The sequence below is a fragment of the Lycorma delicatula genome, chromosome 10, assembly GCF_047948215.1.
Source record: "Lycorma delicatula isolate Av1 chromosome 10, ASM4794821v1, whole genome shotgun sequence".
Taxonomy (NCBI): Eukaryota; Metazoa; Arthropoda; class Insecta; order Hemiptera; family Fulgoridae; genus Lycorma; species Lycorma delicatula.
In genome coordinates, this window is record NC_134464.1 from 98,161,040 (window position 1) to 98,422,193 (window position 261,154).

The 261,154-nt window shown below is 30.2% G+C and overlaps 5 protein-coding genes across 9 annotated transcripts; 1 reads left to right on the forward strand and 4 right to left on the reverse strand.

Moving 5' to 3' along the window:
- Positions 1 to 15,377: 15,377 nt before the first annotated feature.
- Positions 15,378 to 41,801, reverse strand: LOC142331143 (uncharacterized). 4 transcript variants are annotated; one of them, XM_075376847.1, is made up of 9 exons: positions 41,659 to 41,801; positions 38,641 to 38,678; positions 38,254 to 38,483; positions 30,104 to 30,171; positions 28,326 to 28,442; positions 23,802 to 23,946; positions 22,360 to 22,488; positions 18,764 to 18,923; positions 15,378 to 15,712 (listed from the first exon to the last, which is right to left on the reverse strand). In XM_075376847.1, coding segments are annotated over exons 1-9 (909 nt in total). In that variant the 5' UTR covers positions 41,680 to 41,801; the 3' UTR covers positions 15,378 to 15,711. The 4 variants fall into 4 exon arrangements, with proteins under 4 accessions (XP_075232962.1, XP_075232960.1, XP_075232963.1 ...); XM_075376845.1 differs by having other exon boundaries at positions 15,381 to 15,954; XM_075376848.1 differs by lacking the exon at positions 41,659 to 41,801 and adding an exon at positions 41,149 to 41,636 and having other exon boundaries at positions 15,382 to 15,954.
- Positions 41,802 to 47,463: 5,662 nt separating this feature from the next.
- LOC142331047 (putative ATP-dependent RNA helicase DHX57) lies at positions 47,464 to 110,105 on the reverse strand. Its single transcript, XM_075376678.1, has 19 exons — positions 109,841 to 110,105; positions 103,708 to 103,810; positions 98,903 to 99,087; positions 97,034 to 97,638; positions 93,725 to 94,106; positions 92,298 to 92,459; positions 87,263 to 87,446; positions 81,177 to 81,322; positions 78,936 to 79,069; positions 68,119 to 68,370; positions 64,792 to 64,922; positions 62,033 to 62,175; positions 60,231 to 60,344; positions 59,536 to 59,786; positions 55,851 to 56,173; positions 53,425 to 53,646; positions 52,748 to 52,924; positions 50,359 to 50,592; positions 47,464 to 50,049 (listed from the first exon to the last, which is right to left on the reverse strand). Exons 1-19 carry the CDS (start codon positions 109,945 to 109,947, stop codon positions 49,906 to 49,908), a joined length of 3,999 nt encoding a protein of 1,332 aa, XP_075232793.1. The 5' UTR covers positions 109,948 to 110,105; the 3' UTR covers positions 47,464 to 49,905.
- Positions 110,106 to 110,255: 150 nt separating this feature from the next.
- LOC142331304 (beta-1,4-glucuronyltransferase 1-like) lies at positions 110,256 to 128,061 on the forward strand. The gene is made up of 6 exons (XM_075377104.1): positions 110,256 to 111,029; positions 113,199 to 113,411; positions 117,253 to 117,600; positions 122,982 to 123,173; positions 125,955 to 126,122; positions 127,469 to 128,061. The coding sequence occupies exons 1-6, from the start codon at positions 110,826 to 110,828 to the stop codon at positions 127,661 to 127,663; spliced, it is 1,320 nt and encodes a 439-aa protein (XP_075233219.1). The 5' UTR covers positions 110,256 to 110,825; the 3' UTR covers positions 127,664 to 128,061.
- A 6,235-nt stretch (positions 128,062 to 134,296) lies between these two features.
- On the reverse strand, positions 134,297 to 198,160 carry Sym (symplekin scaffold protein). 2 transcript variants are annotated; one of them, XM_075376989.1, is made up of 21 exons: positions 197,619 to 198,160; positions 197,402 to 197,525; positions 195,098 to 195,294; positions 188,375 to 188,608; positions 187,676 to 187,831; positions 182,928 to 183,076; positions 180,390 to 180,544; positions 175,949 to 176,251; positions 175,144 to 175,317; positions 173,921 to 174,115; positions 171,041 to 171,182; positions 169,736 to 169,946; positions 166,640 to 166,826; positions 165,426 to 165,670; positions 163,136 to 163,314; positions 162,073 to 162,233; positions 157,513 to 157,639; positions 150,187 to 150,374; positions 147,765 to 147,941; positions 143,902 to 143,988; positions 134,297 to 135,654 (listed from the first exon to the last, which is right to left on the reverse strand). In XM_075376989.1, exons 2-21 carry the CDS (start codon positions 197,519 to 197,521, stop codon positions 135,457 to 135,459), a joined length of 3,585 nt encoding a protein of 1,194 aa, XP_075233104.1. In that variant the 5' UTR covers positions 197,522 to 197,525; positions 197,619 to 198,160; the 3' UTR covers positions 134,297 to 135,456. The 2 variants fall into 2 exon arrangements, with proteins under 2 accessions (XP_075233104.1, XP_075233103.1); XM_075376988.1 differs by having other exon boundaries at positions 197,615 to 198,160.
- A 12,693-nt stretch (positions 198,161 to 210,853) lies between these two features.
- On the reverse strand, positions 210,854 to 256,491 carry LOC142331309 (beta-1,3-glucan-binding protein-like). Its single transcript, XM_075377112.1, has 14 exons — positions 256,326 to 256,491; positions 251,425 to 251,634; positions 244,104 to 244,158; positions 242,958 to 243,016; positions 241,339 to 241,374; positions 239,761 to 239,881; positions 237,601 to 237,663; positions 234,091 to 234,239; positions 231,684 to 231,808; positions 228,372 to 228,532; positions 225,655 to 225,915; positions 219,920 to 220,065; positions 216,333 to 216,434; positions 210,854 to 211,833 (listed from the first exon to the last, which is right to left on the reverse strand). Exons 1-14 carry the CDS (start codon positions 256,395 to 256,397, stop codon positions 211,729 to 211,731), a joined length of 1,665 nt encoding a protein of 554 aa, XP_075233227.1. The 5' UTR covers positions 256,398 to 256,491; the 3' UTR covers positions 210,854 to 211,728.
- Positions 256,492 to 261,154: the final 4,663 nt, after the last annotated feature.

Below are 261,154 nucleotides of genomic sequence, written 5' to 3' on the forward strand. Positions count from 1 at the left end.
CGAAGCGAAATATTCAGGGTAAACTGGCTAAATATTCCCTGACCGCGACGGGGAACGCAAGTAACCATATAGCGCGGGTGAAGCCGCGATGGAGATGCTAGTTTGTATATATAATATTTACAAATGTATAAGGAAATTTAATTACAATTAACAAAAAAAAAAAAAATCCAAAATTTGTCTTTAAATTAAAATTAAAAATTACATGTGCATAAATATGAAGTCATTTAGTAAAATTAAATTAAAAGTTAAAACTAAAATCAATAATAAAAACAAAATAAATAATTTAAATAAAATTATAACTTTGGCTAGCTAGTCCACATGGATTTCTATTTTGTTTAAATTATTTATTTTATTTTGTTTTTATTAATCAATTTTTAATTTTAATTTAAATTTAATAAAATATATTTTTTTGAATTTAAAAATTAAAAAGTTAGTTAATTTTTTTTTTTTTTTTTTTTAAATTGTTAACTAAAAATTTTAAATCTTAAATATGCTATAAAATGATTTTTAATTTTAATTTTAATATGTAATTTCATACGAATGATTTGAAAAAGTTATGTGGAGCAACTGTTGATGCGAGTAACTTGCGAAAGCGCTCTTGTATGAATAATGGAATAAGGTAGGTTTCATCCTATTTTATTTTATTTATTAATTCTGTACTTAGGTTAACTAGATAATCTGATTTAGATATATATTTATTTAAAGGTTATAGAATTAAAATTGTCGAATACGTTTTCGTTCTCACAAGTTCAACAGTTAAAGTATATTTATTCAGAGAAAATGATACACATAGGAGTGATTTGATACAACCATAGGTGAAGTGGGAGTGGAACGACATTTCGGCACTTTTTAAAAATGCGACTTGTTTAATTATTAACATTAAAATATTGATAAATTTAATAAAAAAAAGTGTAAAAGTTATATGTAAATATAATTATTTTCAATTTAGATAAACAAATAAAAACGAGTGCAAAAACGGAAGCGACAAACATTACAGAATTTCACAAAGATGCGGGAACGCAGATTACCTGAACGTGAAAATTTTATAAAAAAATTGAAATACAAGTAAGATTTTTTTTTAAATTCACAATACGATTTTCTTGTATAAATTGTTATTTGTAAATATTGTTGCAAAACGGTAATATTTATTATTTATACAGAGTGATTCAAAGAAATGGGAAATTTTGAAAGTCGTGTTGGTAGCCGTGGGCGATTGGTACCACTTGATAAGTGGCGCCAGCCTCTCTAACCTAACCTGCCATTTAGTTGTCATGGATCCTTGGAGTGATGCGTTACGTGCATTTGCTATCAAAGCGTTTTACAAAAACAATGACAGTGTGTAGGGAGCGCGTATAGAATTTCGCCGTCATTTTAATCTGGGACGGCACGACCGTGTTCATTAGCACATGCAATTAAAACATGGATATCTAATTTTGAGGAAACCGGTTCCGCAATGAAAAAGAAACCTCCAGGCCGTGAGCGAACCGTCCGTACACCACAGAATATTCAAGCTTTACAAGATGCTGTCACACGAAGTCCGCATCGGTCAATCCGTCGTCTCTCAGCATCTTTACGCATAGTTCAAGCGTTCGAAGAATGTTAGTGAAGGACTTGCAATTCCATCCATACAAGTTGCAGATCGTCCAGGAACTGAAACCGAAGCACAATTCTGTAATGTAATGCTTCAGAAGATAAACTATAACGAAGAGTTTGTTCACGAACTGTGGATGTCAGACGAAGCGCATTTCCACCTCAGTGGATTTGTTAACAAGCAAAATTTCAGATACCGGGCACAAGAATATCCTACGCAGCTACACCAGCGTCCGATGCACAGCTAGAAAGCGACCGTGTGGTGTGCTATGTCGTCTTACGCTGTTATAGGCCCTTATTTTTTTGAGGATGACAACGGTCTTGCGATTACAGTGACGTCGGCTCGTTAAGTAGCCGTGCTTGAAACCTTTGTTGTGGAACAACAAAGGAAATTTCCACAGATTCTTAACAGAGCCTGGTTTCAACAAGACTGAGCAACGTCACATACCGCACGAATATCGATGGCAGCTGTACGCCAATTGTTTGGACGACGTGTCATTTCACGAAACGGTGACATTAGATGGCCTCCCAGATCGCCTGATCTCTCAGCTTGCGATTACTTTTTGCGGGGTCACCTTAAAAGCAAAGCGTTCCACAGTAGACCTGCTACAACGGAAGAACTGAAGACAAAGATCCGAGAAGCGATTGCGGAAATTCCAGTTGAGATGTTACGTCAAACCGTAAACAATTTAACGAAGAGACTTCATGAGTGTTTACGTAGAAGAGAAGGTCACCTGGAAGATGTCATCTTTAAAAAATAAACTAAAATGTATGTATCCTAAAATGGCAACATATGTAAAATTACATGAAATAAAATTCATTTTCTAAAAAAAAATTTTTCATTAACGTTATTTAATTTTTTAAATTTCCCGTTTCTTTGAATCATCCTGTACAATCATTTCTAGTAGGAAGATTAAAAAAAAATCAACCGATGATTATAAAAAACTACCTGTAGAAATGAAGTAACGTGAGAGTTTTTTGATATCCAGTTTTATTAACAAAGACATATGGAAAAAAATTTCGTTCGAAATTAAGATACATAATTCAAACAATAAATTTGAATATTACAATATTCCTGAAAGTAATGCTGATTTACATTATAATATTCGTTTCTTTTTTTTTTATTACAAACTACTCAATTTCGTCATCATAATAATACGTAATTCTACCCAACTAAAGGGTATTTGTGTGTGTGTGTGTGTATGCCCCTCTTAGCTTAGCACCGGACGTACCGATCACTAGCGGAAAATCCCGATTCGTTAGTACGTCTCGTAGTGGTCAGATGTATACCTGTTATATTATTATATATCGATATATATATGCTAAATATATATTAATAATATAATTTTTTTATTTATGTAATTGTTTTTCTTCATAAAATAATGAACTATAACCAAAACGTAGGCACCGGAATGTAACGATCACTAGCGGAAAATCCCGATTGTTTGTATCAATTTCTAGAGTTAAATTTCTAATTTAACTTTCGTTATATCAATTTTCATCATTCAAAAAAAATATATATATATTTTTTTTTTTTTCACACAAAAGGTAATCAATTTTTGGAACTTAATAATCCCATTCAGAGACGCCGCTCGCCAGGACACCCCGCCCAGAGGGTCTAGCTGAGGGCGTGCCTACGGCACGCCTCTGCAGCTAGTACAAAAATAAAATGTTAAAATAAATACCCTTATTTTTAAACAATATTCTCACAAAAACAAATCAAAAAGGATAAATATTTAAAAAAATAAATATTAGCTATTTAGAAAATTTTCACGAAAAATTTTGTGGGGGGAGTACAAATTTCAGCGTTCCGGCCCTTATTTTTAATCATTACTTTCCTGGATACAACCGCTATCAATTTTCGCAACACTGAAGATGAACAGACAACCTATAATAAAAAATGATTCGGATACAATTTTTTATGTTAAAAGTATTAATTAATTTAAATTGGAAACGGAATCACTAAATTTTAAATTTGAAAAAGATAGCTTACACCACCTCCCTATAGCGAGTGAAATCGGTGAACTCGCTCTTAAACAAAAGTATGTTATTCCTTTTTTTTATTATATATATATATATATATATATATATATATATATATACACTTCTTTTTTTTCTCACCGAAGCATACACATTTATTTCTTCAAAAAGGTTAGCAAGATGATAGGGAATTAAAGTGGACTACAAAATAGTGGTAAAATATGACTATCGTTAAGATATACAGGCGACGATTGTTATTATCATTATCGATGCCACTATTTCAGTGAATGGAACCGCAATTGAAAGTTATTTTCTCTTTTCTTTTTCGGCTAAATCAAGAAAAATTCTGTACAGTAGTAATAATAACGATATTAGTTGTAAGTGAAAGGAAATAAATAATGTGTTATTAATCTAACGCAGCGCACAGACTACTAAGCCTATTACATCCATCTCTATTTTCACATAGTTATTTTTATTTAGAAAATTAAATGGATTCACCTTTTTATTCCAAACGTAAATCTTTAAATCACGTACTAAAATTTCTATATTATAATACCACATATCTTCTTAGCCTACTAAAAGTTTTAATAAATGACGTAATTTACCATCAAACGGAATCAAACACAGATGTTAAAATAAATTAGGTAGATTCATAAAAGCAATTTTTTTTCATGTTATACTGAATATACTATTTCCCACGATTATCCGTTAAAAATTAACGGTTCTGGAACGCAATTATCTTCAGTTTTCTTCAACCTTAATTTTCTGAACTCCACTTTTTCCTACGAAGGTCCTTTGTTTAGGCCGTTAGAAATATACCCGTATTCAAATTGTGGATTTTTATTGTTATCCTACCTTCACAAGATAAAATAATTAAAGAGCGCGCGGGTAACAATTTTATATATAGTATTATTTTTTCAAATTTTTAAAAATTTATTTAAACATATAAATTTATTTATTTTATATATATTTATTTATGGGAGAAATAATACTGAGATCTGAATTTAAGAGAGCATTAAAAGATTTAAATGGCAGAAAGGCTCCTGGAATAGACGGAATACCTGTAGAATTACTGCGCAGTGCAGGGGAGGAGGCGATTGATAGATTATACAAACTGGTGTGTAATATTTATGAAAAAGGGGAATTTCCGTCAGACTTCAAAAAAAAGTGTTATCGTAATGATACCAAAGAAATCAGGGGCAGATAAATGTGAAGAATACAGAACAATTAGTTTAACTAGTCATGCATCAAAAATCTTAACTAGAATTCTATACAGAAGAATTGAGAGGAGAGTGGAGGAAGTGTTAGGAGAAGACCAATTTGGTTTCAGGAAAAGTATAGGGACAAGGGAAGCAATTTTAGGCCTCAGATTAATAGTAGAAGGAAGATTAAAGAAAAACAAACCAACATACTTGGCGTTTATAGACCTAGAAAAGGCATTCGATAACGTAGACTGGAATAAAATGTTCAGCATTTAAAAAAAATTAGGGTTCAAATACAGAGATAGAAGAACAATTGCTAACATGTACAGGAACCAAACAGCAACAGTAGCAATTGAAGAACATAAGAAAAAAGCCATAATAAGAAAGGGAGTCCGACAAGGATGTTCTCTATCTCCGTTACTTTTTAATCTTTACATGGAACTAGCAGTTAATGATGTTAAAGAACAATTTAGATTCACAGAGTAACAGTACAAGGTGAAAAGATAAAGATGCTACGATTTGCTGATGATATAGTAATTCTAGCCGAGAATAAAAAGGATTTAGAAGAAACAATGAACGGCATAGATGAAGTCCTACGCAAGAACTATCGCATGAAAATAAACAAGAACAAAACAAAAGTAATGAAATGTAGTAGAAATAACAAAGATGGACCACTGAATGTGAAAATAGGAGGAGAAAAGATTATGGAGGTAGAAGAATTTTGTTATTTGGGAAGTAGAATTACTAAAGATGGACGAAGCAGGAGCGATATAAAATGCCGAATAGCACAAGCTAAACGAGCCTTCAGTAAGAAATATAATTTGTTTACATCAAAAATTAATTTAAATGACATGAAAAGATTTCTGAAAGTGTATGTTTGGAGTGTCGCTTTATATGGAAGTGAAACTTGGACAATCGGAGTATCTGAGAAGAAAAGGTTAGAAGCTTTTGAAATGCGGTGCTATAGGAGAATGTTAAAAATCAGATGGGTGGATAAAGTGACAAATGAGGAGGTATTGCGGCAAATAGATGAAGAAAGAAGCATTTGGAAAAATATAGTTAAAAGAAGAGACAGACTTATAGGCCACATACTAAGGCATCCTGGAATAGTCGCTTTAATTTTGGAAGGACAGGTAGAAGGGAAAAATTGTGTAGGCAGGCCACGTTTGGAATATGTAAAACAAATTGTTAGTGATGTAAGATGTAGAGGGTATACTGAAATGAAACGACTAGCACTAGATAGGGAATCTTGGAGAGCTGCATCAAACCAGTCAAATGACTGAAGACAAAAAAAAAAAAATATATTTATTTATCGACTTGCTTTTTCTCACCAAAGTACAGTGTCCCATATAAAACGCAACCCATCAATCACTCATCCATGAAATTTCAGAAGTCGAGCTTACTCCTCTACTCGTTACTAAAATTGACTCTTCCAACATCTGAACATCGCGACGACGCAGTAGAACACTACCGATAGTAACAACAATGCAATCATAACGTTCAGTGTATTACTAGAGACAAGATGGTGTTTTCGCTAGATGAACGTGTTTTCATTGTGGAGTCGTACTTCAGTACGAAATCAGCGGTTGCAGTGCAAGATTTTTTTCGCCATAAGTGCCCAAATAAACCGGCTCCTAACAAAACATCAGTATTAAGGTTAGTCGCAAAATTTAGAGAGACCGGTTCTGTTAATAACAAGGAACACAAAAGATCTGCGTCGGTGTTGAATACAGATACAGCCTCTGAAATCAAAGACCGATTACTCGCCTCGCCAAATAAATCGATCAGACGTTTCTCTGCTGAAATTAATTTGTCTAAATCGACTGTTCATCGGGCGACCAAACGATTACAATTACGACCTTATCGCATTCAAACGGTTCATCGAGTTCTTGAGCCCGACAAAGAAAAACGGCTACAATATTGTCAACGGTTCCGTCGATTTCTGCGTGAGGGAATTAACGTTATGGATTCGTTATTTTTCACAGATGAATCACGATTTCATTTGGACGGCTACGTAAACAGCCAAAACAGTAGAATATGGAGCGCTGAAAATCCCCACGTTTATCACGAAAAACAATTACACCCGCAGAAGTCGGGCGTGTGGTGCGCGATATCGCGGAAGAAAATAATCGGTCCTATTTTTTTCGAGTAAACCATTAATGCAGAACGATATCAGGATATTTTATTTCAGTTCATTGCACTCAGTTGTAGCTAGACAATGCTGGCTACAACATGACGATGCGACATCGCACTACGCAGGTTCAACTTCTGATTTCGTCGAGGAATTCTTTGGTAATCGTGTTATCGGTCGAGGCTTGTGGCCACCAAGATCTCCAGATTTGACTACAGCGGATTTTTTTCTATGGGGTTACCTCAAAGAAAAAGCCTACAGCAACAAACCACGAACACTTGAAAGTCAATATTGAACAAGCTGTATTAAATATACAGCCACAAACTTTGAAAAAAGTTGCAAGAAACGCTGTAAAAAGAATTGGAGCTTGTATTCAAGAAGATGGCGGCCACTTCCAACATTTACTCTAAATGTAAGGTAATGGATGGTAATAATAAAAATTACATTTACATTTACACATGCCTTTTTATTATTTCAATACTTACCAATATAAGGTTGGGTTGCATTTAATATGGGACACCCAGTATATATATTTATATTTATTTTCTTCAATAAGGTTAGGAAGATGAAAGTAGATTAAGGTGTGTATGTGTGTGTAAATACATATTTATATAGCCTACGACACTCCCGGTAACGTAAGTTTTCCAACACGGGGTCATCCATCTAAATCGGTCAACCGTTTAGCTGCTACGGTAGAACAAGCATTCATACACACCCTAAATACATTACACTTCTTTTTGGGCAGTCGTGTAAATAAAGTAGATCCATTTATGAGTATATCAGCAAATTTTCCGTTGTGATTTTGTATTATACTAGCAAATAAACCATTTCAATTTTCAAAATCGGTTGCGAAGCTACAACATTTCCGAATAACCGTAATCTGTTAGATCGAGAATGTATCTGATACGTGCAAACGTTAGCCTTCAACCTACAAACAAAAACCCAGTTTGAATTTTGAAAATAGGACGATTGTTTGCAGATATTATAAGGGCACCTGGTGGTCATCGGTCTAGCCTCGCACGAGGTGCTTGCCTCATCTCACCCCCAATCTAGCCTCACACGCAGTCTCCACGGAAAGCCCATTTGTTAGTAGTAAAAGATCCGGCAGCTGATTTCCGCAGGTATCTGTTTTTTAATAAAACTCGATTTAAATGAATAATTTAATACATTAATGCCGGGTTACCTAGCTAAAAATTAGCCGCAGTTACCTTTAATTAAATATATTGTAATTAATTTATTTTAACGAATTGCAACTATATATTTTTTTAAGTGAATTAGAAAGAAGAAATGCGCTCGCAGCTTCATGTTCTAAACAAGAACGCAGCGCGACTATCGTGTAAACAAGAAATTAAACTTTAATTTTTTTAAAAAAAACACAATGAGGGTAATTAACATACCTATTTACGAACCTGGCTACTTGGAGGTTGCGGCTGACAGAGCTGACGCGAGTGGTACAGTCTCGGCCTTTCATCCCGGGTTCGAATCCCAGTCAAGCATGGAATTTTCTCACAAGCTACAAAACCATTCATCTTATCCTCTGCCATATTTAACGGTGGTGCCGGAGGTTAAAAAACCATTTTTTTTACATTCTTCACATAATCTTTCAAAATAAGTTTAATTCACTTAAAAAAAATATATATTTACAATTCGTTAAAATAAATAAATTATAATATATTTAATTAAAGGTAATTGCGGCTAATTTCTGATAGACAACCCGGTATTATTGTACTAAAGTATCATTAATCACTCATTTAAATCTAGTTTCATTAAAAAAAAAGACAGATACCTGCAGAAATCAGCTGCCGTATCTTAGAATATATGTACAGAAATTTTTTTAATTAATTTAATATTATTTTATTTTATGTAAATTTAATTCTATTATTTTTTTAATATTATTCATTCAATTTAAACCCAGCTCAAATAGCGATAGAAGCTCACAGTTCATTAAATTTTATGCTTCAACCGGCAAATCTCCACTACTACACACACACACACATATATATATATATATATATATATATATATATATATATATATATATGTAATTATATAGCCTATGACATTTCCGGTAAGGTAAGGATTCCAATGCGGGGTCATAAATCTAAATTGGTTCAGCCGTTGTGCTGTTATGGTGGAACAAACACGCATACTACTTTGCACTCCTTGGACAGTCGTACAATAAAGAAAAACTTCACTTATATGAAAACTTCTAACAAAAAATTTGTAGAAATTAATTCTTATATTACTAATTATGAAGAAGATTTTTGTTCTGTTTACAATTGTAAACGGTTTTTAGCACATTTTGGTCAATTTTTTTTTTTTTTTAACTCTACTGAAACCCAAATTTTTTTCTATTGACTTTACAACTTTCTAAATAATAAATTTTCTAAATTTGGCTGTTTTTTTTTATTGAAAATTTATCAAAGCTAATTTAAGGCAAATCATAATTAGTTTGGGCATTGCAACAATTTCCTTGGACTTCCTGGATACAGTTCTCTTGATTATATTCAATTTTTGAAATCAAAAAACATATAAAATGACCAAATTTAACCCTTAATTTGGGTTCCAATGATTTCAGCATGGCTTCATTTTATCCATTATAAAAAAAACTAGTGTGAAATACTTTGCTAGCTGTAACTGCAGAACAAAGCGTTTCCATACGTATGTTAAAAGGAAATTTCTGCTTATGTTCCAAATCAGCTTCTGAAGTATTACCGTGCATTTTTGAATCGCTCTTTATATTCTTTCAATGGATTTTCAAATTTTATAGCAAACAAAATGAATTTATTTCCATAATTCATTATTGATTTTGTAAAGGTCTGATGGGCCCGTAAGCTTTTTTTTATATTTTAGGAATGCAAAATTATGAGAATCAGATGACTAAAGGAAGATAGACCAGCGACTGATCCCAGATCTCCATAGATTGCTGGCCTGCAAATGCAGGGAACTGTGGTAAGAGCTAACCCAGTCAGTTTGTTACCTGTTAAGGGATTTTTAATACACACCTGCGATACTGAGACCCTCCAAAAATTATAATTTTTGCAGGAACGGGATACCACAAAACACACGGCATTCTAGTCTGATCGGTTCCTACAGTATATGGAAACATGCTGTAAAGAATTCAGCTTGCTTATCCCACAGAATATAATTGAAACTATGCTGCAGGGCAAACGATTGTGGGAAGTAATGTTCACGATGTTGGTTAACATTTTCCAGACTAAAATAGTACAATTCTCCTAAATCTACTTTGGAGCTGTGCTCAAATCAAAGCAGGTCTGGCCCCAAGTTGAGAAGTCAAAAAATAAAAAAATTGTAAGAATGGAAAATTAGAACAGAATGGATATTAATTTTTAATTTAAAATTAAATTATCTATGTAGATGAATTAAAGATTTTTTTTCATTTTTGTAAGTATTTTTGTAATAAAATTAATATGGAAACTTCGATAAAAAAAAACAGTCTTAGATCACCTTGACAACAATCTCTTACACCAATCATCTGCAGAGTGGCCACAAAATCCCTTTTTATGATATTAACAAACATACGACATTGTGATTGTAAAAGTTGCTTTCATTAACTCAAATGGCACATTTGTTTCTAACAAATCATCTACTAGAAGATGTTCTTTTCAAATGAGAAATTTTGATTTACGCAAGGTTAGGTTAAAATGGCAAACACAAGCAAGCATTCAGTTGAAAGATTAATCATTACTATTATTAGGTTGCATAAACGTAAATGATAAGTATGAATACATGAGACAGATTTTTTCAGTTCTGGTAAGGAAATTCCATCATTAGCAACATTTTGTAAGCGGGGAAAAAACCTTTTCATCAGGTCAGTCCTCAATTTGAAACCATCTGGACGTCCTTCCAGTCGATTGAAGAGCTCTGATCTTGCAGGGGAATCCTGTTTACAATTTCCACTTAAGTCAACTAGGAAAAGGTCTTCAGAGGTCCATATTCCCCGTTCAAAACTTAAATTTAAACTGTTTAACCTGATCGTTAATTAATGAGCTTTCTGACCATGTCATGGCTTTAAGGAAAACCTTTTGCAAAAGCTCTTCTAAGCCATTTACTCAATGTTCAATCACGGAAACCGGCTTTCTTCTCAGATAATTGTTTCATTTACCTGAGTAATAAATTACAGAATATGTATTTTTGATGTAAAGAAAATTCCCACTTTTTATGAGAAAATCACAGACTATCCACCGCATATAATGATATGGGCAGTGATATCTGAAACACGTCTGATAGGATCTCACATTTTTGAAGTTTAACAACAGTATTTCATACCTAAACACGATTGAAAATTATTTCATCTGCTTTGAATGATCTGTATAGAATTAATTGCCATTTTACAGCAAGGAGATCCATCTCATTATTGTCATTGGTAAGAGACATTTTAAATGTATGTTTTTAAGGGTAATGGCAATCCACCAAACGTAATCATTTAGTCAATAACTTGTGACAAATCTCTGGGATATAACCAAAGAAAAGATTTCCCATTTGTGACAAATGTCGATGAGCTGAAAAAAAACTGCTGTCAAAAAAGACTGTTTATACGGATGGCTTCAATACAAAAGAAAATGTCTAAACGCAATTGACCACTGATAAAAATGTGTGCAGATAATGAAGCACATACAGATGTAATTAAAAATATATCTATATGTAAAGTATTAAATTAATGAGAAGCAATTCACGTTTATTTCTTTTTAAAGAAAGGGAGTTTATGACAACAATGTAGACTCCTTTTCTTATTTTTGTCAAGATAAAGCTTTTTCACTATTGCTTCCTTGTGAATGCATATATCATGATGGTAAGATATTGTTCAGTTATCCACTACACATTAAATAAAAATTAAACTAACAAATTAAAAAAAAAGAATCTAAAAAAAATAAATAATCCAAATTAAAGGCATAAAATAAAATATTTAATAATTTCTTTAAATTATGACTTTTTTAAGCCTAAATAAGGTTTCATAAGTTTTTAATTTGATGCAGACTATTAAATGAAAAATTAATGTTTTTAACTTTATAGAAGTCTATTTTAATTTTTAAAATTTTCCAGAACACCATAAATCAAATTCTCAAGCCCACCTGAAACAACCCTGACATCCTGTGTTTAAAGGAAAAACAGACTATATTTATTTTAGAATATAATTTTTATTCAAATACTCCTCCAAATATAATTTTTTATCTGTCATCTGAAACGGACCAATAAAAAAAATTAACAAAAAAATGTTTTCTGGTTTTACATGAGGAAAGAAAAAAAAAGAGGACACAGAACCATTTTGATATTTCAATAATTTTTGTTTATTAAAGCAATATTTTTTTCTTTAATTTCCATTTCTTGAAATTTTTCCCTAATTAACACTATGTCTTAAGAAAGTTGTATAAAAGTTTACTTAATTTAAAAGATTATGTCTTCTTGAAATCCATTCTGAGTGTGTAAAATAGAAATCACTAAGAAAAAACAAAGCTCCCTTTAAGGCTTCCTAACTAAAGTTGTAGTAAATTTTATGGGTTTCATTCTTTTTATCACTTTATCTTCCTTAAGAGACAAACAAATGTTAACAAACTGAAGAAGGGATTGTAAAGCTCTTTTGTAGAATATTTTATAATAAGATTGTTACGATTTCATTTGGGATTAAGGTTCATCCACCCATTTATTTTTATGTATGAAAAACTTAGTATTTAACGATAAGTCAAATACACAAAACTATAAAAAATTTTCTTCATTTTTCTTTATAACATATGAGTAATTAAGCATGATGAAAACTAGTCTGCTAGTCTACAGAAAAGACACCAACTTTTATAGTAAAATAAGAAAGAGAATGCTCAACAATCATTTACAAAAAGTAATAATCCATAACTATTAGTAAATTTCATTGTTAAACAATCAGCAGTTATTAACAGTATGCATAAAAAGCTAACAATAGAAAAAATTCATAAGTTTGTATATGTATGTATATATCATATGTGTGTGTGTACACACACATGCATGTGTTCGAGAAGAACTGAATTATAAGCTGAACTTTTGTGTGCAACTTTGATTATTAACTATATGTCTGTTTCATCTCTTAATTTTTTGTTTTATATTAAAATACAATTGTTTTGTCTATTAATTTATAACAGCTGTTTTTTTTCCTTTTTTCATAGGTTTCTTATTAGTTTAGTACTTATATTCACTAATGAAAACAACATAATGAAAAGAAGAATCCAAAGGAACTGAAAGGGTCCTTCTCTCAGACTAACAAGTCCGTTTAACAATCTGTTTTTTGTAATACAGAAAATGACACCTACAAAAGCTGTTGCTTGATTAGAAGGGTTACCAGACTGGAATAAGAATTTAAAGAAAAACATAAGGGCGCAGACGAAAATTATTATGCTTCAACAATTAAAGGGATAAAGCATGTAGTAGTTCTGCAGGCCAATAGATAAAAATACTGCCAGGGACCAGTGGAGTGTCAGTAGTTCTGCGAAGCTGTGTTCAAAGCAGTCATGATAACATGTGCGTAATTTCACAAGCTTGAGTTCGACACAGTCGTGGTGATAGCGATATCTGTAAGCGTGTGGTGTAACAACAAGTGAAGAGTACATCGTGAGCATTCCATTATGGACAGTGGGTAAATGCAGAAAGTTGTTCGGCGAGTTATTGGTAAACAGTAGTGAAAGTGACAGACAGTGTTCTACTCATTCATGAAGTGTTAAGGTAGTTCTATTGTAAACAGTAAAAATAATAATATTTACAAAAATTGAAATGAATGAACTTTAGACTTTTCTAGTCTTATCTTGTTATTGCAATATCAGGTTTTAGCAGTCACCATAACATTACTAGTAAAATTAGCCTGTATTCTGGTTTTATAATTTGACTATCTTTAAACAAAATTTGTCCTTACTTGAATTACTACTTTGTATATCATATTATTATTTTTGTTATTGTTAATTATTTTATTTTCTATGTTTTAAAGTAATAAAGTGTATCTATAAGAAATTTTTAGTTTGTTAGTCTCTCAATATCCCGGTCAAGCCGTGAACATGTAACAATATTTTACCACCTTTTCTGAGGTATTCAAAGTGGCAACTATGTAACTACATTCAAAAATATGAGAATCACTCTATAATAATTTTAGCTGTTCATTTACATTTACTGTTTTAATTGTTTAACCATCAAAATACACATTAAATTATAGATTTTTTTTACTTTTTGTAAATGATTTTTGAGCATTACATATGCTGTTTTAGTATAACTGTTACTGTGCAACCAATAAACATTTTATGGATTTTTTTTTGTATTCATAAACAAATAAAATAAAAAATTTATTCAGGTAGTAAAACATTTAGCAGAGAAACAAGTTGATGAAACTTTTTGGCTTTTACTTATTGATCAGTACCTTTTTTACCATTTTCATGGATGATAAATACCTTAATGTTTTAAATTTGCTATCCTATGGAGAAGAAGCAATGCATGTAAAGCATTGTGTCCTCTCTGGTCAATTTTACAACTTTAAAATCAAAATAACAAATTAAGAGTAAACAATAGTAATAAACTAACAATAAAAATATCTAAGATAATCTAAAAAGTAACTACCAGTACCCATACACAACAAATTAATAACATTACAAAAAACAAGGTTCTTGTATTTTCCAGTTGGTAAACTTTTCATAAATTCTGATAAATGTTTTCATTATTATGCTCATTGATGTAACATAACTTGTTAACAAAAGTTATAAAAACAGATATCCCTAAACAAGTTTCTTGTGTCAGCCAGCAACAGTCGCTATTTCTGGCAAGCACAATTACTAAATCTGTCATTCCAAAATTCAAGGTAATATGGTACTGAATTAAAATATAAAAATACCAGGCATGATGTAAATTAAAACAGAGATAAACAGATGAAAAATGAGTTTCTACCACTCCGTCATACATATTACTGGCTTATTTACAATTAGTTGCTTCCTTGCCATCTCTATTGTTAAGATTTTAATTATTAACAAGGAACAATCACTACATGAACAGTGGACATTTTCCTATCCACCCAAAATCTAGAAACTTCAAGAATATGGAAATATCTATTCTGGAAACTTCAAAAACCAAGCAATCAATTAATTGAACAATACCTAAAGCTTCTGCAGTAATTAAGTTACCCAACAACAGTGAAACTTAAAATGCGTACATTAAGTTTAAGCTTTATGACATTTTATAGTGAAACAAGTAAACGTTCTGTTAAGGTGAGTTAGAATAATTCACAGATTTCTTTTAAGTACTCATCACACAGATTTGAAATGTATTGTTTCAGCATTAAGAAAATTACATAATTAACTGTATTTTATGGTTTTTTACTCAGTAATAACACAAAAAACATCCTCTCAATATTTATTTGGTTAAAGGAATCTATCCGTTCAACAAAATAAATAACTGATTGTGAACTACTTACTAGTGAAAATTTGCTTTTGTTTATTTTTACTGATCTGGACCCAGTGGAACTGGGTGTGTGGATATTTTTCAAAACTAATATTTATACAACAATAAGATATATAACAATTATATATTCATTTATTTTTCATAAGAATTAAACAACAATAACTTAGATCAACCGCACCTTCCTAGTTAAACATCTTTTTACAAAGTTTTTTTTGTTTTTCTAACATAAAATATTTTAGGGATTAAATTTTTAACAATACATGATTTTTTTGTAATAATCATTTTTAAATTACTTATCCTCACCAAAGTTAAATAGCTCACCTGACAGATGGTGCTTAACGAATCATAAAGATCGGTTAGAATGCATATTTTTAACGTTCAATATTATCTATAACAGATACACAAATGTAATATTGTTCATAGGTTACCATTTATCCATAATGCTTATACATACAATAGTACTAAGGCACAAATCCAATACATCACATTTATCACAAAAACTACACAAGTAAAATTGCCCATAAAAACTTTCAAAGATCATCATATTTCTTTTTCAGCTCCTTTTCAGCAATTTTATTTGAGCAATCTTCCAGCACCAAACAATTTAATGATGGTAACATATTCACACAACTGTAACAGTAAATTAATGTAAGTTATAGTACTGATACAAAAAAAAATGTTCATTGAAAAGAAAATATGTATTTGACAAAATTTACATATGTACTTATTCAAGACAATACATGAATTTTTGTAATTAATTTTATTAATCTAAAGAATTAAGGAATATTATTAAATCTAAGGAATAATTTATCAAAGGAAGGACATACCTACTGTTAAAGATCTACTAAAACACACCGATTTTATAGAAAGTAATGTTATACAGTTTTCCTTACCTGTAAAATTTTATACTAAATCATACACTAAAAAGTTGTTCAGAAATTAGTAAAAAAATCACATTTTGTTAAAACATAACCCTTAACAAAATTGCTTACTCAGTAGTAATCAAAATTAAAAATCATCTGTAGTTTTTTAACAATAACAGATCTTTTGTTAAGAGCCATTGATCTTTGTGGCAGTGCAACAATAGCTTTCAGCTTCACATTCAGATCTGAAATTCAAATCCCAATCAGGGTTAACTTAAATGCTAAAAACTAGTTATAGCCAACCATTCCTGAACACAAGCTTTGAGATTATGTTGAAAATTAAACAATCAAAAACAGAAAATTAATGGTTAAGATTTGGGAAAGGCTTTTACTGAATAAAAAGAAGTTGTACAATACTATATTCAGATAGATATTATAATTAAATACTACTAGCCAGATTATAATCTGGCTAATGAAAGATGGCACCTGATGTTGTGGTATTTTAATTTTGTAATAAACTGGTAAAGAAAAACAACATTCTAAACCAAATTAAAGCCTACTCTTTCGGATAAAAATCCATCACTTAACATTCAAACTACAAAAACCTAGATTTTTCATCCTTTTGTGAGCAATATGTATACAGTACAGTTTCCAAACTCATAACTACGACAAAAAAAGTCTGTAAAAATTTGTTCCTAAAATATTGTCATTTATCTTTACCTCATAAATTTCTGTTCAAAATTTTGGTGTTTTTTTAAAAATTATGCTCTTTAAAAAACTACACTTCTGCCTCCAGATGTTAGATGGAAATGAAATTTTAATAATAAGAAAAAGTTTTATAACTGTCAAAAAATGTGACCATTTATAAATTCACAAGGGAGATGGAAAAAAATTAATGAAAACAAAAAATTATTTAAAAACTAGTTTGTTGTGTCAATATCTCCTAATGCAGACGGTACAGTCACTGACCAGTGATGAAAGAATTAGGAACAGTCTTTCCATATCAAATCATTTTTTTCGTTTTGTATCAATATTGTTTAAAATAATTTTACTTTTGTGCGAAAATATAAAAAATAAATTAGATTTACATTATTTTATTCATGATATCAGATGAAGAAGAAATTGAAATGATTTCAAGGAAGGATATTATGCATAATGTGAAATTTCACTGACTCCTGCTATAACAGAAAAACGAGCTATATTAAAATTCTTGTAACACAGATTAAAAGACAAAATTGTTGATTTTACAACAATATTTTTCTGGAAAAAATTTTGAGTGAAAAACACACCTTTTTACAATATGTAAATTTACTTTCTTAAAGTAAAGTATCTACCGATCTCCATGCCAGAATGTTAGCGTCTTGGCCTTTCATCTGGAGGTTTTGGGTTCAAATCCCAGTCAGGCATGGCATTTTTCATATGGTACAAATTTCTATTTCATATTCCCATGCACAAGCTTCAAACCTTGTACGGTGAATGAATCATGCCAAAAAAGGACCATAAACAAATCAAACTTTACAGCAAAGTTTGATGAATACTTATTATTTATACAGTCATTATTTCCATTAATGGATATTTTAATGGTTGTGCAATAGCTGCATATTGTGAATTTCAAGAAAAAGAACATTTTCACATGTTTTTCTTATAACACAAACAACAACTTCTAGCTGTTTAGACCAGTTCATAATAAAAAACAGGCTTTAATTTGGTATGCAGTATTTTATTTCTGTCTGTTGGTTATAGAATTAAACAGCTCATACTCAACATCAACAGTTATTTTTTATTAGTAAGATTGTAGTAACTGAAGTAATTTTAACATGATTTAAAAACTAAAGCACAAGTTAAAATAGTAATAGGTGTACTAACAGTTTTTATCTCCTACCTTACAGAATTGCTGAAATGCAAACCAAAACAATTATTGCTAGTAAAGGTATCAAAAGCAGTTATAACAACTAAGCATCTCAGTCATCAGTCAGCATGATAATACAGATTACATGGATGGAATAAGATTGTTACATCAAAAAATCCTGTGTGTCAACTGAGATTTCTAAACTTTGGTGAGTAATTCAACAAAATATATCCAACAATTTTTATAATAATCACTAAAGAGATATTTTTATCAGCCAATCTCCACGGCAAAGCGGTAGCATCTCAACCTTTCAACCAGAGGGAGATCCCAGGTTCAAATCCCAGTCAGGCATGGCATTTTCATATACTACAAAATGTATCTATCATAAAGTAACTGTAATTGGGCGTAAGTTTGTTGTTGCTTTGAAATAAATTAATTAATGAAAAAAAATACTTAACACATAAATAGGGGTTTAGTACACAGGGAATGGTAAACTATAATTTCATTAAAAAAATACTGATCCACTCAGTTTGGGTAAGCGGAGTATTATGTTGTTGCAATTAAATATTTTTTATTATTGTACATCTGGCTAGCTAGGTAAGTGAATAGTACAAACACTACATCATATATAATTACTGAACTTAAAATTACTACTTTATATGACTTACAGGATTTTTTATACAACTAATGTAATCAAATATAAATATATCTTTAAAAAAAAATTTACCAGTTTTGGGCAGCATTTACTCCTGAATCTAATTTTGTATGTTCTTTAAATAATTCACAAGCCTCCTTATTTTCATTTAAAATGTTCACATCTAGTGAGTCTGATTTGGATAATTTCTCATAGGCACCTAAAGTTTCCTTCAGTGTTTCATTAAGATCAGCTAAAAGATAGAAACAAACTGAATACAGTAAAAAACAAAAAAAAAAATTTTTTACTCAAAATGATAAAAAAGACAAAAGAGTCAGATTATACTAATCTTCCTTAGTATGTTACTTAGAAATATACCAATGTGTAAAACCAAAAAACAGCAAAATACAAACATATCTGAAATATACATTACATCACTGGGCCGTAAAAATTTGAGTTGAAAAACCAAAAATATAAATTTGATGTTTTTAACAGAAAAAAATAAATTTATTTAGCAAGACACAACTTTTATTTGATAAATATAGCTGTATGAAATTATATATATTTTTTAATGGCTCTATGCCATTAAAAAATAAAAAGAACATCAATAAATAAAAGAGAACACTTCACTGATAAATATAAATAATATCAATCAATGATTTTACTAGTTCAACTAGAACCATAATTTAATGGTTTTATACTTGGTAGAATACAAAAATTTGAAAAATCATGCTGTACTGTTCAATATTGAAGAAATTTTGTGTAAAGCGTAATGCGCATTTACTTTAAATGACTTCTTTTATATTATTACGGCCTGCATCCTATGTATTATCATGAACCTTGGGTTCCAACACAACACTAATCACTCCTCTTCACTCTTTTCTTTCATCATTAATGAGTCCTCCTAAAATTTATTCATCTCCTTTTCTTAAGTCTAATCTTCTTTCTTCTTATTATTAGCCTGCTTTTAAATATCAACTTACACATTGTCCTAGACTCCATTTTTTCGTTATATGGCTTACTAGCTTATTTTTTTACATTTAACAAATTTCATTAGATTCACTTCTTCTATTGGACTATCCAGCTCATAATTTTAACAAATCCTCTAGTCTTCCTGTTCTTTAACTAGTCCAAATATCTTCCTAGGTGACTTTCTCTCCAAGATTCTAAAGATTTCCTCATCTTACAACTCTTAAGTTCTAGATCCACATATTACTGATAAAATTAACATTTTGTATACTGTTACTCCTTTATTTTTCTTGATACCAGTATATCTCTTGTACATTTTTGAGTTTCTAGCATTTTCAACCTTTATTATCTTACATATAATCTTTACCGCATTTTCACAGCCATTTTACACTATTCTATTTTTAATGTCAAACAAATAGTATAATTATTAAGTAACTTTGAACAGTACGATTCTTCTTAATGAGACTAGGTGAATTTAAAGGTAATAGAAATTTTTTACTTTAAGTTTTATATTTACTTAAAACACAAGCGCTATTTTATTTTTACAATAATTAAAACATACTGAAGCTCTTAAAACAATTAAAAAGGAAAAAATTAGCTTTTATTAGAATAAATTAAGTTAGAGTGATTCTAAAGTTTTAGAAGAAATTGAAAAATATAGAAAATTGTTCAGTTTAAATGTTTCAGTTTCACTAATACAACTGTGTTTAGAACTAATCTGACAGCTTTCACATTTCATATGTGAATCTGTATACTTACACTATTAATAAATAAATAAAAGAGAAAATTCAATTAAGAATATCATTTCCCATTTACACAGTAAATTAAATAAGATTATTCTTAGAATTTAAATAAGATTTTCACTGGTTCATGTTATCATCTTGAAGAAAAACTAAATAAAATTCAGTCAGTTATTTTTTTAATTAAGTGAACATACACACAGGAACCGCCAGATGGTCAACATCATGAATAATTTACAACTGAAGCAACAACATATAGTTGTTACCAATAGCAACAAATCGTTTAAGTGATTAAAAAATTAATTATATAAAATCAGTTTATAATATAAAGATAATTATAAGAAAAAGTTATAGTACAGTTCAGAAGTTTATAAAATTTGAATGTGCAATCAGCAGAACCATAACCTAATCTGAAACTCTAATTGAAGATAAATATGAGAAAAAACTATACTGCTAGCATCCTAAATAAACAAATGAACAAAGAAAGCAGCTATAAAAGTAACTGGCCCTCCTGCCTAAATCCAGAAATTAGCCATAACAATGTAATACTTGAATAAAAAATTTTTTTAATTAAATAAGGTGATAAATTCAATTTTGGGCAATCCAAATTAAATCTATGCTACGCTTGTTAATCAGAAAAAATCATTAAAAAGCCTCTGTGCTTTTAATATTAAAACTTACTAGATGGAAAAAAACATATTAATGCACAACTTAACTTATTCCATACTGGCTACTACTGTCCAGTAATATTAGAAACCAAACCAAATATATTGGTAATTGGGTAAAAACAAAAACAAAACTGCACATAAAATCACGTATTTCTTCTGAATACATTAATATATTCTGAAGTCTGCTTCATGTTTGAGACCTTAAACTACTACTAATTCTAAATGACCAATAATTATTACTAATTTACTAAATGTTATACTGGTATCTTTTCTTCACGGTATAATAATCCCAAAAGTTTAAAGCTGTCAGACTCAGTTTTAAAAGTAGCAGTAATGATGCAGTTATGTTAAACCCTAGATTTGCTACCCCAGGACATATCATCATTAATTAAAATCCACAAACATTAAGTGGCTCAGAGATAAAATAGGAACAGTAACACTTAATTTAACAGATATTGGTTTCTAGCTTGGCCTCAATTTTTCAATGTTCTGCACAGAAGCCCACAGATAATCTCTCCCAGACACTTACTATCTCCAGTTTACTGTAAGACACTTACTGCCTTACCACAAGAAATCACAGCAACAACTATTTGCTCCACAGGTCCTGGCATTCTCACCAGGGTTCAACCTACACTCATGAACCCTAAACAGGAAGGAATCAATGATAAAAGAAGAGGTAGATCTTCAAAATAATAATCTACTTATAGAAGAATCATAAAACTAATGACCCCACTTAAGATGACAATGACAAATCAGTTAAGATGGTACCACAGGCAAAAGGGTTCAAAATCCCAAGAGAAATTACAGTTTCATCTGGATGGAAGCATCAGTTAACAGATCAATGATTTCTTTATTGATCAATTTAAAAGAAAGCTGTAACAAAAATTATTTTTCCGTCGGAAAAGGTTCACTTGAGAATGGAAAAAAGGGTTCTCCTAAAAAAACCATCATGCCCATCCCCAACTTGAACTGTGTTGCATAAGGAAGCAACCAACTTCTTTGATTTAAGGAGATTTTTAAACCAAACATTATTCAAATCACATTTTTCATTTTCAATATAGATATAAATGAACTGTTTAGCAAAACATCACATCTATAATCTAGTGTGCATGTGCACACACACACACACATACACATACACACACATACATACATATATATATATATATATATATATATATATATATATACACATACACACACTACAGTATAGTAATATAATACAATAAAGTTATAAATGGAACATAAAAGATAATCAAAATGGTATAATCTAATTATTTATTATACATCAACTTATCTTCTATTTACTTACTGATACCAGAAAGAGAATCAGGTAAAACTACGTATTCACAAGAAATTTTGTTAGACATTTTCTCCAGTTCTTTAGCAATAGCTTTGCTTTGCTTGTCAGTGGGAACTGTTTTTGTTTTATTAATATTATCTGAAAATGAAAAAATCAGCTCAATAAAAAATGATAATAAATAATTTTTTTAAATATCAACATTAACATTAGATATAAAAAAAACAAATACGCTGCTTTATAACATAAAAAACTTAACATAAGCTACCTTTTACAGTTTACACCCTGTTCCTGAAGGTAATTTGAATATTTTATAAGTCAGTTACAGATAAACAGAGTGCCATAGCCCATTAAGTTTTCATAAAAAAATATTCTTACAGGATAAAATTGTTTCTTTAAACAAACCACTTTAACAATATTCTAAATTGATTTTATCAATCTTACACCTTATTTTATTAAACGTTTTAGAGATTTAAAAAGTTGTACTAAATCTTTTTTTTTTTGAATTGTGAAAAAATAAATTGTAAAGAAATCGTGCGTAAAAACACCAAATGTTCATTCAAATAAATAAATGAATATATGAATTCAACAGTGTAAGGATGTGGTTACAAAGATAGCAGAAATATCAAAAAGATATTCAGTATTAAGTATTTATGAAGTAAACTGAACAAAGAGCAATTCTTATATTATATATATAACAATAATTTTAATATGTTAATATACTAGGTCTAATACATTATTTTGACAAGAAATCATTTGATTGCCAATGTGGAGAATATGTTCATATTGAAGCCTTTTTAAGGGAGTGGTCCTTATAATTATAGTTATAATTTCCTTATTATTATAAATGTCCTTATAATCCTTTTTACTGTAATACCCTTATAAATTTAATTTATTAATGCTTATAATATTCCTACTTAATCAGTTTAATAAGTCAAGGCCTCATTAAATGAGTTTCTGTTATACTTCAATAACAACTTTGTGTATAATCTATTAAAGGTAAGGAATACAGAAATTCTACTATTAGAAAAAATGGCAGAAATGGGGATACACTTTTATGTGTAATTTTCTATGATAATCCATACACATTCTGTCAAATAAATTTAAACTAAGGTTGGAATGTTTTCTTTCATGACACATAATGAATAAACCTGATAGGTTTTCTATTTTATATTCAGATTGCAGGGCTATTTAATCATCTGCATTTTAGACTATTTATCCATTAGGTTATCAGGCTATCAAGCTATGCAAACTTATAAAAACTTACCGGGATGTTAGAAGCATATCCATCTGCTCACATTATTCTTAACTATTCTGTTCATGTATATTATTACAACTCAATGAGCAAATAATAAATTAAAAACTATTTTTATTTCACATGAGCTGTCTTAAATTCTAATAAAAATAAAATATTAATTATCCAGTAATTCTAATAACTAAACAAAAGCAATAACCTTTGGTCATTTTAAAATAATCTCCATACAATCTCAAATGATTTTCAATATCAAAATTGAAGTTTATTTTCTGAATTTGTTCTTTTGTTTTGTATAATATCTCCAAATTCCTGGTTATTCTCTTTTGTAAAGATGCTACTTGTTCCTAAATAAAAAAAGGTATTTATTAAAAATAAACTTTATTTTTTACTTATATTAGACATACAGTGCTAAAAGATTATTTAAAAGAATTTTAGCAAAATCAATCATCTTGTCTCAGCAACCAATATTATACAAATATTCTTGTATGTGAAATTAATCACATTTTTTGCACTTTTCCATTCCTTTCAGGTACAAGATCAATTATTTTAATCTCAATATAGTAAATAAGATCTCAATTGCTTTTTATTCTGAATATCTTGTTTTTAAATCTTGTTTTTTGTTTTCAAGTTTTTACCCGCTATATTTATACTAGCTTCCCATCACAGTTTTGCCTGCACTATATGGTTACGATTACTTGTATTTCCTGTAGCAGTCAATTCTTTTATTTTCTGTTTTTAGTCAAGTAATAGGTGCAGCCAGTCCCAATCTTACACACACACACGCGCGCACACGCACACACAAACACAGAGAGAGAGAGAGAAACACATACACACACTGTTATCACATATGTCTAATTTAATATCAGCCATCGAACACGGTATAGCAACTCAGTTGCGAACTGACTCACAGTATACGGATGTGCTGCTACCGGACAGTATACGGACAAGCATCACTACCGCCGCGCAGTTCTCTCACCATAGCGGCGCTGCACCCTACCACTCTCAGGCTCCAATAAAAGTGTGCACCATGAATTCAATTCATCGTCGACTACCACCTGAAGAACACCAAGAAGATGGAAGAAGACAGAAGTTCCCTGGCTGGCTCAATTGGGACCTCCCGGCAGATGCCAACATCTCCGCCGGAGCAGCAGGCCTGGCTGGCCCACCAAGGAAGTTGTTGGACATAGACGCTACCTTCCCGCTCCAGCTCCAGCTTGCCAGGATTCAATCGCCTTGGCTGGCGGACTCAGCAGCAGGAGCCGGCCCAGCGTGGGATCGCTTGGGGATAACCGCCTTGACGAAGGACGACTGACGCCAACCCGACACTGCGGGGCTCTAGGGGCCACCACTGCCATGCTGTAGTGGGGACCCAACTGCCGCAGAGGGAGAGCCGGATTTCAATGGACGAGCCGCAACTCCCCGATTTCGCCGAAGACCAGCTTCCGGACCCAACAGCTCTTCTCAGAGCTAACACAAAAAACAGCCCTTTTCAGGTCCACTACAAGGTTGTGAACTACGAGTCGTCGAAGCCATTCGACGACAACAGCCCTTATCAGAGTTACCGTAAGGTTAGCAATACAACAAGCTGTTGAAGCCAATCTACGGCAAAAACGGCCCTTTTCAGGGCCACCGTGAGGTTAGTAAGTGCCACATGCCCCAAAGCCATTCTGAAGAGTATTTTCAAGCCCACATCTGCTGAATATCTAATTTACTGTAGTCAGGATTGGGAAAATTCACAATCATTGTTCAAAATGTTTTACCTTTTTCATCACCTTTCAAGATTGAATTTCAAAAATCTAGAAATTGGTTTATTGACATGTAGATAACACTCACCAAAAATCAGGTTGATTTCTTCAATTGTTAAAGAGAAATTAAAAATAAAAAACATGGTTAAAAAAAAATCAAAAATCCATTTTAACACTTCTCTGAATTTCAAAAAATGTAGAAATCAATTTTTAGATATTTATATTAACATTACTGGACTGGATATTAAGATAAAGGACTGCTTGAGGAAAAATCATTCCTAAATTAAAGTTGCTTAAGCTGATCATGACCCCTGGAATGGTTAGATGCTAAGCCGACTCAGACTCAGAAGGTTGTGGTGAGGGAGACTGTTCGTGTTTCGGTCCCAGCTCAACAGCCAGTTACAGCTCCTCAGTGTAAACGATAGCAGATATTTTAAAAGAAAAGCATGAGGCAAGTCTGTTTTGAAAACAACTGGAGGTGAGAAGGGGCAATTTAAGAAAAGGGGCAATCACTAAATCCAGCAAGGAGATGAAGGATGAATTTCAGGTCATCCTTAAACAAAAGAGGTAGAGTTTTAAAAATCGTAATATTTAGAAAACAAAAAAGGAGTTTAACAGCTTCACTAAGGAGGGTAGGTAGTTTATAGACTTCTCTTCTAGTGTTAAGGAATATTAAGTGTTAAGTTAAGGAATATTTTGATGTCAAGCGTTGTTTTTTGCAGGTATGGTCACAATCCAGAAGATTTCAAGGTGACATGTGACAACCGAGAGATTATCGGCCATAATAAACGAAACATATCAGGAGAAGTTGGAAGTCGTTAAAACAGCTACCTCTGAAGAAGTCAGTATTGGTGGACAAAGGATATAGCTGAGCTAAGGAAGCTCTGTTGGAAGACAAGGAGGCCCCTCCAACGGTGCAGAGATCCAGATAGGAGGGCAGTGTTGCACAATGAACACCTCAAAGCTAGGAAGAGGCTTAAGGATGAGATCAATGGATCAAAAAGAAGGAAATGGAGAGAGCTATGTGGTGAACTGGATGAGGACCCATGGGGAGATATGTTTAGAATAGGGTCAAAGAGGTTTGAGAGGAAACTACCAGTGTTGTGCCCTGAAGTGTTGGCTAAACTTTTTACTGTGGGTTTGCCTATACTGGGAGAGCCTGGGTCCAAAGGGGTGTCGCAGGAGATCAAGATTGTGACTGAGTGGTACCCAGTGTGGTTTTGAAGGCATTCAATACCATCCTCCTGCCTTAAGTAATTCCCCAGGTGTGGAAAATTGGGAGGTTGGTGTTGCTGTTGATGGAGGGAAAGCCACTGGAGGACCCTTCTGTGTACATGCCGGTATGCCTCGAACAGCATGGCAAAGCTGTTCAAGACTCCAGGCACAGTTAGAAAAGAAGGGCAGACTCAGTAGCAACCAGTTCAGATTCAGGGCAGGGCTCTCCACCGTAGATGCCACTGGAAAGGAGATGGGTATAGTAGACAGGGCTGTAGGTGTCTAGACAGCATAGAAGGCCGATCCCAGCAGTAATTTTCATTGATGTGAAGAATGTGTTAAACTCCTTGAGTTGGAACAGCGTTAGCAAAGGAGTTGAAGATAAGAGGAATCTGTCCTTACCTGAGGAGACTTGTCCATGACTACCAATCAGAAGGGGTCAGTGGTTTGTTATGGTGTAAATGGCGAATTCGAGGGACAGCTGATGAGAGGAGTGCCCCAGGGATCGGTTCATGGGCCCCTGTTATGGAACATAGCATATGATGGGGTCCTAAAAATCCAGTTTCTGGATGGGGTTACTCTGGTGGCATTCGTGGATGACTTGGCTCTGATGGTTTGCGGAAGATCTGACGGCAAAGTAATGGATTAAACTAATTGTGCACTTGGACTCGTAAAATCACCTGGATAAAGGAAAATGGCCTGAAAATAGCGGTGAAGAACACAACATCAGTGGTGATGGCGAGGAAGATAGACAAGTAACCACCTCACAATTCTGTGTACTGACATAACTGACTGCAATGACAACTCCTCTATAATTTCAAGTAACTATTCAGCAGCCAAGTTACAGCAAAAGATCACCTTGCTGAAATTAAGCATCTATGGGGCTCCACTACCACTCCATCTTTCCCTACATACTTAAGAGCTAGCAGTTACCGACACTGTTCTTCATTATTGATTTCAACAAGCAGGATCTCCTTAAATTTTTGGAGATCCACAAGCTGTTTCAATGCTCTTATTTATAAGGAAGGGAGAAACCTTTCCAAAGGATTTTCCTTCCTCGCTGTATCTCACCACAAGAAACTTTATACAGGAAAATTTAACCCCCTCCATAACATTTCTCGTTTCCTCACCACTAGCTAAATCTTCAGCTGACAAAGTCGGTCAAAATCTCTTATAACTACCTGGTTTATTGGTTATTTCAAGTGAACCAGCAACCACTGAAGAAATATTTAACGGGAATGGTTCCCACAAGTACCAGCAATTACAATATGGACCACTCCAGCAGAGCGCATGCATACTGGAGCTAGGGCTACATACATCTGAGTACACCCTGGTGTCCAAAGGACATAGTTTGAGACTCACTACATAGATCCATCCACCTATCGGCACGATAGCTTTCACCACTGGTTATGATTGCATTTTGTAAGGTGTCGCTACAACACCAAGAAGAAAAAATGTAAGATTTTGTTATGTCACTGTGTAAGGGTATATGTTATAATTTCTGTAATGTTTGTGATGTGTTGTACACGTATGGTGTAAAAGGTTCAGCAGCTCAGTGTGTAATTGGAAGAAACGTTGCATGGCTAGGGTGTGGGAACACCAACCCCCAAAGTCTTAAAGAGTAAGATTCCGCATCAGGAAACTAATGTACACATAAATATCTCTCTCTTTTATCATTTTGCAATATGTTGTTAAATAAATTTAAGCAAATATATTCCTTAAAAAACACATGGCAAAAATAAGCAAAAACAGTAATTACTTACATCTATTTCATCTTTAGCTCTGGATTGAGATTGATGATTTATGTCATCAACCAATATTGACTGCATTAATTTATTGTAAAATGCGATATATGCTTCATTATCATCAGATAAAGTAGCCTAAAAGAAAATAAAAATTTATAATTATTTTAAAAGCAGTTTTATCTGCTTAATATATAATATATTTGTACAATATTTCTTGTGAGTGATCGTCAAGAGATAGAAATTGTGTAAAACAATTTTAATTGACATCCTGAAGCAAATTTATTTAAAATGATGTTAAGGTATTTGGCTCTATCCTCTTAGGCCAAAAAAGCAAAATTAAGATTTCAGTTGTGGAATATGTTTTCACCTAAAATAAATTATATATGAGAGAAAAGAAAGCACAAACATGTTTCCTCAGTTATGTTTGATTACAACAGATTATTTAGTTACCACATTATTTGAATAATGTAATCTGTTACTAAATTTACAAATCATTATTTATAAAAAAAATAAGTTACAATTATCATTATTGAATTAAATATTAAATTAACTATAATTTCTCAGAGCCATCTTTTTTCAAATTTTAATTTTTCATTATTATATACAATTTTATAGTTTTAACTATTATCATGAACACCATTTTTAAATAATAAAACTTTAGGCAATAATTTATTATTTAATTTGTAAAAAGTAACAATTACAACTTGCGAAGCAAATACCATTAAAATATTTTAGTCTTTTTTTTTTAAAGTAGATACAAATCACTACTGAAGAGTAGAAACAGACAATGGAAAATTAAACATTAAGAGATTTTTGCATTAACAATCAATCACTTTTCAGTATTTAGCTACAGCTTTTAAAAGGTCAGTATAACACTACAATAATAAAAAATTGCATCAAAAAATTAGCTTATTAGACCAGTTAAAGATAATTCATATAATAATAATTCATGGAAAACGAGCTAACAACACAATTTTAGAACTTTTCTGTCACACGGCTTTTTTCTGATGCATGGCTTACACAGACATACACACAATTTAATTAAAAATATTTATCACTTTATCTAAATATAATATTTGTTTATTTAATTCAATGATTCTAACTAACATGCACGCACACACCCGTATTTCATTCGCGTAGGTGCGATGGTACTAGCGGCCACTTTAAATATTATTGATTTATTTAATTCTGCCACTCATCTGTGATGTAACAACATAGCGATGACTACAACAGCGGTATAGTTGTATGTCAGTCCCACACTAGCGTTCCTTGTGGTGAGAGGGAGTACTATTAACAAAGAATACCCACTTAGCCGCTAGTTTATTTATATCATTTTTTGGGGTGGTGGTGTGATTTTGCAAAAAAACATTTTTGCAAATATTACTATATTTTTAATTAACAAATGTGCCTGAGAAAAAAATACCTTAATTAGGCGAAATCTCAAGATATTGTGGGTAACCTTGCTGTACAGCCTCACCCCCTTGACCTTTTAAATTGAAAATTTAATGGCATCAATGCCTCATATATAAAAGTAATCTGACCAAGTTTGGCCAAAATCAGTCCAGTAGTTTTTGGAGATATAAGAAGTGCAAGACCGACCACACGAACATACAAACATCCAGAAAAGTTCCATCCGGATTTTGGGTGTTTTGGGTTCCTTAGGTGTCAAAACGTCAAGATCAAGTGAAAACTGCATATGCACAAATTGGACCGATTGCAATACTTTCCCTTCTAAATCTATAGCTCTGCTGTAGTGTTACCTATACGGGAAAGTAAAAGATAAAAATAAAAAATACCTTGGTCTCTCTTTTTTTCTTCGTTTTAGTATTCTGGGATTTTCTTGGACCAAACTTGCTCCCATCAACTAAAAGCAGCAAAAAGTAAAAAAAAAAAAAACAAATAAAAAACCAACAAAGAGAATTTCTGATAAGATTCTTAGTAATCTAGTTTATTCATTTAATGCACAAAATTATAAACACATTTCTGTGAAAATATTTCAATACACTTTAAATATTTAACAAAAATTACAACCCTTATAATAGGATCTCTTAATTACAAGAAATTTTATTATAAACATTTTCCTAAATGGCAGTACTAAACTCTAGCTAGGCATTTGTGCTAGTAGCTAGTACCTGAAATAACCCTGTCATACCCTGTCATCATTCCAAAACCCAAACAAGTTAATTTCTAGTCATTTTCCAAGAATGAAAGTCTGTTTACCCTATGGTATACTTATGTATATGTATGTATATGCATATGTATGCAAATATATTTCTTAAGTAATTTTTTCAAATATGAGAATCATGGGTAAGTTGAAATTTTTCCCAATCACCGCTCTCAATAAGTTAATAATGTTACATTTGATACATTAACTTTGTGCGACTAGGAGTGTACAGAATAAAAAAGGACTTTCAAGATAGCTCTCTCTCTCTCTCTTAAAAAACAATCCTTACAGATTGGATTATACTAATATCAGACTAAAAAATGTTAAACTGTTACCATGAAATTACATGTTTACTGTTTAAAATGTATTACATACATACTCATGAATTCTAATTCAGTTCACTTATGTTTTTCAAGAATTGAGAGAAGCAGACCATACAAATCATTTGGAATATTGCTGATTAAAATTTTTTGTTGATGAAAGTGGAATCAAGGTACCTAAGTCATACTTATTTTAGTAACAATACTTTGTTTCATCTGGTACATTATGTGAAAGTCAAACAGCCAAACATAAAGTAGTGAAAAACCTCACACTTTTCAAAGACAATTGTTATCTCCCAAAACTGTGTAATATGAAAATACTTAAAATAAAAAAAACAAAAAATGTAGATGGTGAAGTTAATTTTAAATTAATTCAGAAGTTCATTGTCTCTATAAGAGGAAAATGAATGACAATATTGTTTACAGGCAGATGACAGAACCTGTCATTCTACAAATGAAACAATAATCATATTGTAAAAATTTATTGGACCTCACTTGATGTCAAAGGCAATATTAAAATACAGACCTGTATTAATAGCCGTGATCAGCCATCAGGTTCACCTCAAAATGGCACCAAATTAAAATTTTGTAACAATCTTTAAGCAATTACAGTGTAAGCTATCAATTTGGTTCAAACAGACAAATGTTTTCTTTACTAAATTATATAAATATAATAAAACCACCAAAATATCATAAAGTCACAAAACCGCCAAAATACAAGATAAATAAATTTATATTAACTTAGCATAAGTAGAAGTTAGAGATAACAACTTTGGTAAAATTAATTTATAACATTAGTCAACACAAAATTTGTATCTAACATGTTACACAACTTTCCCACTGTAATCTGGGTACTGATTTCAAATATGCTATTGAAATTGTGTTACCAAGTAAAGATTTTATGTTAATCGTAAATTTGTAAAAAAATTTTATAATGAACTCATTTTGACCAGCTACTGGTTACAATTAGGAATAGTTTCTGTATTTTTACTTTTAAACAATATGTATAAATGCTTAATAAAGAAAAAATAAATAAATATACACACTGTATCATGAGAAGTAGCACACATGACACATATACAAACATGTTTGTACATGTCATGTACAAACATGTCTGTATGATGACATCATATAGATTTATTCTTGCCTACGACGAAGGTTAAAATCTTATTCAGTCTAGCTTCACTTGTCTATACTGTTTGTTGAGTTTCACAGAATTATTAGTGTTTTACTACATTTTCATCAATTCTTTATAATTCAAAAGTGATTTTTCTCATTTTTATTTCCTATAAAATGATTTCTGCAAACATTCGTGGATGTTCAAATCATCCAGACAATTTTTTTATGTTTGAGGTGAATTTACGCCTAAATCTCAAAGAAACATTATTTCTGAATTGATATAAGTAACTTATAAATATAAATCTTATTTAATATATTATCCTATATCCTACTTAATAATATAATATATATATAGAACATAAATCCTATTTTAATTGTGCACTCGGGAATCAAGGTAAAATCTGGGTGCCTTATGTTATTTACATATCGTACTGAATAACTAACTGAATGGTTGAAGAGGAAATGAAGAGTTGTGCCATTTGCTGTATCAATGTTTTGGCATGAACCTAAGGAACACTTCACCTAAGGACAATTTTGTATGACAAATATATTTGGATTTTCATTCAAAAATAGAAAGTTCATATAATAGGCAGATGCATCCTCAGCTCTAAAGACATACAGAGAGGAGCGAGTTCCCTGTACCTGTACTACCATCTAATTCAGGATTGCAAGAACAATCAGAAAATGAAGCAGATGATGTAGAGGATGTTGAAGAATTTCTTCTCATATCTGATGAGAAATCTTCTCATTTAATTCAACAACATGAACTTAATTATTTAGTTCATGATTTAAAGTTATAAAAGCAGCAAGCTGAACTTCTGGCATCTAGACTGCAACAGTGGAATCTTTTGGCAGAAAAAAACAAAAGTTACTACGTGTAGAACATGAAATAAAACTCTTTCAACTTTTTTACTATTAAAAATTCATTGTGTGACTGTACCAATTGCAATGGCCTGATGAAAGATTTTGGAATTTAGCATATTCCTGAAGATTTGCGTCTTTTTATTAACTCTTCTTAATTTAGCGTGAAAGCAGTTTTATTGCATGGCAACAAACAGCCATCCATTCCATTATCTCATGCAGTCAACATGAAAGAAACATATGAAACTGTCATCAATATTAGAGGCAACAAAACATAAAGAGCATATGTGGCAAGTTTGCAGTGATCTGAAAGTTGTCATGTTACTTCTTGGTTTATAAGGTGGGTTTACAAAATATGGACCAGGATTTAATCATTTAAAAGTAAGTTTCCCTTTTCCTAAATTGAGTGATGGTAAACTCAAGGAGGTTATAATTATTGGCCTGTAATCAAGAAACTGCCTAAGGACTCAACTTCTGGTGATAAACTTAGCGAATGTGAACTAGCAGTATAGAAGTCGTTCAAAGACGGTAGTGGGCTTTTAGGCCATATAAAAGATGAAAACTGAGTTATTTTGGTTAATAAGCTGCTAGAAAACTGCAAGCATTTAGGATGTAAGATGTCATTAAAAATTCATTAATTACACTTCACAATTGTGGGAGACCTATCTAATCACACCTAAATTAGACACTATAAGGAAATATACCATGTGTATAGCGACCTGTGGGGGATTTGTCCCACCTGACCTGCCAAGACACACGGCCCAATCTTCAATCTCCTGCTTTCGTTCTGACATCAACAGGTTATTTACCTTGGAAATATAGCATTCCTTACACTCATTAGCCAAGAAATCTATGGTTTGACTCCGGCTACAACACAGACTGCCTCCCGTGAGACTGTTCTGTAACCACCTACAACAGCCAGCAAGAGGAGTCGCTGGGCCTGCAGCAAAATGTCTGTACAATACCTAAAAGACATGCGGTGAGTCCAGACTGGCACAGCAAACATCATAATAGCTTCACTGACACCTTTGTAAAGGATATGCATGGTATGGTAATTCAACCCCCAATCAGGATGAATGACTCTATGGATTCCATAAAAAGCATCAGCGGCCTTTTTTGCTACATACTGTAGATGTTCCTTGAACCGAAAACTCTTATCAAGAATAACACCAAGGTATTTTTGAGTCGTAACGTACCACATGGGAAGACCAGCCATCTGAACCCGGATTCATCAGGAAGCAACCAATTGGCCCTTAAGCAACATCATTGTGGTCTTCTCTGGGCTGAAAATCATCTTATGTTGGAGACTCCACAGTTAGAGTCTCACAAGCATGAGCAGTTTGGAATTCTACTTCATTACACGAATCCCCTTCAATCAGCATAAGCGATGACACTGACAAACACATGGCAACCTTAAACGCAACATCGAATCGGAATTCTATGATCCAAAGAAGAGGACTCAAAACACTGCCCTGAGGGCATTCCTTTAGATACGGTCTTACAAACCTCCGAGCTGCCATCATGCAGGGAAACAGTCCGATGGCTGAAATAACTCGAGAGCACTTCTATTTTATTTCGTGTACACTTACACTTCTGCATCTGAAACAGGGCAGAGGGCCACCATAAGTTGTTAAATGCCCCAGATATGTGCAGAAAAATCCCTATTACATAATTACATGGGCTGAAGGAAGCTCTATATCCATCACCTTTAGTATGGTATCCTCAGTGCTCTTGCCCGGTCGGAAACCATACTGGTTGTTCATTAGCAAATGATCAGTGGCCAATCTAACATTAATATGCAAATATAAGACCTTCTCATAAATCTTGCCAATCATGGGCAAGAGCATTAGTGGATGGTAAGAAGAACTAACAGTAGGATCTTTGTCGCCACTGTGATATAACAATATCGGGGGGCCTTGTGCCGTGCCATGCTACAGATCACCTGGCGCACATCCGCCTCAGTGATCTCAGAAGATTGTATGTCGGTCTCAAAAATTGTGACTTCCCGCCTGACACGTCGGTGGTATGAAACCTCACCCACCATAGTGTTATCAGAGAGCAAATCATTCAGCAAAATGTTAAGGACACGGTCATTATCAATTACCACACTCTCACAGGTTGACAAAGCTGAGAGGAGGACATCTTTCCTGTGTCTACGTCCAAGGGCTCTATACACAATGCCCCAAGGGTCTCTATTCCCTTGCTCCTGAACAAAGTAGCACTAGGAATTACACTTGGAGGCCCTAACGCTATGAAAGTACCTAGTTCTTGCTCTGTGGTAATCTGCAGTTAGGGCCACACGCCAATCAGGATCAGCCCCTCGTTGCGCAGTCCTTTTGAGTCGGTTCACAGACTGCTTCATTGCTGTCAGATTCCAACACCACCAACCAGATATACGTTCCTGGCCAGTGCCTCTAGGAATGGTGACTTCAGCTGCTGCCACCACTGCAAAGTGAAATTTTCTGCCAGGACATCTAATAGCAGGCCATCAAGGTCTCGTGAAAAAATCTCCAGTCTGGACTCCAACAAAGAGGAGAATTTAGGCCAGTCTGCCTTCCTATGCAGGAAGTGCCCTCCAGTGAACAGGAAAGTGTCCCTCATGGCCATCGCGTAGCTCATCCACTATTTCAAATAGTATCAACCGATGATCGCTAGAACAGCCGTTGACCACAAACCAGTCAAGGACCCTGCCAGGAATATCCCTACCAATGGTGATGTCAATATTTGTACCTGAAAAGGCCAGTCATCCGTTAACCATAGCGATGTGAGTGGCCAACTGGTCTGCAACATTAAAAACCTCAAAATTGTGCTGAGCAATGAAACTATCAATTAGGCCACCACCATGATCAGTGATCCTACGGTGCCAAAAGAGCAACTTCACATTAACATCGGCACCAATAAGGATTGGACTATTGCTCACAATATGAAAGATACTATCCCATCTCACTAGGTGTTCCTCAGTGGGATCCCTGTATTGAAAATATGAACTAATAACTGTAAGGTTCTGTCCACGAATGGCAAGTCTGACCGCAACATGATGCGCATCACAAAACCTGCCATATAAAGACACCATCAAGCGACTTCCTGCACAGAACAGCAGACATATAGATATGCACTACACAAAATGTTTTCCAGCTGTGAAAGCCTGGCAAGGTCACCCCTAATTACATATGGGTGCTACAGAAGGACAAAATCGAGGCTCCGTCTCTCTACAATCTTACCTAACTCAACCTGGACATTTAGTTGAGCGAACCTAAACATCTAAGGAATTAAAGTACAGCGCAATGGCCCTTACGTAACAGCCACACTTCTTACTAACAACTGAATGCTCATGATTCTTGTGCAACCTCTTACAGTTAGCACAGGCTGGAGCCTCAAACCTATGCAAACAATCATCATGTTTGTGGCCCTCCTCACCACAATGGGCACACACCAAGGCAAACTTACAAAATTTAGCCCTTTGACGATATCTGCAGCACTTGAAACATCTTTGGACATCCACATACTCTTTTAGTTGGCAGGACCCTAAATCAATAAATAGTCTGCCTGCAGACGTAAATTTTTGAAAGAGACCAGAACTTACCTCAAAGACTCCATGATATTTCTGGGTATCATGCCTACCTGTTTTAAAGACCAACCTGCAGTTCTGCCGGAAGGCAGCTTCATCCAAATCAGTGTTCTGCTCCCTAACGAGGAGCAAGACATCTTCGTCGGTCAGGTGACAGTCAATATCATAGACTATAATACGGGGCCTACACGTTCTCTTCGAGTCTATTTTCACATTCAATCGTTTAACCGCCATGGAATCTCTAATTGCCTGAATGGTCTCTGTGTCATCTGCTACCACAACTAATCCCTTGCTGGTCTCTTTAATGTTCCTGATTTTAAGGCCTTTCCGGTCTCCCCAATGGGCAACCTGGAGGTCTTCTTTCTACTGACTACTGGACACAGCCGAGCCCTCCAGCCTATTAACAAATGCAACCTCAGGTTTCTTAGAGGACTGGCTGGGTAAATTACAAATTAATTACACTCCCACCTACACTTTTTCTCAAAAATTTGGGCTCTGTTAGCAATGAGGAAGGAGAGCGTTTCCATCTGGATATTCTGATCATGGAACATCGGTACCAAGAAGATGGGATTCTGGCATGATGGGTGACTATTGTTTGTTTTTGTGTAGAGAAACTGATCAAACATCATAAGCAAAAAAGTTTAAAAAGCAAATCATAAGCAAAAAAAGTTTAATTTAAAAAATTAAAGGTAAGACAATTTCAGCGATTTAAAGTTTTAAAAACTGTGATTTTAAAGGTATTTCCAATGATTTACACTATTATAAACCATTACTTTAAAATTGTATTAATGTATTTCAATTTATCTGTGTATAAATATAAAAATCTGTCTGCAATTAAATAAAGTTAAATTCATTTAAACAAATTTTAAATGATTACACATAAATAATAATTTGTTTTAAATATTGATTTCAGTGATTATGCATTTATTGGTAAATAAATCATATGCATCTAAAAAACCGTGACATGTTACACAATATCTGATAACAGTTTTGAACACAGTACCCCGAAATTAGTTGAAATCACAATGTACAATTCCAGATACATGAAAAAAATTATTTTTGTTGACTATTAATTTTTTATTTGGGAGGGAGTTGGAAATGTATTCACACACATACTGTAGTTGAACCTAAGTTCCAGCAACAATTTTGGTTGAACATTTGGCATGACATAATCAACAACCAATTTAATAGGCCCCCTTTCGTACTAGAACAGTATGTCACAAAGAGAAATTATCTGAAATTTTTAAAGAATGAATTCATTTTGTTGCTTGAAAATTTCTCATTGGAGAATAAAATTGGAATGTACTATCAACTTGATGAAGCACCAACACATTTCATGAATGAGGTAAAACACAATTTTTAAATGAAAGTTTACTGGTAAATGGATTAGATGAAGAGGGCTGGTGAATTGGCCACCACGTAGATCACCAGTTCTTTCTCCCTTAGATTACCGTTTATGGTAATGGATTAAATGCAAGGTATACAAGCAAAAACTAGGCAAAACATGGACTGATCGCTTGCATTTTCAATACTACTGTTCTTATTCGCAAGTGAAAATATCATTGTTGTTGATAAAAAATGTAAGAAAACAAGTAGAAAAGTGCATTGATGTCGGCGGTGGATTTTTCAAACATTTATTGTAAATTAATACAATAAAAACAATAGTGAGTATTTTATTTAAAGTAACTTAAAACTATTTTATTTTTCAATGTCTTTTAATTTATTGTACAAAGAAATACTGTTTTTAACTTTTACACATTCATAACATTTTAATAAATTCAATAATAGGATTGGGATAAGCTGGAGCAATTCCTTATGGCATATCTACTCTGTGCATTAAGGAAGCTATTTGAATCATTCAAACACAAAATACACAACACTCATAACAGCTGGTGATTATATTACAGTTCTTACTTGTAGGTAATATTGATTTTCTGTTCGAATCAATCTTTACTGATGATTGTTGAAAATGACAAGTGGACATCCGTTTATCAGTAGAACAATTAGATGGCCGAACACATGATATATTTGATATATCCATTTGCTTTATTTTTAAAGTTGTGTCTTGGATTGGCGTTGAAGTTTTTATTTTATTCATATTTAAAGCATAATTTATATCTTTGTTTGTTTGATCCCCACAAGACCTAAAAATGTGCAATACCATTTTTATTAAATCACAATTAAAAAATATATCTTAAAATAAAAAGGATTTCAAAGACAACTGAACTTAGCACAATATAAGCTGACAAAATTCTGCAGAAAGTAATGAAATTATCTTTTAAACACAAACAAGCAGCTTACCTAGAACTTGAATCTTCAGATCCTGCACTAAGATGCTCCTGAAACAAATAAAAAATCATACTATATTAGTAAACAACATAATAATGATTATAATGGTACATGGCATTTGTTATATTAATGGAAACCATAAATAATTTTTAATTAATTATACAAATACAACTAGTTTATCACTGTAATATTAATTTACCAGATTATATAATTCGCTCTGATATCCTTACAATGACAATGTTCTAACTGAAACAAGAAATATATCTAGCTAAATAATGCATTTATTACATTCCATAACACATTACATTTGGCTTTAAGAAACATGTACTTTAAACCTATTTCAAAAAAAATGTTTAAATGCATTTCAAAATAAGTGTTTTACACTGATGGTAATTCCATGGACTCCCCTATTTCTAGCAGCCTAGCAGAATTATTTTATGTAAAACACAGAACAAACAAAAATACTCACAAAATAATAAACTGGAGCAACTGTACCAATACATTACCTTATTGTACCAAACAACTAGAAAGATCCCATTTTATGAACTGCTTCCATTTGGAAGCAGTTACATATAACGATTCTGAATTAAAAAAAGATGCATGAAAATAACAATATTACTACAAACAGAAGTTTAATCTTGACTACATGTAGCTTGTAAATAGGTATAGCTTTAAGTTATAAAAATTATGCACTAACGACATTCAATAATCTGACAAATAACTTCAGTAATAAAATAGAAACTGTAAAACACTAAGGAATGATTAAACAAATGTTCAACCATTGTATTATCTTATCTTCTGCAATTAATTAGAAGAGTAAATATTTTTCATGAAAAAAGTTTATATACTTTATTATACATGCGATGTTGAATTTATATTTTGAGTTACTATTCAATTTATTACACCCAAGCCTAAACACAGTAGGGCTTGGGTATCTACTGCAACCAAGCAGAACTTTTCAACAGAATATGAACACAATGAACCAATAAATTTCTTGACAAGTCACAAAAGGCAACCAACAAAAGAATAATTTCTAATTATGCAGAAACACTTTTGCAGCTACTTGGAACAACTAACCTCACACAAACTATCAGATACACAAACACATATAATAGCATATTCACTAGTACGTTCCTTAACAAAATAATGATGAAATCAGAAATAAATAAAGCAAAAAATATATTACATATTGCATTATAAACAAAAATTCAACAAAAATATCTAAAAATTTAAACATTATATCTAAGATATAATGTTGCTTTCATAACAAAATAGATTACACATTACATTCATCACCCCCAGAATGTTTTCGAATACATAACTCAATGTTCTCTATTATACAAACAGGTGTTTGAAACAGAAATGTAATAAATACTTCAGTCACACAACAAATTTTGTTAAACTTCTCACAATGTCAAATTCCATTATCATAACAAACTTTATGTTCTGCATATATACAAAAAAGAACATCATTACATGCTGCAGTAAACTTAAACATTTTGAAATATAAAATACATAAAGTAATAAATTAAATGAATATACTTGTATACAGTTCAAATCCAACACATTTTTTGATCACAATCCACTATGTACATGTTGCCCAACCCAAACAAACTTCCAGCCATATAAACGGATATCAAAAGGACAACTGCAGCACCAGTCCCTTAAGACCAGCACAAGAACAATGATGAAAAACATTATGTTTATTAAATTTGGTTTGATTTTTCATTTAAAAAGTTTATAAATGTAATTTTTTAAATGAAATTTATAATATTAATTCTCTGCATATGTTATGCAGATGATATTCCCATATCTTATGGGGTATGAGAAAGATAAAAATTAGGACGCTTGTGACTAGATGGTACCACAATGGTTTACACATTAGCCTGAACTACACTGTAAACTTTTGGGTTATTGTTAATATCACCAAATATAACAATATATTACCATTTTTATAACCATTTAATTTATTTATTTTTAAAAATAATTTTACCAAACATAACCTACACTCGCTAACCTTGACTAATTAACACAGTAATGTTTTGGGTATTAAAATAATAAATTTAGTAATTATTGCAAAAAATGTATTATTATTTAAATAATCAAACTGTTAGTCGAGGTTAGCGAGTGAAGGTTAAGTTTGGTTAATTTATATCTATAATTATGTGCAACAAACATTTGTGTTATTGTTTAAATAATCCAAGTTTTTCATTACTGTTTCGACTAATTGTTAATTAGGCGACATTAACGAACGAAAGTTTTTTCAACTGCGTTACCACCCAAGTGCCGAAAAACGATCATATAAGTACCAAAGTTTATTATTCAGAACCATACATTATTCAAATGTCAAACTGAATCAAATTTAATAATGTTTTTAGTCACTGAAGATATCTGCAATAGATTTTATTGTTTTTGTACATAAGATCTATACTTAATCTAGTTCTGTTTATATCTTAAAATGTAGAATTCTAACAAATATTTCTTAAAATGTATTCTGTATTTGGATATTCATCTAAGTACCTGAAATTAAAACCTAACACTCTTCGACATGTAAATATATCTTTCTCGTCCTCAACATCTTTCATTTATTAATTTTAAAACCCGCCACAAATACCTACCCACGCCAGACTATAAAATAGTAATGTAATTTACATAAACACACCGTAAGAACGACTTGAAATGTTTCAAGATAAACTATATTAAAATATATTTAATAAAAAACTGAATAGTTTTGTGAAATTTAAACCGTCAACCGTCGTGGATCGCAAATTACAAAAAGCGTTAATATTAATCAGTAGGTTATTGTTGTTGATAAATTTAAATAGAACGTTTGTACCAGTGAAGTAGTCTTGATCAATAAGACATCATTATCTGATATTCTTATTCTGGTACTGTAATCAACAGCGTCAGCTATTCTAACAAATCTGTTTTTCAAATGAAACAAACAAACTCATCCTCAATTATTTTTTACGTAAAAAATTCGTCAAAAGGAAATTGTACCAATTGAAAGTCTTAAAAAAGTTTTCTTACCGCGCCAAATTTACTACCCATTCTGAAGAAATAGTTTATAAAGTCACAAACAGAAAATTTTTTGATGGTAACTAAACACGGCTTGTTTGTAATAACGCTACTCAAATTCGATAACGTAGGCACGGTTAACCTATTAATCAGTCGCTGCCTGATAGATGAATGCCTGTATAAATGAATTTTTCCCCGAAATTATTTGTGGGACTAAAATCAAGATTAAGAAAAAGAAATTTGCATAAGATCAATATTACAAAACCATAAAAATAAGATAAAATAAATGTAAAGAAAAATCACCCTATTAATGAAACAAAATTGAAGTTTATATATAAATATGGAATATTAACTGCCAGTTACAAATTAATGATTGTAGATTTACTGTTTATAATATTACAATTAAAAAGTGCTTCACTATTTACAGCTAAGAAGAAAAATACAGAAAAGAAATTGAGTAGAGTTACTAAGAAGTGAGTATCAGTTATTGGGCTCTAAAAGGTATCGTGGATGGAAGATAAAAATTTCAACTAGTTTGTGATTTCAAGATAAAAAATAAGTTCATCCAATCAAAAAGATTGGCAGAGGCAACTAGCTTGAATGCTAACTATATTACAATAAATGACGGGCAAGAGTCATTACATATGATACATACTCCAATGCAGTGAAACTATCAACGAAGCAGTTAACTGCTTAACATTGAGGGCAAAATGTCTGATGTTTTTTTTGCTTTTTAAGTTTCTGCATGAGGTTAACTTTCATTGATACTGCTAGCTGACAACAGCTTTATTCCACCTCTTCTTCCTTCAATTACCATCCGCAACAGTGGCTAACAGAATTCACAGAAAAATGTGAAATTATACTTCATCATGCAACCATATACCACTTTTTTTTTTTCAATTTTAAAGAATAAATTTTAATTTTGCTACTATATTACATTAATTTCTGTGATTGGTTCTACAGAAAACAATTAACAACTTTTTTGGGTTTGGTCCATAACTCACAAATTATTAAAGAGTAGGCAACTGAACCAGATTGAACAAGTAGTTCTGTGAACAGAACTATTCCTCCCTCATTTTATATTGAATTTAAATAATTGAGCTCTACAACAAAATTCAATTATTTAATAAAGTGACAATTAAAGTTAATTACAATCGTCTCATAACATTCAATCTTGCTGCCTATAATGAGCAATGAAAATGATTTAAAATATTACGAAATAAGTTTATAACACACTGTTTATTCTTTTTTTTCTTTAATGCGTTTATTTATAGTTGCATCAACAATTAGGGTCATTAGCGACTAAAATAACACAAATAAACAATAAAGGAACATGAACAATAAAGAATAAATGAAGACAAAAAACAGCAAACATAAACTAAATTACATAACTCAGATAAAAATCACTAAATTGCGGTTTTCACTCCACTATAGAAGAGGAACCGCAACAGACATTTATACCTTCTTTCCGGGTTAGTAGATATTTCAAATCTGAACCCAGGTCTAATATTGTGTGTATAAGAAATTCTCTGCAAGGGTGAACTAAACACTAAGATCAGCAAGCGGGCTATCGTCGAGAGCTAACTCGGCAGTGCTGTCATTGCAATCCCCATCAAACATACTCATAGCTTCAATTGACTCAACAGTCAAGAATGAAGCACCAATTTATTTATTAAACGTGTGAATCTATTTTTAATGCTCCTTTCAGGTGTGTTTCCTGAAGCATACGTATCAGTTCCGTCGTATTGGACATGTATTCTAGTGATAGCTCTAGTACTGCTGAGTTACCTCTGCAGCGTTCCAGGAAGCTTTTAAAGTTTACGTAGCTCAGGACATAAGGGTTATCCTCGGCTCTCAAGATCTCTACCAGGGGTTCCAGACCTGTCATTATCCTTTATTGGCTTCTTGGCTGACAGGTCTCTGATTAGAAAGGTCGTTCGGTGTCACTACTGCATTCCCAATATCTCCCTATGATTGTCTGTGCTAGAGTTGGTGGACTGCACCCTCTTCTGCATCTCACCTGGTTGGCAATTGCTAGGAAAATCGGTCTCTGAAATCCAATGGTCTGTACTCCCTGGAGACACTCCTTGGGTGCACAGGTTTCCCTCTTACAAGTTGCAATTTTTCACTACATGCCCTGATTGTTTACAGAGGAAGCAGGAAACAGCATCAGCTGAGAGTTATATCCAGTATTGCGAATCATCGTAGGTCAGGCTCATGGTGCTTGGTAACTTCATAAGATCTTCAGGGTGTATGTATGTATACCTGGTGACAAAAATTCAGGACATGTTCGTAGCTTGGTTCTGGGACAACATGCAGGGAGGTTATAACCAACCCAAGGTGGATGTCAGAACGCTTAAGTTCTTCCTCTGATACCTCATTCGGGAAAACTGGGCAGACATTAGAAAGGACTACTCTCTTTATTCTATTTGGTTCAGATCATCATTTTAAAACTTTACAGTTTTAAAACATATACTTCCTCCTAATTTCTCAAGATGGTCTATTTATTAGTTGTCTACTTTTTAGAAGAAAAATATCCCTTTTCTTATTTTTTATTCATTGTTTACTAAATAGACACCAAGGGAATGTGCTTTTTGTCTACAAGGCAGATTGACAGTAACCACTGGCGTAGCTGATGCTGCTACTCTGCAAATGAACTTGTGAAGATCAATTTTCTAATCCAAATGTGGAACAAAATGTCTGCCTGTAAGATTAAGTTCCTTATCAAGTAAGACTACCGTTCTATTCCTATTAATCTAAGTCTAAAATCTTACCTTAATGAAAATATTTGTAAAAGTAGTTAACGCACTAAATCTGTATCTCAAGGATGACAAAATAACTAAGTTTTTTTTTTTAACTGCTAGTTAATGACTTTGATAAAAAAACTGTTTACCTTCTCAATTATTAAAATTAATCATAAATTGTTTTTCTAGAAGATCTTTTCAAAGTAAATTTTGCAACTTCTTTGGCAGAAGCATTACTGGTAGCACTGGACTTACAACTCACATTAGAAATTCCACTAATGAATGATCTGTATTGTTCCAAGATCTTAAAAAAAAACAATATTTGGGTAAATAATTTAATGTCATCACAGTTTCTCTGATATATATCTCTACATGTTAAACGACTACATAATATAGAAAAGCTATTAATAGTTACCAAATGTAAAAGAACTGAATCATATACATTTGTTTTCATATCATTAGCTTAACTTGTTAAGTTACATCATATGTAATATACAAAGAAAAAAGGACAAGATATATATAGAGTTACCATTAAAAAAAGGTTGTTGCAACCTGAAGTTTTTTGTGTCAAACTTATTTTTTTCTTCAATGTCCTTTAAAATGGTATCACAACTCTTCCTTTTTCCCATTTAAAATTTTTGAGTTGCTCCCACTTGGGATTGCGACGGTCCGTCTCATGCCATACAATAGATCATCTGGTGGTAATAAAATTTGCTAAATCTAATTTTACTGTCGAAAAGTTATTTAATGGTTCCCATATTTTATTAACACTGTACATATATATATATATATATATATATATATATCTGAGAGGCCACTAAGTTCCTTTCCATATAAAGAAATAAAACATGAACTAATTTTAATTAGTTAATTTAATATATTTAAATAAAACTATAACACATAAAACTACTTTAAATTACATCTGTATATGCTACTCCATCGTCTGGATACATTTTTATCAGTCATCAAGTGCGTTTAGACATCCTATTTTGTTTTGAAGGATCAAAGCAGTAAAAACAGTCTCTGATGACAGCATCTCGTCAACATTCCTTAGTTGTAACTGGGACATTTTTTCTTTGATTATGCCCTAGAGAGAGTTGTCACCTGTTGTTAAGTTTGGACTTCTAGGCTCCCACTAAATTTGGGAGCCCCAATAATCCACTGCCCTTTAAAATGTTCAATTAAAAAAACCTTTGCTGACTGACCATAATGATCTGGAGCTCAATTTCTACCTAAAGCAACTTGCCCTGACTGACTGATTCATCAGTGCCAGCAAAAACTACTGAAGATATATTGATAATTCGTATACACATTCTTCTTATGTGTAAGTGCACACTAAGAAAGGACTTTCTGAAATTCCGAATTTAAAGGGTTAAAATAGAGTAACAATGAAATTTACTATTTTTTAAACTTCTCTGTAACAAATAAAGATAAAACTTGATTTTTGGTTCTATAATCTTCATTTGAATATTTAAAAATTAATTTCTAATTTTTTTTTTTAATTCCTAGTTTAAAGGGTAAAAATGGATTTTTAATTTTTTTTGAAACCCGGTTTTTTTTAAATTTCTCTGCAAATGAAGATGTCAAGTTTTTTTTATGAAACAAAAATTCCTTCCTTCCTACAATGAAACAGTCACTGTAAGAAGGAAGAGAGATAGTAAATGGAAGCTGAGAATGAAATGGGCAAGTTCTTCTGAGTACCAAAAAAAGGAGAGGAATGTTGAAGTTTAAAGATCTAAAGGAAGAGAAAAGAAAAAGAAGTAGAAGGTGTAACATATAAAGCAGGAGAATTTAAAAAAATATTGCTAGGCGAGTTCTATATTTTTCACTGTATACTTTAAAGCTTGTTCTCTAAAAATTATGATTTATTGTGTTTCAAAATATCATAACTTTGTTTGTTTAAAAGATAAATCCATGAATCTTTTTTCAAACTGTTCTAGAAAATGTACGCTGCAAACTGTACTATTAATATTTAATAATAAATTATATAAGTTTAAAAATAAAATCTAGAATTTAGTAATGTGGTTTGTAATTTTTTTTTAATAGATAGTAGGAATTAAAAAAGCATACTAATTTATAAATTAATTTATCCTCTACATTAAAAAAAAATTAAATCATTAGACCTAATAGAAGTAAAAATATGATATTCTGAAATTATAACTGATTTTTCCAAACTCCCAAAAATAAGGGCTGTTGTTGAAATTTTGTTTTTTTCTGGTGACTATGCTTGTATAAGTAGGAATTATTTACCAGGGTTACAGATTTTTTGCATTGAAGGACATTTTTTTTAATTTGGGATGATTACTCCCTTAAAATGTTGGGGCCTATTGCAGCAAAATCTCTTCCTTTAATTTAATTTTCCTGTATTCTATTCAAAGGCAGAATAATTTGACACATGATTTTTTCCTTTTATATGCGTGTTGGAACAATTTCAGATATTCCCATGATTTTAATGTCATTCACATGTAAACTGACAGCCACAGGAATGACAAAAGTTGAGATTATAAGAAAAATAACAGCCAATATTAAAGTGTCCTTGTAATAAAAGGAAAAGGTTTACTGTCATTTCATATTGAAACAATCAATACATAATAATATTAATAATCTATTTACTTACCTAACAGTGAAGAAGTGATGATCATGATACCATGATACCTAAAAACCAGTCATTACTGGTTTTTAGATTATGACTCATGAAATTTGACTTGTGTTGCTGCAAATTTCTCTGTAACAGCTGTATCCTGTCTGTGGAACTCGGATAGAAATTACTGAACACCATAACAAAGGGAACTTTCACCTATTTTCACCATATACTAAATTTGATTTTTTTAATACTGAGAAACAATAAAGATGTCGTACTTCTTGCTTTTTCCCAATTAATAAAATCCAAAATTTTTATCAATCAAAATATTAATTATCTTGGTCACACGATATGAATCTTAAAATGGAATGATTAATTCAATTGTAAATACTGCTTGTATGAAGTCACTGAAGATGCTAGTCGACTGTGGAGTACTTAAATGGTGAGAACAATTATGTAAAATATGTAAGAGATAAAAGATAATCAACTCAGTACTAATTACAAAATCTCTTTATTCTTTGAAAAAAATTGCCTATAAAATTTTTATGAATTCATAAATTCATACAGTATAATAGATATATTAAAATTGATCCAGCCAATCAATATCATAAATACATATATTGCAAAAACAATATTGTAATAAACCAACATATTAAATATTTATTAAAGTATTACAGAGTCAGTATAGTAATAATAATAATAAAATGACATGTAAATGAATTTATATTTAAATTAATAAATAATAACTAACTTCATAAAACATCAAAATAAATTTTAATTACAGCATTCATTTAAAGCTAACTTTAAAATAATGAATTCAATAAAATTATTAAAATAAAATATCAACAAATATATAATTTCCTTTAATATTAGTAATTATTGATTCAGTATCTCTATAAAAATTAATTTTCTTATAATGCTTAACATCACATGCAATGTCATTTATATAATAAACATTTTTATTTACCCAAAGATATATTTCATGTTTTTATCATGCCCTACATACCTTCATATAAAATTGTTGTAAAAGTACTGAGATCACACAGAACAATCTTCTATTAAAATTTAAACAAAGATTATATAAAGAAAATTTTAGTAACCATAAGTACCTGACATAACCATTAAAGCCTTAAGAATAATTATGTTGAGATAGCAGACTAAATAATAAATATAATTATATATTTTCATTTACAAAACGACTGATAAATCACTCACCATAGAGCTCGTCTTATTAATAAAGCAAACTTGAAAATTACAGTAGGTATAAACAAATATCTTTATCAATGTCTAATCATGAAATTCAATTGATAAGAATAACCTGAGAATTACATGAACTGGATATTTTTTAAATCTCATTACAGATATAACATCATGACAATAATATTATACAGAAACAGAAGTATAGAAACAAATTTGTATAAACCTAGATCATTTTACTTGGCAGTTTTAAAAAATATTCATTTGATACAAATCACATTTTAACAAAAACATACCAACACAAATTCTACTAGTAAAATATATATTCCTTCTCAATCATACCAACAAACATGCTATTCACTGAATAAAAATAATATAATTGAATTAAATGATGTAATTACATGATTTTAAAAGAAGACATATATATAATAAAATTAGAAGGAATAAGACAGGTTTTGATCTTTATAACACAAACATAAGTAAAAAAACTGAGAAGTCCAGTTTCCTCTACTGATTAGAAAAATAACCGATTAGGGATCTCATACTTAACTATAATATCTAGAATTATGCTACTCAAAAAAGGTTAAATGTTTCATAACACTAACATGTTATGAATCTAAAGCATATAATTTAAAAAGTTTTGATTAAAACTGATAGGAAGAAATGAAACTATAATAAAATAATTATTTTTTTATATTTTATACACATCAAGTTAAATGATAATCATCTTATGGTACTTACAATATAAGGCTGTCTGGTAACTAAGGATATGAAACTTTGGATTACGACTGTGCTATGAAGCAATTTAAAGTTATAAGAATTCTAGCAAAATGATTTTATAAATTTTTACCACAAAATACAACAAAAGCTTCAATATTTGACAATAAAGGGGGTTGGGAGACTTGCAATAGGTTAGCGGGATTTTCTGGTAATTAGAGCTTTATTTATGGCTGTTCAATAAATACTCTTACTGCTATTTAGGTTAATTTTTTATGAATATAATTTACCAAACTGCATCTACAACAATAAAAAAAAAAAATACAGTAATTCTCAACAATTGTGTTTCTCAACACAACAAATAGTAAAATTCCTTGGGTACAAGCACTGATTCCTACGTTTCTTTGTAACCTTGCAATGTAATTAGTTCTGTCTGTCACATGAATAAATGCTATTAACTAGTATATCTTTTTTTTTTTTTTAATGTGGCAATCAAAATTAGCAAATGATTCAAACCAAGCAACAGAAAATAGTGTTTATGTTTTTTTAAAAAATAAAACTGTCTCTGGGTCTAAAAAATTTAATAAAAATGTATAGGCAGATGAAGAATCCCTGCTAATCAGCTACTGAATATCACGGCTTTTATTGAATCCATAAAAAAAAAATTAAATATCAAACAGATAAGATGGTATTAATAAACATTCATTGATAAACTAACTCATTACATATCATCAACAACACCAAAAAACTTTTTTTTTAACTGGAAAAATTTTATATTAATTCATATATTATCAGAAATTAATGCAGAAAGATTATTTTAAAGAATTTAGGAAATATATATATATATATATATATATATATAACCTTAAACAGTTGTATAATCCCTGTTTTTAATTACTTTTATAAAGTTAACCAAACAAACATTAGTAATTTATTTAACTAATAAGTAAAAAATAGAGATAGACTTGGTTAAATCATATTATGCAAGACGGATATACATCATCAAAGATGTGATTAAGTTTAACCACGTGTTACTAAATAAATTATGGTAGTTATTATTTTCTTTCCTTTTGGGTAATTGAGTAAATTCAGCCGAGGATCCTGTGTTTTTTCTTCAAGTAATTTAAATAATTCTATTTGAAGGGCTTGTAACAATTCTGCTACCTGTTGGTGAACAAAAAATGAAACATAACATTATATAAAAAAATTTAATAATTACACTTAAAGATAAAAATAAATAATAGAAATTCAATTATATTTTTGAAAGATTTTATTACAATTACTAATTGATACACCCAACATTTTTATATAAACATCAGCAAGTGTGTACTTATTTGTTTGTATAAATGTCTGCTTATAATCCAACAACTGCTGTGCTAGCAAAGCAGAAATAAAATAAATGTGTGTATATATATATAAAACAATGTGTATATGAGTATGTTTTTTCTATGTTACACATAGAAAAAAAGTTACCTCATTTGACTCAGTAGCAAACATGATCCAACCTTCTTCTAATGATATGACAAATGTTCCATTATTTAACTGAACTTCTAAAACAGAGCCAGAGAATAATACAAGTGGTAGTATTGGAACCATTGAACAATCTCTAATAAATATACGACTGGTGCGCACCTTCTCTTGATAAACCAAGTATGGACTAGAATAATCACAAACATTGTAATTGATTGAGGATGGATGTAAATTAACCTAAAAAAATGAAAAAAAAAATCAATAATACAGAAAAATTTCAATTTAAAAAGATTCACAAGAAAAATAAGCTAAATTTACCAACTTCAATGCATACATAAGAAACACAATTAAAATATATCAACAGAGAAAACTAAAGTTCTAAAGTTTTGGGGAAAGAATGCTGTGAGGTCGAAAACAGTAGTGAACGGATGTGTAGAGAACAAGTAAGTTTTTATTTAGGATGTGGCGAGAGAGGGAGGAAGGGGGAGAGAAAGAGAGATATTTGAAATAAATAATAAAAATACACATATTTTTAATTTGAGTTTCTGAATAATTTAGAATTTATCACTGAAGTACATTGTTTCATTGGATCCAACTTTTTCAGAACACAATTCATTCCTTTATGTTACCAGAAAAAAATTACACTTTATTTCAAGTGGCACTGAAATTACGGTCATTAGTAAATGCCAACAGGATGTTAAAAAACTACACCAATATGTATGTTCAACTCTGGTGATCTACAGAAATCAGTTTATTAAAAATGGACCTAGACTACTGGTATTTTACCTTATTTCACTCCATTCAATTTCCAGGATATTAATCCTCGAGATGTACCAGATATGGCAGAAGCATCAAATTGTACGAAATGGTGCTTACCATTTTAACAGAACCTTTTAACATTATTACTATTTTTAATAGTTTAAATATTATTTTGGAATTATATTCTTAAGAAAGTGGATCTACATAAAAGTTCTTAAGAGTAAATTAAAAATAATTTGCAATTCATGGAGGGATATTTATTTTATTCTGTGTTAAAAATAAAAAAAAACGTCCATATATAGATATAGAATCTCAGAGCATGTTAAATCCAACAGTATTTTTTATATACTACAAAATTAACATACAATACTTCCGTGCACAAGCTTCAAGCTTATATGATATAATTCATATGTTAAAAAAAAAAACCATGTTGCAGGAGGATCAAGACTAATTCAGGAAAAATTTACATCAGCAGTAAATTTCTATTAAATACTGAAATTATTTTTCTGTCAATAAATCAATTCATTTCTAGTAAAGAAATTTCAAAAAATTTCACAAATTTTTTCATATTTATATAAGTTTTTAAATTTGTTTCACAACTGTACTTCTTTACCTTCATCCTGATCTACAGAGAATGACTTACAACTTACAACAGAAATTTCCCTACAAAATAAGTCATCAAAATCAATTTATTTGTAGAAAAGTAAGACTTAAATATACATTAAAAAAAGAAAAGAAAAAAAAATTATATGCAAGTTAAACTGAGAACCACTTCCTTTTTTTGAAGTCGGGGTTAATAGATGAACATCTGAATTCATATATAAATGCTTTTGTACAAAGTAATAATTTTGTATGACATCTAATAAAATTTTCTTTCTCTAGGATCCAGAAAATACTTTTACTTAAAGTTATGGCCTTTGATGTATTTTTTAAACTTTCTTTTAAATTCATTTAGCATAAAAGTAAAATTGGTATTTTTTTTTAAGTAACGTTTAATGGAACTGCCATTACCTACTAATAAATGTCAGTATATAGAAGAAAAATGGATCTAGTTATTTAATAATTTCTGATTTACGGGGGCCACAGTTTACTGATGTTAAATGATTAAAAAAGGTAATTCAAAAACGTGTTTGAATTGGTGATATAACTAAGTTGAAAGGTGAATCTCAAGTAGTAATCACAAAAGGCTTTCCTCAAGTGTAACAATGTTTACTGAACAGACAATATATAAAAACAGATCATTTTACTAGAGGGGTTTTAGCAATACTTTCAAGCTTTAATGTATTAATGTTAATGACATAAATGTACATTAACAATGTACATAAACCAATCTACATGGCGGAGTGGTCATGACTCGGCCTTTTATCCAGAGGTCCCCAGCTCGAGTCCTGGCTAGGTATGGCTTTTTTTTGTAGGAGCACTACAAAATTCTTTCCACAGACAAGCCTCAGGCTTGAGTGGAATTAATCCACCAGCCGAATAATGGAAAAATAAATCTCACATAAATGAATAAATAATGATCGATAAACAATTAAAAACAGGTTAGGTACTGCTTGGTGTCTAGTTGTGTTGAACAATAGATGTAATTTAAAGAATAAAAAATTTATAAAATTTGTAAGGTATCTGTACTTACACAACCATCTGTTTTAGTTTTAAATTTAATCTCATCACTGGCTGGTAACTTAGGTACAGCTCCACTAGCACTCATTGCATAATATTTCTCTGGTGTTAACACTTTAACGATGTTTGGATACAGAGCAGCACATAATATAGATATTAACAACCTATCATTAGTACCATTCACATTTAGCTGTAAGGCAAACAATGAAATACTTAAATAAAAATATACAAAAAATATAGCATTAAAGTAATACAGCCTTAAAATTCAGCACTGTTTACAGCTAAACTAAATTTAACTGTAAACGTTTAAACATTTTCACGAATTAGATAATAATCTCTATTCTACAAGGTAATTATAGTTCAGGGTTTATTTTATGTTTTATATTCAATATAAAATGGCAATGATAACCTCTAAGAATAAAATGCACAAGTATATATAAGTCCACCATTATGGTTGGATGAAATAATTAAAAACAAGTAAAAATATTTTTTTTATTCACAGTGCTTAATTCTAATATACCTTATCAAATTTATGAATTTATTTCACTACCAAAAACTAGAAAAAAAAATATGTTCATAATTGATTAAAAGTAGATAAGAAATTTTTTTTTTGTAAATGAGACTTAAATAAATATTATTATTACAAAATATATATCGTATAATAATTATATGCAAATAAAATAAAATTACCAGCTGTCCAGTCAATTCTAGAGTTTTATCAATGCCAGAATCCTTAATATTAGAAGATTTACTTGGTCGGCAATTTTCATCAACAAATCCTATTGTAATTAACAACTGTAAAAATTGGCGTTTAATATCAACTAATGTTGTTAATGTATGTGATGACATAAAATTTTCACTGGCAAAAGAATTACCGGCTATACGACTTTTGCAGCGTTTCTCTCTCCAAGCCTAAAACAAAAAAATAATAGTAATAAACAAAAAATGTATATTTACAATGCTCTGATGCAATACTATTTTTACGAAGACTTTCAAAATGTTCATTAAAAAAAATAATAAAAAACTTCTTATCATTCCATTTTTAAATTAATTCTGCTTCAAGTTCAAACTGAAAATCTTCTTTCCACATTTAACCAAACCAACTTTCTTTCCTCTTTCATCTTCAATCTTCCTTTCTTGTTGCTCCTTAATTTTAACAGTCTATTTATTTAACATACCTCTTCCATGGTAGCCTCCTGCTCTTATATCTATCATCTGCTACAGTCATTCTTTTCACACTATCCTTTTTCTGATGCTCTGAAGAACAATCTTAATAAAGATAATCATCTTTTTAGTGACTCTTTATTACATATACTATTTTGTACAAGACATGCACATCCTTAGAAATTATGTTTTAATTTTTTTTTTTAAATTTAAATTCCCTTTTTTATAAAAAAAAAAGAAAAGAATATTTATTTTTTTGCTACAAATGAAATTCTTGAAAAGATATTGAATATAGATGCGCTTCACATTTTATACACAAAAACACTGTATTGTTTTTGCATTGCTTACATCTTTGTCTAACTTTTTTCACATGCACTGAAATAATGTGTGACCTAATTGATCATAAAAAACATCTTCTGACAAACTGTATTCATTATCAGTTTTCAAAATAAGTAATTTTCATGAACTGATGAATAAAAGCAATACTTAAATAAGCAAATAAAACAGAAATATTATTTTTAACTAGCTTATCGTTATCATTATATACCTTATACAAAAGGGGTTACATAATCTCATAAAATACAGTAAGTTGATAAGCAAATAACCTTGCTAATTAAAATCCTAAAACTTTCTTTTGTGATTATAACACCTAAGAAAATCAAGGCAAATTGTATAACTTAAAGAAATTAAAAAGAAAAATTGTTTATGAAAAGGTTTGTTTACACACCATTGGCAGTTAATTAAAATTGATACTAATACTGGTGATGATGATGGACATTATAATGAAGATAGAAATAATAATGATGGTAATATGAAAATAATTAAACAATGGACTAAATAGCCAACGCAAAAAAGTGATGAATTAATCAAATTTTGAGTTGTCAGGAAATAAGTATCAAATTCTTCTTCTATTTCCTATCAGTTAACCCGGAATACAAGCAAATAGAAGAAGAATACTAACCTTTAAAATATTATTTAACATTACTGAGGACCATCAAACTAACAAAAATTACATACTACCTGTTTTTACAATAAAAGTAATATAATTTAATAACAAACAACTACTATGAATATTTTTTAAATTAATTTTTCAATTTGCTTAAGTTTTCTCACTTCTAGTTTACAATATAAAAACTAACTGAAAGTAGTATTAAATAAATGTATTTATTTTGGTTGGCATAATAATATGTTATATACATCATATTAGTCACAGATACGAGTGCCAATCAATAGTTAAAGAAGGTGCTGCTCCAGCTTTTTTCAATATGAATCATCGGAAGGCATGCTAAAATCCTGATAAGAGTAGCATCACACATATACAGTTAAATGTAAACTAAAAAAAGAAGTGACAAATTTCATATTTAAAATACAAATACTTTTTTCTGAGTAATGTCACTACTTACTTTAACAATTAAAATATTTTAGGATACTAAACAAATAATAACGCAGAAGCCATTAATAAAAATTAATTGATACACATACACTCAATTAATTGATATACCTATTAAATGAAGATGTACATAATTAAAAATTCATCTTCAGAGAGAAATTGTTGTGGAAGACATCAGTCATAATTTGTTCTGAAATTATTCCAGAAGTTCATTGAGAAATTGCTTCTCTAAAAGAAAATTGTTTAATATTATTTTAAGTAAATTGGTAGGAAGATCTTTTAAAAATAACAATAATTTATTAAAAATGAGAACAGAAGCATAGTAAGATATAAGCTGAAAAATTTGTTAAGTTACATGATAGAAATTATTTAATTGTCTGGTAGGACAGAGATGAATATAGTTATTTTTTTTTAAATATGTGACTATTCAATTCAGTGTGTATGAATTTAAGACATTATTGTCTTTAAAAACTAAAAAAAAACAAAACATGACAAGCTACTAAGTAAAATTCTTAACAAAGTACAGATATTAAAATAAAACAAAAAAATAACCATTACATACATTAAAAGCTTTTAAAACAGTTAACTGGTCACTCTTTGCATATGCAAACTCTTTCTTTTTTGCATCTGCAGCTTCTTTATTCCTGAAAGGTGACACGAAAGGAGTTTTGTATGATAAGCATGCTGCAATCGTCAATGCCGAATCCACACAACAGAATATAGCACCGTACAATATTAATTTGCCAATTCTTACATCGACAGGTAATGCACCCAAATGTTGACCCAATGATGTCAACTGATGCTTGTTGTCAAGCGCACCCACTGCCTGGAGACGCTTTAGAGAACTAAATATATTTTCAGCAGATGGTGGTTCCAACATACTACCTGTAAATATGAGGACAAAAACATACAGAATTATTTATGTGTGTGTATATATATATATATATATATATATATTTGTTATATACATTTTTTATGCACACCACTTCTTTACAACTTAATATTAATAATGCTTTCCATAAGTTTTACAGCCATTTGAATGTAATTGATGTAGCTGTTTTTTTTTTTTACCTTGGCAACAACCATTGTTAATAGTGGTGATTTTCTTGAAGTTTCTTAACTTCTAGGCATGTTATCTAAGAAGACAATATGGGAATAAGACAATAATGCTTTTGTATTGGGTTCTTTAGTTATCTTTGTTAATTTACTATACTGATGTTGAAGTTTTTTTATTGTTTGTTTATTTCATTATGTCTTACTGAGTTAAGGTGTGGTCTTTTTTTAAAAATATACAAATTACCAAGGTAATTGTTAATACTGATAGATTTAATGGTCTGCATTTATAAGGTTAAAAAACATTTACTTTAGCTGTATGAATTTTTACGTGTTCACTGTATATTTATTTGAAACTGGGCCTTATTTGCATAATGTAAAACGAATATTATGCAATCAAAGCAGTTCAGTTTATATATTCCAGGGGGAGTATTGTATTTAACTTAATGGGGGGGGGGGGGTTGGTCTAGTAGTGAAAGCATCTTCCCAAATCAGCTGATTTGGAAGTCAAGAGTTTCAGTATTCATGTCCTAGTAAAGGCAGTTACTTTTATACAGATTTGAATACTAGATCATGGATACAGTTGTTCTTTGGTTACTAGATCATGGATACAGTTGTTCTTTGGTGGTTGAGTTTTAATTAACCACACATCTCAGGAATGGTCGAATTGAGACTGTACAAGACTACACTTCATTTACATTCATACAATCATCCTCTGAAATAATACCTGAATGGTAATTCCCAGAGGCTAACCAGGAAAAAGAAAGAAAGAGGTATTGTATTTGATTGGTGCTTGATTACATTTTGTATGTAATGGCTTGTTTAGTTTTGTCTTATTTCTGATGACTACCACTGTTACCAGATTTTTTAAATCTGGTAACAGATTGTAAGGTATTTCACTATTCTTTATGAATTACTGTGATTTTCACCATTGTTGATTTTCTGAACATTTTGAAATACTATTTTCATTGCTTGCTTATTGTGCTGGTGAAATCAATAGAACTTATTTATTTGATTCGTATTCTGTCCATATTTTTTAAAAAAATAAAAAAGTACTAGCAATAATATGAAGTGAAACCAGTGAGAACATGAGCTGATATGAGTTTTTATAACATTGTATTTCATAAATTTGATTTGGGTTGCCATTAAAAATTGATATAGTTTTTTATAATTTTATAACTGACCACCAATGAATAAAAACATGGGCAAAATTTAGTTTTGATTAAACAATGAATCTACTTTAAGCAATATTTAAACATGCTCTTACTTAAATTCATTCTTTATATATAATATGTTCGATTTCTTAAATAATAGAAAATTTTAAAATTACAGGAAAATTATAAAAATTAAAACTGACTCACAAGAAATCCATGTTACTTCTTCAAAATAGTTTAAGTAATTCAATTATATTTATTGAATAAGCCTTTTATATATGTATACAGGCTTATAAATGCAAATTAAAATATCAGATCTCCTATGAGAGCAGAACAGACAGACAAATACGTCTTTATTTATTAATTGTACGAATCTTTTTTTCCTGTTTAGCTTCCAGGAATTACCGTCAGGTATTACTTCAGAGGATGAATGAGGATATGTATGAGGATAAGTGAATGAACAGTCTCACGTCGACCATTTCTGAGATGTGTGGTTAACCATCAAATTTAGGTTGTTGGGTGTGAAACCCAACAACCAAAAAACACTGGTATCCACAATCTAGTATTCAAATCCATATAAAAATAACTGTCATTACTAGGACTTGAACACGGGAACTCTCCACTTCCAAATCTGATTTGTGAAGATGCATTGACCACTAAACCAACCCGGTGGGTTAATTGAACTAATTAAAAAATTTATAAATATAATATTTCCTAACTGATCTATTTTTTTTATAATACTAATTTCATGCTTTTATTCATATTAACTTTTAAACTATTTTTAAGGAAGAGTTTCCTTAAATTTATTGCTTAAGTTAGTTTCATTAGTTGATTAATATTGTACAACGTATATATTATCAATTTCTGCAGATCACAAAAATGTGACAGTCAAATATATGTCATGTAAGTTATGTGATAACTTATCACATTTAGTGATACTATTGCATAATTATTCTGATAATAAAATGAATATACTGAAGTAAATTGAAAGTATATCCTTGTTACATAAACAAAGGAATAATGAATGAGTATTTATTTTCCACTGATAAATAAATGTTCATATCATTAAGAAACCATTGTTACGTGGATATATTAAAATGTTTATAATAATAAATTAATCTCAGCAAATAAATAATAAAATATTCTCATATATCCATATCCGATGTACCAGGGAATTTTTATTATATATAAGTAATAGTTTTATTATTGTATTTCTTCAAAATATTTAATCAGTATATCCCATTCATTACACTGGTGAAAAAATTATGAATACATAAAGTAAAACTTCTTTATAATTATGTTCCGTGGACCATGAAAAAATATTGTAACAAGGGTTTATTTTATATCAAGGATGGATTCTGTTTTTAAATATTTTGTTAACTATTTGATACTAAACTTATTATAAAGAAATGTATATATTTATAAACCTTCCTGAGAAATTTGTCACAATTTTCAAGATGCTATATTTTAATTTTTGTACCTTTTATTAATATTGTTTAAACATTTAAATCTGTAGAACGTTAACTTAAATCTTCATATTCATAATTTGTTTTTATTGTGGTTTTAATTTGTTGTATATTTGTGGTTTTATTGAATTTAGTTTTTATATTGTAAAAATAATGTTATTTATAATTTTCAAGGGAAAAATACAGGAGATACAAGGGCTGAAGTGAGAAAAGTCTTCTGACATATGTATTGAACAGTCTATGTTCAGTATGCTCGATGCACACAAATCTAATACACATCTACATTTAATCAAGATCTAATTGTTTTTTTTTTAATTTTATTATTGTACCTTATACATTTGAAAAGTTCATATTATATGAACATTATTAAGCATTATAAATAAATCATCATTTATTTATAATTTTAATGCAAAAAGTAGAATGAAAAGAAGAAATAGACTAATACAAGTCTACAGAAACATAGATCAATGTAAACAACAGTACTCGTACTTATACCTATGACTACATGTAGTGGTAGCCAGCTTTCAAAAAGTTATAATTGAATTACTTTGTAGTATAATAAAAAAAATCTTACCAAATACATCATCCACAGTTCTATTAATAAACACAGGTAATATCTTAATTCTAATAATTAACTGTTCAAGAGGCACTCTATGTATTTCAGGTACTGGGCGTGCAGGCATATGAAACTCCATGCGATATGATGTATATAAATGTATGCAAACACCAGGCATTACACGTCCTGCTCGTCCTTTGCGCTGCATTGCATTTGCACATGATACCCACACGGTATCTAAACTTTCCATGTTTTTGTCTGAATCAAACCTAAAGAATAAATAAAATTAAATAAAATAATAATACTGATTATAGTAATAATAAAACTCTTAAAAAAATTAATATTTTAGAAATGGTGGTTAAGTTTACAATTGCAAAAAAAATTTATAGTAATCCCACATGCCACTAAATGACACCAATAATACATATATATCTATAACAAATTTATTGCTGTTGAAACTTAGATTAACAAAAAGTAACATCTGGCCAGTCAGTACTAAGGTGGAGAAATAACAACATTACAGAACTTATAAAACTGGTTTGTAACATATTTTACGTATATTTCTTAAAACTAAGTTTGAAAACTTTTAAATGAATCAAATTAGTATTGTTTTACAGTAATATATGAAGGTTGCTTTATATTCAGTGAAGTTCCATCTGTTTATTATAGTTTAATATAACAAAAAAATAAACATAAATAAATATATAAATTACCTTTTCTCTTTCATTTTGCCAGCATCAATAACAAACACACAGTCATCAATAGTAATTGATGTTTCAGCAATGTTGGTTGAAATAACAATCTTTCTGACACCATCCTTTTGTTTCCTCGACAGAACAAATGAAATTTCAATAAAACATCACTTCATTAATAATCACAACATAAGTTACATATATATACATAAATATAGCCGAGGATTTATTGAACTCTCACTAATACTGGAAATAACTTTTTTCCTTAAAAAAAAAAACTATAAGGTTAATGATCCTGAAAATGGTACAACCATTCTCAACAGGACTCATGCAAGGTCTATTAGGGAAAGTTGCCCTAGGGAAACTAATAGGGCAATTGCCCTATTAGGGAAAGTACAATTGCCTTTTTAGAGAAAAATGTACAAACAAACAAGGCTCGGTTCACTATAATATTTTGGTTACACTTATTTTACATTCTACACCTTGAACCACAAACCATAAGAATGATAAATCTCAGTTTATAAGTATAATTCTCTTTAAAATTAAATTTTACCGTGTTAATAATTTAATTAGTCTTTAATGAAAGTTATAGGTAATCAAGAATCATGATGGACTATTTTATAATAAGTTATGCGATTGATTTTCTGTTCTTGCATCAAGTTTAGAAATAAACAAAGCTATGACATGACGCACTCTTAATTTTTTACTTAGGATTTCATGACATGAACCCACCAAAATCCCAGTCTCTTCTGCCATTTCATAAACTGTTAAACATCAATTTCATCTCAATAAATCACTCACTTCAGCAGTATGGAACGTTTCCGTTGACAGATGGCATTTCTGGACAGCATGATCTTTAGTATATTCTTGACCAATTTTAAAATGCCTCTGCCAATTATAGTATTATGTGCAGCATATAATATAATATAGAATAAAAACTTTGCAAAAAATAATTGCGACATCCATACAGATGATTTGTTACTTCCTATGGTGTAGAGTGAAGGCAAATGTAGGTCTCAAAATATTTCTATAAATATCAGAAAAAAAGTTTTGGTTATATCTTGAACAAATTTTGTATGCAATCTCTGCAACAGCAAACATCCTATATCACATTTTTAAGCACAGTCAGTGGAGTTCAACAGTATCATGGCCAACCATGATGAGAAACTTTATTTTACTTACATCTTTAACTTAAGATGTTTGACAATTTTAATAAGCTCAGTTTGACTTAGAGTAGGGCTATGATCATGCACATATATTAAACAGAAGTTAGAGAACTAACAGAAATTTATTTATGTCTGCTATCTTAAAGAATTAAGAAATATCCAAAATTCTAAATCAAAATGTCTTTAAAAAATTCTACGTCAAAAAATTTGTTTAAAAATTAATTAACTGAAATTTAGGACAGTTATAATCACCAAGGAATTTTGTCTGGTCTTCTGTGCGTGCATGCGAATGTGCACACACACACCTTCAATAGCAACTGAATTCTGTTGCTCTAGTAGATTGTTCATATAATAATGCTAATAAATAAAATAGAAGAGGATAATATACTGATATTTATCATAATCTGAATATGCATTTTTTTTTTTTTAAATGCACAAATATAAAAATGAAAGGAAAATAAATTATATTTCTTATAACCTAGTTTTTTAAAATAAATTCTCATCATTAATTTCTTTCATATTTTCAGTGATAACAAAACAATACATAGTAAAATAATTCTTAACTGTTAATTTACATGAATTTGTATCTTTTTTTTATAAAATGGCATTGTTGAGGATAAAATAATTTTTATAACGGTTAATATTATTAATATTTACTTAAAAACAAGTGCCTGATCTTCATTTGATAGTGTTGAATGCAATGGTATTAAAACAAATTTACAGGTCATCGGATTAAAAGTAGCTGTATCTTTTAAGCGATCATGAAGTGTTATTATCTCTTGTAATCCTGGTAGAAATATCTGAAAAAGATTAAAATAACCAGTAAAAAACAGCACCAATATTTCATTAATAAGCTTGTCTATATTGACTGGTTAAGAGGAGATTTTACAATTATGGAGGTTTTAGAAGGTATGATGGAAGGCAGGAGATGGGACAATATCTAGTTGAAAGGGAAATACATGCAGAAAAAAGTACTGAATTATAACTAATGCTGTAAGTTTGAGGACAGGTCCTGTGTATCATGTCTGTTCCATTTTCTTGTATTTCCAGCTAAACTTCTGAGATCTTGATAGCTCCTATTATTAGCTGACTTCATGTTATCTTCATTTTTAATTTTTTTGCCAAATAGCTTTCCTAATCTCAAGTGTTATATTACAAATTCTCACTCTCCTTATTATTTCATTTTTTTCTTTCTATTCATTTAATCTTCTCCTTACCCATATTTTAAATGCCTCCAACCTTTGTTTTTTTTCACTTTTTCATAGTATCCATGTTTCACATTTGGATAAAAGTTGTAAACAAAACATTTCACAAGACACTTCTCACATCTAACTTCACCTTACTATGTAATAACTGTCCTTTTTTGCTATCATTTCCTTAACCACTGCTTCTCTAATTTTTATTTCATTTTCACTTTGTAATTTTCTGTTATTATATCTACCTAATACACTATTTTACTTTTCTTTAGTTTAATAAATTTTATAAACAATATCTATGAGGAACATTCTAAAAAAAATATGACTTGATAAAAAGGATTGTTTAACTTACCACAAAATGGGAATTTTAAATGTACTTAAGAAACATGATTTATGACAGTGAAACATAGTAACAGAAAAATCAAAAATAAAAAGTAATGCAGCTTTTGTATTGTAACATAAAGAAAAGCAGTTAAGTTATATTAATTTTGAAATGAAGAAACTGAGAAGAGAGAAGCTTATGGGTAGAAATTTGAAAAAGAATATATAGGTTGTTAGAATATAGATGAGATATCAAAGTTTAGTTAATTGGTAGCAAAGGATAGTAAAGAGTAAACACAGTAAGTGAACACAAGGATCAGATTACAAGAAACAGGTATCTTAAGACTTAGGAATTAGTATATAATTTGGAAACAGAAGACAGCACAGAGCAGAAAGAAATGAGAAGAGTATCTAAGACACATCAAAGACAACATGGCAACAAATAACAAAAGAGAAAATATCTGCTACAAACCATTTATGTAGTAGATAAGTTAAGTTAATTTTGATCTAGTCTGAATCTTTATGCGTTAAAAAAATAAGAATTTTATTGTTACTTTTCTGAAAAGGAAAGTAATTCATACTGGAGAATAAAAAATACGATTTTCTAAAAAAAAAAAAATGTAATTTATAACTCAATTGTTTTATAAAATAAATGTATCAAATAGTAAAATTATAAATAAAACATTAGGAAATCAAATTGATAATAATAAACATTTTTTCGATAAGACATTTTTTCATTAAGAGCATTTATTTTATTCTTAAAAATACATTCCACTTTATTCAAGAACATTCATGTACTAATATGGACTTCTAAAAAATTCTCCAAAAAAAAAAATGGAAATTCAACAAAGAGAGCAAACACGCATCATAAAGGTAATGAATATGTAACTGACTACAACGTACAGTTTGTATATAATGAAATTTCATCTATAAAATATGCACAGAAAGAGAGTATAAAATTAATTATTCTCCTTTCAAGTATACAAATTGGTGCTAAAACAAATCTAGCAACGTTGCATCACTACTCTATCATGTTCTTTCACTAGATAATAAATATTTTAAATAAAATGTTATAACTGAATCTGTAATAAAATGAAAACAGTATGTCCCATATCTCTAAAGGTTTTGCATCACATTCTTTATTAAAAACCATTAAAATTGGAAATGAAATAATTTGGGATTTGATAAGATTCATTTTAGACAAATAATGTTTCAAAGATTTATACAATACAGATTTGGTGAGTTATAATCAGCCTAAGAATTTTGGAATTTAAACACTGGTTCTTTTTCATATTTATCTTTAAAAAAAAATTTCAATAAAATCTTAAAAATATTATAAGACACTTAGTACAGTAAAAGTGATTTTTATATATACTTCATGAATCTGACACACCTTATTTCTAAATATTCACCAAGCTGATTGTACACATCTTGCTGAGTAATAGTGTTGTTAGTAATTTTTTTTCTTAGTCATCAGTATCAAGTTTGATATTTTGTCATATCTCAAGCTGTTCCATTTACATTAAATGGCCATTTCTAAGTAAATATGTAAAATTATGAACTTCTTTATTAAAGAATTAATTTTATCCATATGTACAGTTTTTTTTACTAATACAGTATTCCTTAATTTTACAAAGTATACCAAACACTGAACAAACAGGAACTTCTTATAAAAATAATAAAAAATTATTTATATTTGACAAAACTAATTTAAATACAACAGAATTCTTAATAGTTCATAGAAACAATGAATTTACGAAATGGTATTACTGGAAATAGGACGAAATTAAAATTCACAGTAAGATTAACTATTTATTAATTTATAATAGTAATTAGGAAAAAATCCAAAGATGAAGTTTGGTAAAATAAAAGATACGCACTTAAAATGTAAATACAAACCAGTATTGAGCCTGTTTTAGGGAAGTCATGAGTGCCATGTGTCAGCCACATTAATATAGTTTCAATAAGTTCATAATTTATTTTTTCATGATCCATCATATATAAATTTTTACACGTTTGTTTGCTATTCTCTGTAAAAATGAAGAAATAAACAAAAAAATTACTGAATATGCAATCAATAGTACTCAAGAAAAATAAAACTTGTTTTTGATGAGTTACATCTCTTTCTTTTATATCAGACATGTGAACTTCTGTAGATGTTAGGAAAGAGTAGTTGATTCGCATAAGAATGAAATATAATTTAAGCATCATGTTTGTCCGTCCACCAGTTGTCTGAAGTGATTGTATTTTTGAAATTATATGTACTGTAATAGTGCTGTTAAAACATATACACATGAGACACATCTTGAATCTTCATTAAGAGCTAAAATAACAGACTTTTCTTAATTAACACCATAATAGAACCAAGAATCCGAAAAAATACTTCAATATGTATGAATTTCTTTTTAAGTATATTGAACAATTAAAAAAATTTAATCTATTATTAAAACTTTCAAACTGTACTTCCATAAAAACAGGTACTTTTATTCATAATTTACCATGATTTCTGTAACTATTCTGAAAATAAATTACATCTCTCAAGAACATCAGAGAAAAGGACAGTGTTTATGGTACAAAACTTAATTCTGTTTAACAAGTGGTTTGTAAGATAAATAACTTTTTAAAGATAAGTAGTTTCTTTTATGATAACTGCTATAAAGATTAAAACTGGTGAAACACATTCAATACCAGATATTAAATTTCACAATGTGGTTACTGATTATGAATGGTATCAGAGATGATTTGATTACATATTAACTGACAAACTTATTATAAGAAAACCTTACAGAAGACATCACTTGTACCAACCTCTTAACATATTTCAAATATGAGAATATGTTCATCTAAAATCTTGTTTTCAAAAATAATTTCAATGGAAATTTCAGGAAAAAGAGAAATTTTGTGTAATGAACTGAATAGAATGAAAATAATAATTCTTATTAAAGAAACAATTTTTTAAAATAAATAACACTTTTCCATAATTTTTATTTAAATATTGAAGTAGGCATCTGATAACAAGCAATTTACTGACCCTTAATTATGTGCAGATTCTAAAAAATTAAAAGAAGAACGTAAGGATGTATATCGATGCACATAATCTGGTATAAAAATCTAAACTTAACTATAATGGTAACTAAAATAAAATAATAAACATCTTCCAGTCATTTCTATGTTATAACATTATCTTCCATTTACATTACCTAAAAGAAACTTACAATAGTAACTTTTTCTAGACTATTCTAGAGAAACTTTCTCTAAAGAATAAAAAAAAATAATAATCAGTACACAGGAAAAAAATTTCAAACTTGAGAACGTACATGAAAAATGTTCAGGTTGAGTTGTGAACCTCATTTTTTAAGTCAGCTAAAAAAAAAACAACAGTAATTAAATTTTGTTAACTGCATGGAACTTCTGAATTTGCAATTTTTTTTTGGTGAAATTTTCTGACCCACTACAACGCACAAGTGTTTTATATAAAAAATAAAATACATCATCCACGAATCAGCAAGCCACTGGAACCAAAGCCACTACCTATAGGAAATTTCATTTTGACATGTCCAATTACTAACTACAAAATCTCTACATTAAAGAAATCTTTTAATATCATTACAAAAAATGTCTTTATATTGCATAAAAATTTTTATTACAGACTGTAGGTGTAAACTTTTTAAGTCTATGCATATTTATTCAATTTAAAAAATAGAACTATGTTGTTCCATTTTTCTAAGGAGAGGAAAGTCTTATATGATTGTTGTTAATACAATAATAAACTGAGAAATTAAGTTGAATCAATTTTAATAACTTAACTTTCACAGTTAAGTGTAAACTCAATGCTTTAGAGGTTTAACAAAATTAATACATGCTTGCACACAATGTGCAAGGTATGTTTTTAAACTACCTTTTAAAAAAGATAGTTTAAAAACCTTTTTGAATTTGCCACCTATATGTGCAATATTAACAGATGGCGCTTATGTAGCTCAAGTTATATCAATCAATAGTTTAATAATTTTGTTATTAGTTGTTTATATTCATCCACTTATAATGAATGTTACAATCTGTTAAGGTTGTCAAGAGTGAAGTAGGAGGAGTAATCCAATTTTTGATGGAAAAAACAATTCTGTAGCTGCAATTCATACAAAAATTTAAGATGTTTATGAGCCGAATATTATGAGTGACCAAAAGTAAGACAGAGGTGCCATTCATTTTGAGAAGTGTGAATGAACAAAAACATTCATGATGAAGAACGTAGCTGCTGGCTGTCAATGATAATGAATGATGTGATTGAAATAGGTGATGAAAAATTGTGAAAACCAGCACTTCATTGTATCACTATTGTCTTTGATGATTACTGATGTTTTGCAATCTTTAATTTATGAAGTTTTCATTGAAAAATTGTGTGCCAGATGGGTGCAGAAGATGTTAACTGATACACATAAGGAACATCTTGCTGAAGCGCATGAATTTTTGCAGCATTATGTAAATGAAAGTGATGAATTATTTGATCGCATTACTATCAGAGAAGACACTTGAATTTCTTATTTGAACACCGAGACAAAGCACACAGTCAATGCAACGGCGGCATTTATCATCTCCTACACAAAAGATGTTCAAACAAGAAAGTTTGGTAAAGAAGCTTATGGCTATTGCTTTTTTTTTGGGACAAAAGGGTGTCTTGTTTGTCAAACTTAGTGATCACAAAACTACTGTGAATACTAAGATGTATTGCAGAACATTAAATAATCTTAGAAAAGCTATAAATAACAAATGACATGGAATATTATCCTGCAGGATTTTATTTTTGCATGACAATGCCCGGACACTCATGGTAAATCAGACATTAAGGTGATTGGAAAAATTTCTTTGTAAAATCTTTAATCATCCACCCTGTAGCATTGACTTAGCTCTCAGCGAGTATTTTCTGTTACTTCACATTAAACTGTGGCTTGCATCAAAAAGGTTTTACGATTACAATTGACATTTAAAAATTGGTGCTACATGTGGTTTAAGTAACTGGAGGTAGAATTTCTTGAAGAGGGAATAAAAAAATCTAGTGAAACACTATGCAGTAAAATAGTAAATAAATTAAGTTTTTATGTGGAAGTAAAAGTTTTGTTCATTTTTTCAGTTTTGCTTTTATTTTAAAACTAACGTTAACACCCTTTAGTAAAAAAATAAAGAAATAAATAGAATATAATATATATATAAGGTAAAAAAATAAAAACATACCTCTATATCTGTAGCACACTTGCTTTAAAGTTAAATTTTCATCTTTTATTTTATCGCTTATTTTAATAGATTCATTTTTGACATCACACGTTTCCAGTTCAGTACTCAATTCACTATCTATATTGAATGCAATATTTTTACTACCTTTACCACCAGGTGTATATCTACAGAATTCACTGTTTTCCTCTAAAACATATTTTGTTAAGTCCATAATGTCTTCTAAAAACAACTCTTCAACTGGAAATGTACGACCTAACATCAAAACATACCACAAAAATAAATTATAACCTAAACTAAATACTACATTGTAAACAAGATAATTAAAAGGATGTAAGTAGATTTATAAAACACCGGAAGTTTGAGTTATGTGATCAGTTTGATTTGTATTTAATTTCAATTAATGATTTATGTACGAAGAAAGTTTAAAATTTTATCTACAAAATAAAATAAATAAGACAAAAATTATTCAGTGTTTTAATTAGAAGTATTCTTTCCTAAACATCAAAAAATAACTACTGATATGAAGTGCTTAAACAATACAACTGCCTGACTGTTTTTGTAAATATATCATGCTTTATGTTACAATAGCAGTTATTGTTTTCAGTTTGCTTTAAATTGTTTTTAATGTGTTATGCATGTGTAGATATGTTGAATTTAGTTTAAACTTCAGCAGAGTGTAACAATGGCTGCATTAATCCTTTTTCATATAACATATCAAATTATTCAAAATAAAAAGGAAAACATTAACATATGTTGATAGAGTACGGAATGAAAAAGATTTAAAATGATCAGGAGAAGAAAGATGTTTGTGGCAAAATCTTGCAAAAGAACAAATATTAATGTATCCAGTATTGGTGAATTTGGTTCTACAGTAGAAAAAACTGTAGAGGATAAAAACTAGTAAAGGGAGACAAAGATTATATATAATTCATGGAACAAACAATTGAGGATACACATATAAAATGTTAAGAGATATGTTGAAGCTAAGAGAATGGCACAGAATCAGAAGGAATGGAGATGAACATAAACCAGAAAAATTATTCAAGAGAAAATAATCTTATTTATTAACAATGACATTAAAAATGCAAAGAAATTTGCTGTACAGCTGCACAAAGTTTAAGTTATGGCAGGCCTATGGTGGACAGAAGTCATACATGAAAATGATAAAACACAAATCAAGAAAAATGGATAAGAAATGAAACAATCTGGGGTTAGGTAAAGGAGGAGGGAACCCTTGCAGGATAAAAGTACATAAGTAACTGAAAAAAAAACTGAAGGAAGAGAGGATACCTTGAACAATGAATGAAATAAAAAAGTGGTGGAAAGGGATCACGGTTTTACAGGCCTTGCTTTTTCTAAACACAGGCTATATAATTATTTTTTATTACAGTCAAAAACTACATAGTGTAAAAAACTACATTTTTAATTATAGTCTAGTGGATGGCTATTTATATCAAGTTTGATTAAAAACAGGAGTGCAATAAAAAGGCTGGTAATTGAAATGCATATATAGTCTATTATGTTAATCAGGCAATGTTTACAGTACATTAGAATTCCATACTTCCACAGTAAGCAAATTTACAAAGCAAATGGTTTTCAGCTAGATAAATAATTTTAATTATTAATGCAGGTATTAGTATAAATTAAAAAAAATAATAATTAAAAAAACATTATTATTGTTTAATAATTCTTCTGGATTTGGATTTAAATTGTTAAAAAACATCACAACTCTGTTCCAAAACTGATTAAACCATGAACACCATCATATAAATTTCTTTATAAAGCTGTACACTTTGCTTTACATAAAAGTTAAGTTTTTGTATTAAGAAACTGTGTCAAAAATATAAATCATGGTAAAGTTGATTCATGTAAGCAATACTAATTTGAAATATGCTTTACAAACTGAACATTTTTAAGTTAATAATTGTATGCTTCTTTGAAGAATCACATATTTTTCAGCTGTATCATTTTGTTCAGCATTCATCAATGGAAATATTATTTTTAATAATTTATATTAATTTAATAAAAATGTTTTTTTTTTTTTTAATTATGATTGTTTCTACAAAAAATATAGACGATTCTTTTTTTTACAAATTCTTTAAACAAATAACTGAAATTTGTATGATTTGTCTTTCTTCACCAAGTAAACTCAATGATTGTGTTTGGAAAATCTTGCTTCATGTAAATAAATCCATGCCTGACAACAATTTCAATCTCAACTATTTCAGATAATAGATCAATATCCAGCCAGTTTGCCATTAGTTCTGTACATATGTATATGTAAATATATGTTATGTTAAAATATATTTATATTAATGTAAACTGATGTTAGTAATAACTATTAATTTCTTATTTATATAGTCTCTTTCGCTAAATTAAATGGTTATTTCAGTTTAATAGCAATTATTAATGTTATTGTTTTGATTTTTTCCATAAAGTAGAAATGATTTTGCACTAGGCCTATTGGGGAGAGCGCTGTTTAAAAAACATCCCAATTGCTGTAGCTCGAAGCTGGTGTGTAAATCAAATGAGTACAATAAATTTAATTTTTTTTGTTTTCAATCATTTAACTGGTTTGATACAACTCTCCAAGATTCTCTATCTAGTGCCAGTCGTTTCATTCTGGTATATCCCCTACATGCTATACGCCTAACAACTTGTTTTACATATTCCAAACGTTCCCTGCCTGCACATGTTTCCCATCTATCTGTCCCTCCAATATCAAAGCAGCTATTCCAGGATGCCTTAAGATATGCTTTACAAGTCTGTGCAACACTTCTTCACTTGTCATTTTATCAACCCACATGATTTTTAACGTTCCCCTATAGCACCACATTTCAAAAGTTTCTAATCTTTTTTCCCCGGTAATCTGATCGTCCAAGTTTCAGTTCCATATAAAGCTACGCTCCAAACATATACTTTCAAAAATGTTTTCCAAACATTTAAATTAATTTTTGATGTAAGAAAATTATATTTCTGACTGAAAGCTCGTTTCGCCTGTGCTATTCAGCATTTTATATAGCTCCTGCTTCATCCATCTTAAGTAAATCTAATTCCCAAACAACAAAATTCTTCTACCTCCATAGTCTTTTCTTGTCCTACTTTTATATTCTGTGGTCCATCTACTCTATTTCTACTACATTTCATTACTTTCGTTTTGTTCTAGTTTATTTTCAAGTGATAGTTCTTGCGTAGGACTTCACCCATGCCATTCAATGCTTTTTCTAAATTTTTTTAACTCTCAGCTTGAATTACTATATAATCAGTAAATCGTAGCATCTTTATATTCTCACCTTGAACTGTTACTGTGGATCTAAAATATCCTTTAACTTCATTAACTGCTAGTTCTATGCAAAGATTAAAAAGTAAAGGGGATAGGGAACATCCTTATATGATTCCCTTTTTTATTACTGGTTCTTTCTTATGCTCTTTGATTATTACTGCTGCAGTCTGGTTCCTGTAAATGTTAGCAATTGCTCTTCTCTCTCTATACTTGAACCCTAAATTTTTTTAAAATGGTGAATATTTTATTCCAGTCTACATTATCAAATGCCATGTATGTTGGTTTGTTTTTCTTTAATCTTCCTTCTACTATTAATCTGAGCACTAAAATTGGTTCCCTTGTCCCAATACTAAAACCAAATTCGTCTTCTCCTAACACTTCTTTCACTCTCCTCTCAATTCTTCTGTACAGAATTCTAGTTAAAATTTTTGATGCACGAGTAGTTAGGCAAATTGTTCTGTATTCTTCACACTTATCTGCTCCTGCTTTCTTTGGTGTCATGACAATAACACTCTATTTGAAGTGTGATGGAACTTGCCCTCTTTTGCAAATATTACACATCAGTTTGTATAATCTATCGTTTCCTAACCTGCACTGCGGAGTAATTCTGCAAGTATTCTATCTATCCCAGATGCCTTTCTGCTATTCAAATCTTTTAATGCTCTATTAAATTCAGATCTCAGTATTCTATCTCCCTTTTCATTCTCTTCAACTTCCTCTTCTTTCTGCATAACTCCAGTTTCCAATTCATTTCCTCCGTATAACTCTTCAATATATTCCACTCACCTATCGACCTTTTTTTTCATATTATAAATTGGTGTACCATCTTTATTTAACACATTATTAGATTTTAATTTATGTACCACAAAATGCACCTTAACTTTCCTATGTGCTCCATCTATTTTATCAATGATCATCTATTTCTCTTTCCACTTCTGAACACTTTTCTTTAATTCCCTCTTCTTTTGTATATTTGCACTTCCTTTTTATAGTATTCTTAACTATCGATAGTTCCTTTTACCTTCTTCATCACTAGCATTCTTATACTTCCTACGCTCATCCATCAGCTGCAATATATCCTCTGATATCCAAGGTTTTCTACCAGTTCTCTTTGTTCCACCTAAGTTTGCTTCTGCTGGTTTAAGAATTTCCCTTTTAACAATCTTCCATTTTCTTCTATATTTTCTACCTTATCTTTTTTACTCATACCTCTAGCGATGTCCTACTCAAAACTCTTCTTCACCTCCTCTTCCTCAAAGCTTCTCTAAATGTTACCGATTCATCTGACACCTTTCTTTAATTTTTTTAAACCCCTATCTACAGGGTGATTCAAAGAAATGGGAAATTTTGAAAGTTGTGTTGGCAGCCATGGGCGATTGGTACCACTTGATAAGTGGCACCAGCCTCTCTAACCTAACCTGCCATTTAGTTGTCATGGATCCTTGCATTTGCTATCAAAGCGTTTTACAAAAAAAATGACAGTGTGGAAGGAGCGCGTAGAGTATTTTGCCGTCATTTTAATCTGGGACGGCACGACCGTGTTCCATCAGGACATGCAATTAAAACATGGATATCTAATTTTGAGGAAACCGGTTCGGCAATGAAAAAGAAACCTCCAGTCCGTGAGTGAACCGTCCGTACACCACAGTGTTCAAGCTTTATAAGATGCTGTCACACGAAGTCCACATCGGTCAATCCGTCGTCTCTCAGCATCTTTACAATTGCATAGTTCAAGTGTTCGAAGAATGTTAGCGAAGGACTTGCAATTCCATCCATACAGGTTGCAGATCGTCCAGGAACTGAAACTGTGCGAGCACTGTTCTGTAATGTAATGCTTCAGAAGGTAAATGATAACAAAGAGTTTGTTCACAAACTGTGGATGTCAGACAAAGCGCATTTCCACCTCAGTGGATTTGCTAACATGCAAAATTTCAGATACTGGGCACAAGAAAATCCTACGCAGCTACACTAGCGTCCGTTGCACAGCCAGAAAGTGACCGTGTGGTGTGCTATGTCATCTTATGGTGTTATAGGCCCTTATTTTTTTGAGGATGACAACAGTCTTGCGATTACAGTGATGTCGGCTCGTTACGTAGCCTTGCTTGAAACCTTTGTTGTGGAACAACAAAAGAGATTTCCACCGATTTTTAACACAGCCTGGTTTCAACAAGACGGAGCAACGTCACATACTGCACGAATATCGACGGCAGCTGTACGCCGATTATTTGGACAACGTGTCATTTCACAAAATGGTGACATTAGATGGCCTCCCAGATCGCCTGATCTCTCAGCTTGCGATTACTTTTTGTGGGGTCACCTGCTACAACGGAAGAACTGAAGGCAAAGATCCGAGAAGCAATTGCGGAAATTCCAGTTGAGATGTTACGTCAAACTATGAACAATTTAACGAAGAGACTTCGTGAGTGTTTACGTAGAAGAGGTCACCTGCAAGATGTCATCTTTAAAAAATAAACTAAAATGTATGTTTCCTAAAATGGCAACATTTGTACAATTACATGAATAAAATTCATTTTCTAAAAACAATTTTTCAGTAACGTTATTTAATTTTTTAAATTTCCCGTTTCTTTGAATCACCTGTACATTACATTATACTAAATTATGGTTGCTATCAATATCTGCTCCTGGATATGCTTTACAATCGATGAGTTGGTTTCTAAATCTTTTTTAATTATGATATAATCTATCTGATACCTTGCAGAATCGCCCGACTTTTCCGATGTGTACATTCTTCCATTATGATTTTTAAAACTGGGTGTTACCAATTACTAAATTATACTTCCTACAAAACTCAATAGGTTGGTCCCCTCTTTCATTTCTTTTGCTCAGCCTGTATTCACCTGCAATATTTCTTTTCTTGTCTTTTTCTATGATTGCATTCCTATCTCCAACTATTATTAAATTTTCATCCCCTTTATGTGTTTAACTGCTTCTTCAATTTCTTTGTATGCCCACTCTACCTCTTCATCATTATGGTCACTTGTACGCATATACACGTTAATTACTGTAGGCTTAGGTTTTGATTTTATCCTGATTATGATTCTATTGCTAAGCTTTTGGAAATACTCTACTCTCTTCCCTATCTTTTTGTTTATTATGAAACCTACTCCTGCCTGCCCTTTATTTGATGCTGAGTTAATTATTCTAAAATTGCCTGATCTAGTCATTTTCCTCTTCTCACCAAACCTTGCTAATTCCTACTACATCTACATTTAACCTACTCATTTCCCTCTTTAAATTTTCTAACCTACCAACCTTTTTTAGACTTCTAACATTCCACATCTCTGACTTGTAAAATGTTATTTTTTCATTTTCTGATAACCCTTCCTTAGCAGTTCCCACTCAGAGAGGGGGATTAGTTTACCTCCAGAATATTTTATCAAATTTAATTATCCAACTTAACTATAAATTTTACTTTTTTTTTGACACTATTTTATGTAGATAAGTTATTACTATTAGAAATTTAAATCTATATATATGAAGGTTTTTCTAGTACAGCCAAATACTCAGAACGGATATTGTTGATTAACCTAAGAGGGGTTCCCAAATGGAATGATTAAAAAATAATTGTTTTAATAATTTTTATTTACCAAAACTTTAATCTCCTCCAAATTACTCCATCTGTACTCATTTGTACTGGTACAAAAATACTTCCTTTGAGCATTTTTTTCATACACAGGAGCAAGAAAAAGTTGCATGCACCAAGACTGGTCAAGTAAAGAGGATGAGGGACAATAATCTCATTTTTAACCATTACTATTTGGGCACTATGGGCTGGGGCATTGTCTTGGTACAGAAAACAATGGCTATTCTCTTAGATGGCGAGGTGTTTATTGAACGCATTCATGCAATTTTCTCAACATGTCCAAGAAAAAAATGATGATTTACTGTCTGTCCAGGAGGAAATTTTTTATGAACAACTCCAATTATGTCAAAAAAGTAAATCAATATTGTCTTTGCATTTGATCAAACTTGCAATGCTTTTTATTGGTCTGTGTGAACTCAATGACATCCGTTGGTTTGATTGCTGTTTCATTTCTAGATATAACTGTAACACTAACTCTTATCATCTATCACAAATTTAAAAGGAAAGAATGAATCACTTTGAAGTAGGTCCTTCAAATTATGGTGCACATTTGCACAACTCATATTCTGATCTGTGAACAACTGAGGCACAAATTTTAGAGTAACATGTCCATATTCAAATCTTCAGGTAAAATTCAATACCAAGAACTCCAAGAAATACAAATTGCACAGCAAACCTTTTCAAGCTTTTTGCTATTGACAGGGAGGAGATTGATTAGATCTTAGTTGATCTTCCAACTGACCATTACCCCTCATTTGAAATGTGAAAATCATTTGAGATCTGTATTTTACTTAAAGCTTTTCCTTTTTAAAGGCATTTTGAAGTACTACTATTTCAACAGCGTTTTCCTAAGATGAGATGAAACAAGATTCAATGCGAACTTCTTGCTTTTTATCATCACTGTCAATAAAATTTCTGAACACATTTAACAAGACCAAGAAAAACCGACAGGGGAAAATCTTACAAGCAATACACAACAATGCCAATTGGCAGACTGGCAGAGAATAATAGCTTGCAACTTCAAACAGCAGAATTCACAACTATTCTAAATTGCACACCACACATAGATTCTGAAAAATTTTGGATACTTCCTCATACGTGAAACTAAATATGTTGCACAAAAATTTCAGTTTAAAAAAATTTTATAATCTTGAAAAGCTGAGAAAATTACATAAAGAAAAATTCATATACAGAGTGTCTGAGCTAATGGTATTCAGAAGTAATGGCTTATATTTAGAAAACCAGTTGTAATCTCTTAAACATAGGCTCAATTGACAGGAAATATCTCCAAGATTTGTTCTGTATACTCTCAAGATCAGTGGAATGTGCAGGTAAGGTGACTCACAATGCAATTGTAGTCAGTCGAGATGTGGACCACACAACAGAAGGTTCAGTGCATGCTTTGGTTAGCGGAGTTTCAATCAGTTACACGTGTTAAATGATGTGTGTGAACTGAATGTAATGCGGATCCTCCTACATTGAGTCTGTTTGTCAATGAGATACAAGTTTAAGAGAGACTGGAAGATTGGTTTCACAAATTGGGAATCATCCAAAAGTTTCAGTTGGTGAGAGACTATGGATCATGTAGGCGAGGCATTCACTGCCAGTCCTGAAAAGTCAAGTTGGTGGGCTAGTTTTGAACTTAAATTCTTCATTCCACTGCTCATTAAACTGTTCATAAGCAGTTCTATTTTTGAGCTTGCAAGGTATAATTCCTTCATCCTGCAGGCTTCAGTTTTTAATAAGATTGTGCTCCACTACACTTTCATTGAGATGCTACCATGTTTTACCAGGATGTTGGATCAGACAAGGAGGCCCAACTGCACAGCCACATAGAGCTCCAGATATCACTCCATTAGACTTTCTTGGTTGGGGATTTACCAAAGGAAAAGTGTTTTTTTTTGCAATACCTGAAATGACTTCTACAGTTTTAATTAAAGATAAAATAACAATCTCTGAATCTCGAAGACATCACCACAAAAAATAATCAGCACTGCATTTGGCAAAGAATGTAATTTCCAACTCAATTTGATATCATACACAAAAGATCTGATCATAATCTTACCTGAAAGTCCAAGGATAATGAATGGTTTACTTATCATCATATTAAGTGTTAGTATACAGAATCATTAGGAAACAAAGAAATTTACCCAGAATGTATTATGGGATAATGAAATTAGCCTGAACTGTTAAACTAGCATTGTTTTATAAACAATTTACTTTTTAAATTAACATGAATTTTTCATACAAATCAATTTTAGTTTTCGATTATAAAAATAAAAATAAATGAATTTATAGATGATTATCAAATAAATAAGCAATATAATGTATTTAAACAAATTAAACGACGTCTGCTTATGGAAAAGGTCTTCTAATCAAATTGTTGGCTTAAATTGTTTTTGTTTTGTAAATCAAAGGGCAAAATAAAAGATCAAATGTCACATGATGACCTGATTTACAAACCCACAGTTTTGAGAGGTGATAATTAACCACGAAAATGAGAAAGAAGATAACAGTACTGTAAATATTGATAACGGTTCAGTCTTACCCTGCCTGTAGTGATGGTGGTGCTGAAAGCTCTAGTATGTTGAAGAGAGAAATCTTGGAAAGCTCATTAAAGTTTTTCCCCTGACTGTCTCATTCCTCAATCAGGTAGATACTAACTCTACAGGTGATTTCATAGGGTAAACCTTATCCAACATATATATAAGGAAGCCAGTACAAAAACTTAATTTTTAATTATTAAGCTACACAATCAAATCAAACATAAATAAAAATAATTTTAATGGAATTTCCGTCTACGTAAAAAAAAAATTAAAAATATTTATGAACACACATTTTTAAATGTTTAATCATGTAATTGAACATGTAAGTTTTGTGGTTTACAACTGGGAATAAGAAATCTGTTGTAATTCAATGAGCCAATTAACAGTTAATAGTAATTTAAAAATATTTTGTACAAAATATATTATTGATCCTACACATTGACATTATTTTCTGTATAAAACTGAATTAAATTAAATTACACTGAATGAAATGCATTTAATCAAAATTATATATAGAATCTAATAATTCAAACTGTGACAATATAGTTTGGCTTACTTGAAAGCTTCTAGTCTATTTCTAAATTTATCGTACTGTATGATATGTACTATACCATATTATATAGTAAATTGAATAAATCTGACTGGCTACTTCTTTCCCACCTAACAATTTCTATCCAACCAGCATATCATCCCATCACCAAATATTCCTATAAGCAGATATTTCTTAACCCAGTCTGACACATCCGGGATAGTCAACAGATTCTTCAACGTAATGAGCTTTTATTTTTTTAACCTAATTTTTATATTACAAGCTCTTGACAATTGGAAATGTATGAAATCATGTTTAGTTTTTATTTCAGGATTTATCAATTTGTTTTTTTATGTGCATCAACTGACAAGGTGATTAAATCTGTTGATTTAATCTACATGAATTCTAGATGAGGAGGTTATGACTGTGTTTCCAGAAATGGAAAATAAGTACTTAAAGCAGATAAATTTTTATTATTCTACATATTACAAAAATTGATAACTGATAAGAATATTCTATATTGTGATAATATTACATTGAAGAATTAATTTAACATATACAAAAGTTGTATTTTCATAAGGGCAGTGGGGAAGTTAAAAAGTTGTCATATCAAAAGAATTTTTTCGCCCCTTAAAAATAATAAAAGAATTAATGTCTGTATAAACAGTGTTAATGAATAAGGATAGGGATACATTAAATCCTATTTATATTGCTATTGAAATGCGTTAGTAATGATCTATAATAAAATTTTAATAAATACACATTTTGAAACATTCTAACTGCTTGAAAAAATTAAGGGAACACATCAAACTATATTTTACAAATAAATTATAAAAAAAAAAAAAATCAACTCACCTTTAATATTAATAAGGGGCACCTTATTAAAGTATTCAGAGAAGAGATCTGCATTCAATGTAGCTGACATAAGTATAAGTTTGAGATCTGGACGTAGCGGAAGTAATTCTTTTAATATCAACAACAAAAAATCGCTGCACAGACAAAAAAAAAAAGAATTACTAACTGTAATTATAACAAACAATTCGACAACCTTAAGATCAGGTATTCAAATACATTAAGAAGTTAAAATTACTTCTATTAACTAACTTCCAATAACTGTAGCACATAGTTTCCCAATACAACATTAAAAATTAATTAATTTTTAAAATTAATGCATTATCAGTTCTAAGAACATGCCATTATGGCTAAAGGGGCACTTCTTTTTTAATAAGAAACGATTTTTGTAGCTTGTGAAAAATGGTAAGCCTAGATAAGACTAGGATTCAAATCCAAAACCCAGAACCTAATAGAAACAATCCCTTTTGGCACGCCAGAAGGTGGAGATAGATTTCACCAGTGCTAAGTAGGGGATAAAAAAAAATTTCCACCTTAAAGTTAAGAAAAGCTTCAAATTACTGAATACGACAATGGTTGCATGTGAAAAAAGTTTCACGTGTTTAGCATACGAGCCCCATTTTCTTACAATTCCAGCAACATTTTGGTCATTCCTTGCCATAAAAGTTGCCCATTAACAAACTTGACCGAGATTTTGGGTTGTTATATTTTATGTATCAATTTGAAAGTTATTGGCGCAAAATGACAGCAGTTACCGTGTCCACAAGAAAGTGTAATATATATTGTATATAATGTATGTATAAACTTTTGAACTGATGGTGGTTTTGGCATCTGGGGGATGTGAAACGCGAAGATATGTCAAAATTTTCTGGAAGTTGAATCATGGCACCCAATACAATAGGTAGCTTTCAAATGAAATCTACCTAAAAGACAAACGAGAATAATATAAAATAATATTTGAGAATGAGACGTATACATTAAGCAAACAAATTTTAGTATATGAAAACCTCCATTCTGAGAAATGTAAACAACCTGAATTATGTCAAAACACCTAAACTCAAGCCATAAAGAAAAAAATTTTAAAATCTGAAACAATTTACATAGTAGTACTTTCTTTTTAATATCAATAAACTATATTGAACTCTTTGGCATCAGACTGAGCTGGATTTTGATTACATCCTGCATACATACCTAGAATTACAAATATAAATTGCATGTAACATATTATCTCAAATTTATGTCTTATGTTTAGTAGAAAATCAACTTTAAAAATCTCAGATAGCCTCGTCGGTCTTTTAAAAAAATCTAATTGATCATATATGTTTGGAAAAGATCATCTTAATAATCATTAGTGTTTTGATTAGTAACTTTAACCTTAAACCGGAAACATATGTCAGTACTACGTTAACCAAAACAAATTTACAAGGAGGGAATTTGATAAAGTTTTAGAGCCTGCAGTTTTTATCTTTAAAAACTGCAGGCTTCTGTAAGGCAAAGTAATTTTATGCCATATTTCACCGGCTTTTTGGGTACATACACACAGAAGTGGCATCATCCCCTAAAGGGTATCAAAGTTTCATCCACACAAGCATGAGTGCCAATGGAGTTAACACCTTGACAATTTGAAATAGATTTGTCAAAAATTTGTGAAATTGCTGCGGTGGGATCTTCCTTTTCTGTTTCAACATGAAACAACCACCTGAGAGTAAGGCGACAAGAACACACCTAACAGAAACAATCGACTGGTAGATGGCTAAGATGATTAATAGCTTACATCATAATAAATGTAAAACATAACACTGGATATGAGCAAGCATTATTCATATTTCAATGAAGGAATAATGAAACGCATGATGTGATAAGAACAGTATCTGTTTATAATAAATATATTTAGCATATAACTGATTGACAGATGAGTGTTTTCGGTTGAAGGTTAAAAATGATTGAGTACAGAATGCTTCAGAAAATAAGTGGAAGATTTAAATCCTGGTCAGGCTACTGTTTTCCATACACTACAAAATTTTCATTCACTCTATATTCTAAGACAGAAGCTCCTAGCTTATTTAGTGAATTAATCATTTTAGATTATCCTCTACATGTAGTACAATTTATTGAAGCTGAAAAATAAATGTTCAGTAAAGCAATTCATCATCCTTCGTAAGTTGCATTTCACTCATTTTGTCATATTATATTGTGAAAGAATATTTAAAACCAAATTTTCTGAAGAAAGACATAACTACATACCTTTCTTCACTTCTTTCGTGCACTTCATCAACAATAATGTGAGTAACCGTTGCTAAATGTGGGTCTGCTTCAAATTTACGTAACAAAACACCAGTAGTACAAAATACCAAACGTGTATTGGCAGACATGGAACTTTCCAAACGGATCTAAAACAGTGCACAAAAGTTGTAATATTTAAAGCCAATGGCTGTAGGTGTAGAATGTAGTAGCCCCCCTCATAAGTGCTGAGTACTGGAACTACTTCAGTACCCATAAGTTGAGCATTTAATAAAGCTTATTCATTTTAATCAATTAGCAGATAGTTTCTACTTACCTTTAAAGGATAAACAAAAACCTATCCACTTATTCTTTATTAACATTTTGATTACTTTTTGTTAAAACTGTAAATATTTTATTAGTTTTTAAGAGCACATAAATTCCAAAACACAAAAATAGATATAAGGTAATATCACACTTTAGATCATTTTAAAAATATCACATGATTTACAATTATACTGGTTGTGGATATATCTTAGAAAAACTTTATATTATCATTATACTTATAAAATAACTTTTATATGTAGATTACAATATAGATTACAATACACATATTCAAGAAAAAAATCAAAGTGATAATTTCTGAAATGGTGTTCTGCAGTCATGTTTGCAAATAGCAAACATGACTGCAGAACCATGTCTTTCATAACCATCTATGTGGTTTATCAGTGATCTAGAATGGTTATTCAAACCATTAACAATGGTGGCTGAAATATAATGTAAACTAGAACATAATGGAAGAATAAATGTCACTAAAAGTGATAGGTGCAGCCATTTTGCAGTTTCATTTCCCTACTAACATTCCAAAACTCATCAACCCCATTCCCTCTTACTTTCTGTCAGTTGCCATTGTTATGAGTCAATTACACCTGTAATTTCAATGCTCCTACAACATGTAGTGATGAATTTTTGACAGCAGAAAAGTGAACCCTAGTGAAATTCATCATCTACAACCCTTTTATAGTGATGAAACTGTTGATCAAAGTACTGTGAATAGATGGACAATAAAATTTTGTGTATCAGATTCTATTAAAGAGAATATAAAGTGCAAAGCTTGCAGTGGTAGACCACTTTCTGTGACTGATGACAAACAACAGGAAGTGGATGAATTGATTTAAAATGACCATTGTAACACACAGCACATACCCAGGTAGGCCTATAAAAAGAAAAAGGATACATCATTACACAAATGGACTGCAGTAAAATCTGTTCATGGTCAGTACCATCAAAACTCATCAAAAGAACAAACAATGAAAGGAATAATATTGTGAACAGCTTCTGAAAAATTATAATGAAGAGGGATATGACTTCCTTTTCAATGTAGCAACAGAAGATGAAACTTTGCATCATTACAACCCAGAAAAATTATGGCAAAGCATGGAATACTGGCACAATTAACAGATTCAAAACACAACCCTCCACAAAAGAATTCTCTTAAGCATTTTGAATTCCAAACAAATATTCATAACTTGACTGTCTACCTGGAAGCTGGATTTTTTTTTAAACACCCCCAAGGCAACCCCGGTCCTCGCCGTTAAGCAAAACACTGTCACCTCGGAGTGTTGTGACAGCAGTCTCTGTCCACCCTAGCTAGCCCCCTTCTGGAGCTTTCCCACCAAGGTCTCCCCAACTTCACTAGGACACACCAACCTCCCTCTTCTGGATAGCCGCTATGCCCTTTATCTAAGGAGCTACCCAACCTGTCCCAAATCTAACAGTTCCAGATGTATGTTTTGCACATCTTCACTTTGCAACCCACTCATACCTTGAGGGTTCTTTATGCCATCATCGGGGAGTTCCGACCCCTCCACTCTTGAATATGGGTGGACCCAAACAACCTAGGCAAAAGGTACCTTCCTGGCCCTGCATGTCGCCATGCTTTGACCCTTTTTTTAAAATTATAACATTCCATTACACATACATCAGTGCACCTCACCCTACTTCTGTAAAACAACATAATAATAAATAAAAAATTAACACATAAATATCCCCTTGATCGCAGCATCGACAAGCATCACATGGCCATTACTTCCTTAAAGCAAGCATTCCTCATCAAGCTGTTCCTAGCCTTTTAGTCGATAGTTCATTTTACCTTCTTTGTCACTAGCATTCTTATACTTTCTACGCTCATCTATCAGCAGCAATATATCCTTTGATATCCAAGGTTTTCGACCAGTTCTCTTTGTTCTACATAAGTTTGTTTCTGCTGATTTAAGAATTTCCTTTTTAACATTCTCCCATTTTCTTCTATATTTTCTACCTTATCTTTTTTACTCATACCTCTAGCGATGTCCTCCTCAAAATCTTCTTTACCTCCTCTTCCTCAAGCTTCTCTAAATTTCACCAATTCATCTGACACCTTTCCTTAATTTTTTTAAACCCCAATCTACATTACATCATACTAAATTATCGTCACTATCAATGTCTGCTCTTGGGTATGCTTCACAGTCGATGAGTTGATTTCTTAATCTTTTTTAATCATGATATAATCTATCTAATATCTTGCAATATCGTCCGGCTTCTTCCATGTGTACATTCTTCTATTATGATTTTTAAACTGGGTGTTGGCAATTACTAAATTATACTTCCTGCAAAATTCAATAAGTTGGTCCCATTTCAATCCTTTTGTCTAGCCTGTATTCACCCACAATATTAAATTTCTTCCTTTTCTGATGCTTGCATTCCAATTTCCAACTATTATTAAATTTTCGTCCCCTTTATGTGTTTAACTGCTTTGTCAATTTCTTTGTATACAAACTCTACCTCATCATCATCATCATGGGCATTTGTAGACATATAGACGTTAACAATTGTTATCGGCTTAGGTTTTGATTTTATCAATATTACAATGATTCTACTGCTAAGCTTTTCGAAATACTTTACTCTCTTCCCTATCTTCTTGTTCATTATAAAACCCACTCCTGTCTGTCCTTTATTTGATGCTGAGTTAATTATTCTAAAATTGGCTGATCTAGTCATTTTCCTCTTCCCACCAAACCTCGCTAATCCCTACTACAACTACATTTAACCTACCTACTCATTTCCCTCTTTAAATTTTCTAACCTACCAACCTTTTTTAGACTTCTAACATTCCACACTCCGAGTCAAATGTTATTTTTTATTTTGTGGTGACCCCTTCCGTAGTAGTCCCCACCCGGAGATTCAAACAGGGGACTAGTTTACCTCCAGAATATTTTACTAATGAAGGTGCCTCCATCTTTGTTACATGAAAATGCAGAGAGCTACAGTTTCTTGGAAAAAAAACAGCTGTAGTTTTCCATTGCTTTCAGCTACGCAGTACTCAGAATAAGTAATTTTGATATGGCCTTCTGACTTACGCCTTTACATCCTCCTGACTTATGCCTGTAATAGCTACTGAAAGAGCTGCTGCCCTCTTTCAGGAATCATTCCTTAGTCTGCCTCTCAACAGATACCTCTCTTATATAGCTGCACCTTTGGTCCGGCTACTCTATATCACTGATCACTCAAGCCCCCTCACCATCGGCAAGGTCTCATGATTCATAGAGGGAGATATAAACAAATATATAAATATGTACCAAGTATTTAGGTTATTTTTAACTTTGGCATATTTGGTATTCTAGCAAGTAATTGGCAAATACTTTATAAATGTTACTATGTAGTAGCATAATATATTTTAACAATAATGATTAATTCTATAACATTTAAAATACTAGAAGCTCTAAAGAACAAAAGTTGATAGTCCTTTGTAATTTTTACTGTCAAGTAATACATACTACTAATACAGTATTGATGTATCAGTGATTTTAAATTGTTGTATAAAGTAACCTCCATTTTCTATACTAAGATGTCTGCATTTAATTACATTGTGTTTATCTTTTTATAGACAAGAACATCAAAGACCTCTATAAAATGTAGATTTCAACTTTATTCTTAGATGAATTTTTTCTTCTATATAATTTAGCCTTTAAATTTTTTAAATTCTAATAAATTTGATAGCACATATACTGTATAATAATTCAAGAAATTAACTTTAAATGATTCTACTACCTTATGTTTTGGTGCTACTTACTATACCAAAATACTTAAGCAAACTAAAAACAGCTCTATAGAGATAATTAACTGTCAAGTCATTAATATCTTGACTTATACTGCTTATATTATTAAGAAGTCATATTATAATGTATACCTACAATGTATATAGAGAAAATTGTTCATTTGACAAGAAAATTTCATGAGATAAATTTAAAAAAAAAGCAGAGTAGAAAGTTGTAAACTGTTGCAGGGATTTGAGCATACAGTCCGAGGGAAGAAGTCAGAAAAAAATATTTGTGATCGCAGTATGAAGGATTATAAATACAGGAAACAAAAAATTACCACTGATACTAATTTCAGCAAACCATGTTCAACTTGAAAAAAGTCATACAAATTTATTTTTATTTAAGTTCCATAAAATCTGACATCATAATAATACTATGCCAACACAATATATAGGGCATGCTTTTTCAAGTAAGATTGTATCAACTTTATTGTCAATTTATACTTTGCAACAGTGGTTGCAGAGCATATATTTCTGTATCAGTAGTCATACATTGGTAATATTGCAGTTGCATTCGCTGGCATGCATAACCTAACTGAAATGAGTTCTTACATGTAAACAGCTCTACAAGTTGCCTGCCCTAACAAATGCCATGCCTGTCTAGGACCCAGAATCTCTGGATAAAAGACCCAGACGTTAATACTCTGCCACGGAGATCGTCTGAAATTTACTGCTAAGATTCACAAAGGAGATTTGAATGCTTATAGAGCAAATTTTTTGCACTGTAAATAAAACAAATAAATAAAATGACTTTACTGGGAAATCTTCACCACACAGCCTTTATTTCGAATTATCAATTATTATGTCTTATTCATTTAAAACAATAGGTTATACCACAAAAGTTTGAAAATGATAAGGAACTAAAAGACAAAGAAATTAATTTGTTTAAATCAACAGTGGGAAAAGTTTTTGAAGATAGAGTAATAAAGATAGTAGAATAATATGATGAACATGTTGCAGTGAGTAGTGACTATGTGAAAAAATGATATACTTATAAAATGCATATATATTAATTATGTTAATATATTTCATTTTTATTTAATCAAGTTTTTGCTGCATCTCATTTTTGCTTTTATATTAAAAGAGTCCTTCAAAAAAAGAAATCTTTAATAATAAAAAAATATACTTATATGTGTTGTAGAAAACACATTAATTTTTTTATCCATTATCAAATAACTCCATTTACTAATATATATGCTCAGGAGGAAAAGGATCATTCATATTTTGCTGTACTATAAACTTAAGCTTTCATTGAGATAATTTATCAGAAGCAAGAACTTAAAATAAGAGAACATGATTAATTTGACCTAAAATATAAGGTATACAAAATAGTATATCAGGGTTTTAATTTGTTATATCTCCTGGATGAGGTGTAAAGCATTGATTTAAGGCTACAATCAAAGAGTAAAACCTTTAGTTATATGCATGGCAGAAGATAGATTCTCTACCTTTCCATGTGACAGCACAGCACCAATAGCAAAGATGGTGACTCCTGAACAGAAAACCATCTATGACTTCAGTTTGCTAAATATGAAACTGTAATAACATTTCAATGTGCGTTCCATAGAAAGTTTTACGACATGGTTTCTTCCTTTGCGGTTTTGCAAAGGATCTTGTGTATGTGCCTATTTGAATTGAAGCAGTTGTTGTTTCTGTTACTCCAGACATGCCGGTTAAAGTATGGGACAAACACTCCTATTGATTAAGTGAGTGCTCACACATCATGATGGAAGGTGCTGACATTGAATGCTTGTAGGAAAAAATTACGCTTTTATTTTATTTTTGATTCATTACTGTAACTCAAAGTTAAGAGATATTAAATAGCTTTAAACCCCTGATATATATTTTTTTTGTACATTGAATAATCAATGCAAAAATTAATAATTTAACCACAGCTAAGTCATTTTATTCACCAAAAGCAATTAACTAAAATAGTTTGTTTTTAATTATAAACATAACTAATATATTATACCTGATATCCAACAGTGTTTCCAACTTGTTCATTTCTTTCTTCAGCTACTCGACCTGCAACAGCCAATGTTGATAATCTACGTGGTTGAGTACAGATAATATTTAAATATGATTTACTGCCTTCTTTTCTATTCAATAACCAATCATCCAAGATAAACTGTGGCACTTGTGTTGACTTACCACAACTGGAAAAAAAATAAAATTATTAATTATGATAATTAAATCAATCTTAAATTCAAATCCGACACTGATTAAAATGACTATTCAAAATTTGTATAGTTTTAATAATTAAACTACACTTGACAGAATCTCGCATGAATAGATCAATTTAAATATAATTATGGGACATATGATATTAAGTTGATTAAAAGTATGATTTTATGATAATCGTTTTAACCAAAAAAAGATAAGTAATGAGACAAAAATTGAGTACTGTAGTAATGAGCAGTAGTAGTTGTAATAAAAGTAAAAATAGTGATTAAAACATTTTTTAGCTGATCTATATTTATTTATTTATTTTAATGTTTAACAAATATTTACAAGCAGTCTTTGTAAAAAGTATGTAACCTTCTGTTCTGTTATCTTATATCAAATTGTAACCTTTTAAAAAACATCAAATTTAATAACACAAAAATTTTAATTTAAATAACAAAAACATCTACTTAGTATATAGTTAGGATTTGCGAAATAATGTACTAGGACTATGCTGCATATGTTGTTCTCACAAATTTTACAAAAACTCATTACATGAAAAAATATTACTAATAGCGATTAATGATACATATTACTTTTAAAAATAAAGAAAATGATAATAAACACATCTGACTCAAAAGTCCCATAACTTATCTGCTTAGGTTCGTTCGTAGAATCGCTATTGTATAACTACTTGCACACAACAAAATTTACAAAATATCTTACATATGATACTAAAGAATTGGCCAATCCAAGATTAGTTTTAATTATAATTTTACACATAGTTTTGCCATTTTAACATGTTATAATTTTTACAGTTATTTTCTTTAAAAAATTAATTGACAGAATGTTTCTTATGGAGTGGCCTTTTAATTAAAATTCTCATACTTGAGTTCCATATAATTCATGGTTTGTAAGATTTCATGATCAGTTTTTTTTTTTATATATAGTCACTACACACAACTTGCCAAGACGAAATTACGCACATATAACTGACGTTTTCTGATGGTGTCACAGGTCTAACCCCACCGCTATTTCTCCGAATTGTCCAAGTATGTGTATTCACACAAACATAACTCTCTTTGTACAGAAAACATTAGTACATTTTTCCAGCATGTCATGTTTCTTAAAATTCTATTTTAAGAACAAATTTAATAACAAATGAATCATGCTGCTATTAATTTAACTTTACATTTTAACAAACATATCGTCCGTTGACGTATAAAAATCCATATAACAAAATAGTTTAAAATAAAATAAAATACCAATGAATTCACAAATTTACATAAGCCAATTTAATTTAAATTTAAATTTAGGTCAGAATTTATAATGGTTACAAGTAAATGTTCAATTTGAGTACCGATGAAAGCAGAACTTCTTCAAAAATAATAATACTGTATTTGATATTCTACGTTCTACATAAGAAATATTTTATGTTCTAGAACTAAACATTTTCTTTTTTAGTATTTTTACATGAAGTTTGCAATTATTTTTGATTTTAAAAAATTTTTTTAAAATTATGAGTATACATTATTTGTAAGAAAATTTCATTTGTAGGCACAGCTTGATGAGGTATTTTTATATATTTGAGTAGCTAACAAAATGTGTTCTGAATGTGAGCATACAGCTATTAAATGCTATCCATCACTTTGAATTTGACAAGCTGTATTTTATAGGTAGTCCTTTACAGTAAAAAATCTCTTCCAAATTCAGGCTGACCATTCCTGAGCAGTATTATTAAACAAATTAAGCCTTAATAACAAAAGTAAATGCGTGGTATCAACATTTAAATATAAAGTAACTGTACATTGAAAAGAATTTGAATGCATGACTTGTAGCAATGTACGGCTTCTAGCAGTCATAAAAACTTATAACCTAGCAGTATATTAACAAGAAATATATGGATTCAAAAGTATGGAAACCCCTCAACAACTTTAAATCCGTTCCAGACACAATATAACTTTAAGGATAAGGTTTCTGTCAACTACTTTATCTTTTGACAAGAAGTGAGAATTTCGACTCCTTCTTGTGTAGAGGGGGGAGGTGCTCCAGGGATTGTAACTCAAATATTTTAAATGGTAACATCCTTTGTGTGATACATCAATTTAGAGGTTTCTTTAAGACAAGATAAATGGTATAAATAAAAAGTTGGTATGATGTCTGTACTCAAAATGGTGGCAGGATAAAGTTTGGCTTTTGAAAATTACTAAATTTAGTTAAGTTCAAATAATAAAATTAAACAAAAAGAAATTAAACTGAATTAAATTAAAAGTTAAACTAATTTAATTAAAATCTATGTATAAGTTAAATTTTTATTTTTTAACAAAAAATTGTTTTTATTCCAATTTAATGAGTAAATAGACAACAACATTGTCTATCATACTGATCAATGATGATCTCTTACCATTATTGCAAAAATGAAGCTTACTTCATTGTTTTACAATATTCCATTTAGAGTGCTTCATAACTACACTGTTAGTTTCTTATGAGAATTTATTGTGATCGGTTGGCTAAAAGATTTTGTCTACATTTACCACATTTGTTAATTACATGTTTTCTACTTTTTTTTGTAATTGTTTTTTACTGAATAATTTTTCCTGTGCAATCTGCTAACATTTCTGTCAACATGGTACTTAGTGAGCAGGAGAGGGTCACACTTTTAATTATGAGGGGCTTTGGTGATAAGGTCATATAATGAAGCTGTGTTTTGTTCGATGCAACATTTAATAATCATAATCCTATTTTAAGTTACAATGTCAAAAACCTTCAAACAATTTGAAGAAACTGGGAACATTAATAATAGGGGAAAACCAGGGAGGTATAAATCTGCAACAAATAATAACAAGTCATTAGAAATTAAGCAAGAATCTATTGGAATCCTTATTCCTCGACTTAAACAGCAGCACGAGAATATAAGATTAGCCAAAGTTCAGTGATTTGAACATTAAAAGTGAAATTTTCAAACCCTTCAGAATTCATCCGGTGCAAGAACTTAATGAAGATAACTACGATCAAAGACTTGAGTTCTGCGAAATTATAATGAACAATATTTGTGTCAATCCTAATTTATTAAACAACATAGTTTTTAGTGATGAGGCATATTTTTTTTAAATGGCAATGCAAATTACCAAAATTGTCAATACTGGGCTGATATTAATCCACAATGATATTGTGAGGCACATACACAGTATCCAGTCAAAGTAAATGTATTGATGTATTGATACTGTTGATAAATGACTGATGGGGCCTTTATTTAAATGTGGTGAAATATGAGGCTTTGGTTCTTGACCATATCATTCCAAAGGTTGTTGGCCCCAACTTCCCTGCCTTATTTTGGTCTTCAGGTACGAAAAATGGGAAACTTATAGCTAGGAAATTTTAAATGGTTTATTTCCTGGAAAATGGATTGGCCAAAGGGGACAAAAAGAATGGCTAAAGAGATCACCCAACTTGTCACCAATGGGTTACTTTCTATGGGGCCACATAAAAGTACTGTCTATCATAATAAGCCCCACAATATCGATTATTTACAAAATAGAATTTGAGAATCAGTACAACATATCACTAGAAAATCACTGAATAATGCAGTACAATGAAGTAAATATGCAAATGTTATACTTAATAAACATTTTTTTTTTTAAATAAATGTATTTGATAATATCCATTTAATCAAATTTTCATAAATTTATTTATATGCGATAACAGTTCCTTAAATTAACAGTGTAATTTTTTCAAAATCCAAACACGCCACCATTTTGGGTACAGACATCATCATACCAACTTTTTATACCATTTTTCTTGTGTTTAAGAGACTTCTAAAATGTATCAGACAAAGGGTGTTACCATTTAAAACATTTCAGTTATAACCCCCAAGCCATTTTCCAAGAAGGGGTTGAAATTATATTTCCTATCAAAAGATAAAGTAGTTGACTGATACCTTATCCTGAAAGTTACAGTATTCTATCTGGAATGATTTTAAAGTTGTTGAGGGGTTTCCATACTTTTGACTTGCTCAGAATATATATATATATTAACTTAGCAAAAACAATTCTTTGTCCATATTCCCCTTTGTACTAATTATGCTAAAGACAAAAGTATAAAAACAATTTACCACCAAGAGTACACAATTCAATAATGCTTCTCATCTTATGCTTATTTTTTTATAAAAGCGCTTCTGAGGGTTTCCCTCATCATCAGTTTTTTGTTAAAAACTACACATTAAATTCAAAACATTAAAATTATAAACATATAATAATAATATGTAGTCATAAATATTAAAAAAAAAAAAAACTGTCATGTGGCTAACCATACATATAGTAAAATAGACAATTCTAACAGTACAGTAATATGTGTGGCTGCCACATAACAAATATTTTTTTTCCATTTTTTAATATTTATGACTACATATTTTTATGTTTAAAATTTTAATGTTTTGAATTAAAGTGTGATTTTTAAAAGAAAAAGTTTAACTAATGATCAGGGAAACCCTCAAGCGCTATTACAAAAAAACAATAAGCATAAAATAAGAAGCATTATTGAATTCTGTACTATTGGTGGTAAACTGTTTTTATATTTTTGTCTTTGATATATATAAATAATGTTGAAATTAAGAACTGACACAAGGAAAAAAATTCATTTTTTTAATTCATGATTAAAGAGACACAAAATATCGATATATAAAATATTTTTTGGTTACATTCATTCACACTGTAATTAGAAACTGTATGGAATAAATACATATTATGTTTTCAGAGCATATTTTGATACATGTCAATGTAAAGTATGAACAATCATAGCAGACTATCTCAAAAGATTATTTTTAAAGAAGAAATTAAATTACTTACCCTGTCTCCCCAGAGATAATTACAACTTGATTATTTGATACCATTTCTAACAACTGTGACATTTTTGACCAAGCAGGAAGATCACGACGAATTGACAAAAACTTCTTATAAATAAAATCATTTTGTTTTTTACGAAATCTTCTACACAATTCGTCATTTTCACTAACGGTAAATAACAAAAGGAAAATACATCATAATATATCAAAACTAACATAAATAATAACTACTTATAAATAATAATAATAAAAACACAATTATGTTGAAATGACAACACCAACATTAAATAACAGAATAATAACTAAACATCACTATTTGAAATTATAGAATTTATACTATTTTTTTTGGTGTTACTTAAAATTTTTGTTTGAATTTTGTTCATTTAGTTTTATTACTTCGGTTTTTCATTTGTGATAAAAATCTCTGTAAAAAATATAAAACATTAACTTTTAAGGGAAAAAATAACAGTAAAATTTACAATAAATATAATACTTTTAAAATATCACTGTAAGAAATTCCCAGTATACATTAATAAAAAAATTAAGATGTAATAATCTGTAAATATGAAAAGGTTAAGAGGGATAAAATAAACAATGATCTCTAATGAATGAATGAATTGTGAACTTAACAAATATTTGGGGGGACTGTTAAGTGTACAATCAATCAAAAAGAATCTCTGTTTCAGGATCATTTATTCAAGCTCTTACTTTCTAAATAAAATGAATGTAGGAAAAAGTTGAATTCAAATGGCTAGCTTGAATGGTTAAATCACAACATTGCTTGAAATGAAGTTTGTGATGAGGCCAGAGGTACAAACACTGACAGTAAAAAAATAAAACAGCAAACGGTTATCACTAGTTGAAGTTGTAACACAAAGAAATTCTAAATTAACTGAATATAAACAGTTTTTGGAAAGTAAACATATACATTTACATTTAAACTTTATTACTTACTTACTTATAAAAGACATAACTACTGTTATGACTGTTTTATTATTTGCAATAAAAAACATTAATTATTTCACAGAACAACTCCACAAAATGTATTAAATAATTACTATTACCTTAATGAAATTAATCTTTTCAAGGTTAATATTATTTCTCTCTACTGTTAAATTATATTTAAATTCTGGTGAATAATCTATATTTTAGTGTATTTATATTTTTTTTATGCAATAACGGAATTACTTGAATCATGACTACAAAAGTACTTTTATGAAAAATTAAGGTAAGATATGTCTTATCTCAGTATTCTGTAGTAGGTAGTTAAACAGAATTTAAATATAATTACTATTATATTTTTTATTAGATTATGTATAAATGGTGATAGCACTATTTATATGATGTATGGTATTTTGTAAACACATTTCTTACAAATATATTAAAAATTATAATAATTTTTTCAAAGTTAAAAAAATTAAGTAAACATACCGACATAATTTTGCTTCATCTAAGTTGTTTGACTCCTTAATATTCTTCTCATATTTACCACTAATCTGAGAATCTTTTTCATGATCATTGATATCACTTTTATCACTACTACTGATAACATCACTATCACAACCATTATTAATTAAAGACATGGAAGAATCGATAAAGCTGCATTCTTTTGATTCGGCTACTTGTAAAACATCTTCTGTATAATTCTCCATAAAATCAACTAAAGTATATATACATGGGGAATCTATTTCAACATTTTTATTCATCAATTGCAATAGATGCTTAGTTAATCTAAGGCACACTTCTGAAGGTAAAATTGATTTAACTGAATAAAACGAAACTAGTGCAGCATCCTGGTATGGATAACGACATCCTGTAAAAGCATTTGAAAATATATTTTAATTTAAAAAAAATATATATAATAATAATAATAATAATAATTGGGAAAAAAATGATCAAACTAAGAAATATTTAACATAAAAATAATCTGATGTTGACACCACATGACTTCCTTGTACGCCTATTAAATTCATATACAAATTAAAAAAAATGAAAAGTACATAAATTTTTATTTCATTAATAACTTCTGATATTGTTTCATATATTTTTTTTTTATTGTTATTATTTATTGTAAAAGTTTTTTTACAATCAGAGGTTAATAATTTATTAATAAATCAATATATTTAAATTTAAAACAAAATAAGTTAAACAAAGATGAAGTCTGATTTGAACTGATGTGCCTTCTCCTTATAAGATCTAAATTTCATTAATTAAAATTTTATTTAGCTGTAACTTAGGAACCAATGAAAATATGTACCACTTATGATATATCATTGAAAAGTTCTCAAAGAGCTCATTACTGCACTTAAGAAAAAGTTCAAAATCCAAATTTTTTTGGATTTGGGTTTTTTTTTAACACTTGGTTTGGTCGATTGCAATCAGATGGGGAGGTGAACAACTAGTCCTAAACAGTCAACAACAGTCCTAAATCCAAAATTTCAACATCCTACTGCTGATTGTCTTTGAGTTATGCGATACATATGTACGCACAGATGTCATGCTGAAACTAGTCAAAATGGATTTAGGGATGGTCAAAATGGATATTTCTGTTGAAATCGGAAAACCGAAATCTTTCGTCAACACAATACTTCCTTTACTTCATTCAAGGAAGTAAACAATTACCAACATATGAAAAATCAGTATCATCATATCATTGAAAAATCAATGATATTACTCGTTCAAGTTTAGAAATCTCAATTGAAACACAGAGTGGGAATAGACTGATGGACTGGTGACTGGTTTTTCACTACCTATGACATCCTGTTGTAGTACACTAACTCCCCTTCATTACACTATGAAGAGTGCCAACACTACTTGACATATCCAGGTGACGTACTATGCATAATGTGTTTACACTTTCTAAGCTTAGTTGAGTAATGCCTTATAAATAAACTATGTTTATTTTACTCTAAGTGGCAGAAAACTTATTTTGAACATTACCCACTCTGTCACAGAAATTTTTTTTTTTAATGCTATAATCAAAGTAATCTCTACTGTAATGAATTATTTTTGTTCTCACGACTCTTTGTGTGGAGTGTCTAAAAATGATGTCAAGTTCATAGCTAAATGAGATAATAAACTGGTGTTCACCAAACTTAAGCAAAACAACATTTTTGATATTTAAGAAATTTTCATTCTATGTTCAGGAAAAGCATTACTGATAATTTTCTTTAATGCATCCAAGTATTCAGCACAAGTGTTTTTAAAATTTACATATTAATAATAATCAAGTTATTATTACTAATATCTTAATTACTATTATTATACTTTTATTAATATTATCTTAATGCTATTTATCTATTCCTCAATCAATGTGTTTTTGGAGGTTACTTTCATTACTAAACGTTTTATAAATCACACTAAACTTTTGAAAATTACATGTATACATGTGTCTGAGATGAAAATATAAAATAACTAGTCTAAGGCAATAAATCAGTTCAAAATGTTTCTAAACATTATGTCCAACTTAACTATCCTGTTATAAACAATTTAATAATTCATCATTTTATATATGATTTTAAATTGCTAAAAAAAAGAAAATGTTTAAACTGTTATAATCTTTATTATTTTTTTTATAATAAAAAATTTATAGATCCTGCCACAATCTATTATTTTGAATTATCATTGAAGACTACAATATATTCAGAAAATATTTTGGGGTTGATCAGTTTTATCAACATATTACATTTTAAAATGGTACACTTCATTTTATATATTTTTGCTGAGAATGTATTTTAAAAAATATATATAACTCTGCTTAAAAAAAACATAAGAGGAATATAAAAAAATAAAACCTAATGGCTGAGATAATGTATAAACTGATAAACAATCTTCAATGACATTTTCCTGAACATATTAAAACCTATAAACTAGAGATTAAAATAATCTATAATGCTAAGGCATCTAATTTTGAAGAAACACAAAATAAAAAATAATCCTTCTTCTAGTTATAATAGGCCTAATTACAACTATCCTAAATGAATTAGTTTGTTTTTTTTTAATGATGAAAAATGCGTTCTTATAATGTGCGAGATGTCAAGAATGGAAAGTAATTTACAAATACTAATGAGAAAAATAAAATAAAATAAAACTAATAAGAAAAATAATAATTATATCAAAACAAATAAGAAAATAATAATAGTGTAATAGTAGTATGCTATTTTAAAAAAATATGCTCAAGTATGATAAATACTTAAAAGTGGTTTTTATGTATATATATTTTTTTAACGGCTGTAAAAAGAAGACTAGATGAAAATACATTCAGTGAAATCTTTACAACTGAGAAATGTCAAAACATTTTTGAGTAAAAATATTTTTCTGAGAGGCATACACAGGATCACATTGCGTCTGCATTTGTTTCTACATCCATTTCTCTCTTTTTGAAATATTACATCGTTTCCATACTTTAAATCACTCCGTAGATAACTATTCATATTACAGAATGGTTATGCATGCAAATGATCGGCAATTTGCAATCAAAAAATAATCACGAATAATAATAAAAATCAAGACTGAGACAATCTAAGATTGGTAAGGTATATCTCTACAATTCTGAGTTGTTTTATTTTTCCAGGCGATTCATTACCAATAAAATAAAGTGGATACAATGTTTGAATTAATAAATGCATAGATAATAAAAAATCCCAATTTATGTATATTAACCTTACTTACTATGTTTTTCAGTACAATATATCCATAAAACTAATCGATTCAGTAAAATAAATAAAAAGAGTTACTTACCCACAGGAAATCTAATTTCTATATCACAATTGTATAATTCTTCTTTTTCAGCATCTTTTGAACTAGAATATTTACTTTTATCACTATTACTTACTGGATGTAAATGTCTACATCTATCGCCAAATCTACAATTTCCTTTTAAAAAGTATTTACAAACATCTTTACTTTTACTAGATTGTTGTGTACTCGATAATAAATGATCACTATTGTTTTTATTATCACTATCACAATCACTATTAGCATTAATATTAAACAGATTCAATTTTTTACTAGTCCTATTTAGATAACGTTCAATTAAGTACGGCAGTTTTAAGTGTATGACCCACAACTGATTACTAATACGTTCTTCACAGCTATCTAAGTATATTGACTTTAACGACTCTAATTCTAATTGACGTTCATCTATTATTTCTTCTTGAGTTAATGTATTTGTTAAACCTTTTTTATTAGTGGTACAATCAGTTAGAGAATTATCATCATAAATATCATTATTACTCGGTAATACAATATCAAAATATTTAGACATTAACAGTTCATAAGCGGCACCAACATCCCCTGATGTAACATCTAGTGCTTCACTGCAATGTGATTTATGAAAACCATACCTGAAATCAATAATGTAAAGGAGAGAACCTTAATTAATAGATCAGCATAAAGTGAAGAAAACCATTAAGTGGACACTTACTATAAAACCAGTCCTGTGGTAATAAAATAAAGTCATGATTTATAGAGGTGAACAGCTACACTTTAGCATACTCTGCATGCCAATATATGACAATTTTTTGGCTAAGAAATAAAATAAAGTACCGCTTTACTCCTCATTTTCTTTAATCACACTAGCACAGGATGTTTATTGAAAGTGACCTAAAACTTACATATAACTAACTTAAAGCATATACATACATATATAAAATTTGGATATATTTTTTAAAACATTATATACCGTTAAACTAAATAGATTATTTAAAAAAAAGTTATTTAACTCTACGAATTACATTGATTCATTATCTTACCATTGTGGATACAAGAAGTTTTAAATAAGACACTAGTACATACATACTTAAAAGTTTTTAAAAATTCTTTGTATTTCTTTATATTCTTTATTTATTTCTTTAATTTCTTTATATTCAGATATTATATTTTACATCAATGGTATTTTCATACTCCTCATACTCAAAACATAAATTCAATTTCACCCCCAATCCCACCATGCTACCAAAAGTAGTATGTACTTTTCTTTGAAAAGTCAGTAAAAAATAATGTATAATTATGAATTCCATACAGACTAATGAATCTTTTACTAAACACCTAATAATTGGGTATTTAGATTCATCTGTGTTTTTGATACTAGGCTACGTAGAACTGATACACGTTTGATGACATAAAAAAAATAACTGCTCTGGTCCCCAAAGGATCTGAAATTGTTATTGTGAATATATATACTCACAATGTAATTAAATTTTACCCCTCCGTGACCAAGCAAAGCATGGTCCTATTTCAATTCAACACTTTGGTGTTTGGTCTTTTTGTGTGTTTGTAACAAAGTCACAATTAAATATGCTTTCTAATTTTGATGAAATTTTTAATACATTTCTCAATGTTAGTGGAATAAAGTATATTTATTGATTTTTTCATAAAAATTTCCATTGCCTTTCAAGTCTACGGATGAAGCAGGGATGTGATGATTGTGATGAACTTTATCACCAAGCCAGATCAATTAACAACTGAACACATGGTGTGTCTCTTCTTCTACTGGTAAGACCAACTTTTGATATAACATAATTTCTAGTCTCTAAGTGACTTGCATACATATACAAGAATAATAATTGATAGTAATCAACAAACTGATTAATAGTTAGATTAACTTACTTTTCAAGTTTCTCCATGGCAAATTTTTTTACTTTTTCATGAGCTAATAATGGTGCTTTGTTTGTTTGTTTTAGTGAATAATTTTCAACTGATTTTATGATAAGATGTCCTCTGTCAACCCAGTACCTATTACTTAAATTAATGCCTCTATCCCTGTATGTTGATAAATCTTTGGTTGAAAACTCCTTAAAGAACAAAATAAATGCAAAAAATGTACATTATCAGAATATTGCATGGATCAGTATTATTTAAAAATAATGACTATAAAAAGACAAATAATAATTTCAAAAACATACTGATAAGTAATAATAAAATAAATTATTGACAAATTAAAGCACTGTCACTTCTGTCCAAAAGAGAATTACTCAGCACGTAATACATATACATAATAAAAGAAAATAATAAAAAGCTACCGTAAACAAAGTAAACTGAATTAAGCAAAACTTGTTTTGGAATAGATCAATATTACAAGAAAATAATTACCGTATAATATCATGATTTATTACTGGGATTTATTTGAGATAAACAACAACTTCAGCTTGGAGTTCAAATAGTGATCATAAATTTGTCTAAACTGTTTAAAATAAACAGTTGCATCTTATTACAAGTAAAATTAAAGTAGTAATTATAGCTGTTGTTATAAAAATCATAATTTTGCATCGGTAAGTAGTTTGCAAGTTATCAAAACTGTAAGATTACTGAATTTGGCAGTTATCAAGCAAGCCAGCTGTCTCAGGCTTGATGGCTGCAAAATCCACAGTGAAAAAACCAACCGCTTGCTTAAAAAACTGGGCAGTTCACTTTTTGTAATTTGAACTTTCACGCTTATAAATTCCAGATACTACCACATGCATAATAATATCATTGTATTTCACAAATTTTTATTCACATTAAAACAAAAAATTAGATACTTATATAGAGTTCCTTTCCTGCTAAACTGAAAGTTTTTAAAGTTCAGAAAAAAGTTGGCAATAAATTGCATTTGTTTTTGAAAAAAACTTTAGAAAATTCTTTGAAAAATTAATTGAAAAATCATTCTGATTACAGCAGAGATTATTTTCTATTTAATCATTTTAAGCTCCCTTAACTTCATGATAAAATAAGTCCTTATTATTGAAAAACAATAACCAAAATGTATTTTTTTTTTAATTTTATGTAAAAATAAATTTATAATATAGAATTAAATAAGTAAAAATTTGAAATTACAAAAAAAAGTTGTCCATTTGGGAGCTAGATGGGTTGATAACTACAGACCTCACTAGGATCTTTTCCTGATTTTAAGAGCACCCTAACCAAAGTCACCTTCCAGTAAACCGGAAAGCAGCCCCAGCTAAGGCACCCCAAGAACAGCCTGCTAAGCGGCTCTCTTATGACAAGCAGCAGATGATAGAAAATATCTGGGTCAGGTTGGTCAATCCCCGGTGCCTTTCTCAGTGCCATTCAAGAAACCACTCAATCTATATCTATGGGATCCAGGTATTTTAACGTTTGCCTATAGGTTTCGTAGAATAATGAATGGAGATACTTTACAGTAATTATAAAAAAGATGGCAGATGGCTGACATCTTGGTTTTGGCGCCCGTATGCCTATTTCCGTACTACTGAATATGGGAAGTGACATGGCAAAACACTAAGTATTACGACTTGTGAGCTCATTTGATGCTGCGTGCTCTGTGTTACCCCGGAGATATTTCAGGAAGAGTCACCCACCAGTTTGTTGGTGGATCGCCGAGATATTCAAAAAGAAAGAACCGTGTCACAGCACGAGGAGACGTATGACGAGGGCGCATCTCCCAGCCATCAGGAACATTTATATGACCGAATATCAGAATTGGAAGGACCTCGTCAGAAGTATGTGAGATGAGAAGAAAACGGTCTGGAGGCTACTAATTGCAGAAATAGAAACTGACCCGTGGGGAAGGCCATTTATTTGCTGTACTGGTAAGGAGAGCCCTAAAGCCCAGAGTTCCGGTCACGCAGGATGTTTGGGAGATCCGGAAAATAATAGAAAAACTTTTTTCTGGCGACGAGGAATCAGCGACTGATGACGGAGGTAACGAGCAAAACCCACCTCTCTTCACCCAAGATGAACTTCTGAAGGCAACATCACGTATGCCTCCGACTAAAGATTGGTTGTGGAACGGCTCTGGGAAAACATTGATGTGAACTGTTTTGTAAATCGAGGCCAATACGGCTTCATGAAAGGGGTTGGCACCGATGATTGCATTTTAATTGGGTACACTCGATATACTAGTGTCGGGATACTTCCAGCATGAATGGAGTATCGATGACTTCCTGGCAAAGTTGGGCAGAATTCTGGACGGTCTCCCGGGCACCACAGTGCTGGTTGCTCTGGACGCTAATGCCAAGTCTTCCGCCTGGGGTTCACCACTCAGTGACCCCAGAGGCGCTGATCTCGAACAGTTCGTGGAAGCCAGGAACCTCTACTTGATTAATGATGCAGAACAACCGCCAACTTTCTCTTCTGAACTGGGTGAAAGTTACATCAACGTCACTTTAGTGACGGTATGTTCATAAGTGTAAAAAAAAATTTAGGAAACTACATAAAAATTAGTTGTACGTGATTCGGTTTTTCTTTTGTTTTTTTCTATTTTAAAGAACTCCGATGCCCTGGGGTCGGGTGGTTCTTCAACCAACTCCTCCAGTATATGAGGTGATGGTGGAGGAGATTTATTTGAGTAGGATGTCGCAGTTGACATCCCAGAGGGGGTGGTTATGTGGGTTCCCTTTACAGGGAGCTTATTAGGTGGCTTACTGCCAGCTGCGATAGTCCCTGTCCATACCGGTAAAACTTTGAGAACAGGGACTTTCATATGGATCACACTGTTGGATTCACTAACTGCGACGAAAGACTTTTTATTTATGTTTGTCAGCTCTGAAATAGTGGCTGTAAGTAAAGCAACTTAATCAGAAAGCATCTGAACAACTTTTTTAAGATCATTGCAGGATCTGCACTGCTGATTACTAACATTTGTAGGAGTTTGTTTTGATGTAGCGGTGGCAAAAGATACATCTGGTTTAACCAGGTTCCGTGAATTATTTATCTTTTTATATTCTCTGCGTGCAGCCGGGAAAGATAGCTTCTACTCAGTACAGATTTTGAGAATTGCCTTTTCTTCTTTAAAGGTTTGGCAATCTCGGGAGCGGGCTATATATGAACCCCTGCAGTTCGCACATTTTTCACCTTCTTCGCAGTTAGTGTCATTGTGACCTTCTTTAGCACATCGAGCACAGATCTCCATTTTCAAGCAAGATGTTGTAGTGTGACCATATCCTTGGTATCTGAATCATCCCCATGGGTTGAATATGAATGGTCGTACCCGAACCGAGAGGTAACCCACTTTCATCTTCTCTGGTGAAACAGGGAGATTGAATGTTGTATAAGAAACGTTGTCGGTTCTTCTGTTCCGCTCTGCCGTTTCATTATACGCTTCACTTCAATAACATCTTGGGGGCGAAGCTCATCAACTACTTCAGTGATATCTATATCTAAAAGGTCTCGACAAAAAATTACTCCCCCGTTCGTATTTAACGTTTTGTGGTATTCTGCACTGATATTTATAACACCCATATTACGGAGACGTAAGATAGATCGACTCTGTTCACCGTTGAATGTTTCAATCAGAATTGATCCGTCACGTAATTTTCTGATATTCTTCGGGGAACCACTTGCACCTGTTATAGTTTTGTTTATTAAGAAAGGTGAAAACTTTTGGAGGGAGCCACCTTCCTGACTATTTCGGAGAGCAACGAATCTAATATTTTTAGAATTCAAGTCTAATGATTTGCGGTTCTCTTCAGTAGGACTTTTATCCTCGTCAGACAAAGCTGACCGAGGTCTCTTCAAAAGACTAGATTTGGTGGTTTTTCAGATGGACCACCAACCATCATTGTATTTATTATTGGAACTGATATTTTGGTCCCACAAGTACCGGCGAAAAATGGACCACTCCAGCAGAGCGCATGCGTACTGGAGCTAGAGCTAAATACAACTGGGTTCGCCCTGGTGCCCAGAGGACATCCTTCGAGACTCACTACGTAGAGCCATTCACCCATCGGTATGATTTGTTCCCACCTTGGGTTACGGTTGCGTTTCATAAGATGTTTTTTGTATGATTACTGGGGCTTACTAAGTAAAAATCACCTGCCTTATAATAATAAAATTATGTTAATTTTTTTTTACAATATTGATAAATTAACTCAAAACAACGAACAGTTTTACAATACTAGGAATACAAATACATAATAACCCAAATATCATCAACCTCTTTATAAGTATAGACTTAACTCTGCTCTCTGAGCATAATAGTTTATTTGACCATCGTAGTACAATAAAACATGTTAGAAAATTTAATAACGAACTTAAGGACATATCTTTTAAACTAATGCTATTTCTCTGTACAAATTTTGGTAAAATAATTTTTATAAAAAGTTGAAAGAAAATGGATTTATTAAAGTTAATAAAATGTTAAATTCTTTAAAATTAAATACATAAAGAAATCTGCTGAGGTTAAAATCATAAACATTAAGCTCATTGGATGAATTCATTACAGTTAAGATTTTTGTTTGGGGTGCTGAGGATAACAAACTGCCCAGGCTGATAAAAAAATAATTGTGCTTCTATATATTGGAGAAAAAGATACATAAGAGAAAAAGATCCATGATTTTTTTTACACTAAATATTACTGTTCAATACATAAAAAAGAAAAAAAACAATATAATTATAATAAGAATATGTTTCTAACAATAAATTATAATTTTAGAGAAAATAAAGTAAAACCATACCTGGCCATTTATAAATTTCAGTGTATCAAGAATCATTCTTTTGGCTTCTTCAGAGATTGTTAATAAATGCAATTCAACTTTAAATTCAATTGGTTTTTCTGGCCTGAAAAAAAAAATTAAATTACCCTGAAACTAGACTACCAATTAAAAACTATTAGTCAATAGTTTACCTTGTCGCGACAAGGTAATGAACACGCTGAAATATGAATTTGTTACATATTTTAGCACAGATTCTTAGGTTTTGATATAAAAGCTATAACATACAGAATGGTGGTGATTAAGTCCCTTTCTAAGATATAACATACTTGGTAACTATGTATACAATTTGATGATTTTAAAGGTTAATCAGCTGTTACAACATTTATTCAACATGGTGCCAGGTTTGTTAGCAGTTTTTGTTATTTTCACGTGTTTAGTGAGAATCTTGATTAGTGTAGTGATAAATTAAAATAAAAAAGGAGGTAAATATTGAACTGAAGAAAGATTATTATTAATGTTTAGGTGCATGAGTGTACAAACAGAAGTGAAAATTATAAAAATGTAAGAGACAGATTCATTCAGTGTTTTGGTAAGGAAGCTACATTAGTAGTAGCACTCTGAAAGCGAGAAAAATAAAAGTTTTTTCACCATATCAGTCCTCAATTTGAAATTATCAGGACATACTTCCAGTCAAATGAATAGCTGATATTGTTGAAGCATCTTGTTTACGATCTTCTCTTATTCAACCACGAAAAGGTTTTCAAAACAAAATATTCCATATTCAATACTTCAGAAAGTAATGAAAAAAGATGCTGTTCATCTTCTGAACATTCTAGCCGAGAAATGGCTTTAAGGGAAACTTGTTGCAAATCTCTTCTAAAGAGTTTTCCGAATGTTCAATCATGAAAACCAGTTTTCTTCTTGGATAAGAGTGCTACTTCTTCGATTATTAAAACTTAGGATGTGTAATTTTGGTGTAAAGAAATCCCCACTTTAATGAGGAAATCATATACCAACCACAACCACATGTAATTATGTAGCCAGAAAAATCTGAAATCCATCTGATAGGTCCATAAATTTTTGGAGGAAATGTTAACAGCATTTTATATTCAACATACTTGAAAATTATTTTTTCTTCAGCTTTTTACTGATCAGTATGGCATTAATTCAGTTTTACAGAAAAACTGAGCTCCAGCACATTATGCTCCATCTGTCAGGAACATTTTCAGTGAATAATTTGAAGGGCAATGCATTGGTAAAGCCTCCAAAAGTCAATGGCCATCTAGAAGTTCAAACTTAACAACCTGTGATAACGTCCTTTGGGGCATAATAAAAAAAAACAAACAAAAAACAATCTTTCATTTGCAACTAAGGAATATTGAGCTGAAAACTGCTGTGAGAGATTGTTTTTATGACTTAAATCTTTCAATCTAAAAGAGAATGTCTAAACATACATGGATAAAACTGTACGTAGACAATGGAGGAGCTGTGCAAATGTGACTTAAAGTTTTTTTATGCAAAAAAGTATTAAATAAACTTATCACTAATTCATGTTTATTTCTTTATATGGAAACGGGTTTTGTGGCCACATTGCTATTAAATTTTCAGGTATAATTCTAAAATGTACTTGCTAATTGCTGTAAAAACCAATTTGCTGCAACTAATAAAGGAAGCACGATGTGCATAAAAAAAATATTAGAAATCACTAGTAAACACATAGCAATGGTAAGCTTAATATAAGATTTAATTTACATTATAAGTTTTATGAATTCACATATTCACCATCAGTTATAAATTATTACAGTATCAGGTACTGCATTACCATCACTACTTAAAATCTGAAAGTTGTTTTAAACCAATTATTTAAATAATAGTTAAGAGTTAAGATCACTGCCTGGAGTTTTTAGAAAACAAATATCAAAATACCACCATCCACAAGAAATCAAATCAATCTTTTCACACAAAATAAATATATATTACATGACATACAAAGCGTACAATAATAAAACAGAAGTAGGTAACGAATTAAAACAAATTAAATTTATAACAAATAAAAATGGATAAAATGATATTTTTATTAAACAAATGTCCATTATACTGCAATTAATACAGTAAACATTATTTATAGTGACTTCCAAGGAACCAATAATTTTCGGTCATTATAACAGACAGTCACAATAATCAATATTTAGGTAGGTTAGTGTTATTTCGTTAATATGTCAACTACACAGGTAATATAATAAAAAAATAATCATTAAAAATAATAATAATTTATATCCATAATAAAATAATCTAAAAAAAAAATTGCAATAATAAATGCAAATATGGTAGAGTAAAAGAAGATAGAGAAAAACTGTAAAAATTACTTTTCTTTGCAAAAAGTCGGTTATTTTGCTTTGTTTCTAACATTTCATGTTGTAATACAATTTTTGAAGGTTCTTTTCCAAATCAAAACAAACACTCTTTGTTTCTTCATTAGCAATTTCTGTAAAAATGAGAAATTGGCAAACTGTTTTCATTGCCACTAAAACCTCTGAAGATTTGGCAGTTTAATGTCTTCCTCGTTGTTGCTACCGTTCCTAGGTAGTCATTACCTACATCCCCGTCTACTTCTGCTAATACTGAAGCCACTACATCATCTGTTACAGTTTCATGTGTTTTTAAATCTTTGTCTATCTTTTTATAATCTTTAATGTATTTGACGATTGGTTTTGCAGATTATTGCCCCATTCCACTAAATATTCTTCTTCGCATGTGACATCAGTAACTTCACCAGCCTGTGGTAAAGATCCTGCATGTTGAAAGCAATTTTATACAGTCAGCGCAGAGAAACCTCATTCCATGATCTGTCTAACATAATTATAGCATCCAAAATAGTTATTTATGTTTCCTTTTTTTTATCTAAATCCTGTATCAATTGTAAAATTAGGTTTTCGTACTTGACTTTAACAGACTTGATCACATCTTGATCTAAGGGCTGTAAGACTGCCCTAACTTTATTAATAACTTTATACATGAAAGATTTTCAACATGTAGATGAGCTGGAAGTTGTCAATGAGCAGCAGTATTTTCTTATTTTCAATCTCTAATTCACGGTCCCATTTTCAAGACAAAGACGTAAAGATATCACTTGTCATCCAAACCTTCTTGTTACTTTTGTATATAACAGAAAGCGATTTCAAATTTTTAAATCATCAGAGTTTAGCACTTTTACCTACAACCAGAAGTTTTTTTTGTCAGTTACAGTCATATTTGTAGCAAATATTACTGTTAATCTTTCTTTTGATAATTTTCCCCATCATCACATTTCGCCTTTAAACCGAAGGGTTCTTCTGGCGTCGATTTAAAAAAAAAGACCGGATTCATCAGTATTACAGAATAGACCTCTTTTAAATTTGGACAAATGATTTCTAGCCATTTTTCTGACACACCGGTTGGAGCTGCTGCAGCCTCATCACTTATTCTCACCGACACACAGTTATCATGATACTGATGGAACTGTTATATCCAAACTGAAGTTATTTCACGTGGTTTACCAAATTTTTTCAGAAAAATTGTTCATCTTATTATAGAACATAGGGCCGCTAATAGGGATATCACCAGCCCTCTGGTATTTAAACCATTTTAACAGCATTTGGTCTACATCATTATGCATTATGTTGACCAGATCGTTAAGTTTTTTGATTTCACAGAATTTGTTTCAAAATTTTTCTTAATTTTTCCATGGTTCTTCCATATCACCAATATTGTCGAATGAGCTATACCTAATTCTCGGGTAATGTCCTTATTAGTTTCACTATTCTCTAACCGCCTGATAATGTGTGCCTTTTCCTCTATTGTGAATGTTTTTTTACGAAGTCATAATTAAATCACTATTAAATGAATTACACATGATACATAAAATAAAATACTGTACCCACATGATATGGTAAGCTCATAGGAAAAGATTAATAACAACTGAATATGGCTGCTTCAGTTTACAATAATCTGGTACAGGAAGAAGATAAGAAAAACAAGAACTATAGTACATATGCAGGTAAAAAGAAAAAGGTAACTCATTTTAATAGACAAAATATTTCTGTAGCTATAATGTAGATATACTACGTTACTGACAAGTCACTACCGTCCACCATTATAAGCGATAAAATGTTGCATTTCAGTACAAATATTAAGTTATAATAACCGACATGTCACTACAACCCATGTAATTATAAAAAATATACACATACTGTATTTATCTATTAACAGCATACCAAACCAACCAAGAAACAAGTTTTTGGCCACTATATCCAATGTCACTATAAATGATATTTACTGTAGTTTTAAATATTTCACCATTGAAAACATTAATAAAACTAGCAGAATATACAACCTGTTAATTTATATAAAAGCCTGCTCATATCCATGAATTCATTATAAATTATAAAATACTGTAAAAGGTAATAGCAATACCATATAAAACAGTAAAAACTTATAGCAATCATGATCAATATTATTAAATAGTGGTTACAATTAGGCTACCTACTAAAACAAGTGTGTTAGTTTAAATATTACATCATGTTCATAATTTAGGCCAACCATTCATTCATAATAGTGAGTTTACATTGTTATTTATTAAAACAATACTTTTTTAAACATTCTCAAGTTTATTATTATTTATTGGCAATATTTAAAAATTACTTTCTGTATTTGTTAAAATTGCATCTCAATGTGTAATAAGGTGATCAATATTTTTATCTTTTTTTATTTTTGTATTCTCTTAAAAAAAGTTCTATCTTCAAAGAGATAGAAATTATTTTTCGTCACTATAAAATAATTTAATTTTTGTTTACATTAAATAACTAATTTTCTGACAAATAGCAATGTACTATTTCTAAATAAAATTTTAGTTTTTCTTTGTTTTATTCATCTTATCTTACACCATTTTGTTCATAAATAAATTCTTTACAAGTTTTGTTTAAAAATTTTATGCGTTTTACTCATTTAACAAAAAATTATATGTCAAAAATAAGAAACACGGTTTTTTATCTCAATTTATTGGTTTACACACCAGATCTCTCAACAATTACTGCAGATACAATTCTGGGACATATTTTATTCAATCTTTAAGGTGAAAAACTACATATAATCACTAATTCTGCTCCTTAATTAATGCCCTAAAAATTTCAGTATGACCTCATTTCACCAGGGTAGCTGAAATCTGATTGAAATCTTTCACTAGCCATAACTTGCAAACGAAGCATTTTAGAACATATATGTTTAGATGAACTTTTCCATTATTTTCACAGGTGGAATAGGATATGAAAGTACCGGTATGAAGGTTATACAGAGTATAACTTGTGATATACTCTGTATAAATAAATCGAACTTGATTGATGCAAACTTGTCACATTTGGGGAAATTGAAACAGATAAACATAAAAACAACAATCTAAATGAAACAATTATTACAAAATAAATAATTATTATGCACAATCTTCAAACACTTCATAAACAACAAATAACTCTGAAAACATGATTTTTACACCAGCAACCCCTGAAGATGCTTAATCTGGGGTGAATCCTACCTCAAACAAAAGTAAAGTATTTTTTTCTAATACATTTTCCTGTTTAAAAAAGTGTTTAGTAGTTGATTTTTAAAACAGTGCATGCATGACATATTTATGTTTTTACATATCAGAGCTCAAGCTCAAATAAATATGACAAATGTAGGATACATATAAAAATGAAAAAGGGAAAATGAGTGTGTGCTGTTATAGTCACCATACAAAGAAAATTATTTTAAATATGGTTGAAGGGCTTGTTATTTTTAAGACTATAGATTTATATGGTAAACTCTTCAACGGAATGTAAGCATTAAATGAAAAACGTTTCCTCACATATGTAATCAGAATTACTATAGCAATTAGGTTAAGATTACACAACTTCATGGAAAGCTGAATTATTGAGACTGGAGAAGTTACTTCAAATTTTTAAATTGTTTTTAATTACTGAATTATTACAGGAAATATAGTCTTTTACAGTCGTATTTCAAATTACAATTTTGGTTTAAACAAGTATCGTAAGACTCATCTGATTGCACCATATGAATTAAGTAAAAGTTATTATCAACAAAAATTGAAATATAGACCTTGTATTTACATAAAAATACTTACTGAAAAGTTTTCGTACTCTTTTTTTTCTTCCCTACAACTGTTAACGTTTCATCTTGATACTTTAATTTAGGACCTTGATCCCATTTGGAAGTTTTCTTAGAATTCATAACGAATAAATATTAAATGGAACAAAATATAACATATCCCGATAACTGAGATACAATAATATTTTAACTTTCAATTAGGATGCGAGGCACGACACGTTATTACAAGAAACATTTAAATATGGTTAACTTTTAACCTATTAGCTCGTGGACAAGACGACAGTATTGCCAATAATATCGAGAAACGAGCTCTTACCACTAGTGTACCAAACGGAATCGATTGAAAATCTTCCTAAAGTCGATATATCTTATTTCACAAATTAAATTTTATTATCGTTCTCGAAATATTGTATCAATCGAAACGAGATATTACTTCATATCATACCATTATTTTAAAAAACAATCATCTAATAGGTTGTGATATAAACACCGTTTAGTGGTTAGGGTTGTCATCGGCGGAACGTACAGTGTTGATTAATTTACGTGTTTCGTAATGTGATGATTTATTTAATGAAGTGTGTTGTAGTACACCTGTATATTGTCTAAATCATGTTATTTTCAAATTTTAACCTAATTTATTGGTCGACGTACGGAAATGCCGACCTCCGTCTAAGTATTAGTTGTGGTAGAAAACTTTTCAGAATGCTTTGTTTCATGTAGGCCTGGTGTTCAATATTAATTGATTTTGAATGTTAATTAAGTGTACTATGTGTCATTTATTTTTGTATGCCTGTAATACAACTTCATATGCAAGTACTAGTGTTTTCAAAATGAGTCATGTTCTTTTTAAGTGATGCTTAATTTACGTGAAATTTAAACTATTGTCTTTCGTATCACGAAAAAACCATAGACGGTTCACATATTAATATGTGAAATTTTGTTAGTACACAACAAACGAAATGAAATTCGATGATCAAAGAAAAATGTAATGCAATTCAATAATGCATCATTTCCTTTGGGGGAAGCTGGTACTCGTTTTAGTCGCTGTAGTGGCAGTTCTTCAGGTTATACATCTGGTGTTACTTAGCCGTCTTGAAGCGCGTCACCATCAGCAACATCACCAATTTCATCATAGTAATAGTAACTTACCTCCAAATGGTAATGTACAAGATAATGATGTTGGGTCTGAATTACAAACTACAGAGGTAACTGAAAAATTTTGAGTGTTAATAAATTATTTTTTGATTAGATCAAGCGGATTTTCTTTTATCTCTTGCAATATGGATGATTTTTTCTTCTCTTATGAATATAAACTAACAGTAAAATCTCACTCTTATGAGTGCTATAAACTGGTCATATTTTCTTTTTTTTGTGTTTTGGGAAATCTTCCTAATTCAACTTAGTAGTTAATGAAGCTATTGCGTTATGACTGAAAGAAGTACAGTAATTTCTTGTTTTATACTACTTAGTCTTTATGTAGTTGTAATGTATGTAAAATCCATAAAGTATAAAAAATTCCAGTCAAACTTGTTTTCAATGATGCAAGCATCATTGAAAATGATGGAGAGAGTTGAGACGTGGAATGTGGCTCATTAAATCGCAGTTAGATCTTTGCATTGTTGTGTTATTCATTTACTGCTGGAGTAAAGATTACATGTAGGTCAAATTATGTTTAGAAGAACTGTCAGTGAACCACAACACATGCGACGATTGGAACAGTATAAGTGAGATGTACAAAGATAATTTACTAAATAACCCGTAGGTGATTGGTGGACCTAATATGCATGTCAAAATTGAGGAATCTTGTTTCACTTAGAGGAAATATAATAGAGAAGGAGTATTGCCTTTTCAATGAGTGTTCGGCAGAATTTGCTGAGAAACAAGAGATTGTTTCTTGTAGCAGTGCCAAACAGACCAGCAGAAACTTTGTTACCAATCATCCAACAATACATTGCACCAGGGACTACTGTTTTGTAAGATGAGTAAGCAGCTTGTAGTGTTCAGTAGCATTATGTATACCAAACAGTGAATCACACATTACATTTTCTTAATCTGCAGACCTGAGCCTGTACTCAAACAGTTGAAAGTATGTGGGCAAAGGCCAAAAATCAGAACAAGAAACATTGGAAAACAAGCCGATTGATGATAGATTTGTTTTACTTGTGGCAATATATACGTGGTGGGTATCAAAATGAAAACTTATTTGAAAAATTTCATCAGTGTACTGCAGAATTTATGCCACTCGAATAAATTATCCATCATATTTTGTATTATTCTACATTATTATTGTTCTGTATTATAGGCCTATTCTTAGTTCCCGATTTTGTTATCTTATATTTATTTTTTGTATAGTGCATGTTTATTTTTAAATAAAGTTAAAAATACCAATTTAAAAAAATTAATGTAAGTAATAACATTGCAATCAATCGAATATGAATTATTATTGCTTTGACAATAATCTGATGCTGCTAAGTTATGGCCAGCAGGCCAGTCACTGTGGTGTGGCCGGCAGTTTGTGACAATCATTACATTACAGCATATGCCAAGGTATGTTTACACTGTTCCTAACTTAATGCAAATGCTGCCACTTAATGGAAAAGATCTGCATAATTTTCACTGTAATGCTTGCTTTTATGACGAAGAATGAAGATGAAACTTGTATAAACAGTACCCTCTCAGCAAAAGAGGCAATGGTAAACCACTTTCCTCCTCAGATTTTCTTGAGCCTGATATGAGATTCTTGAGAGTGGTTATACTATTTCTTCTGGGATTAACTTGTTTCCTGTGACAAATCAGTCAGCTGTTTGATTGTGTTACATAAAAGAACAATGAGTAACATTCAAATGGATTATGATCTAAATACCAAAAACTAAAAAATGTAGCCAACAAAACTGATAAAGAAAATTTTGGTTAACAGACAGCCTATTAAATAATCATAACATATTAATGTGAGTAAAAATTTCTTATTTTATAATTAAAGCTATTAGAAGAAAAACAGGTATTTACACATTTTTAGGCGACTTCATATTTTATAGACTATATAAATAAATGTAACTGTATATTGATGAAATAGAAAGTTTGTGTAAAATAATGATGCGGTGGTAATTAATTCAGTAATTCTGAAATCATTTTGTTTGTAATTATTCATTCATCAAGTAATGATTACAATGAAAACAGATCTTAAATCTTGGGCTAGCATGTCTTTTAGTTTTGTCAAAGAAACAGTACTACTTTTTCCTTATGTAGCAGAGCTGATGATGATATCCATTATCATACTTCGATCCCATGCCATTTATGCATTTGGCTGCCTGTGCTGGTACGGTACCAGTTTTATAATGTATGTACTTAATGTTTCCTTTTGCGTCTGTCAATAGGTGGAAACAGCCTTTGGTAATTTAGTAAGGACATTGGAACAAAGTAGGGTACTTGATTCAAGTGGAGAATATCAGGTGGTATCTGGTATCGCTACTGCTTTAAAACAACCTCATCCACATAGATTAATTGGTACTACACCTGATATAAGTCTTGTAACTCAGTGTTCTTATGATCATTTATACAGATTAGTACAGCTTTCACAACGTTGGCAGGTAAACAATAAATTATTTGTTTCATAAAAATCTGCATGATGAAATTAATTTTAAGCTTGTATAAAATAATTAATAAATTTTATAAATAAATACCTAAATAAATAAATTATATAAATAAAACTACATAAAAAAAATTGTAGGTTTTTATAAATACCTGGAAATATGGTTCTGAATATCATTTCACAACTATAATGCAGTTTCTTTCTCATTGTAGTTCCTGTTAAAGAAATCCAATTAGTTTATGAAATAGGATATTTAGCTATGTTTATTCATTAAATATGTTGTTTTTGTTCATTTTACCTTTGTTTATAAATTTTAAATTATTCAAATATATTAGAGTTCATGAATTTTTCTTCCTCTGTAAAATCTGGACCTTATTGTTCTGTTTGTATGTGTGTTCAATTTGTATTAAATGATTTGCAGGGTTTGAGATTTTGAGTTTTCTGTGTGGTGGTTTTATATGTGCTTTTTATATATGCATGTACATGGCTTCAATTTCCTCAGTATAACATTTATTACAGTTCAGTTTATATATCTGTTTGTTCTTTTGTAAATATGGTGTATGCTTTGGTAATATGTAGTGTAATCTTTAGTCTATGAAAATGTAAACAATTTTATTTTATTACTGTATGTAGAATATTTTAAACGCCATTACAAAAAACTTTTTCTCTGATCTCCCAGCACTAAAAGATGGATTTAATGATTGTGTAGACAGTAGTTTGAACTTATTTGATGGGTGAATAACCAGGAAGGTTACTTACTATCAGCTTAAGAATTTTACTAGGCATTGTTTATTGAGAATAATTTTATATGAGAAAAAAAAGTTTAAATACAAAGATTTTTTCCTTTTTTATATTTAAAAATATATTTCAAAATTAATTATAAAAACAGAAGTATTGTATCTTGGAATATTGTGTATTATTTAACCTTTATCAGTGGTCATCAATTTTCTCTCGAGTTGGTGGTCATGTGGCAATTTGCCGCGAATCCAATTTTTTTTATGTTCTGTTTTTTTAATATAATTTTAACACATGACAATGGTCTTATTTGTTATAATAAATGTTGGTATGCGATCTTAATTAATATTTTAATTAAAGATTGTATTTCTCACATTTCCAAATCACATTTTCAGACTTATGAAGGTAACAAGGTAATAATGTTTGACATATCAATTTTTAGACTTTGACACATTGAATTTCCAGGCTTAGTCTAACTTTGGAAATGGCAGTAAAAAAGAAAAAAATGCGGAACTTACTGAAGTTAAAATGCTTAAACTTAAGGTTCAATGCTAAAATGCTTACACACTAGGTATGACCAGAATATTGACTATAAAGTTCAAATTATCACTCTTCTCCTTCAATGGAACTAAATTAATCATTGCTTATAAAGCAATAAACATGAGCAATACTTTATATAACATGAACAGAAAAAAAGTTATAAACATTGATAATGTAAAATAGAATAATAATAAATAAAATAGAAGTAATACAAAATAAACCAATCTTATGTGTAGTAATACAAATAAAAGCATAAAAAATCATACATATCTTTGTGTTCAGAGCCATCAAAGCAATTATTACAGGTTGTTTATAATGTTTTAGGCAAATTTTTTTTTTTTCATGACTTGTACAAAATGTGTGCCCTATTATTTTACATGGCCCACAAATATGACAAATGCCAGGCCTTGTCAGAACTTCTGTAATTGAGGAGCTTGAATCTCTGTAGTCCTTTACGAAAAGGGCCAGTTGTTTTGGAAGTCTCTGGAGTTTGGCTCATCCTTTTAAATTTTCCTCCACAAGTTCAACAGCCAACTGATAAAGGAAGTCTCTTCTCAACAAACTTTCCTTGGTTTGTTCGTTTGCCAAATACACATCCCATTTACAACGGCCAGGTCAAGTAGTCGAAAAAACATGGTCACCTTTGTTTATTCCTTGATGTGGAGATGTGAGAACACATCAAATCCACCATGTCTACATCACCTTTTGCAGCGCTGTAGTCCATTATCTGGATGGGTTTCCCAGTTTCTCTGTCGATTCCATTATTATCATGCGTGGTTGAAATAATTAATATGACAGTTTTCTTTCTCGTGACAAATAAAATCAAGGTTTTGTTGTCTTGGTATCCAAACATGGTGCTCCCTGGTACATAATTCCTTTTTATTGTAATAAACTAGGGTGGAGGGGAATTTCTGCTTTATTTTTATGCAGAGTTCCCAGGAAAGTCATTCCTTTGTGCAGGTGATCTTAAGCAAGACTGTAGCTACTAAATTATTCTTCCAAATCTGGGCTCCATCATCCTGTTTCTTGTGTCCCTCCTCATCTGTTCCTGTTTCTTCTTTTGGATGTAAATGTTGGTAAACTTAACAGTACCATCAATCATTTCAGATAATGAAGTGTTGATAATTATTACCTAACATGTGCAAAAATGAGCTATACAAATTTTGAGTTATACAAATTTTTGACTGACCCACTGCCATAAGATATATCCTAGTCCATAATCAATATTAGTTACCAAGTGCAATGATCTACTCACTGAAGGTTAAATCATGTGGTAGAATAAATAAACTGATGATATAATAAAGCAATATAATAACAAAAATGAGTAAAATGTAACTTACATTTTGACAACAATGCTGAAATGAAGTGGTGGTTCTGCAGGCAATTTGCCACGGCTCTACACATTTGAAATTCTGGAGCTCACTGACCTTGGCAGACAGGGCAAAACTTTTGGTGACTGGATGCTACCGCCCTCTAGGATAGTCATTTGAGAATACCCTCTCCCACCGATGAAGGTTAAAAATAAGCCAAATTTCAGTATTCTGACCTTTGGAAGCAGTAAAAAATATATACTCATACATATATATATATATATATGTACACACACACCTTTTCAACCAAGTGATGGCAAATATACACCCTGGGCATTTCATTTTAACATCCCTCCCTCGTCAATCTTGTAAACTACACACGATACAAAAAAATGACTGAAACAAGTTACTTGGACTGGAGGTTGACATCTCGTGGTACCTTGGATTTACCTTGAAATTGACCATTAATTCAAGGTTAACAATTTTTTTTTTCAAATGGGATGACCTATTTTTGACTACACTAATGAAAAGAGTGAAAAATTTTACATTGGAATATTTTACTTTACTTTATTTGAAGTTCATGAGGCTGACCATCATAGATAATGTTGTACAGGTGCTGGATTCTTTTTGCAGATATTTTTCAATCACTGGTTTCTAAGTTGTGAGAAGAGATATCAGATAGATTAAAATGTAATACCCAATAAATTTTTTTTTTTCGAAAATTCAAATAATTCATTAACATATTGACCACTCTGCTAATACAATTTATTATTGAATGAAATATAAACCAGCAAAACCCAGTTAACAGAGAAGTTAAACTTACCCAATTAATTCCAAGAATCAATTTTCACAGGATCTGCGAAATATGTAAATACCCAAATTCTGCTGTCCAGTACTGGATTGTATGTGTGTATGTATTTTAAAATTCAAATAATTCATTAACATATTAAATACTGGACAGAAGAATTTGCATATTCGTGCATAATAAATTTCAAAATTTTCAAAAAAGAAAATTTCAACAAATTAACAAAATTTTAAATAAATATGTTTTTAATGTAATAGAATTAATAACAACAGTAGATGCGGAATCCTCTGAAAATCAATTCTTGGGATTAATTGGGTAAGTTTAACTTATCTATTTACTGTGTTTTGGTGGTTTATATTTTATTTATTATTAAACATATGTATTGATAATATGATATTCATTATATCATTATTATCATCATTATTTATCTAAACATGTGATTATTTTAGGGTCCAATATCAGTTGCTGTTTTTGCTGAAGATCATCAGATATCTGAAGCTTTATGGAAGTTAGCAGGTCTTCGATCATGTTTCACAAGTATATTGCATAATGTTTCGTTTTCTCTTGTTTCACCATTGCCTGCAAAGAGCTCACCGCCAATATCTATACCATCTCTACCTCCAGCACATCCGTGTCATTTACAACCACAGTCTTCTGATATATTTCAACATGCTAATTATGCTAATACAAGAAATTTTCCAAATAATTTATTGAGAAACGTTGCACGTCGCGCCACACCTTCTGATTTTATTCTTGTAATTGATATTGACATGTTACCAAGCGCTAATTTAAGACAGGTAAGTACCAGACTATATTTTTTTATATTCATTATCATTGTTGTACTTTTTATAACAATTAATAAGGCCCTGGCTGATTTCAAACAAAGGTCTGGATTATTTTTATAATGAAACAGACTCTTCAACAATTCTGGTACGTTTTTTAAGCCTTTGACTTTTATATTTAAACCATTAAATTACCATTTACAGTAAATCCATCTAAAACAGAAAGTAATGAGACATAAAACAAATTCCTGCTTTGGCAGATTTCCACTTAAATAGGGAGTATTTCATGTAGGTGAGATTGTAAAAAAAATTAAATGTAATTTAGTTTAATCAGTTTGGTAGTAGAAATTATCTTTTAAAATTTTAGTATTTAAAAAAAATCATAATGAACCTAAAAAAATATCATATGTTGCAATAAATAGCATAAATACATATTTATTCAAGACGTTTATTATCACATTCAGCCAAAGATTTTGGACAGCAATAATTTATGAAATAATCAGGTTGATTGCCATTGTATATGACCTTCATATTTTGCTCTTTTATTCTGCTATTGTCATAGCATCAGCATTTCATATAAATTTAATTCCATCAGATATTATTTTTTTAAGCATTCAAGCTAGCCATTTGATGTTTTTTATTTTTTTTTTCTTAGTGTTTTCACCCCTTCCAAATCTTGAGCTTGAATAATTTGTGGTAACGTAAGTGTTCATTTCACTTGTGTACATGTACTTTTTTATGAATCACTCTCAAATGTTGAAGTTAACTTTGTTATTTTCAGTCATCATTCATTGTTATCTATTTTCTGATCAACCATCAAAGGTTACTGTTTTTTCCCCTTTTTTTATAATCACAGATTATATAACCTTTTTCTTAGTATTCATCTCCATTTCCTACCAGTACTTTTTAAGACTCACTGACCTTTATCCCAGATTCTTATGTTACTTCTCTTTTTTGTTTTAGAACTTCTTGGGAGAAAATCCTTCTTTCTGAGATTAAAATCATTAATTATTCTTTGCATCTTTATTACACTGACTTTGCTATAGAATTATTTTAAAATTGTATAATGAGAAATTTATATAATAATATTTGTTTAATTTTTATTTTGCCAATTAAAGTTATTGCCGTATATTTATTTTCAGGCATTTATAAAAAAATAAAACCTAAAATAATAGGCAAATAAAATAAAATCTGCAAAATTTAAAAAATAGTTTAAATATTCAGATTTGAAATTTAAATTTTGTGTTATATTTATAATTTATTATTATGAGCAAAAAAAAAAAATTTAAACAAGCAATAAAAATAAGTGTAGTATCATACTATTATATGCAATATTCATTCTATATTTCAAAGTAACTCAAAAATCATAATAAAGTGACACATAAAAACTGAACAGAAGACCAACATTGTTTTTATCAAATCAAATATATTACTGCAATATATTTACTTTAAAATAACTTGGAATATATTAGTGCAATCTATTTACAATGAATATTCTATTTAAAATACCACCACAAATTTTCCTTTCATTTCATCATTCCATTACAAGATTAAAGGCTAGAATATCAATTATTTAATAAACGTTTAAGGACAAGGAAAGTTCCTGAGGCAGGTTAGTTTTCAAATTAATCTTGGTGTTTAAGAAAGATCAGAAACTACAGATTAATTAATTTCTTATGAGTGGTATATAAAATAATTATGACTGTAATTGGGAAAAGAATAGAAAATAACTTAGAAACTTAGCATCAAGAGAACAAACTGGATTTGAGAAAAATTATTCAACTCTGGATAGCATTTTAACAACTGAGAATTTAATTATGAAAGTCAAATGTTATAATTTTTCCATAGTTTTCGTTATTTGTTGATTTCATTAATACAGCTTTTAAATGAAAAATACATTGAATAACTTCAAACAACATGGAATTAACAATTCATATCTTAATGTGTTCAGAGTAACATTTATCATGATAACTCAATCAAAGATATAAGAGTAAAGACAGGTCTGAAACAAGGTGATATGCCATCTGCAAAGCTATTCAATGCAGTTTTGAAGTTATTTCAGAAAATAAGAAAGCATAGGAATAAGAATCTTTGGAGAAATGGTTTAACAATTTGAGATCTGCTAATGACATAATCCTGATTGGCAAGAATATAAGTTTACAGAAAGAGACAGGAAGACAAAGGTGTACATAAAATGAGGAGCATTGGTGGACAATATGAGTAGACTAACTTCTATGAGAAAATTAATTTGGACAGGTCACTTCATGAGAACTACTGATGAAAAGTGGATAAAAAAGATTAGATAATTATCCTCTTCTACTAAATTAAGTAGTACCCTAGTGCTTATAATATGTTTAAAATAATTGTGTATTGTAAAATTTTGTTTTATGCAGCAATTATCTGAACTTAGATTTAATTATATGACACATGGCACTTTAAAATCTTGTGGTAGCCCTGTAAAGGGCTGTTTGAGGTTTTTGGAAAGATGGTCCTGAAAGGGCTGCTTTATCCGGAAGCTAGTCTCTGGCAATGTTGGCTTGGCTGTAGTCGGGGAGTTGCGACTCATCCGTTGGAATCAAACTGAGCTTCCCCTCAGTGGCTGTTGAATCCCCACTACAGCTAGGCAGTGGTGGCACCCAGAGCTCTGCAATGTCAGGTTGGCGTCAGTCATCTTCTGCCAGCACAGTTGAAGCGGTTCTCCCTGAGAAATCCCATGCTGGGTCCGCCAACCTGGATGATGGGAGCCAACAGATCCCTCAGAACCAGGCCTACTGCTCTGGTGAGGATCTTGGTATCCATCGGGAAGTGTTCCACCTTGTGCCGTTCAGGGAAAATCTTTCTTCAGCTTCTTCTTCAGGCAGTGATCAGCGATGAATTAAAAATTTGCTGTGATGTTTGCTCTTTTAAAGGCACCTGCAAGTGGTGGGTATGCTGTGGTGAGAAAGTTACGCAGTCAGCTACAGTTATGCAGTTGGTGGGGAGTGGCACCTGTGCTGGCATGTACGTTACTGTACTCCCACTGACATCTGAGCTGCTAACGTTTTATTCACCGATATGATCCTCAGCATGTACATGGCAACAATATATATATATATGTATGTGTGTGTGTGTGTAAGCATGCGGGTGCGCTGTGTGTGTGTGTGTGTGTATGAACTGTATATTGTCAGCATAATATATATATATGCATACTTATATAAATTATATTGACAATATATAGTAAAAGTACAACAATTTTAAATAGTATCAAGCAATAAATAAATTAGTTCAGTATAATTTATGAGTGATCTCTATTTCAAAAATTAAACCATAATATTTTCTTTAAAAGACAAAATCCCATTATTAGATTAAAGGCCACAAATAGCATTTTAAGTTAAAGGCAAATTTTAGAATTTTCTGCAACAATAGAAAAAAATAGATTTATTATTGTCAAAATAGAAAGGTTAGGAAAGGGTTATTTCCCATAACCCATTGATTGGGTTGGTCTAGTGGTGAACTTGTCATCGTAAATCAGGTGATTTTGAAGTCCGAGAGTTCTAAGCTTCAAATCCTAGTAAAGGGAGTTACTTTATATGGATTTGAATACTAGATCATGGATACCAGTGTTCTTTGGTGAATTTTTTTTAACCTCCTGGACCATTGTTAGGTATTTGCTTCAGAGGATGAGATGAATGATTTGTAGTGTTTGTGAAAATGCCATACCTGACCGGGATTCGAACCCGGGACCGTTGGTAATTGGGTTCCAATTAACCACTCGTCTCAGGAATGGTCAACCTGAGACTGTACAAGACTACACTTCATTTACATTCATACATATCATCCTCTGAAGTAATACTTAACGGTGGTTCCGAACACTAAACAAAAAAAGAAAGGGGTTTTCCCATTAACTTCATGTACATTTCCTTCATTCAAACCTCTGTAATTCTACAGTAAAAGTTTCTTTCATTTTTCATTTTCAAAGGTAAATATTTTAAAACAAAAATTGTGAAAGGCGATATTAATCACATAAAAAAAACTCCTCTTAATTTCAGCTTTAATTTAATTTTTTCTCTTTTGATACAGGTTTTTAGGAACTTATTTAAAAAAAACTGTTTGATAATAAACAGGAGAATAACAGCTTTAAAAGCTGTACCAGTGCTTGTTCACTGGTACACTTATAAGCTAACCTAATACGATTTTAAAATAAATAAAAGGCGATTCATTATTAGGGTGTTTTTCATGTAAATTAATGGTGTTATTCTGTATAATATTATTCAATGAAGATATTTAAGATTTAAATGGAAACTTTTTCACAATAAAGTGAAACAATTTCTTACAGAAAATATGCAAATTTAGATAGTTACCAAACTTCTGAATCATTTAGCCCTGTTTTCTTACACTTTTGGCAGTACTTAATCAAATTCACCATTGAAATTAATTGTTCTGCTACTGATCAAAGTCCAAAAGGTCAATTCCATTTTGCATGTTGATTTCATCATTCTCATTTGACCAGTCCCAGGATGACAAACTGTTTTAATTATGTTTTAAGATTTCTACAATTATATTTTTATAAATATATAAATCATTTACCAACAATTATATATGTAACACGTCCAAACACTTTCAGAAAGTAATTTCCATCATCAGGAACACACTAATTTATTATGTATGTAATAATAAATAAATAAAACTTCACATATTAATTATACAACACTTGATTGTGATGTATGTTAAAATTATGCCAATGTAAAACATTTTATACATATGGTGGTCTCAATTGTTATGTCAACATGACCCCAAGACAAGACAAGATGTACTATGTTGACACAGTTTTAACATACGTGATATCAATTATTATATACAAAAAAAATGTTATATAATTAATATGGTAAGTTTTATTTATTATTACATACATAATAAATTAGTGTGTTCCAGATGATGTAAATTACTTTCTGGAAGCACTTTTACGTTTTACATGTATTATTGGTAAGCGGTTTATATATTTATTATAATTCTATATTATACCAACAGGCCGTGTTAAACAAAATCAACCTGAATTATTTTTCTAGTTTTAATAAACAAATTTTATTTGTAAAATAATTAATAATTAATTTGTAAGTAATTAGCGTAAATTATTAAGATCAAAAAAATGTTATTGAAAAGTAGAAGATAAATGTAAGTTTGATGTATTTATGTTGAATTAGTACAACTACTGTATAGGTTTTTAGTAAAATCAGAACATTTTATTGAAAGCAATCAAACACAAAAATAAAGGTAAAAATTGCATTGTAATCAACTTAGAATCTGTAGTATCATCCAGAAAATTTGTATTACTTTGTACATAAAAACTTCTTCTAGTACATAAATAGATTTTTTTATTGTATATAAAAAGTAACAATTATTAAATTTGTCTTTTTTAGGACTTTTTTGAATTTGCTTCACAGCGTGGTTTATTCAGGAAAGCAGAAAGAGAAGATAAAACAGTTTTTGTTGTACCAGCATTTGAATTGAAAGATGGTATACCACCTCCTCGACATAAAAAGCAATTACTTAAAATGGTTGAAACTGGTGAAGTTAGACCATTCTACAGTGAACTGTGCTGGAAATGTCAGGTATTATATATTTATATGTACTATAGTCAACGTAAGTCAACGCAATTTTGTTTACAGTTATTACAGATTAATATTAAATATTTCATATTTATACAGTTACTAATCCACCGGAGTGCAAAATTGAATTGAAGATAATCTTATAGATATTTAAAAAAAAAAACATTTTCAGTCCCACATCATTATTTACCATGATTTCTTTTTTAATTGTTTCATACCAATTATAGCCTGCACAATAAAAAATAGAATAGTAGGGATTACTTCTCTTTGTCAGAACTATTTTAAAAACTTTGTATGTGAAACTATCAGTTCTGCATCAAGTTATACAACTATGTGGTATAACTAACTGAAGATAATGGTCAAGGTAAGATTACTGAAGGTAATGGATAATGGTGGTTTATTAAAACATTTATATTTTGTTCTAATATTTTAAGATTAGTTACAGATTGTAACTGAATGTTTATTTTTAATCAAGCAGTCAGTGACATTAGACATCTAGTTTTATTTTCAAATGCTCTACAGAGTTCCAAAACTGATTTCATGAAGATTTGTTTTATGATGTTTAAGCCTAAATTTATTTTTATGGTTGATATTTCTCCATTATTAATGTATTTTAAGTATTTTGCAACCATCTAAGAATTACAACCATTTTCTGCAAAATTTGTTTTATTTTTTCTGTGTTGCCTATTTATCTGTTTTTATCTATATTTGTCTATTTTTTGTTTATTTAATCTAAAAAAAAAACATCAAGTCCAGTACTGAAATCAATACCATGTACATGATTTCTTAAAATAGTGTTTATTAGGGAAGTAATTCCTAATATTCTAATTTTTATTGTGCAAAATTGAAGATGAAAAATGCAGCTAATAATGTGAGTTCCTGTGAAAACATTTTTTAGAAAATAAGAGAAGAGAGGTTATCTTTGGTTCAGTTTTGTACTTTGATGGATTTGTACTAGTATGAATTATATCTGAATCAGTGTAAATGTATTAATGACTTTTAATATAACTTTAAATATTGGATAGTTTTATTTTTTCATTTTTGACATTCTGCAAATATTTTCTGTTTTGCGTCAAAATTCTTCTGATTCAAAGATGGAACACAGTTTTTAACATGTGTTCAATTACATTTTTAAAAAAAATAAAAATATGATCTACTTCTTTACATAATTGCTACTTAAATTGAGACATTCATCGTAGCAATTTATACACTTGTCATACTCTTTTATTGCTAATCCATATATTTACTATTGCAATCTTCTTTCAAGACTTACCACTCAAATTGTTTGCCACCTAAAAATTCTTAATGGACAGTTTTACCAATAACTATCCTAGAAATATCCGGAAAAATAAATTTTAAGTTCAAAACTGTGACAATGATTTTTTTTTACATTTCATTATTAACATGTTTCTTAAAGTCATTGGTGATGATTTAGTCACTTGAAATGGTATTTGTCGTAAACATTCATTGTATTGTTAAACATTTCATTCATTCCTTTCATCTGTTTTATTTATACTATTTGTCATCTATGAATTTCCATCAATATCACATTTTAAAAATTCAAAAAATATATCGTTACAGAATTTCAGGTAATAGTAACAGAGATTGTTGTATTCATTGAACAGTTTTTGTGTGTTCTAAAATCACAATAAGTACTACATTATATCAACAAATTGATCAACCTTGAATTGACATACTAAAGTCTACAGAGCATTTATTGAGTGGGTGTTACTATCTAGCGAGTTCTTGTATTTTAATTTGATAATTCATTTACATTAAATAATGAATTAATTATTAAGTAAGTTAATGAAGTCGTGTGCAGTTAAAGAAAAGTAAAAGGACCTTAAAGGATTTTAAAAATTACCTAAAATGAATGTTTTGAAAAGTAAAGTGTGTATTGATCTATTTTTCAGATCCTTCAACAAACTCATAACCAGAAAGTGTGTGTGTATATATTTCAAAATTCTTAATGCTTTTTATAGTTTACATTAAATAGTGGCAAATACAACAAATAAAATTTTCATGACATTCTAAGACCATGGGTTTCACGACCTGGATGATTTGATATGGATTGACCCTAAGGGCCCATCTGAATGCTTGCTTTGCCAATATAGGCATTTAGGCATCAAGTCCCAGTTAGCTTAGATATTTTCTGTTAGAATGAGATGGATGTTTGGAGAACTCTGTGATGGAAATGCAATGTGGGAGGGTGATGGCATTGACCTTGCTCCTGCAAGAGACCAGAGCAGAGAGAGATAGGGTATATGTTTTCATTAGAGGCTTATTAAATTTCTGAATCAGTTTCTTGATTTTTAAGTAAAGTGATTGTAGAAAAAAATTGTTAGGATGAACACTTGTTTTGCTGGTATGAGGATAGTATTTTTGGTGTCTAAAAACTCAATCAAGTTATGATCTAAGTGCATAGTCTAATTAAAGTTACACATAGTAAGAGTTTTGGTGTGAAACTTTTGGTGTTTGATAGAAATGTCTGCCAAGACATTGCATCAGTGGCATCATGACAGGGGCCAACTGATGACTGTGAACTGTATCAACTTTAGAGGGTCTAAAAGACGACCTCCAGTAAAGCCCATCAGATCTAGGAACAGAAGAAGTGGTGTGGCGACTTGGATTGTCACATGTCTATCCCCTACAGGTGTCAGGATGCAGGAATAAAAAGGAATTCAAATGGTCTGGAAGACAACTAGTCAGTGAGGCAGTAGACTTGTTTTGTTTTGATTCTAAAACATAATTATTACTAAATAATTAATTTTTTGTTGTTGATAGATTCATACAGATTATGAATCTTGGCAGAGAGAACCTCCTTCATCTGAGTTGATTCCATTATTTGAAGTTCTATGGAAAGATCCTTGGGAACCTTTTTATATTGCCAGAAACACAGTGCCATTTTACGATGAACGTTTTAAACAGTATGGTTTCAACAGAATCAGTCAGGTGTGTATAAATAAATATTTGTAAATTTCATTAATATTTATATTTGTTTTATCTTCAAAAAATTTGTTTTAATAATCAGGTTTCCTGTTACTTAAGTTCATTAATATTTTTTTGTAACAGTTTTTTCAAAAGAAAGTTAAATCTTTTTCAAGGAAATTGTGGTACATGTTGGAACAGTAATTATTTCTACAGGCCCAAAAGACATTCTGTCTTTTAGGAAATCAGTGCACTTAATTCACCTTATACCAATATTATTTACCCAAGAAGAACTATGGAACACGCATCTGATCATTTCTGACTTTACCCTATTATAGTTTTATCAATTTAAAACAGATCTTGTGGGAATTGCTTTTTTCAGAAGTCATTGCATTTAACTATTGATACCCATGAAATTTACTGCTTTTTGGTACTTTATTGTTAAGAAATATTAGATTTATTTGACCATTGAGTGAGCATGCTAAATATAAATGTAAAGTGTATTGCTAGGATTTACTTCAGTCAGTTATTACATGTAATGTTTTTTGTTATCAACGAGATTATCACTTCATAGACTGTCTACTTTGCTACTATCTTATAACTGTAAAAATTTCCAATTGTTTCATTAGTCTTTGGAATCACTGCTCTGTGGATGGATGATAATAATTATAATATTAATAATGTAATTTAAATTCACTTTTAAAGAAATTTAAAACTTCTGGCTGCATAGATTAGAAAAGAGAAATGTTAAAAATATCTAAATTGGCCTTTAAGGTTTTAAGTAATATAATTAACGTCAAGCAATTTTTAATACTCTTATTAGTTTTTTTATTAAGAATTTTTTTTATTTCTGTACATTATTTTTAATTTATCAGACTTTCTGAATAAAATTCTATGAAAACCATTACTCTAAAAAAAAAAATCACAAGAAAATACATTTTGCACTGGTGACGCTTTGAAAAAATTCAATTTTTCTTCTACAGTATACAGACCATACTTGTCAAAAATGATCAGTAGTAAAAGAGGGTAATGCTGATCCTTACAGTTGGATTGTCTGAATGGGCTGCATGGCCTGGCCTGCTGTGTTACCATTTCTCTAATCCTTAACTTTAACTTTTACGCAGTAAACTAAAGGGTTGTATCCATTTATTATTTGACACACCATGAAACTTTCAGTAGTGAAAATTTGTACTTTAATTTACTAAGACTGTCAGCTACTCTTCTTTACTTTTTGGCGTTTGAAATAATTGTAAGATTACTTAGCACATTTTTTAAGTATTTAAGGATATTTTATTGTTAGTTATGGCACAATAATTAACTTTTTTTTCTAAACAAGGTGTCACCATTTCATTTTTTATTCCTTTTTACAGGTCTGTGAACTTCATGTTGCTGGTTATAAATTTTCTGTGTTAAATAATGCATTTCTTGTACATATTGGATTTAAAACATCATTTTCATTTCATTCTGATAAAGATATTGATCAGGAACGTAACAGAGTATTGTTCAGACAATTTAAAATGGAATTGAAGTCAAAATATCCTGAATCATCTCGACGTTGCTACTAAAATGTTCACAAATAATCAGCTCAGTGAAAACTTATTGTTAAGTATGCTGGTGCAGTTTGCACTGAATTTATGTTGCTGAACTAATACTTGAATCCAACAAACTACATACTGCACACTGGATACTGTGTGTAATGTGTGCATATTGTAGTGTGTTACTGCATACTGCAGTACTCGCTACACACAGATGATACTCAATTATAACTTTCTTCCATTCTCTTTACTAATTTGATTTAGCTGATACTATTATTTACTTTTAAGTGGTCAGTTATTTAAAATTAGAAAAAGCCCTTTAAAAAAAAATTGTATGTATTGGTGTGTATGATGATTTCTGTTCTAATGTAGATAATATGATGTTTGTTATAAAAAAAAGTGATTACATTTAATAAAAAGTACTTGTGTGAAAAAAAAAACAGTATCTTTTTTTATTTCTTATTTTATCCAACTCGATAGTTAATATTAATAAAAACAACTGAAAATTATATGATTATTTGGATTTTAATGATGATATACTGTATAGTCTACACTCTACTATTACTAACATATTAGGATCTAAACTTGAATCTAACTTGGATTCCCAAATTTAATGTTGTGGACAGTACTTACACCTGATTGATGCATGACATTTCATTTCCATCGTATCTGATAATCAGTTTTTAACAGAAAATATCAGTTTTATTAAAACAATTTGAATAAACCTGCAAGAAAATGATGTATAGATTTTTTCTTCAGATAAGTAAAAATATCTTCTTTATTTAAAAATAACGTAAATAATTGCAAGTAATAATAAAAATAAATAACAAAAAATCATCTTTGTTATCAAAAATAAAAAATGTGTGAAGTGTCGTAAATCTAATGTGTTATTTATCATGCAAACTTCAATGTATAATATCTTTTAAAATTTCAGTACCCAAAGGATTAATTTATTAAGAGATTAAAAGTATCTTATTAAAGGATTAAATAAGTATTAGTAAATAATAGCAAGTTACTGATTAAATGGCATCAGACCTATCAGAATTATTTAACCCTTTGAACAGCAATAGATTTTACCAAGTAGAGTAAGATCATTATGAGAAAATAATTGGAAAAACTTGTCTAATAAATAACTTAATAGTCACAACATATTTAATCAAATGCTAGGAATAGCAGCTTTGTAACAGTAAATACCGGTCTGGACTACAAAACTACGCTGTTTAGCTTATGCAGAAAGCTAGTGTTAAAGAAGTTTCTGCCATACTTTACAGTATTATACCATAATAGTTTACAATCATAACGTCTACTAGCATAGGTTCCTATGATTGGAAAAGACTAAATAAAGAAGTTCTTAACGAAAAACAACAATTAAAACCCTTTCACTCTCAATGGGATATATAATCCCATCTAGTCTTATTGTTATTTATCCCTAGTGGAACATATAGCCCTATGATATTTTAGAAATATACTGATGGTTCTATGTGAATGTTATAAGGCTACTCACTTATCCCACTGGTATGCAACTTCATTTGGATCATATGAGCAGTAGTTATTATGCTTCTTAGTTTCACCTACAGATGACAGCATCTTTTTACTTCCAGTTGGTGGCTCTTTGTCGGCAGAATCTCTTGTTATATTTTTATAACTGCTATTAGTTTTGAGTTGAGCACCTATTGAGTGAGTTATGTAAGCATATCTGTTGTTGCACCATCCATCATCATCACTTATCTGGTAAGTACAAATTTTTTATTTATTTTTTATTTCAACTGGGACAGTACATCCCAGTGGTTTATTTTTATAGGATACAGTATCCCATTGGTATTCAATCTTTTTACGTAAATTTTGTTCATATTGTAACTTGTTTTTTATTTTTGTGTATTAAAATTATTTTTTTTTATCGATATATCAATCAATGAGTGGTAAATGGCTATTTTCCGATGAAGAGCTTCAGCAGATTTTGCAAGAATCGGAGGATGATCAGAATTTTTCTGACGATACATCTGAAGATGAGACATACGTTCCTGCTCACAACAATAGCACAGAATCAGATGGTTCCATAAGTGATACTTCAGAATCTAGTCCTGATCATGACTCGCGTAATGATAAAAATACTATTATTAACAGTAATACCCAAGGTAACAAAAATTCTGTTACTGACAATAAGCAGATATTCACATCATCTGATCAAAACCTAATCACTTGTTCAAACCTAGGCTGCAAGTAACTCATAGTTGTCTGATATTAATTCTCAATAAGAAAATTACTGTTGAATCAGATGAACTGAACACTTTTTTACAACTTTTCCCCTGTAGTCTTATTATTTTTATAACACAGTGTACTAATTATACGTTAGATGTATTACATCAAATGAAACTTCAAAATGTACTACCAAATGATCCAGGAGAAATAATGATAGTACTCAGAATCTTCCTTGAAATGAGTTACAAGAAAGTTCCCAATTTTTTAGATTACTGGAGTCATAACCCACCATTAGTGAATGAAGCCATAAAAATGGCTATGTCAAGAAATATTAGTTGTCAATTGTTGCTGTCGAAGTTATATTTTAATCATCTAGTAAGAAGTCAAAATGCTTCCAAAACATACTACATTGATGAAGTTGTTTCACGTCTGAAACATTTATTTTATAAAGCTAGAAAAGATAGCCCATTTCAAAGTACTGATGAGTCAATGAAAAATTTCTGTTCTAATTTTTGGTAACTACAGACACAAATTACTAAGAAAAAATAAATGGTTTTACATGCATCCTTTCATGAAAAATTCAAGAAAATGAATCCCAAAACTGTACCCTAACAGTTCTGAACAAGCAGTTGAAAAACCAAAAAAATTGTTAAAAGCAAATACAACATCTTGAGGAATATGATGTCAGTAAGAAAATCAATTATTGCCAATGATTACTGGTTTAAGTCATACAAATACCCTTCACTGATGAAGCATTATTGCTAGCAATACAAGAAACAACCATATTTGGAATGATGGCAATCCTCCTGCAACCTCTGAGTAAACTTTCATCATTACCTTTCAACCAACATAGAGTATAGTAGGAAATGTTCTGATTGGACATCATGTCCCTTAATTGTTGACCCTTGGAGAATGCAAATTTAAATTTCCTTTAAAATGAGCTTCCTCAGCTTTTTTAGACTGTGCATCTCCAATAATCCATACACTAAGTTTTACCAACAAAACATATTACTAACTCATTTTGATTACTAGATAACTCAACATCTCAATAAAGCATTTTCAAATGGTAGACTGGTCAAAGAAGGCCACGAGTGAAACCAGCCATCTCCCCTGATTTGAATTCTTCAGATTCCTTCATATGAAACAACATGAAGACAATAATGTGTGTTCAAAGGAGCTGGCAAATGGACACAGTCATGTTTGTCACCCTAGAGATAAAAAGCAGCGTAATAAACTTAATATTGACAATAAAATATTAACTTAATTTGACAATAAAACTATTTTGAGAAAAGTAGGCCTATTTTTTAACTAACAAGGTTTTAAGAATTTTGTGGTTTGGCTTTCACTAATAATGGATTTAAAAATTTTATTCGGTTATTATATACTTCAACGAAACAAATTTTATAAAAATTAAATTCCCGTAAATTATGTCTTCTAAATTTTACTTGGTTACTGACAATTTTATAGAGTAAATTTATCCAAAACCTAAAAAAAAATATACTTTTTATTCCAATTTCTGACACTATTAACAATTTTTTCAGAAGCTACTTAAAAATTCAGTTCTGGGATCATTTTTTCCAATTTTCCATGTACAAATGAAAACCAATACTTTGTTTCTGTAGTTTTAATGTAGCATTATTTGAACAAAAGAGAAGAGAAATCTGAGCGAAATCTTTCATTAGTCATAACTTAAAAACAAAAGTTTTACCAGACTCATGTTTTTTAAACTTTTCTTATCATTTTGATAAGAGAAATATAAAGTAGCATAAAGCACTTCTTGAAACACTGTACAGTACATAAAATAGAAGTCATATACGATTCAAATGGTATTAATGGGCAATCATTTGCTGGTATGTTCCAATTTGATTTTTGGCTCATAATAATAATAATAATGATAGATCAGCTAGAGTAGATTTTTTTAAAAAGAAGAATTAAATCAATAAAAATTTTAAAACAGACCAGTTCAAATTCTGAATGTAATATTCTTCTTCAAAATTACTCAACCATTCCATCAAACAATATGTGATATGATATGCTGCTTAATCAACATCAAACAATTTATTATTAATCAAAATAATTATAGATTTAAGTATGTATACTATAATTCCATTGTAAATATATTTGCATTCGAAGACTAAAGTGGCATACACTAAATGTCCTCTGCACATTTAGTAAAGAATGAATCCGGGAATTGAAGTTTGATGCAATTATTATCGCGTCTAAATAAATATGAGAGGGTAATGTTAGGGGTAGCTTTATCTTCTGGTTTTGATGCTTTAAATTGTTAGCTTTTAAGTTTATTTCCATCTATTATGAACCATTGTTTTTTTTTGTATTAAATTTGTATTAAACAGGATTTTATTTAAAATAATTTAATACATTGAAATAAATTTTAAAGTTAAAAAACCTAAGGAAGATAATTATATTAGAATAAGTATATTTAAAAATACATAATTATTAAAAAAAAAAAACTCATGATTTAACTTTTATTTTAAGTTTCAGTTTAATAAGATAATTATATATGTTTTATTTAAGTATTTATATTTGGTTTCTTAAAAACAAATTTATTATAATATGGCATCTTTTAAATTAAAATTATATATATTCCATTAAATTTTTTAGGTTTATCTGGTTTTGATGCTTTAAATTGTTAACTTTTAGGTTTATTTCCATCTATTATGAACCATTGTTTTTTTCTTTTTTGTATTAAATTGGGGTAATGTTAGGGGTAGCTTTATATTCTGGTTTTGATGCTTTAAATTGTTAGCTTTTAGGTTTATTTCCATCTATTATGAACCATTGTTTTTTTCTTTTTTGTATTAAATTGGGGTAATGTTAGGGGTAGCTTTATATTCTGGTTTTGATGCTTTAAATTGTTAGCTTTTAGGTTTATTTCCATCTATTATGAACCATTGTTTTTTTCTTTTTTGTATTAAATTGGGGTAATGTTAGGGGTAGCTTTATATTCTGGTTTTGATGCTTTAAATTGTTAGCTTTTAGGTTTATTTCCATCTATTATGAACCATTGTTTTTTTCTTTTTTGTATTAAATTGGGGTAATGTTAGGGGTAGCTTTATATTCTGGTTATGATGCTTTAAATTGTTAGCTTTTAAGTTTATTTCCATCTATTATGAACCATTATTTTTTGTTTTTTTTTTTTGTAGTAAATTGGGGTAATGTGAGGGGTAGCTTTATCTTCTGGTTTTGATGCTTTAAATTGTTAGCTTTTAGGTTTATTTCCATCTATTATGAACCATTGTTTTTTTTTAATTGGGGTAATGTTAGGGGTAGCTTTACTTTCTGGTTTTGATGCTTTAAATTGTTAGCTTTTGTAGAGTGCATTAATGCACTCTACAAAAAAACAGTTGGCCACATATAATTCTTCTGTGGTATTAAACCCCTGCTTTAACAGTAAATTGTTTAATTACTTTTTTACAATTTATGGTATTACTCTTGTTGCAAAGTTGTCCATGTAAGTTAAAAAAAAAAAAAAATGATAATAGACTACATTAGTAAATTATTAAATGAAATCCATATACATACACTGTTTTTCATATGCTACAAAATTCCTTTTCCCACATACAGGCTTCCCTGTAAACTTTTTAGGTAAATCAATTCATCAATTTTCTGACTATAATGCATATAGAAACATGGCAAAAGAGACAGTTACAGTAGCCTTTTCTGAGAGCAGCAACGTTCACTAAACAGTCAGTCTATGTCTGTACTTTATAAACAATGTAATGTCTTATAAATCCAATGAAAGTAGTATCAGAAAAGTTGCTGACTATTATGAGATAAAGGCTGACAAATATTGCATCTCCTGGCTATTCCAATCAAGAATACAATATCTCGCACAGCTTTTTCATTGCAAAACTTTCTGGCTTCACTGGAAAACTTTACAATTCAATCATTAAAAGTCTTATTTTTATTTTCATAAAAAAAGTTTAAATATAACAAAACAAAATTATCTGAATTTTTTAAAATTTTGGGACCTCCATATCAACTTGGCTTTATTATTGATTGTGATGATTACCAAAATAGATGCAAATTTTAAATAAAATATTTTGGAGTCTCCCTTACTCTGTGGGGACAATTTAACAGTATTTTTTTCAGAAGTGATACTTAATAAAAAAAGTAGTAAATTTAATAAAATAATTAATAACATTTTTTACTATATTATCTGTAAAACAAAGGAGTTTATAAAATTGTGTGAAGTGAGGAAAATTGTATAAATTTGGTTAGGAATTTTAAATTCAAATAAAAACTTTAAGAACCATTTTCAGGAATATTTGCAACTATACTCATATTATAAATAAACATTAATTACTCTGGTCACATTACAGAAAATAAACAGTCACTTTCAATGTAGAAATAACATAATTAATAAAAATAATTAAACCGCTATTCTGCATTCAAATTTAAAGAAGTAATAATTAAACAAGGTAAATATTGAAAAAACACAACTGCCGAAAAAAAAACATTCCTGACAAATATTGCCCTTTAATGTAGAATAATTGAAGAGCAAGCAGATGACAATTTTGTATATATATATATTTTTTTTCAAATTTGTTAAATCTAATCAAACACATATACAGAATGTTTCACAAGGAATCTGAAATACTTTACAGGCATATTCCACTTATCAAAACAATGAAAAAAGTTCATATAAACATAGGTCTGGAAACGCTCTGTTAGCGAGTTACAGCTAGCAAAAGATTTCGCTTGGATCTCAGCTTCCCCGGTGAAGTGAGGTCATACTGAAACTTTTTGGACGTTAACTGAGAGTTGAAATTAATGGTTTTTGACCTGAAAAATTCAATAAAATAGGTCCCACAACTGCATCTCCTTTATTTTTTAAAATATCTGACTTAAAACCCAAAATTAGAGGTCCAAAAAACAACTTTTTAATGTTTAGCTTAAAATAAATTTATTTAAATAAGTAATAAATGCATAAATGTTTTCTACTAAACTTTTAGATAATTTAATTCTTAAAAAAGTAATATAATCAACATCTATGAACACTGAACACAAGTTTTCAAATTCGTTTTTATTGAAAACCAAACACAACTAAACAATTATGAAAACTTGTAAAACAGAACCACGTTCGAAAAACTGGTATAAGATTTCAAAGGTTTCCAAAAAAAAAGACAACATCTGGTCAGAAGAGAGAATGTCAAAACAAAGCAAAATAATGAACGATTGGATGACCAGACAAAAACCTAGTAGTCTAAAATTAAAATCATGATAAATTTGAATCTAATATTGGGTTAGTTTTATTGGTTAGATAAACAAATATCTCTCTTCTAATGATCTATTAATCAAGTAAAAAAACTTGTAACATAGGGAAATGGGGATCAACAGAGGGACATCTTTTCAATGCCATTAATTTTTGGTAGTTATGAAAAATAACAAAACGTGTAATGTAAGAAATATATATACATTTTTTTACATGCACGTTATACTGCTATATTTAAATATAAATCACAAATAGAAGGGAGGTAGCAATAACATACATAAAAATTACAACTTTATATACAAATAGTAGTTAATGCACATCTATTCACTGGTTGTAAAAAAAAAAATTATTAACCCGTAAGGATTATTCTGATGACAATAACATTCTATCACTCAAGACCAGGTGGAGCTGGTTCGCCGAATTGTGATTGAGGTTGTGGCTGTGGTTGTGATGGTAGTGGTTGTAGTGGAGGTGGAGGTGGCTGAGTTTGTGGTTGTTGTGGTACAGCTGTAGGAGCTTTATTTTCTGTTCCAGCATTCACTTCAGATTCCTCTTTAATGTCAATAGTAAGTTCAGTCGGAGACATCTAAAAATGTAAATGCATAATTATATTATTGAAATGCAATAAAAAGTTATCATTTAATAATGGAAACATCCAAAATTTACGATTAAATTTTGAAATTAATAGTAATTAATTTTTTAATTTATTTTAAATTTTTGATTAGATTTTTTTGATTTATGATGGACACAGACCGTCAAAAAATCATATCAAATAAATCCCACCAATAGCAAGAATACACATAAAATCTGTTTACTGACTTAATTCTATCATCACATTATTCTATGTTTTGGGATCAGCCTCACTTTCCCACTCTCATGGAAGCTTCAGTTACTTACTACAATCCAAATTAAATAAATACTGTTGTACAGATTAATGTTATTTATCATTTTATAATAAAAAAATTGTGAAAAGAAAAACAGAAAAGGGAAATACATAATAACAACAGGGTTATTTAAATGTCTGCTATATGTCATTAATTTTTTTTATATAAAAATTTTGAAATTTTCTTCAGTTAACTTGAAACACTTTTATAAGACAAAAAATATTGTTTACCTTAATACTATACAATATTGTGCTAACCATTCATAAAAAATTAAGTTCCTTAAGGTGCATTTAGACAAGTAATATTTTATAACAATGTTTTGTTGCAAATTCATCATTTCTAACCAAATACCAGCAAAATATGTGATTAGAAATGATGTCACCGTACATATTTTTATATTTTAATCTTGATAGACCAACAGCTGGTGGGTGTTATCCACTTAAAGTCAAGTAGGTATATGGTCTGACACCATAAGATAAATGGCTCAGCTACATTTCTTCTGTAACCTGCTCAAATTTATTTTTTGGTATTATTAATTTATATTTCTTTGTTTTTGAGTTTTATATAAATTTTATTTTCTTGCTTAACCATGATATAATCTATTTGATACCTTGCAGTATCGCCTGGCTTTTTCCAAGTGTATATTCTTCTATTATGATTTTTAAATTGGGTGTTGGCAATTACTAAATTATACTTCGTGCAAAACTCTGTAAGTCGGTCCCCTCTTTCATTCCTTTTGCCCAGCCCGTATTCACCCGCTATATTTCCTTCCTTGCCTTTTCCAATGCTTGCATTCCAATCTCCAACTATTATTAAATTTTCATCTCCTTTTACGTGTTTAATTGCTTCATCAATTTCGTCGTATACACACTCTACCTCATCATTATCATGGGCGCTTGTAGGCATATAGACGTTAACAATCGCTGTCGGTTTAGGTTTTGATTTTATCCTTATTTAGAAATCAACTCGTTGACTGCAAAACTTACCCTGGAGCAGACATTGATAGCGACCATAATTTGGTGATAATGAAATGTAGATTGAGGTTTAAAAACCTGAAGAAAAGGTGTCAGATGAATCGGTGGAATTTAGAGAAGCTTGAGGAAGAGGAGGTAAAGAAGATTTTTGAGGAGGACATCGCAAGAGGTCTGAGTAAAAAAGATAAGGTAGAAAATGTAGAAGAAGAATGGGAGAATGTTAAAAAGGAAATTCTTAAATCAGCAGAAGCGAACTTAGGCGGAATAAAGAGAACTGGTAGAAAACCTTGGGTTTCAGACAATATATTGCAGCTGATGGATGAACGTAGAAAATATAAGAATGATAGTGATAAAGAAAGTAAAAGGAACTATCGGCAATTAAGAAATGCTATAAACAGGAAGTGCAAACTGGCGAAAGAAGAGTGGATTAAAGAAAAGTGTTGAGAAGTGGAAAGAGAAATGAACATTGGTAAAATAGACGGAGCATACAGAAAAGTTAAGGAAAATTTCGGGGTACATAAATTAAAATCTAATAATGTGTTAAACAAAGATGGTACACCAATGTATAATACGAAAGGTAAAGTCGATAGATGGGTGGAATATATTGAAGAGTTATACGGAGGAAATTAATTAGAAAATGGTGTTATAGAGGAAGAAGTGGAAATTGAGGAGGATGAAATGGGAGAAACAATACTGAGATCTGAATTTAAGAGAGCATTAAAAGATTTAAATGGCAGAAAGGCTCCTGTAGAATTACTGCGCAGTGCAGGTGAGGAAGCGATTGATCGATTATACAAACTTGTGTGTAATATTTATGAAAAAGGGGAATTTCCGTCAGACTTCAAAAAAAGTGTTATAGTCATGATACCAAAGAAATCAGATAAATATGAAGAATACAGAACAATTAGTTTAACTAGTCATGCATCAAAAATCTTAACTAGAATTCTATACAGAAGAATTGAGAGGAGAGTGGAAGAAGTGTTAGGAGAAGACCAATTTGGTTTCAGGAAAAGTATAGGGACAAGGGAAGCAATTTTAGGCCTCAGGTTAATAGTAGAAGGAAGATTAAAGAAAAACAAACCAACATACTTGGCATTTATAGACCTAGAAAAGGCATTCTATAACGTCGACTGGAATAAAATGTTCAGCATTTTAAAAAAATTAGGGTTCAAATACAGAGATAGAAGAACAATTGCTAACGTGTACAGGAACCAAACAGCAACAGTAATAATTGAAGAACATAAGAAAGAAGCCGTAATAAGAAAGGGAGTCCGACAAGGATGTTCCCTATCTCCGTTACTTTTTAATATTTACATGGAACTAGCAGTTAATGATGTTAAAGAACAATTTAGATTCGGAGTAACAGTAGAAGGTGAAAAGATAAAGATGCTATGATTTGCTGATGATATAGTAATTCTAGCCGAGAGTAAAAAGGATTTAGAAGAAACAATGAACGGCATAGATGAAGTCCTACGCAAGAACTATTGCATGAAAATAAACAAGAACAAAACAAAAGTAATGAAATGTAGTAGAAATAACAAAGATGGACCACTGAATGTGAAAATAGGAGGAGAAAAGACTATGGAGGTAGAAGAATTTTGTTATTTGGGAAGTAGAATTACTAAAGATGGACGAAGCAGGACCGATATAAAATGCCGAATAGCACAAGCGAAACGAGCCTTCAGTAAGAAATATAATTTGTTTACATCAAAAATTAATTTAAATTTCAGGAAAAGATTTTTGAAAGTATATGTTTGGAGTGTAGCTTTATATGAAAGTGAAACTTGGACAATCGGAGTATCTGAGAAGAAAAGATTAGAAGCTTTTGAAATGTGCTATAGGAGAATGTTAAAAATCAGATGGGTGGATAAAGTGACAAATGAAAAGGTATTGCGGCAAATAGATGAAGAAAGAAGCATTTGGAAAAATATAGTTAAAAGAAGAGACAGACTTATAGGCCACATACTAATGCATCCTGGAATAGTCGCTTTAATATTGGAAGGACAGGTAGAAGGAAAAAACTATCTAGGCAAGCCACGTTTGGAATATGTAAAACTAATTGTTAGGGATGTAGGATGTAGAGGGTATACTGAAATGGAACGACTAGCACTAGATAGGGAATCTTGGAGAGCTGCATCAAACCAGTCAAATGACTGAAGACAAAAAAAAAAAAAATAATTTTAATAATATTTTTATACATTAATCTATTTTAGTATTAATGCTGCATAATTATTTAACTTAAAACCATGATACTTAAGACGTTCAGGTAAAATTTTTAAAAGGAAACATTCTATATTATACATAAAACTATTTACTGTTGTTACTTAATTGTACATACTGTTTACGATACATCAGATCATTACATGTTTAAGTTATGATATAACTACAAATATACAAACTTGCGTATATTTTACTTTAACTTTAAATTTGAGCAGCCTGGAACTATCTAACTACACATAAGAGTTATGGCCAATTATATAAATATTACAATAAATAGAGAAACAATAATAACACCTGTTGTGAAGTGACTGAAATGAGTTATTAGTGCAATTCACAATCCCAGGCCACGCTAGTGATATTTTACAGTTTCTTGACAAAAGAAAATTATTAATGGTTTTTATGTTTCTTTTATTGACATATCGACTTAATAATTTTGACCTCACTGATACCTAGCTCAATACCCTTGGCAGCATACTGTTAAATAAAATTGCATTCAAATCTTTCATATTTTTTTTTTTTCTTAATAATGTTGATACGTACAGGTTACATCCTACAGTCGTAAATTAGCAAGAATATTTAAGAATATAAATTACCGTATTTACTTGCGTACAGCACACACCTTTTTTCTTAAAAACCAACATGAATTTATGAATACATGTGATATGTGAGATTTCCAAAAGAGAGCCCAATATCTGTAATTACCATTGTACTACATATTGTGGTATAATACACTAACACACAATAGTAATGAAAACAAATCATAGCATGTGTTTACTTCTGATGTCACATCAGAAACTTAATGTTGAATCACTTCCGTTATTTAAACTACATTGTAATTGTCTGTTTATAAATAAAACTTTTGTCATAAACATTTTTATCTATCTCCACATTTCCTGTAATATAACATTTTTTATTATTCATCATCCTGTAATTTGATAGAACACAGGTCGTCTCAGCTAAAGACCAAGATTTTCCAGTTTGTACATAAAACAAGCTAATAAAAATGAGTTCTGTAAAATGTTTGCGTTCATTTAAGGTTGGTGAAAGCTTAAAAACTATTCACTTAGCTGATGAAATCTATAATCGTGCAGCTGTCTGTAAATATATTCCAGAATCATGTATAAGAAATCAGAGAAAGAAAAAAATAGGAGCTTATAAATAGTAGTAAAAGTAGAGGAGCATTTCGTAGCAGAATTCAGAAGTTTCTTCAACTAGAAGAGCAATTGTTTTCTTACATTCAATACATATGCAATCAAGGATTTGTTATTTCAATAGAGATGGTACAATTAAAAGAAGCACAAAACACGAGGGAATTTCAAATACTAATTATAAAGAAATTCAAAGATGGTTATGTTGTTTTTTGAATATGTATGAACTATCAATAAGAATAATGTAAATACATCTATTTGTCAACGTTTACTGGATGCCTTTGAGGAAAAATAACACTGGTCAACAAAATGTAATTTTTTGTTTGCTGAGAGTGAATGGCTGATTCTTATAGCATTTTATTTTTTATGTTGATTTCATATTAATAGATTTTTCCGTCAGGTTCAGTTACTTTTGTAATTGAAATTTCTTTTGAAAAAAACAATGTATGATGAACATAATATGACAATACATTGCATGCACTTTGTACTCGCCTAAAATCTATTTCTTTTACATTTTTTTTTACATAATTTGCTGTAGATAGATCCTTCTTTAGATTCCAACAGTAGTCGGCTAACATTTTTGGGTTCCATTTTCCCTGGTATGTTTTCATTGTAGATATCTTCTGGTGAAAGCATTCCCCATGTTCATCATTAACAGCACTGAGATTGTTTAAGAAAAATCTAAATGTGAATGTAAGAAATGGATTTTGAGTGACATGTTACACTCAAATTCTTTGTAATTTTGAAGGAGTTCACTCACAAATTCTCTGTAGTTACTGGCCTTATGGTTTCCAAGGAAATTTATACCACATTCTGAAATGATTTCCAAGCAGCAACCTCCAGCTCATTTAAACATTCTTCAAATGCCAGATCACTCATTAGTTTTCTTATTTGTGGTCCACCAAATATACTTTCCTTTGTTTTAGCATCGCTTATACAGTCAAATTCCTATAACAATATCTATAACTCAAAAATTTCTACAACTCAAAATTTATTCTAATTCCTGGCCATATTGTATTACATTATACAGAAATATAACTCCTTTAACTTGAACAAAACTCCTGTAAGTAAAATTAAAAAATCTGATTAGTTTATTACAAAATATAAAAAAACCCAAGTGTAACATTAGGCCGATAATACAGATCCTATTTTCAGTTTGGAAATATGAAACAAGCATGATTCACTTCCATTACTATGTGATAACAAAAAAAGAAGAATCATCATATAGTAAAGAGGGAAGCAAAATCCTGTACAACAGGCGTTAGTATTCATCAGAACTAGTTTGTCATAAGAAGTGTCGATCAACGTGTCTTTATAACCATCTCAGCTGGTATGCACAGTTTTCGTATGTTTGGGTTTGTTTGGTACTGTAAACAAGGGTGTTCTGGTTCAGAGACGTTTAGAAACAGTCGTGATCAAAATTTACCTAACAGTGGACCAAATTTACGTGAAAAAGCCAAGTACTTTGCAAGACAGTTCAATCATATGGATTTCAAAGCTAATGTAGGTTGGCTTAATACGTTTACATAGGTGCGGAATAATCTTTAAAAATGTTTGTGGTGAAAGTGCCGGTGTAAATGAAGAAGTTTATAATATGAGGATATACAGTATGCAAAAAAAATTATGAGTACATACAACGAATTGAACATTTTTAAACTGGAGTGTTTTACAAATGTTTACCTGATAAAACTTTAACTTTTGAAGGTGCTAAATGCCATGGCGGCGAAGGTCACAGTTCTTTTAGGTGCGAACAGGTCGAGGACAGAAAAGTTGAAACTTCTATTAATTGTTAAATCAAAAAATCCATTCCATGTTTTTTCGCTAATGTTAAATCTTAGCCTATTCAGTATGAAGCCAACAGAAAAGTGTGGGTAACTAGAGAAATCTTTGAGAAATGTTTAAACAAACATTTGAAAAATAGAACGATTGTTTTATTTCTTGACAACTGCCCAGCATATCCAAAATATTTTTCTCAGGAATTGTTATTAATAAAATGCATTTTCTTTCCACCAAATTTTACCTCTAAACTCCAACCAATGGATCAGGACATTACACAAAATTTTAAGCAAATGTACAGGAAAAGAATTATAATGAAAACGTTACCAGAAATTAATCTTCTTCATTGTCTGTAGGAAGTTAAAAAATCTTGGAATGATGTGACTGAGCTAACAATTAACTGTTTTAAAAAAGCTGGATTTAAAAACCCTCAACAATCTGTTATTTTGTTGAAATGTGAACAAACTAGCAGTGAAAACCTTTGTTTTAGTAACAATAATTGTGATTATGATGATGATGATGAATTGGAGTCAGTTACTGATCTTTTAGAAGTACCCAGTGACGTAACTTCTCGGGATTATGTTTCTATAAATGAAGAGTTTTTAGTAGCCAAATACCCTACTGATGAAGATATTGTAATCAATACGATTAACACAAAGGCAAATGAGAATGACACCATAGACAGATTCAGGTAACGACAATGATGAACTACTCTGTGTACTGTCCCCCAACTCTATTGGAAGTTACGGATAATGTTGATTCTGTTCGACAATTCGTTGAGTCAAAAGATGATGTACCAGAATCGGTTTGCTATGCATATGGAATTCATGCATGATGACTACCTGAAAATAAGAATGGTCATTACAAAATAACTAAGCCTGATAGAATAATTCTCATTTCATATTTAAAATCAGGATGAAAAATACTATAAGAATCAGTTATTCACTCACATTTAATAAAATCATTGTTGATCAGTGTAATTGGCCTTGGAATTCAGTTACAACAAGAAAATAATCTTTTAATGGGGCAGATAGGAAATACGAATCAAACATCAGTTTACATTGACATGCCAGCAGATTCAACGACTGATGCTGTCAGTGATAAAACTGTTTGCTTGCGTACTTGTGATTATGAAAAACAGCGAAGTACAGTCATGTTGACAGTTCTTGCTTTGTTGAAGTTTTTGCACAGGGAAAAAACTTCTATCTTTTATTGTATTTAAAAGAAAAACCCTTCTAAAGGGTAAAATTTACCTGCTGGTGTCATTATTAGACACCAAGAAAAAAGGATGGATAAATAACATGCTACTTTTAGAATAGGTAAAGTGTGTGTTCTTTGTTCTTTTTTTCAGATCTGCCTGCTAATCTACGTGTTTTTCAGTATTTTTTAGTGTTTATCAATGTACCGAAATTTTTGTAGTATTTAATTTATTTTAAGTATAGTGTAATATTTAATTTTAAAAAACATAACTTAGTATTTAATTTTTATTGAACAAAAAATAAATAGAAATCAATTGAAAATTTTTCATGTCAACTTTTTCTCCAAAAACTACACCATTATTTTTCGGGTGCACATCGTACATGAGTAAATACGGTATATTCTTATAAATATAATAAATACATTTATGTTATATAGAAACATTTACAAGAATCTGTCCTGGATAAACAAGATGTATAAGAATATAATAATAATTAAAATTATAATGGAAAAGAGGATATATAAATACAAGGTGGTAAAATGAAAACATAAATTGTAAAAAATATGAAAAGGAACAGGAAGGCACATCAAATTAATGGAATAAATGGCAACAAAAACATAAAAATACACTTACTGGTTCAGATTTGACTGTATACTGTGGATATATTGGTTGATCAGGACCCATTAGAATGTCCATCACTGCCTGCGGTATATGTGCTCTCTATTAAATAAAGAATACAAATAAATGAATTACAAACTTAAATCATATTACAATGCAGTGATGGTCTGTTATAGTAAGAACTGATGAAGAACCTCTACAACAATTTTCATTATAACCAAATTTTACATATAAATGGGCATTCTGCCCATATAACATTTTAGATTATGTTTTCTCACAGTATTTTATACATATTTTCTGCGATTATAATACACCATATAGTTACTGAAAAAGAATACTTAAATACCGATATGATGGATTTAGATAATATGGGAATAACCAAAGCACAAAGATATTTACAGATGAATATTAACAAAAAATCATGGTAACACACATGCTGTTTACCTGTAATAGTAAATTTATCACTCCAGATGAATATTTCCTCTTTATCAAGCACATCAACTCAGTTCTGCTTCAATATTTGACAGAGTACACTGTTTAACCAAACTACCATGCCTGAATGATGACAAGTTAATTGAAATGTTATATAACCATCGAAACTTCAGTATCAGAGCAGACTTACTCAAAATAAATAAATATGAATCATAATGACTCACGCACATTTTATAATAACTACATATTTAAATAGATACGAGTAGCTAAACATCTAAACAGATTAGTCAACTAATTTTTTTAAAAATTAATTCACCATGTAAGCTCAAAGCTTTTGCATGGGTATATGAAATAGGAATTTTGTGGCATATGAAAATATCATGTCTGACTGAAATTTGAACTTAGGATCTTTGGAAAAGGCCAAGATGCTAAGATTCCACAAAGGAGATCAGTATCAATAAAAACAAAATAAATTATCTACAAATCTTATTTAATAAAATTTTTAATAACTATTCAGTCAATATACATTATTTTAGTAAAACAAATATGTTTATTTAATAAACTAAAAATAATTAAAGTAATGGGCACGGTATAAAAAAACTTTATTTAATATTTTGTCCACCGAGTTATATTTCTACCGAACATGAGTGACCATGCCTAGTAAAGAAAATTAAAAACTGATTTAATATCAATGCTTGTAAATGATGTTCATTTTGACAAACTGAAATTACCAGTACTAAATGAATTCAATCAATTCATAACTTTATTTATGATTCTACTGAAACTGAAATACAATATCAATCTCTTTCAACTAACTGTGTTAAACCAATCAAGCACTATTATTTTTCATTGATATTTCCAGGGCCAAACCAATGAAAAACAGTGTAAGTTAATTATTGCAATTCAACAGAGTTGGGAACGAATATTATCTTTCAAAAAACAATTTTCCAACATACGGCAGGCAAAAAAATTTGTTTACAAACTTGAGCAAACTTATAAATTAAAATAGTTTTCTAGCAAACACATTAATCAGCAGATATGACAGGTATATCCTGGATTTTAATTATAGTATTAAAATCAAATGTGCACATAGTTACAATTTGCTACTTTATCTTAAGCTATTAAAATAAAATACAGGATAAACATAAATTTTATTTTGCATTTTAGGAATTAATAAAAATGAACAAAGAAATGTAGTGTGCATTGATTATTTCAAATATTATTGTAGGTACTGATGGCCTTGGATGAACATGCCAGCATAATGTAATGACAGAATGACTACTATACAGGAGAAACCAATGTGCATATTATGGTTTCCATAAAAGTAGATCTATTATTACTGTTTGTAAATGTTTTCGTTCCAAGTACGGCTGTGGTCCTCCTAATAAAGACAATATTAAACGTTGGTTCAGCAGTTTAAGGACATAGGAAGTGTAGTAGATGAAATAAGTCGTACCTCCTGTCTCTAAGGAAGCCCAGGTAAGTCGACTTGTCTTGGGAGTTTAGAACTGGGAAAATCGCAATCTACAATTATGAAGGTTCTACATAAGCATCTAAAACTTCACGCACAAAAAATTCAGTTGGTGCATCAGACTGAAGATAATGATAAACAGGCCATTGCAATTTTTCCAAGGACATTCTTGATAAAGTAAATGAAAATAATGCATTTTTAGAAAAACTAATATTTTCTATGAAGCTACCTTCCTTTTTCTGGTCACGTTAACCATCATAACTGTTAGATTATGAGGTAGCAAGAACTCTCATGCTGTTTCATAAACACAACGTGATAGCTCGAAAATTAATGTTGGAGTGCGTTGACTGCTTATGAAGTGATTGGACCATTCTTCTTTGCCAAGCCTACGGTTACTAGTGCTAGTTATCTAGACAATTTACAGGAGTATGCAGTACCATAAATTGAACACTGGCAACCCAATTTTTACTTCCAACTAGATGGTGCACCACCACTGGGGTTTACAAGTTAAGGATTACCCTCATGAACAATTTCCTTCTACGTGGCATCGGCTGTGATGGACCAATTCCCTAGCTACCTTGATCCCCTGATGTTACACCACTCAATTTCTTTCGCTGTAGGTTTGTCAAAGACAGGGCATGTAGCAACAAAGGATGTTAACACCAATGAACTAAACTGAAGAATCGAAGGTGTAATTAATGGAATAACATCAGATATTCTTCGAAATTTGTAGTGTAAAATTGAATATTGCCAAGAAATTTTACACGCCACAAAAGGTGCTAATGTGGAACTTGTTTGAGAGGTGCTGGATTCAAATCCTGGTCAGGCATGACATTTTTCATATGCTACAAATTTCCATTCTCATAGGACAAAATGACCAAAGCAGCTGATGCCCGTCATCTCAAAAAGAAAAAAGATATTAAGTATTGTAAACAAAACTGTTTGTCTGTTAACAGATGCAAGTACATTTTTTTTTTAACCTAAATATGGTGAATAATTTATGATCATCACCTGCACATTTGAACAAAATAAAGTTTAATAAACCTAAACAGTCAATTTATAAAATTATGTGTTATGGTATAACTGTACACAGATGAGGGAACGGTACTGTTTCAGTTTAAATTGTTCTAAAGAGAGATAAGTTTTGAAAAGAATGGTACAGTCACTTTACTAATGTCTACAATTACATTACATCTTGTTATATACTGCTGACTAGCAAAATTTAGGAAAAACTAAACTATACATTAATAAGTCATACTTAAGTTTTTATTGGTTGAATTTATTAATAAGTTAACTTGTATAATATAAACAAAATAAGTTAACATAAAAAAAATATTCACTTTATATTAACTATAGAAGTACCGATTATATTTGTAATAAAACAATATTACAACAAATATAGTAATACCATTTTTATATTCAAAAAAAGAATAATTTATTAACACAAATAACTGACATGTTGTTTCTGAAAATTACAACAAATATTAAATTATTAAATTAGAAACAACTGAATAGTACTGAAATGACAATACAAAAATACTTCAACAGTTTATTTGTCAAGAGATTTTACATTAAAAATGTACTTAAGACTGATGAAATGTATATAATGTTAACAAAAATTTCATAACTACTTTAATAAAGAAAAAAAAATTTCATAGCTAGACCGATAATATTACATTTAAAAATTCTATTTAATCTGCAACATTTTTGACTGTTATGTCTATCCGTTTAGGAATGCACAGGCATGAATTTTGTAAAATATTTTTGAGATCTCAGTTAATATCTTAAAATCATTGTGTTTATGTATGTAGGAGTAATTATTTACAATCTACCTTAAGAAATTAACTTACATACATTTCCTATTACTTTAAAATTATTATTTTTTATTAAAATAATTTATAGTAAATAAGCAATAATAAAAAAAGCCAAGAATTATACAACAGTTTCAACAAATATTGCAATAAGCTTAGTGTACCTGGTTGTCAGTAAAGTTCATAACATGCTCTAGTAATGGTTGTTTCATATCTGGTGAGTACTCAAAGACATCTTGTAACTGAGCTGCTGGAAGCTGCAGCAATACCTGGAAACTCTGAGGCTTTGTTCGCTGACAACATTTAATAAACCCTTCCCATACCTTTTTTTGACGCCAAACCTTAAAAAAAGAAAAGTAGGAAGTAGCATTAAAAAAAGTATTGATAACCATTAAAATAATTTATTAAAGTAGAGAAATTAAATTAATAAACGACCATATCGATCATTCTGGAGTAATCATCACTAGTATTAATTATAGAGAATTAATTTTCTTTATCTTTCTTTCAAGAATAATCTTATGCAACAAGACTCAATCTTATGCTTGAATTTTCAAGTGAATCTCTCTGCCCACCCAAAAAACTAGCACAAAAGAGAAAAAAATAAGAAAGGGGGTTATTTACAAAAATGGTTGAACTTCTTATGAAAGGTCTCAAGTTTACGTTCACTGAAATAACCAACACTATCATGATAATATCGCTTTGTTATACACTTTTTTTACATGAAAGCTATTTTCACTATTAAATAATATTCATTAATTGACACACACACATATTTTTACTTTTTTCTCATCACGCAAAATGAAACCTCCATTTTTATTATTCTCTGACAGCAAGCAGGCGTATATTTTGTCTATATTATCTCACGTGGAGCAAATTGGGGTTCAAAAATATTAGGATGAGTATCAAAAGGTTATTATGACAAAAATTTGTTTAATAGATTATATACATAAATATAATAGAATATGCATTTGATTTAATATGAATTGGATTCGGGTAGACGATTTAAGCATTCATAAAGAAAGATGGAAAAAACAAGCAAACTACTCAACCATTAAGAGCATTTCTATTTAGAGTAACATTATTTTGCTATTAATTATTTTGTAAGTGGAAGTGCATCACAGAAAGTGAATTTTTCTAATCTTTTTCAAAACTTAATTTATTAAATATTCTTTTTCTGTGTTTGAAGCAAAGAACTGTGTTTTAGAGAAGTTTGAGAGTAGCAAATAGAATTCTGTTTCTTCGTATATTTATTTTTTTCAGATTCGGAGCAAACAACTGTTTTTTGAGGGATATTTTCTCACTGTAAAGTGTTTTTCAGGGATTTATATTACTAACTACATTTTTTTATCATTATTTGAAAATCTTTAAAAAACATTTTATAATAAACATACAAAGTAACTGCAATGTAGGTTGGGAACATAACCTAACTTAAATGCAAGCTACAAAGAATTTTCAGCTTTCATTTAAATAATGATAAATTATACTACAATTCTTAAATAATATTAAGTAACAAAATTATTACAGCTCATCTCACAGTGAAATAATAAATTAAAATAATGTGTTTCATGTTAAAAAGAAACATTTTTTATTTTACTGCATAAAATTAGAAAAAATAACTCAAAGTAGACTTTTTATTATAAAAATGAAGTTTTTTTTTAAAAAAAAAAATCTGTTTTATGAACACTATTATATAAATTAATTAGAAAAGCTTAAAGAAAACTAAATATAGTTCAATACAAATTAAGGTGAACAATGATTACATCACTTCCCCTTCCAACTGTTTAATTTACTTACGTAAGAATATACTTTACTGAAATTAATCATTTTATTAAAAAAATATTTCATATATAAATATAAACAAAATTTCAATTTGATAAACCATCAGAGAGTGTTTGAGGAAGACATTCTTATAAAAACTGCAACACATAGCAGTACTCATGTAAATTAACATGCAATTATCATTATTTTAGTATTTTCATTATTGAAAGATGAAATTATTTTAATCATGACTGAGGATACAGGATCCCTTGAAAATATCTTCATGAAAAATTACAAAAGGCCAAGGCTAGTTTAATTACGTTAAGATATGTCTTATCTCAATATTTTATACTAGTTGGTTTATTTAACAGAATTTAAATACATACATATAAAGGAAAAGCAATAAAAATTATATATTTATATTTAAAATTAGCATATTTAATACTATTATTCATAAACTTATAATTTTAATTATGGAAATATACTGATTATAATACATTCAAGATTTACTTTATGCATATTACTGGAAAAACAATGAGGTTCAAGAAGACCTGACAACTACACACATCCACGCTCTCTTGTATATGAAAGATGGCCAGCTAACTAATAAAGTGCCTATTAGTTTTATATTTGAAGCAATTGTAATAAACAAATTTTGAATATATATATAACAGGAAGATAAAGAGGATGGAATTTATCTGACAGGTAGATCAGCCTTTCATGCAATTTAATAAAAACTTGAATCTAAGAAAATCGCTTTTAAAAAACAAAAATAGTGGGCTAAGGAATATAACAATGGATTACATTATTAAGAATATATATACAAACCTGTTTTAAAATAAGCCTCTGTAATATATTAATGACGAAACCGATGAGACGAGGGTACAATGATAATGACTGTATAACAGTCCTCATCAATAAAGTAGGTAGTGGTGTAATCTCCATTAAGTTCTGCATTACTACAGCTAATACTTCTTGTGTGTATGCCTGTTTTTCATTGAAACATAATGACGTAGCTGTAACATTTAATATGCATAAATTATAACCAAAAATAACCATAATAGTTTAAGAAAAATAATTATGCAAGTCAATGTTACATGTACAAATATGAATTTCCTGCTCCCACCTCCACACACACACACACACACACACACACACACACACACACACACACACACACACACACACAAAACTGTGGCACACAGCTGGCACTAACTAAACTAATGTAATTTCATAACTGACAAAAAATAAATTTCACTTGTACTGTCGGCAGACTGGTGTAGCCATGAGGCTTAACACACCAGGTATTGAGTCAGCTGGGCAATCGAGTTTGAGACCCACCAAGACCGAGTTACTTTTTTACACCTTAAATATTATTTATTTATTAATTCTATCACTCATCTATGACTGATGTCACAACATAGCAGATGACTACAATAGCATTTTTTTGGGTGGGGGTGCAATTTTGCAAATGTTATTTTTTTAATTATTAACAAATGTGCCTAAGAAAAATATGGCCTTAATTAGGCAAAATCTCAAGATACTGAGGGTGACTTTGTTCTACAGCCTAACCCCTTTGACCGTTTAAATTAAATTAAAATTTAATGTCATCAATGTCCCCATATATAGAAGTAATCTGACCAAGTTTGGTCAAAACCAGTCTAGTTATTATGGAGATATAAGGTGATTTAGAGGCCAACACCAAACACACATATGTACAAACATTAACATTCAGAAAATTTCCTTCCATCTGGTTCCTTAGGTGCCAAAACATCAAGATCCGGTGAGAACCGCATATGCCCAAATTTGACCAGTCACAATACTTTTCCTTCTAAAGTTAGCTCTGCTATAGCGCTATCTAGAAGGGAACGTATTATTAGAATAATAAAATAATTATAAAATATAATTAAATATATTTAAAAAAATATTACAAATATACACACAAAAAAAAAATTAAATCAATGCCAGAAGATTAAGATCAACATGACCTTTTCAGATTATGGTTTATGTTTACTTTCCTATCAATTAACATGTTGAAGTGGTTGACATTATTAATTAATTAATTCACCTCAAACTTCATGCAATGCAGGTAACAACCAATCTTGAATAACACTGAAAAGCTAATGTATAGTAAAAGTTTTCAAAAAATAGAAACTATGAAACAACAATATTGCATACTGTTTTTTCAAGAACATCATGTTTCATATAAGTGTGTGTTAATCATTATGAACTACGTCACCTACCTGTTAAGAATTCTCTAACTTAAACCTTTCATGTTAAATACAAATCATTTTTTGTAAAATATGAAAATTTGTATTTCTTTTTTATTATGTATCTTTATAATAAATAATTTTGTTTAATTGTTTTAACTGTTTTTTTATACGAAAGTATTAACAATGTTAAAATTCAGATTTGAATCTGCGCATAGATATTCTAAATCTGAAAGGTATGTATTTTTCTATTAGTAGGTTTATGTAATTCTGGAATAAATACATTAAATGTTACACTTCTATAAGATTAATAATAAAAGAAAATTAGTTACTTGAAAATTTTTAACCAAGACTTGCACTTAAAATAAGTATAACTGACAGCAATAACTTTATTCAAAACAACTTCTGTTACAATTTCATTTTTTTGTATTGGGGATTTTTCAAGAACAATAAAACTTTTCTTTTTCAGACATGCTACTACCAATCTTTCCTCCTTACACAATACTTGTTATAAACATCTTCAGGAATGAGAAAAGCACATACTATATTAGTTATTAAAAATATACTTTTTGGTTACACAATCAACAGTTTTCTTGGCTAACTAAAAGCACTTTTGTTAAAAATGAAGCAAAAATCTTTAGCAAAAAATGGCTATAAAAGGAAGATTTCGAACAAGTATAACAGGTTGATTCTTTTCAAATCAAAAGATCTGTTTTAGGCAAGTACAGAGTGATTCAGGAGGAAAGAGAAATAATTTGAGAACTGATTCTAAAGCTTGAAATAAAGAAAAAAGTTCATACAAGCATGTCTAAAAACACATTGTTATTGAGTTACGTCTAGTGAAAAATTTCGCCCAGATTTTAGTTCCCCTGGTGAAATGAGGTCATACTGAAATTTTTGAGGCGTTATGTAAACGATAAACTGGATGGTTTCTTAAGTTTTTGATCTGAAAAATCATATAAAACAGATTCCAGAATTCTATTTCCTGTAGTTTCCATGTTATCCAACTAGAACCAGAAAAATTTGGTGACGAAAAACATGTTTTTTTATAGATTTGAAGTACAATAACTTTGTTAAATTACTAAAAAAACATAAAATATTACCAAAACTTAATTTTAGAAAATTTATGTAATAAAATCTATAAAAAAGTCAACAAAAAAAAAAAATCAACTTTTATTATTCAAAACAAAACTTAAGAAAAATGATATGAATTTATAAAAATTAAAAACAACTGTTTTTGGAAAAATAAATTTAGAACTTTGATAAATTACATTGCAACACTAACTATAACTTGAATTTAATTTGAATGCTGTACTGCTCATTGTGTCATAAAATTATGGTTACATGTTAATAATAAACATTAGACAGTTTAATTGTTTTTGACATAACTTTGATTGCATTTAATTATTTTTAAGACTCAACTTATGTTAAGTATTTGTCTTTGTTGGACTTAAAACTGTAACTACATTTTTTCAATTGAATCTGAATTTAATAAAGTGAAATTCCATTTTGAAAAATGCCGCGTCTCTTCACTCATGCAGAATATGCTGATGTGATTTTTGGGTACTGCTTTTCCGATGGAAGTGCTCCAGCTGCGGTGGTAGAATACCGACATAGGTGACCTGGACAAGTAGTTCCAAATCATAAAATATATTTAAAAATTTTTAATAATCTTTGTGAAAATGATACGCTTACCAGCACTCATGTTTCATCTGAACATCAACTGGTACATAGTGATGAAAGGGAAAATATTCTTCAGGTGGTACAGCTTAGTCCTGCAATGAGCATTCAAAGAATTTCTACACGACTCAACATTCCATAAATTAGACTATGAAGGACATTACATGCTCATGGACTGAACCATGTGATCATGCCAGATGATTACAGTTTTGTCAATAGGTTAGCAATAATTACCACTTGATTCAATTCATACTATTTTCAAACAAAACTATTTTTACCCATAACGGTATAAAGAACACAAGGAATCCGCATTGGTAATCTGAAGACCTACATGTAGTTGAATCAAATTTTTGCAATGATTTTCGGTGAATGTTTGGTGTGGCAAGATTGACAACCAATTAATAAGTCCTTTTATACTATAACAATGTATAACAGGGAGAAATTATTTTGAATTTTTAAAAATGAATTTTTTGGGGTGCTTAAAAATTTTTCATTGGCAAAATGAATTGAAATGTAACATTAACTTAATAGAGCACCAGCACATTTTAGAAATGACATAAGACAATTCTTTGTTGAAAAATTTACTGGTAAATGGATTAGATGTAAAGAGCTGATAAATTACATGCTCTTTTTCAAATTCTTTGAATGCTCATTGCAGGACTAAGCTGTACCATCTGAAGAATATTTTCCCTTTCATCACTATGTACCAGTTGATGTTCAGATAAAACATGAGTGCTGGTAAGTGTATCATTTTCAACAATTATTAAAAATTCTAAAAAATATTTTACGATATATGAGGCTGATAAATCTTATACCCTTAGGTATGGGGATGGATGAAATGCAAAGTATACAGATAAAAAGTAAATACATTTGATGAACTGATCACGCACATTCTCAATGCTGCTGCCCTCATCAAGAAACGTGAAAATATCATTATGTTAGCGACAGAAAATGTAAGTAGAGTTGAGAAGTTCATCTATATCAATTGTAGAATTTTCAAACATTTATTGTACATTAATATACAGAGGGAGTCAAAAGTATGGAAACCCCTAAACAATTTTAAAACCGTTCCAGATAATATACTGTAATATACTTTCAGGATAAGGTATCAATCAACTACTTTACCTTTTGACGAGAAATAGAATTTCAACCCCTCCTTGGGAGATGAACCAGTGGTTGTAACTCAAACATTTTAAAATTGTGAAAAAAAATAATTTATTTAATTGTATTATAATGAAATTAGTTTGATTACAGTATTAAATGCAAACCTCCACGAAAGAGTGGTACGTTTTAAAAAAATTAAGTTTTCTGCCATTTAGAGCAAAAAAAGAACAGTTTAACTATAAGGCACTACTGAACAAACCTTAGAAAGTGTAAACACATGATGCACAGTACTTCAGCTGAATCCTGTACTTTCATGGGATCCTGCATTCTCAGTCATGATTGAAACAATCCTCTCATCGCATAATAAAAATACTAAAAGTTTATTTAATAGAATTTAAATATAATTTAACAGTACAGAAAAATAATATGACTAAAAAGATTAATTTCATTAAAGTTGTAACCGCTATAAATTCTGACATATTTAAATTAAATTGGGTTGTTTAAATTTATGAATTTATTTGAAATTTATTTTATATTAAACTATTCTGTTATATAGATTTTTTAATATGTCAACATATGATATATTTGTTGAAACATAAAAGTTAAATTATTAGCAGCACGAGTCATTTGATATTTAATTCTTTCTTAAAATAGAATTTTAAGAAACATGATATCATGCTGGAAAAATGTACTAACGTTTTCTATACAAAGAGCGTAACGTTTCTGTGAATACACATACTCGCACGGACTTTCACAATTCGAAGAAAGAGTGGTGGAGTTAGACCTGTAACACCATCAAGAAGCATCAGTTTTGTGCAGGATCTAATCGTAGTAAGTTTTGTTAGTGAATATAAAAAGAAAAAACTGATATAAATCATGAACAATAAGGAACACAGGTATGAGAGCTTTAAATTAAAGGCCACTCCATAAGGAACATTCTTCGATAAATTAAAAGATTTTTTACTCATCAATTTAAAAAAATATATATATATATACACGATAACATAAATATTTATTATTAAAATTATAACGTTAAAATGGCAAGATTATGTGTAAAGTTATAAATAAATGATCTTGGATTGGCCAATTCGTTAATGTTATATATATTAGTAAGATATATATATATTAATCTTTGATATGTACAAGTAGTTATGCAATAGCAATTCTACATATGAACCTAAGTAGACAAGTTTTGGGATATGTTTATTATCACTTTCTTTGTTATTATATGTAATATGTATCATTCATCGCAATTAGTAAATTTTATTTTATATAATGAGTTTTTATAATTTTTTGTAATTTTTGTGAAAACAACAAATGCAGCATAGTTCTAATATATTATTTCGCAAATCCTGACATAGTAAGTACATTTCTGTAAATTTTTGTAAAAATATAAATTTTAAATTTTTTGTGTTATTAAATTTGATGTTTTTTTATTTTAAAAAGCTTATGTTATGGTACCTGATAACGAACCCGAAGCTAACAAAGTAATAGTAATCTTATACATACATAAAAATGAATGTTTGTTTGTTTGTCCTATATGTGTTCCTACCCCATACAGCCAATTGTGATGAAACTTTTGTAAGTTGTTGGGGGCACACTCATGAAGGTTTCTGAATTAGTTTGGACCTGCTAGGTTGCACAAGGGTAGAGATATTTCAAAAAATTGTACTTATAGTCTGATTTGGCTCCTATTCAGAATATCTATTAGTTACATGAAAAGAAATATTTTTACAAAAAATGAATCTGTTAGGTAGCACTGGGGTCGAGATATTTATAAAAACTGTATTTACAGACCGGTTTGGCTCATATTCAGAATATAAATTAGCTATATGAAAATAAATATTTTTTTCAAAAATTGGAGCTATTAGGTGGCACTGGGGTCGAGATAGTTCAGAAAATTATATTTATGGTCTCATTTGGCTCATATTCAGAATATATATATATTACTTACGTGAAAAGAAATATTTTTGCAAAATATGGACCCGCTAGGTGGCACCAGGGTTGAGGTATTTTGAAACATTGTATTTATGGTCTGATTTGGCTCATTTTCAGAATATATATTAGTTACATGAAAAGAAGTTACAAAAAAGGGAAAGAGGAGAAAAGGTGAAGAATGGAAGAGAGAAAGAAGGAAAGGTTAAAAATTTTGTAATGTTGAGTTTTTTAATGTTTTATCAAACTTTCATTTGTATTCGTTTAATCTATAAATATACTCAAATCTAACAATAGCGAAGCACTGCTGGGTCAGCTAGTTATATAATATATATTTTGTAATTTTTTCTGTAAAATAAATAATTTTTTTATTGCATTTAATAAATAACTAATAAGGTTTAAATGAAAATGTATATATATATAATATATATATATATATATTAATTTCAATAAAACTATCTATACTGAATTAATTTACAATTCCTGTGTTACAACTTCAACCAGTAGCTGTATTAATTTATTACTGTCACTATGTCTGTACCTCTGCCCTCATTACAAACTTGATTTCAAACAATGTTGTGTTTTAAGCAATCAACAATCAAGCTAGCCATTTGAATTCAATTTCTTCCTACATTCATGCTATTTCAAAAGCTAGAGCTTGAATAAATGGTCCTTAAATAGGGATCCCTTTTGATTGTACCCTTAACATTCCAAATATTAGTTAAGTTCACCATTAATCAATAAATTGTTTATTTTATCCCTCTCTTACATTTTCGCTTAATGTTTTATGTCTTAAACATTTATTCTCTCATCGTTTTCATATTCACAGATTATTATATCTTAATCTTTTTATTCATTGTATACTGGGAATTACTTAGTGATATTTTAAAAGTATTATTTATTGTAAATGTTATTAATTTTTCCCTTAAAAGTTTATACTTTTTTTACAGAGATTTTATCACAGTTGAAAAACCAAAGTAATAAAATTAAGTGAACAAAATTCAAAGAAAAATTTTAAATAAAACAAGAAAAAAATAGTATAAATACTGTAATGGCCAAAAGTGAAGTTTAGTTATAATTCTGTTATTTAATGTTGGTATTGCCATTTCAACATAACTGATTTAGTTTTTTTATTGTTATTATTATTTATCACATGAACTAACATTATTCTGGAATTCAATAACTCAGTAGAATTTTCTAAATAGAATATAAGAGATTAATGCACCTTTCATGACGGTTTTAAGTTCACATTTTGAAGGATCGATGGTATGTAAAGCTATTAACAGTTCCGCTGGTGTTATAGGAGATGAATGGTGAGAATCCGTATGTGTTCCTAGTAACCTATTGAATACCTAAAATCAATTTACAAACACATCTTACTAATCACCAAAATAATAACCATAAATGAAGTAATGTAATACCTTAAAATTAACTTAAATTATGAAGTACTACCTTAAAATTACCACCTGACTAACCGTCACTAAAATTAACATACGAGAGGTTCTCTCTAAAGTAAAGATCATTTCATTGTAAAAAAATTTATGCTGAAAAATTTAAAAACATTTTTTATTTCTCTTAAACTATACCTTATACTACTTCTCTATGCAATCACCACAAGAATTAAGACATTTATTGTAGCGATACACCAGCTTCAATATACCCTCATCGTATTCTTCTGCCATCAGTTCACTTAGCCACTGATTAACAGCATTTTTAAGTTCATTGTCACCTGTGAATTGCTTACCACTAAAAAATTCTTTCAATTTCCCAAACAAATGGAAATCAGAAGGAGCTAAGTCCAGACTACATAGTGGATGTTCTCAGTAAACCACGTGTTGGACCCACAACACGTGGACGTGCATTATCGTGCAGCAGAATGGCACCATTGGTCAGCCGCCCATGTCACTGATTTTCAATGGCAAGCGGTAACTTAAGAGTTTTGCGGTAGGCTTCTGCATTTATATTCGTTCTATATGGCATGAAATCAATCGGCAGTATGTCAAACTGATCCCAAAAGACTGTGGCCGTCAGTTTGCGTCTAAATGGCTGTGGCTTGATCCTTGTTTAAGAAAATCACGTATAATAACATTTTATATTTTACAGCCGATATTGTGAAAAAAGTAAAATAAAAGTAGATATTTTTTTCTAAATATTATTTTCATTACCGTATACGCGTATTTTATTTCTCATATATTAAGTCATTAAATCAGGTAACCGACAAAAAACACGTTCTGTTTTTAACTTTATAGTTCATTCTGAAACTTAGTGATTTCGATAAATTTACTAATAACAAATTTCTCAAATTTCATTGAAATAATCGATAAAAATATCATTCAGATGCGGTCCAGAAGTTCCAACAGAATTAGTACCTTCTTACATACGCATACAGAGCGAGGAACTTAAACCGAAGCGCTATAAAATAAACGGTTGCGATATATAAATTTTATAAATTAAAAAATAAATTCTGTATTTTTTTTATTTTGTTATGAAATAGTCATCAACAGCTACAGACGTTAGCCCGGAGGATATTAGTAGTGTATGAAAAGAAGCCGTGCCTGACCGAGATTTGAACCCGGGACCGCGCACGAAATGCCGAGACGCTACGTACTTTGCTACTGAGGTCAGCAAATTTCATATTTATATCGGTCAAAATTTATATATTAATCATATTTTTACAAAAGATGTTATAACTGATCCGCTGTGCAGATCAGTTACAACTACAGCGCTTTTGCGCTCAAATGTTCATATTGAGAATCAAAATATTTTTGTCCGCGCCGTCTATTTCTTGTCGAAGTTCGTCATTGCTTCATCGATACTATGGAAATTTAATTCGTAAACTTTTATTCTTCAAATATCCTTTGTTGGTCTGGTTGGTGATTGATGATGACGCCATTAACTTGACTGCTGCTTTCTGTCTGGCGTGTAATACGAAATCCATGTTTCATCGCCGGTAACAATTGAATTAAGGAACTCATCAACTCTTTCTGTGTGCCACATCAAAAATTTCAAAGCAGATCTCATTCTGATTTTTCTGCGACATTCCGTTAAGATATGCGGCACCGGACACGCACAAACCTTTCTAAAGCCTAAATGGTCATGAACAACACGACCGATAACAGCTCTTCAAACATCAGGGAAAGAAGGACCAGGTTGGAAATCGTTGAGCGACAATCTTTTCTGATTTCATCATAGATGTGTTTCAACAAGTCCTCGGTGTATCGATGGCCTCCCCGAATGTTCTTCATCATGCACATTAATTCTGTTATTTCTAAACCTTTCACACCATTTTCAGACGTTTCTTTCATTTTTTATATTATCACCATACACAGCAGCCAACTGCCTATGAATTTCAGCCGGCTTAATACTTTGATGGTTTAAAAAACATGACTCCACATATTTCACTGTCGGCGGCAATATCGATTTTCCTATTCATTTTATAATGTAATAACTCACACGTAACTCCAGATACTACAACGTGACAACTTACAGACAACAATATAGTATGTACATTACTAGTGTGGCTATGAATGACACAGGTTTGCCGACTTTAAGAAGAGAAATTTCCCAGTGGTCTTTACTTTAGAGATATCCCTCATATAAGGTGAAATATTAACTCTTAGAATGCTGCTGACAACTGTGTTGCTGCTTGTAGTTATGAACACCAAACAACTGGCCACTGTCACCTCATAATAAATTTGTTTCACCATTATTACTATTCACTCAATGACTTCAAATGAATAAATCGTATATAAATTTAATTTGAAATTAATAAGTTGAATTATGGTTGATCTACGTTTTTGAACACAGTAGAACTTAGTTGTAATTTTTTTTAATATTTATGTACTTAAGATAGTAAAATTTCAAATTTTTTCAACATTTTAGATATCTTTAAATTCAAATTGATCAGCATCCAAGAACAACACATCATAAAATTCCACTTTAGAATAACAGAATATTCATATAATTTTATAAAGAGAATTCTTTTCAGATTTTTATTAAATATACGAGGTCAGTTCAAAAAATAACCAAACTTTATTTTTTTAATCTTTATTATTAATTTTACAGATTGTTGGTCCTTGTCCCCTTCAAAGTGCTTCTATTCACACTTTTCCCAGAGGTATTTCCATTCACAAAGCAGTTCTGGAGAGATTCATTTGAAATGACCTTCAAGATCCATGATGAATTTGCTTTAATGTCATCAACAGTCTCGAAACAGCATCCTTACATCACCGATTTTAACTTTGGAAATAAGAAAAATTAGCTAGGAGTCAGATCTAGTGAATAGGGAGGCTGAGGGAGGACAGTCGTCTGATTTTTAGCACAAAACTGACGAATTGACAAACCTGAGTGTGAGCACATTGTCGTGGTGAAGGAACCGTGAGTTGTCTCACCCCAACTCTGGTCTCTTTTTGTGGATTTTTCACATAATCTTTATAAAACACCTTGATAGGATGTTCACCGTTTCACCTTGACATAAGAATTCAAAATGCACAATTCCATCAAAATCCAAAAAACAGAGAGCATCACTTTGACACTGGATCAAGACTGAAGTACTTTCTCGGGGCATGGAGATCCTTTGCCGATCCATTGTGATGACTGAACATTTGACTTGACATTGTAGCCATAAACCCAGTTTTTGTATCCCGTTATGATCCTTTTCATGAATGTTCCATCATCACTGGCTTGTTCAAGAAGTTGCTAATAAACTCCACTCAATGTTCTTCCTGCCGTTTGGTCATCAAACAAGGAACAGACTTTGCTGCAACTTGATGAATATTCAATTTTTCAATCAAAATGTCATGGCATGATCCAACTGACATGCTAACCTCTGATCAGTCGATCAGGGATTTACACACTCCACATCATTGATTTTCTGAACGTGGGTGTTACCAGTTGAAGTCAAAGGCCTTCCTGGTCGAGGATCATCTTCAATTGACTAATGACTACTTTTAAATCGTGAAAACCATCTGTAACATTGTGTACGACCCACAGCATCACCTCTGTAAGCTTGTTTCAAAAGTTCAACGTTTCTGTGAAAGTTTTCACCAGTTTCACACAAATTTTTACATTGTATTGTTGCTTCTGAAAATCACACATTCAAAAATGTGCGATTTTTATAATCTCTACTAACACTTAAACATGTTGCAGAGCACAATGCTGCCAACTACACATCATTAAATATCTCCACTGGGATGCAATTAAAATTATTCGGGTTTTTTTTGAACAGACCTTGTACACTGATTAAACAAGAGAGGTATAAAATAAGACATTCAGTTTTTTAAATAAAACTTTGAATTCAACTAGCATGAAATTACTTAATATACTATTAAATAGGCACCAATTAGGTTAACAATAAATAAGGTAGTAAGTAAAAAAAATGAAAATATTCTTTTTTATAAAGAAGAAAGTATTCTATCTTTAAGTAAAAATGTCATGAAAGTAAAATGTAATAAATTAACAACTACTCAGAAATAAACATTTTAAAAAGAAAAGTAACTAATTATTATCCTATATCTCTAGATCATTGATCTTTTCAGTATTTTATATAGCCCAATTTCATTTTATTAATGACTGGCTGTGTTTAACCACTTTTCAGAGTGACGACCCTACACATTATATCTTCAAATGAAAAAAAATGTATCACCCAGTCAACGGTATATCAAATTATACCACAAAATGTATAATTTTAGTTCAAAGCATGCCAGATCAACTACATGAACAATATGTTAAAATATTAAAAAGATTTAAACCATGCAAAATTTTTAGAAGTGTAAGAAGAACAAACCTCTTTTACAACAACTGGATTCAGTTTCATCAGTTTAGGGAGTGCTGCAATAATCTCCTTCTTTGTCAAACCATTAAGTACTGGTATCAAGAAACGTACATCAGAAACACGAGTATGATACAGCTCACGTACTCTAGCAACAAGTTCTGCACTTGGAGGAACTATAAAAAAAAGCTACATTTTAATATTTCCTTTCCATTAGATTTAAACACAACAAATATATTTTATTACACTTTAGTTAATTTGTAAAGAAATTTTAATTTTATAGGTTAAATTAAAAAAAAAAAATGCAGTAACAAATGTAAAAATTTAGTTCACAACTCAAAACAAAATTGTTTTTCAATTACTTATTTATAGAATTTAGAGTAGAATTTCTGCTTAATTATGTCTAACTAAATATGTCAAAGTAAATCATATATACATATATCTTTTACTTTATTAAAAATTTCATACTTCTTATTTTGGAAATTAAACAAAACTGTACAAGAACCCTTTTTTTAAGAAACGATTGTATAAAAATATTATTTCTTGTATTAACATATAATAAAAATATCATACTGTATGATGAAAAAATATGGATTTTTTTAATAAAATATTACAATTTAATCAGTCTTACAATAACTAAATTAATACACCTATCTGTGAGGTACTTAAAAACCAAATTAAAAAATGTAATGAGAAAACAGAAAAAAAATTACATTTATTTTCATTTCCTTTTGATTTTAGATGGTAAGTTATATGCCAAAAATTCCTCACAGATTGCTAGTATGAGAAATGATAAATAATCAACTCTGAATTGGGTCAATTCACAATTTATTCAGACATTTCCTTTTTTCCTTAAAAAATTCTGACTACATATTATTGAAATCGGTTAATGTTTTTACTGCTGTTCATAGAACATAAAAAATTCAGTGTCACTAAGAACATTGCATAAAACAAAATGTCAGTTGACCAATGTGGTAGACGTTTGCAAAAAATAAACTAGAAAAGTTCCATTACATAAATAGTAAACATTTCATTCTACTACATATAATAAAAAATGTTAAAATTAAAAAATTCAAACCTTTATCGGTTAATATATGAATTACTCTGGTAACCAAAGTTTCAGCTCCTTTAGGACATTCTTCGACCAATGATAGAAGTTGTGGTGAATCCATCCCCATGCCTCTAACAGGACTTTCAACCAATCTCAGTATAATCCTTTTGACATCAGCTACTGTCTGTACATACACCCTAGCAAGCCTACAAAGAACAAACAATCATCATATATAAACTATATTTCACAAAGAAGGAAACTAATTAAAAATTATCAAAAATTACAACAATATCATAATAATTTCTTAGTTATTCTCCTGTTTAGATAACCTCATTATTTTAACTGATACATGAAGTTTGTCAATAAAGAAAATATGCTTTTGAAATAGTATACTGATTATTTTACTAGTGGTGCATTGTAGTAGAATTAAAAAAAAATACTGTTTACCGTATCACTACACTGTTTCATTTACAGTCTACAACCATTCAAGTGAAGTCATCTTTTGTACTTGCAGCAATTTTCTGATAAAAAGAAAACTGAAATTCTGGAAGAGCAACGTGTTGCACGATGTTTTATCTCAAACTGAGCAAAACATTTATAGAAACTCTGAAAATGTTACAAGAAGGATTTAGGGGAAGAAGTGGGTTTAGGGGTATGAGCTACATACAATATTATGATTATTATCAGCATTTAAATCAAGCATACCAAAAAAAATTAATCAAATATGAAGGTATTGTTGATTATATTTTTTGATTAAAATTATATAGTCCATTACGAAAATGTCCTATGTTATAACAACTTTATTTGAAAGTAAAATAGAATTTAAGTATCTAGTGAGAAAGAAGAGTCTGAAGCATGGTCAAACAAAATATGGATGCTGCACCATGATAACATACACCCTGGCTGCACTGTACTCCTTATTTTAAAATTTTGCTGAAGCATAGCAACTTTTACCCCAGCCTGTTGTTCTGATTTAGCATCTGTGGATCTCTTTTTGTTTCCAAAGATGACAGCCACTCTGAAAGGACACCACTTTCACAAAAAAAATTTAAAGAAAATTCACTACAGGACGTACAAACTATTCAATGAAACATTGTGATAGAAAAACAATTTATTATATAAAAATTATAGCTACTTTTCTATATAATTGTTGTCAAAATTAAGGCACTTGTCATATCTGTAAACAAGTTTTTGAATGCCCTTGTAAAAAAACTCTGCTGCCTACAAATTAAGCCAAGTGGTAACACTTTTTCAACCCATTATTTTCAAAACACTGTGTCGCTAGCCATTTCTTCAGTTTCAAAAAATGGTGATAATCACTGGGAGCCAATCAGGGTTGTATGGAGGACAACTCCCATTTGAAACTATCGATTTGGCATTGAGTGCATACTGCAGTATGCTGACAAGCATTGTCATGAAGGGACGACCACATCTTTCACTGTCATGAATGTTTGTTTGACCTTCCTAAAACATTTGGCAACACTGTTTTACTGCATTGCCACTCATGATATTCCCTTCATATTCTGCACAAAATTCATGATGAATCTCAGGAGCTGACAAGTTTTTTACATGAAAGAAACGGATGACAGCAAGAACTTCACAGTCAACAGGATTTTTTATGACAGAAGCAATTACCAACAAGAGTTTTACACAAACAAACAAGCAAGCAATATTTCCAAAAGCACTACAGAACCGCACTGAACCAGGCTATCCAACTGTGTAAATGTAAAATCCCAAATCCCATCCCTTTGCACAATACAGAGGACCAGAAGTTAATTTCCAAATAGCCCTCATAATTACAGTGAAGGACACTATTTCAAAAGGGGCTAATTTGATTCTGTTGTGAATAAACAAATAATAATGTTGTGAATAAATAAAAAATAAGCAATAAACAGAAAACAAAATAAGATAGAAAAATTCCATTTTTTTTTAAAATTCTTACTACATCAGCTATTTTCTCTTTAAAAATATAACTGATATAATTTAGTAGAGAGACTATAATTTTGGGGTTTTCTATAGTCAGTTTTTTATTTTATTTACTGAATCTAGCAATCTACTTATTTTAAGTTAATTTTATTTAACACCAAGTAGTAGAAATAATTTATAACAAACTATGGCAATGCTATTTTAAGTACACATTCCTTTTTTCACCCCTTTTTTAATTAAATGATGTGATATGGGTATAATAAAACTACTACAGCACAAAGGTAAAAATATTTCATCTTACTGATAAAATAGACAATCACAACGTATGACCACTAACAAAGTTCATTATCATAAAATAAAAAAGTATAAAAATACAATACTCAAAACATACTCATGAATGAGGTTCTGATTAATAGGTAGTAATATCAAGTACAAATACAAGCAAGCTTTTGCTGCTTCCTCAGACCATATGCCATCCCCTTTATTTGGACGACCTCGCTCTTCTCCAAACAAAACATCAGGTGGTTGTGGAAGTCGCAGAAAACTAAGATACAAAACAGCATATTCTTCTATGATGCTCCTCAACTCTCCTCTATCATACAATGATACGACACACTTTATTGCAGTATCACGCACCTAAACAAAAAGTATATTCTTTCCAATTACTAAAAACACGATTAGAAATATTTTCTGAGAAAAAATTTATTATAATATTAAAAGGATTTCTTTTTTTCTAATTCTGGTAACGTGATCACGTATTACTACCAATGAATACCTAAACGTACGTTTAGTAAACTACAAAGAATGAGACTGTATAGAAAAACATCACACTGAAACAAATGAACAAATATATAACAAATGAACAAATATATACATTCATAACAAATATATACATTCATAACAAATGAATATGTTAAATTCAATTACCCAAAAGATTGTAGTTGACCTATCATGACGTACAAAAATCACTCCCAAATTAGGCACAGTCATTCTAAAGATAACAAGCACATGTTATTAAAAAGCCTTACTAAAATAACCTGGAAATTGAAGTGTTTTTCAGTTATCTTCTTTAAAAAGACAAATGCAAGCCTGATAGTGACACCATATGATAAGACTGATTGTATAGTGTACATACAATTTTAAATAACAAAGACTTCAGAAAAAGCTACATTATAAAAAAGAATTAAAAAATGTTGAATTATCATAAAGAATAATTTTATGTAATTATGTATTGTAACTGTGTAATTGTATTTAATAAAGTAAAAATGTTACCATAAAACATTAGTCATAAAGTAAAAAGTCAAAATAAAAATGACATAAAATCAGTCTTTCCTAATACAATAAACATGCAATGTTATCATATTAAAAAATGAAACCACTAATGAATAACACTAAAAAGATGCACAATAGTAATACTTTTATCTTATTATGAAGACACAAGATAAAGGTTATAAATGTAAAACAATACTACTTACATAACAACCTGATCCCTAAATAACAACCTGACTGTTGTTATCCTGCTTTATAATTTAACAATACAAAAAGAATGGTCATTAAAAGTTATACAATTAATTCAAACAGGTGTTAAAATTTTTATACATGTACCTCAGGATTCTCATGAGCAGTATGTGTCAACATCGCGTTAAGATACAATAATTGTCTTGGAGGTCGCCTTATCACAAGTTCTTGTAATATATTCAGGCCATAGTGATCATGACAGCACAATTCCTTTAATAAATCTGTAGCTTCATCAGTTATAATTGGTGCTTCTAAAAATAATCTCATTAATAAACTGCAACAAATGAAAAAAAGGTTTTTAGTAAATAAACAAATATATTTACTTTCATTTTAATAATAATAATAATAATAATAATAATATATATATATATATATATATATATATATATATATATATAAGTATGGTTTTAATATATATATATTAAAACCATACTTATATATACACACACACACACACACACACACACACACACACACACACACACACACACACACACACACACACACACACACAGAGAGAGAGAGAGAGGGGGGGGGAGTGGGAGGGAGGGGAGAGGGAGGGGGAGAGAGAGGGAGGGGTAGAGGGAGGGGGAGAGAGAGGGGGGAGAGGGGGGAGGGGGAGAGAGAGAGAATATATAACCACAAATAAGGAGTTGACCAGATGTAGTAAGAAAGCTACAGTCAATATACTGTAATAATAAACTAAAGTAAGCTATAGAAATATATAGTAAGAAAATGTAGTAAATTCTTATTCTAAGTAAGAATTCATGTATTGGTTTGAATAACAGATGATTACAATTATAACTGTAACTTTACTTAAAAAAAAAAAAAAAACCAATAAAGTGACTTTCCTCTACAGTATTGTGCACAGCCAACTCCAGAATAGTAACAGGTTTTTATTCAGAAATGGAAAAACATCATTAACTTAAAAGAAGAATTAAATTCAATCAGACTCAGAACTATGTCACTTCAATCAAACTAAATTAAAAAAAATCTACTTTTTACAAAATTCATTCACAAGTACTTATTCTCTTACTCATTAAACTGGGACAAATGTATAAGGTAGTACAATAATTACAGTCTGTTGACAGGTTTATCTCTTCTGACTGTCTAAATGTTTATAAAAAGAAATACTGACTTTTAATAATGTTATTCAACTCATAAAGGGAGATGTAGGATTTTTGTATGTTCAAATATCAATAAATTCAACAAAAGTTTTGATTGTATGAATTTAAAAATTATCCATCAAATGTTGGCACTCCTATGTAATCTCAAGGAAAAAATTACATGTCAACTTGGAGTAAATAGTACCTTGGCAATTCCACAAAAAGCACATACTTAATATTTCTCACAAGTTTTAAAAATGTCCTAGAATACCCAAATTGGTTTCATACTGAAAATTGTTTTGAAGAGGAGCATTTACTGAATTTCATTTTTCTTTGTTTAACTAAAACTTAAAAAGTTATTTAAGGGTTGCCATATTTTGTTAACACCTGCATATAGGTGTATGAAATATTAAATGAAATAAAACCACAAAATACAATAGACAAGTAAGGTAAGTTACCTATTTACAGTTTAACTTTATCTATTTACTATTACTTATTTATTTACAGGCAAGTTTATCTGTAAGTTTAACTTATCTATTTATATTTTTAATTACATATTTATCTATTTTTTAATGAATTACTTGAATTTTCAAAAAAAAAATGCAAATACATAAAAACTTATAGCGCATGCGTGCGCACACACACACACTAACATATTGACCACTGTGCTAATAAGATTTAATATTAAATGAAATGTAAACCACTAAAACACAGTAAATAAATAAGTTAAATTTACCATACGCCCAACAATTGATTTTCATTGGACGCCAAGAAAAACAATTCAGTTATTAAATTCGATAATTATAATAAAACATTTATTTAAAATTTGTTGAAACTGTTTTCTTTTTTGAAAATTTTGAAATTTATTATGGATGAAAACGCATATTCTGCTGTCCAGTACTGGAATGATGTATTACTTATATTTTCCTTTGTTCTATTGTCAATATTGCAAACCATTAGATTCGATTTTTATTATGTTTTTAATTAAATTACCATCTTTGAATAATTTGGTGGTTTATCATTTTACATTTTTTATTATATTTATAAATGTAATATTTCTTGAGTACATTGATTTCTTTACCATTATTACAAACTTCCAAAATCTTTAAATTATTTTTGCAATCAGTAATATAATTTGCATTCTAAAAAATTGTCAGCTACATTAGATATTCATGTGAGTGCATTAGAACATGAAATATCAAATAATAGTACAATAGGATTTAAATATTAGTATAACAGATTTATTTATATATATAATTTTTTTTCAATAATTGTAGTACGTAGATAATGGTAAATAAAATTAAATTTTTTAATTTATTCTGATGTAACTAAGCTTATTCTACACATAGTTTCCACCCATGGCATTAATTTTTTATTGAAAATATACTCAACAAATTTAATTATAACTGTACATTTATATAATACGTTTTTCCTTTTTCAGCATATAGTTTCCTTTTCTAGCATAAAATGTATACAACCTACCGTGAAAAGTTTTGAAAAACAGAATTTTTCATACATCTTAATTCCAAAATTAAAAATTGTTATGTATAAAATAAGTGAATTATTGTAATTATGTTTAAAAACATTTTTGTTGCTTCAAACAATAATGTTTAATTAGAAAAATTAATGTTATAATATACCAATTTTCAGTAAATCTTAGTCATTTATAATGTAAACTGTTTTTATTACCGATTCTCAATTTTATCAACAAATTTTATCTAAAATAATACATGACGGTTATGGAGATCAAGACCAGCAAATAAAGACTTTAATATTTTTAAAATTGATTTTCTTGCACCAACGCTAAATGACATATGATGCAGAAGACATAAGCACAGGAAGATGCTACACTACATTAAAGCCAGTAGTTAAATTTGTTGCATAAATAATAAAATGAGTGAAATGTCATCGAAAGAAAGAAAATATCATAATAAACCTTTGTCTATGAAAACAGGTGGGACACAATTTACTACATATGAACAAGTTTTTCTACATCCAGCAACAAAATCTGTACCCATTAGTGAACACAAAAGAATATATTTATGAATATATAAAACATTATATAATGCTAACTTACATATCTTTCTCTTTAATATCAGATCTATTCATAATAGTCTGAATGAAAGATAACAGTAGTGAGTTGTAATTTTTATCTTTCTTCTTTATGTCAGGTGTAAGTGCAGCTGGTAAACGTTTAAAACCTTGCATGTAACTGTATTCTTCATATAGCCAAGCGAGACCCAATGATAAATTATTACGAATATCAGTCAATATATAATCTAAAACAGCTGTAAATTAAAAAAATCATAAAAAAATTGGATATTTTATAAATATTTGCTGAATTAATTATAGATACACAGCTTAGTGTGTGAGCATAGAAGTTTCCCATGAAAAACTTCTCTACAGAAATACCAATAACATGGTAAAAACACTTGATTGTATATGGCAGTAATTCTAAAAGAATTCCTCCTCTCTTTTTGGATACTGAACTGCCCTTATAAAAATAACTTTTCTGTTTGGTCCACATCCAATTGGGCACACTGATATATTATGAATTAGTTCCATTTCGATAACAAGTGATTCGTTTTCTTTCAAATTTTAAGCATTATCAATTTCAATGGTCATTATCCCTTAATAAATACCACAGCATAAAGTGAAATACAAAACAGCACTGTTCTGCCACTGAACCAGCAAAAGATTTTCAGCAACTTTCTTCTCACTTAACAAAAATTCCATAAAACGTTTCACCACAAAATAACTGTTTGTTATTTCTGTTTGTTTACAAAGAAAAACATCATATCAGAAAAAATGTATAAAATTTAAATATTAAAAATTTATTAAAATTTAAATTACAAGATTAAATTAAATTTCATCATATAAGACATATAGTAGTATTATATATATATATATATATATATATATATATATATATATATATATATATATATATATAATACTACTTTAATATAATTTTTATTTGATAATTGTATTCACTACCTGAAAAAATTATACAGATTTATAAATTATAGATTAGACCACAGATTGATTAAATTGACCACAATACATATAAAGAAGTAAATAAAGAAAGAGATAATTAAAGGACCATGGAATGCTTGTCCCTTACAATGATGCATCTTCCCAAAGACAAATGTCTAGATAAGACATATAAGTATTAAGGAGTAATTACCATAGCGTAATAAGTTCACCAAAAAATAAGACCTAATGACTTTTCACAAATAGTGTATCTTCGATAGCTTTTTTATGCCTAAAAATTAGCTAAATCTAAATATATCATTCAACATGTGGATTAATGAAGAAAAACTAGCAATGACATAAATTAAAGGTTGAAATCAGAATTTAAATCTCATCAACAATCACTTACCTCTTCTCACAGTTACACTAAATGTAGTTGCCATTGTAGCTATCATTTTACTACGTATGCTTAACACACCACCAACAATTGCACTTTTTTCTGAACTTAATATCCTCATAACAGCAGAAACTGACATTGAGTCACGGATTTCCTGTAATTAAAAATACAATATTCTTCACTTTTAAATAAACTAACTTTATGAAAAATTTAAATGAGTTAATCCTAGAAAAACCAGTAGTAAACTTCTGTTCCGGCAGGAATATTTACTAGCCCACTGGGCTGGTCAAGTGTCAAGACTTGTCATCGCAAATCATCTGATTTCAAAGTTGATAGTTCAAATCCTAGTAAACACAAATTACTTTTAAACGGATTTGAATATGAGATCATGGATACCGGTGTTCTTTGGTGATTGGGTTTCAATTAACCACACATCTCACGAAGGGTCAAATTGAGGCTGTACTTCATTCACATTCATACATATCATCCTCTGAAGTAATACCTTGTGGTGGTTCCGGAGGCTAAATAGAAAAAAAGAGGCATATATAATGAATTTCACTAATGTTCTTTAAAATTAGTTTTCATTATATTTAATATAAATATAAATTAATACATTAAAATTAAAAAAGTTAGTTCCTTAGGTTATTTAACCCTTTAAATATTAAAAGTTAAAATAGTATGTACCTCTGAATACAACTGCTTCCTTGGGCTTGTTCCTTATTTGAATAACATTTTATTCTCAATCCCATGTACAGGTGTCATCGAACCAAAAATTTTAAAATGTATCAAGCATATTTAGAAGAAAGGGATATTTTTAGGAAAAGGCCAAAGAGATACAACTTTTATCAAGTTACGCATTAATGGTGATTACAGTGAACAAATTAGTTTAACCATTTCATTGTAATTTAACTGGTTAATTTTTGTTATTTTTAATTTTGCAACATATATTGAAAAAGCACTTCTATACAGATCTTAAAAGATTTATTAAGTGTATGTAGAAAAATAGAGTAGATAGGAAATGTTAAATAGGCAGATATCTCCTGACATGTATGTGCAGTCAACTGTAATTTTGGGTATAGCAGCTCTGTTGATGTGATGTTGACATCCCAAAGGAAGAAGGTTAACAACAAACATCTAAAGTAATAGCAAACCTTTTAAATTAAGGAACTTAGAAAATAAAAAATTGAAAAAGATAGGAACAAGAATCCCTTTTTAGACAAAAACTGATAAGTTATAAAGAGTAAATATTTAAATATAAATTAGATAAAAAATTTAATGGAGTCATTAAAAATAATGACTTCCAGTCATTATTTATCTCTAGTTTAATAATTACTCATCTAAAATTTCAGAATATCTGAATGTATAATAAAAAATTATAATATATAATAAGGGGAGAGTTCCAGGTAACATGTTAGTATGACAGACAGTTAGTATGTATGTGTGGCACGTTAGGATGTTAGTATGTTAGATTTTAGCGCAAGAGATGCTTGCGCTAAAATCTTAAGTTTATTCTATTTTCAATAGGACTTCCTTGCTCCAAGTATAAAATTTTACAGCAGCACATTTAATACTGTTATCAGCACATAAATTTCTACTGTTGTCCTGTAAATTACCTGAAATGTCTTCAGTAATATGTCCAATTCATAATTTTAATTATCATCTAGACTAACATCTTTCATTTTTCTGTTTAGCCTCCTGAACCACCATAAGGTATTACTTCACAGAATGAATGAGGATGATATGAATGTAAATGAGGTGCAGCAGTCTTGTACAGTCTCAGGTCGACCATTCCGGAGATGTGTGGTTAATTGAAACCAACCACTAAAGAACACCAGTATCCACGATCTAGTATTCAAATCCATATTAAACTAGCCTTAAACTAGGCCTTTACTAGGATTTGAACCTTAGAACTGTTGACTTCAAAATCAGCTGATTTGCGATGATGAATTCACCACTACACCAATCTGGTGGGTGAGTCTGTTTAACATCCGGATAACTACAACTGCTACTTTCGGATAACTCAACTGCTACTTTTTATGTTACCTGCTGTAACATAAATATATAATTTTCCTTTAGATTTATCAAACTTTTTTACAGATTAATAAAAAAACTCACAATAAAACACAATTTAATATAACATGAACCAAATCCATATGAAACGAAGGTTGATGTTTACCGTAACACCAATTGCATATTTTAAAAACATCCATACACGCACAACAACATATATACATATATATCAATAAAAATGCATTCAATCAAGCAATAATGATATCAAACTATATGCCATAAAATCTGTAAATTTACTTTTCCAGAATTTCTAGTACAGAAATATAACTGATGTAAACAAGTGTACATTTTTCGACATTTACTCCTTCCAGGGTTAACATAAATATCAAGGAAAAAAAGCTGACCATCTATAAAAAAAAATTGATTAACTTCTTATAACAAAGTCATAAATGATAACTTTGTTAAAAAAGTAGAACAATAAAACAAAACATAATTTTCATACTTTCTAAAAAATAATTTTTTAATTTGCATTTTATTCAAGCTCATTATTAAATAAAAGTATTAATTTATTAAAAATGTTTACTTCATGTTACAAAATAATTAAAATATTTCTTTACCTCAATGATTTCAGCAAACCTCAATTTCATCAGGGATATACAATGGTATTATTTACAATATAATAATTATATTAATTACAATTAATATTAATGTAAGTAAACTGTGGGAACTTCAGTTTGGTTATTTTTATTTAAAAACACTGAGCTTATTAACAAATAAATTATAATTACATTTAGTTAATCATGTCATCTTATATGTTAAGTATAATAATTTTTAAAGACTTGAAAAATAAATTTTAAGTAAATAAACTAACTGTACTCTTACTTCTGAAAGAGGTCTTGTAATTTTTGATAATTTCAATGATTTTAATTTCATAGGTTTATTTGAAGGCTGTAGTGGTCCAGGTAATGCAGCCACTGTGTTAATTGAACTTTTATCAACGACAGGCCCTGCTGTTACTAATGTACCAATCTGGCGTTCCTCATTATCATCATAATCATCATCATCGTCATCATCACCCTACAAATGAAAATGGCACAAATAAGAAGACCAAATCATAATTTTATCATTAATTTAATAAAATCAAAATATTCTTCACTGAGAATCATTCCAATTTTATACAATACTCGTACTAAAGCAAAACCATATACATTATTATCTTCTAAAAGGCACAATCAATGCAATGTTGCACTTCTTCAAACAATAAAAACTTTTGGCAATACTTTTATAAAAAAGCTATACAGGACATGCATAATACAACAAATTTTCAAAATGTAGTACAAAATAACACAACTTTCAGTACAGTAATGAAAATAACATGTACTTTCAAACTGTGTAATGTGTTCACTATATTGCACATTAATAATGTAGGAATTGTAAAAGGTCAACAATTACTGTGGATATTTGGAAAACTAAATGAATCTGAAAATCCAATTCGACAGACGAATCAAAACATCGCAGGAAGAACAATCAGCAAATGGAGAATGAGTCTTATTTATCATCCACTGAATTCAGATATTTTTCTATTAATAACCACAATACAAAGGAATTCAGTGTAAGTATAAGACTGATAAACAGAATCTGGATTTTGTTTAATAGACTCAATTTACTATCTTCCTGAGGGCCATTACACAAACCCTTTACGAAAACCCAAAAATACATTTAATTTCATTTAAATATCCACATTACTAGTGTACTGAGGTCCTTGGGATAAATTTTGTTAACATGTATCTAAATAAGACTGATGGCCAAACCATAACTGAAAAATGTTTACAAACAGAAATTATCCATGCAATTTTAATTTGAAAAAAATTAACTTTATAAACAGCGAAAGACCAATAAAAAAAAGAAGAAAAATACTCATTTATTAAATACAAAACCATCTAAATTACCCAAATTAAGAACTTATATAATAATCAAAGAAACATTAAAAACTCACATCTCATGTACATAATAAACCAAATAACAGTTGATATATATATATATATATATATAAGACAGACTGAAAGTAATCATGAAATGATGTCACTATAAAAGTGTTTTAATACCTGCTCCACCATTTTTCGTTTAGAAGCAACTGCAGCGCCAGGTCCCAAGCCAACTGCATTCAACTGAGTTGCCAATAATCTAGCCACATGGCGAATTTGTCCCTGAGTACCAGCTGCTGCTATTGGAGTATATGTTGCACTGAATACAGACGGCATTGTGTCTGGTAACTTTGACTGCAATTAAATTCCAAATAAATTTATACAAACAGAATTAACAATATATTTTTTTTTTAATATATATATAATATACATGAATAAAATCATAAAATATGAAGAAAATCCATTAAAAAATAATAAAATGTAATTTAATTTCAACAATTAATAATTTCTAGCTTTAATAGCATTCACATTTTGTTTAACCACATAAGAAAAGTTTGACATATCTGTGTAAAATTAAAAATAAATGAATTATTAAAAAAAATAAATGGACTTGAGAAAACTATTTAAAAATTAAATAGTGTGAACATTTTTAAAAGTTCTCAACAAACAGCAAAACTATGTTATATTCTTTCTATAAAGTTTAGAGGTTAGATTTATAACTAAGCACTGCCACACAGATACAGCAGTATAACTTTATATATGGCAATACCATAAACAGATAAATAAAGTAATGGGAACAAGATTTTAAAAATAGAATAGTTTAATCTCTTTAATAAATAATGTAATTTGTGAAATTCAAAAGAATCATGGCTTTATTTAATAATTAGAAAAAGTAACAGATGTCGGGGAAAAAAAGATAAATACAAACATATTCCATTAAAACAGAAAACACATAAAAAAGATCCAACTTCTAAAAAAAACTTACCATAGCTGTTATAACCAAATCTGCGGCCAAATCTGGAGTTAAACGCTGTACAATATATTGCTCAGTAATATCAATTGCTGTCTCAGTAACAACATGTTGAGGGGGCATTGAGGCTGTTGTAGATGATAAAGGATCAGAATCAGATCCTGTGTGTGTAGCAGAATTTCCACTATCTCTCTGTTCATCAAGTCTTGGTTTTTTAGATGTATCAGCAGGTGATGATGAGGATGATGATGATGACGATATTAAACCACGTTTAGATTTGCGTTTAACTTCTTCAACTTTAGGATATGCTTTCATTACCTGAGACAATACAAATATTTGTAATCGTGAAAAATATGTTATAAGAAATCAGAAATACTATGCTTCAAGAACAAGACCATTAACAACCAATATTATATTTACCCAAAACTGTAATAATTAAAAAAATCATGTAAAACATTTCTCAAATAATTAAATTAGGGCAGCAAGGGATTTTTGCACACCAATTGCTTAATAAACTTCACAAAAATTCAGTTTTTAAGCAGCGATTTCATAAAATATAACTTTGCTATAAACATAATAACAAGGTAATGTTTATAAATTATTTATTTTACTTTTTGTTTTACAATTTCATTGGAGACCTGCACACTATACAAGAATTTGTACTGGCAGCTATAAATTCATGTTTTAGGCTAATTATTTTATACAAAAAGACACTTTCAACAAAAAAATAAATTTATCTGTTTTCATCATGAAGTAGTCACTGGGATAGGTTAAAGTCCACAAATTAATCAGTATTATACTAGAAATGAACAGTGTAGATTACAAATTAAACATGCTTACAATTCATTACAATATGTTTTTTACTCGCTTAGTCTTTCTAAACAATTTTTTTCCTGTAAAACATAATTTTCCTTCTAACTTTTAATACTTTTTATTGAATTAAGATATAAATATGTACCTAGCATAGTTACATCATATGAAGATGAATGATATTTATTACTTATAATCAATAATTACCACCTACTATGTGAGCTTATATAACCCAAATTCCTGAAATTTTTAACTGTGTGATGTTTGTGCTGATCCCACAGTATTGGCTTCTGGGTCAGATCATGTGAATCACCAAAATAGACGGTATTGTTTTTTATTGGGTTTCATTTATTTCCTCTAAGTTCTTACTAAGGTTATGTGATACATCATATAATAGTCAGTTTTTTCAACAGGTTTTAATGTTTTAAAAACTTCATTACATTTTTGAGAAAAGTAAGCTTTTATGCAAATTTTATTTTTATTTCTAATAATTTAATATTTACTTTAAAATGATACACGAGGTTTGATCAAAAAATAAAAAGACATTTTTAATTTTCCAGGCTATATCACTCCAACTGTCACAATTTTTTTTTTTTTTTTTGAGTTTCTACACTTGTCCATAACTTATATTTACAATGGTAGCCATATTGGATGTTTATTTTATTGTTGGCTGTCACATGGTTTGGTATGATCGGCGATTTTTAACTTGGGGGGAAAATGGAACAAAGAATTTACATTAAATTTTTTCATTAAGAACGTAATAAAGTGCAGCACCACATTGGAATTCTTGAATGCTGCTTTTGGCGATACTTTTCGATGAATAAAACAAGCGTTTACAAATGGTACAAACATTTCTAAGTGATCCATGAAGACATTGAAGATGATGAGCAATCTGGACATCCCATCACATCAACAACCAATAACAATGTAAATAAAGTGAAATAAATGATTATGGACAATCATTGAATCACTATCAGAGAGTCACTAAGCATTACTACCTGGAAATTCTATGCTGTTTGCATGATGGCGAAACAATTCACAGCAATTGCACCAAGATAATGTACCTGCTTATACATCACTGCTTGTTCATGAATTTTTGGCCAAAAATAACATCATTATGCCTTGGCTTTCATATTAGCAAAACATGGCTCCCTGAGACTTCTTCCTATTCCCCAAGCTGAAAAGAACCGTGAAAGACAATATTTTGCCAATACTGAAGAGATCAAGACAGAATTGCTGAAGGAGCTAAACGCCATACCAGAAATTGCATTCCAAAGGTGCTTCAAACATTATAAAAACCACTGCTACAAATATATTATATCTGAGAAGGAGTACTTTGGAGGTGATATAATCAATATTGATGAATAAATATTTTTTGAAAAAACTAAAATTCCGCATAAATTTTTAATCAAACCTCCTAGAATTTATTTTTCAAATTTCTGTTAATTTCTTCTAAAACATAGTAAAATTAATTTTGAATAAATTTATCCTCAGAAAACCCAATTTCTCTCACTAATAATTTAAAAAAATAATTTTCAGTTTTATTTTTTTATTTTAAATGATATTGATTACTATGATTAACAATCGCTATAAACAATACCAATAGAATGCAATGTCTACACCCAAGTTTCTTAACTTCAGTGATCTAGGGGAACAAGTGCACTGAATTTAGCTTTGGCTGTTGGCATTTCACCTTGTTTCCCATCCTTCAATTTCCAAGATGTTATTTCCTCAGATGCTCCATGTATTCTGGAACCATTAAGTTAAAAGAAATATAGTTTTCTATATTTGTTTTACAGTTAAGATTAATTTATTTATTTTTCTTGTTTTTTTAATTATTTTTGGACTAATTTATTCAATACAAGATAAGTTACAGTCATCCTAGCAAGTTATTACTCCTTTACCAATACTTTTAACAATTTTTTTTTTTTGCTGAATCAATATAATTTCTATTCCTCCATACTGACACATATCTGCACTTTTTTTAAATTAAATTTTTCCCTCAATTACACAGGTGACAGGTGATTATTCAGTGCATTTTAGAGTTAATAAAAAATGAACAAAGTAATGTAGTGTGCATTTGTTTTTTCAGATGTTAGTATAGGTACTTGAGTTACTGATGACCTTGAATGATCAAGCCACAGCGATGTAACAAGAGGAATGTTAGTTGAATAATGGCTACATGCAGGAGAAAGCAATGTGTGTACTATGATTTCACAAAAGCAGACTGTTGCTACTGTTCATAGATGTTTTTGTTCAGATTATTGACATGATCCTCCTAATAAAAATGTTATTAAACATTGGCATCAGCATTTTAAGTTTACAGGAAGTGTAGCATATAAAAAAACATGATGGCAAATCTTCCATTTCCAAGGAAATTGTGGAACAAGTACGAGAACCTTTCAGAGAAGCCTGGGTAAATCAACTTGTCATGAGGGTGTAAAACTGGGAATACTGCAATCTACAATTGTGAAGGTTCTGCACAAATGCCTAAAACTTCATGCATACAAAATTCAGTCGTAAATACAAGCAACTGAAGATGTGATAAACCACACCATTATAATTGTGTCGTGGACATACTTGATGTGTTTTTAGAAAATGTAATTTTCTATGACAAAGCTACCTTCCATGTTTCAGGTCACATTAACTGTCATAATTGTCAGATTTTGGAGTAGTGAGAGCTCTCATGCCATTTGACAAACACAAGTGATAGCCTGAAATTAACGTTTGGCGTGCAGTAACTGCTTATGAAGTTATCCGACCATTCTTCTTCACTGAGCCAACGGTTACTAGGACTAGGTATCTAAGACATGTTACAGGAAATTGGACACATTGGCAACCCAACGTTTTCTTCCAACAAGATGGCACACCACCATACTGGGGTTTACATGTTAGTGACTACCTACATGAACAATTTCCTCAACGTCTGATTGGACGTAATGAATCAATTCACTGACCATCTCAACACCTGATATTAAGCCACTCAAATTTCTTTCTTTCGGGGTTTGTCGAAGGCAGGGTATACACAATGAAGGTTTTACAGTAAAGAACTAAAAAGAAGAGTTGAACATGTAATTAACGGAATAACTCCAGGTATTCTTTCTAAAGTGTAGCATGAAATTGAATATTGTCTAGATATTTTACATGCCACAAAAGGTATACATACATGTGGAAATTGTTTGAAGTTAATAAGTGTTGTAAAGAAAACTGTTTGAAATGCCCTGTTCAACAATAAAACATGCACATAAGTATTTTTTTTGTTACTAAAAAAATGCAATAAATAATTTATGATCAACTGTATCTGTTTCAATTTTCTGGTGTTTCTGTTTTGTACAAAAAAGAGAAATATAGTAAAGCTAAATAAAACATTAATTATTTCACACATTACTGAAAATATTTTAAGTTCAATGATCACACAGGTATGTGTGATACAGATTCATAAGGAAAAACTGCTGGATTTCTTGCAAAAAGGCCCAATCATGAATAGATTAGCATGAGAAGATTTTTCATCCGACACAAGATTTTTTTATCTTTTTCCACTTTTTACAACCCTTAATTTTTCATATTTATAAAAAAAATGATTTAGGTTAATGGATTGCATAAATGGAAAAATTGTTGTAGTAAATGCACTAATAAAAAACATTACCTCATGATATGTAGCACCAAGATCTGTTAAAAGCGTAGTAATATTTGTCAGATACGTAACGGCAGATGGATGTCTTAATAAATTCAGCAACTGCATTTTTAGGTGCTTTCTGACAGAACTCACTTGCGACTTAGATAGTGTTGGAGGAAGATTCACTATTCAAAACAAATTAACATAGAACGGTTACTTATTTGAAAAGCTAACATCCATATTTTCCTCTTAGTTAAGCATGTAACATATTATGATGCTAATAGATAACAAAATATAAGCAAGAATACCAATATTATTCCTTAAAGTTTGATAGTTTTAATCGAATAGAAACATCCAAAGAGCAATATGCTATTAACAATAAAGACTGAAGTGACCGTTGTGATGTGTATTTAATAAACTTGTACATCATTGTGCCCTTGTACATCATTAAACATACCAAACATTAACTATACATTTCTAATAATGGAAACTATATAAACATAAGAGATGCATTAAAAATTACAGAAATATCATGCACTCGCGAAAAGTTACAAAATTTAAAAAGAATATATTTACATAACACATTATACATATATAATTTAAAGGGATGAACAACTTTACTCCAAGATCAAAAGATTACATCAATAGCTACCAAAAATTTGACTGATCTATAAAGCCTGAACTATAAATACCTAAACAGGTAAAAACACAAAATATTTCATAAAAAGCAATATGTAACATTTAAATAATATTACAAAACAGGTTACAAAGGTATCACAGTTAAAACTATTTATTTATTTACACAATAGAAACAAAAATTTCACAAAATAATATTTACTAATCTTACTGTACAAGCATCTTACACATTTCTCTGTATAAATGTCAGCAGAGTCCATTCACCAAACCAAGCAGCAACAACACCCAGCATGATTTAATTTTAATGAACTATAGGAACTGATTTATTAAACATGACATCAGTCTTGATATTTATAAATACTTCAAATCTTTTAAAATGAAAGAAAGTTACTTACTTCCTGAGAAATCAAGGAAATCTTGTGTCCAAAAATATTAGACTGATTTTTTCCACTTTTTAAACAAGGATAATTTTTTAATTATTCATGTGAAAGTAAAAAAAAAAAAATGATGTAAAAGAAATTAGCAGCTGTGAAAGTAAACCACGTGAGAAGTGCTTATGTTTTCGTTACCTATCAAATTGAATGGGTTGAGCAGAGAATCTGCATTAAATTTTGTCAGGAACTAGGTGACATGAAGGTAGAGACAATGAGCAAGATTTAAACAGTTTTTGGTGATTAAGTTATGGATGGTGCACTAATTAAAGAATGGTTAAAGAATGGTATCACTGTTTCCAAGATGGCCAAACATTTGTCAAAAGTGGCAAACACTCTGACAGACCTTCCACCAGCAATAATTCTGAAAAATTCAAGCAAGTTCAACAGATGAAGATGAATGATAGTCTAGTAGGAATTAGAGAGCTAAAAATGGAGTACCAAGATTTATTTATCTGGCAAAGTGCAATTGATTTTAATAGATCTTTAGATGCAGCACATAGCAGCAAAATTTGTTCCAAAATGTCTCACTCATGAACAAAAGGAAAACTGACTGTAAGTTGCTCAAGACACGCTGGAATGTACTGATAGTGTTCTTAAGTTTAAAGCTTTTTCCTATGTTTAAAATTCTACTTAAAGGAAAAAGATTTGAAGATAGAGAACAGACCAAAAGAGATGAAAGAAGAGAACTTATTAGAAATGATAATGGTGCTCATTAGAAATGACTTTGAAAAATACTTCCAGAAATGGAAACATTGATGGAGTATATGTATTACATCAGAAGGGGCCTGTTTTGAAGATAACAAGTCATTGAACTAATTAGGTTTTTGTTTTTATTAGCCAAGTTTCGATACTTTTTGATTATACCTCATATACAAATAAGTTTGACAAAGACCAGTTTATATTATTATACTAAATAAAAAAAACAAGCACTACACATTACGTTTTTTACTGAATAAATATTACTGCTACATAGTTACAATTTACATTTTGGTACAATATGACTTTTTTTGTTAGTCTTTGGATAGAAGACCCTCTGGACATTTCCATAGGGAAAATTTGTTATCCGACTGAGTTCCAGTAAAGTGTCTTATTGCTATTAGTTGGTACCAGCATATCATACAACAGATGGAATTACACTGGCGGTTGAATCAATTTTTATAGTAACTATCTTAAGAAGAGGAAACAAAAGATAAGAAAGGTGAGTGGAAAGGGAGCAAATGATAAGTCTTTTTGGACTGCTCAGGATAGTATAAAATTTTACCCCAAAATTGATAATTCAAATAATGTAATATGAAAACAAAAAACATATGAATCTACACATTCTCTTCATTAAAAAACAACATGTTTGGTAAAAGTCACACTCACGCACAGAGACACACTCTCTCACTCACACACACATATAGACCCTTCACACACATGCGCACTCAAACAATAAGTTTTGTAAGATTATGCTCACACATAAACTTAAAAAACTGATTAAAACATATACAATACTAACTGTGAAGTGTTTCTAGAGCAGCAATAACTTTTCCCATGAAATTTGGTCTCATTTTTGCAATTAACGTCAATGAACCCATACAAGTCATTAAATTAACACTGGATATGTGAGGTGATCCATGAAATTTCACCATCAAATCGAATACCGTCCTGCAACAGAATATAATAAAAACTAAAAAATGGAAACCTTCAACTAATACATTACTATTACTCTTATTTATAGAACAAACAAGCATTTACATATAAAAACGTAAACTAATCTGGAAGAAACATTCACTAAAGAAAAAAAGAAGAGAAAAAGCAAGATAAAAACATACTTATACATTTGCTTGATTATTTAAATATTTTTGTGTTAGAAAAAACTGATTAGTATAGTGAAAATTTCTGAAAGCTGAAGCTATGTAAAAGTTTGCAGTAAGGCATTAAATATAATGTTTACCATACACACAATTTTTTGAACACTAAATTTAAGGTCAAAGCTTCAAGGCCACAATATTTTTGTTTGGTTATTTTATATAATTCCATACCCATTCAAAGTACTGTGTTTGAATTTACATAGTGTTCACAGAATGTTAACAGTGAGCTAAAGTTATGATTGAAAACCCACCTCATTCCTACAGAGTTCATTACTTTTAAACTCTTTCCCAACAATCTTTAATACTGATCAACTTGGAATATTTACTGAACTTTTCCTTTATTACTTCCAGTGTGATCTGTGCCAAATGGTTTCCAAACTTCAAAAATAAACAATTTCTTCATAAATATTCCCAAAAATTCATCACAGTAGAAAAACTTGCACAGTGTTGGCTACTTTTTCACTGATAAAATAAGCTCAATTATTTTAGCGACTACTTACACCTGTACATATCTTCTGTACAGGCTGTTTTGAAAGAATACATATATAAATCTCCAACATATCCATGTTCCAATCTACCATAATGTTTTTTTACTAATATTCAGTTAACAATTAAATGTATAATCCAACACATACCAGCAATATATAAATTATAAAATGACAAAAACCGCAGCCTCCATTTTTCCAACAAGTTAAAACCCTGCATTGTTGCTTTTTTTTGTACCACTATGCTTATTTATTCTCAAAACATTCTAAAATATACTCAATGAAATTTTCATAATTATTACTGCCACCCAATATGACACATTGGTGTTACAGCACATTATAACAATATCAGAATAGAATACTACTCATGTGAATAATATCGCTTCTTATGTTACAATGACTTCCTAAATTGAAAGTTATATTTTACAAAGGAAACAATAATCCGTTATTTAAAAATCCTAGTTAACAAAAACCCAACAGAAAAGGTGACATCTTGCTAATCTAAACAAATGAAGTATCATTGTATAAATTAAAGTTCCACTTACCAACAATTTTCAAAATATATTTCCAAGTACTTTTGGAGCTGTTATTCCATCATCAGGGATTTATTATAAGATGTTGATTCAAAATTCAAATGTATAATTATATTTAAATTAAAAATTGTTACGTTCTTAATAGTCGGTCGTCAAGAAATAAAAATAATTTGCATGTCAATAAGACTGTAACATCATGTCTGTAAGACGTTTAAGACTATTATGAAATCTGTAAACTTTCTGGAACTTTAATTTATATAATTGTATTAATACCAACGGTGCCACATGCTTAGTAAATTAAATGAAGTATTATACTCTTTATATTAAGAGTAATCTACTCATTATGTTATTTTATTATTCACTATAAATTCAGTTATTAAAATATAATTTGGAAATGAATTATGAAAAAGTTAATTATATATTATAATATAAACTAATTATAACTAACAGTTAAATAAACAATAACTGTGGTTAGGTTAAGTGGAAAATAATAATGTGGTAAACTCATTGTTCTTAACCTATTTGTAGTTCTTATAAAACTATACAAAATCATTTAGAGAAAACAATATCATACAATATATATTGTAAGCGACATATTCAACTCATGTTTAACACAAAAATGAATATGAAATGATATGGTATGTATATTCTTAGTAAGCTTAAATAATATGTTCTTAGTTATCTATGTTGATGGCAGTGAAGATGATAAAATGTAATACGTAGAAACATGAATTTGCCCTGTTAACTAATTTAACTTACTTTTTTATAATTAATAACAATAACAGAGAATCTGATATATGTGAAAAAATGCTACAGCTATCAATAATGTCTTGCGCCCTATTCAATGCAAGGTTTTGGGTAATAAATTAAAGGCCAAGACTAATTTCCCTACTATCCTCCCTCACCACTGTCAATCTAGATAGAGGAGACATTTACCTTATCTTCCTAAGGACTTTCTTTAAGTAATATTAACCATAGTTTTTAAGATCTATAATTGCTACTTGAATTAGTTTCTTAGTCATTTTTTAATTTATTTTCTACTCTAAAATTACTTTGACAATTCTTTTTTACTCATATGCTTGATATGCTGACCTCAGTGATGTGAATAGTATTGTCTCTATTTATAATCCAAAGGAATTCAGGTTTGAATCCTGGATTTTTTATACAGTATAAAATTTCCATATCATATTCTCATATAAAAGCTTTGAACTTGTAAAGCTTATCCACCTGATTTCAAAATAGGCACATCAAAATTTATGTGATTTCATTCTACGTTTATTGATATTACATTTTTCTTATTTACTTAACGTATTTTTTGCTATAAAAAAGAGAAAATAAATCATTTTTGAGCCTTTTTTTGCATAGCTTTACTTTGATTTCCTACCAGTAAATAGCTACTGTTCCGCTCAAACTTTTACGAAAGGTAGCCTAATACATTATCACTTAATATGGGATATATTCAATGTTTTTGACGTTTATTTTAAATTAATAAATATTATATTTTATAAAAGACACTTGACTGATGTTACTTGATTGTCAAACTCCGGACGGTAGTTAAATGCATGATTGCGTGTATGTACCGGCGCCGAACAATGATCTAATAACCTTTTTGTACCCCAGAAACTCGATCTGTTTTTTTAAGGATTCCAAAGATGTAATATTAGGTATTAGACATGTAATTACATACATAATTAGACATCATCTGTATGTAAAAAACTAAGTATTTAGCAAAAGATATATTGAAATTCTATAAAGAGGAATTATTGATTAGCTAGCTAACATCACCACCGTAATGGTTATAATACCTGACAGATAAACAGATAGGTAAATCAGTAAATCTTTAGTTAGTTATAATCTTATATATTCAAGTAATGACTAAGATTTCGTGACGAATATAAATTATAAATACGTTTATTTAACACAGTTGTACTGTATTAGAGTGAACTTTATAGTCGACAGCTGTACATGAAAAAAAAAAGAGAGAAGCTGTACGTGATAAGCGCGATTTTTTAGTCCGTCAGTCGGCAAACGGATGAGATACGGTGCTGGGATTCCGTTGTTCTAAATATGTTTTCCTGTATGCTTTTCGTCTGCTGACTTCAGTAAAAACCAATACAGTTTACTTTACTTATATTGGTGTCGCTAGTTGCTAGTTCTGTTTAATTCTATCGATTTTTTTTCGATTTCTATAATCGATGTATTGAGCAGTTCTCTATGTGGGAACCCGTCGATCTCCACGGCTAAACACTGGTTTTCAAGACAACTTATTTCAGTTTTTGCACATACTAGCACTATTTAATCGTTTTTTAAATGTATGAATTTTGTTTTTAATTTTATTTTTATTATATATATATATATATATATATATTTTATGCTACATTTTTATGGTAAGTTTTATGATACAATTTTTTCCTTGCTGGTTCATGTAAAACTTTTTTCAAGATAGAGAAAACATGATATTATTCAATAAAGAATTTTGAAAAACATAAAACCTAAGGTACTTAAAATATTATTTTATTAGAAATGCCGTGTTATGAGCTTTAATTTAATATAAACATTTTACATATAGGTTAAAAAGTAAATTTGGCATGATATTTTTAAAAGAAATCCAACATAACCTCCTCCATACAACTTCTCAAATTATCTTATTCCTTATCTCTGTAATTATCCTCACTTGTTTTTTCCTTTATACTTTTGATAAACTTCATTTCTGATTCTTATCTTCCAGAGTGACCCATGTTTACTTGCTTCCTCACCATGTGCCAGATTTGGTATAAGTAGGTAGGTATACCTACTCATTCATTTACAAAGTAATAATAGGCTGATGCCCAATTAATGTCCTGCTCTCTCAGGGCTGATGTCCTGATAGATGGTAATGTATTTATGCAATTGATGATAATTAATTTACGCAGTATACGAAAAATACCATGCCAAGAAAATTCAAAACTTAGAACTTGCAAATGAAAGACAAAGATTCTATTACGCCGCCTAATTCTGAAACAAACTTCAATATACATCCATCATAATATACCTTCATCTAATCATTGTTTTTGCAAACTGATAGTTTGCACAGGCAGCCTGTTAATTATATATTGCTAATATTCTGACTGATACAATATTATTTTTACATTAATTGTTTTAACTTCCTTCTCATTGTGCAGTCCATACAATGAGGCAACACAAAGTATATGAGCACAGTAACATGCTTTTACGACAGCACAAAAGAAACTGTAACTCAAACCTAATTCAATTAACATTTGCACACACACAAACAATTAATTTCCCAATACCTAATTCCAATATTCAAAATTTTAACATCAAAAAAATAAATTATATAAAAAAAAATACTACATTATATATTATAGATTTACTGACATGGCTTCTTCCTCAAGTTTTCTTCTTCGAGCAATTTTCAATCCAAGAGGGATATCCTCCAATGTGAAATCATTTGGTCGCTGTAAACTATCTGACTCAGGATATGTTTGACATAAAACAACAGTTTCCAAGAACTTTACAACAAATGTTCTGATTCTGTAAAACAAATTAATTAAACATACATCTGTAATTTCTCGTAAACATTAAGGATGCAATAACAATTTAAAAAAACACACCTTATAACAATGTTATGAATAAAAACTGATAAAAATTGAATTCTTAACTTAATTAAGATACAATTAAAATTAATATAATAATTACTATTATTATTAATCCCATTTTATTTTAATTTTATTTTATTTTTATTTTAATTATTACAAAAAGCTATTGAAGCAAGTAAATATTAATCTGACAACACTACCAACATTATTAGGTAAGTTTATGCAGTAAAAGATATAAATAATCAATAAATCAAGTAATTAAAGCAATTATTTACCACCTTTATTAGCTCAACAATTCCTTTTCCAATTTTTAAATAGACATAGGTAATCTGTTAAAAACTCCATTATAATCTTACTGTAAAGATAATATCAAACAGAAACACTTATAAAATTAATTTAAATGATTGGATTAGTTAAACTAATGATTTGAAAAAGTGGATGAAAACAATGTAAGAAATGCTTTTTGTTTTTAACTCACCCATCATTGTCACTATCCACCATATTAATAATGCCATGTTTCATTGAAGACAATATAGTCCATACGCCTTGCATTTCTTCAGTAACTACTTTGGCTTTTGAAAGCCAACCTAGTGTACCTTTATATATGGCATTACATGCCTGTATGACCCTCTTCTGGACTTGGGGGCTTGAATCTTGAAGCAATAACTGAAGATTAGGTATAACTTTTGAAAGCATATCCCAGTCCTTCTTGCTACATGAATTAAAAAAAAAAAAAAAATGAAACAGTATTTACATATATATTATACCAATCAATTAACAGAATAAATCTAATAATTTTTTTTATACTTAAAAATGTTAGAAGCTTGAAAAAGGTTGGTAGGGTAGAAAATTTAAAAAGGGAAATGGATAGGGTAAACGTGGATATAGTAGGAATTAATGAGGTTCGGTGGGAAGAGGAGGGCAACTTTTGGTCGGGTGACTTTAGAGTAATTAACTCAGCGTCAAATAATGGGCAGGCAGGAGTAGGTTTCGTGATGAACAAGAAGATAGGGAGCAGAGTGGAGTATTTCAAGACACATAGCGATAGGATCATTGTAATAAGGATAAAATCAAAACCTAAACCGACAACGATTGTTAACGTCTATATGCCTACAAGTGCCCATGATGATGATGATGAGATAGAATGTGTATACGAAGAGATTGATGAAGCAATTAAACACGTAAAAGGAGATGAAAATTTAATAATAGTTGGAGATTGGAATGCAAGCATTGGAAAAGGCAAGGAAGGAAATATAGTGGGTGAATACGGGCTGGGCAAAAGGAATGAAAGAGGGGACCAACTTATAGAGTTTTGCACGAAGTATAATTTAGTAATTGCCAACACCCGATTTAAAAATCATAATAGAAGAATATACACTTGGAAAAAGACAGGCGATACTGCAAGGTATCAGATAGATTATATCATGGTTAAGCAAAGATTTAGAAATCAACTCGATGACTGCAAAACTTACCCTGGAGCAGACATTGATAGCAACCATAATTTGGTGCTAATAAAATGTAGATTGGGCTTTAAAAACCTGAAGAAAAGGTGTCAGATGAATCAGTGGAATTTAGAGAAGCTTGAGGAAGAGGAGGTAAAGAAGATTTTTGAGGAGGACATTGCAAGAGGTCTGAGTAAAAAAGATAAGGTAGAAAATGTAGAAGAAGAATGGGAGAATGTTAAAAAGGAAATTCTTAAATCAGCAGAAGCAAACTTAGGCGGAATAAAGAGAACTGGTAGAAAACCTTGGGTTTCAGATGATATATTGCAGCTGATGGATGAACGTAGAAAATATAAGAATGCTAGTGATGAAGAAAGTAAAAGGAACTATCGGCAATTAAAAAATGCTATAAACAGGAAGTGCAAACTGGCGAAAGAAGAGTGGATTAAAGAAAAGTGTTCAGAAGTGGAATGAGAAATGAACATTGGTAAAGTAGATGGTGCATACAGGAAAGTTAAGGAAAATTTTGGGGTACATAAATTAAAATCTAATAATGTGTTAAACAAAGATGGTACACCAATATATAATACGAAAGGTAAAGTCAATAGATGGGTGGAATATATTGAAGAGTTATACGGAGGAAATGAATTAGAAAATGGTGTTATAGAGGAAGAAGAGGAAGTTGAGGAGGATGAAATGGGAGAAACAATACTGAGATCTGAATTTAAGAGAGCATTAAAAGATTTAAATGGCAGAAAGGCTCCTGGATTAGACGGAATACCTGTAGAATTACTGCGCAGTGCAGGTGAGGAAGCGATTGATAGATTATACAAACTGGTGTGTAATATTTATGAAAAAGGGGAATTTCCGTCAGACTTCAAAAAATGTGTTATAGTAATGATACCAAAGAATGCAGGGGCAGATAAATGTGAAGAATACAGAACAATTAGTTTAACTAGTCATGCATCAAAAATCTTAACTAGAATTCAATACAGAAGAATTGAGAGGAGAGTGGAGGAAGTGTTAGGAGACGACCAATTTGGTTTCAGGAAAAGTATAGGGACAAAGGAAGCAATTTTAGGCCTCAGATTAATAGTAGAAGGAAGATTAAAGAAAAACAAACCAACATACTTTGCGTTTATAGACCTAAAAAGGCATTCTATAACGTCGACTGGAATAAAATGTTCAGCATTTAAAAAAAATTAGGGTTCAAATACAGAGATAGAAGAACAATTGCTAACATGTACAGGAACCAAACAGCAACAGTAACAATTGAAGAACATAAGAAAGAAGCCGTAATAAGAAAGGGAGTCCGACAAGGATGTTCCCTATCTCCGCTACTTTTTAATCTTTACATGGAACTAGCAGTTAATGATGTTAAAGAACAATTTAGATTCAGAGTAACAGTACAAGGTGAAAAGATAAAGATGCTACAATTTGCTGATGATATAGTAATTCTAGCCCAGAGTAAAAAGGATTTAGAAGAAACAATGAACGGCATAGATAAAGTCCTATGCAAGAACTATCACATGAAAATAAACAAGAACAAAACAAAAGTAATGAAATGTAGTAGAAATAACAAAGATGGACCATTGAATCTGAAAATAGGAGGAGAAAAGATTATGGAGGTAGAAGAATTTTGTTATTTGGGAAGTAGAATTACTAAAGATGGACGAAGCAGGAGCGATATAAAATGCCGAATAGCACAAGCTAAACGAGCCTTCAGTAAGAAATATAATTTGTTTATATCAAAAATTAATTTAAATGTCAGGAAAAGAATTTTGAAAGTGTATGTTTGGAGTGTCGCTTTATATGGAAGTGAAAGTTGGACAAACTTAGTATCTGAGAAGAAAAGATTAGAAGCTTTTGAAATGCGGTGCTATAGGAGAATGTTAAAAATCAGATGGGTGGATAAAGTGACAAATGAAGAGGTATTGCGGCAAATAGATGAAGAAAGAAGCATTTGGAAAAATATAGTTAAAAGAAGAGACAGACTTATAGGCCACATACTAAGGCATCCTGGAATAATTTTCTGCATAAAATAATAAAGAAAATATGGATAGTAATAAAAATGAATTGATGCAACTGAAATTACAGCATAGCAAAGTAAGAACATCCTCAATGCCAAAACGCAAAGGAATTCATATTTTGATTAATGATTTAAATGTGCTGGCTACACACACAGTATTTTGCATACTATTCTGTGATTCTAGGTTTTTGCTCATTACTACAAGAAGATATTTTTATGAACACACTGATATACAATAACATTAAATAAAATTGCCAGATAATAATGAAGTTGTTCATGATGCACTTTTGCACTTTTCTTTATAAAACAAGTCACTAATAGCCAGATATATTTACAACTTTCTTTGTCATTTGAAGTGATCATGTCATCATTTAACGATCAACAACAAATAATAGCTTTAAAAATGATGTAATTCGTTACTGGTGTCTGATAGAAATAAAGATGACAGCGTGAAGCTGTTCTTGCATTAAAATTAAATAAGAATTATATTAAATGTAATTCAACAATTATTAACCCCCATCATTAACTGATCAGCTATGAATCCTACAAAGAAACAGATATTTCTCCAGTTCTTTACTGAATAAAATATGTTAATTAACAAAGAAATGCCTTTGATAATTAGAATAGAATAAAAACTCTTTTTTCAATTCACTATCATTAATATGAGATGTATCACTGAATGACAATTAGTCCCATTAATGACTAATTGCTGTATAGTATAATTGACACAACAGGCTGTACATCAAATTAAAGATCTGCAGTTAATCTTATCCTGTCAAATGTAAGATGTTGCAAATAGCAAGTTGAAAGTAATTATACATAAAACACTCTTCAAAGAGACATAAGACTATCTGTAACAGTTGCCAGTTGTCTCGTAGTTGTATAAAGATCTTGTCTAACATTGCAGAGTATTTTCCTCTACATCAGTTCACTGAACAACTGAATACAAGCAAATAAATAGTTTCACAATTTCTGTTTCTTTAGTCAATGAAATAATGCAAAAAAGATTTTATGATTAGGTCATTATCAATCTATCAATCTGGAAATGACTTTTTAAAAGCCATGTTACAGCCGCTATTCATTAGCTCATCAGACATAAATATCATGCATGCTAGCTCATAAATTTTGTAATTTGACAAAACAGACAGAAACTGTCATTAGCACAATGTTTAAAACACCATCTCAACATAAAAATTGGAGATTGAGATATCTTTTTTAATAGAACATATCAATCACCAAAACAATGAGAAAAATGAGAATAAAGATAAAAGTTCATATTTTAATATATTAATTAGACATTTCACTTAATTTTTTTTATTAAAGTAATAGAACTCAGAAATCCCAAACAAAAATGAAAAACTGTTTCCCCCCAACTTTTTTCAGAAAAAATGAACTTACTTTAATTATTTATTTATTTTTATTTTTTGTAGATTGAATGAGTTTTAAGTACTACAACCTTTAATTTGTAAAAATAATTTAATTTTTTTTTTACAAAATCACAGTTCAAACTCAGCTGTTTTCTTTCATTAATCAGATTAAAGTGCTATTCATCTCTTCCTGTAGCTTAAAAAATTCCATAGTATTCATTACTTTGATGATGATGATAAATAAAGTTAAAAAATGGCTAATGACCCAGAACACTGATTTCTGACACAAACAAAACTTGAATTGTGCTTTAGCAAATGGTCAAGTAATCATGGAAACTATACTGCAAAACAGTTACAAAGAACATGAAAATATAACTAAATCATGTGGCTATAATAGTTACAATACTACACAGTGTAGTTTTTATACACGATAAATTTTAAAACATAATTTTTATCTTTTTTTCAAACCTTAATAGAGCTTATTTTTTGCATAGTAAATCAATAAGCAACATGATATCAAGAGGACAAATTTGAGAGATGATCACATTTAATTCAGATGTAAAATACTGTGCGTTTCAAAATGAATATCGGGGTTTTAAAGCTATGTAATATTTCTCAAGTTTCACACACATTGATTAATTATACATGAAATGAAAGAGCAACTCAGTTTTACCTGTGAGCAAGCCCATAAACTGTTTCCTGTACCTTCTGCTTAAAAACACTAAGGAAAACATGGCAATCCCCCCCCCCCCTTCCCAACCCAACAGAAAGCATTCTATGTTTTGCAGTTTGCAAAGTGTGAATCTGTAATTAACATTCAACGTGTATTCTGATGTGACCCCCAATTTTAAACAACTGGCTGTATTTGTAAAGGGAAGAGTACAAGAGTGTGTCTGAAGACAATGTTGAACATGTAAGACTTTTTCTGCATAGTCCTAGGAAATCCATTAGGAAGGCTAGCTGCAAATTAGCAATTCCAGTGACGTCTGAGTGAAAGGTTTTAAGGAAACACTTACAACTGCATTCGAATTATTTAAGTTGTTACAAGCTCTAAAGCCTACAGATTATAGTTTGTGTGCTAGCTTCACAAATGAAATGATGCACAGTGACAATGAAGACTTACTTTGACTTACTTTCATATTCAGTGACAAATCCAGATGTTATGTTAATGGAAAAGTAAACACTCATAATGTCCATATCTGGGGATCAGAAAATCCTCATCAAATACTGCAGTGTGAACGAGACCACAAAACTGGATGTTTTTTGTGCTGCATCCTGACATCAAGCTTACGGGCTACTATTTTTCACATAAGTAACTGTGTCTGGAATGAACTATCTTGATATACTACAAGCATGGCTCTTTCCTCAACTACAATACAAACTACAGAACTTTATTCGGCAACAAGATGTGCGCCTTCTCACTGGGATAACATTGTGATTGGTTGAATAAAATTCTACCCGACTGCTAGATTGGTCACCAGGGACCAGAAGATAGGGCTGGTTTGCCATGCCTTCCATGTACGCCTGATCTGACCCTATGCGATTTTTTTTCTTTAGGGGTTTAAAGAATCAAGTATAAGTGCCAACATTACCAACTGCCCTAGCCGAATTGTGACACATGATTGAAGCAAATGTCACATCAATTACTCCAGACTTGCTGAATAAAGTATGGGACGAAATCTCCTATTGGCTGGACGTGTGCCATGTGACAAATGGTACTCACATTGAACACTTATAGGATGAACGGATTGAGTTGCTCTTTAATTTCATGTACAATTTATCAATGTAAGTAAAACTTAATAAATATTACATAACTTTAAAACCCCGATATTCATTTTGAAACACATGGTACATTACTACAACTACCAAAGAATATGTAATACCGTCGTTACTTTTTAATGTTGATATTGTTTACTTAATAAATGCAAATTTATAATACAGTTTCAAATTTTTGTAAAATGTTTATCTTAGAATATGCTTTTCATATTTTCTAGCAGTCTACTGCCTACTACCACTCCCTTTTACTAATAATAATTTCTTATGTAATACTTTTTCATCCTATGCCTCAACACTGTGTTAAACCTTATACTTGGTTGATATTTTAGTTTTAAATTTAATTTACATGAAATGATTGCTAACTATTTTATACTAGAAAGAGTTCTTTGACGGATTCCAAGAGGAAGTGATGCCAAGAAAAACACTTAAACCAATCACCAAACCACTCATTATACAGCTAGGATAATTAAGTTTTAAAATAGTTTTAAATTCACTCTTAGTATCAATAAATGTATTTTACTCATTAAGAAAAAAGAGAATAACATTTTACAGTAGTAGCTAAATAGACAAAAGAAATTTCAACTTACCAGGCCTCTTCAATGAAACCAACAACAAATTTTCTGACTTCTCCATTTCTATCAGTCTGAAAGGCAATAACCTCATGTAAAAAATTATCAAGTAAATCTGGTTCTTTATGTACTATTATTTCTTGAGTTAAATGTAACAATTCAGTCTTCCTATTAACATCTAATGAAAGTGAAGCTTCATTAATCCATTCAACAACCTGCAAATAATTAACAAGACATCTAGTTTCAAGGATCTGTGTAATGATTAAAAATAACAAGTTGTCAAAGGTCATAATCTCTAAATACATAGATGGAAGAACCCTCCTCCCTGATTCACTCCTCAATTATTCTACTTACATCTAGTGATTACAAAAAGCTTCAATTCAGCACAACTGTTCCCAAAAGTGAATCTACGAATAGGAAATATTACTTTGATTAACAGCTCCTAAAGGATTACATTAAATATGGATTAAAAAAAGGTACTGAGATCACAAGGCCAGAAATTTGAAACTTGATACGTACCATATTTGACAGACATACTCATACTTTTATCATTTACACAAAAATAATGGGAAAACAGGTAAAAGTACCACTGGTGAGTAAGTAATCATTACAAAATAATTTTTTTTACACTTTCTTCTAGGTGGGTAAAACGGGATGCAAACATTCTAGGGACATTTTTTAACTGACTCACTCATCAATAATTTTCTCACTTCCAAATATAAAGCCCTTATGGATAGATAAAAAAAAATCCTTCCCAGATAGATAATAAATTTGTGATATTCATTCCCACTGAAAATAATGCAGTACATCTCAATAGAGGTAAAATTGTAAAGAAAAGTTTATAATTAATTCTCTCACATTCCAGATGAAAAAAAGGCTGAAAATTTGGATTTGGATATCAAAGAAGTTATCTTATTATAGAGAAATATTTATTTTTATAATTATACAACACAATCCCCTAAATGAATATATTTACAAGGAGCTAATTTGGAAAAGTTGGAAACTTGAAACCCGGCTGATGTCCCTTAAAAGACAGCAAAGCTAAAAAGATATTTTTGTCCCCTCACTAATACTGAGACAAAAAAAAAAACAGGATGCATATCAATCAATGGAAAAGACAAAAGCTTGTGATGAATAAAGATGATAACACCAAAATTCTATGAAATTCATTTTAGGATTTCCCTTTAAAATACCCTTAGAAGAACTATATCACAACTCAAATACAATTTATGATAAAATTGGGGTAAAAGATGTAATCTGAAAATAACTTCCAAATTTCTGTAAAAAATTTTTATTTATTTTCAACATCCCTAATATAATCAAATTTACTACAATCAACTAATCATAGTAAATAGTTTATTTATTTTGCCTTCAGAATAACATTCAATCAAGAATAATGCACTGAAATCCTAAAAGTAACAAACTTCACTGTTATAATTCAGAAATTAATGTGGAAGAAAACTCTATAAATTTGCCTAAAGGCCTGTATCAAGTTGTTAGATATGCTTCTACCCATTTAGCAAACAGAAAGTGGTTGAATCTCTTCTAATAAACTGAACTGTGAGGAAAGTGAAGTATAAAGCACAAAGAGACAACGTATACAATGTGATTTCCTGATAAAGAAAGCAGCATAAAAACTAGTTAATATTTATACACAAATAAAAAAACATGTGTATAAGCATAAATATCATAAAATGTGCGATTTATAATTGCAGAATCCATTATACAATTATAGTAAAATTAGCAGGTAGTATACGTTTATTCACCCTCAAGTTGTTGAAGTCAACAGTCACAAAGAATAGAGATGTGACAGAAGATATGTATGAAAACAGGAGTAGGGGATTAAAAAAGTATAAATCAGGTATGTGTAAGGAATCATTAACAAACAATCAAAAGCAAGGCAATTAAGGATTCTGTAATGTTGGTGAATACTTTTAGCACACTTATCAGAGAATAAATATTTTGTAAAAAAACCAATTTTTATGAAAGCTAATAAGATTTTCCTTTCATCACTCTTAAAAAGACACCGGAAAAACTGATTTTTTATTTCAAAAGTGCAATAAATATTAAACAAAAGCATTAATTAAAGGCAAACTCTTAAAAATCAGAAGATAATTAATACATTCCTGTTTCAAACCAATTTAAACTAACAATAAAAAATTGCATATTGAGTTGCAGGTATAAAATGTTTTAGTTCTTAGGCTTGAAAGGGCAAGGAGATGCAAAAAATGGAAGCTCAAAAATTCAGTATTTACTCATTAATTGAACAGATTAAGTACTCCAAAATAAAAAAAACAATTACTGTTAAACTTAATTCAACACCTTTTGATGAGAGGACTTAGTTTCTTCCTCTCCTTCATTGTTGTCCTGAACAACATCATCTTCCATAAAAAACTGTGCAGCTGCACTGCGGCGCTTACTTGGATCACCACGTAATGACATCTTTCTGGAAAAAAAATGAAATGACTTAAGGGTGAAAAAAACACAAACAATACTTACAAACATTATTTTTGAGCATATAATACAAATATTTACCTACTTTGATTACTGAATACAGATTATTATCCTTTGCTGATAACTAGCAGAATACATTAAGTACTTAAACCTACTCTGAAGTCATAATCAACAGTAATAGCTTAACCAGTGTAGGCTAAATTACTTCAACTGGGCAAATGAGAAACATTAATATTTTTTATACAAGAATATCTCAAGACTAGTTATGAATTAAAACGATTACGTAAAATGGTATTTAATTCTTTAACAAACGTCGAGTAGAACTCGCACAATTTAATTGGCAAATAGTTACTCAAACCATATTTTTCAAATTCTGGATTAACTAATAAATAAAATATACGTTAGTTATAAACACTATGCAACAACAGTTTTGAGTGTAAAAATAACTATGGTGACTATACAACAGCGGTACATTAATATATTTAATATATTTAAGTCAAAATATTCGTGAGAATTGTTCAAAAAATTATTGTATACAAGCGAAACCCCTTTAAAAAAAAAACAAATTATGGCGAATTTTTGTAATTTTTAAATTCAAAATAAGCAATTCATAACAGAATCTAAAAGCTAGGTTATAAATACGAACGCTAACATACGTTACAGCTTTTCAGATTAATACATTCACAGCCCAGGCGATATCGTGGATCTAGAAGTATTCAAGTTTACTTTAACATCTCATATTTCTTCTTTGGATTTGAAAAATTAGATTTAAAAGGTATTTATTTGGTACGGTAGTAGCTAATTCTACTGTCTGTCTCAATTAATTTTATAATTATTCTGTAAATTTCAGAATCGATTACCAAAATTATCTGCTTAATAAACCTTAAAATGTAAAAACTAGCTCTTAATTATAAAAGGTTTTTTTCTATGAAATAATATATTTTAGTATGCTTTTTCTTCTTTCTGATTTGAATTTTTTTAAATGTTATTCATTTACTGCTAATTTTTCAATCGGTTTTGAAAATTGGAAACAATTTTTCAAGTCCAATTAGTTCAAGTATTTTATGGGTAGAGTGGTTCTTTTTCGAAGTACAGTACATTATGTAAATATTTTCGTTCTAAAATATATTTTTAATTTATTTATAATTAAAATACATTAAAAAGTAATAAATAGTTAGTGGAAATGGACTAAAAAGGAAAGATTACACTTTTTCAACTCTTGTTAAATGTTGACTTTTTTTATATATACCTAAGTAAAACACAAAAACGTTTTGGAAGGTTTTCTGCATTTTAAAATACAATCACCAAATAATGTGCAAATTGGATGAGAGAATTGTTGACAATAATTAGCTGATTATGAAGGGTTTTTTTTTTTTTTTTTTTGTTGACTAGTACTATAAATTGATTCTAGTATATGGAAACACCTCTTTATAAATACATTCTGTAAATTTTATTGCTTCAGGTTTTTTTGAGCAAGTTATCATTGCAAATAAACCAAGCTCTGATGCAAACAAATATTGCACTGGATTAACAGTTTGATGGTATATTGTCATGGGAGGCAAAATTTCTACAATTATTTAGGTCACATCAAATACATTGTCATTTTGATAACACGTTATTTTAAATGACATGATGAGCATTTTTGTACCCTAAATATTCTGCAATATCGTGCCCTTTGAATAGAATTTTTTACCACCATCTAATTTTTTGAAAATAAAACTGATATGCTAAAAAAGGAAGTCCAAAAGATAGTTAAAATTGTTTGCGATACAGAGATATCATGATTGCAATCAAAACTGAAGACCAGTTTCAATTATTTTTATATTATATAAATGACTATTAGAGTACAGTTGTATAGTTGAAACTTTCTTCACCCAGATTCTTTACTCCTTTCTAGTTATCTTTTAATATTTTCTAACCTCTTGCATGAATTATCTGGTTACCTACAACCAGTACCAATACCTACAACCAATATTCATTACCTGGAATCCCTACGTGGCTAGGGACCCAGCAAAAACTTACTTCTGTGTTGCAATTTTTCAACTCGGCGATTGCGTTGTAAATTTCAATGACGATAGGATGTTTGGAATAAAAGTTTTTTAAGGCTTGGAGAGCACTACACGAGTCACTGCAAATAAGAATTTTTCTATATTTAGGGTTAATGATGTTTAGAGCCTTATTTATAGCGTATAGTTCAGCGGTAAACACACTCGTAATACCGGGTAGACCAAACATATAAGTTCTTTCATTGACAACAAATGCACAGCCAACTGTACCGTTTTGTTTCGATCCATCAGTGTATACAACCGCGTCTGGTTTCATCTTGGAGAGAACACACTGAAACATTTGCTGGAAGACAATAGGTAGTGTTGATTGTTTATTGTATGTCGTAAGGTCAAAATTAAAATTTATAAGGTTTATTCTCCATGGAGGATATGAGCAAGGATACGTAGGAAAGAATGACGGTGTGTCAACATTTATATGCTGCAGCAGACGCCGGGTACGGACACCTACAGGTGCAGTACGACGTGGATGGTCCTCATACTTTCCTAGATTAGGATTTCTAAAGACTGAGTCAAGAGCCGGGTGATTTGGCTGTCCTCTGAGACGAGCAAAATAAGATAATAAAAGCTGGTCTCGTCTACCCCAAAGTGATGGTTCACCACAGTCTACAAGTAATCTTGCGACAGGACTTGAACTAAACCCGCCTGTGGCAAGCCGAAGGAAAGCATGATGTACACTGTCCAGCATTTTAAGCACGGTTTGACGAGCTGAAGAGTAGGCGACACAACCATTATCTAAACGGGAGCGAACAAAGGAATAGTAAAAACGTATCATACATGACCTATCGGCTCCCCAGTTGGTGTTAGTAAGGACTCGCATCATATCTAGAAGTTTGGAACCTTTTTTTTCAATTCTTTTAAATGTTTGACCCAAGTAAGACGGCTATCAAAAAATAAACCTAAAAACTTGATGTAAGCAGAGATAGTAATAATCTCTCCGTTTAGAAAAACTTGCGGAATAGAAGGGTTTCGTAGCCGAGAAAAACTACACATTTTGTTTTTTCTGCTGAAAATGTGAAACCAGTAATCCTGGACCAAGCTTCAAGGTGAGATATAGTGTTCTGCAGTAGTCTCTCTGCTGTGGGTGTTGAACGGCTTGCAATATAAATAGCAAAATCGTCAGCAAATAGAGAACATGAGACAGGAGCCTGCACACATTTGGTAATACTGTTTATGGCTACAGAAAATAAGGTTGCACTTAATACACTACCTTGAGGCACTCCATTCTCCAAGATGACAGTATCTGAGAGCGAATCATCCACACGAACACGAGCCGTTCGGTGATTTAAGAATCCCCGGATAAAAGCAAGCATATTGCCCTTGATTCCCCATTCTTTGAGTGTTAAGAATACCACGTCGCCAGGCTGTGTCATACGCCTTTTTTTATATCAAAGAAGATAGCGACGAGGTGTTGGCAATTGAGGAAAGCGTTTTGTATGGCTGTTTCTAGTGACACTAAATGGTCAATGGAAGATCGTCCTTGTCGAAAACCACACTGTTCTGGAGATAGAAATCCATGTTTCTCCAAGTACCATGTAAGCCAGCGGTTTACCATTCTCTCCATTATTTTACACAAAACGCTTGTTAATGAAATAGGGCGGTAGCTTGAGGGGTTGGTTTGGTCTTTACCAGGTTTTAGTACTGGTATAATAAATGCTTCTGACCAGCCGGGTGGGAAGACTTGTTCGGAGAGTAAACCATTGAAAATATTCAAAAGTTGTTGTAGTGCCCAATTAGGAAGGTGTGAAAGCATGGTAAGGCGAATGTTGTCCGGTCCAGGGGAAGTGTCCCGTGAGTTTTTAAGTGGATGTAACAATTCCTTAAATATGAATGGAGTGTTTAATTCACCAACCGAATCAGCAATGCTTAACGATAATACTTCTATCTGTATCTTGTACCTTTGAAAATCGTTATTATATGATGAGGTGAGATACACCGAGCGGAAAGATTTTGCTAGACTATTTGCCACTGCCGAAGGTGATGAAAGAAGTTCTCCTTCATCAATAAGACCGAGAATAGATTGTTTCGGTGATCCGAAAATTGAAACGAATTTTTTTCCACACAGTAGACGTGAGTAGTGCGTGAGATAGGGCTCACGTATTTCGTCCATGAATTCCTCAGCGTTCAAGAATACCCGACGGCACACCGCTCTAGCCCTGCGGTATAAATTTAGATGTTCAACTGTAGGCCTACGATTAAATTTGCGTAGTGCCTGCCGTCGATTCCTAATAGCATATTTGCAATCATCGTTCCACCATGGAACGAAAGGACGTTTAGGATTAGCCGATGTTTGTGGGATATATCTGTTGGCATTCTCAAGTATCATGGACGTAAATGAGGAATACTGGTCAAGGATGTTCGCATCATCGTCATACTGCGATTGGAAAGCTTTATGGTATCCATTCCAATCCGCCTTTTCAACAATCCATCTCCGTAGCCTTCTTTTAATCTCACAGTCTACATCAAAACCAATAATAATTGGTCTGTGATCACTGCCGTGAAAGTCATCACAAACAGACCAATTAAAATGAGGGAGTAAATTTGGCGAGCATATGGAGAGATCAATGTTAAATACAGTACCAGATGATAAGGATATGAATGTGTGTGATCCATTATTCAGTAGACAAAGGTCCAAGTCTTGTCTCACTCTCTTTATCATATTTCCTCGAGTGAAGCAGAAGATTGAGCCCCAGGAAATATGATGGGCATTGAAGTCTCCTACTATTAACAATGGAGATGGTATTTGCGTGAGGAGATTTGAGACATCTAGAGCACTGAACTCAGTGTTCGGTGAGAGATACAAGTTGCAGATATGCAATTTGAAGGGGATAGAGACCTTTACTGCAATAGTAGGAATGACAGTGGTTAGTTGAATTCTTGTAGCCGACACCCCATTCTTCATGAAGATAGCCACTCCACCACTCTCCCTACTGTCCACTAGGCAGTCGTATCTCTCACAGAAGTATCCTCTGAGTGTAATTGGGTCATGTTGTAGAAGGTGAGTTTCTTGGAAACACATGATTAGTGGATCATGTGCGTGCGCCAGTACTCTAATATCTTCAATGCGGGACCGAATACCTCGAACATTCCACTGAATAATGTTCATAAGTGTAAAAAAAAAATAAATAAAAAAATAAAATAATTAAATTTCAGAAATTATATAAAAATTAGCTGTACATGATTCGGTTTTTCTTTTTTGAATTTTTTATTTTAAAGAACTCTGATACCCTAGGGTCGGGTGGTTCTTCAACCATATCTTCAAGTATATGAGGTGATGGTGGAGGAGATTTATTTGAATGGGATGCTGCAGTTGGCATCCCAGAGGAGATAGTTATGTGGGTTCCCTTTACGGGGAGCTTATTAGGTGGCTTACTGCCAGCTGTGATAGTCGCTACTCGTGCCGGTACGACTTTGGGAACAGGAACTTTCGTATGTATCACACTGTTGGATTCACTAACTGCGACGGAGGACTTTTTATTCATTTTTGTCAGCTCTGAGATAGTGGCTGTAAGTGAAGCTACTCGATCAGAAAGCATCTGAACAAGTTTTTTAAGCTCATTGCAGGATCCGCACTGCTGATTATTAACATTTGTAGGAATTTGTTTAGATATAGCGGTGGCAAAAGATACATCTGGTTTAACCAGGTTCCGTGAATTGTTTATCTTTTTATATTCTCTACGTGCTGCCGGGAAAGATAGTTTTTGCTCCGTACAGATTTTGAGAATTGCCTTTTCTTCTTTAAAAGTTGGGCAATCTCGGGAGCGGGCTGTATGTGGACCACTGCAGTTTGCACATTTTTCACTTTCTTCGCAGTTAGTGTCGTTGTGGCCTTCTTTACCACATCGAGCACAGATCTCAGTTTTCGTGCAAGATGTTGTAGTGTGACCAAAACCTTGGCATCTGAAACATCGCCGTGGGTTGGGTATGAATGGCCGTACCCGAACCGAGAGGTAACCCACTTTAATCTTCACTGGTGGAACAGGGAGATTGAATGTTAGTATAAGAGACGGTGTCGGTTCTTCTGTTCCGTTCTGCCGTGTCATTATACGTTTCACTTAAACTATATCTTGGTGGCAAAGCTCATCAACTATTTCAGGACATCTATATCTAAGAGGTCTCGACAAAAAATTACACCCCGGCTCGTATTTAACGTTTTATGGCTTTCTGCACTTATATTTATACCACCCATATTACGGAGACGTAAGATAGATCGACTCTGTTCATCGTTGAATGTTTCGATCAGAATCGATCCGTCACGTAATTTCCTAATATTCTTCGGGGAGCCACTTGCACCTGTTATGGTTTTGTTTATTAAGAAAGGTGAAACCTTTTAAGGGAGCCACCTTCCTGACTATTTCTGAGAACAACGAATCTAATATTTTTATAATTCGATTCTAACAAGTTGTGGTTCTCTTCAGTAGGACTTTTATCCTCGTCAGACAAAGCTGACCGAGGTCTCTTCACAAGACTGGATTTGGTGGTTTTTTCAGATGGACGACCAATCATTGTGTTTATTATTGGAACTGAAATTTTGGTCCCACGAGTACCGGCGAAAAATGGACCACTCCAGCAGAGCGCACGCGTACTGGAGCTAGATACAACTGGGTTCGCCCTGGTGCCCAGAGGACATCGTTCGAGACTCACTACGTAGAGCCAATCACCCATCGGCACGATTTGTTCCCACCTTGGGTTACGGTTGCGTTTCGTAAGATGTCGCAACACCACCGAGTGTAAATGTAAGAAATGTCAGTGTATGTTGTAATTTATGTAGTGTTCTTGGTGTAGTATATGTGTATAATGCAAAGTGTTCTGCAGCTCATTGTATAGTGGGAAGAAAAGCTGCAGAGGCTAGGCCCGTGGGGACGCCAACACCCAAAGTCTTAAAGAATAAGACTCCCTGTCGGGGTCCGAGTGTAATGAAGCACCCAGCTCTAATCTCCTGTGATGATGATTTATTTCAAAATCTGTGGACCAGTCCTGGAATAACATTGAAGAAGAGAAAGAGCAGACATAAAATGTTGATGTTTGTGGTTGTCAGTCAACAGATGTTGACCCACCGTGCACACATTTTATGGTAACCAAGCGGATCATGAATAATCGTAAACACTGATGTTAAGTTCACTTGCAATCTCTCCAACTTTAATGTAGTAGTTACTCAAGACCATTTCATTCATGCGTTCCGCATTGCCCGTTGTGTTTACAGTTGAAGGACGCCCAGCACACAGTTCGTCACTCACATTTGTTTTTCCATTTCTGAACATTTGGCACCATTTTGTGATCATGAGGCGTGATATTGCATTGTAACTGTTTACCTCAACAATTTGGCAATGAATTTCACTGCTATTGTAACTTTTTGCCCATAAAAATCAGGCTACTGAATGAACTTAGAAGTCCACCACTGAACGCACAAAACCTCTAGAGGACACACCATATTGACAATGACACTACACACATACTGAATGTTGTACAGAATTGCTGCTGGGGGAGCGTGAAGACAACAACACAACCAATGCTGTCACCACTAGACATTAATATATTCCTTTCAGTTAAAGAACACGGCAAGGGTGTAACTTATTTTTTGATCTGCTTCTCGTATTTTATGTAGTAGTATATAAGGAACAACAAATGCCAGCAGTAAACATTCATACACACAGAAATATTTTTAATACTTCTTGCAATCTAGGTTTCCATAAATAGTACACTAATACATGTAGTACTTATGACAAACTTAATAGTACTTCAAAACATGGCTGTGAAAATGAGAAAAGAAAAGCAGCTTTATCGAATGAAGTGCATTTAAAGTAAATAGAATTTGCAAAGAAGTAAAGAAAACTGCAAATATATGATAAGTAAATCATGACAATGTGTCAGCAACTATGTTTATGTGGCCAGGGTAAGAGAATTAAAGAGGGTCTTAGGAAATTAAACCTACCTTTTAAAATTTGACCAGAAACCTTGTCTTTTAGAATCTGATTAGCTTTTGACCAAAAGTTACTACAATCTAACCTACAGTGATAATGCTGGTAACCAAAATAAAAATATCATTGAATTCTGGATATCTGTGGTCAACAATACATGTTGCTATTTAATCTGTTGATAACAAGTGTTTGTTATCTGGGCACTTCTTTATGGAGCGCAACCAGGTACTTTGCTGTAATAGTAAAGGTGGAAAAAACCTTCTAACATTTTTGTACCAGATGACTGGATTACTGTAATCTCTAAATCAAGAAGAAAATTTATTGTAGTTAAGATGAAGCAAAGTTACTTCAAGTTAATTAGTTCTATGTCCATTCATCTGAAAGACAATATATTTGGTATGAGGAAAATGAAGTGTCTGCACTTTCAGAGAAATGCACTATTTACACTTTTCTACAAAAGCAATCTAAATGATATTACACCATTCAATCTAACTGGTTTTAAAAAAATTCCTGGGTGATCATTTATAGTTCAACTTACCCATCTGTATAGTCCCCATTACATATTAAATTAGCAAAATATCAAAATCTATCAGAACTACTTGTGTTTATAATCTCCAATTCATCATTAGTTCGATAAATCCCTCATACATCAAGTTCAAAGGAAGAGAAATAGATAAGGTTATGATGAAGAAAAACTCACAGGTTGAGTAAATAGTAGCACATCTTAGTGTCTGATTATAACAAACAGGGACAGAGAATTAAAAAAAAAACAGTACATGGTAAAGAAATGTACAAGCTAAGGATGGAAGAAATTTCTAATTTTTTTAATAATACTTTTCTTATCGTGTTATTGTATGATGTAAAATTAAAATTTATGGTACAAAAAAAAAATGTGTGACATAAAGAAGCATTCAGGCATGGCTGAAGTTTTGAGAAAATGTAATATTATTATCTGGGATGAATGCACTATGGCTCACAAGCATTCACTTGAAGCTCTCGATAGAACACAGAAAGATCTCTTAGGTCAAGTTGTGATAACTGTACTCATGGTGGCGTCCGGTATTTTAAAAATTATTTTTTATTTTTTCATCAAAACGGTCCAAACAATATATAGTTTATTTGAAAAATTTTTTAATGTACAAGTTTGAACAGGACAACATCTGTCGGGTACTCTAGTTTTTTTATAACTTTCTATAAGTAAAAAATAAACCTTAATGTATAGAAACAAACAAGAACCATAAAAAATATTTCTTTTTAATGATGTATTCTATTTTTGTTTTTGATTTACATATTGAATAATATGGCTTGTACTTTTTACTATTAGTTTTATAATTTTATTTCAGTTTCAAGTAAAAAAAATGAAACAGTTATCTGAAAAATGAACATTTTTGATTTCATTTTAACTACCTTTCACTTTATTTACAAATACTTTTCAGGTAAAGAAGTTCAAGTGCACACATTGAAGGCAGATACAAGTAAACACAGTGGTTAAAGTAAATTTTAATAACATATTTAAACTTTTTACTACTTAATAAAATTAAATGATAAATTAGACAGTGCTATTTTCCACCAGTGAAGCCAAAATGAAACAAAAATATTTACAAAATTTATCATAAGCAGCCGACTGTTGAGTTGTTTCTTTCAAAACTGTTAAAATGAGACATACCTTTCACATTTGGCCTCCTGATTTGATATATGCTGATAGGGCATCGGTAATTATGTACAGACTTAAAACAAAATTGAAATTAAAAAAAAAAACAACTGAATAATATAATTTTTAATTCCTTTTAAACTGGATTTTATCTTAAAGTCTTTAGTTTTATCTCAATTCTGGTTATACCTTATAAAAACATTGCCAAAATGAAAAAAAGCAATTCACAAGCAACATGAGAGGAAGAAAACCTATATCTTGTTAAAAATAAGAAATGTAAAGGAGAGAAACAATGTTACACAACTAATATGAGTTGTCTGGAATGCAGTATTTATTAATTTTTATATTTGGTTTTCAAGCTGACTTGTAATACGCACAGTACGAAATAGTACTTATTCAAAATTAAAAAGTTCCTTTTGTCAGCATTTCAAACTTGTTTAAATATAATATAGATTTATACCAAATCAGCTGACTTTAAATCATCCATTGGATCAACGATTTTTATAATAATGACAACATCAGTATTAATATTCATTGTTTTTCAAATTATGGTGTTTTATTTGAACTTTGGTAAGCAATTTTCAATGTTAATAAGGTGAGTAACTAAATATCTTTCAATAGCATTCCTACCATACAGATTAAAAATGTTTTACTCAATTAAACTTGTTACTGTTTGCTAAGACTTATTTAATGTTTGGCACATTAAATAAGGATGATGCTGTTCAAATTTTCTTTTTTTTTCTCTTGTATTTTGGCTGATTCTCCGTGTCTACTTTTTCATCTTTCTGGTTTATATATGGGATATTTTGTATGGTCGTTCTTTAGATACTACCCATTCATTTTGAGTGAAATTAGTTTAAAATTTCAGACTTCTATTTTTAAATTAGGTAAGGTCCACCAGTGGATTTTGCACAAATGTGTCACATTTTTAAAAAGTTTGAATCCATCACGTCATAAAGTATGGTTTAATTATTTAATTACTGAGCAATTAAGTGAGAATAGGTGATATTCTAATTTTGCAAAAAGGCTTATAAGAATTACTGTGAGGACCCTACACCTTGTTAGCTAATATTCACAGACATCTGTAGGCTTGTAAATTACTTGCATTATTAATAGAAATTCTCCTGAACACTGTTAAGAAGCTACGTATATCCATATAATAAAAAAGGCTGTTCTTTCATATTTCTTACTAAAAATCGAGCAACATTATGAAGTATCATAGTACACTAGAGATTAAACTTTTTAACACGTTACCTGTATCCATGATAAGTTCTTTGTAATGTTTTAGGATTTATGAGATCTTGGTAAGTAATATTTTCATTCTATAGAGTATTTGGACTGCAATTTTTTTAATTTTTACATTAGATATTATCTTGTTAACTTTGAATAACCTCTGTTGTTATTTATATGTTGTTTTTAATTATATTCTCTAATTTTTCTTTTTCTATTTATTTTCTAATTTGTGACGAGTGAATTTGGCAGATGTAGAAATTATTAATAAACTCCAGTAAAGTTAGAGATGTTATCTGTTATACACTTCTGCTCTAACGAGTATTAAAAAAATCTAATGCATATATTCAGCTATTTTTAACCTACAAAATTTCATTTATGAAAATGAAACTTAATATAGTTTGTATTTAATTCTACTCTTTCTTGCTGAGTTGAAACGGTATATACCGGCTGTACAAAAAAGAGTATCAGGGTTTTAAACTGTTATATCTCTTGTACAAGATAAATAGTATTGATTAAATGCTAAAATTGATGAGCAAAAAGGGCAGTTTTAATTGCATTCATGGGCGTAGATTGATTCCCTATATTTTTGCTTGACAGCGCTACTAGCAAAGATGGATTCCTCAACAGAAAGGTTTCTGTGTTTTGTAATTGTTAAACGTGAATCTGTAGTTATACTTCAACATGTATTTCAGGGAAAGTTTAATTATGATCCTCCAAATGTGACAGTAACATTCTTTGGTGACATAATCACTTTGAAATAATGGTTATAACAATATAAGAGGCCCCAGTTGATTTTCAATTGAGAGTAATAATCCTCAATACACAGCTATCCCTGTGTTAAACAGCCACTTGTAGCTCTGAATATCACCTGAACTTTGGTAGGCTTGACATGCTGATATGTAATTGTATTTTTGGCTGAATGAAAAGGCAATAAGAAACTAGTTCACTCATAATTTTTCTAGTAATCCTTTAACTGGATGCTATTATTTGTGAGAATGGCTATTTTATTTAAGGAAAGACTTGTGACACGTCAGGTTTCCCACAACAATTACAGTTGCGGCACTTGACATACATTGGTTTGCTTGGCATTTCTCCTGCCACTACCTTATTCGGTCATCCTAAATCATAAGACTGAATGTCGGTGCCACAAATGACTACTGAGCCTTGAAACAGTTTAGCCGACCAGTGTCCTAAATAGCTCCTAGAGCTTACCTTAAAGCTTAAATTTTCTGAATGTTTGTACATTCAGAAAATTTCCATCTGGTTTTTTGGGTTCCTTAGGTGTCAAAATGTCAAGATCCAGTGAAAACGCACATGTCCAAATTGGACAGATTACAATACTTTCTTTCCCTTCTAGAGCTATAGTTCTGTTGTAGCGCTATTTAGACAGGAAAGTAAAAGATTTTTCTTGGATGTCCTCTTTATCGATGAACCGTTAACAATTTTTTTTCTTAAAATAAAAAAATTTAGTATATCATAATAATACACTAAATGAAAAGACAAAATTCATTTTAAACACGTTTAAACTACATTTTAAACACGTCTCCTTAATTTAAAAAAAGAAAAAACCAGTAATGCTATTGCTGGGTGAAAGCAGTAACAGCAGTCACTGAAAATGGCCACAAGGGGAATTAAAAATTTCATATGAATTAAATCTATTTTGGTTTGTAGTTTAAGAAATTCACAGTTTTAAATAACTATTCGATCATTCATGGAATAGGAAGACCAGAAAAAGCAAACTCCTTAAAGTTTAAAATACTTTTGTAGCTCAGTACAGTTGTTTATTAGATACTTTATTGCAACAGAGTTCTGGGCAAATTTACCATGAAACAACTTTCTAAAAAAGACATATGAATGTTTAGAAGTTTAAAAAGATTACAAAAATAATAATGTCTTGGAACGGGACAGGAGATTTTCCACTCCAAAATGAATTACAGAAGGGTTGCAGAAAGCTGGAATGTTAGGTAAAAAGCAAAGTAACATGGCAACACAAGAGTATGAGGTATTGCAAGAACTATTTCATATTTCAAGGACTTAATTCATGATTAAGTTACATTAAAAAAGAAGATGAAGATGGTATGGAACTGAACTATGCTGGAAAGCTCTTGACGGTGATTATCCTTATAGAAATTTAAAATGTTATGAAATTCTTTATGTAAACAAACCTTAAAAAATACAGTTGTAAGTTTCATATTTAACCTACATACAAGAATAATTATTTTCTCAATCGGTAACTAAAAATAAACAAGGATGTACCCAAGATGTTGCTCTGGAGCAACATCTATGATGCTTCACTAGGCTTTAATGCAGAAAAATAAGTAGTGTAACATTAAAATAAGGAAGGAAACATACAGAAAATGGTAAAGGTAAAAAATCTGTAGAATTTAAATGTGTTCATATAAAATATCAAACTTAAATAATCAATGAATTCAATAAAAATTTACAAAAATAACAGTATATTTTTATTTAAATGTGACAAAAAGCAAGTCATATAATAAGCAAAGTTAATATCATATTTCAAATAAAATGTTAATTATGATAAAAATTTATTTTTGAAATTTAACAAGAGATAAATATTAAAAAAAAGCATGACTGCCAAAAAGAACACTGCTGTCAAACATTGATCTTTACTATAGGATCAATACTAATATAAGTTAATTAAAGAGCATGCAGCTGACAATTTTGTATGTAATATTTGTATATATAGTATAATTTAAAAAAATGTTAAACATAAATTTATATGTATATATATAATATAAGGATATACATATAATGTAAGGATTCCAATGTGGGGTTATACATCTAAATCGGTTCAGCCGTTGAGCTGCTATGGTGGAACAAACATATGCATACATACAAGGTCTGTTCAAAAAATAACTGACTTTTTTAATTACGTGCCAACAGAGATATTTAGTGACGTGCGTATGGCAGATTTTTTGATAATTGAACTTTTGTCTCAATGTCATAGCCGTAAACCCAGCTTTCGTCTCCACAAATCGCACATTACAAAAATTGTTACTAACACTTAAACATGTTTTACTCAAACAATAATTACACAAAAACTAAACAACGTATCAACAATACAAGAACATGTGGTTACAGAGGAGGTTACGCGGAACACAATATACTGCCAATCGCACGTCACTAAATATTTCTGTTGGTGCGTAATTAAAAAGGTTCGTTTATTTTTTAAATAGACCTCGTACGTACACCATAAATACATTACTTTCTTTTTTGTACAGTCGTGTAAAAATAAAATAGTAAGATAGCAAGCACAATGTCAAAAAAGAGTAATAAATAAATAAATAAATTAACAGAACAGTTTAATGTTCATGGTAATGCAGTGATTTTAATAGAATCAATCTGCAGTGCTGATGGACCATTTTCCCACGTTTTTAACCAGTTTTCCCTATCTTCATAGAAGTCCACCTTGTACTAGAAAAAAACAAAAAAGTTATTAAAAAAAAATAATAATACAAAGAGATTAAACAGAGATAATCAACTCAATATCTACTAATAAATCAGAATGTTCATGTACGTGGGTAAGTCAATTGTTATCCACAATTTAGTTATATTTTTATGTTGGTAGTACTATCGTGTTGCATAGATGACGCATGCGTGGTTTAATTGTTGTTATGTCTGTGCAGGTTTGATGCTGCTAGGTTAGTTCCATTATCGCTGCCTTGCTGTTAACCATGGCTGCTCCGCTTTCTGTTTGCACCAAAGAAGAGCAACGTTCAGTGATCCGTTTTTTGTGGTCGGAAGGTGTATCAGGGGCCGAAGTTCATTTAATACTTTCGGTACAGTACGAGAACAGTATGTCTACAAATGGATTGAAAAATTCAAAAATGGTCGTGCAAGTGTTACACATGACGAAGGAGCCGGACGACCGTTTACCGCCACAAATGAGGAAAACATTGAGCGTGCACGTGACATGGTTTTCTTAGACAGATGAGTAACTATTGATGTAGTGGCACATCGTCTGCAAATTAGTCATGGTTCTGCCTACGAAATCATCTACAACAGACTTGGGTTTCATAAAGTCTGTGCAAGATGGTTCCCAAAACAACTCATACAGTTGCATAAACGCTCTTGGACATCTGCCAAAAACATTTGGGTCGCTATGGTAACGAATGGGAGATCTTCTTAGACAGAATCATCACTGGTGACGAAATATGGATCCATCATTACGAGCCGAGAGTAAACGGCAGAGTATGGAATGGAAGCATCCAAATTCACCCTGCAAAAAAAAGTTCAAGACCCAACCATCCGCAGGAAAACTGATGCTTACGGTTTTTTGGGACTCACAAGGCCTAGTACTGGAACATTATGAGGAAAGGGGCACGACAATAAACAGTGCGCGTTACAGTGAGATGCTTACTGCCAAGCTGAAGCCTGCAATTCGAAGCAAACGCCGAGGACTGCTGTGAAAGATGATCTGTTGTTTCACAACAATGCCCGTCCACATACTGCTGCCCACACTGCTGAAATGCTTCAGAAACTCAACCCGTATAGTCTTGATTTTGCCCCTTCTTACTACCATTTGTTTGGTCCACTCAAAGAGGCCGTTGATTTACCTCGGACGAAACAGTAAAAGAAGCAGTGCATTCCTGGCTCGCAGCTCAACCGATAACCTTCTTTTTTTGAGGGTATCAGGAAACTTGTACATGTAAATTTCCTATTTGTATTGCAATAAAATTCATAACTACATTGCGGATAATAATTAACTTACCCTCTTATATGTAGACATTCTGATTATTTAATGCATACATTTGTTTACACCGATAGAAAACACTTAACTTATATTAATTGGAATCACTTAACTTATTTGAATATATATTTATTAATGAATACATTCTACAAATTCCATAAATTTTATAGACAGAACTTTGAGCATGGTTTTCAGTATAAATTTATCCAGCCAAAATTAGGTGAACAGAAAGCTTTAACAGAGAACATGTCATATTTTTTATATTCTAATATTCTGAGTCCTTAAGTAAATCATGTCCTATAAGACAGCTGTATGATACCCATAATCAGTAAATTGATTTGGTTTACAATAAAATTAAATTGAACTGCTTTGTTTTGACATGCCATAATAAAATGATAAGCTTGTTTATCACACACTTACTAATAGTGAGTAAACTGTTCTTAACATATCATCTACTAATAGAAAATTTTATTGCACCGTGATTTTCACAAGCAGACAAGTGATGAATTTTCAAAAATAAATATTATTGGTTAAAATTTGCATGTGTAAATAATTTGTAAGGCTGATTTTATTTTCATATTACCACTGTTTTGCCTTTCATTAAAAACTAAAACAAAAAAAGAGCTAAAAGAACAAAGAGCTTCTCAATGACTGTTTATTTCAATTTGGTTTTATCTCAGTTTTACTATTTGTTTGGAATTATGTATGATTGATAGAATCTGTTTCAATGAAGCACTTGATGAATGGACTTTATTGTTAGAGTTAATAATTTACACAACTGAATATTTTTTTTTGGGGGGGGGGCACAATGAAGGTTGGTTTGTCAAGTCTGCTATTTCTTCACTTGAAATAATTATCAATGGAAAAACTCCTGAAAAAACATATTTTCTTTATTTTTTCTTTCACGATTCATTTAAAAATAAAATAAAATTAATTTCACTCTGGCTAAAATCTTTTCAAATTACAACCTCAGAATGAATTTTGGAAAAAAATTTCAAGCTATAAAAAATTAAAGCAAATTGAACTTATACAAATTTCTCCAAAAATTAAAAAAAAAAAGTTCAAACTAGGGGTACTAAGGGGTACTGTTCTTCTTTCCCCATTTTGTATATAGTTTTTAGTGATTTACATCCTATAAAATTTAAGTAAAGAATTACTGGGAACAAGAATTGAAGCAAATAAAATTTGAAATAATCTTAGTATAAAATATTCTTTCAACATTTAGTATGAATATCGTATGGATTTTTGACAGTTATCTCTTCAGGTAAAAAATAGATCTGGTACCGAGAGGAGCCAGATAATTTAGCTTGTTACTAATATGTATTAAACAAGTACATATATATTCAAAATAAAAATGATTCTTCCATTAGCAGGCAACATTTCTAAAACTTGACATTTATTAAAACTTAATAAATTTAATTTTTTATTTAAAAGAAACAATAAAAAAAACCAACAATTATTTGTTAAAGCAATAAAAAACTAAAAAACATTAACGTGTAACCAATATTTTCAGAATAAATTTTATCCTAAGGTTATCATAATTTAAAAGATACTAAAATATTTTAATAAGAAATTACATTCAAAAAATCTTTTCCCTGTATTTCAGAAAGCCTTCATTCCTGCTAGGTAATAGATTATTTTCATTTTTTCTCAACAGTCCATTTTTTATATTTATCAAGATACAGGTTTCTTGTCTTTACATTCTTTGGAAAACAGACAGTAAGTTTTCTGAGGTCTTTCCAAATTTTCAGTTAAAAAAATATTTTTTTCTTTAGAAACTGCTCTTTAAAATTTAACTTTTTGAAGTCAATCAAATAAAGGGTAAATTGTTAGCAATTATTTGTTTTAAATTTGGTGCCAACTTTTAATAGGAAAACGTCTAGAAGAATTAAAAAAATATATGGTTTAATTTCTAAAACAGTTTTATTTTAGATTTAAAGTTTTTAAAAGTATGTTCAGGCTTAATCTTTGTCAAATGGACTAATGATGATGATGGTTTCTGCTTTAATTTGTAGAGTAAGTTCTCTGTAAGTTTTTCCACACTTAAGTGAAAGATTCTTTTAACAAATGATTATATTGTTTAAAATGGCATTCTTAAGATATTTAAATTTTTTCTACTTTACTGCTTTGTACCAAATTAATCTATCACAGAGATAAACAACCTGCTATTATTCTGATACTCAAAATATTTTCACATAAAGTATATAAGAAGGTTATTTGGAAAAATTAACGTAAAAATTTAATACATATTTTTATATTTAAGAGAAACGTGTCAAATCCTTACTAGCAGTCATTTTATATCATTTCTCTGTATACCTTTTCTTACATTTATCAATACACAGGTTTTTTGCATTTTCATTTTTCCAAACGGGCAGATTTTGTAAGCTTATCCACAGTTTAAATAAAGCTGAATAATTAAAATAAACCTTTTACGAAAACAGATTCAATTTCAAAAAAATCTCCACAAAAAAATGCAAAACAATACTTTTTCTTTAATTTTCAATTTGTTTTAGTTTGGTGTCAAATTAAATCTTTGTAGTTTGACACTAACAGAAGTTGAAATTTAAAGAAGTGAAGTATTAGTTTACATTGTACATTTTTTTGAAGTTGTTTTATTATTACTATTATTCTTTAAATATTTATTTTACATAAGCTAAAAAATTTGCAAGAGTAAGATTTAGATAGAATGACATGTGAAATATCTCCTGCTCATCTGATCTTATGTTTAAAAAAAATTTAACAATTAATCCCCCTATTATATAAGCTACTACATCAAATTTTATGATCTTAAACTAAACATAGATGCATATGTACATTATTTTAGAACTCAGATTTTAGTAATTTTGGGCTTTCCTAAAATATTAAAAAAATATAAAATTATTGTATATTATAAAAGTATTGAATAACAATACTTAAAAATTTTCCATCTGTTAAATAAACCGCAACATCCTGGAAAGTAAAAGAAAGTTATAATTTCTCCAAACTCTGTTAAGTAATGGCAATGTCTTCATTTTTCATTTGGATGTTTCATATTAAGGAAAACCAGATTTCCTTGTTCAAGTGTTACAAGTCATTTTCTCATAACTAAGTTTATATACACTTAAACTTAATAAACAGAAAAAAATCTACATAAAAAAATTAACAGATTAGCATATTTTCTTACAGAGTGAATAGTAAATTACCAAAATATACAGTATAATTCAGAGATTGTTTTATTTATTACCTTTCGACTATTAAGTTTCCATGGTTTTTTGTGATGATTACCAGTTACAGAGTTGTCAGGAAACTGTCTTCCTCCGACTGCTAATCCTAAAGTTACATAAAACTGTAAAAGAAAATTAATTTTTGTTATTTAACAAGTTATTTTCAACCGACAATTAAAATAAATAAAGCTTGATATTTTTCTTGTTCAGCAGTAAGATATTTTTATTATTAAAAAATGTAAATGCTTCTAGAAAGTTTTGATTTATCTTTTAATGGTTGTGCTAAAAAGTTTTTAGTTAATCGATAACCTACATCAAAATAAATTTTGATGTAGCTCTATAATTTTATTATAAACAAACTCTGAGGAATTCCAAGATGACTAGAAAAATAATGAATACTGTGTGTCCAGACCTTACCATCAAGTTACTCTTAGTACATCATCAGTATGTCCACATGGAGGGAGGAAGTATAACACTATTAAAAAAAAAACTTTTGTACCACTAATGCAACTTAGGAAGGTTATTGAAATCCTTTAAATTTAGTTAGTTACGCCATCTTTTCCCTATTGTTTTTAAGAAACAGTTCAACTTTTATAAAAAAATAAATTTTAATAATTGCCATTGCTGGGGCTTCATTTACAACATAGAAATGTAATAATAATGTATTACTTTGATTACATTTTGTTATTTCTCAAAATGTAGTTTCTGTTTAAAAAAAAAGAAATTCTAAAAAAAAAAGATTAATAACTCACAAAATTTAGGAATTTTGCCCAAATATTAAATTTCAAGCTTTCTGAAAATATAAATAATTAAAATTTAAAATTAACATGTATAAGCAATCAACACATATAAATAACATTGAAACTGATTAATAACAATTGCACTCTATTTGGGTATTTTAGCGTTTTTTTTAGACTTAAATATTTTTATAAAATTTTTCCTACAAATTCATGACATTCACATAAATTGTTTCATGTTGGTACCATTTTTTTCTATATCATAGATATTGATTTTAAAGTTGTCTAATAACAATTCTCAAAAATTTCTTTACAGTATGTTTGAAATCTGGAGCAACAGTTTTTATTTTATTACTGCCCCACAAATTGTATGTAATCTTTTCAACTGAATCAAATTTTCTTTTGAAAATTACAAATACATACTGGTCCATGTCTGTCTTTTTCAACATTTTTTTCATATTTTTCTTTTAACATTTCAATATTTGGTATTTTCCAGAACATTGTTGTCCAATTCTCACTTTCTCTTCAAAAGATTGAATATATGTCTCACTGAGTTGTCTGTCATCATGCTTATTTTGCTTTCGATCTCCATGGCCTTATCATAATTTTATTTATGTTATCCATTAGGTGTAATATTTATCTAATCGTCTGTTTTACAGAGTTTCTTAACAACCTTAAGACCATTTATTAAAACAGATCTAATAACAAAATAATTCAAACAGCCTTTCTTTTTGCTCGTCCATAGCAGTCAACATAAAATATAGACACCATTACATCAAAATATTTACCATTTATCAAATTTAAAAATTTTATTGCATCTGGTTAGTTTGAATGATTTGAGGGATACAATCCACTTCCTTGAATGATGCAGTATTCATTCCTCCCAAATATTTTAAATAATGGCTGGTGGATTTTGATATTCAAGAAATTCGCTATACTGTGTCCTTTAAACAAAATTCTTTTATAGCATTTTCTTTCTGTATAATTCATATCAGATTTAATGAAATTCAAATTTAATAAAATTGGATAATAAAAATGATTGTTTTGTCAAACAAATTGAATTTTCTCTTTCACAAATAATATATTATTCATTTATCTGAAATTTATAACACATTTCAAAGAAATATGTCAGATTATACAACATAGCAATAAATTATTCATGTTTAATTCTAATAATTTTTGCATGCATTCAAAAAATTTTGAAACAAACTGTGCTTGCATATGAGCCATTATGTTAATAAAGCAATTATACAATGTAAAAATTTATAATATATAAATTGTTTCCTCTTACTCCAGACATCATCAATCCTGCATGGCCATTTTACCATTAAAATTAAATCGGTTGCCAGAGAGATAATGTGTTAAACCAGTTTTCAAACTGATAAATTTACACGTAATAAAAACATACTTTTAGTGAAAACAAACACTTTTTATTTAAGTATTTTATAGGTAGAATAGAACAAAAATTTAACATTTTAAAGAAAAATTGGAATTTGCCACGCTTTTTCCATCACAGTTAGAGATGAAAATTATTTAAAACAATAAATTTTTAAACGGGAAACAGAAGTAGATTTAATAAATATTATGTTTTCAATTGCTCTTGAGATTGTCATCTTTAGTGATTAGTGTTACTGTTTGTCATGGACTGATATCAGATGGTGTTATTGTTGATGTTTTTTTTAATTGGGGAATTAGGCAGACGTATTTAGAATAATTTAAAAATGTAAACCTCTGTTACAATAAACTGAATCAGATTAAAATATATTTTATAATTTAATTGCATTATTAATGCACACATGCTATGAACCATTTCCATCTCCACCTTAGTAAGATTACGTATATAATGTTGCAATAGTTGTATCAAAACTTAATGGGATCCTGCTTAGCATGTTAACTGTTGCCTCTCTGGCATATACAAAGCCTGTCGTGTAATGCTACATGCCAACTCAGTAGCATAAACATAATTCCAATATTGTATTTATATCTTCCCTCCATTTAACCAACATCCAGTTAACGTTTTTTTGTTAACATGGTACAAAGTATGATTTTTAGTTATTATTTGAGTGTTTAAAGTACAGGTCTGCCTAATTCAGAAAACCAGTTGATGTTATAAATGTATCATTGTTGTTATCAGAGTTGATGACTTTGTAAATTCAATTAGTATGAAATGTAGTGAAGACAGATGTATGACTTTTGTTATAAAAGTTATTCTATATCTTCATTGTCGACTCGATGATGCCAACATTGAATCAACAATGAAATGTGCATGTTATTAAAAAATATTCTCGTTTGTTTTTGTATTATGGTAAAAATAAAAATACACATACTTTTTTCATTTAGCATACTTAACTCATTTCATCCAAAAAATGAAATAAATCTTATCACAAAAATAAAAAAGAATTTTTACTTGAGCTAACACTTACAATGAACTAGGAATTTCTCACTGTACTGCAGTAACAAAATAAACATAATAACTGAATGGAGGAGAATTATAAACAGAATAATGGAACTATGTATATGTTACTGAGCTGGCTTATATACAAAACTGTAATCTGTATGTGATAAAAAAATTTAATTTCAAAAATGTGTAATATAAAAAAATTGCTGTCATGCAGATTATAGAGAGCTTCTTGAGGCTCTGTATTTGCTACAGTGGTGGCTGTTAACATTTTATACAGGAGTGCATCTATAATTCCAGTATAATTGCCAGAGTATTAAGTATATAATTCTGTTAGATAGAGGTGAGTTACAGAGACAACTAATTTTGTTATACTAGTTGTATGTATCATCACGCACAAGCAGAATCATATTTAAATCTTCAAGATTATAGGTTAATGTAATGTAGTACTTAAAACTTAAGAACAACTTACATCTTGATCAAATGGTGCCAAACGATTTTCACTTGGCCAAGTAGATCTAATATCTTCATCTGAAAAACGAAGTATTTTACCTAAAGACTGCTTAGTTGCATCTAGCTCATTATTTAGTCTGCCATCGACATAAAATGATAAACGATCTGAAAAATTAAATAAAACTTTATTTAGTAAATTATGAGTATTTTATAATAAAATAAATCAGTGCATTTTTCAAAAAAACAAAAACTTAACCCTATCTTTAGAGGAGAAAAGAAAACAAATATATACTATTATTAAGTAAAATTAATCTGTTTTGTTGTAGTTGAGAGAATTAGACTTAACAAAATTAAATGAAAGATTTTGAATTTTTATGTATAAAGTATGAAACCCTTAGTCCTGAAAATAAAAAAGTACATTGAATTTAAAGAAAACTTTCAAATATACGAGTATTTATCCAGTGTTACAACACAAGATGGTTTATTTCAGACATTTATTTTTTGTCATCTGGTTGATTAATTTGTTAATCAACCAGATGATTAATATATTAAGTCAGTAAGAATCTATCATTAGAAATTACATGATTTTTTCCTATTACTTATTTTATGATAATTAATCTATTTACTCTTTGTACAGATCTGCTGGCATAATTATTATGACTGCCGGGGTTATGATGCTAACAGCTTATTAGGTAGAGGCTGGCAGGTAGATGTACAGGCTGCATATCCTAATAATTGAAAAATACTAAGTTCTGAATTAATGCCAGATTTGTAAAAAAAATATATTTTAAATAAATGGTGTGAAAAATTTTATGAAGACAGTAATACGTTAAAAAATAAAATAAATAATTTAATTTTATGAGTGATTTCTAAACAGACAGACAAACTTTCATTTTTATATGTTTGTTTGTTATGTGAAATAGTTAAAGGCATTTTGACATGAGTCACAAATCACTCCCAAAAATTATGCAGAAATTTTCTAGAATAATGAATAGTACTGGGTAAGCATGACAATTAATCATGCTTACTGGGTAAGCATGACTTTCTCAACTCATACTAATGAATAAAGTGAGCCCCAGTATATCACTTTCCCCAGAGATAAACTAGGGAAAGTAATATTTTAAGTTCAGGCTTACTGGGTAAAGAATATAATTGATTTTCTTTGCCCTATTCCTCCCTCTTTGAATCATGAGACCTTATCAATGTTGAGGGAGCATGAATGCTCAGTGATACAGAGTAGCTGGACTGAAGATGCAACCATATCAAAGAGGTAACTGTTGAGAGCCAGATTAAGGAATGATTCCTGAAAGAGAATAGCAGCTCTTTCAGTAGTTGTTAAAGGACGTAGATCAGGAGGACTTAAACGGCCATATCAACATCACTCAATCTTCTAAGTACTGCACAGCTGAAAACAATCGAAAACCATGGGTGTTTTTTTCCAAGAAAATGTAGCTCTCTGCATTTTCACGTAACAAAGATGGAGATGCCTTCCTTGATATTCCGAAGTTAAACTAGTCCCTCATTTAGATCTCTGGGAGGGGACTAATAAGGAAGGGGTCACCAGAAAATTAAAAACCAATATTCTATGAGTTGAAGCGTGGAATGCTCAAAGTTTAAAAAAAGGTTGGTAGGTTAGAAAATTTAAGGGAAATGGGTAGGTTAAATGTAGTAGGAATTAACGAGTTTCGGTGGGAAGAGGAAAACGACTTTTGGTTAGGTGACTTTAGAATAATTAACTCGGCATCAAATAAAGGGCAGGTAGGTGTAGATTTAAAAATTAACAAGATAGGGAAAAGAGTAGAGTATTTCAAAAAGCTTAGTGATAGAATCATTGTAATCGGGATAAAATCAAAACCAGCAACGATTGTTAACATCTATATGCCTACAAATGCCCATGATGATGAGGTAGTGTGTATATGAAGAAACTGATGAAGCAATTGAATACATAGAAGAGGATGAATATTTAATAATATTTGAAGGTTGGAACACAAGCATTGAAAAAGGCAAGGAAGGAAATATTGTGGTTGAATATGGACTGGGCAAAAGGAATGAAAGAGAGGATCGACTTACTGAGTTTTGCACGAAGTGGAAAAAGGGAGTTGATGCTGCAAGGTATCAGATAGATTATATCATGGTTAAACAAAGATTTAGAAATCAACTTGTCGACTGCAAAGCATATCCAGGAGCAAACTTTGATAGCGACTATAATTTAGTGATAATGAAATATAGATTGCGGTACAAAAACCTGAAGAAAAGGTGGCAGATTTATCTGTGGAATTTAAAGAAGCTTGAGGAAGAGGAGGTAAAGAAGATTTTTAGGAGTAAAGAAGATTTTTAGGAGAACATTGCACAAGGTCTGAATAAAAAAAGATAAGGTAGAAAAAATACAGAAGAAGACTGGGAGAAAGTTAAAAAGGTAATTCTTAAATCAGTAGAAGCAAACTTAGGAGGAACAAAGAAAACTGGTAGAAAACTTTGAATGTCAGAGGATATATTGCAGCCAATAGATGAATGTGGAAAGTGTAACAATGCTAGTGATGAAGCTAAAAGGAATTAACAACAATTAAGAAATACTACAAACAAGAAGTGCAAATTAGCAAAAAAAGAGTGGATTAAAGAAAAGTGTTCAGAAATGGAAAGAGAAATGACCATTGGTAAAATAGACGGAGAGTGCAGGTAAGTGAAGAAGAATTTTGTGGAACGTAAGTTAAAATCTAATGTGTTAAATAAAGATGGTACACCAATTTATAATACGAAAAAAAAGGTCAATAGGAGGGTGAAATATATTGAAGAGTTATATGGAGGAAATGAATGAGAACTGTTGTTAAAGAGGAACAAGAGAAGGTATAAGATGATGAAAAGGGAGATATAATATTAAGATCTGAATTTAATAGAGCATTAAAGGATTTGAATGGCAGAAAGGCCGCTGGGATAGATGGGATACCTGCAGAATTACTGCGTAATACAGTTGAGGAAGTAGTAGATAGATTATACAAACTGGTGTATAATATTTACGATAAAGGGGAAGTTCCATCACACTTAAAAAGTGTTATTGTCAAGATACCAAAGAAAGCAGAGGCCGATAAATGTGAAGAATATAGAACAATTAGCTTAACTAATCATGCATCAAAAATATTAACTAGAATTCTGTACAGAAGATTTCAGAGGAGAGTGGAAGAAGTGGTAGAAGTCTAATTTGGTTTCAGAAAAGTACAGGGACAAGGGAAGCAATTTTAGCACTCAGATTAATAATACAAGGAAGATTAAAGAAAAACAAACCAACATACATGACATTTATAGACTTGCAAAAGGCATTTGATGAAGTAGACTGGAATAAAATATTCAGCATTTTCAAAAATTTAGGGTTCAAGTACAGAGAGATAGAAGAACAATTGTTAACAATTACAGGAATCAAATTACAACAGTAATAATAGAAGAACATAAGAAAGAAGCCGTAATAAAAAAGGGAGGTCAACAAGGATGTTCCTAACCCCATTACTTTTTATCTTTAGAGAGAACTAGCAGTTAATGATGTTAAAGAACAATTTAGAACCAGAGTAACACTGCAAGGTGAAAAGATAAAGATGGTACAATTTACTGATGATATGGTAGTTCTAGCTGAATAAAAAAGATTTAGAAGAAACAACGAATAGCATGGATTAAGTCCTATGCAAGAACTATCACATGAAAATAAAAACAAGAACAAAATGAAAGTAATGAAATGTAGTAGAAATAATGTAGATGGATCATTGAATATAAAAATAGGAAGAGAAAAGATTATGGCGGTGGAAGAATTTTGTTATTTGGGAAATAGAATTACTAAAGATGGACGAAGCAGGAGCGATATAAAATGCCGAATAGCACAAGCTAAACGAGCCTTCAGTAAGAAATATAATTTGTTTACATCAAAAATGAATATAAATATCAGGAAAACATTTTTGAATGTGTATGTTTGTAGTGTAGCTTTGTACGGAAGTAAAACTTGGACAATCAGAGCACCTGAGAAAAAAGATTAGAAGCTTCTGAAATGTGGGGCTATCGAAGAATGTTAAAAATTAGGTAGGTTGATAAAGTGACAAATGAAGAGGTGTTGTGGCAAATTGATGAAGAAAGAAGCATTTGGAGAAATATAGTTTACAGAAGAGACAAACTTATAGGCCAGATATTAAGGCATTCAGGAATCGTCACTTTGATATTGGAGGGACAGGTAGATGGGAAAAATTGTAGAGGCAGGCAATGTTTGGTATATGTAAAACAAATTGTTAGGGATGTACGATGTAGGGGGTATGCCAAAATGCAACGACTGGCACTAGATAGGGAATCTTGGACAGCTGCAAACCACTCAAATGACTGAAGACAAAAAAAAATGCCCTATTCACTGAGCCAAATATACAATTGTATATTATCATTCTAAGTCCAATGAAATGCAGGTGATGATACTGCAAGTAACTTCTTCACACTTCTAACTGCAGAGACTGGATGTGTAATGAATAATATCATTACTGTGAAAATAAACAACTCTCCCTAATGCTACTTTCATCTGAGATGCTTTTTTGTGTACATCATAACCATAAGAAAGACTGGGAGCAGGTGACAAATTCTTCTTTCTGTTGGAAAGTAAAATATTATGTATTGCGGTTGGCGTGTATATATGGGGGTGTGCATGTTCATATACACACAAACATACACAGAGAGAGAGAGAGGGAGAGAGACAAACACGCACACACACAAAGACGGACGGATGGACAGACACATAAACATTCCATACTGAGTGTTTATAAAAACTATTTCAAAAATTCAGGAAATGGTCCCCACATCAAAATAAATAAAAAATGTTATATCAACATACGAATATGTTTGGAAACGCTTACTTACTGGCTATCCGTCATCTTTTATATACTACCAGGGTAGCTAGACGTTTACTTACATAAAAATAATGAACTTGATCTTTCAACCCATTTCAAAATGGCAGCTATGTTAACTCTTTAATTGTTAATATCTTTGCAACCACTGGTTTATCTAAATGTTATGTTATACAAAAATGTTAAACATTATGGCAAAGAAAATGACACCTTATTTATTCAAATATGTTCATAAATAACAAAGTTACGGAAAAAATTCTTTAAACGAGCCACTCTAGAATAAAAAACCAGCTTTCATTTCCTTCCAAATAAAATTAAATTTGACACGACCTCAACTGGATAATTCTGTAAATGTTATCATGTAATAAATGATAAAATTTAATAATATTCAAGAGATTGTATTCACCGTGTTCAGCTACGCCAATGGCTTATCCAAAAATGTCCTAATCTGAATTTTTTGAATAATGTTTTCTTTACCGATGAAGCCAGATTTACAAGATCGGCCATTGTTAACACTCACAACATGCACATGTGGTATTACAAATTTTGTGGCTGTTAGTGTCCATGTTTCTAAATTTTTTAGTTTTTATTATTTTTTGTTATTTGTTTGATGTAGTTATATAACTGTGTATTGACTGATGATGCAGAATTCTGCTTAAGTTGACTATCAGTATTAGTTTTTTTTAGGTTTTTCTGTTACTGTGTTTTGGTGGTTAAGTAGTTATTTTTTGACAAAAAAAGTATGTACACTATATAATTATAATATGTGTATTATATAATACACTATAATATATAAAATATATTGAAAAATATATAAATGAAATGCAAATATATAAAATATGTAAATGAAAGTAAATTTTCAAATGAAAACAAGCGATCAATCATATCTTACCTTTAGTCCATTCTAATGTGAAATTATGAAATTCATCATGCCAGCCTGGAGTCAAATCAGGTAAGAATCCATTAACTGAACTGTAAATTTCTCGATCTCTTTCTTTATTGACTCCCATTACAATACCAGCTTTTAGTTTTCTCATGCTGATATCTTTTCCATTTTCAAATAATATGTCATTTCCATTACAAGATGCAATTAGAACTCTACCAGAATTAAACAATGGACCATATTCTTTTGTTGCTGGTTCCAACCACATTTCTATCAACAACAAAAAAGAAAAGAGAATGGCTTTACAATTGAAAGAGATATTAAGATGATATACTGATCTTTAAGTTAAAACTTTGGATACTGACTGATTAGGAATAAGAAATGTACATCTATTTTATTCAATAGGCGTCTCAGCGAGTAATTTAACTTTTTGTATGACTCCAGACAGAAACACAGTTCTTGAGTAATTCCGCAAACAGGGTTTCTGCTCCATTAATTACCGATGGAGTGAGAAGAGGAAGGGGAAATTAATTTTTAGGGCTACTCCCTGATCGGAATAGTTTTCTACTTTACCGAAGTCCATACTACGTAGAACAATCAATCAGACTTATTAATGGGAAATTCACTGACTTTCTGCTCATTAACATAAATAATGAGCTTCCCAAAAAAGTTGCATTATCTACATAAAAAAGTATACAAATAGAAAATATAATCTATACATGTTTATTTACATATATATGTCAAGTCACTGTTTTTTTAGATTAAAAAATTTAAATACTTATCAATTTATTTTATTATTTCTTTCCTTACAAATAATACTATGTATATAATTATTGAGTCATTTAAAGGTGTGGATACGAAATCCTATTGAGATTGTGATGCATGTAAAGTATGCATGAGTGAACATATCTTCCTTATATTCATTCATTTGGTTTTTTTTCTCAATTTTATTGTGTTTTTTAACACACTTAGAAAACTTACATAATATATTGCTAAATATTTTACAGCTGAAAATTATTTTTGGTATTACTTCACTGATTTACTTGAAATAGAAATAAATCACAACCACTTAAAATAATTGTGAGGTAGACTAAATTCTGAAATGAACAAGTAACAATATTTATTAATATTAATAATCCTATTGACTTGGAGCTATACCAATAGAGTAAAGAAAAAATGGATTTTTTTTTTTAAAATCTCACAGAAGAAAAGTAAAATTAATAAGGGTTCAAAAAATTTGAAATGAAGAGATTTAAACTCAAAAATATAAAATCTGATATCATACATTCACTTTCAAAATTTTTAATAAAACTTACCGCTATAACTTAAAATATTTTTTTTTAATTTAAATTAATTCACCAAAGAAATTTTGAAGCTTGTACACAGGAATACGGAAATGGAATTTTTGTAACGTATGAAAAATGCCATGGTGTACTGGGATTTGAACCCAGAACCTCTGTATGAAAGGTCAAGCAGTACCACTCCTCCATGGAGATTGGCTTTGTATCTACTACATACTTAATCATCTGTATAAGCATAAAAATACGGCAGTTTTGTACATATTTCACCCTGATCCATTTACCCATTTCAGATGATGATCTTAAAAGAACGTTTCTTAGGCGAGTGGAATCTTAATATGTTTATGAAAATGTCTCAATGCCTGAGGTCATTATTTAAACTTTTCATAATTGAAATAGCCAGTTTTCATAGAAAACTCAAAATAAAATACATTAAGACCACAAAAACATAGAAAACCATACCCCCTTGCAAACATCAATATCCTATTCAGTGTTGTTCATCTATCAGTTGAATACTTGGCAAATCTATCAGTTTCTTTAGCAAATAAAACAAGCAATAATGTCTTGAAATAAAGGGCAGTTATAAGGGACTGTTTTATTATAAAAATTGGATAAGCCTAAAAGTATTTAGCTTTTTTAAGATAGATTAACTTCTTTCCAATACAGAAAAAAGATCCTGCAAAATTTCAAATATAAATCAAGTACAAGTTGCAGTTTTCATGAAATCAAGTGTAAAATAAAATAAAAAAATACCATTTGAATACTACATATGTTTTAATCAGAATTCACTGTACTTCTTGCTGGTCTACTGCCTTACCACAAGAACAAACTGCCTTTGTCACGTCAGAAAAAAAAGTTAAACTCGATAAAATAAAAGTTACTGTGTGTAGATTAAGCAAAGGTGTGACATTGAAAAATGGATAGCTACAGCTTTGTCTTGAAGCTTAAATATATATAGTTAAAATCTTATTTACTCAGATAAAAGTTAAAAGTAAACTCACTCAACAGTAATCAAAACTCATAATGCATCAGTTGACTGAGCAATTTTGCTTCCAAAATCTGGTTGACCATTATTTTTTACTGAAAAAATGCTACTGGGATTTCAGAATGCATTGCAGACACTACTAAAAAGTAAGTTCAAAAGGTAGCAGGTTTTAGATGTGATATGATATATTCCCTTATTCAAAATAATAGAGGTACATAATAATTTCTAACATCTGTAATAATATCCTCTGTGATGGAATGATAGTACTTCTGCCTTTCATCTGGAAAGTTCTGGGTTTGAAAATTGGTCTGGTACGACATTTTTTCACATGTTATTATATTTCTGCATCATATTCCCAAATGCAAGCTTTAATCTTATGTAATGAACTAAGCACAAGCATACATATAAAAAGATAAAAATATTAAAATTAACTTAAAACTTACGTGGTACAATCCAGTCTCCTTTAGGAAGTTTAGCTCTTACCATCACATTACCATACCTAAAAGAGAATTTTGATGTAATTTGTGCTGAATATACTGGAGGAAGTATTTGAAACGTTGCTGCTTGATGGTAACATTCTTCTGATCCATAATATCCTGTACACCTAAAAATTACCAAAATACAAGAATATTTATAAATAATATTTCACTATTTAAATTCTATTAAATAAACCACCTAGCACAGAATATTGAGATAAGGGAAATTTTACCTTAATTTTTCACCAAAGTATTTTTGCAGGATCCTTCATCCTTAGTCACAATTTAAATAGTTCAGTTATTACATAATAAAAATTGCACATTAATTTACATGAGTGCTGATATCTGATACAATTTTTATAAGACTGCCTTCCTTCCCCAAACACTGTTTGTTTTATCAAACTGAAAATTTGTTTGTATTTATATATGTAATATTTTTCTATTATATTTCATTTTAGGTCATCTTTATTAATTTATAAATATTTCTAGATTTGTGTTAATATCAGAAATATAATTTTTATTGTTTATTAGATGGTCTGCTATATTAGATACCCCTATTTTATTATTTTTGTAATTTCTGTAATGTTCAAAAATGTAGTTTCAAAGGATCTATTTGTTTCTTCTAAATATATATCACAATCATTAATTTAATATTATAAATTCCACACAGATTGTTTATTTTATTATTATTATTATTTTTTTTTTTTTTACTAATTTTATTATGTGGTTATTATTTTCAGTATCATTATTTTTATTAATGTTCTTGGTCACAGAAAATTAACATATACAGATATGATTAGTAAAGTAGTCGAGTACACTCATAATAAACAAAGAAAAGTTAAATAATGAAATAAACATTCAAAACATATAGCAATAAAATAGATATGATAATAATTTAATTAATAATATTTTTAAAAAACAACTACCAAAACACAATAACAAAATAATGTACAATATGTAATAAGACACTAAAAAATGAAGAAATATACATAAAGTGTTTATACACTAATATCATTAACAAAATATTTAAACCAGTGTACAAACATAATAACCACACAATAAAATATTTAGAAAACAAAAATAATAATAATAATAATAATAATAATAATAATAATAGTAAAATAAACAATCTGTGTGGAATTTATAAAATTAAATTTAATAATTGTAATGTGACTTATATAGGAAAAACAATAGATCCTTTGAAACTAGACTTGTGGAACATTATATAAATTACAAAAATAATAAATTATGTTTATCTAATATGGCAGACCATCTAAAAACCAATAATCATTCTACTTCTGATATTAATAGAAATTTAGGAATATTAGAAATTAATAAAGATGACATAAAATTAAATATATTACAAAAATATTACATATATAGATAGATGCAAACAAAATTTCAGTTTGATAAAACAGAAAATGTTTGAGGCACGTGGTCTTGTAAAAACTGTATTAGATATCAGCAATCGTGTAAATTAATATGCATTTTCATTATTTTAGTATTTTTATTTTTAAATTATTTTTCATTTTTGTTAAGCAATAACAGAATTATTTCAATTATGACATTATGACTTAGGATGCGGGGCCCCGGGAAAATACTTTCATGGAAAGTTAAGGATAAGATATGCCTTGGTTAAAGGTAAGATATGGACCACAAAAAGTTAATTTAAATAAATTAAACATGTTTTATCTCAATTTTCTGTACAAGATGGTTTATTTAAGAGAATTTAAATGTTATTTATCAGTACAAAGGAATAATTAAAAAGATAGTAAAAAGATTAATTTCAGAAAATAATATATATTATATTGTTCTTCATATCAGCCAGACATGTGAATTCATAAAATAAAGTACTATTTACAGTATGAAATTACAGAATATTCCATCACAAATGTACGATACATATTTTTTTTTGTCTTGAATCATTTGACTGGTTTGACGCAGCTCTCCAAGATTCCCTATCTAGTGCCAGTTGTTTCACTTTGGGGTTTCACTTTGAAACTTCACTTAGGGATGTAACAAAATTTAAATATAACCGAGTTGGTTTGAACTGCAGTTATTTGAAGTCACATGCTGCTACTGCTAGCATGACTACTGGTTATGTTACTATTAATCGGTTGTAAAATGTTCACTCTTCAGGGCAGTATAGTTTTGATCTTTGCAGTTTCTAAAGATGTTGTTCTTTGTGTTTTTCTAAAATGCCTTATATGATCAACGAAAGGATTGCACAAGTGGTGTGTAATTCACATCCTGCCATAAGATACTTATGGATTTAAATTTGAAACTGTATGGATTTAAATTTGAAACAGTGCAAAAAGTTAAGAGAACATACAAACTGAATAGTTTTAATTTTTGCGACTGGCTTCTCAGAAACATTGTTGATGAACAGATAAACCTGATGCTGTATTTCATGTCAGATGGAGTACGGTTTCATTTATTTGGGAATGTTAATTTGCACAACACCAAGTAACAAATAACTAATAATCCTCACTGGAGGTTTGAGCATCTATTTTAATGAGAAAATGTATGAGTGCTGTTTCCCATAATTATATAGCAAGGACCAATATTTTTGGTCAAACTGTCAATAGAGAAACGTACAATTTTCAGAAAAGTCTAAGCTCAGTTAAAAAATTTTGAAAAAGAGTTCGGCTTCTTCTGACAAGACAAGAGCAATATGTCACATCAAACAATTCACTAGCACGCATTTCATGAGGCTTTTACAGAAGAATGAAATTCGAGCATAGGAGAGTGGCCTCCACACTCCCCAGATTTGTCTAGTTGTGAGTTTTTCTTTGGGGCTATTTGAATGGTAGAGTTTATGAACTGAATTCCAGACTATGAACTAAAAGCAAACATTCAATAAAAAATCCGCAGCATTGATATCAAAGTTTTGCATCAGGTGACTCTTAATATGATCACTCGAACAGTTTTAAAGTTGAACACTGAGCAGGGTGTTCACTCAATTCTAAGAACACCTTTTGTAGAGATATAGAGAATATGTAAACTTTTGGTAATGTAAATACAAAATTTAATATAATTTACATCTTCATTTCATTCATAAAATGTTATATGTTGCAGAGTAAATGTAGTTACGTTTACTCTGTAGCAGTTTGATTTTAAGTTACTCTGTATATATACTGTACATAGTGCATCAATAACTCAGTTGGTACAGCATTTAACTTTGATGTTAAAGGCTCTAATTCTTGTATGAGATGGTTTTTTCTAATCTTCAGTATTTTATTTCATTACTTCCTCAAAAAAAAAAAACAAAATACTAACTTTGATAAATCTAAAGATCCTTCTCTAACCATTTGGTCATCCATCAATGTTGGTTGAATATGTAGAATTCCATCTTTAATAAATATATTCTCCTTCGTTTTATTATAAACAACAAATTCATTATCCTGTAAAAAAAAGAAAGAAATCTGATTACTCTGCCTGGTAAATTTTACTGGTCATTAAATTGCAAAGTAATTCAATGATTTAATAATTACAAATAAACAACCTGTTAGTTCCCATTTTTTTTTTGTGTTCAGTCATTTGACTGGTTTGATGCAGCTCTCCAAGATTCCCTATCTAGTGCTAGTCGTTTCATTTCAGTATACCTTCTACATCCTACATCCCTAACAATTTGTTTTGCATATTCCAAACGTGACCTGCCTACACAATTTTTCCCTTCTACCTGTCCTTCCAATATTAAAGCGACTATTCCAGGATGCCTTAGTATGTGGCCTATAAGTCTGTCTCTTCTTTTAACTATATTTTTCCAAATGCTTCTTTCTTCATCTATTTGCCGCAATACCTCTTCATTTGTCACTTTATCCACCCATCTGATTTTTAACATTCTCCTATAGCACCACATCTCAAAAGCTTCTAACCTTTCTTCTTAGATACTCCGATCGTCCAAGTTTCACTTCCATATAAAGCGACACTCCAAACATACACTCTCAAAAATCTTTTCCTGACATTTAAATTAATTTTTGATGTAAACAAATTATATTTCTTACTGAAGGCTCGTTTAGCTTGTGCTATTCGGCATTTTATATCGCTCCTGCTTCGTCCATCTTTAGTAATTCTATTTCCCAAATAACAAAATTCTTCTACCTCCGTAATCTTTTCTCCTCCTATTTTCACATTCAGTGGTCCATCTTTGGTATTTCTACTACATTTCATTACTTTTGTTTTGTTCTTGTTTATTTTCATGCGATAGTTCTTGCGTAGGACTTCATCTATGCCGTTCATTGTTTCTTCTAAATCCTTTTTACTCTCGGCTAGAATTACTATATCATCAGCAAATCGTAGCATCTTTATCTTTTCACCTTGTACTGTTACTCTGAATCTAAATTGTTCTTTAACATCATTAACTGCTAGTTCCATGTAAAGATTAAAAAGTAACGGAGATAGGGAACATCCTTGTTGGACTCCCTTTCTTATTACGGCTTCTTTCTTATGTTCTTCAACTGTTACTGTTGCTGTTTGGTTCCTGTACATGTTAGCAATTGTTCTTCTATCTCTGTATTTGAACCCTAATTTTTTTAAAATGCTGAACATTTTATTCCAGTCTGCGTTATCGAATGCCTTTTCTAGGTCTATAAACGCCAAGTATGTTGGTTTGTTTTTCTTTAATCTTCCTTCTACTATTAATCTGAGGCCTAAAATTGCTTCCCTTGTCCCTATACTTTTCCTGAAACCAAATTGGTCTTCTCCTAACACTCCCTCCACTCTCCTCTCTATTCTTCTGTATAGAATTCTAGTTAAGATTTTTGATGCATGACTAGTTAAACTAATTGTTCTGTATTTCCCATCTAATTTAAAGTTCTAATTTAGTTCCCATCTAGATGGTAAAAAACATGGTGGGCTAAAATCCCATTATGTTTGAATCTACATTTAAATTCTATAACAAAAATTTCTGATGTTAAGCAATATTAGTAACAAGTAAGAGATTTTGATTTTGCATTTGCTATTTATTATATATTGCTATTACTGTACTTACTATTCACTTGTTCGTACCACTTTGTATGTGTCTTGAGAATAATGGCGTTTCAGAACACAAAACGTAGACAAGTTTTTATGCTACAGTTTTGATGTAAAAAATAATAAGAATTCTACTCCTTTTGAGGAAGAATTCCATGCAAGATTTCCTAATTCTCCACTACCAAGTCTTTATGCAAGCTGAACAGTCAAATTACAATCAAATTTGAAAGATGATGAAAATACTCAAGTTTAAGATATTATTAGCTAAGATTAGTTCATTCACTTAGTGAAGATGACTTTGAATACATAAAACTCTATTCTTCCTTTTATTTTATAAAGTCAGTGTCAAGTTAAAGGTTAATTAAAATCATTAAAATTGCTAAGAGTGCTAATCAGAGCATACACACTTGTAACTAGATGCTGACTGTCCTAAACTTAAGTAAATTCTAGATACTATTAAAAATGGACTATTAATACAAATTCAGTGGTAAAATGCTGCATATGTTTTGAATGAAGTTGTAACCAGAAAAAATATCAGTATATTTTATTGTAGGATTATAGGAATGTTTATTTTAAATTTTGAAATTACTTCCTAACAATTTCCATAATTTGCAGTCATAATTAGGATTATGATTTCCATAATTAGCATCACTGATTTTTATTGTGCAGTATGTTAAATGTTAATTAATGTTTGGTTATGCTTAATAATTACCTCAGCACTTGATATTTTTATCGTATGTCTCCATTTAGATGTGTCAACGGAAGAAGAATCAAAGTTTTCTTCAAAAAGATTTTCATAAGCACATTGTCTAATACCATTTACAAGTGTAGAACCAATCATACAGCTTTTTATTTTTGTTTCTGCAACAATAATTGTAAATTAATCAAAATATATAAGTACAATGTCTTTTATAATTGCTTATTAAAATAAATTCTATATATATTACATTTCCGTACAAAATCATATTTAAAATGACTAAAATACAGGACCATGAAGCTGATATTCAATTTCACAGTATGCTGGACCAATTTTTGAAAAAACAAGTTAAAATAACTTTTTTACATAATTATAATATTTTGAACACTGTAACTGACAGAATTTAAAATAGAAGTTCCCAAATGAAAACTTATTATACTACACTGGATGATCATTTGAAAAATTACAACATTTATTATTCAACAGCTATCAGTCTCATCGTATTTCTGTTTACAGCCATGTATACCATTCTCGGGGGTAATATTTTAAAATTATTTTCAAAGGGATGGATTTTAATCTGTGGATTAAAACTGTGAAAATTATTTTTAAAATTACCAACACAAAATTTTGCCCTTAAATGTTTCCTAAATTTTCAAGGGTTGAACTTATGAGATGATATAACTTGTGACAGCTCACTGGAAGGCTCTTTGAATGATTTTTCCCAACTCGACCAAAATTTTGGGTCATTATATTTTATGTATCAATTTGAAAGTGATTGGTGCAAAATTATGGCAGTTATCGTGTCCACAAGAAAGTGAAATATATATATAAACTTTTGAACTGATTGTGGTTTTGGGATCTGGGGATGTGGAAAATGAATATGTAAAAATTTCCGTTAGTTGAATAATGGTACCCATTACAATAGGTAGCTTACTTATGAAATCTACCTAAAAGCTGAAGATCTCATTGTTAGTGTTTGCTTGTTGTAACAGGTTATAATTTTCTGCAAATTATTGAAATCTTAGTTTTATGGTGAAGTTTTGTAAATTGTTTTCTTTCATATTGTTTGTAATTAGTGGCAAAAAGTATCTATTCTATTTATTTCGTCATATTTTATTGAAATTGTTGTGTTCTTTAGTTAAAATTGGCATTTGATTTGTGTTATTGTTCTACTGTTTGGCCTTTCATTTCATGTCTTTTGTAAATTTGTATCGCTAAAATGACTTACTATCTGAAAGAAAGGACTGAACTAATTTTTACATATGGAGATTACAATAAATGTGCTAGAAGAACTGCACAAGCGTTTAATGAACGGCATGGTTCACACTCTTATACTGTAAAACTTGTAAAAAACTTACAAGAAATTGGATCTGTCATGAATAAGAAACGTGGAGGGCGAACATTTTAGATGAGTTGAAGTTTTGGGAAATGTAGTAGCAAATCCTCAGAGCTCAATTCATAAAATATCCCATAAAACTGAGATTTCCTTATGCTTCGGTTTACACTACATTAAAATACAGTAACGTTGTATTAATTCAGTAACACTGTATCCCAACATAACCTAAAAAAAAATATTAATATAATCTAAAAAACAAACATATTTTAATCATAACTTCAATACTAATGAACCAATTTTTATTTTATTTGCTCCAAATTACTTGTAATTCAAAGGGCATTGCAATGAGGTGTCACAAGCTATACCATCTCATTTAAAAAAATAAGTTTTCAACCCTTGAAAATTTGGAAAACATTAAAGGGCAAGATTTTGTGTTGGTAATTTTAAAAATAATTTTCAGTTTTAATCTGTAGATTATGATTACTTCAAATGGTTTAGGAAGTTATATCACGTAATTTTATAGTTATTTTTGTTGGACTGAAATTTAAAAAAAGTACTTCCCCAAAAGGTTTTTTGCACGTACCAAGCAAAGGGGTGGGCAGATTTTAATTTTTTTGGATTGTCAAGTAATGTAATCAAATGTTACCATTGCCATTTAAAATTTTTGATTTGTGTAGCAGAAAGGATAGGTTCCACCCGTTTGAAAATAATTTTAAAAAAGTTCCACCAAGAATGGTGTACATGGCTGCAAACAGAAATATGATGGAACTGATAGCTGTTGAATAATAAATGTGGTAATTTTTCAAATGATCACCCGATATAAAAATGTATGAGAAATTTTTAGTGTTGCATTATTTTAAACAATGAATTTGGTAAACACATTGGTCTACTTTTGTAGTGATTATTATGGAATTTAAAAATATCTAATTTCAATCCATTTTTATCATAAAGTATTAAAAACAAGCAAAGCTATTTACAAAAATAAAACCACTCAGGCTCCCTTCACTTCTTCCTAATTACAAAAAAAGTAACAGATTTTTGTTGGGGATTCAGTTTTATCAAATTTAAATGAAAACTGGAAATGTTGAAAATTTTTAACTGCCATTTTTTATGAAATTTATTTTCCATTGTTGGAATTGTGTTCTAAATACAAATGGTCATTGTTTACATTTGTTCTAAGTGTCAACAACCTTGAAAAAATAGTTCAGATTCACTGAAATACGTAACATTAGTTTGTGCAACACTGCTTTTATCAATCAGCTCTTTCAAGAACATATTATTATTTCAACAAGTGGTGAGAGATACAAAGCTTACAAATCTTAGAAATTTTATTTTCACAGAAAAGAATGATATCACTTTTTTAAGACTTGCTGATTGTATAAAAAAAATTTTTTTGTGCTAGGATTTGCAAAATGTATGAAATTAAAAAAAAAATGTGACCAAATTTAATTTAGTGAAACATGACCAATTACTGAAATATTATTATCAGAGGATTTACTTGGACTGATGTCATTTTACCTACTGAATGCAGTAATTTTTATTTCAATATTGCAGTTTAAGTGTACATATCTTAATAATAATAGCTTATTTCTACACAACTTCATGGTGAAAAATTAATAAATTTTTACTTTTTTTTTATAAAATTTTTCATTTTTAATCTGCAACATTCTTTGAATCTTAGTATTTAATGTTTACAGCTTTTATTTTTTAATTAAATTTGGTATAAAAGTCATACACTCTTTCTTTAGGGTTAATTTGAAGATTATATGATAAAAAAAATTTTTTCTGTACAAAGATATATTTAGATTTTAATTCAGAAAGGTTTTACGGTTCTTCTGTGAAATTAAATTTTTGTTACATAAAACATTTTATACAAGTATTCTCATATTTCAAACAATATTTCTTCAAGTAATGCAAGTTTTTAGTAGTTACCAGAACTTTTTTCATATATAATTTATTTGTCCTGTACTCTTAACTAATATATGAATGATTATTTGGATAAAAAATAACCGTGCAGCAATACAGTAAATATATATATATATATATATATATATATATATATATATATATATATATATATATATATTATAAACACACATAGATATTTCATTATTTAAAAAATAAATTATTTATTATACAAAAATAAGTAAAACTGAAATAATTATATAAATAATTTTAAAATAACTTACGTTTCATAAATCCACACATTAAAATTTTTGCTGCTTCATTACATCTGTCACCCCCACCACCCACTAAAAAAAAAATAAAAAAATAGAATCAAAAAATTGTTTAATATAGTGATAGATTAAAATAAATTATTTTATTTGTCTTTAAACGTTGTTTATTTCTAGTCAAACCTATTACATTTTTATTTGTTAGTATTTTACATGTACCACTATTTTATAAATACATTATGATAAAAAACACCAATAAATAGAAGTTATAAAAGTGCTGTTTTCATTAAATAATTTACAAAATAAAGTTCTTTACAGTAAAAATTATTAGTGGAATAAAAACAAAATTATTATCAATATTAATTGGATATGGAAATTTGTATATAACGTAGTGCTTTGTATTCACAAATAAATTATATGAAAAACAGGCATAACATAAACATTAAAAATTGTACTTAAAAGTTAATATCTTCCATTTTTCAAAATTAACTTTTAGAAGTGAACACCAACCCAAAGCAGAACATTTTTTTGTTTTCTATGATATTTAAAATTTCTAATTTTGATTTGAATAAGTGTTTCAGCAGATATAGTTTTAATTTTATAAATCTGTTTTGTGCTATTTTTCATGATAGTTTAGAAAATACAAATAGTAATTAAATTTTTCTACACCAAATATTTTATTCCGAGCCACATATGTAGTTCTTTGATTCAACAGGATCTGGCAGGAAAATTCTGGACATTTTAAATATTATTACAGTTAAACCAGTTGCAAGTTGTTATATATTTTAGATTATAAATAAAACTAACAAGAAAATTCTCAAGTTTAATGAGAAATCAAAATAAAGAATAAACCATACTAACAAATAAATTACATGTAATCATTCAGGCAATTTAACAATGACACTTCCACAATATTTCATAATAGGATAGTCATATTGGTATTTTAATACTACTGTATATTAAAATTGTCTGATTATAATAGAGCAATGTTCTAATAGAAGTATCATAGTTCATGTCTAATAGAATCAGAAAATATGCCAGTAAATTGTTGCAACCTAGTACTTTTGAACATGAGACATAAGGCAAAGAAATGATGAGTACTTCATTAGAACTATCCAAAAAGAAAAATGCTGACCTGTTAACCGTAGAGTGAAATTATTACTTTTTATTGTATTATCTGTTCAATATTTTTCATGTTTGGTAATAATTATTCAAAAAAGAATATTTGCTGTATATCTAATATACAGCAAACAGGAAATTACAACATGTAATACGAGGGTAAATCAATTATTATCCGCAATGCAATTATAAATTTTATTGCAATATAAATAGGAAACTTACATGTACATCATTTTTCAACATAGCCCCTTACATTTCAGCGCAAATGTAATGCTTCGTTACACAAGCTTTCTGATGTCCTCATAAAAGAAGGTTTTCGGTTGAGGTGCGAGCCAGGAATGCACCGCTTCTTTCACAGTTTCGTCTGAGGTAAATCCACGGCCCCTTAATGCCTCTTTGAGTGGACCAAACAAGTAGTAGTAAGAAGGGGCAAGATCAGGACTATATGGTGGACGACCCAGTACTTCAAAGTTGAGTTTCACCAGCGTGGGCAGCAGTATATGGACGGGCATTGTCGTGCAACAACACATCATCTTTCGACAGCAGTCCTCGGCGTTTGCTTCGAATTGAAGGCTTCAGCTTGGCAGTAAGCATCTCACTGTAACGCGCACTGTTTATTGTCGTTCCCCTATCCTCATAATGTTCCAGTACTGCGCCTTGTGAGTCCCAAAAAACCGTTGGCATCAGTTTTACTTCGGATGATTGGGTCTTGATGTTTTGCAGGGCGAATTTGGATGTTTCCATTCCAAACTCTGCCGTTTACTCTCCGACTCCATTGCGGCAACACAATATACCCATACTGTACCGAAAGTGTTCGATGAATTTCGGCCCCTGATACACCTTCCTTCCCATGCGTCAATACGCAACACGACAGTACTACCAACATAAACAAACGTATAACTAAATTGCGGATAGTAATTGACTTACCCTCGTTCTTTTGTTAATTACAAAATAAAGTGTTCACTTTGACGCATACAAAATTTTTAAATTATACACTGAGAAAACAATTAAATCTTATCTGATAAATAAATAAAAAAATAAATAAAAATCACTTACATGCCTGAAGACACGAAAACATACGTAAAAGATAGCCTGTTACTTTATGTAATTCCAAATCTCTAAACATATCTGTAACTAAATGTAATAAGCCTGGATAGGAAATTTCTCTATTCTTCATCTGTAACAAAAGTGATATATAAAAATATATTTTAACCTGTATGGTATTCCCCCACGTATGAATTAACAGAAAAGTTCATCAATGCAAATCACCACCCAAAAAAAATTACCGTGAAATTGGTAAAAACTCTTTGCAACGGTTCTGTTTTTGTCAAAAGTAATTAATCATTAAAAGATCAAATTTAACCAAAGAAATAATTAATAAAATTCAGTAGTAAATGGTTAATCCCCACACATATTTCTTATGACAGCTGAATATTTCTTTCAGTTTGACTCACACAGCGTTACAAATTTTTAACTGTTCTCATGTTATATTCAATTTTTTTCAAAAAATGAGAGAAATGATCATTATTAAATATTGATAATATTTATTAAGAAGTTGATTATCTACTAGTACTTTCTCCATAATAACAAACTGATATTAATCAAAGGTTTTATTTCTGCCAGGCTTGGTTTCACCTAGGTGAATACATAACCAGCCAAAAACCAGAGAAACAGATCTTGATATGCAATTTGCATATTTTACTTGTTACCTCTTCATGAGCAGAAAGCTAGTATATGGTGAACTATGTCAAGTAAGTGTAGAAAACTGGTGAATGGCACACTAAGTGCAGAAATCTGGCATATGATGCACTATGTCAAGAGGACTCAACCAGTACTTTTGGGGAGGAACTTGTAACTGCGAAACACTACCAACATGATTATTATGCTCATCATCATTGTTAGAAAAGACAAATTGGGAATGTTGGTTGTAATAGCATAATGCCACTTTTATAATGCATTTTGCACTCCTTAATGAATTTTCTTTATTAGTTTTCTGGAGTCAGGATAATATAAACAATCTGCAGTGACCTAAACAATGACTGATCAAGTATGAACTTATAGACTTATTTTTAGATGCTGCTAAAGAATCAGAACCAGCTAAAAATGAGTATTACTGCCGCAATTATACCTGGAATGTTGAGAACATTAGTATCATTTAAAAATTTCATCTACATATTTACATAAAAGTAAATAACTTCATTTAAAATAAATTTATTGGTAAATCAGATTATGATCCAATTTCTAGAAGAGCACTGATTATAATCAAATTGTTAAGCAATTTATTAAAAGCACATTAATAGCACATTAAGACTCTTTCTCATAAACCAACATATAATTCTCAGTAATAAAAAAATGCTGTTGTCTGGCAGCAAACATAAGTTGATAGTTATTTTTATATACAGAAAAACTCAATTTGATTTCCTGGCATAATATACTTTAGATAAAAATATAGACATGTAATGGTTGCGATTTTTAGAATAGCAACTTAATTATTAGATAAGTATGAAGAATATCAGTGTAAAAATTCAACTTAATTTTTCTCATTAAATAACAAAGATTCTTTTGTTTTACTGAAATACATAATAAAACAAGTAAAAGAATTATGGAAAGTAACGAAAAAGAAAAAATACTCACAATTCCAAGTTCTTCAAATGTACATGCTAGCTCGCACTGAAAAATTATAAAACAGAAATTAAAGTTTCTAGAAATAATATTCATTATTTGATACAAAAAAAGAAAAAACAAATTGCAGGTAAAATTTTTTTTCTATAAAAATACCACTATAACATCCTACACTTAAATTAATAATTTAAAAATTTTAAAAAGGATTTCTTGGATAATCTTCTAAGTTTTTCTGAAGAGTGAAAAACAACGATTTTGTTACATTTGATAAATACACAAAAAGACGATGCTGTAACATATTGAAACATTATGATACAATTCAGAACTAACTAATTTTTTTAACTCAAGAAAATCCAGCATTAACATACTCATATAGTGTTAGCTAATGCGAAATAGAGTAGCAATACCAGCCACTGAAGATTGCTGAAAAAGCATTAATTTGCTTTGTGAATGTTATACTTATTAAATACGATCATTTTATCTAAGAGTTAGTTATTAATAACAATGACTGTTCCTTGAAGATACAATAAACATAATAGAAACAGTTCTTTTTTCTACTGTTAATAAGAATTGAATGAATGAATTAATTATAATAATTCATCACAAATGTAAACAAAAAATTTTACAGTCAAAGATAAATTTTATATACATATATAAAGATTGTACTAATCTTTTACTCTACATTAAGCTTCCATTTACATTAATTTAACAAAATATTTAAATCAAAATAAATTATATCACAAGATAAATTTAATAGCAATGTCATTTATAGAATTATGAGTGTAAACAAATAGATGCACATAAAACTAAATGGTCCTTTGAAATAAGAATTTTAAAATATTAAAGAACATAAAAATTAACAAACCTAAAGGCACATTTACGAATGAAAAGGTAAATTTTGGACATGATGGATTATTTAAATTGGTGTTTCAATAGTTAGTTAAAATATAACCAATATTTAAAAATGGTGATCACATCAACTATCAGTTTCTACAAATAAAAAACAGTAATGTATTAGTTGATAAAGAATGTTACTACAAGAGATGATTAATCCCTTAGATTTGAAAAAGCTTTTTGTATAAATTGGAAAGTAATTAAACTTGTTATTTTAATATTTTAATTTGCCGGGTTAGACTAATGGTTTAACTCATCATTACAAAATCTGCTGATTTTTGAAGCTGAGAGTTCTAAGGTTTGAATTCTTGTAAAAATAGTTGCTTTTGTATGGATTTGAATGCTAGACTGTGGATACTGGTGTTCCTTGATGGTCAGGTTTCAGTTAACCACACGTCTCAAGAGTGGTTGGCCTGAGTCTGTATAAGACTAGACATTTACCGGTACATTTATACTTACATGCCAGACTGCGCACAGATACCTTGGCATCTCCACAGAGTACTGTTGACATCATGTCACTGTGAAACCTGGTATACATAAATAAAATGTATTTTTAGGTTATTTTTGTAACATTTTTGAATTTATATAAATACTTTCTTTTTTCAAACTTACAGATAACCTCATGACAAATAAAAAAAAATATACATTTACATTAATGATGGCATTAGTAATACAAATCTAACTTAAAAATACTGAAATTTATTTAAAGTAAGAATTCATATTTTAACTCATCTTACCCGTTTATCCATTATGTTTACTGTGTCAATGTTTTCAGTAATTTGGAGTGCTACACTTTCTGTGGTAAAGAATTAAAAACAAAAATTATTCAATAATAACAAGCAAAAACAAATGAATAAAATAAAGAAAAAATAATCTTGTAAGCAAACTCTCAACAAAATAATATAAGCATTTAATAAAAATTAAATTAAATTATAAGACTGAGTTTTTTCTCTATTAAAACATAACACTATTAATAGTTCAGTTGAGTAATATGATACCCAAATATATACATAGCTTTTCGCCTAATAAGCGTGTTTTAAATCTTTTACTATAGTTTATTCATTATTTTACGTTTTTCTAACATCTATTACATTGTTTAGTATATCGATTTTAATAGAATTACCTTTGTTAAGACTATATTATCTGTATTTTAATGACAGATGTAGTAAAGAGCATTGGTTTATCCTAAAGAAAAAATAACTACCAAGTGTGTTGAGTTTTTATATCCTTTAGAAAGTAGTTGATTAAACAACTGTTTTACATTTTTTAAAGATGATATGTGGATACCAAACTTCAAATAAGTAACTTTTCTTGTACTTAACTCTGAGAGTAGAATGTTTTCAAAAATAACAGTTTCAATACCAGTAACTCATATTTCAATTTTTCCAAATGTTAAACAAAGAAGTTCAGAGCTAGAGTTAATAAAGTCCACTAAATTCTAGAGAATTTTTGGGCCAAAATGCTATTTTTTCATCTTTACAGAATTTTGTGTTGCTTGATTTTTTCAGTACCTCTTTTTTTGTTATTTATAAAATTTATGAAGAAATGTATTCCAAGCTTGACATTAATGCTTTTTATATTCAACCAATAATAGCTATTAATTGCCTATTAAAATAAAAAAAATAAAAATAAAAAATGTAACTTGCACCTGTTGAAAGCAAGAGTTACAGCAATACTTTAAAATAATTTACAAATCTTCTTGAATTTTTATTAATAATTGCATAAAGTATTTATTCTATTTCTTAATACATTAAGTATAAATTAGTCTATGATATCTTTTATAAAGAAAAGCTTCAAGGTTACTCAGCTTAATTATCTGACAGCAAAACAAACTGTTAATAAGATATAATTATGAGTTAAGAATAAAAGGTAAGTGTACATACTTTTATCCCTGATTACTTTTTCTTGACATTCTTTGTTTAGGTCTATATTTTTGCCCTAAAAAAAAAAAAAAGAAATTAAAACGTACAAATAATGAGCTTATTAAATAAAATAAATTATACTGAAATTTAGATAAAGTAGGTTAGCTAATTGTATTGATTAGCAAAATGACTTCTCATTTGAAAGTGATGGCAATTAAACTGATGAGAATATATATAGTATAAAAAAAGCATTTGGTTCTTCAAATTTATTTATTTTTAAAATTTTATTTCTCCATAATTTATTTTTTAAATTTTGTTTATAATTTTTAAAATTAATTAAAACATTTATTATATTTTAAGAGCTATTTTGAAAGTGTTATGTTCAATAATTTCTGTAAAAGGCAATAAATTAAACAAATTCTGATTTTATACTAACAAAAGAACCAATAGTGTAATATACTTTATAAAATTTGTCCAAGTTAGTGTAAAAAAATTTGCATAATTAATACTTCAGAGGAACATGGCTTTACTTATTTAGAAAGAATAGCAATTGCAATATGGAGTAAATGTGTTTGGGGTTTGGCCTATGAATATTCGCTGTCTTTATCCATATTTGCAGGGGCGTGAAAACTTGGAAATACATTATCTTGGTCTACTCCTAACCACATTTTGTATCTTGTGTCAAAGTTTAGCCTTTTGTTTTTGCAGATGCTAACGTTAAATCCAAATATATTATAAAACCTTTACTCTTAACCATCGATAGATTACAAAAGAAATTAGCTGAGCTGGTAATTAAAAGGAAAATTTCTTGGGCAAAGTATTATTTGATTTGGATTTCTTACTTAATAAAGGAGGGGGGTGTAATTTTCAAAATTAAGCTAACCTGGCAGATACCTTAGGGTTATCCCAAATGTATTTAGATAATCTAGAAGTAAGTAGACCAAATTAGTGATATTTTTTGTTTCATTGTATTTCATAATTCTTTTGTAATGTATATTTTTGTAATTAATAAACACATTATTATTATTATTATTATTATTATTATTATTATTATTCATGTTGTGGCTGAAGAATTTCAAAATGACAGTATGAACATAAAAAAGAAAACCATTGGGAAGGCCAAGATCAGTACAAACACCAGAGAACACTGAACAGGTAAAGCAGGCAACTGAAGGTAGCCCTCTGCGTTCAGTATGTTGACTTCCTCTGCTCTGAACATTCCCAATCAAACTGCCAAAATAATACTGAATTCTGACTAGAAATACCACCCCTAAAAACTGATGGTTGTTCAACAATTGACTCCTCATGACTCGGAACATGCTGAGTTTTCACAGAAACATTGTTGAAAATGATGAATAATCCTCATGAATAGCAAAGTCCATTTCCATCTGTTGGGTTGTGTTAATAAACAGAACTTCTAGTACTGTTCTGATACAAATCCAAGACAGCTTCATGAGCATCTACTTTATACACATGGGTCAGTTCATACACACATACACAGTATGGTAGGGACAACCTGAATTTTTGTGAAGATGGTCAGAACAGTGAGTACAGAACCTCATAGAAAGCACATAAACTGAAATGAATTGCAGTTCCAAAGGATAGAGCAACTGCACACACAACTAAAATTCTGGTAGAAGTGTTGAGGTGGATGCTTCAAGAACATTTAATTTCTCTCTGGCCGTCCTGTTTATCCAATCTTTTCATATTTGACTTCTTCCTGTAGGATTATCTAAAATCCAAAGTGTACACTGAAAACCACATTCATTATGTGAACTAAGGGCAGCAATTCAACCCAAGGTGGCAGCTATAATGGGATGCATGCTGCAGAATGTAATGATAAATTTCAGTGACTGACACCAGCAGTAAGTGCAGCACGTGGACAATAATTAATGACATTTGGAAGATGTTATTTTCCGCATTTAACATTACTGTAAGTTGAAAATTGATTTTTCAGTAATAATGACTACATGTGGGCCTAAATCTAGCATATGAATAAAAATGAGCTCTTTGTAATTACTGTGTTACTTAATTCTAAAAAAAAAAGGTTTTCCTGTCTCACTTTGTATATTTATTCTTCACCTACAGTGTGAGAACATTTTTATATTTTCTAATGCTAAGATCATTATTTAACTTGTGTAAACAGGTAATAAAAAAAAAAAAAATCATTAAACTAAAGGATCAAATTAATATTGCAACTAGATTGGTACAGCACTGTGATCAATAATAATCTACAGTGCAACCAACTTAACAAAAAACATGCACAAAAAATGTGAGGTAGCAGCTTGCAATTGAACCAGAAGAAGTAATCTACCTGCTTTTTCTCTCCATCAAAGGATTTTAAATTATTGCTAATAATATTTCTACCTTAACTATGAATATATGGTTTTAACATATTTGTAAACTTGACTTTGTTTACAGTCTTAACATAAAATAAATACTAAAAAGTAATGTGATTGACCATAAATAGAATAACTAATAAACTAAATTTAATAACTTAAAACTCTTTAAATAAATAATGTAAAATTAAATAATAACATTTGTACTGAATACAAATAATAATAATAAAGAAATAAAATAAAAATATATAATAAATACACTACGCAATAGCTATAATAGTTGCTTTGTAACCATACTTTTGCATCAACTGGCAGTCTAGAAGTCTTTAGTTCACATTTTTTCTGCTTGCCAGATTTACTTTACTTTTTGTTTTTAAACCTCTGGGACCACCATTAGGTATTGCTTCAGAGGATGAGAAAAATGATTTTTAGTGTGTATGAAAATGCCATGCCTGACTGGGATTTGAACCCAGAACCTCCGGATGAAAGGTCGAGATGCTACCACATGTGCCATGGAGGCTGGCATTGTTTACTTGGTTCTACTGTAAATAGTCAAATCTTGGTAACTTGAAGTTGAAGAGAAATGGTTTTGTTTGAGTTACTGAAATTTAGATTTGGTAAGATTTAAATACTGTTCAATGATACAATACTATTCTTTTTTGCACTGCACTTGTAATTATTTTTTTTATTAGACAGTCCTACTAAGAATTTTATAGAAAAGTGTGCAGCTTGAATAATTGTGTCTGTTCTTTAATATATCATTATTGTGTATTTTTGAGTACTGTATAATGTTCAAGTGTATTAAGAAATGATCATTTCGTATGTGTATGTCAAATATCAAGATTCTTGATAGCATTGGTAGATTTGTGACTTGTATTAAAAAAAAAGTCAACAGTGTAATCAGCTGATGCTAATCTAAAAAAGCAGCACCAGTCATTGAGGATGGTAACAAAGATGACTGAAAAATTTGAAATAGGTTTTTAAAAGATTTATATTATTCAATTTTCTTCACTGTTTTGTTGAAAGAGTTAAATTTAAATTAACAATATTGTAGTGTAGAACTTATTTGTAAAAAACAAAATTATAATTATTGCCCTATCTAGTGCAAGTCGTTTCATTTTGGTATACCCCAAACATCCTACATCCCTAACAATTTGTTTTACATACTCCAAATGTTGCCTGCCTACACAATTTTTTCTGTCCCTCCAATATTAAAGCGACTATTCCAGGATACCTTAATATGTGGCCAATAAGTCTGTCTCTTCTTTTAACTATATTTTTCCAAATGCTTCTTTCTTCATCTATTTGGTGCAACAGCTCTTCATTTGTCTCTTTATCTACCCATCTGATTTTTAACATTTTCCACAGCACCACATTTTAAAAGCTTCTAATATTTTCTTCTCAGGTACTCCGATCGTCCAAGTTTCACTTCCATATAAAACTATGCTCCAAACATATACTTTAAAAAATCTTTTCCTGACATTTAAATTAATTTTTGGTATAAACAAATTATATTTCTGAATGAAGGCTCGTTTCGCCTGTGCTATTCAGCATTTTATATCACTCCTGCTTCGTCCATCTTTAGTAATTCTACTTCCCAAATAACAAAATTCTTCTACCATAATCTTTTCTCTTCCTATTTTTACATTCAGTGGCCCATCTTTGTTATTTCTATTACATTTCATTATTTTCGTTTTGTTCTTGTTTATTTTCAAGCGGTAGTTTTTGCATAGGACTTCATCCGTGCCATTCATTGTTGCTTCTAAATCCTTTTTACTCTCAGCTAGAATTACTATATCATCAGCAAATCGTAGCATCTTTATCTTTTCACCTTGTACTGTTACTCCAGATCTAAATTGTTTTTTAACATCATTAACTGCTAGTTCTATGTAAAGATTAAAAAGTAACGGAGATAGGGAACATCCTTGTCGGACTCCCTTTCTTATTACGGCTTCTTTCTTATGTTCTTCAATTGTTACTGTTGCTGTTTGGTTCCTGTACATGTTAGCAATTGTTCTTCTATCTCTGTATTTGAACCCTAATTTTTTTAAAATGCTGAACATTTTATTCCAGTCTACGTTATTGAATGCCTTTTCTAGGTCTATAAACACCAAGTATGTTGGTTTGTTTTTCTTTAATCTTCCTTCTACTATTAATCTGAGGCCTAAAATTGCTTCCCTTGTCCCTATACTTTTCCTGAAACCAAATTGGTCTTCTCGTAACACTTCCTCCACTCTCCTCTCAATTTTTCTGTATAGAATTCTAGTTAAGATTTTTGATGCATGACTAGTTAAACTAATTGTTCTGTATTCTTCACATTTATCTACCCCTGCTTTCTTTGGTATCATGACTATAACACTTTTTTTGAAGTCTGACGGAAATTACACACCAGTTTTTATAATCTATCAATCGCTTCCTCACCTGCACTGCGCTGTAATTCTACAGGTATTCCGTCTATTCCAGGAGCCTTTCTGCCATTTAAATCTTTTAATGCTCTCTTAAATTCAGATCTCAGTATTGTTTCTCCCATTTCTTCCTCCTCAACTTCCTCTATAACACCATTTTCTAATTCATTTCCTCCGTATAACTCTTCAATATATTCCAGCCATCTATCTACTTTACCTTTTGTATTATATATTGGTGTACCATCTTTGTTTAACACATTATTAGATTTTAATTTATGTACCCCAAAATTTTCCTTAACTTTCCTGTATGCTCCGTCTATTTTACCAATGTTCATTTCTCTTTCCACTTCTGAACACTTTTCTTTAATCCACTCTTCTTTTGCCAGTTTGCACTTCCTGTTTATAGCATTTCTTAATTGCCAATAGTTCCTTTTACTTTCTTCATCACTATCATTCTTATATTTTCTACGTTCATCCATCAGCTGCAATATATCGTCTGAAACCCAAGGTTTTCTACCAGTTCTCTTTATTCCGCCTACGTTTGCTTCTGCTGATTTAAGAATTTCCTTTTTAACATTCTCCCATTCTTCTTCTACATTTTCTACCTTATCTTTTTTACTCAGACCTCTTGCGATGACCTCCTAAAAATCTTCCTCCTCCAAGCTTCCTCAAGCTTCTCTAAATTCCACCGATTCATCCGACACCTTTTCTTCAGGTTTTTAAACACCAATCTACATTTTATTAACAATAAATTATGATCGCTATCAATGTCAACTGCAAGTTTTGCAGTCGATGAGTTGATTTCTAAACCTTTGCTTAACCATGATATAATCTACCTGATACCTTGCAGTATCAGCTGGCTTTTTACATGTGTTATGATTTTGAAACTGGGTGGTGGCAATTACTAAATTATACTTCGTGGAGAACTCTATAGGTCGGTCCCCTCTTTCATTCCTTTTGCCCAGCTCGTATTCATCCACTATATTTCCTTCCTTGTCTTTTCCAGTACTTGCATTCCAATCTCCAACTTTATTAAATTTTCATCTCCTTTTATGTGTTTAATTGCTTCATCAATTTCTTTGTATACACACTCTACCTCTCCATCATCATGGGCGCTTGTATATAGATATTAACAATCGTTGTCGGTTTAGGTTTCGATTTTATCCTTATTACAATGATTCTATCGTTATGCATTTTGAAATATTCTACTCTCTTCCCTATCTTCTTGTTCATTATGAAACCTACTCCTGCCTGCCCATTATTTGAAGCTGAGGTAATTATTCTAAAATCACCTAACCAAAAGTAATTTTCCTCTTTCCACCGAACGTCGCTAATTACTACTACACCTACATTTATCCTATCCATTTCCCTCTTTAAATTTTCTAACCTACCAACCTTTTTTGACTTCTAACATTCCACGCTCTGACTCGTAAAATGTTATTTTTTAATTTTCTGGTGTCCTCTTACTTAGTAGTCCCTACTCGGAGACCGAACAGGGAATTAGTTTACCAAGGAAGGCACCTCCATCATTTTTATACGAAAATCCAGAGCTACATTTTCTTGGAAAAAAAGCTGTAGCTTTCCATTGCTTTTAGCTGCGCAGTTTCAGAGGATTGAGTGATGTTGATATGGCCGTTTAAGTTGTCCTAATCTATACCTTGAGGAACAGCTACTGAAAGAGCTGCTGCCCTCTTTCAGGAATCATTCCTTAGTCTGGCTCTCAACAGATACCTCTCCGATATGGTTGCACCTTCAGTCCAGCTATTCTGTTTCACTGAGCACTCAAGCCCCCTCACCAATGATAAGGTCTCATGATTCATAGAGGGAGAAATTATAAATGTACATTTTTTAAAAATTGAATAAAGTATATTATACACTTTTTTTTAAATGTTTATGAAGAGAAAAACGTAATGAACAGCACCAGCCAAGAATGTAAATGAACTGAACAAAATACAGTAATTTCTTTATTGCAATATACATATCTCTAAAAATCAAAATAAGTTGGAAACGGATGTCACATATTGAAAACAAAAATATACATTATAACACAATCATTCATGTAAACGTGAAGGTACCAATGGTACCTTCTTCCATAATTAATTCTTTGAAGAACCTCTGTATAACAAATACAGCTATTAAAGAAAGAAGGAAAACAGTTGGAGTAAGTTGACTATTTCAGAAGTAGGAAATTATGTTTGAGCTAATTTACAATTATTTACCTCACCTATTTGAAATTCAGCTCATTTTAGAGCTGTAAACTTAGGATGGAAATTTAGAGCTTCAAAAAGTATTGGTTAAATATTTGTTATTTTTCTGTTCAAAAATGTTTTATTTTATAAAAAGGAAAAAAATTTAAAAATATGAAATGATCTGTTTAATTGACTAATAAGATTTTAGTTACCAAGTTTGGACTGTACTACATGAAGATATAAAAATGAATGAGGCACAAACACATTCAACAGTTGTTGGTTTTTAAGCAGATTTTGAAAATTTTTCCTAATTCTTCATCTGAAGAAATTAGAGGTTTATTGATAATTATTTCAATGTTATTATAAAATTTCTACCTGTATTTCTATTAAAAAATTGATAAAGATTTACTTTCGTTTGACGAATTGAACGAAACATGGACATCATTGAATCAACATTTTCCTCATTATATTCATTAGATTTTAAGCCAATATCATCCTCTAAAAGAGTTCTTAGTCTGGAATTTCTTTCAGTTTCATCTTTTAAGGGCTTGTTTGGAGAATTAAAATTAGGCTGATCTATATTCTTTTTTTTATTTGAAGCAACATTACTTCTCTGTGGCTGAAATGATAAAATACAATTTAAAATTATAAAAAAAAACATATATTATTTTATAAAATTCTTGTAATATATTGTTATTCTTGTACATTTGTTATACACCTATTCTTGTTAATATTACTTATTTTACAATTTTCAAATATTTTTGAATTTTATAGACACTACTACGTTACATATGTAGAACTGGGAAAACCACATAAAAAATTATCAAAAGTCTTACCTGAATTATTTTTCAATTAAATTTAAAAAAATGTATAACAGTTTTCTTTGCAAAATTTCAATCTTTTACTTCATATGGCATGATTTTTTGGTATAACTTGCCACAAAGAAGGTGTGAAAAACCCATCAAGATTTTATCTAGACTTTGATTATGTAATTCTATTTGTAAGGGCTTCATATGATGAAGTATACTTTGGTCTTGCTGTGTATTTATATTTTATCCACTTTGTCATCAGAAAATGACTAGATTTCCCCTGAATAATGATCTTCGTAGCTACTTTCCAAGGAATAAAGATAATAATATTCATGTTTTATGAAGAAGAGTAGAGTGGAATAGAGTTTTATCAAGAAGAGTTTCACTAATAAGGATGTATTTCATACCACAACTGATCCTTATACAGTCTGCCATTTTTCATAAATGTTAAATTAAAGGTTCAGGGGAAAAAGGAAATTTATCCAAAGAGGTTTTTTATGATTTTTGTTTCATCACATCATGAGCTTCTTTAAGGTGATCCACTAACATCTTAAAGATACTTGCAGATCTTTAATGATGCAGATCATTAAAAATCATTGTGGATCTGCAAGAAGAGCATTTTAAAGATGTCCTGTCTATTTAATGTAGTGAAAAATGAATTCAGTTGCAAGTAACAGATTTATTGTAAAACTTTGAAAGACCAAAGAAGGGCTGTTTAATCCATTAAATTTGCAAAGAAGGAGATTAGTCTACTCGTATTCTCTGTTCTAAATATTCACATATATTCACTTATTTTCATGAAAATTATCATTATTCATAATACAGTTTAACTATTAACTACACTTAACTAATAAATTAATCTAATAGTTATACTCTGAACACATGCTATGTTTGTTGTTATTCAGTTTCGTTGTTTGTTTTATTTTTATCAAATAGTTTTCATTTTATATTATGAGTATTATGATTCATAATGAGAGTGAAGGAAACTATAGAAATACTCAATCTAAAAACTGATGTTAGTAAAAAGATTTAATTTTCAAGAGGTGATGATTACTGATGCAAATAAATAAAATATTTTGACACTGTTCCAGTTGAAGACAGACAAACAATTCTTAAACATTTTAATAAAATGACTAGTAATGACGAGATGAGTGTTTATTTGTGTGGATTATTCAGAGTTGCTGTCATCCAGTAAATATGAAATTGGCAATGTGGAATTTATTCAAATTACAAGCTTTTGTTACAAAATACAAATAAGATTTAACATTGACAAAACAGAGAATGAAGTCTACAGAAAAGCATTTATTTTTACTCATGGAATAAACCAGGAAAAAAATTGGATTCTTGCAAAAATTGATTAAATTTATTAGTACAGCTCCTAAATACCAATTAGATAAACAAAAAAATAGGCCATACTCACTGAGTGAGAATACTATTACTATGGTAAAAACTTACATTGCACCATTTAAAGTCACATTATATAAATATTATTTTCAACATTTTTGTAGGTTCGTTTTAATATTTTAATGTATTACTAAAAATGTATTATTATAATTTTATTGTATTAACAATAAAATTTTCCAGCGCAATTAAAAATATGCATTTAAATTGTTTTTTTTCATTATATAACTAACATGTTTAATTTATTATTTATTATTTAATTTATTACCTGCAAAAGGGCAATTAGCAATTTAAACCTTTTTTGCATGTAAACTTTGAATCAAGGTAAAAAATAAAGTATTTCTATGTTTTTCTGGAGAGGATTGATATTTTTATTTATTAATAGGTTAATATAAAAATAAATCCTCTACAGTTATAGATTTTATAAGAAAAATCTCTTCTGTAAAGTCGACAAAATGTGACTATATCTCCTTTTCCCCTGGACCCTTCAAATATTTAAAATGGGTACATATATTTCTGTTTGAAATGTAATATATACTACTGGAAATAAACCAGAAAAAAATTGAATTATTGCAAAAATCGATTAAATTTATCAATACATCTCCTAAACACCAATGAATATATGTTCTCCTAAAATAGGTTTCTCCTAAACAAACACAAAAATAGATTGCACTCAATAACTGAGAATTATTATCACTGTAAAAATCTGCACTGCACCATTTAAAGGCTAAATTAGTCATTATATTATATTATATATATTTAATATATTTCTATTCATAGAATAAAGAAAAACATTGAATTCTTGCAAAAATTGATTAAATATTGGTACATCTCCTAAATACCAATGAGGTAAACTCAAAAATAGGCCAGCCGTACTCACTAACTAAGAACATTACTTAAAGGCTAAATTAGTCGTTATAGTATTCCACAAATATTTCATATTATACATATTATTTCCATAAATTTATTATTTTTTGTATAAATATGAAATTTCATCATTTTTTTTAGATGTAGTCATGCTGACTTTTTTTTTCCTTTAAAAACTCTCAAGTTTAAATAAAATCTGATGTGGAAACTACATGACTTTCTTGTATGTCTATTAAATTACAAATACACATTTTTTGCTGCATTTCATTTACATTTATTTCATTTGTAAGCGAGTTACAATCCTCAAATTCTTTAATAAAGTGGACAGTTATACTAATGCTAAAATATTAGTTTTTATTAACATTAAATATTTATACAATTATTGAATTATTAATTCAACAATCTTACTTGAAATATCAAGATAGAGTAAAAGTCCTTTTATTACTGTTTAAATAAATGTAAGTCTTATATCTATCTAATACTATGTTTTTTAAAATCATTATGATGTAGCCATCAACAAAACGAAAATAAAAACGAATGTGGTGACCGTATATCAGATTTGGTTTCACCCAATCTGATATGAACATCACATGACTTACTTGTATACTTATTAAATTTCATATACACATTTTTTTTTTTAATGAAAAGTACAAAAAAATTTATTTCATTAATAACTTCTGATATTTTTCATATCGTTTTTTTTTTTTAATTGTTATTATTGAATTATTATCTATTGTAAACTAATTGTAAATAATTATTAATAAATCAGCATATTTAAATTTAAAAAAAACGTTAAAAAAATGGAAATGAAGTCTGATTTGAACCAATGTGCCTTCCCTTTGTAAAACCAAATATTTCATTAATAAAAATTTTATTCGGCTACAACTCTGGAACCAATGAAAATAAGTACCACTTACGATATATAATTGAAAATCTCTCAATGAGGACTTATTATTGCAGTTAAGAAAACGTCCAAATCCAAATTGTTTTGGATTTTGGGTTCTTTTGGACACTTTTGGTTCTGTTGATTGCAATCAAAAAGAGAGGTACACAACTAGATGTTACAATCCCAAATCCAAAATTTCAACAACCTACGGCTAATTGTTTTTGAGTTATGCGAGATATATACATACATAAATACAGACTTCACGCTGAAACTAGTTAAAATGGATTCAGGGATGGTCAAAATGGATATTTCCGTTGAAATATGAAAACATAAATTTTTCCTTTACTTCGTACAAGGAAGTAAAAACGATGATTCACGTCCTAATTATATAGATATATGTTTTCAGAAGATATTTTCAGATGTACAATATCTTGATGATTTTTCAAAAAAAGAGAAAAAAATTTTTTTCATGATATAATTTAACAGGCTAATAGAAGAGCATTGCTTGGATCATTTATCGATGAATTTATCTTGAAAAATATGCTACTTATGGCAAAATAAATTTGTTATTTACTCCTGAATATAACATTATCCAACCTTATAGAATTAGAGGACAAAATTATTTTTACGTAACAGAAACGACTTTAACATAGAAGATTGGGCCTTATTATGCTTCCATGGATATTTTCATTAAATTACAGATCCATTGAAAAGATTTCGCTTCAATTTTTGTAAAATAATATTAAAAAATTCTCTATTTCTTTACAGAACCATAAGTACTCATTGAAGTTTTAAATAATACTAACTAAGAAAAATTATAAAATTTCTTCATTTCTTTACCATCACTTATTCTGTATAAATAAAACGCTTACAAATAAATTCCATTAATGTTTTCTTAATTTTTTTGGGCTGATTATATTTACTTATTATCTTCATGTTTGCTTTATTATTATTATTTCATAAATTTATTATTTTTAAGTCTTAATATGAACTTTCATCTTTTTTTTTAGGTGTAGTGATACTGATTTTTTTTATTTTACTTTAAAAACACTCAAGTTTAAGAAAAAATGATGAATCAAATTCTAATTTTATAGAACTATGTTTTCAGAAGATATTTTTAAAATTATTGTTAACTTTTTTAATTGGTGAAGAAGCTAAATTATTACTTAAAAGAATTCTCTGTAAGTATAAAAAAGGGACTAAGAAACTTAGCATAATAAATTAAAAGAAAAAATAAACTATTTAATCACATTGTTTCATATTTATCATTGAAGGTGTAAAGAAAACAGATAATTATTAATTTAAAATGAAACATAAATGAAATTTAAAAAATAAATAGACACTTACCTGTACTAACAATTCCACATTTTTAATATAATTTATTATAAATATTAGTGAAATGAATTTACAAAAATTCATGATAAAAAAAATTAGATAACCCTTATTCAAAATCACCGCTATGATGTGGTTATAAAATGACCTTCTTTAACGCGTACATATATTAATAACAATTTGTATATATAAACAACAAAGAAACACATGTGCTGCTGAGATTATTATTTCAATTTCAAGGTAATCAAGAATCGGTATGAGGAAAAAGCGTTAACAAATTAAGTAACTCAAAGTTGAATAGCCAATCATAAGAAAGTATGGCTGAGGGAATAACCAGACTAATGAAATGCGGGATTTTTAATAATAATAAAAATACTGGTACACAATTTGTTGGTATTTCCCTTATTCTTGTTTTGAGGAGTGGCAGGTTGTGGAAATAAAAACTAGTTTATTTCATAAATATTAATTATGTTTTTTTTTTTGTTAGTTAAATTCTAGATTGATCACCAATGAGGGTCTAGTACACTTCGTTCATTGCTCTTTTCAAACTGCTTGAATTCATATATCCATCTTTGTAAGATGCATATTTTCACCGCTAATATGCAGTGTAGGCAACATTAAACACAAAAATATACCTCTGTAAATATAAGGTGTAACAAAAAGTGTACCTAGTTATTTATTTTTAGATTCTATATATAAAAACTAACAAAAAATGTTCTATAACAGAATGGGGATTTCCCCTTCATTTTCCTTACGTCCACCATTTTGTGTTTTTTGAAGAAAAATTTATTTCAAAATCGGTTTGAAGAATCCTTATAAAATTTCACTTGATAAAATTTAAAAATGGTAGCCATCAATTTTTTAATCTGTTATTAATGAATGAATAAAAAAAAAGATATTTAATGGAAATATCAATAATAAGGCTCTCTTTTTTTAATATTATAGTAATTTCCTGTTATGTGAAAATAATTCTGTTCTCTGATTTTATATGGTTTGATATTTTCAAGGAGTAAAATAACAAATCTGTTTTATTACAAGTAGCATACTTTTAATCGGCGATAGTCGTTAGTTTTATTTCTAAAATAATAAGCCGTCCACTTCAAACAAAAAACACCAATTCAAAATTGGTGTTACGCATTACTCACCATTAGCCTCCAGAGAATTGACATTTCGCGAAACCTGTTTCCTAAACGATTTACCATATTTTTTCGATATTTTATTAGTGGCTATATTGTGCAATATTTAACAAACTTTACATTGTGTTAAAAATATGTCGGTGGCGGAGAGGGCCGAGGTTTTCGCCGATACCTTGGAGGAGCAATTCACTCCAAACCCCCCTCCCGCCCCGAACGACGAGCACACAGCCGAGGTGGAATCCTTTCTTGTAGATTATTTCTCACAGGTGGAGGACGCCCCTCTAGAGATTGACCAAGTCACTGAAGCGGAAGTTTCCGCAGCCATTAAGGCCACAAGCCCCGACAAGGCCCCGGGTGTCGACGGGATCAGCGCCCGTGCATTCCGGAACATACCGGCCTCCGTGATTACAACAATTTCGGTGATATTCACGTTCATTTTGTACGTTGGATATTTCCCGAATTGTTGGAAAACGGCCAAAGTCGTATGTTTACCCAAACCGGGGAAAAGTTCACTTTTCCCACGGAATTATAGGCCAATCTCCCTGTTACCGGTATTGTCTAAGTTGTTCGAGAGAATTTTTGTTGAAAAACTGAGGCGATACATGGAGGGAGAAGTGCGGCCCGAGCAATTTGGGTTCAGGGAGGGTCACTCAACTACCCTCCAACTGGTAAAAATAATAGACGACCTTGTCGGAGACCTGAACAGGAAAGCGGTGACTGCAGCCGTTTTTCTGGATGTGGCCAAGGCCTTTAACAAAAGTTAAAAACTGGCCTTTAACAAAGTTTGGCATAGCGGGCTGCTTTATAAGCTAGCGCGATCGGCGATCCCTTACCGCTATGTCAGACTGATGCGGTCATATCTGCTAGACCGACATTTTGTCGTGTGCGTAGGGGAAACGATTTCCTCTACCAGAGAAATAGCCGCTGGGGTCCCCCGAGGAGCAGTGCTCTCCCCGTTCTTGTACAATTTGTACGTGAACAATATGCCGCTGTCGGAGGGGTCAAAACGGCCCTTTACGCAGACGACATGACATATTTCTACGAATCCGCAAATGTGGATTACGCGGTCCGGAGGCTCCAAAGGCAGCTGGACTTAGTGGAACCGTGGCTCGACATGTGGAGAATCAGGGTCAACGGTGAAAAATCGGTGGCCGTGATGTTCACATGCAAGACACGAAAACCGGCCAGACAGCTGGAAATCTCAGGGGAGAAAATCCCATTTGAGAAAACAGTTAAGTACCTGGGGGTGGTGTTGGACAGGCGGCTTACCTTCGGCGAACATGTAAATTATGCGACCCGGAGGGCTAAGGCCGCCAGAGCCTCGCTATACCCAGTGCTGAACAGTGCCAGCCCTTACCCACTGGCAACTAAGCTTCTCATTTTTCGGCTGTACGTACTGCCGATTCTAACATATGCTTACCCGGCATGGGGGGCAGTGTTGAGCTCCTCGCTTCAAAAGAAGATCGAGGCCGTCCAAAACATCGCGTTGCGGACGATCTTTGGAGCTCCGTGGTTCGTCAGGAACGCCACTCTCCGATCTGATGCGAGATTTCAATCCGTGTCCGAGGTGGGGGTGGCGCAGGCGCGCAGACTGTTCGGGAGAGCGGCTGTGTCCGAACACAGTCATCTTCGGGACATCTGCCGAGAGGACCCAACCCCGACAGTTGTAAGGAAGCGGCCTCACGCCGTACTGGACGAACCACCGTGATGGTGCGGTGCGGGAGCCGAGAATCAACAAACCAGGCTTAGGGGCCTCCATATCGCATGAGCCATAAACGGAATAGCGCGTCAGACGCGTTTCCGGGGTCGCGAGTGAATAGTTTTCGCGAGGTATACAGTCAGAAGATAATACAGCAAAATACGGTAAGTCGCGCATAAAACAAAAACGCGGTCAAAATTTTTAATTTTTTATATTTTCCCCGGGTGTTTTGTTCTGTTTCTCTTGTTTCAGAAACGGGAGAAACGTGGATGTGGAACGACTCGTCGTGCCGTCTTGGGAAACGGCCTTTCCTTCCTCTCATCCTGCCAGTCCAAAGGAAAGTAAAAATCAAATTTTTATTTTTTATTTGTATTTATTTATTTTTTTACTTCTTTTTCTTCGTGTGCGTGTGTTCTGCTTCTTTTGTTGCAGATACCAACAGCCACTACAAAACAAATGGTTTCTTCACTGCGGCCACGCGGTCCCCCCAACCCCTTCTCGGACACACGTGTGTCTGAAGGTTAATAATTACGTGGAGTAAATAATTTCTGTTTACTTCTTCTAAGAAAATCGCCGCCCCAAAACCGCGATCGCGAATAGGTATCACCATTCTGTAAGTTCCCTATTACCTTCCTTTCCTTTCAAGAAAGAAGAAAGAGGTAACGAGCCCAGCAGCCATCAGCCCAGCAGTCACAAGCCCAGCAGCCACTGACAGCACGGAAGAACGAAGAAACCTGCACTTTCCCCCGTTCAGCCCTTCGGGGCCTCGGGAATTTCAAGGTTAATGGTATGTAACTTCGGTTACTACCAATTCTTGGAAAGTGCAGGCCAAAGAAGAAGGAAGAGGTCTTCGGAAGAAGAAGAGGGAGAAGAAGAAGATGAAGAAGAAGGAAGACCCACCACTCGTCTCAACATCACGGACTGGAGTCCGCAACAGAGCCCAGCAGAGATGCGTCCTGAAGGGCAGCCATACCAGAAGCGGATGAAGAGCTTCTACACAACCTCTCCTTTTCAAAACTTACAGTAAGATAAAATAACCCAGCAATTGCGACTCCTCCGGAAAAAGGGAACGCATTGCTCCCTCCTTATAGCTAGTGCCCCGTTGTGGCGTATTCCTGCTAGCCTATTAAGAGTTAGCACCGAAAGGACTTCAGTGGACGGTCTGAAGGGGAATTACGTCGGGAGGACAGGCTTTATAAGCCTAGCCTTCCGCGGTCGGCCCATGAAATGGGTTCGAATCCGCTGGTTCAACAACGGATTGGAATGCAATTAAATCCGTCTTAAATTCACTAAAATAATAATACACAAAACTTGAAAAAATTAGATCTGAGATATAAAATAACCCTTTTAAAAACCAAGCCCGATTAGAATCATCCAGCAGCAAGGGACTCTGTCCAGGTTCTGCGATAAAGTAGGGAGTAATAAACTCCCGCTAACTTTGCATTCCATTCCATTCCATAAAAATATGTTTGAAAGAATATCACTTTCTTGTCAAGTTTATTAAAAATTCTCTTGTTCTATGATTGCTTTATGTGTCTACGTTTTATTAAACAGTCTTTAATATTAATCCACGAAGCAAATACGGTATATAAGTCTACCGTTACAGAATTTAGTTAAAGCTTAATAAGTAATATTTAGTTGTTCTGATATATCGTTTGCTAAAAAAAAATTATTTTGTTTCTAATAAAGGAAATATTAAAAAAAAAATCACCGAAATTCAAAAATCTTTTAAATTTTATGAGTGTGAATTTTATTTTATAAAGTGTAACAAAAAACAATGTAGACCAAGTGTAGTAAGCTATTAATTTTCGAACTCTATCTATCAAAATGAACAAAAATGTTTTATGAAAAAAAATTTGATTTACCTTCTTCCACCATTTTATATTTTTAAAGAAAAAACTACTTCTTAAGATTGGATTAAGGAATAAATTATATGTTTGGACCGACTTTCTTTAATGAATAAAAAATTATGGTGTAAACACATTCGTAAATTTCAAAACGGCAGCCAT

Bases quoted from the DNA above. Each gene is read 5' to 3' on its own strand.
- Sym (XM_075376989.1), bottom strand. From the start codon at position 197,521: ATGTCATTACGTGGTGATCCAAGTAAGCGCCGCAGTGCAGCTGCACAG. The intron at 174,116-175,143 runs GTATTAAAACAC...TTTCATTTGTAG, and splicing joins AACGAAAAATGGTGGAGCAG to GGTGATGATGACGATGATGA. The intron at 165,671-166,639 runs GTACATGTATAA...CTTTTTGTTTAG, and splicing joins CTGCTCATGAGAATCCTGAG to GTGCGTGATACTGCAATAAA.
- LOC142331047 (XM_075376678.1), bottom strand. From the start codon at position 109,947: ATGAATTCTAAGAAAACTTCCAAATGGGATCAAGGTCCTAAATTAAAG. The intron at 68,371-78,935 runs GTGAGTTGATTT...TTTTGATGTTAG, and splicing joins GCCCCTTATTAATATTAAAG to GTCGTACATTTCCAGTTGAA. The intron at 53,647-55,850 runs GTATGTAATGGT...TTTTTGTTTTAG, and splicing joins CTGTTTTAAAAGCTTTTAAT to GCTTGGAGAGAGAAACGCTG.
- LOC142331304 (XM_075377104.1), top strand. From the start codon at position 110,826: ATGCATCATTTCCTTTGGGGGAAGCTGGTACTCGTTTTAGTCGCTGTA. The intron at 113,412-117,252 runs GTAAACAATAAA...TGATTATTTTAG, and splicing joins AGCTTTCACAACGTTGGCAG to GGTCCAATATCAGTTGCTGT. The intron at 117,601-122,981 runs GTAAGTACCAGA...TGTCTTTTTTAG, and splicing joins CAAGCGCTAATTTAAGACAG to GACTTTTTTGAATTTGCTTC.
- LOC142331143 (XM_075376845.1), bottom strand. From the start codon at position 41,679: ATGGGTAGTAAATTTGGCGCG. The intron at 38,484-38,640 runs GTAAGCTGCTTG...GCACATTTTTAG, and splicing joins TCTGAAGATTCAAGTTCTAG to GTCTTGTGGGGATCAAACAA. The intron at 22,489-23,801 runs GTTATTGCTTTT...TTTCATTTTCAG, and splicing joins TTATTTTAAAATGACCAAAG to ATAATATTAATAAAACAAAA.
- LOC142331309 (XM_075377112.1), bottom strand. From the start codon at position 256,397: ATGAATTTTTGTAAATTCATTTCACTAATATTTATAATAAATTATATT. The intron at 225,916-228,371 runs GTAAGTTTTAAG...TGTTGTTGATAG, and splicing joins AGGAGACTGGATTGTACCAC to AAATGTGGTTGGAACCAGCA. The intron at 216,435-219,919 runs GTAAGTTGTTCT...TTTCTTTTACAG, and splicing joins TGGCACCATTTGATCAAGAT to TTTTATGTAACTTTAGGATT.